General features: G+C 41.3%; 5 protein-coding genes across 39 annotated transcripts in view; 2 read left to right on the forward strand and 3 right to left on the reverse strand.

Moving 5' to 3' along the window:
- Window positions 1–19,161: 19,161 nt before the first annotated feature.
- ARHGAP24 (Rho GTPase activating protein 24) lies at window positions 19,162–212,924 on the reverse strand. Of its 8 annotated transcripts, none has more exons than XM_085222545.1 (10): window positions 212,901–212,924; window positions 150,027–150,226; window positions 123,952–124,039; window positions 52,434–52,556; window positions 40,829–41,036; window positions 29,379–29,511; window positions 28,350–28,423; window positions 27,497–27,618; window positions 23,897–24,965; window positions 19,162–23,172 (listed from the first exon to the last, which is right to left on the reverse strand). In XM_085222545.1, exons 2-10 carry the CDS (start codon window positions 150,204–150,206, stop codon window positions 22,929–22,931), a joined length of 2,241 nt encoding a protein of 746 aa, XP_085078671.1. In that variant the 5' UTR covers window positions 150,207–150,226; window positions 212,901–212,924; the 3' UTR covers window positions 19,162–22,928. The 8 variants fall into 8 exon arrangements, with proteins under 8 accessions (XP_085078671.1, XP_085078669.1, XP_085078670.1 ...); XM_085222543.1 differs by lacking the exon at window positions 212,901–212,924 and adding an exon at window positions 176,133–176,253; XM_085222544.1 differs by lacking the exon at window positions 212,901–212,924 and adding an exon at window positions 175,746–175,999.
- Window positions 212,925–231,604: 18,680 nt separating this feature from the next.
- On the reverse strand, window positions 231,605–240,466 carry COPS4 (COP9 signalosome subunit 4). Its single transcript, XM_010709716.4, has 10 exons — window positions 240,308–240,466; window positions 238,841–238,920; window positions 237,900–238,051; window positions 236,540–236,643; window positions 235,719–235,872; window positions 234,674–234,824; window positions 234,151–234,321; window positions 233,691–233,806; window positions 233,193–233,277; window positions 231,605–232,155 (listed from the first exon to the last, which is right to left on the reverse strand). The coding sequence occupies exons 1-10, from the start codon at window positions 240,394–240,396 to the stop codon at window positions 232,022–232,024; spliced, it is 1,236 nt and encodes a 411-aa protein (XP_010708018.1). The 5' UTR covers window positions 240,397–240,466; the 3' UTR covers window positions 231,605–232,021.
- A 66-nt stretch (window positions 240,467–240,532) lies between these two features.
- On the forward strand, window positions 240,533–279,173 carry LIN54 (lin-54 DREAM MuvB core complex component). Of its 5 annotated transcripts, none has more exons than XM_085222575.1 (15): window positions 240,533–240,672; window positions 242,788–242,918; window positions 256,005–256,732; window positions 262,101–262,221; window positions 265,005–265,150; window positions 266,527–266,682; window positions 268,968–269,184; window positions 269,852–269,925; window positions 270,069–270,266; window positions 270,728–270,819; window positions 272,014–272,085; window positions 273,983–274,085; window positions 274,372–274,509; window positions 275,241–275,443; window positions 275,915–279,173. In XM_085222575.1, exons 3-15 carry the CDS (start codon window positions 256,040–256,042, stop codon window positions 276,114–276,116), a joined length of 2,415 nt encoding a protein of 804 aa, XP_085078701.1. In that variant the 5' UTR covers window positions 240,533–240,672; window positions 242,788–242,918; window positions 256,005–256,039; the 3' UTR covers window positions 276,117–279,173. The 5 variants fall into 5 exon arrangements, with proteins under 5 accessions (XP_085078701.1, XP_085078700.1, XP_085078704.1 ...); XM_085222576.1 differs by lacking the exon at window positions 240,533–240,672 and adding an exon at window positions 240,688–240,878; XM_085222574.1 differs by lacking the exon at window positions 242,788–242,918 and having other exon boundaries at window positions 240,537–240,672.
- A 2,295-nt stretch (window positions 279,174–281,468) lies between these two features.
- THAP9 (THAP domain containing 9) lies at window positions 281,469–285,489 on the reverse strand. The gene is made up of 5 exons (XM_085222579.1): window positions 285,335–285,489; window positions 285,073–285,268; window positions 284,789–284,987; window positions 284,563–284,713; window positions 281,469–283,371 (listed from the first exon to the last, which is right to left on the reverse strand). The coding sequence occupies exons 1-5, from the start codon at window positions 285,412–285,414 to the stop codon at window positions 281,613–281,615; spliced, it is 2,385 nt and encodes a 794-aa protein (XP_085078705.1). The 5' UTR covers window positions 285,415–285,489; the 3' UTR covers window positions 281,469–281,612.
- Window positions 285,490–285,683: 194 nt separating this feature from the next.
- The window catches only part of SEC31A (SEC31 homolog A, COPII component), a 34,282-nt gene continuing 31,607 nt past the window's right edge, over window positions 285,684–288,358 (forward strand). For 10 of the 24 annotated variants that reach the window (XM_085222557.1, XM_085222561.1, XM_085222568.1 and 7 more), the window contains exons 1-4: window positions 285,686–285,919; window positions 286,111–286,290; window positions 286,496–286,578; window positions 286,899–287,022. In XM_085222557.1, coding sequence (XP_085078683.1) covers window positions 286,500–286,578; window positions 286,899–287,022 — 203 coding nt within the window. In that variant the 5' untranslated portion in view covers window positions 285,686–285,919; window positions 286,111–286,290; window positions 286,496–286,499. Of the gene's footprint in view, window positions 285,920–286,110; window positions 286,291–286,495; window positions 286,579–286,898; window positions 287,023–288,358 lie in introns of all 24 variants that reach the window. The other 14 variants (XM_085222549.1, XM_085222550.1, XM_085222552.1 and 11 more) reach the window with 3 other exon arrangements.

Genomic DNA, 288,358 nt, shown 5'->3' on the forward strand with positions numbered 1-288,358 from the left:
CTTTGCACTTCATTTCCATAGTTCTCTCATTTTTCCAAATCGGAGAGATTACTTAATTTAAACAATTTGTGTACTTAAACAATTTGAAAAGTGTGGTTCTTCCAATCTGTAAGCAGACCAATGGCGAACAAGCATTTCTGGATTCTAGAAGGAGTCTAGAATTGTCAGGAAGTCAAAACAAAATAACATACAAATTCTCATTTGTGCCTTAGAAAATTCATCCACAGCAAGATGTCAGACACCCAGTGCACCATACAAGGGATGCGTGCTCTCAAAGTAGAGAGAATCCTCTTCACCAATAGCTTCCTTATGGGCACAATGCCAAAGAAAAGGTTGCAGTGCTCTGAAATGCTGGGTGAGGGCCAGAGAGCATGCATTGTATGAGATGTTGGAATGGAGCCTTTCTTTCCCAGACGCCACGATCAAAGGGACCTTTGGCTGCCTTGTCCCAGCAGCAGTACCTTAGGCTCTCCCATTTCACACCATACTGCCCAGCGCAGAATTGGAGAGACAGAAGAAGCAACTGGAAAATCATATTTCCCTCTTTCTTGCACAGCTCCAAAGAAAAGTCAAGGTCTCTATCCAGATGCATTGAAAGGCAAAACAGACACAACTGTAATTTAATGCCATTCTCTGATGGAGCTTGCTGAGACAAGCAACAAATTCAGGACAAGAGCCTCAGCCTCGTTAATTCCACAACATATTCTCAGCTGCTTCTATTATGTACATCTGGCAGACCAACATTTTCAAGCACCATATTTTAGTATTAATTTTGGAATGAAATAACAGCTAAGTGAGGATGATGAGCAAACTTGTCAAGCCAGACAGGTCCATAAATTCCCCAAAGGTGCAGACTGAAACTAGTCTAATTTCAAGCCAGCACCTTTTCATTTCAGAATTGAAATAATAGCTGAGATACAATAGAGCCTATGTTCTCTGGGCTTTCTGATTCTACTAACTGTGATGCTATTTGTGCTTCAAACTCACCCTGCTCTTCATTGCCTCAACACGCTTGTCTTTGTGTTTCATTTCATTCTGCCATATTGCAAAGGATGCCATAGAAACAGTAAGATAAAAAAGGGACACTCATGAAATGAAAATTCTGCCTAAGACAGAGAAACAAGGATCCCAATCTGTTTACCTCAGCGGGGAAAAAACTGATCACAGTGTCTGAATACTTACAGTGGAACAATATATCTGCTCTAGACACTCTCAGTCAAGGAAATCAGGACAAATCTACATCCAGCATTTCAAATATGAATCTAGACAAAGTCAGAAAACAAGAACAGCTACAAGCTCTGCAAGTTTTGCCAGAAGTACATGGCAGGCATCAATTTCATCTTGCGCTATTTCTGCGGATGGGGAAAGCAAGACCATAACCTACCTGAATAGAAATAAAAGCTGAGAGAACTGCTAACATTGACTGAAAACAGCTGTAGAGGCCAATTTCAGATTTTTTTTTTTTTTTTTTTTTTTTTTTTTTACACAACCAGTCTATTTTGCTGGAGACATGCTACAGTATCATGCTACATGTTCTGTAAAAATCACTCAGTGGTGTTTCACACTGCACTGACGTCTATGTTTATTCAAGTGAATTGAGTCCTCACTGAGCTCTGTTATCAGCTCTACACCAACCAGGTGCCAATTCATTCCCAGTCAGGTTGCAGTGTATGATATGCTCTAATTTATTTCTCATTGCTATCATACAGATGAAGCAACATTAAAACACAGAGCTCCGACGTGGAAGAAAACATTATTTCCTTCTTTTCATCAAGATTCCTAGATGATGTCTCGGCATGGATTCCTTCCTCCTGGTACTTCACGTCCCAAAACAGAGTTCTGAGTACCCTAGTTCTAATGTTTCAAACTCAAACATCACACTGATGCTTTAATATGGTTCCATACTATTCTGTCATATTGTTATCATTGCATCTGAGGAGCCTAAGGACAAAAGTAAGGTCCGCTGCACTTCACAAGTCTTAATATCATTTACAAACAATTACCTTTGTGTATAATACAATAATGCTTCTCCCCAAGGTAACATAAGAACACTTCTTGACATTCAACATAGCTCAAAACATAGTTTAATATAGAAATTATTACCTAATGAAGTAGAACAGAAATACCATGAACAGATAACATACTAAGAGGAATATATTTCTGGAGTTCTTTCATTTTCTTGCAGTACATCATATGAAGATGCCACCGTAGTGTTCAAGTATCCAACCGATGTGTGATTGTCCCACACATTTTGTAAAGTTGAAAGGCAGTATGTATTGAGAATATTAATTTAAGCAGTAATATAATCATTGATATTGAAATTTTTGAACAGTTATCACCTTCACATGAAGGAAACAATATTCTCCTTCTCTAATTGCAAGATTTACAGGAACAGAACACTTTTTCCTTCATGGAATAAAACAAAGTACTTCAAATAGCTATTGAATAGAATTCATGAGAAATTCATCAAAAAGCCTCTTGGAAGGCAAAAATGACAGCGGAAAAGTTATCTAAACTGGACAAATGACTACACACGCCAATTTAATAAATCATTTTTACACAAAAAGATAGATTTTTTTTTTTAATAAACAAGTTTTTTATTTGGGGGGACTATTTGAAGAATTTCATTTGTAAGAATACTTACTAACTAGACCACAGGAAAAAGCACTGCTCCGTTTTTAATCTTTTTGTAGGTATAATATGAATTTTTGCAATAAAGAGTTCAGTAATGCTGTAGTTCTGCATTTATGCAGCTCAAAATCCATATACGTATTTTTCCTGGAGAATAGAAATATCTTTTGTCCATGTATTTGAACTAAGAGACCTCAAACCATCGCCTAACCCACAGTCATGTGGCTTTAGGTTGACATGTTCTCATTAACGCAGAACACTCCTGAAACAGAGAGGATTAATGGTTTTGTCATTAAAAAAAAAAAAGCAAGCTGGAAGAGCTGGCTTTACTACCAGTAGCAACAAATGGAAATTTCTACCAGATACAAGCATCTCCTTCAATTTGTGCTGTTACCCAGCAGACACTTACAGTAAAGCTTTTGTTTTGAATTGACACTGAAATGATTGTTAAGGAAGACATGAGAGAAAAAAAGAAAATACAACACTCAACTCTTCCTAAGTTAACTGAGAAAAGAAGACATGCCAGACCATGGGATTCCTAAATACACCATAGAGTTTGAGTTCTTTTTCCTCAGACAGTTTCAGACCAGCAGCAGGAATAGGAACAAATTCCAAACTAATTTTAGCTTCTTTCCTATCACAAAAAAATCACAGAACAGATGGACAAAATGCTCTGCGATGAAACTTTTGCTGAGGACTACTGCTCCCTACGGAAAAACTGCCTGAAATAGCCACTTAGATATTGGCCCAGATCACTTCACAGAGCACAATCTTTATTATGTGTCTTTAGATACTTCTGGGTTCAATATCAAGGAATATCTCAGTATCTGGAAACTGTACATGGACCATAGAATGGCCTGGGTTGAAAAGAATCAGAATGATCAACCCCCCTGCTATATGCAGGGTCGCCAACCACCAGACCAGGCTGCCTAGAGCCACATCCAGTCTGGCCTCAGATGCCTCCAGGCATGGGGCATCTACAACCTCCTTGGGCAACCTGTTCCAGTGTGTCACCACGGTGTGTGAAAAGCTTCCTCCTAAACAGATGCGTCTGCCTCTCAAGCTTGTTGCTCCCTGAATGGAACCCAAATCTCAAATCTGTGTACCAATACTTCCTGTGCAATTTTGGAGAGAAAATGGTGTTCAGCAAAGCCTATGCATAAGCAGGCAGGGAGGGCAGCAACGAGCTATCTACCGTTAACAAACAGCCATTGTAACAATACGTCTGAATTTCTTACTCAGCCTAGAAAATTGACTCTATGTCTCTCTTCTCATCACCTTGGGTGTCCACAGCTGTACTTCAAATGGTGAAAGAAGGATCACTGTTAATTTCTGTAGCACAGCTAGAAAGAGACAGCACTCACAGCACAATCACTTTTCCAGACAGGAAGACAGAGAGATGCTCTGTGTGTAAGTAAATGGAAAATCCAGAGTTGGAAACAAAGCCAAGAAAAGTAATTCACCTGTGCAATTACTTAAAAGGGAAACAACAAGATTCTGCATTTTGTTCCTAAAGCTGCCCAAGCATGCTGAAGTCTTTGTGGGCACCCAAGAGAACTCAGGGCAGCATTTCAATCACAGGGCTACTATGTGGCAAGCACTCATCTTCACATCTTTCTCTCTTTGGTTGACTTTATAAACAAGGCAGATACAGTTGTGTTCAGGGAGAGACATATGTTGTGAGTCTTTTCAGCTCTCAGCAGTCAGTGACAGCTCACTTTTTCCTCTCTTCTGCTTTTTGCTCACTGCCTTCATTTAATTACTTCAGGTTTTTTTTGTAATTGAGAAGGTTTACTTCTTTCAGAAGTATTACTGCAAACAAGCTAGTTTTGCAAATATTATGAAGAAGGAACAAGAGTTAAGTACAATGTTTACTATTATTAGAGAATAACAGAGCTGTTCTGCCATAGGACCTTTTCCTTCAACCCCCTCATAGTAAGCAGTACTCAAGCAATTTGTCTTAGAGAAACCAAGAGGATGGCTCAAGACTTTTCAAACATAAAACAATCAATCAGAGCCTTGGACAGCACAACAAACAACAAACAAGCAGCAAGCTTTCACTCCAACAATTAATTTACAAGCAGTATTTGTCTTTTGTTGATAGCAATATCTCCTTTAAGTCTTGTGCATTTAGCTTACTTAAAGCATTAACAGCCAGGTCTGCATTCGTTGAGAGCATTTTAGAAGTTCATCAAAAAGCTCTGCGTTGACACAATCAGTTAAATGAGTGCTATTTCAGACTTGTTAACCCAGCGACTGGATAGATTTCTCATAAACAAGGACCCTGTGCAACCCTGTGCTCTTCCTAGGTCCCAGAAGTGCAATATCTAGCAAGACTAAAATCTCAGTGCCTAAAAAAAGTTAATTTCTACACCAACTAGAGATGCTATTTCTATTCAGCAGTGCTTGTTTGTTTTCCCCCCCACCACCACTTTTTTCCTCCAATAATTACTTACCAGAGGACTGGTCTGGCAGAGCTGGTCCATTTTCGCATCTTCACAGAAGTATGACAACACAGTCACTGAATCTTTATACAGCTATGTCTCTACGAGAAAAGACAATTGGATCTAAACAAACAGAAGAAATAATCATTTATTCATGCTTTCCCAGAAAATAGAGAAACAATGCTGTTTTGCTAGAACTCCTCTATACAGCAAACATTGCATATATTTTATCATATGCATTCACATCTGTGTACTTATAGAGCAAGGAGCTGCTTTTCTATAAAAATATAGAAGAGCAAGCAAAAAAAAAAATCTACTTTTATTTAATACCATAACTCTTATGACGATTTTCCATAGAACTGAGGAAACAATTAGAATTTCTCTATTTTCAAATTATTTTCATATCTAAGTCAACCAGACAGGTATGTACAGAAGCAACCCCTACAATTCTGTGATTACGTAATCTATTTTAACTGGCTTTTAAGAGCAAGTATTTCTCCCCATATTGCTCAAGTCTCAACACAGGAAAACATCACTCAAGTCAGAAGCATAAGGCGGAACAGACTGTAGATATGGCTGCCCCAATATCAGGTTCCAAATTATTGCCATGTTTGAAGAAGACAAAGGAATTGACTTGTCATTATCAAGCCATATTTATATTCTATGTAACTTATATACTTGCTTTAGAACTTTTCTGATTCTGAGACAGCACAGAAAGAAAGCGGGGTTTGCTCTTGTTTGGTGGGGTTTTTTTTGTTTGTTTTTGTTTTGTTTGTTTTTTTCTTCCCTCTCCTTTTTCAAGCTTAGTCTTGTATAATTTGACTTCTGGTCGCAGAGGGAGAGGAAGACAGTGTCAGCTTCCCTTTTTCCCCAAGCATTCCAGAATAGCTGTGACTGTACAACAATCTTGGGGTAGCAGCCCACCATCACCTAAAAAAAAAAAAAATAATATTTAAAATACTCCTTGGTGGCACAGAGCAAAGCCAGAAAATATCTGTAGTCTAGTTACAGCACAGCGTACTGTAAGTGCAAAGCCTGACAGCCCAGTACCCTCATGTAGTAAAGGCTTATTCTACATTTGTCTGTGCTCATACACAATGGCCAATGAGATGTATGCAGTCCCTACCAAGTATAGTTTTCTCCATATTGCCCTCCAACAAGCACATTCTTCCATGTTGGAATGCCAGAAAAATCCCATTCCTCATATAGCTCAAGAAAGCCACCATTCTGAACTCTTTGGCCATCCCTACACAATCAGAGCATGGTACCTACACATGCAAAGTTTGTGAACGTGAGAAAAGCATCTTGGCATCTATTTTAAAGAATGATCTATTAAAAAATACAAACAAACACCTTTTCACAGGCTGGAGTCTGCACTTTTACATGGAGTGAAGCTGTCTGTTCATTCTGATTATAACCAGCGGAATGAGATACAGACTGCAAGCAACATTCGCTGGCATTAACTCCTGTGTGCACACCAGCACAATCAAAAACACCACAACACCCACAGTTTCAACTTATTGAAACCCTTCTCATCCATAGATAAAGTTGAAATTGCTCAAAACTCTGGTATAAAAGGTGCCAGGGAAGATAGAGCCAGGATTTATTACTCAACAACCAAACCCAAATACATAGAGAAATTAATATAAAAATGTAACCAATAGCCCTTCCACACGGCCAGCTGGCACGGAATGATGAGTGAAAGCACTGCAAAGTACTTTTTCCTCTTGCTTTTATATCACTGCAGTTTTTACATGCAGTACATGGCACACTGCCATTTCCATTTTTGAGTGCAAAAGCCTTGCACAGAGAACAGAGAGTACAGCCAATAGAACCAGATCTACTGAAGACTTCAAATGAAAATTCATTGTTTCACGGATGAAAAGCAATGATATTTTTTTCTTTATTTACTCCTGATGTTCAACATTAATTATTTAATCAAGCACACTAATAGTATAAGCATATCCAAAAAGGCATCTGCTTGTAAACTCTGCTTAAAACTCCCTTTTTCAAAGACCTTTACAGTTACCTATGTATGAATAGCTGATTCTGCAACAGGTGAAGGCACAGGGCCATCCCATCTCAACACCCCCAGATGCCAGAGAAGTCACTGTTCTCAGCCCTACCAACCATCTGCAGAACCTTGCAGTCTTTATAAGTTCTAACCTACTTGACAGTGCACCAAGCAGAAAAATCACCCAAGGTCAGTACTCAGCTCTACATCACTTCCATGCTGCCTTGGAGAGGTCAGCCTCAAAATAAAAAGGTTCAGGTAGGGCTAGATAGGGCACAGTGGGTGGGACTAGATAGCATTAGTGATCTTTTCCAACCTTAAGTCTTTTATGACTTTACAACAGGTATTTGTGCATGAACATCACTAGAGGTAGCATTTTTGCCCAAGAAAAACGCATGACATATGCCACATGTAGATAAAGATGATAGTAGATATAGATGCTTTAAATAAGAGAAGGATAACCCATGCAAGATGGAGGTCACAATCTGGTAATAAAGAAGGAATTGCTTACCCTTTTCCAAGGATCAGGGCTCATCAAACACTCCCAAGGAAGTGATCTCCAAATAGAGACCCTTCCCATGTGGCAGCCAGCCCTTAAATGAGATTAGGGACTTCCAATCACACAGGTGAATTGCTTCCACCTGTGCTCCCAGGGCTGGCTACACCCCTTCACCAGGTGCTCAATCACTGGTTCAGGCCCTGACTTAACAGTTCCCATACACCATGTAATTGCAAACAAGCAAGCATTCAAACGGTACTAAAAATTCACATTTTTATTAATACAGAACAAAGGGAAGTGCATACCACCTCCAGGTGAACCACTGATTCAACTTATAAAAAAAAAAAAAAAAAAAAAACAGCAAAAAGCAGAAGTTACAGCAAAGATGTAGGATGCTGGGTGGATTTTTTTCATTCTGTATCTGTTGATGTAAGAGTCAAAGTATCCCTCACATGTCTCTGCTGTTTGGTTCTTAGAAAGTAACAGCAGAACACAGAACTGCACAGACCATGACAGCCAGAAAGGGCAGAAGAGACACTCTCAGTATTCAAAACATGGTTTCAAAGCATAATCCTTTATGCCAAGGGTCTCCATTTGTAAATGGCAAAGAATATACACACCTTGTCAAATTTCTATAACAAATATGAAGGCATAAGACTTCAGATTATTCCATTCATCCCACAGCTTGTCCATATCAATAGCTTATTTCTGTCTGCATTATGTACCACACTGTACCTGTGGTGCTTTGTTTTAAACATTTCCTCGTTAAGCATTTGAATTCCTATAAACAGGACAAACAGGCAGATTATGAGACAGCATCCCTCTTTCAAATACCACAGACTCCCAAACACATTCTAGAGAAATTGGTAAGCAGGTTAGAAATCTGAAAATACAAGGATAAGAGCAAGAGAATTAAAATCGATACACCTCATGTTAACAGTAATGCTGTCAGCATACTGTCAACAGTATGCCAGCTTCACAGTATTACGTGAGCATAGCAAAGCAAGATTATTAGTGCTGCTGATACTAATTGTTGCACCACATCTACCAAAACAAGCAAACAAAGCCACCAAATGATACTTCATTTAAAAAGCCAGACTCATATTTATGGGGTTTTAGTGCAGAAGTCCAACTACTTACTGGATTTCCCATGCCAGAGTATGTCAAGCGTTAAATATCTCATCTTCCTAAGGGGTACGTTGGTTACAGAAGTGGTTAATAAAGGTTTTCAGGGTTGTTTCCAGCCAGGTTATGATCCCTGGTTTTTGAGAACTCCTCCTGTGTATTTTACAAGACAGCTGTTAAGCACATTCAGTGCCATTAAAGTATGAAGGAGTTGTTACAGCTGCAGCAATTGCAAGAGGGATATATGCTGTTCTTCACTTCCAAAGAGGAAATTATGCAAGGACACACATCATATTATAAAATTAGAATTACTGGATTAATCTGAGCATTAAATCCCTGAATGTCAATCAGATGCTTCCAGAAATCCTCATATTAATCCAGGCTGTCTGTTCACTAAATAAGTAGCATCCATGGGGGCTTTCACCCACACACCACAAAAATTGACTGGCGTGACTAATTAAAAAAGCAATAATGACAAAGTGTTAATCCTTAGCTTACAATTTCCTCCGTGTGAAAAATCCAAAACATCATGACTGTTAGGATGCTTGATAGGTACAACATTGCATAGCTGCAGGAGCTTCACTAAAGCAGCAGCAAAAGAAAGAAAAAAAAGAAAAACAAAACCTTATGTTGTGCATGAGGAGATTCAGGTTGGATATTAGGGAAAAAAGTCTTCTAAGGAAGAGTGGTGAGCCTTTAGAACAGGCTGTCCAGCGGAGTGGTGGCATCATCATCCCTGGGGGTATTGAAGAACCGTGGAGATGTGTCACTGAGGGGCACGGTTAGTGAGCATAGTGGGGATGGGTTGATGGTTGCACTAGATGAACTTAGAGGTCTTTCTAATCTTAATGGCTCTACAGTTCTACTTAATAAATACTGGAGGTGGTTTTAAGAAACGAACTCAGATACTCTTCCCTGATTACAGCCCATGGAGAATAACGCTGGCTGCTCACATTTATTCCACAGGGGCATCACCTTGTTTTGTCTGGCTTTCCTCAGGAGCACAGCTTGAGCACTTCAACGTATGTATGTGTGTGGGAATTGTTGAGTCATGGCCTGAACCACTGATTGAGCATCTGGGGAAAGGATCCAGTCAGCCCTGGGAGCACATGTTGAATAAGGTTGAATAAAACAATATATGAGCTGAAATTTCTGTTTGTTTCCATGAACCAAAGTACAAACTATGCTTACAACAAGTGCACTAAGTGTAGATTTACAGAAATAAATTTCTAGGTTTGCAGCAGTTTTATTAAAATAAGGACATCAAAGGTTAAATAGTCTTATAATTTCTCCCATGATTAATATTTTGGGTGAAGGAATTTTTTCCAAGTGAGATAACTGCTTTTATTCTCTGCCAACTTGGTTATGCTAATTTTAGAAGTAATTCCTGATTGTTATGACTGCTATTTGCATTAATTATGTTGTACTCCTTTTCAAGAGATGTGCAATTCAGAGCAAGAACGCAGTGAGACATTTATAGGCAGTATGCGAGGTGGGGCGGCATGCGGTGATGTGTCACGCCAGCACTTGTTGGTTTTAAATTGGGGATTAGCATCCCCAGAGCTGGGCAGAAGGTCCTCCATCTAGAACACCTCCCCATCTACTGAGAACTCTTGGCACTTAACTAGAATAGAATAAAGTCAATCATTCAGCGCAGCTCTCGTCACAACTATGTGCATGGTTGTGCCCACCTCTCCTACGTGCCCCCATTTCTGCATGTGCTGGGATGAGTGCCAAATATGCGCTGCCTCCTTTCTGAGCATGCCCATGCAGTAGATGTAGGGACAGGATTTCCCAGGAAGTCCTCCTGGCTTCTTGACTTCCTAAAAAAGGGAGTTCTGGGTCTCTTGGATAAGGAATACTCCCCCCGTGAGAGACAAGTGTTTCTGGTCTCCACACCTATGTGTCCTCCAAGGACTGCCCCAAAAACCCAGATATTGCACCTCCTTCAAGCACTGATTGCATGACAGGAATAGCATCATTCTTAACACTAGCGAACTGGGTCCTTCCAAGCAGTTTAAATAGCTCCCGAAGGACTAACTCTGTCCTTGGCTTACACGGAAAAAACCACAAACACAGAAGCCTACTTTCCATTATTCTAATAACATTTTGGGCTCTTGCTCTCCTTCTGCTCCCATTTCAGCCAAGTCACTGACTTACATATAGGAGTGGAAATGATACTGTTGAAGCTGTATGGACATTCATACTTGGGTTTTATTGGGCTGTCAGGCACGTGGTGCATTACTTGATTTCAGATAATAAGTCCAGCAAAGATTGTATTTTTTTTTTTTTTCTGTAGACTTATTGCCAAGGGAAAAGAAAAAGAAAAATCAATACTTCTATTCACCATGGAGAATGGTGATACTCTACACCTGTCATGGACTAATAATACATAGCCAATCTTTTTCAAGTTTGCCTTCATTTAAGACAGTTCCAGTGCTGATACCCAACTGCAGACAAATCTGCAAATCAATTGGCCTTAATGGCTCTACTACCTGAGCTTAACATGCAGCTCTGTTTTGTGCTTGTGCAGAACCAAGCTCACTTTGTCACGCTCTGTCACACCCCTTCAAGCACTACAGCAGACAAATACATTTTATTATTCTTTTATATTAGAACTGAGGCCACACTCTCTTTCTGCATGTCCTACACAGGTAGTCAGCTCCACCCAAACACAACTCCTTCACATAGAAGCTTTCCCAGTGCCCCATGGTACATGTATGGACACCGTTTTCAACAACCGGCAGTAATTACTGCTTTTCAAAGTTTTTTTTTTTTTTAAGTTGTAATTTTTACTTAGATGTTTCATTGCAAGTACCCTAAGTAAAGTGAGCAAAAAACCCTCAAATGTGCACAAGGTAAAAAGGGTCACACTGTAGCCTCTTCTACCTGTGATGTGATGGAAAGCAGAAATCCAGAACGAGCACTCCACAGCCAAATTTCATTACCCTCATTTTGTAAATTCTATCTTCAGGCTTAATATTTAGGCTGCAGCACCAGGAATAGTCTTTTAAGCTTTCAGTCTTCTGAGAGGCTGCCATCGTGTGGCACTTGGGGATGCTGTTCACTGCCTCAAATAAATGGCTTGTACATGCTTTAGAGTGAATGTAGTGCACATACTTAGGACACTTCATAAGCAGATAAATACTTCCTCATTCCTGTTCAGTAGCAGCTTCAAGAGAAGCCTGTGACTTCTTCTGTGTGTCAGTTATATTGTAATGCATTTCATTAGCTGGGACTCAGTTGAAGAACTTCTATTTCCATCAGAGAAGCAGTGAACTTGAGCATATATTCAACTACATACGCATTATGTGGTACGGCTGCCATATTAAGCCATAAATTCCAAATACTAAAGGTGCTGTGCACCATCTCAGGAACCACTTCTCATGAACGCTTCACTCCCTTCACCTATTTTTCACTTGATTTGGACTATGGGTGGAGGATGAGGGGCAATTCCATAGAGCTCATTCCTTCAGTCAGTAAAGCATATTTCTGGATAAATCAATGGACCTTTAGAATGAGAACTTAAGGATTTTACCCTGTACCTGGTGAACTGATTCAATTTCAGTTCTTGTTGTTGTTTGTTTGTTGTTTATATAACTTTATACATTAGTATCAAGCAGTACAAATTTCTTCTGACACACAGCATTTTTCACTGTAAGACAGATGTAGAAAATTAATTTTGCTCTTGCTGTGTTATCAGTAATCTGTGTATACAAGTCAGGAACATGTCCATTGTATTTTCATTCCCTCCTGAGAAAAGCAACACAACTTTAACCCAGCCCTAAGAATACTTCCTCCCCAGCTTTTTTCCTTTTTCTTCCCATCAAGTTGATGCTTGCTGAAGAGCACAGCAACATGGTATAGAAAAGGATGTTGAGGTTGGACAGCAGGAAACACTGAGTGCTAGGCAGACAGTGCATGCAGTTTTTCTGCATGGGAAACATGAGAACGTAAGATTGTAAGTAACTTCCTGGAGGCTGTACTAAAGGAGCTACATTAACACCTGCTTTGAAATGTACGATTTACATATATCTGAGCTGCCAATCTAGCATTCTAATGAAACTTTTGTATGTCAGTCAATTAGCTTTGAACTCTCTTTTGGGGAACACCTTCCAGTGATGTTGTTCCAATCCAGGAAGTTTTTTGCACAGAGAAATCGTATCAGATTGTCAAGTGTCCAAAAACAGTAAGGAGTATGTACATCATGTCAATTCAGTGACTGTGTCCTCCTGCAAAATATAATTTTTTATAAATAAGAAGTAATGTGGCATGGTAAGCCATGTCTCTTTAAATGATACAGTAGTAATGATTTATGGTTCAATTAGAATTAGGCAGTTGAAAGTTTGGGGTCCAGTCAACAGCTTAAAAATAAGTCTGACGAAAACAGTCAGACACAGTATAGCTCCAAAACCTCTCTTCTAATCCATCCTTCTTTGGACCTTTACTTCTATAGCTGTATGTATCTGTCTCACCTTCTGACACTATCATTTATGACCACTTTTTGCTTCTCCCTTGGAAACGGCTTGATATTCTAAAACGGCTGGTACCTTCTCTGGATGGAGCACTACAAATTTAAGAGGGCTATAAAAAGATGCAATCAATGAAGAGAATTGCATGCCACTGTGAGTGCTGGCATTTGAAATTTCAAGCTTTATTTGTGGCTTGGCTCCATACAGAGTAGACACCTGACAGTTTGCAATTTGACCTGACTTTGGCATGTCAAATGCCAACAGGTGAGTGGTGATTCCTAATGAGTTTGGAAATAATCACAATTGTTCAATAGTGCACTTTGAAATGCACCAAGTGACACTCGTATCTATGGATATGAGTATCATCAGGAGTTATTTTTCACTTTTTTATATGAAAGAAAGAAACCACATAAAGTGATTTCTCCACGTGCATTTAAACAAAAACAGATTCTTTTTTAAATTTGTACCACTCTTTCTTTCATTAAAGAACAAAAATTAAAAAAAAAAAAAAAAAAGTCACCACCACAAAACCCAACAGATTAAACTGTAATATTTACCTTCAAAGTATAGGAATAGTGATCTCTGAGCACTCTGCCGATAGCAAATGCTGTCCAATGCACACTGGAATTTTTTCAAATAACTATATCCTTCCTAAACATCTAGGTCAGCACAGCAACCTGAACTGAGGCACAGCACACCATGAAGATCCCGGCCACAGAGAGTTCTCTCTGTTTTGCTTATTCACGTTCAATAGGATTTTTATGAAAGTAAATAATTCTCCTCATTGTTTCTACTGTAAAGTAAGAAAGATGTTCAGATGAGAGAGCTGCATCTGCAAGCTCTTCTGCCAGGGTCACCATCCCAGCCTGTCAGTCTCAGAGTTTCTGTGGCAGAAATACTGTATCAGAACAATTATTTTGCATGTACGGAAAAGAGAAATTTCTTTCTCCTCTGATAATGACCTAACTAATTTGAATAGTTACAAAACTAGGGGACATTAAAAGAATTTGAGAAGTCTTCAGGCAAGGAGTAAGAGGATGACCAAATCATGCTATTCAGCAAAGTACTGCATTACAAACATCTAATGGAACACTCTTGATAGCTAGCCAAAAGAAATGCATACATGATGGCTGAGCTAAATTACCATGTCTCACAAAACAAGGTTATATATTACAGAATGGAATATTTATGCTTTTTTGGAGAAGTTTCAAGCTTACTATTTTTGTGGTGCAAAATGAATTTGCAGAGTTGGTTACCTGCAGTCTTCCCTTTAAAACTGGTTATTTTCCTTCTTTAAGCCTCAGGATTTTTTGCTTATTTGATGTTTAATACCCTCCATGCTTTTAAGTGTCCCTTGAGGTTCTTCCTCATCTGTAATTGAAAATGTAACCGCCACTAATGCAACATGGGTCTTACTTACATTCATAAAAATGGCAGCAGACACTTGAATATTTATAGATTGCAGCAGCTTAAGATAAATATAACATGATGTATTTACATAACACCAGTTTAAAAGGCCAACAAATGCACTCAGTGTGTAGGCACTGATTCAAGACTCTGGATGAGAGGCTCACAGCCTGTGGTAAGCCCCACTCCTCCCTTCCTTCTCTTCAACCTCACTCCTTCTCAAAGAAGTTGAGGGTTTTGTTCTGAGGAATCCACAAGCCTCACAGATTGCACTGAAAACTGGTTGGAGTTTGCAATGTAGCAAGGAGGCATCAGATGCTTACACAAATTTTTCTTTAAGTTTTAACTCCCCCACCCCAAAATAATATCTTAAAGCTTGGAGTCCTTTCTGTTCTGTATGTTAATCGTGAAGGTAGAATTTTTTACTGAGATTTAAGATGGTAAAAACAATCTTTTCTTTTGCTTTATCGCTTCAGAAAACTAGCAATTCCCACACTGAGCTTATTTTATGTGCCTGGTAATGGCATTCAGTGTTAGGAGCTAACCCTGGAATTGCAGGGTAAGGAATCTAAAGACAGAGCTGCCTTCTTAAAAAAATATTCTTATTTTTATTATTATTATATTTGTTTGTTTTAAGGAAGCTATTGTTAGCCTGAAGATGTACTCACATAATTTCAGTAGAGCATGTCAATTTTTGCTAAGAGCTCAGAAATTCAGGCTTTATTCAAACATCTATTTCCTGGATTTGGATCACAGTTGTTTATATTTGCAAGGTTTATTCTGCAGCTACTCTTATTTTTAGCATTAAATCATTCTCTGCAATTTGGTTTCATCAGTGCAGATACTTGGTCTGAGTGACTTGTACTCTGCAGAAAATCTAACAGAGCATTGGAATTAGTAAGTAAAAAGAAGTCTGGGAAGATCCTAGCAGTGAGTATCAGTAATACATGAGGAATTATACTTAGAATTGTCCAAGAGGAAATTTTACAAGGATAAAAAGGCTATTGCCAAGTGTGAAGTCAAGCTCCAACGATGACCTCCAAGATGTCCTTCCTCTTCCAGAGCCAAAAAGGAAGAGCACATTTGGAGTTTGCCTTGAGGACAGAATTTATCCTTACCTTCATCAAGAGGAAAAAGTTTTTGCCTTTTGAGGAATTGCCACTTTCCCAAGGTAGGAAGCAACCTTCCCTGACATTTAGTTGCTTGGTGTCTCTGCCCAACCTCTGATAGTAGTGAAACAGTTTGTGGTTAAACTGATTTTTTTCTGTTCTGCATTTAAGGGCACTACCAGTTAGCAGGCTTTTTGTTTGGCTTGACAGCCCTGTATGCACCCGATTTAAGAGATATATCTTACAAGCTGAGTTTAAATGGGCTGTTTTACCAGACTATACAGTTTGACACAAAGATATGCCTGGCTTGTCTTCCAGAGGAGACAGAAGGGAGAGTTGGTTTTATAGCACAGAAGGTTTAGTGTTTGTGTTTCCATATCACTTGATTTTGATTGCAATTGATGGTAGAACATATACTGAAGGCAGATAAGAGGAATTGTCCTGTATTTTCTGCATAGCTGCTGCCCTTGTGAACTGAGATTACTAGAGACACTTTAAACAATTAGTCAGCCTGATTACATAGTAAATCATTCAGACTGAAATAGACTTTCTAGCAATGCAAACCATGAAGACTGCCGCATGGGAGCCTGCAGGTTCAGCAGGTAGGTACACAATGAGGTAGACCTGGAAAAAAAAAGTCTGCTCATCTCTCTGCATATTGTATATTTGAGATACAAATGAAATTCACTGTAACATATGCTAAATCCTTCAAGGTTTTTCATTATATAGGGGCAAGATGGACACACCATGCTATTGCAGTTTGAAGCATGGCACGTTTACAAGGGTAGCATCTCAATCTTTTCTGAGATTTCTGAGAAATTTATCAAGAGATATGCTTTGAAAAAAGGTCTGTGATGTTTTTGTTTGGCTCTTTTTTTTTTTTTTTTTTAACAATACACACATCTACACAAGTTCTAGGTAAATGAATTAAAACACCTTCAGGAAAGTAATTGCAATGTCTTTAGCAAAGCCAGCATGACACCCAAGAGCAGAATGTTCAGCTCAGTTCTTGATCTCCCCATGATCTACTACTTTATCCAGAGATGAAACAACAAGCAGAAAGAACTGTGGCAAGATTGGTCCTGGATCTTGCCTAAAAGGTAGAAAGTTTAAAAGAGGAGAGGGAGAGGAGAGGAGCCAGCCAAAGATTTAGGATCAGCAATTTATGAACTTAAACCGTCATTCATCTGTTGAATAGAAATGCGTAGTTATTCCTCCCAGAAGCACATAGCTGCTGCATAGGAAAAGATAGAGGAGTGCTCTGCATATGTCGTGTCACTGCCTCCTCCAATATAGCAGTGCTGGGCTCTCACTCCTGCCCTCCAACCTAAGTTTATGTAAACCATTCTCTAATATGTTATTTCTTTTGAATTTGTTGGGTGTTTTTGCATGCACATTGTCAGTGTGCATATGTTGACTGTTTGGACTGAATGAATTAAATTCAGTTTGCAAGTAACAAAACAGAAATTCTATTCTCTTGCAGTTTTTCACACTGCATGCTGGTGCCAGACTGAAATCTTCTCCCTATGAAGGAATGTCGGTTGTAGTCCACCCTGGACCCTAAATAAAACCTTAGAGAATTGAGTCAGACCCTGTGTAAATTAGGGAAACGTGTACTTCCATTTGACCTCGTATCTCTTCATTTTCAAACCCGACTGTATTTTACTAGCAGCATTTTACTGCTCAACCAAAACCTTGCTCTTGGTTTGACTCCATCTTCCCAGCCCAAATCAAAGTCATTCTGCTGATGTGTTCTTCAGTGCTCGATGCACACCTACTTATTCTGTATTCCTCTTCTGAAGAATTTATTTCAAAATCAATGCAGAATTTATACCTAATGGTCACAAACCCATTCTTTTTTCTTTTTTTTATTACTAAGGAGGAAATCAGTATTTGCAACTATTATTTTTATGTCCATTCATCAACACAGGCATTGATTTCCTTCCAACCTGTGACTTTTTATTGCATTTGTGAGTTGCAGTGTATTTGGCTCCTCACAGTAACATAGATTAATTAAAGTATTGAAAACCAGGACCGGCATACTGAGAAGCATGACTTGCCCAAGGCATGTTCCAACATGTCATTATGGTTCTATTACAGCGCACTGGAATTACAAGTTTGCACAAAACAGAGGGCGTATCTAGACCCATGCAAAGATACCACAACTGAGTTTTCTTTTTTTTCTTTTCTCCCTTTTGCCTAACAGTAAAACTCAACACAGAAGTAAAACACAAATAATTTAAATTCTCTTAAAAATTGTGCGTAATCTATTTGTCAGGAAACAAAAACCTGTCACATTGGGAATCCACAGCACCTGCTGTCACCACTTACCTTTAATGTGCATGTAGTCAAGATGAAAGTTTCCCTAAATTGAACATGTATAAATCTTGTTCCATCAGATAATTCGCTTCTGAGAACTGAGGATTTCTCCTCAGCTCCCCACAGCTATCATGGAAACATTTCTGACAGACAGAAATGTGATTCTGATTTGAAAGCTACCATATAAATTCTTTTGACCTCTCTGTCCACCTCCCCAGTGTAATGGTGAAAATTGCTTTGACCTCACCATCAGGATGATGAAGCCCCGCATGCTAAAGGTTTGTGTTCGGGGAAGAACAGCCATACCAACCCTTTTTGCTTTTTATCTGCAGAACACTGGTTTAAACTCAGCAGCACCTTAAACCAAACCTGAAAGTGATCCTCCAGGTGGTAAACTGTCCCGGCTCAGGAGAAGGGCACGGCTCCAGGACCAAGGCATCCCCACAGCTGTTTGCAGTTATGTGTATGTTGGCACAGAGAGCAGGAGGAGTGCAGCCAGCATGGGCAACCACAGCTCTTGGTTTGTCTGCTGAATTTCCAGAAGAATTATATGCATGGTTGTGCTGTGCAGGGAGCAGTGTTACGACCAGTACATGTTCTCTGAACAATGTTTAGACCTCCCAACCTGACCAGCTAGCCTCAGATTCTGGCTCCCACAGCTAATCAGTGACACCCCTCAGCTACGTGAGACGGGCAGTCCCACCATCTTGTCTGAGTGGAACTAGAAGAAATAGCTGTTCACTCAGCTCCCAGGCATGGGAGTTGGTAGTCTGCACCAAAACAGTAGGCCCTGCTGCAGCAGACTCCCGCTGGCTCCCTGCATAGACAGCTGTCCATCTTTACTCAGTACATCCCCCTGCTTCAGTCCCATAGCAGCGCACCACCTCATTCCTCATCAGGCAAGGTTTATAATAGCTGAGTGTGCTTTTGATCTTGAGTATTGGCTCTGGGAAAAACAGGCCTGGCTAGCAGCACAGGAACAGATGAATGAATAGTTCATGAACTGTTCTCCTAATGGCCTGTGGAACTGCCTCCAGAGATGCTTCATTTTTGCCATGGTTCATACCTTGCTCACTTTCCATTATAGCTTCCTTTGATGTAAGTCCCTTCAGCCAGACAGACAAATACCAATTAAGTCAACTGCGATATATTCACTATTAATACTAAATTATACAAATACCTCCTTCGTTACCCACATGCACTATTAGGGCATGTCTACACATGGGAACCATTATGAAACCAGACAGGTATGAATCTGAAGCTGTTTCACACACCTCCCCAAGTGAGTTCTGGATATAACAGAAAATGCACATTTGTAAGAATGAATTAAAACCTCACCACAGTGCTGAGCCTGGGTTAAAAGTGGCTACAGAAAAAGGTAGCACCACATCATACAATCGCATAATATAATGAGTTGGAAAGGAACCATAACGATCTTTGAGTCCCACTCCAACAATCATCCCATTCTGCCAAAACCAAGTGCTGTAGTTCAGCCCAATATAAAGAAGGTGCTGTTAAAACTGCCATCCACTGACATGTCTGATATAATAATAGAATCAGTCATAGCAGTGCTGATAGAGAGCACTAAGAGAGCACTTTCTGCTATGAAGTATGCAAAACTCATTTGCAAACACTGCTTTGAACAACAGTACCCATTATTTCTACTGAACTATAGATTATGATTCAGCAATCTGGACCTAAAAAAAGAGGGGAACACAAAAAATAAAGCCATAAATTTATCTAATTGTTACAGTTAACTGCTATGACTAGAAAACAAAGAGTGCCATCCGTATCTGAACAACAGGAAATACTGCTGCTCAGAGATACCCATTTGGTCTCAAGCCAAGTCCCTTCCCACTTGCCTTACAGTTAGGAATTATAGCCATGCTCATAATAGTATTCTAACATCACAGATTCAAATCCAGTGAAGTCCTGCTGAATATAAATCATGTTAAAGCTCTTTAGCATGAAGAGAAGAATACAGAAGCAGAGAGGATTTTCCATTCTCACATTTAGGAGATTCATAAATGAAGTTGTATTGCATGCAAAACTCATTATCCTGCATTCCTTGGAGAAAAAAAAAAAGGGGGAACAGATTTGCATCACACTCATTTTTCTGGCTTCAAATTTTCTGCACTCTACTATTATTGACGTGCTACTTGTTTTGTTGCTGACAAGCATTTTGGCAGCAGAACTAGATAGATTACCATCACTAACAGTGAATACATGTATTATAACAGCACCTAAAAGCTAAGTCAGAACATGACCTTTGCTGCTGTCATCACTTCCCAAGCCTCTGTAGAATCATGGCAGTTGATATCAACAGGGCATCTGCTGCATATAATTTTATTTGCTGAGAATTGCTGGTCTGGAGATGCTGAAGGATGGTCTGGGGGCCATTAGCAGCCCCCAGAGCTGTTCTTCTCTGACCTCCTGAGGCTCCCTGCTTTGCAGGCAGCTGCTCTGCTACATATTTCTCCTCATCAATCCTCAACATTAGCATGGGGGGCTGCCAGCAGCCAGGAAGGCGGTCCGTGAAACAGTCTGGCTAATGAGTCTGCACAGAAAGTAATTTAGAGCAAAAAAAATCTCAGAAAAAAACAGTGCAACATTAACTTTGGTAGTCTTTCTGTAGAGATGAGCTTTCAGAAGAAACACTCTTAACCGAGGGCACACGTCTATCGCCTACACACACCAATTTCATGTCTATTTGCTCCCTTGTTCTCCTCCTCTCTCCTGTTTACTACATTTTTGCATGTCCACATCAGAAGTGCCCATGCTCTTATCTTTTGTCCCACCTTTCCCCTCACATATACATAGCCCAGAAAATATTCATTCTTTCTAGCAAGTTGAATCTTTCTCGACTACTGCAGACTCTCGCTTCTGGATAAAATACTGCTCACGGATCTTCCAGCAGTAATCTCATGAAGTTCCTCTCCTCTACATTCTTACGAAAACCTAAAATACCTGTTTTGCATATCATTTAACAGAAAATCTTTTATGTATTAATTATAATATTTGCAAAAAACTCTGAGACATTGAGAAAAACATTTAGCCAAGACAAAAATTAAGCTTAATTATACTGCTATGCCAGAGCACACTCCAAATAGGGATTCTTAAAAACAGAAAGGAAGGCAGAAGGAAATAGCAAACAGTTTCCTTCTCTCACCATTTGCGCCAACATTCGTGATTGTGGCTAACCAACACAAAACATTCTCCTTCCTATTAACTTGATTTCTGTCTTACTTTTTCGCATTTGCATCCAGACTGGATGTGCACTAGACATGTTTACAGTAATTAGCGTCCTAACTTGGGCCTCTGAACCCAAGATAACATGAATAATTGTTCCACGAACACCATGTGTAATGCTCCACTCTAAGTTGTTATTTTCCTGAAATGTAAACCTCATATTTGTTTCCCTGTATACTTATCACATCTAATTAGTATTTATCTAATGTACATGCTACAGAGAGCACCTCTTTGAGGCTACATTCTTAGATCTCAATTGGGGGTCAGCGATAATTGCAATACATTTGAGTAACGGTAGAGGGAAGCCAAGATGTCTTAACACCCTCTAACGATACAACTCACAGTCTTAAAGACAAAGATAAAAGCAGAAAAGATCTTGTGGATGGTATACGAAACATTATACCTACTATGCATATGTTTCCCAATAGGCTGGCCTTTCACTGCACAGCTTGGCTGCTTTTTGTTGGCAGTCTGCAGGCAGTTCCTCTGGCTGTTCCCTTGATTACATTGTGATCCTGAGAGTTTCCACAGCTTAACACTTCACAGAAGTCTCAACTCAGAAAGCTTAGCTGGTCAATATGCACTGTAAATATGGGTGCTTAATGTGTTCTTCCTTATTTGCAGCTTGTAATACAGTTGCCTTTTCTCCTCTGCTCATCAGTTCTGCAGGTCTGTGTTTTGTTTTGTTTAGCACCCCTCACACTGCTAAGGCAGTCAAGATGTACAGTGTGTCCTTCTGTGTATCCCTTTGCCAGCCTTATAGAAAGGACTCCATTCTCCTGTAGTACTGAGGTAATTCAGTCATAATAGTGGTCAAAGCATGGTTTATATCCCTGTTCTGAGCTGCAGTGACCACAGGGATATGCTAGAGTACCCCAAAAAGCTCTGGCTCTATCAATTGACTTCTCTTTGAGTTGCCCCTTCTCCCACCTTCTTACTCTTTACCACTACATTTCCTCTCAAACAGGCACCTCTCTGTCCTTTGAATACTAACTGCTCAATGTTGGTGATATCCTTACAGGGTATTTGATACGAGAGCTCGGGTAACTTTTAGTCAGGTCATCAGTTCTCTTAAATTAGTGCCCCACTTGCCATCCCCAGAATGCTCCTCCTTCTCATCCAGCTCTCTTTTTCAAAAGCGACGCAGACTAGTGCTAACCATTGGCACATGTACCTTTATATATCTGTTTATCTTCACTCCCCAGCAAGAGGGAGGAACAAAACAAAAAAAACATTTGATATACAAAATAAGCTGATGGTAACACAATGTCAAAAATAGCTTATGTTAAGTGCAAGGGAGAAAAGCCTTGATATAAAGCTTGATTGCAACAACATTTCAATTTACCAGTTTAAATACAAGACTTGAATTAAAATATTTCTTGAGATACATCTCTCACTCTCTAAGATGTTTTTTTTTTTAAATTTATATACACATATCCAGTTGTGACACTTGACAGTAGTCTCATGAAGCATCCAAAGAGTATGAACTTGATAAGTACACACTGTAGATATGAGTGGTTAACATGTACGATTTCTTCCTTCAAGAGTCTATAACATTATGTTGAGTGCTAGCCTCAGACAGACAGGTGACCAGCCACCTGACGCAGTATAATACCCCTAAGCCCTTTCCCAGCATCCCACAGTCAAAGCCTCCAATGCTCACTGGATCCAGATGGTGTTGCCCCTTTCTGGTCGGCGTGGCTCCACTGTCAGTTCTCCAAAAGTAGAGAAAAACTGCTCCATTTCCTTCTGCAGCATGTCATTCCTCTTCTCTGCATCCTCTTTGGCCCGTTCTGCATTACGCATTTTGATTTCCACCATTGTGAACTTCTTCCGCTCCTGATCCAGCTCTTCATGCAGGGCTATCATTTCCGTCTCCAGGGTGAGATTTCTCTGTTCCAAGCTGCAGAAACCGAAATAAAAGCAGACAGCTCCTGAATAGCACTCCTCCCATTCAGTTGTGTAGAAATGCACACCATCAGAATTTCATGCAATTGCATTTTCATTTACAAAGCTTAGATGGAATTTCTTAGAAGTTTACCTACAAACCACGGATTCATCAGCAATCCATTCCCAAATGGCCTTCTCTACTCTGTAGCTCATTTAGAAAGTGCACGATACCAGCCACTGGTTATTGTGCACAGTGACAACCAGCTCCACTCAATTCTCTAGCAAGCAACCTAGGGAAGTCTTTTACTCCTGCAAGTACTGGTTTCCAGCTCCCACTGTAGTTGTAATTGTGTCACTTAAGAGCTCAAAATAACGCTCTGAATCCCTTTATTTAACAACCGATTTTTATCAGCTGATTTAAATCTATTTACAAGAATAGTCTGACAGTCCCAAAAACTACAGTTGGAGTGGTCTAAGACACTAATTTCATTGAAAGTCTCAGCCTCCAGAGAGCAGGCATCAACTAATGAAATCACTATGGAAGCTACTGATTTCGTAGGTTAGATTCCAGAGAAACTTGTAAGGTTCTGGATTTATTTCTGGTGCCATTAGGACAGTATGTCACAACTGTGGCAAAGGATTGCTTTACAACAAACCCAGTTGAATCGTGATACTAGAAGAACAATTTCACACGTCAACTCTGAAAGAAATGGGATGGTAACACCGTACCATCTTACCTTTTTATCCTTGTCTCATACTCGAGTTTTTGTTTGGCCATCTCTTGCTTCAAGCTGGACACCAGGCTGTGCAGAGCACTATGATTGTTAGTACTGTTGGCAACAAACGTTTCACTGTTATCACTGCTGCTGGTGGCTCTGCTGCTGTGGCCCCCCACACTCCTTCGGTCACTTCTATTCTCATAGTCACCAGTGTTAGAGAGGTCTTCCTGTGGTGGTCCATCCAGCACGGAGTCTTCAAAGTTACCCGCAAAGAAGTCCTGCTCGGGGCAGGTGGTGGTGGACGAACGACAGGAGTTAGAGTGCTCAGGGAGGGATATTTCACAGGAGGATGTTGACCAGGTAGCACTGTCCACGCTCTGTTTGTCATCAGAGTTCACCGTGGAGAACTGCTGGTGGACATTGTCATAAGTGGAGAGCCTGTTGTGCTGACCCGACTCACTCACTGATTCCTTCTGCTTGTTGTCCCTCAGTGTGACACAGCCATTGGGTGCCCAGCCTGGGCTTCGGTTGTTGAGGGTGTTGGTGAGCCCATCGGTGCTAGAAACTCCCATCCTCACACCTCCATTCTGCATGCTTTGTGTGCCCATTTTAGTCACCGGTCCTTTCAGGGAGGATGTTCTCCTGGCTTGCAGGGTACAGTTTGGTAAGGTCTGGCTCTTCTCATGGCTCTCCACAGAGCTGCTGAACGACCCATTGGTGACTATGCCACTGCCTTTATTAAAAGCAGGATTTTTTTTCACTGTGAGTGGTGGGCTTCTGGTGACATCTAATTTCTGGATGCTGTTTCTAGGGCTATTAGTCTTGCTGCCTGGCAGTGCAGTTGGAGACTCATTGTCCATGCTTCCCCTTTGGGGAGACTCAGGTTTATCCCAAGAGCAGCGCCTCACTGCTGTCTCCTTTGTGTTGTTGTTCTCTTTGTTTTGTAGCTGTCCAACGATTGCTTTCTTTGGCATTTCATTGTTATTGTTGCACACCTCGGGTCCCACATCAGGGTCTGCATCCTTGGGAAACAGCTCTTCGTGTTTGCTTATCATCACTGACATTAACTGCTGGACTACTACCGTACCTGAAAGAAGGTACCAAGGAAGCACATGGTAATTAATGATCTGTTTGGGGCATAAATAAACCTAATGGCTTAGATTCCACAAATTCTTAGCAAAAATCCTATTTATAGAAACATTTACCCAAAATAACAACAGGTTTTTTTTTACCCAAAATGACCACCAGTTTAACACCCTGGTTGTTTAAGGTGTCCAAAACGCATCTGGGTACCAGGACAGATCAGCACCACCTCTTCTTTCCATCAGAACAAGCCAGCATGCCTCACAAACCCCACAATAACAGCAATTTTTGCAAAGAAGCTATTGCCATGACAGTTTTTGCATCCCCAAAATACTACAGAAGGAGTTTATGAGCAGCAAATGATAATGTCATTATAAGCAATGTGCTTCAACTTATTGTGACAATCACTTTTAAAACCAAAGATCCCTTCTGGCAAAGCACTTTCATGCAGTAGTTTAAAAGAAAAGTGGCAGGCAAGGGACTTGCACTGTTGGAATGACAACATTTTAGTCTTTGGGATCTAACAGGGTAATAATGTGACAGAATTTATTTCATGTGATTGCTTTTAACCTGTCTGTAGTTAAACTATATGCAAACAGGCAACTGTGCCATGTTATGGCACAGTATGGAACTAATGCAGAACCACAACTTCCGAGTATCTCTAATAAATGGCTGCCTCTCTAATAACCCCTTGGTGTGCACACCGCTCGACTGCACAATTTACACACTACTATTTATAACTGGGCTTAGGGTAATGAAGACATACAACTATTTCTTTAAATTGAATCTCACTAAGTACTGTTAAGAATCTCTCAGGAACAAGGTCGGAGTATTTATAACAACCATCCTATCTTTAAACTCCTAGAGTGCTTTCAGAGGCAGGCTGTGCCCTTTTAATCAAGAATTTCCCATTGTGCCATACCAACTCCTTTGAAATATTCCGGATTTTTATAACCTAGCCTTTTAAAATACAACTACTAAGAGATAGTTCAAATTAGTCTGTAATTGGAAGTCAGGAAAATCTCACTTGAACTAGACAAAACAACTTTTCATCCACATTATCCAGATACGGCTGCACATAGCTTCATGCTTGGCTTTGAAAGGCTGTGCAAGAAGAGCACTTTTCATTGCCAAGCTTTCTCTTCCAAAAAGCAAAGAGCAATGAGGAAGGACGGATAGAGGCACTATTCAATGTGTAGTCTTTGTTAAGAAAGATCCCACATATTTAACTATGAGCAGCCCAATTGCACATCAGCACAGTCCATGTCAAATCTAAAAGATTTACTTCTATAAGAGAAGTAAGAGAAGTCATAAATCTGTTTAGTGTAAACAGTTTCCTCGAGTGAAAAAATATATATATATATTATTTCTCTTCAATGAGCATATTATCCATGCCACCTCCTAAAGCAGCCACTAAGCTTGTGGGATGTTGAGAAGCAGTCTGGAGATGTTTTCAGACATAAAAAAAAAAATCAGTATTTTCCATTTCCACCCACTTAAAACATCTTTCTTGTTTAAGCTTTCACATAAAATACTGGCAGTAGCCAGTTCTAAAAAAATACAGACCCAGAGGATAACATTTTTTTTTTTTTTTTTTCCTTTTTGACTAGTTAACTAATCATCTCGTCCCATCCCAAATCTTGATTTGCCTCCTTTTTTCCCAGGTGGGCTGAAGATACACGGTATCCCAGCAGTAAATGCCATCCTGGGAGGTATGAAAGGTTGAGGGTCTCAGCCTCAGTGAGATTCTCATTGACTCCAGTGATGAAAGTCATCTTTACGATACTTCCCTGTATTTTTAATCCTATGAACAACTAGAAATATTTTTCTACTCTTTCATTATGTGACTTGGGAACACTACATTTCTGTCCATTTACAGTAGAATGAGGATGAAACGTAAAGCTTCAGAAGAAGGGAATAAAACAGTAAATGAACAAAGTCTATGAGGAATTTCAATTATCTGGAAAAAAGAAAAAACATCATATTCAAAGGAAAACAAATTCACACAATCCCAAATAAACAAGCTACAAGTTTTTGATACGATGTACAATGCAAGGACTGTTTACAGCCCTTATTTCTGGGTAGGTTAACTAAATCAAAAGTACCAAGAAACAAGTGTTTGGAGAGAGAAAAGGCATCATGTGAGTTTATGGAGAATGATGGGCCACTGCAATTTGAATCTATGAAAACGTATCTGACCCTTAAAAACTGCAGGAGATGCAGTTAACTGCACTTATCCCACGTGTACTGGGAAAGAACACGCCATATTTGGAGCAAGTGTAGAGGGGAAAAAAATGTTTTTAATTAAGCTGCCAAGGCAGCACAATCTCATGCAAGGTCTGTTTGCAATGCTATAAACTGTAGTCATTTTTATAGTATCTTGGAAAATTTATCCCAGCTGTCTATCCACACTGAAGAGTTCTGTGTCTTTAAAACGGACGTAGAATGTAGTGTATATACCACGTGGATTAGTAATTGTTAATAAACCTAAAGATATTCTTTCTTTCTCTTTCAAGTTATTTACAGTCGACTCACCCTCCATGATAGTCAAAGGATCTTCCACTTTAGGGCGGAGGATGTTGGGGCCAAAAACAGTAGCCAGATTTTGCACGCTCATTTTGTTTATGCCTGAATAAGACTGGACTTCATCCAGGAATCTGTGAGGAAGAAATATGCCTTTAAAGAACATTTTAAAAGGAAGGAAAGAAAAAAAATAATCAAAACATACAATGGATTCTTAACGTAGTTTGAGTATTCCATTCTAAATTGTGAAGGAATGTTTTGGAAGCTCAAGGTTATACTCAATGTCTTAATATTTTCTTAAAAATGATACACTAATAAAAAAAATATCTCCCTGGTCTAATTTTAAGATAACTCTGTTGAAGTCAATGACTTTCTCTAACATACGCAGTTATTTGGCTCATCCTCAAAATGCAAACTCTCAACTAGGAGTTTAAATTCATTTTCAAATGTTTCCTATGCTGAGAACGTCCTTTAAGTACACCCTTTGCTACTTTTTAAGGCATGTTTTTAAGATCTTTCATGTTTCTACAAAACTATTCTACCAGATCACGCAGTTTTCAGTGCTACCATGCCTCAGGAGTGCACAGCTAAGGCCAATAACTGCAATTATAAATGGGGAAACTGTGTCCTAGGAAGAGGGCCTATACATCCACTTCTGTACTTTTGGCAGCTTGCTTATTAAAGCACCTCATAACTCTGCATCTTGATAAAGCAAATTAGAAATGAATGCAGTAAGCAAGTTTTTAGTGCAATCACTGAAGTGACTCCTCCAGTTCCATGATACTTTTCCTTCGGGGTCCATACACAAACAAATGTCAGCTAACAGCTATAAATATCACTGTGATGTTCTTGCAAGAGCACTTACCTACAGATGTATTTCAGCAGATTATAATTGACAGCCGGCAGGCTCTTCACTTGCTTCACTAATTCTATCAGGCCCTATATATATGTGGTTAAAAACAAAGTGGGGAGGCAGAGTTTCTTAGTATTTTGCCACTGAAAAATGCTGACAGTTTCAGTTACAAGACAATAAACACATCAAAGAAACTGCAATTGGAGATGGTTGGAAAGGAGGGGCTCATTCTCTCCCAGTTAACTGGAGGGTTAAGGAGAAGAAGGGTCCAGTTCTAGCAGGATTTGAAAAGTCAAAATGGAATTAAGCAGTTATAATAACCTTAGAAATTTAGACTGCAATCAAAACAATGAGCTTCTTTATTTTTACTTGGAAAACATTGCGTTGACTTGATTACCCAGAAGCACACATAACAGTGTAAAAATCAAGCTTCATTTATTACCTCTTCAGACTAATACAAGTGTAGTCCTGTGCCACTGCAGGGCACTTATTGTACTTCAGAACCCATACTAAGTTCATCTATGTTATGCAAATTTTAAAAAGTTTTGGATGGTTGCTCACTTCCAGACATCTTTCTGATACTTCTGATTCAGTGATAGGTAATGAACAGAGCCCTGTGGTCTTTAGTCTAAAGTCAGTGAAATGTGGCATCCTAGAACATTTAGAAGAAAATCACCTCTGATTTAACAGCACAAGTTGGACAGAAACTACTAAAACCATCCCTATTACAGCTCAGGATGATGATCCATGAAAAGATAAAATGTTTCCCAGGCAAGATGGAAGTTACTGGCCACAGTGATGTTGGATTCAGTGATGGACTGAATTTGATGATATGCAATAAATACAGCAAAGGGTATGCTGAGCCTGACATAGGTGGCAACAATTTTCCTTTAAAGAGAGCCGCAATTAACACAAACAAGTCTTAAATTAGGATATGTAATTACTTGCATCTCCATTCCTCAAAACTGGAACAGGTTATAAGCAATTATATAACAGGTTATACCAATCTTTTTATTCATCGTATGCAACATGCAGACTTACCATTTCTTCTTCCTTGCTGAGCATCTTGGCACAGGAAAGAAAATCTTCATATTTTGCATATGGTATGACTGGCTCTGGGAGTTCCCTTAGGTACAGCTTCAGCAGTGATGCCACCGTGTGCACATCTGTATTGCTGTTGGGTTGGAATACAATAGGGCATTACTGCAAACCAGGAAGACACTATGCAGTTTACAGGCTCCAAACCTCTGATTAACTTCTTGATTGTCATTCTAGATTTTACTATCCACACTACATATACTTATAGATCATCTCTGTAATCTGTTTTAGTTTTGTTGTTCTGTAAGCAACTTGTAAGAATATCTGCAAATGTAAATTTGTCAACTGTGTTGGTGTGTTATTATAAATAATTACAAACAGGACCCAATTTGTAGACATAGGTACTGAAAAGATCCCGAATCTCTTAGCTACATGGTGCATTTCATCTGGACTCAAGCCAGCAACCTATTGTTGCTTGACACATTGTATTAAATTATTTTCCTCTCAGATAAGCTGTTGCTTCTAAAACATGCCCACTTGTATAATTTATTTTGATATAAGCATTAAGTAAGCATGGAGATCATATATTTCACGTCTTCAATCCAAACCTGACATTCATCTTTTTCCTATGGGCTCTTGCAAAATGACTAGGAGTTGGACTTGATGATCCTCATGGGCTCCTTCCAACTTGGGATATTCTGTGATTCTATGGTTCTATTACTACTCTGCCTTTCAGCTATATCTTTAAACAGAAAACTTGATTAAACACAACTGTCAATCCCAGGGAAGTGAATTTCAGCTCCATCTTGTACTGGATAAGGCAAAACACTGTAAGTCACTCAAACTTAGGAAATGTTTGAGTACTTAAAGCAGCAGGCAGTATTTTAGGGCAAAGGGTCAAACTATAGCAAATGCTTTCTTGTAGTTCCATTTATGGAAAGTTAGATATTTTCTTTGCTGCATCTGCAGTGGCATCCCAAGTTGATCATCAGGCATATTAAAAACAAAAAATGGGGACAAAGAATAATATTACAAGTTATACATGCAATAAAACTTTCTTAAGACTTTCCATAGTGTGTAAAGTTACGTTACAGAAACTTAAGAGTGTTTCTCTGAAAATAGTAGATAAAAAACAGAATAATGCATAAAGAAAGCTTGTATTACTTCTGAATCCTCTGGATTTAGCTACTCAAGACTTCTTCAAATCCTTCCTTACTGGAATGTTCTACATGCTTTCCCTGATTCATAAAAGAGTCATATCGCAAGCTGATATCCTTTCATTTGACTTCTGAGAAGTTTGAAAACAGACTCTAGATTATGCTAATTTCAGAAGAAAAAAGTAACATAGTAATGCAAAGACATTTCTGCAATGTGCATTATCACGTTTTCTCTTTTTCTAAAACTTAATGCTTAAAACTGTTTTAAATTTGCAGTCTCTTGGAGGTAACCACTGGTATTTGATGTACTTAAGCTTTGCTAGAAGTATGTTAATCATTATTAGTGAATGATCTCTGTTAAAACAAGAATAGTTTTAACTAAGTTAAATCTTAACAAGAATGATGGGAACAACCTTAGATTAACATGGTCAGGTATGTGCAATCTAAGTCAAAACAGAAGAAGAGTGGCGATAAGCAGGGTATATATTTAAATGTTAACCACCACCACCCTCTCTGAAATAAATTCCCAGAAAACACTGTTATTTCAACCATGAAAAATATGCCAACAAAAATTCCAAAACATGTATGAAAGGGCTTTCTAGAGAAACTTTATAAATAAAGTATTAACTCAAAACTGCATTTTTAAAGAAGGTGCAAATTCTAATCCCTGGGTTGCAACCCCAGACTGCAAGCCTAGCCATGTGTGGACTGAAAATAGGAGTCCTGTGTTTTTATCTGTCTTGGATACATGTGAAAAAGGACTATACATGAAACTAGAGATAGTTGGACTATATTATGAGATTTTGAATGCTAGCTCAGATTCAGCCTTTATCCTTTGCTTTCTACCTATCCTTTATCCAGATGTGAATTAAAGCCCTTCTTGACATGTTGGTCAACAGAACCTCTTACCAATTGCACAACCACCTGAGGTCTCACTGCACAGATCCTGATCTCTTGGTACTCACTCCACTAGAGCTGGCAGCTCTAATACAGCCCTACACTGCAGCATGAGAGGGAGCATGCACTGAATAAGCAGAGAATTGAACTCAAATTGCTCTACATTTATAGTCTCAAGATTTGCATGATTATTTTTACTAAAAAAGGAAACTCCTCAGGCCTTGCTGACCCACATCTTTCCAGGGGACTACTTGCGTAAAACTATGTACAATTCATCCATACACATACACTGATCCCTTTGTGTGAAGTAAAATACTTGCTCCTGGAGGTCACAGCAGATGGGGAAAAGGTTGAAGAAGGAAAAATAAATCCAAAAACCCCCAACTCTGAGGCAATGATTTTTCTTCGTTCAATATTAAGCACGTATAGAGTAACATCCTGAAGGGTCAGGTCCATTATGTGTTAAAAGCTTTGGTTCTGCTGAAGAAGAACAGGGAGAGAAATGAAAGGCAGGATGTCAAGGAGCAAAAAAAATGTAGGAAGACTCGCATACTCAAGCTGTGGTCCTGAAACACATATCTGAGTCTACAGAAAGGTGTTTTCTGAGCTGAGGTAACCATTAGTAGACAGGGACATGCTTGCTATCTTTTAAATTAATGTTCTCCTTAATACTGACCAAATGCTAAGGCAATGCCACAGACTGCCACAAGATGGTGGGATTGCAAAATAAGATGATCTCAATTGTTCTCTTACAAATTCTGTTAAACTGTTCTGAAACACTGCTGGGGTCTTTGTTTAATCAATGTCTGCAGAGCAGAACTGTGAGTTTCAAAGTAGTAAGCTCTCTTGAGATGGAGAGCATTTGTTTTCATTTCCTATCTGCTATGTTGTATCCACAGTCCAGGTCAGCCATCAGCATCTGCATACCTTCCTTGATCTGCATGATCAGTAATCAATCCATGGCTTTTTTCAAGGCCTGAAGAGCGCTTTTTACCTCTTGGACTTTTTCCAGCTAAAATGATCAGTTTAAGAAATGACACTTTCCATATGTCCTAGAGCCAGTACAACTACAGCAACTTAATAATTGTACCCATCTTAACACTTTTTTTGCTATCTGACACTGTAATATCAAAGTGTTTAATGATTAGACATTTGTCGTTAACATGATTAAAAGAATTCATTAAGAACTATGAAAGTAGAGAATGTAAATTCCACCAGAACATCCTCTTATCTACATTGGAACAACCCTCATTAATGGAGGCAAGATTTTTCCAAGTGCAGAATGAACAATTACAAATGTGAAATGAGAAAGCACAAAGCAGAAAATTGGATGCAACACAACAAGCAGCAGCAAGCTGAGAGCCAATCTATTTCAGCATCTCATGCTAGACCGAGAAACATTGCTTACCTCACTACAACACGGATATTGCTTCACTACTGATACGTTGCCAAAAGAGCACTCCACCACAGTCCATGCAAAGGCATTACAAATGCATATGCACCACAGCCTCTTCTTAGTCATCAGACTACACATATCCAAAGCCCCATTCATCCAAACTTTGTCATTAATATCCCTCGTGGCAGTGCTGCTTGACAGCATTTTTCTTTGTGATACACAGACACTGTGGAAGTGGCTGTCAGACCAATTACACTGCCTGGAGATTTTCAGCCTCTCCACCATAAACAAAATAACTGAGGCCCAGCAGGTCGCCAGAAATCCCCATGTAACCCTCACGCTCATGTGTGTTCAGAGAGCTGGAGTCAGCGCTTCAGAGCACAAAGCCAACAAGCTCCTCATCAGCTTTCAGAGAGGAAACAGAACAGGGCAGGGTCACTGTACAGAAAGATTAATGCTGTGCCAAAAATAGCTTAGACCATGATGACATATACAGTTTGCATAAAGAACAAACAGCAGGGAACAACAAGCTGGGAAGCTATAATTAAATTCAAGAATTCTGGTAATAAAATGAAGGAGAACAGTACGAACAGTGTGTGTGAGTACATCCCTGAATTACTGGAATTGCATCTCCGTCATTTGAAACATGTCACAGATCACAATCCTGCAAACAGAAACTTTCCATCACCACCACATCCTAAACCACCACATGACTTGGCAGTTGTGTTGCTGCGTTCAACTTTTATGGAGAAGCTCCCTCAGACCACTACAGATATCCTTCTGGCTTGGGAGGAAGTTTCCAACTGGCTGCCTAGTGTGCACATTGCTCCTGGTCAGCAGGCAGGATGAGATGCCAGAGCCCACTATCAACCACTACTGAAACATCACAACTGAGCAACACCAAGGAATGTAACAAATATGCATAGCTTTTTATAGAGAGAATGATAGCATAGTTACTGCTGAGAAACCAGTACTCAAAGGCTGGCAGGGCAAAGCCTGTGTTTGGTAGTGTTACAGTGAACCAAGTGTATATGAGTGATGGAGTCAGGCTCTGGTCCAAAAATGCAAAGGTAAGCTCACAGGCATAACATAATTGGTGGAATGACCTATGCAACGCCTGTCCCCTTGTGTAGGTACCTTCAAGGAATCATCTTCCTACATAACATACATACAGTACAAGCAGCACAGTGCAAAAGCTAAGTAGCAGCTGAAGTCTTGCCCACAACTTGTGAAACATGCATCAAAGTCTTTACCATCTCAGGCCCTGAGCTGCTTGCTTTCCTTGCCTTGATGCCACAAAAACTTGGCTCTAGTTTGAGTAAACTTCATAGAATCATCCAAATGACTTAGACTTAGACAGGAAAGGACCTCCTAGTCAGACTCCTACCCAAAATCAGTCCAATTAGAGCAGGTTTTTTAGTGTCTCATCTAATTGCTTTTGATTATTTCCAAGGACGGAGACCGTAAAACCTGATTTCCTCTTACACTATTTGGTCACACTCTTGCTGAAAAATAAAAGGGAAATGATCCTAATTATCATCAGAATTTCTCATGTTTCAGCTTAACAAATTATTTAGAATTTTTCAATTGGAACGGACTTGCAAAGATCATCAAGTCTGCTGATCTATTAAGAGGAAAAAAACAACCCACATATTCCTCTCCTTTGTCCTTGTGTTCATGAGCTTGAGATCCATGCTACCTTTCAGGGACCCATACAGGGGAGTGAGCACAAGAAACACTTAAGATTGACAGATCTTATCCCCAAGCCTCATAGAAGGTGTGTTCTAAAACACTCCACTTACTTTGAAAATGCCATCCTTTCTTAAAAAGACTGTGTGCGTAGTAAAGGAATTGACTTGTTGGCAAGTGGAGAACACTTTTTTCCTTGTTAAATCACAGCCGCACAGCTACAAGTACAAAGCAAGTGTCTTTTCAGCTCTATTTCTGAAACTGAAATTCACACAAATCAACGCCCAATGCTCATTCTCTGCCAATAACTAAAAGCACACACTCCTACAGCAGGACACCAATTAAGCTGAGTTAATGACCCTTTGCATCACACAAGAAATGCATCTCTTAACGTGTATTTAATTGCTAGATTAAGTCTCTTAACTCTTATCATATGCAGAGGCTATTTCTGCTAGCTGGATAGAAGGAGGGCCAGGATTACAATTGAAGTAGTTCCAGACGCATAACTGATGAGCAGAGTGTCATTTGTGAGGATCAGGGAAGGAAGCCTGGATCGCCACAGGCAGAAATAGACGGCAATTTACACAAGCTTAAGGTCATTTGTGTTGGCAGGAACCTGCTTTCTAGTAAAGACTTCATTTTACGTAAGCGCTTTGTGTAGGGATTACTGTGCTTTTCCTCTAGGGAAGGAATAAAGCCTCTCCTTGGAGGGAACTGTTTCTAAACAAGCACTTATGTACAGGATTGTTTGGAAAATAGAAAACTTTATTTAACTAGTGATTTCCAAGTCATCATTTACTTGTAGCCCATATACTGCCAGTGCAGATGCATCCCATTAAGAACTTTCTTGCATTCACCTAAATTTTAAAACATGTTTTGTATCTGGAGGATGAGACTGCAAAGGCAACTATGCTCCTTGCTAAATTACCAAGGCACCAAGACCCGCGCAGTGCCCAGAAGAATCATTCTGAGGAGGGTGATGCTACCTCCTCAACAAACGCCAATCAGCCTTAATGGCAATTAAAGGAATCACAGACAAAGGCGTATCTTTCTTTTCTCCTCTAACATTTTTCCATGTACTACAATAATGCTAGTAGCACATTGCAAAGAACAAAAAGATCAAAATACTTCAGCATTATGCTTTCAGATGTCACACACATTCACCTCCTAGAACTCAGCTTTATGGGGAACTGCTAAGCCCTAAAAGCTCGAAGGATATTGATAGATGACTGCCTCTGGGCTAAAAAGTGCTGAGTTTTTTTGGAACCACAGTTACTTCCATGGTACAAAACACTTGTCTTGCTAGATTTTTCTAATATTCAGTTGTTGTACCTTAATTCAGAAAAGATACACAAAATACAGTGTAATTATTCCAGTAGGGACCAGAGTATTTCTTTATAGCTCTACTTTATTCATTCTCCCTGGTCTCATCTGTTCAAAAGGTTGAAAATAAAATTAAGTGTCCTTGCCAAGTTTATCCTTTAGCCATTTGGAAAACACTGTTCCCACGTGCACTGCGTCTTCCCTGTCTTCCCTAAAACACATGCAGTGTTCACCGGCTTCAGGATACACGCAGAAACATGGAGTTTACAGGAGTCTATCCTAAAATCACTCAGTCAGATCAAGTTTGGAATTGAAATTAATTGGTAGTATCCTTTGACTATGCCCTCACTGAGAGGGGATGAAATAACAATTGGTAGGCAGTGCAGTTCTCTATATACTGAATTGTGCACATTGTTCGAATGACCTTCTTCGTACTTATCAATCCTTATCAATCATCTACTTTTGTTTGACAATCCCAGTAATTAAATGCACAGGGATATATTCAGTTCCATGTTCTGGATTATGTGATTCTAGTGAGCAACAGCTAATATTTGTCAGGCAACGCATATTGCCACTTTATCCCTTTCTCAGACAATGGTAATGGCGACTACAGTAACAGTGAGTATTTTATCCTATCATACACTGCATTCTTCTCAAAAGGAACTGATACACATGAGAGGACGTAAGAGGGTTTTTGCCTTGTTAAATGTGCAAGCACGTACTTGCCTTTTTTCCTGTGCATGCTCACGGATGCAGGCACTCAAACTCAGTAATTCTGAACTCCAGTGAATCACAGGGCTATGTACATAGATTATGATAGTTGTGAAAATCCATGCTACAAACATGGATTAATATGCTCAATATCTTAATCATGCTTAATATTCATTTCAGGGACATTTCAAATATTTTTTTCTCCCTGAGAAATCATAACTGTCATATCTTCTGGTAATAGCTGTGATGGACAGTGGATGCAATGAGATGATATAAAAAGGGAAATCAATGTTTGTTCCTTTCTTGAAAAAAGTGCGAAACAAACCCTTATGTTATTTTCTTTATGCAGATGCTATGCTAATTTTACAGACCAAATACTTATAATCCACTTTGTATCTTTACAAATGTCTGATTTGTAATGCAAGAGAAGTACTTGAAATTTAAAACAAAAGCCACACAAGAAGAGGGAAATCTCCAACCCACGGACAAGCAAAGTGGATTCCCTGAAGGAGACAATTCTACATAGAGATGCAAATATTTCAAACAGCAGTGAGCGCAAATGGTTGCCTCACTGCAGCACTAGTTCCTTAAAGCAGAGAGCACAGTATGTGTGTAGAGTCACATACATACAGAGTGACATATTTATTGATTTTTTTTTAACCGACATACACTTTTCACTATTACTTATTTTCTTCATACAAAAGGCATCAGCATTTTTCTGTTTTAGCAACTATACCTTCCCTTTCAAGGACTACAAGAAATGCTGATGTGCTAGTTTTCACTGCAGAGAGCTAAGACACTGGATGTTTCAGATGGATGTTGGATTTGCCATTCCGCAAGTTTTAGAAATTTCACTTATAGGTTCCCCTCTGTATGAATTGCATACATAAAGCACACAATTCTTCAACAACCGTAAATTAAAATAATCTATCAAAAAAGATCAAGTTCAAATTAGTACAAATTAATACATGAAGATTTTCACCACCCTCTGAATTGCTCTGGATTCACTGCATTTTTGTTACTGACTGTGGCAACAGCACATCCATCTGCTAACTCATATTAGAGTTACAATTTGTCAAACATGCCTTACGTTTACAAAACATGGATTTATTATTATTATTTTTTTAATCCTTTGAGCTAGTCTGGTTTACTTCTTTAAAACATTCCATACTCCTGCTTCATTTGTCTTAGTCAAATGGGCAAAGACAAGAGCATAGGAGGGAAGAAGGGCAGGGTGTCTACAGAACTGTAGACAGCAGTTACCTCAAGGTCACTGGACAGAAAAAGACATCTGTGCATCTGAACTTCATCTCCCTGTGCCCATAAGGTGTTTTAAGAGCTGTATCTTAAAAGAGAGGCAAAATTTTGAAAAAGCACTACTCTTAACCATAAAACCTTACTTTCATTTTTCCTCCTGCTTCTAAAAAAGCTTTCTATCTTTTCTGAACAAGCTAACACAGTATTAAGGAAAGAAGGATTAGTTAATAATATTTTAAGTTCATGAAGAAACTCATACACATGTACGTACACATTTCACAGTGACTTCATTTGTTAGAAAGCCTTTGTTTCACTTACGTGCACCTAAATACAGAAAAAATGTCACCATGAAAAATGGCAAAGTACTCAAACATGAGCTCTTTGTATGACTTCCAGTACCAGTAGCAGCTAGTCCCTGTCCCAGTCAGAGCTAGTGACCCAGTACTGCTATGTAAGCGTGACCTGGATTCCATTGTTCCTTGTCCCATCAAACAAAACTGTCATCCAAGCTCTAAATGCTAACTCTTTATTACTATCAGTGCATAAGAATAAGGAAAGGGAGATTAAGAAACAAAACCCAGGTATATCTTGCACTACTACACTTGTGACTACAAACAGATAATTATAAAATAAACACAGTAGATCTCAAACTCCATAAGAGGAACTAAGCAGTGACTCCCCTTAACATACATTCTTCTTTTCTATACAGCAACTTTTCAGCTTGTGGCTACTCTACAAGAGCTCAGCTTTCCATACCAATTCCACCCAAAAACCTGAAGATCATGCTGCTGTTCAGCAGAACAAAAAGAAAGGCTACCCAAATCCAAACAATACTCTACTGTGAAACCAACTCCACTTCCAAAGCATACAACTGTAACAAAAGATTGTACAATAAAAGAAGGTGCCCAATGGCAGAGGTGAGAGCGGAATTTAAATCTGACTCCTTATACGCTATCTACAGTCACAGAACATCTCCAAGTTCGAATGTGAAAACACTATCAGAAAAATAACTCTTCAAAACTAGGACATTCAGGCATACAAAGCTGGTGTTCTATAAATCCTCAGCTTCAGAAGAACTGCAGTACCAGACATTTAAAGGTAACTCTTGCTCATGTTCCTCATTACCAGAGTAGACATTATGTGCCTACTTCACAGCAGTGACACGTGTAATTTTTTCTCCATTTCATCTGCTAAAGTTCAACTGGTATGCCTATTCCTGGGTCTCATTAGTGTGTCCAACAGATACTGTTAAATAAGTTGGCAAAAAAATAATAATTATGCAAGTTCATCCCTGGTCTCATTTGTTTGGAACAGATAAACCTTCTGTATTTCTTTCAAGCTTTATCTCTCAGCAGGGTGTTCAGTGCATCATCTTCCTGGAGTCTGGGGGCAGTTTATTCTTAACATTTCTGCCACAATCTTACAGCTTACAAACACTTGAAAAAAAACAAACTATTGGTTTTTTTTAGCCCCTGGCATTTGCCCACTTGTATCTGAAGTAGAGAATATAAGGATACGACCAGCAGTATTTAGCTTAACATCAAAGAAAAGAAAAGACCTCCAAATAGTGCCTGGTTACTGTGATTTTCTACTGTTAGTATTTGAACAGTCAGTAAATATACTACAAATGGTTACCAGCTAAGTCATCACAGAATCATAGAATCATTTGAGTTGGAGGGGACATTTATGGGTCATCTGGTCCAATTCAACAGGAACAGGGACATCCACAGCTTGATCATGGTACTCAGACTTCCTAGAGTCCTCCTGCATAAAACTGTTTTGTAGTCAGTCATCTTAACTCTCACCTACTAATGTGGAATTAATAAATCTTGAATGAAAACAATCACTTTCCCTTTCCACAGCATTATAAATTCTTGCCATTTATCACAGCAAGGGTGAAAACTGAGGAAGCTGTTCAAGATAAAAGAGATCTACAGATGTCTGCCTTCTGTGCATCTGTGAAAAACACATATCTCCATACATATAAAATTTGCTCACTTCAGAGCAGCAGGGAGGGTATGGAGGTAAATGTTTTCCATCAGGTTCATACCATGGCATATTTTTGCAATAAAAGATCAAGCTGTGCTTTTCTTCCTGTTACTTGTACTGCTACCAGTCAAAGGTCCCATAAAGTAAATGTGTTCTGCCTCTTCCTCCTAATGCAGATCAGGCCTTCAGTGGGAATGAAGGATCCCAGTTCTATTTAGGAAGTATATTTGTGTGTTACTTAAGGCACACGTCAAGGACAACAGTTGTTTAACAGTCCTTTATGCTGAAATTTCATTAACATCATATAAACTCTAAATACAGAGCTTAATAAAGGGACTGGGGCATTCATTAAATGTGGAGGTTGGTGGCCCTGCATGTGGCAGGGGGGTTGGAGATTCATGATCCTTGAGGTCCCCTTCCAACCCTGTGATTCTGTGATTCATAATCCCCAGGTTCTGTTTCTCTGACTGCACTCTCTCAATATACAAACTATTGCTATCAGTGCTCATAAATTCAGGAGAGCTGAATTTACCCAAAGTGTTGACCTTACAAGCTGAAGCCATCTACAGGAGTGTACTGGGTTCTTGGCTCATAAAATTCTTATCAGCTTTGCAAAATTATATAAATACTATAACACAAGTTGGACCTGAACCCTCAAAAACAATTGGGTTTACTAGCATCGTCACTGCGATCTTCAGTTTTATAAGTAACAGAACATATCACAATTGGTGATAAGACAACTTCTTCCTTTGTTGAACTCTGCATTTCAAATGATACTAAAATAAAAACTTTTTGATTAATCCAAGACATTAATGACAATTCCTAAATGAAACTTCTCCAGAAATGCTTTGAAATTAAACTTCAAAATCAGAAAAAAATGAAAACTTTACATTTATAATAGGAAACATGAAGAAAAACTGTAAAAGCACTCATTCTCTTTGGCATGCCACATGTTTTCTAGTAACATCATCCAGCAGCAGATCTCTGTGTTCTGTCCAGGCTTCAGGGAGTGGGAGACAGCCAGAAGAATTTACCTATCAAAAGAAGGCTTCTCTCCACAGTCAAATGCATCCTGCAGCTCCTTGACAAGATTAGCCTGCCCAGGCAGTCGGAATAGGCCTTCTTCCTTCAGCCCCCGCTGTCGGATGAAATCGACGCACTGCTCCACCAGCATGGGAGCCAGGCGGTTCCCATATCGCTTCTCATACCGGACAGTGTCTTCTAGCTTCTGGCCAAAAATACCTGTGTGAAGAGAGGTAGGACTCAGTTGTGATTCACCAAATGATATGAGGAGCCTTTGTCTTCTCCTGCAACCCATGAGATCTATGGATCTTCAATGCATGGACAATAATCCACCCCTCTCTTAAGGATAAATCGTTCCATTTCACATTTGATCCCCTCATAGAAATACGATGGAAACATATTTTACAACAATGCTATCAAACATTAATTTAAAATAAAAAAATTAAAAATAACCTGTAAATGATTTTATTTTATTTTTTTTACACTAAAGGGACAACATTCATTGAAATACTATAAATAGGATTTTCTGTCACAAAACGGCTGATTCAAAAGTGATGCATATCTCCATTTACTTTGGTTCATGTCTAATTGAGTATATAAAATTAAGTAGTTTCCATGTGAGTTTCAATGACATAAACATTATCTTTACATGCAGAAAGGAAAAGATTTATAAATATAACTTGGGATTTCATTTGTTCTGAACCAAACCATCAATTACACTTCACCACTTAAGCAAAGGTTATTCCTATAATTTACCAGCTGCATTATCACTTCCACAACTATAAATGGTTTATGAAAAAAAAATCATGAAAAGTGAAATACGTCAGACAAACCGCATGAAGCTAGCATTTGGCTTTAGCATCAGCAGAACAGAGAATTTTACTGAAAGAATTAACTTCAACCCTGATCTAATCTGATCACTGTGGGCACTGGAAAGACAGTTACTGTTTGGTAATTATTTTCCCTCCATTTCAAGCTGCAGAGCCAGCCATCACTGGTATTACCACAGCAATGTTCAGGCATATCATCTGTGATGGAAGCTCTCCCTCGAGACCATTTGTTGACAAGAATTGGGGCTGGAGCATGGCAATTCATTTTCTATATATAGCAGCACAATGAGCAGTTCTAAGGCAGCCATGATAAGAGACTAAATACCAAATAACTACCTACACTTGAAAGACTCCTTCTGCAATTACTTATGTCGTAAAATGGGGAAGGGGAGGGAGAAAAGCGATAAGGGAGAAAAGCGATAAGACAAATTCTGCCCTTCACTGAGCACACAGTTTGTACCAATTTAAAAATATTCAAGAAGAGGAATAGAGTTTTTGTTGTTATTGTTGTTGTTGTTTTAAAGGAAGTACAGAATTGAGCTTTCACCCCAAGAATTTCATTCACAGAATTTGCCTCTCATCCCAAGAACTTGATTCAGTCCCAAATTAGCAGACGTGAGTAAGTAACCAGAAGCTAAGGCATGATGCAGAACTGAAGCATTCTCCAGAGTTACCTTCAGTGCACACAATTTTCCTGCAACAAAAGAAATGACAACTCACGCCTGCCCTTGAAGTGAAAGTTATCGTGCATGTGATCCAGGATGTTACAGCAAACTGTCAGTCACCCATTCTGAGGGTCTGGGGTTTGTATTTAAGTGCAATTACTATTATGATAACAGAGAATGACTGGAGAGAATATACATGTCCAGCTAAAGAGGTCCAGAAATTAGGCTGAGATGCAGAGCATCATGTTTTGTGATATTCATGCAGCTCCTATGTGTGGCTGCCAAAAATAGCAGTGGGGATGGGGAACAAAATATTACAGTCACACTTCATTAGCCTCTCTTTTGTTTTTTGTACAACATGGGAAAAAAAAAAGCCCGAAATTTCCAATTAAAGAATGAATTTTTAAAATTTCAGATTGAAAAGCTTAGAAGAATGCTGAATGATGTAAAATATTTGGTGTCCATTAAAACTCAGCTTCTTCACACTGTCAGATGATATGATGTTTTCCCACTTCTTTCATTCCTCCCTAATCTCTTGCAAATTCCCTATGGGCATGGCAAGAGGGTTACATAAATTTGGGTTTCCTGTACCTGTCTGACTTAAGGGTTTCTGCTGGTCAGCACAGAGGAAACCCTCAATCCCTCCACTTCCTAAACTCTCTTTCTAAACAAAGTATAATTTAGGATAAGATCCTAAAGTTAGGATTAACTTAATTAACTGAAAGTTAATTAAGGAATCAGTGTGAATACAGAAACTTGGTGATTTCAAAGCCCCTTCTGCATTTGGGATGACATCCAAGACCTTCATCCAAAGACATAGCATCTTTAGGGAAATCAGATCAGAAATCATCCCTGAGAAATCTGAAGTTGAATTTCAAAGTGTACACATTCTGAGATATTGTTAAAAGAAACACATCCTTCCAAAAATAAGCACCTATTTACATCCACTGAAATAAGTCTACATCATTTTTTAGTAATGGGATGATGTGAAAAACTCCACTGAACACCAATTCTTTATCACTTGAGCCTTCTGTGACACAGTTCAACGGGCAGATGAAAGAAGTGGCACATTACAGCTTCAAAAATGGTTTCCAGACTCTCTGGGCAACCTGTTCCTATAGTTGACTGTCACTGTGAAAAACATTCCTGTTTCGATGCATGTCCAGGATCTCTAATCCTTCCCTCCTGCACTACCGCGAGAAGTCTAGCTCTATTCTGATAATATTCTCTTACAACCCAAGAAAGAGATTTTGTTCTACCTGCAAGACTATCCCTTTCCCTGGCAAAACACATGCCATTTCCTTTGCCTGTATCAAAACAGCATGTGCTCCAGCTCCCCCACATCTCAGTGCAGAACTTGGTCCTCCTCCTCTGAGTTTGGCCTATGAAAATACAGGCAGAGTTTCCCTTCAAGAATCCTTCAGAGTTCTTGTTTTGTTTTTGTTTGTTTGTTTGTTTTTAAACAAGAATTTCCAATTCTTTTCAAACAAAATTGATCAACAGAAAATGCAAATATTCCAATTATATAATGTACAATTACATTGCATATCCACTGACAGTAAAATTAGTATGAATAAGCTTTCTCATTAGCCATACTTTCTTCTCTTTGTGCCAACATTCCTTTGTAATGTACATTTTGCAGACCACATTAGAATTTGTAGAAGAAAGAATAAGTTCTCAAACCTACCAGACTGCTTTGAAACTCCTATCAGTAATGACACAACAGTCAAAACATCATAACTTTATATTAATACATTTTCATTCTGTCTTTTTCTTTCTTTCTAGTGTTGGCTTTCAAAACATGTCTAATAGACAGTGAATAAAATTAGAATAAAGGATTTTGTGCAGTGGGAGCAAAAAAAAAAAAAAAAAAAAGCCTACAATGTTATAAGTTGCTGATGCACCCCAACACAAGCTGCAGTATATTTAAAAGAGCTGGCAATCACGAAGCATTAAAACACCTGTAAGTTGAGGTAACCAGTGTTTTTGAACACACACAGAAAGTAATAACAGATTCACATACTAAAAGTGATATACTTTAAATGAATATGACTAACTTGGATCTGTATTGTAGCAGCAATTCACAGATACTGAAGAAAAAAACCTTTAAAATAAAAAACAAACAAAATCTATAGAATTTAGTGTGATGGAGAAGTGACCAGTGATGTCATTGAAATCCCACTTTTACTACCTAAAGTGTAAATGCAACTGTTTCTACTACTGGCTGCAGGAAGGTGCTTTACAAATTTTGGGACTTTTTCATTCAGACGCTTAAAATACTCATAGCTAAGAATGGCCTGGAGTAGAGGCAGAATAACTACAGCAGTTGTCAAGATTTGACAGATTGGGTGCAGATCCTACTTGACCCTCAGAACACAGTTGCATCCCATCTGGTCATGTCCATAACTCAGGGTCGCAGGGTCCATATGCCCCACCCCTCACATCCCAGATTAACCCTCAGAAACTCAGCTCTCTTACTGTACGAATGGAGATAATACAGTATTTCCTTGGAGGCATGAGGTTCTCCACTCTCTGCTTTGGGAATCCCATAGCTAGTTGGTGATTTTGACAACCATGCAGTAACCTGAAGTTAAGATCTCAGTCTCATGGAAAACCAATGGGAAATCACCCTGTTACACATTTAAGCACTCCTAAAACCACCATTTACTCTACTCAGTGTTCGCCAATTTGTTTGGCTTCGACAATTCTCTCAGGCAGGCTTCGCTTGATTTTTAAGTGCACACTGAACTTCTCCAAAGGAAATATTTTCCTCACCTAATAAATGCAGAACACTGCACCAGGCAGCACTTAGCCACGAAAGGAGTTGGTTGAGATAAGGCTGCATAAATATTGACTTGAAGTTGCAGACTTGCTGATGCCCTATGGAAAAAGCACTGTGCTGCCAGGGGCAGAAGTGGCAGAAACATGACAACACTGCTTCCACAGGTTTTGTCCTAACTTTTATCTTGTTCTTTATCTTTCTGTTTCATGTTGGGTTTGTTTTTTTTTTTTTTTTATTGTTTACTGTAAAGCCAAGATCATTGCCCTGTAAAGGTTCCTTTTCTTGCACCATCTTTCTCAGGTTCTTACATCAAAAGTGACTACTACAGAGATACTGCAGATACTGTTCACAAAGACTAAGATGACAAAGCAAAGACAACGCTCTGGTGAAGGGTAGTTACAAACACACTGTCAACATAATGCTTAGCAGAGGCAAAGCTGAGCATTATTAGCCATGCCTTGTAATACTGGCAACTCCTGTATAGAGAAGCAGTGAAAAGATGGTCCAAATTATGGAGACTTCATCATGACCAAAGCCACAGAAATAATTTCACATGATGTTTTTTTTGAAACGTTTCTACTACTGTAACTAAAGAACAAAACTTCCATGAAGAAAATGAAAGAGCCCTCAATGTTGCAATCCATATCCAAGTCCTTCTAAATCTCAGAGTCTCCAAAATCCAGAAACACACAGATACACAAGTGCTGATCCATGGTTTCGGTTTATCCTAAGGATAGGGTGTCAAGAAAACCTGACATTCAGAACAGCAGCAGCAGGCTTGTCTGCCCCACAACTGGAATATGGCAGCTAAATGTACATGTTTCCAGTTCTGACCAGTCTTTAGATTTAATCAACAGAACTGCTTTTCCAGGGAGCCCTGGTAGCTCTTAAAGCTACATCCAATTAAGCCAAGATCATGCATAACATCAAAGAGGAAAATCACATGATAGCAAAGGGCACACAGAGTGGTTATTCATTAACTAGAACATTCCCGTGGCAGAAGTTTTGTAAACCTTTTGAGAAACTGGATTTCCAAGCTTCCATAAAGCTTATAAAAGACATTACAATGCTATACCCAAATTCTGTTTATGTCTGCTCAAGAGTTGTGTAAGCACTGGGGTATTTTCCACGGTACTTACAGAGCGTGTTTTTAAAACACAAGAATGTTGTTAGTCAATGATTTTTGTTTCTACTGAACAAAGTAAGAGGCCACATCTCAAGTCTGCTGATTCGTAAGAAGAAAAGAAAGAGATAAAAGTGGCAGTTCTGGCACCTCACTCCATGCCGACTGCTTGAAAAAACCTCCCTGTCTCTCCAGCTCCATCACAGCATACACTACCTCCACACATTATGCACCAGAAACAACCACCTTCTTTCCAAAACAAGCTCATAGTTTAAGAACCATAGCGACTAGAAAAGGTCAGTAAAGGTCTAAGGAGCTCATCTCAACTTGGGATTTGGAAGAGTACTTTAGGTATCCCTCAACTTCAAATTAGTAATTAAATGACACTGAAAATACAGAAAAGAGGAGATGGAGGGACTTCAACAGCAAGGTAGGGAATACAGTAACTCTTCGTACAGAGTGCTAAATCATTGTTTTTTACCAGCTTTCTATTCTGCTGTTCTCCAGCTGCTCTGAACGGATCAAAGGCAAACAGTATTTCCTTCTTCTCTACAGAGCTTTTTAATGGAAACACAAACACCAAGACACATTGATGGCAGAATTTAGTTCCCACCTGACTCTTTCTCTTACCAACAAGCCTTTTCCCACCCCACAGTCAATGTAACACTGGCAGTAGATGAGGTCCCTCTCCTGGAGCTTAACACATTTGCACATCTGATGTTACTGCACAGAAAAAATACCACTCTGAAAGAGCAGAAATAGCTACATGCTGGAAAGGAAGGGAGGCAATCTGTAAAATGTCACCAGGAACTCATCACAGTAAGATCACGACCCGTACCCCCTTCTCTTGTCATGGCCAACGCACCTTCGGCTCACTCTGGTGCATCTTGCATGTTCTCACCCCTGCATGTGGCAGCAAAGTCACCCTTGGTATTCCTTTCTGCACTCATCCTGCATGTGCCCGCAGGGGGTTCCTATGGTGCTACTTAAACAGAGAGCACTTTCCCTGAAACAGGCTTCAGAGACTCCTGGCTGTATCTCTGTTCAGACGCCACTCAGTGAGAGGCTATTTCTCATAACTGAGGTGACCTCCAAACATTTCTGACATTTCGTTTTTCAGGGACTAACATAAGGCAGCTTTCATCTGAATTTCCAGCAAAGGTTCCATACCTTGCACCAACTTGGTGGTGCATCTCTGCCTCACCGCACAATAACATGCAGTTCTCCTAGTGACCAGCCAATGGCTCTTCCTGTTCATTTTATTTTCTGTGCTGTGTTGCACAGCTTAGAACCAATCAATCTGTTTTATACTGGTTTGCAGAAGGCTGGTTCTGCCTGCATTTTCACTGAGGTGTACAATCTGCAAATTAAGTTAGAAGAATTCCTGAAGCCAATTCTAAGAGTGGTGTCATTTGTCTAATTTGCCTGTTAATACACTGTAAAGTCCAGTTGACATTCATCTTTCTACTGTCTCCAGTGGGACACAGACCTTGTTAAACATGCACACCAACATTCTGCAACTCTCTGATCTTGGGGCCACGTGACAATGCTCTTGACAGAGCATGTACATAGGAAAGCAATTGAAATAAATGATGTTTAGAGGAAAGCAAATTAGCAGCGTGACCTCCCTCATCCAATCCTCTGCCCAAACACTGCAGCTTAACTGAGGATTTTAGACAAGAAGAGTTTGTGTGTCAAAGCAGATGGGGAAATAATAAACAGTTGAAGCTCTGCTTGGAGTGAATAAAACTGCACCCCAGGTGAAAAAGCAGCTGTCTGCAAAATCATCTGTCCATCCTTTATTAAACTTCCAAACATTTCTCAAGTAGTCATGCATACAAATGGCACACAGACAGCTCTAATTGACACTGATACCTTGAAACACACCTGCACACTTTGTACAGACATAACCATGTGCTCTTGGACAGCCTCCAGAGGGGCTCAACTCCAGCAATCACAGGAAGCTCTGGCCTCAGAGAGGGAGGTTATGGGGGCAGACAGCTTTCAGTGCCATGCACAATTTCTGTTCCCTCCCCTTCAGCCTCAGCACAATAGCACCTTAACATCACTTGTATTTCTCTCTCTAAAAGTGTGTTTCCCTTCCAGCTGACATATTTTGAAAGACAGCCTCCTCTTTGCCTTCCTCCATACTCTGCTTCTACAAGTGTATGTGCAATGCAGAAAATGGCCTTATAAACCTCTCTGCAGCAGGTGGGAAGGCAAGTGCAGACTGCAGGAGAGCACAGTAAATTGGCAGTGCAGCAGCTGCAGCAGGACAGTGCACTGTAGGGATCCACTTCAGTCCATCAGAAATCTCCAAATCCAAGGACTTGGTGTTCTGCACATACGTGCATATTTATCCTGCTCCTTTACTCCCTCTCTCCTCGCCACTCCTCCCACACAGACAAAAATACAAACCTACACTCTTTTTCTCGGAATTTTGCAAGCCTAAGAGGTAGCACTCAGCAACACTCAACTCCTCTCCCTGCTTTTTGCTCACAGGCTCTGCAATAATCTTGTCTCCAGCCACCTCGCTGAGGCAGCCCATCCACGGGTTATTCTGCAGAGCAGACAGCATTAGCTGGCCAACTACAAACAAACGAACAAAGAGGAAAATAAATCATTCATGAAATGTCAGCATCTGCACTGTTTCATGCCTTTTGTTTGAGTGTTCTCATCTGCCTGTACACACAGCTCCCGACTTTTGGCACTGCCTGCAATAAGAACACATGAACAGAGCAGACCTACCTTTACGGAAACTAAAGCACCGCTTAATTTTCCTGTAAGTAGTTTTAGGGAGGAAAGGAGGTGCTGCTAAGCCACCAGGGCTGCGGACTCCGGCATTTCTGTCTTCAGGCATCATACAGGCCGGAGCCCCACGGCCCTTCAGAGATCTCCTTTAGCAGCTGCATCCAGAAACAACACGACTGCTCATCCTCACTGACTGCTGAGGAGTTTTGAAGCAGTATATTTTCCTCTGGAGCAGGAGATGAACAGTCTTCTCACTACCAGAGAGAGCTTGAAGTAATTTTAATGTTCTCTTCCCTGCTTCAATTTGGCTTGGGGGAACACTTTCCTTCCGTCTCTCTGTTTCCTTTCATTTATTTCCTGCGGTGAGACAACCGTCTCTTATACAATATCACAACAAAAGAGTTTCAGCAGAAAGATCTATCTTCCATTCAGACTGAAGTGCCGGCACAGAGAGATGCAGAAAGTCTCCTTCCTCCTGGCCAGAATGGGAGGCAGAGACTCCAGATTCACAGGACAAGGTCAGTGCTCTGCAGTGTGCAAGGAGAAAGGGGAGAATAATACCCGAAAGGCCACTGAAGGGTCCTCTGGGACGTGATGCTCCTCGCTGGCTCCTATAAGCCCTGCAGCTGAGGAGCAGAAATAGTGGTCCCTTCGCCTTAAAGGCTCTCTGTCCATCACGGATTCCTCTCCAAGCACCTTTTATATCCCTGACGTCGGCGTGGGCTCCTTACTCGCTCGCCTTCAAACCACCAGGAGCTCTCGTGGGAGAAGGACGTCAGATGCAGCATGAGTACATCCTTGCCAGCAAGACCCCGTGCTGCTGTGAGGAAGACGTGCCTACACGCGGGGATGCTCCACTCTGCCTCCTGCTCCCACGCCGGGCGATGGCAGCCTGTGCCGCTGCGTGCAGCAGGTGCAGGGAGGAGGGCTGTGCTGCAGCGCAGCTCCCTGGTCTGCCGGATGACTTTGGGCTGACTCGAGGCAGCAGCAGCCTGCGCCCTGGCTCCGCAGGAGCTGCCAGACCCGAGCGCTGCGCTCCTTGCCTCCTCCCTCCCCCGTGGCTGCAGGCTCTGCAGCTCAAGCTCAGGCCTTTCCCTTCTGCAAAAATTGCCTTTCTATGTCTAATCAGGAGAAGAATTTCCAGTGCAAACAGGCATTGCATGCCCTGCCTCATTTACATTGCTTTTCCCCATCAGAATTTTTTCCACAGTGCCCTAGTGCTCTTCAATAAAACAATAAAAAATAAAAAATAAAAAAATTAAAAAAACAACAGGCTGTTTCTGAACACCTTAGTAGGTTCCTACCTCCCTCTGCTCGTTCTTCCCTTCTAGCACAGGTTAACAAATAACACTGTAATGATATGGTTAATCATCTACAGCAGTCCTTGCTCCTATACCAGGAGTCCTTTCCCACTGCTTTAAGTACTGGGGACTCAGCACGGCTCACAAATATCCATGGAACACACACACAGTTTGCTTTCAGCACTTAAAAGAACCAGAAAATTCAAGTATGCTGCTCGTGAAAGTGGCACTTGACTTGTATGACAGCAGACAACCGTGCTTTTCCACTAGTGCTGAAATTTAGGCAGCAGCTACAGAACTAGTTTGACTAATTTACTATCTGAAATAATTTTATGTACTTGTTGGTGGACAGGCTCCTAAACACCTGAAGCCAGAGGAACCCTTCTGTAACAGGGTCAGACTGTTGCAGGCATGACTGTGTAGGAAGGAATAATCAAAATATCAGCATGTCCACCCATACATAATTACAGAACAATTAATAGGGCTTGTTATGACTTAAGATATCTTACAATATCAAATAAGCAATGATTAATGAAATGGGAGACATCCTATTGCACAGTGACAGCTTCCATGACACTGCTTTTTCCATGAAACGACAGCCAGACATTCTCCACAAGCATTAAACCCAAAATCATTTTCCATCTATTCTCATGTTCTCCAGGAGTTAACTGTTTACTTCTCAGTCCACTTAACTCGGAAATCACAGATATGCTCAAGATATCCCATAGGGAAAAACAAAGAAAATTTTGGTAAGTATGTTAACTACAAATTAACTTAAACAGTAATTTAAGGATTGCAGTCTTCCCTTTCTTTATGAAGATCAGTGTGCAAATACCTCAGTCAGGTATTTCTCTGAGTAATTGGCATTACACGCTCCTATGACAATGAGGGTGTCCTATGAGTTTCCACGGTGGCTGGAAAGATTCCCAGCTGCAAACCAAAAATAGCTCTTGCCCTATAAAAGTAAATGAGGGGCTGATGAAGAAAGCATGGAGTCAGGACTCGGGAGATTTGGTTTCTATTTGTAGCTTTGTCACAGCCTCTGTGTGCAGATTCACCAGATTTTAGCTCCCCAGCTCTCCACTCAGTGCTGCAGGGCTGCCTTGGCCCACAGTGTGTCAAAGAGCAGTTTTATGCAAGTGGAAGCCACGCACAGCATGTAGTTAGCTTCCCTCTATGAAAAATGCACTTCTGTTAGGTACCAACAAGTTTATATCACAGCAGTAGTGTATGCTGCTGTTTGGCTGCAGTCAAATCATAGAATGGTTGGGTTGAAAGGGATCCTGAAGCTCACCTGACCCCAACTCCCTGCTGTTGACTGGTTGATCACACCAGCTCAGGCTGCCCAGGGCACCATCCAACCTGGTCTTGAGCATCTCCAGAATGGGGCATCCACAGCTTCTCTAGACAGCAGTGCCAGGACCTTTTGAATAAAAAATTCCCCCAAACTACTAACCTAAATTTACCCACTTTTAGTTTAAAGATGTCTCCCCTTGTCTTATCACTATAGACTGTGTAAAAAGTCAGTCCTCCTCCTGCTTATAAGCTCCCATCAAGTACTGGAAGGCTGCAATGAGGTCTCCTAACAGCATTCTCTTCTCCAGGTTGAACAAGCACATCTGATTCAACTTTTCTCCACAGGAAAGGTGTTCCAGTCCTCTGAGCATCTTCATGACTCTCCTCTGGACCCAATTCAACAGTTTCACCTTTTCTACTGCTGGGGACCCCAGGCCTTGACAATTGTTATTGGCCTTAGCTGTCTCTGACAACAGAATCACCAACAGATTCTCATAACAAGCATTTGTGAAAAACATGGGTGGTCTTCCACCTGGTGACCAAAGAAACCGCCCTAGTTTTCTCCCAAAGAAGAGCTAATTTCATAGGCCCATTTTCTGTGACAATATCCCTCTCATACTGGTAACGTGCCATCCCTACCAAGAGTAGCAGCAGCTCTGGCATTTCAAAAGAGCCCTCTGCACAGGAGAATGCCTGATAGATGCACTGTAAATTAAACCAATGGGCTTGTTCCACTTTTTTTTTTTTTTTTTTTTTTTTTAAAGATACTGTTCTTCTCTTCCAACTCTGTCTGTGACTGAGAGAGAACAAAATGCCTCCTACATGCTTTGTGCAGCCGAGAGCCTTGCATGTTCGCTCACTGACTCACCTCCTCCAAATGGTGCCCATATAACCCTGCGGATGGACTTCACCCAATCCTCCATGTCATTCTGCGTGCTCGCCATAAGAAGATACGTCTCATGATTAGCTGTCATCCGCTCTCGGTCTCCTCCTGCAAGAGAAGATTGCAGCACTTTAGAATAACTCTTCTGCTTTCCTGTCAAGCCAACTCCTGCCAATCTGAGCACTGGCAGGAGTAACAGCAGCTCCATGGCAAGCAGACACCATACACTGGAGCATTTATTGTCAGCCATGGCATGTAGAGAAGGTTCTGTAAGTACATTCCCCATCAGAAAGCGAGAAACTGTTGTACTTCCAAAAGGAAATGAGAGGATAAATGTCATCAGTAAACAACCCACGCTGTTCCAAGAGCCATGGGGCCTGTACTAATCTGTAACTTGATATATGCACTGGAAGTGCTGCAGCAGCCACTATACTATGACAGGGAGAATAAACGCAGAGAGCGCTAACTGTGCTTTGAGCAAGCAGCAAGGACTCTGTTTTTATTCTCAGGGATGCAGCATGTCACATTCATAGCAATGACATTTGATACACTGGAATGTTGCTGTGACTTTCCAAAGAAAGCAGCTGTTACTAGCAGTGAGCACAGCACAACCCACTGCTTTGGATGGGCCTAATGAAGATTAAACTTGAACTTGGAGGCAAAGGGAAACTCTCATTTTCTACAAATTGCAGCTATTCATACAGCACGTATTTCCCCAAACAGCATCCAAAGGAGTAATGTAATAACCTCAAGTACAATATATTTTGAAATGTACCATTATCTGAAAGTCTGAAAAACACTGCTTTTCTTCCTCAGTCATTGTTAAAGATAGCAGTGAACCTATTTTAAGTGTCAATGCTATAGAAAAAACAGCATGCATATTCTTCTTAGGAATATATTCAGTTACTAGTATAGGAACTGGTGCAAAGCATGGGTTGGTTGCTCTGCTCCAACCGTGCTCTGGAGGATGAGGATATGAGAAGGAGGAAGCATCAGCATCCCAAGCAGCAACATGTCACAGACAGCACTGGAAATGTACATCCCATCTCTTTTACATAGGCAACCTGACTAAAGCCAGGACAGATCTCACACTCAAACACAATGAGTAGACGTGACACAGTCTACTGAACTCAGCTTATTTGATCAGTTTTCGTCCTGGAAAGACCCAAAAATAGATACACAAACAAAAGGTCTCAATATATTGTCACGCCTATTAAATATAATAGTAGTAAACAAAGTACAGAGAAAAAGCCTGCATCATAGCCATGTCGGTTTTTTCCTTTGTTTTGTTCATAAAACTTGTACTTACACAAACACAAAAACTCCTTTCCTGTGAGGGTGAAAGAGCACTGGAACAGGCTGCCCAGAGAGGTTGTGGTTTGCTTCTCTGGAGATATTCCAGACCTGCCTGGACACTTTCCTGTGCTATCTGCTCTAGGGAACTGCTTTAGAGGGGTTTGGGTTGGGGGATCTCCAGCAGTCCCTTCCAATCCCTACAATTCTGTGATTGTATTGCTGTTTTTTTCCTCCACATAACATCACTGTTACTGCTATAATGGAGAATGAGCAACATCTCAAAAAATGAGACATCCATTCACACCATAGATACTGCCATTAAGTGTTTCAACTAGAAAACGGCACTATCGTTTAAGTCCATTAGAGGTATGTATATAGCCTTAATCCTTTCCTGTGGACATGCAAATCGTAATATATTTTACCTGCATTGTTGTATAGCTCTAGATTGTTTTTCAGGTTCCCCTTCCTGCATTGTCAGACCAACCACAAGAAACACAGAATGCTGTGGGTTGTGGGCTGCTTATGGCCAATTCAAGGGGCTGGAATACAAACTCAGCTTTGTTTTATCTTTTTCACTCACTATGTTGCAGGTGTTACAGGCCTGGAAGGAGCAGAACCCAGTGTACCTGATCAAAGAAGTTGACTCTGACATATTCAAGATGAAAAGCTGCTGTTTACACAATTGATGTGTACATCCTGTTTCTTCCAGCCTCTGGCAGTTGCCAAAAATACATGGAACCCATCTGCTTCTGAAAACAACAATGTAATAACACATTTTTGTTCCTACAGACCTTACCAATCCATAATCTGTTTTCTTGGCAGCATCAGAAATGAAGTACTGAATAAATCCACCCAGGATATCCATTCAGAGTGGAAAATGTGAAAGCACACAATGCCATGGTGAAGCTTCCAATTAGGAAAGGTTGGATTTCTCCCTCTACCCGTCCTTCTGCACCAGCAGTGATGTACAGGTTCTCAAATGCCACCTCCTGCCTCCACCAGCAGCTCAGTAACTGGTAAGTACAGACTGCTGCTGCCTTCCTGAGCAGGATCAGCCCCATGCTGAGTGCAGCTCTGTGCAAAGCCAGCACTGCTCTGATATAAGAGAGGAGGTATTTTAAGAACTCCTGCTACCAACCGGAAAAAAACAATTAGAAGAGGAAGAGGTCAGCTCCTGCAGGGATCCACTCCACAGGGGAAATGAACAGGAACAGCCTGCATTTGCTCATGCAGCTCCACAACACAATTGGAAGAGCATAAGGATGTGGTGACCAAATTTAAGGCTGATTGTTTCCTGAAGTGTTGGGCTCAACAGCTCACCTGCTTCTTATCAAATGTGAATTCATTCAGCTTAAAAAAAAAAAAAAAAAGTCAAGCAAGGTATTTTGGAGTCTTTTCCTTTTTAACCCATCACCTTTTTCCTACCTGAATAAACTGAGGCACAACTTAAAATCAAATATTTGCTTGTATTTGCTTTATATTTTGAAAGCATCTTGCATTTCTCACAAGCAGTAGTTTCAGCATCTTTGAGAATGGAATGCAAAGGGATTAAATTCATACCATCTGTTTAAAAGAGAGTTTTTTTCCCAAGAGGAACATCAAAAAGTAGAATTAATCTGATTTTTCTGAGCTGAGAATGTCATGGCCAACCTCAAGCGAATATTCACATTCCAATAAAAAGAAACTGGGAGACCAGTTTCCAAGTTGCCCATTTGCTTGTGCGTTTGTTGCAGCCACAGATTCAGAAACCCTCAAGCTGAGAATGAGAACTGAATGGTGGAAAGCAGACTGGCACTGCAGCAGAATTTGCTGATTTTGCTTCAGACACAGCCTCCTGCTTGGATGCTTCACACTCGTTGTCTACATTTTTCATTTCTCAGGAAAATGCTAAATTGTAAAATTTTGATCTGCTAGAAAGTTTTCAATGAATGTACTCAATGTACCTCTCTGTGGTATTCAAATAGAAACTCCTAACCACTCCTCAACTGGCAAAAAGCAAGATAAAACAAGTCAAGCCACTTATATACGTACAAAAAGACTTAGGAGCTGATATTTAGACAAATTTCTGAAAATCCTGCCTGAAGGTTCTTTTGTGATTTTTTTTCCCCACTGAATCCTATTTTTTTTGTTGTTGCTGTTTTCGTAGACTGTCTGTCTTTTGGATAGTTCTGGCCATTGTGTGGTCTGGAATTCTCTTCCAGCTACTGCTGTCTATCACTACTTCTGTGGTGGTGCTCTAAAGAATGCCCTCCTCTTCTCCCTCACACCTTGTCTCAGCTGAAGCCTCTGAGCTGTAACAGTCTTTAAGGTACAAGTCCCAGTCTGGCACAGCTGATATTCCACACTGTTTGCAAACCAGAACATATACATTGTCTGTGTTCTGCATAAATCTTCTGAGCCTGGCCACACACAGAAAGGAGTACAGTGATACAGACATGCTCTTCTCCACTCAAATGTATAATATTAATTTGTACTTCCTGCTCAGGACTACAGTAGTCACACAAGCAACACAGGATTAATTACCACAGAATTCATGACACTCTCCTATCTTTGTTGTCTTAAGTCTTCCCCATGTGACAAACAAACAGTGTGGTAAGTGACATGTTACGGTGCTTCCATGCATTTACTTCACTGACTTTCATTTTACATAATTTGCATTCAGGTTTTTTAAACCAAAGTAGTAATCATCTTTTCAAATGGTAGAAGATACCAGAGTAGCACAGAAACTAACAGCCTTAGACTTTTTTTCCCTAATGAAACTCCTTGTTTAAGAACAAAACAGAAATGATGATTGCTATCAACACTAATCACTGTTGCTTTAAGCAGAGCTGTCTGACTTGACATCCCAATGTGCTCCTAAAAGACAGCTCAAAGCCATACATATATCTATCTTCCATCGACTGACACCAGCAACTACAGGATCCATCTATCCTGAAGCTGTAAGCAAGTCAAGAAACTCTGTCACAGCTGTTACAACTTATAATCACATACCCTGTGCTTCCCGAGTCTGACTGGAACCATGAGTAGGTGCTCATTCCAACTGGTCCATTAGAAAAAATCTAACTGCTAAAAGTTTGGTTACAACATGGACTGAAATTTGCAAAGGAAAATGAAGGGGCAAAGCACCTGGATGTAATTGTGTTTTAACAGGATTTTAATATCTTACTGGCTCTGGGATTCACTGAGAAATCTTTCCTCAAGGCAAGTGCAAATAAATTCAAGGCTTCTATTACAGTGCATCAGGCTTAGCAACGGCTGTATCTCAGATGAGTGATTTAAAGTAATAGCAGAAAGAGACACATCTACTTGAATCTTGCAGCATTACTGGTCTGCACACAATGCTGGCTAAGCAGCCATATCCATGTTCTTACAGTAGGGAGGAAGAAGAGGCAAGGAATTTCTGCAGATTAGCTGGGGACATCTTTATGGTGATGCAGATATAACACAAGACTTGCAGACAATAACCAGATTTTTTTATTTTTAATTCTCTAAACTTTGCTTGTTCTGTATTTGATACTGCTTCCACTGAATCTACTGTGTCATACCAACATAACAGAAATAAGGAACATAAAGCCATTTTTCACAGTATATGATCAACCAGACTGCAAAGATGAAAGAGACAGTAGGAAAAAAAAAAAAAAAAAAAAAACACCGTATACTTTATAAGTCTCCACAACATATATTGATTGGGAGTTCCACTGATCTTCAGACAGATAAATCTATCTATGGCTGGGTTTTATGACACAGTAGTGGTCACCATTAATTTCTAAGCATTTTTCAAAAGGTTGTCCATAAACCTCGTGTTTTATAGACTCAACTGTTTGTTCTGTTAAAATCAGAGCAGATACCAGATCCAATGCAATACTGTGAATGCCATCACACTGCTGCATTGCCTCCACAGCCTTAATGATCAGAAATAAGCTAGGCTGAAAAATATATACACATTACCGTTTTACTCAGGACTATCCTATTATATCGTAGAATGCCTTAGGTTGGAAGAGACCTTAAAGCCCACCTAGTTCCAACCCCCTGCTTTAGGCCCTTGCCATCCACCAGATCAGGCTGCCCAAGGCCCCATCCAACCTGATCTTGAGCACTCCAGGAATGGGGCACCCACATCTTCCCTGGGTTATATCCTCTGTTCTGTAGTCTGAAAGGAAATTGAGATGGTTTGTAGGCTTGCTTCTATTGTTCCTATACCTTTTAAATGACTAATATTACCACCACTGAGAACCTTGGCTTTGAAATACACAGTTATCAAACTCGTTGTTGTTTTACTTCCAAGCCATATCAGGGGCACTATTTAATTTTTCTTTTCACAAAGAACTAATCCATTTTCCTTAAAAGAGGAATTAAGAATCTGCAAACAAGTCAATAATGAAGATACTGCTTTTTAAATACCTAAGTACAAAAAAACCCCATACTCTTTGCTGATAGCATCCAACTTGATCTTTGCATTAATCACCTTGAATAGCAGTTCTTTGCAGTAAAGATGTATTGGGTTTTTTGTGCATACTAGCTTTTAAGAGTAAAGGCTGCTGGCTAATTTAAGCAGCTAAATGGCAGAAGACTGCTAACAGAAGTACATTCCCTGGTGGGCATTGTGCTCCACCACAATTTCCCTACTTACAGCATAAGCCTGAAAGACAGCAGGAGGTTTTCAAGAGGAGGAACTGTTTGCATGAAGCTATGAATCAGCTGCAGTTGGATACCTGAAATTAAGTTCAGGAAATTTATTCACCATCTGTAGAATGATGAATAGCCTGTACAGGAGATTTCAGCACTGCTGCAGGGCTACAACTGCAGTATGTGTCTATAAAGGTTTCACAGAAGACGTCACACACAATAAGAGCATGAAAACATGCCATACATGAGCATTTTGTGTATTGCACAGCTGCTAAAAGCCTTTGTCCTAACGTAATTATTGCATAAGTACCTAAGTAACAAGCTGTGATTCTTGCACATCAGCAGTCACAGCTGTGTTAGAAAAATGTAATAGGGAAAAGGAAGGTGAGAATTCAAAGCATCTCTCATGCATGTATTTTTTTTCAGAGCACTTTTTCTTTTCTGGTATGGGTCTCACTATTCCTCTCTCCCTTACTTTTGTTGTGCTTCCATTCTTCCCAGTTTAAATTCTCCTCTGCTTCAAGTCAGTCTCTCAGTTCACTCCCTCATCTCTGGACATGGACCCCACACGGTACCTACCTTGCTGTGTCTGTTCCTCCCCCCTTTCCCTCCTCCAAGATGCTGGTGCCAGCGCAGCTACCTTCTCCCCCTGCCCTCGTGCCATTTCCACTTGAACATGTCATCTCTCTTCCTGCTCAGAGCACAGCAGCCAGAACATTTTGTTTACAGGCTGCATTAAAAGCCCATCTCATCATGTCAGCCTCTTCACAGCCCTACGCTCCACCAGCCCAGAGCAGCACAGCACATCACTGCCTCCCCATCTAATCAGTGCCATGTGAAAGTAAGAGGCATGCCTGTTTTCCCCTGTTGAGAATAGTTTCCAGCTTTCCAGAAAGAATTTTCCAATGTTGTCAGCATCCCTGCCATATAAAATGCAGTCTGAACTGTCATCTTTGCTGTTCTATTGTTGCGGCTTTCAGCTGTTTTCAAAATTGTTGGTGGAATTTTCTGCAACTGTTAGTGAATCTACTTATTCACATTGAATTGTTGAGAAACTGCTGCAATAAAAAATATTTTTCTACAGCTTTTCCAGCCATGCTAACTGAGATGAAATCAGACTCTTCTGATATATATAGCCAATATTGGAGATGAGCTCACAGAAAGAGATAGATGGGGAAAAGAAAGACAGATTTCATTGAATCATAGAATGGCTTGGCTTAGAGGGGACTTTGAAGATCAGTGAGCTCCAACCCTTTGCTGTGGGCAGGGTTGCCAACCACTAAATCAGGCTGCCCAGGCTACAAATAAAATTTTCAAAGAGCATAACCTTTTTCAGTGCAGATGACTGCAAACAGAACCAGGCACTAATGAGAAATTCTCTAATTTTCTAAAAAAATGTATTACAATGTTACCTGGTCATGGCAAACTGTTAGCACTTAGTGGAGCTAAGGAGTGAAGCAGTTTGATGGAACTACAAAGGTTGCACTCAGTATCACTTTTCAAAAAGCTTTCTCACTCCTTATTTTTTGCAATGGAACCAGACATGGGTATTTTTTGCATCAAGACATGGAAAATATTAAAAAAACCTACAAATAATCCACTTCTCTGCATTCTTCCATAGCACTAGTATTTGAGAAATACACAGCACTGATCCTGTTGTAAAAAAAGAATTGCAGGACCCACTCACATGCACATTTACACCATAAAGAGCCCTCCTGTGAAATCATGAGTTCATGAAAGTAAAGATTAAAGCAGTCTTGCCACATTCCATAAACAATTAAAGACTTGGGGCTTTTTAGAAAACTTTTGAAAACTTAGAAACACAGAGGATATAAAATCAGATTGTCAATGTCTTATTTTTAAACAAAAAAGAAAAAAAGAAAAAGAAAGAGTATGTTCATCTTTGTGAGTGTTTTCACATTATTCTGACTTTGGCCTGCTGTTATCTGGGGATGCAGACAACAGGAGATGTTTCCCTCCTGACTGTTCCTTGGATGCTCGCAGACAGCAGAATTCATTTGTAACTTTCCAGAAGAATCAGAAGAGGAACATGGTTTTTCAATGATGTGTGCAGCTGAAATGTTTTACTGCTTTAATTCTGCTGCCCTTGTGTTGGGCAATGTCATTTGTAGATCTGATTTCCAATAACCAAGAGAGGAGTGGCTTTCTGTAGCAGGGTCTAAGCTCCTGGGCACATTCAGCCAGCAGACAAAACTACAGAAATGGTTCCACATTCCACTGCTTCATCTGCACATTAGTTGCCATCTGATTACTGCAATATTGCTACAGAGTCTACAGACAATTTCCCAAATTTAACTTTTCTGATTTGCCCTGAAATTACTGTTTTACTTGGTACTTCCTATAGCTGTTAAAATTTGTGGAGAAAGAGGGCTTTGAGTAGGACTTGCCAAGATGGCATCAGTATATTCAAGTAATTGGGAAGAGGTCTTGGGGGGTCATAACATCAAGCATCAATGGTCAGGCAAGATTTAATAGGTCCCTCCGCTGCAATCTGCTATGACTGATTTATCCTGAGAGAATATAGATGATAGCTAACTCACAGCTTTCTCTGACTTATGTGACACATCTCAAAGATAACTAACAGCACTCCTATCATTTGACAATAATTACCTTCTTTGAAGTTCTCAAGTTGGACATCCAAAATGACCATTATGTAACTTGAAAATAGATACTGAGATAAACCAAACGCAGAGAAAAACTCTGAAGCATATATCTATTTCTGCTTCTAAAGACAGAGGAGAAAAAAGAACACATGCATGTGCTGGTCTTTGTTGCAGCTCCATGCCGTTCCTTTGGGTTCTATTACTATCACCAGAGAGCAGAGATCAGTGCCTAAGCAGTTTCACTTCTCAGCTCCCTCACATTCTTGGCATTGCGCTTTCCAGTTTGCACTGAATTATGCTCAACATACTTCATTTCTGCACAGAGCAACTTGTTAATTCAGCCAATATTTGATTTCTAATTAGATTACAGATGAAAATAATAGCTCCTTGGGGCATGGATACACAACCCAAAGGATACCAATATGCTAACGGAGCAAATATATATTGTGTATACATGTCATTTCATTATACTTGTTTGAGAATGCAAAGCCATGTTTTAGCTGCTCAGAAAATAAAGCAAGAATAAGTTATTCTGAAGAAACTTAATAGAGAATTATGCCTCCGCATATGATCATCTAGCTTATCTAAAGCAACAGAAGGTTTTAGTCATCAGTTCAGGACATTTGTTTCATAAGTTCTCTGCAATCAAACCTCTCCAGGAACACTGTGCCTCTTAGCACCATTTTGCGCTATCGGCTCGGCATGACCTCAGACAGAAGCAGCATCACTTTATGAATTATCAGCTCAACTCTTCAGTCCTTTAAATGTTTCTGAAATTTCTACATCAAGTGCAGCTTTCCTCAAAGAAGGGGCACCAAGCATCAGTTATCTGCAGGGCACAAACAATGCTCAACATCTCATAAATTCACACAACTCCAGCACTGGCTTCTCTGCTTGAAGAAGACTGTTTACTGCTTTCTGACTCTTCCCCTCAGAAGTACACAGATCAGATAGTCAGAAAGCACCTAGCAAAGATTTTGGGCCTGGTTGGTGATGGCTTAAGTGATTTTAGTGCTATTTTGACCAGCAGAGCTTCAGCTTCTCATAGCACTGAGAAGATGCCCTCATAGCACTGAGAAGCACTGCCAGAGCACAAATGTGCTCCTATGGTAGAGTTTAAAAAAAAGGTTTGAACTAGTCAACACAAGTTCTTTATATGGCAAAGAGGAAAAACTTCCACAGGGTAATTCATCGAGGCTATCCTAGAAGAGTCTTGAGAGATGAGATGAATCACTGTGGAAATACCAGTTGTTGCCCAACACAGACATACTCTTATTGACTTTTCATGCAAGGTTACTGACACGGCAGTGTGCCTGCATGTGTGCTTTATGGATCCACTTGTACAGACAAATGTTGGCTCCTTGTTCCTTGGGCTGTTCTGGGCTGCATAAAAAACACTGACACATCCACCAGTCATTATTAGTAATTTCAGTGCCTAATGGTTGAAAACATAACCCTGAAGTATCTACAAACTATTAGTTCCTTCAGAAATGAATATACATACAAACCTACAAAGTAAATAATTCTTAATCACGAAAAAGTTATTTCAAACAACTGATTTTTCCTATTAGAAAAGAAAGCTTTTATAATAGCAATCTTTTCCAATCTTAATAATTGCATGAGTCTATGATAATTAAGTCATGACAATAAATGACAAACAACCATTAGGCAAGAGAATGAGTATCAAAGTGATCTTTATAAGAAGAAAAACAGAAATTATACAGAAAGGGGGAAGTCAGTGAGAGAAAACTATTTGCCACTGAGATGATTAAATGTATCACCAACACCTCCCATTTCAAATAAAGTGGAAACTGCAAGATCTCACATTGTGCTGTGTATAGATGTTGCCAAACTCCAGGGGATATTTTGGAAAGGTGTCTCTGGTATCTCAAGAACACTCTCCGAGAATCAGTGACACAGCTCAAACTGCCAAATACCAGAAAGCACATGAGAGCACTTCTTCCTCTCACAAGGCTTCCCATATCATTTCTAGAAATCCTGAGGAGGACACAAGCTCTCTGATGCTTATCCAAACCAAACTGCTGAGCCCCGCTGAAGCGTGCCAAGACACTCAGCAAGCAGAGAGAGAGGCACCATCGATAGGTGGGGTGGTTTAGGCGACAAACAATGCACCAGCAGAACTGTGCTCTTTTAAATCATGGATACAACAATAAAAGCATTTAAAAAGCAAATAATTTATTGAAAGCCTTACACAGAAAAATCTGTTGCGCGGCTTTGGAAAAAGCAACATGATCCAATCTCTTGGGCTGCGGTTCCTTTGCAGGAGTCTTCCTCCCCTGACACTTTCCCAACTATCAAGAAAATATGTAACTGGATACAAAGTCACATTGAATGTTGGGATTTTTTAAAGGAAAAACTGTTCTCTGCATCCCCGTGAATACATTACTGCAAATACATTCACTGATAGCAAGGTGAACAGGGTCACAGTTTCACAATGTGCCACATTTTCATTGAATCACAGAATCATTAAGGTTGGAAAAGATGACTAAGATCAACTAGTCCAACCACGAGCCCACAAACCCATCAACACCACATGTTTTCTGGTATTTTTTGAAGTAGTGAGTACAAGCATTCCTAGAAGAATTATGCAGTAACTCTTTATCCAAAATTAAAACCTCTCAAAGAGAAAAAAAAAAAAAAAAAAAAAAAACAAAAAAAAAAAAAACCCAAGTTGCTTATGGCTACTGAAACAAAGATCACTTCGCTCCTTCTATCTTAAACACACTACCAGCTGATGTCCAGCAGTACAAATTACTCTGGGACTACACAGCACCATGATTCTCAGTAAAGCTCAATCACCAAGTTGTTACATTTTTATTTATTTTATAGTTATTATTCTTATTTCAAGGAGAAAATCCTTATTAAAAAGGAATGCAATGACCAAAGGACATCCTGCTGAAAAGAAGCCATGTAACTCTGCAGCTTGTCCGTCGGGAGTGGTACCCTGGGATGGAGAAAGAGTTGACCTGGCAGTGGAAGGAAGCAGCCCAAAGCAAATGCTCTGTTAGCAAAACGGGGACAAACTGCCCAGTGCCTTCCTTTGCTCATTGTTCTGAGAGGAAACACTCTGTTTAAATGCTGATAAAGTAATTACAAGGAGACAACATCCCAGGGAAAAGAAAATGAAAAAGGCAGCAGGATCTGAGGGAAGACTAGGTTAATTCAGAACGGTAGTAGAAACGTGATGGTACAGTCAGAGTGGTAAACACATCCAGATGTAATTAATTAGTATATTAAACTAAATGTCACTATGCATTCTTAACGTGTAGGCATAATTCTCACAAGAATGCCTTGAATAACTCTGATGAACTGAAACAACACCAAGATTGCAATTTAAAATCTAATACCAAGCTCTACCATTCAAGACTGCTAATAAGATTTCTGCAGCTTAATAGCTTTTCTCCCTGAAAGCAGATTATGCTTAGTCACGTAACTACACTCACAGATCTCTCAACATTTAAGTGCAACTTCTACAACTGTACTACAACACACACCACAGTGCAGATGGGAGACAAGTTTGCCACCAGGCTGGGTGAAGAACAGGTCAGTTCTTTTAGTGACCATGTCTCAGCCAGACTCAGTTGGAAGGTCCAGCAGCTCTATTGGTGTTCAGCAAGAGGTGTCTATAAATGGGTGGCTTTAGAAGGAGGTCCTGTTGCTGGAGTGAAATCCTAACAGAGCAATCTAGCAGCACACTTGAGGCTTCCAAAGGAAAGAACATGCCAAGAAATAAGAGAAATTCTCCTACTGCATGCTGCTCTTGAAACACAAGTCCTCATGAAAAAGAATCAAACTCATGGCACTAAGATTGGACAACACTGTCATGTTCACAGAAGGTTTCCAGTTACAAAATAAATCAAGCTATTTCTTTGAAACTGAGAAAACTGTTGGATTTACAGCACGAAGGAAATCCTAAGATTTTGCTGGGGAATTCCAGAAGATGAGAAAATAAAGCAGAAGTACTCCAAGTTGTTGTATTTCTGCACTTAGACCCACAATGATACAGTAAAAGAGCACAGTCAAGAACTAACTTGCTACAGTTGCATTTGCAAGCTGAAGTCTCTAGTAGGCTCAACAATTAACTCTTGCTTTACTAGGGAGCAAAGAAAACAGCAAGGGTTTACCGACCAATGTTAATCCAGCAGTAGATAAATGCAACAAAATTCTCATTTCACCTACCACCTAAGTCTATTTTCCCCCTACTTTCTCTGCATACTTCAGTCTCCCAAGGCATGTGATGCTGATCTTTCATTCATTTTAACTATCATCCTACCTAGTTTTAACTCTCAAGTGTAGATCCACACCATGTATACTCCCATAATGATGTGTGAAATTTGTTCCTAGAATCATTAAGGCTGGAAAAGACCTCTCAGATCATCCAGTCCAACCCCAGCCAATCCCCACCATGCCCACTAACCGTGTCCCTCAGCACCACATCTCCATGGTTCTCCGGGGACTCCATCACCCCCCCAGGCAGCCTGTTCCTCACCAGTCTGAGAAGACATTTTTCCCTGTATCCAATCTGGAGTACTTCATGAAATCAGTCTGGGAACATGAATCACTATGAAAACATTTTTCTCATCAAATGCCTCCATGCCTCCATTTGTGTACCCACTGGAGACTGATAGGACTGGGATTCCTCCATACCAGATCAGAAATGATCATGAGCCATTATATCCATCATGAGTCATTACATTCAGCTGCTGCTGCTGCTGCTTTGGGATTTTCCTTGGATGTCATGTTTGCTTGAGCAAGAAAGAAGCGTTTCCTTCTTGGGAATGTGGAATAAATGAAGAGGAAGGGAGAACTACAGCAACAAGGCAAGGGCAAGTGGCAAAGGAAGGTTTGAGGACCTGTCAGATGCAGAGGAACAAAACCAGTCAAGAGGGAAAGTGGCATCTGCAGGGCCTCAGACAGTAACAGAGACAGCTCACTCTCTTTGGTGGCTTTTGTTTGTTTGTTTGTTTTTGCAAAAGCTCTGATGGGCAGCATGCATGTGAAAGACAAAGCAAACAAAAAACAATGCTTGTAGGAATCCTGCTGTTAATTCCACTGACTCCTGATCTCTTGTGTTTTATCTGTAAGTAAACACAACTGTGTACTTATTAACCCCCCACAATGTCCAGCCAATTGTTTTTTTTTTTTTTTTTTTTACCTTTCTTAAGTGTGCTTAATGCTCCTGACCTCACTGGTTTGAAGAAGTAACCTGTAAACTGGAAGGTTATCACCTGTGGAGAAAGCCAACAGAAGGCTGTTTGTACTTTACTTAGGTAGAATCTCAGGAATGACCTATAGGGGCAGGATAATGATAGTTTCAACTCTTAGTAGGAAATATCCGAAAAGGATGTAGATATTCTCTGCTAGGGGTTGGCTGAAAGCAAATGGAGTTTTTCTGCTCCCAATCCTGCCCTGTGCTGTCCAAGAGCTCAGGAAGAAACTGCAGGCTTTGATGACAAAGTATTGTAAAAAAAATAAAAAATAAAAATAGCTTTAGCAGTACAGAACGGCAGACAGACGGCCACCCTGTGGCACTTCAATAGCAGCATTTCACAATGAGTTCACTTAATTTAACTTTGCTATTGCATTCCTTTTTCCTGGCTGAAAGAAGCATGTTGAAACTCAGATATCAGCTCCAGCGCATGTGGAAGAGCTTCACTCGTCCTCTCAACACACAATAAAAAACACATCTTGCACAAGGACTAAGAGCTCACATAACACTACATCAGGAGAAAGCACCACATTAGAGCTGGAGAACACCTTTTATCAACAATCCCCTCCTTGCAGTTCCAGAAAACAGGCCAGCACAGGAGGAGATATGCTCAACAGGTAACTGCTGCATTAGCCAGGAAAGGTGTAATGCTACCATGTAAAATACCAGCATGCTGCTGCTGCACATCCCGAAGTACCACACTCAAGTTAGCCTCATCCAGCTCCACTTAGTAAGCAAGTCATGGCCTCATGCACCAGTTTCTGTTTATGAGTAGTCTTAAGATGCAGCGCCATGCAGAGCTCATTACAGTAATTCACTCCTGAAGTAAAGAGGTGTTGGATGAATTTGGCAAATTGTACAATAGAAAATAGTTATGTTCTAATGAAGTGCAGATGGAAAGCAAAAGTGGAAATATAACAATAATCTAAGACACCCTACTCCAGCTGCTCTTTCTTCACACTTTGGACAAATTATGTCAGTCCTTCTTCCAGGGGCCCCATCTGCTTCATTTCCCCACTACTACCTCTGACTCCATTTTGTGTGGACCACAGACACAGTCATCCAAAGGCCACTGCGTGGACACTGCACAAAATCTTCCATTTCACTGTCTGTTCGTGTACAACAGCCAGGACACCAGCTTCTTGGATGACATATCCCTTTATTTTCTTTCACTAAGTTTAGAAAGAATGCTTCAGGATGCCTCAATGAGACATATGAACAAGAGTTTGTTCACAAAACTAAATGTCTTTGGGAGGATGATAGCAAAACCACTAGAGTCTCTCGATGTTTGATCTGGTTGTCCAGATCAGACAGCTCCTACCATCACCAAAACTGCAGAACATCATCAGAAGCCCTGTACATACTCTGCAGACTGGCTCACCTTGATGCTTGCCTTTATAAGATCTAGCTGTGTGGCTCTCAAAGAGAATGTGACTATTCTACAAGTAGGAACAGGGAAATGCAGCTCAGAATCATACATCAAGTTATAAGCAACCTTCCAGACAGCTCTACAACTTTTTGCTCTGATATCCATCTGTGGTTTCTTGCAAAACACATCTATATTCCCAGTCTGCCTCTCTCTGTAAGGGGCAAGGGAGATGTGGGATCAAAAGGCAGACAAAGATATCAGGAGCCGACCAAATCTGCTCAAAGCCCTGCAAACAACAGCTCTGACCTTGGAAGCAGTCAAAGCAAAATTAAGTCTTATCTCATTTCCAGCACGGGCATCTGATTAGCTGGAAGGACACTTGACATGTCAAGAAAGCAGCACTCTAACTACACACAGGAAAACCTTGCCTGCACACAACAAACAATACCAAGAGTAAATTCACAGGAGTAAATCCCAAAGAGTTACTTCATGAAAGGAGGTGAGAGGGTCCTCAGACTCAACAGCCTGGATGCCATGCTATCCTATCACAACTGACACTTAGGTCAGTTGTCATTTCAGACTTACCAAAGTCCTCGTATTTAACTTATTTTAAAGGTACTTTTAACCTTTAAAACATAACCATTCCCTAGACAAGACTGAGGAAGAACGAAATGGCTGATAGCGTTCCTCAGTGCCAAGTGGAAACTTCTGCTGGATGCATAGAGGTGCAGGAAGCACACTGGATTGTAGAGAGGGAGGACTGACTGTAGCACTAGGCTAGCAACACACATGTTTGTAGGGAAGAATTCTGCTGTTTGGTTGGATAAATGCAAATTCAATCCAATATACAGGCTTAGAAAAGAAATGATAAGGGTCGTGCCATTTGTACCACAAGCTATTCAAAGCAAATCCAATCAGACTGAGGGTTTTTTTGTGTGTTTTTGTTGCTGTTGTTGTTTGTTTGTTTTTTTTGTTTTTTTTTTGTTTTTTTGGTTTTTTTGTTTTTTTGTGGTAAGAAAGGGAGGTGAGAGCAACAAGAACCTCATTTATTCTGGGCGTAGGAAACTGGTCTGAAAACAGAAAGGCAGCTTTCATCTAAAACATTATTGCTGAATATTTTGTGCACTATATTTTGTTTAAAGGAAGGAAACCCTGTCCATTTTGGTTATCTCAGTGCATACAGTATCAGCTCTTCTTACTCCTCTAAACCCAAAAACCTCAGAACCAGAAATCATGGGATCTGCAGCACCAGCGAAGCATTCTGAAAAGCCAAATGCTATTTGAAAACAAACCATGTTGAAATCGTCCTCAGGCTGCATGTTGGGAAAGGAGAAAGAACTGATTCTGGCTCAGGTCCTTATGGACAACCTGACATTTTCTAAACTGGGCAAGTGCAGAGAGCTTTTATTTTAAAAATAAATAAAATTAAATGAATAAATAAAAATTAGCCAAACACATTTTCTATTCCCCCACCCACTTGCTCTGTTCTTTAACTGATAATTTAAGAATAAAGGAGTTGCTGATCCTGGCCATTGACTCCACAGAGCAAACTAACATACGCTTTTGGCAGAAATACAGCAGAAATTGCTATGTCTGAGCCAGGTGCTGGGAACTTGCAATTTATTTTTTAACTAGTAAAGGTCAGGGCCTGGAAGGTACATTGCATGAGAAGTTTAAGAGACACTTATCAAAGCACAGAAGATCAGATTAATAACATTTCAGATTATAAAACATTTGGAAACAGTAACTAATGAACAGCAAGTATATCACCATCCTGCGAATGAGATGATGACATCCAGAAATGTTTGCCAAAGAGATATCCTCTCCTTTCTGCACCTGGCATGCCAAGCATGTTGCTGCATGGCTCTGGAATAGTTTACCCTCCATGGCATCACCAAAAGTTCAATGTACTGGAAAAGCAAGGAGGGTCCTATATGGACATGCAGTACAAGCTAACAAGACTTCTATCTGCTCCTGTATACAACCTCTATAGCTATGAAGAGTCAAGAATAAAATCAGAAGCAATTAAGTAAAAGATCTCTGGAAATCCTTCCACATTTGTCATGATGTACAAATAATCTCTCGAAATTAAACATCAAAAATTGAATGCTATATTCATACAAATGGGAAAGAAGTGCCAACCAACAACTGCCACCCCACGTAAACACACAGAGTAACTTCTCTCCTCCAGTAGAGGAACAAATGCATTCATAGGCATAAAAATGACTGCAAATCACTCGAGGAGCAGACGCAGCAGTTCTTCATGTCTCCCTAAGCCTGCTGAACATTATTAACAACGGAGGCATTTTCAGCTCAGTTACCCACTGGGAGCCTTTGTCTTGTGTAGAGCTCCAGAATCCAGTTTCAGCAGGAAGAATGACCGCAACTGAGCCAGTAACAGCCAAGCTACTGTGTGCTGCTCCTGCTTCCTTTCTCCTCCCGGAGCAGTCACACAGCAGGAACGCCGCTTACCAGGAGCAGCACTCACTTCATCTCTGAGAACAAAAGCCTCAGATACGGCCCCAACCAAAGAGATAAGCATCTGCTCCTTCTGCACTGGTACTAAGCTGTGGCTGTTTCCAAAGGACACACTGAGGACTCCGGCAGGCTCTACCTGAGCTTTGCTGCTTTGCACTGTCACAATCTCCCACGCAGACTGAATCAGCCAACAGGGGTAATGCACAATTAACAGCTTTCAGGGACCTCAAGCAGCACACGTTTATCATGTTTTACCAGTACTCTGGGTAGGTGCTAATGTTTTCCCTTGCGTAAATCAGTTTGTAGCAAATTGAATCCCTCATTTTCCAACAACAGTGATCTTAAGCTCCATTTTCACTCAGTTTCATCGATTGGAAAGAATAAAAAAAGACACGTGCTTCTAGTTCAATGCATACAATGACAGATGCGATATGATACTACCCAAAATTCAACCTGCCAGTATTAACCCCAACACAAGGTGCAAGTCTAGAATATTTCCTTGAAGAAACGATAAGGTTAAACCCGTCCCAACATGCCAGCAGACAGCTTTCACAGCTCATCTTTTAACTAATGATTAAAATGTAAATCCCTCTTCTGTTGCAGCCTCAAACATCTGTTGCTATCAGTGCTAATCATCTCGTAAAAGAATGCACAACTGAACATTCTGCAGTCAAAAATATCACTCCAGAAACCTTTCACTTCAAAATTCATGGAAAATGATGTGGTGGTCTTTCTCATTTGGCTTTCAGAAAAGATAGACTGATTTTACTTATTTATTTTATACAGGATAAGTCTAGCGTTAATGCAAACTAGTAACCTGCATTTAACAATGACAGACAACTACTTAATCAAAAAGATGTAGGAGAAAAATGGTAAGGCATCATTAATGATCCTAATGGCCATCTGAGTTATAAAATGCCAGTTATCAAAATAACTTTCCTTATGATTTGGGAATCGCTTTGTATCTACCTCTCACTGTATCATATGGAGCAGGAAAGCTGACCATTGCTAAACATGCTGTTAAAGGCTACATAGAGTAGAAAACCTTGGTAATTATAGAAATTACGTTTTTATTAGACTTGCTGTGTACCATCTCAATACTGCAAATCTGAAATGGAGCTCTGTTCATTGTTACCATCTCTGCTTTTCCGACAGGCAATGATAAGCCAAATGAAAAGCTCATTTAATTCTTAGTTTATTTTCATGAAACTTTCTGCTTTCCCTGTCAATGCCTTAAAGAACTCTTCAGTAATAGAGAGACTTTGTAGAGATCCTAGAAGTCTTTATAAAAATAGGATATGGTAATTCAGCAGTCCCTGCAGAAATCTGAAGGATTTTCAATAACATTATGACAGAACATTAATAAAGGAATGCACATCTTGTGATACGAGTATTGCAGTACTGCTGACAATATTTCATTATGAAAATTCCTAGAGGGCAGCAGGGATCCAGCTATGAAGACAGCACTGACACCCTCAGCTCATAATGTAAGGGAGCAGAATGTAGGCTTCATTTATTAAAGAGAAGCTGGCTTCTCACAGTCCTTCAGAGCTCATTCTTTCGGGTGCAGGTTCAGCCTCCGGCCCACCTAAAGCACAGGTTAAAACATATCAAAATGGCATTAGCAGTTGGGGTGTAGTTGTCTTTCAAGGCTTTACTTTAATAGACCCTTTACCACTAGTTTTAATTAATGTAATTGCCACACTAAATTCTTGAGGGGAGAACATAGACGAAAAGACTTCACTAGATACCAATATGACAGGTTTATTAACATTATTGTACAATGACTACAATGCCTATCAAGGTTGATCCTTCCAAATTGACATCTGTGCCTGTAATTCAGAAGGGGGACTCAGTAACACATAACCTTAAGCACACAGCGGTGTAATTATTGAGGAGAAATGAGATGGGATTACAAATTTAATTTCCTTTGACATATTTGATAAAAAACATAGCTAATGTGATTGGTAAATTGTGAGATCAAAGAAGTAGAGACTGGAAATGAAGCAATGTACACCCTTCCCCAGCGTGTGGTTCCAACCTGCAAGTGATCTGCACAGCCAGAAGTATTGCAGTAGAAGGCTGCAGTGGGTCTAAAAGCAGAAGGCCACGTGGGTCTGTGCAAGCAGTGGACAGGAGTTAAAAGCAACACTTGGCTTGTCACCTGCTCTGTATTGCTCCAATAGCCACAGTTGAGCTGAATTCACATTTTCTTGGCAATTAAGACTAGCAGGAGACTGTGCATGCAGTCTCAGCCCCAAACAGATCAGATACACCAATGAGCACTCTGCCCCCCAGTAGTCAGCTACAGATGACGTGTGTCTTGACAAGGATTTTACTGGTAAGGTATCCCAGCAGTGCACCCAGTCTCGACTCAGTGTGCTGCCAGTACCTACAGGATTTATCACAGAATGGTTTCGGTTAGAAGGCACCACAAAAAACTACCCTGTGCCAGCCCCTGCTGTGGCTGGTTATCCCCCACCAGCTCAGGCTGCCCAGGGCCCTATCCAATCTGGCCTTGAGCACCTCCAGGGATGGAGCATCCACAGCCTCTCTAGGAAACACGTGCAAGGGCATCACCACTCTCTGAGTAAAGAATTTCTTCCTAACATCCAACCTAAACCTTCACTCTTTTAGCTTAAAGCCATCCCCCCCTTGTCCTATCTCTACCAGACCATGTAAAAAGTTGGTCTCCTAAGCATTTCTCAGGTACTGAAAGGTAACAATGAGGTCTCATTTCTCTTCTCCAAACTAAAACTAGCCTAGCTCCTTTTGCATAGAAGATGTGCTTCAGTCCCCCGATCATCTTTGCGGTCTCTTCTGAACCTTCTCCAATAGCTCTGCATCCTTCTTGTGCTGACAACCCCAGGCCTGGACACAGTATGATAGAGTCTTGCAGGGGCAGAACAGAGAGGGACAATCACCTCCCTCGCCCTGCTGGTCACCCCCCTGTTCATGCAGCCCAGGATACCATTGGCCTTCTGGGCTGCAAGCGCACACTGCTGGCTCACATCCAGCTTTTTGTCCCCCAGGTCCTTCTCTGCAGAGCTGCTCTCAAGCTCATCTCCCAGCCTATACTCATATCTGGGATTGCCTTGACCCAAGTGCATCACCTTCTTGGACCTTATTTGGTTCCCATGTACCCGCTTTTCGAGTCTGTCCAGGTCCCTCTAGGTGGCATCCCTTTCCTCTAATGTGTCAGCTGAACCACTCAGCGTGGTGTCAACAGAAAACTTGCTGAAGGAGCACTCAATCCCACCATCTGTCATTGATAAAGACATTGAAAAGCAGCGGCATCCACCTGAACATAGAGCTGTTGACAACAACCCTCTGGCTGTAACCATCCAACTCTTTATCCACCGAATACTCCAGCCTTCAAATCCATATCTCCCCAATTTAGAGATAAGAATGTGGTGTGAGACCATGTCAAATGCCTTGGACAAGTCCAAGTAGACAACATCAATTGCCCTTCCTTTTTCCACTAATGCTGTCACTCCATCATAGAAGCTCTGATCTTGCAGCTTGCCATTTATGCCAAGTGCTGCAAGTTTCTGTAGAATCTCTCCTTTCCCCTCCTCCCTGCTCATTTAACCTCTCATAACAGATTCATGGAAGGACTTCAGGAAAAATAGGCCATTACATTACTAAGAATTTTTTATTTGTTTGGACAATATGAACAGAGAATGAGAATGTAAAATATTTATTCAAGCAAACGACATTTTACCATTTTCCATGCTAATGTGATAAGAAGAGAATGAAAACAACTTAAACTGGAATTCCCTCAATGGATGGAAATTAGTTATCAGATGACACAATTAAAAGAAAAAATCTTTTGGGATGTTAACCATGCCACAACCTGACATCTGCAGCTCGAACCTTCTTTCTTAGTGCATACTTACTTTTGCATATGTGTAGAGAAGAATGTGCAAACCAGACTCTGCACTGGCTTCCTCAGCCCCCTTTCCAGTACCATAATTTCCATAGACTCAAGTGGCTCATTCTTCAACTCGGCCCAGTTGCATCATTAAAACTCCCAAACTTCTGGCCAAAACCTTCCCAGTCATAGAAAACAAGTGCAAACTTGCATACTCTCCCAGACTGTAGCAAGTCAATAGTAGCATTGAAGCCGTTGCCTTTTTAACACAGGTAGATAAATCAGCTTACATCAAGCAATTCCAAACATGATATGTCATCTTGCTGCTGATGTCATGGATATGCTTGGACAAGGAAACCCGGCCTCATAGGCTTGAACCTAGTAGCTCACGGCCAAGTACTAGATCCAGGTATGTCAGCTCTTGAATCAAATGTTTTGTAATGCATAAATTAAATACCTAGATTGTATTTGAAGCTGTTCTTAAAGCACAGAGCTGCTATGGCAACAGCTTTTGTAGGGAGCAGCTTCTCTCCTCTCTCCATGCCATCAGTGCTCTAACAGTGCATTCTCAGTAAAACCCCAAGGAAATACCCCAGCCACAAGAAGTCCAGTGGGCAGCTCACCACTTCCAGCAGCAGCAGTGTTTTCTGCAGGCTTGATTGGCTTTCACTGGAGATGTGCCTCCTAAATATGAACCCCGAAAGCAAGGTAAATAGCCAAGGCTACCTTAGGGACTCCTGCTGATGTTCTGCAGAATGACAGCAGCTCTACTCTGGCCTCAGTACCCACTGAGTGCATTAATAATCACCACAATTACCATAGTGAAAAGACACAGAGAAGACCTAAACAACTGGCTACTACAGACGTAGATTCATTAAAATACACAGGCCTTCCAGGCTGCTGAGCACCCCTGGTATGTTTTAATAACAGAGCAGAAAGGCATCCACTTCTTTTCATGATTTCCTGCAGGGGAGATGGTGTCGTGCCAGCACAGCCACAACAAGAAGGACAACAGAGCATTGAGGCGGACGAAATTGCAGAGACAGAAAGGCAGCAGCTACCCAAGTGAAGCTTTTCATTAGCAATTGCCCTGGACCAGAACACAGTATTTGAGCTCTTTCTCCTGGAGACGCTCCGGTGGAGCTGTGCTCTGACTTTGAGCCTGGAGCCCACGCTGTGTTTCATGCAGCGCTCAGTGTAAGGCCTTGTGTTAAAAGCGTCATGGGACATGAGGCCTAATCCTCAGCTCTCACAGCGACAATTCCTACCTCGCTGCAGCCTCAGCACACAGCTATAACATTTTGCAATACACACGTGGAGCTCTCCTTCATCAGAAGCCATTACAACTGCAGGGATAACAAAAGCCATTTACCAGAAGGTTACCAGAAGGTGAGGCCAGCAGCTGCTGGCCAAGTTGCTAGTGACCCACAAAGACAAAACCAGAGCCAGGGCTTGCCAAGATGCCACCAGAGCCCCTAGAGCAATAGAAGGGGATGGGATGACAGGAGCAGCAACAGCCATTTGTGGGTGGCAGAAGCCTGTGACCCATACAGTCCTGCCCAGGCAGCCACACATCTACTGGGGAAGCTGTTCATCCCTGTAGGGATATGGAGATTAAAGGAACGCATCTCACCTGTGTTGTCCTTGAAATGCCGCCACCTCATTTTCATCATGTCAATTCACCTGCTGCTTCAAAGTCAAGAAACAAATCTCTGTTTTCCAGAAAAGAAAACCAACAACCTTACCTTAGTAAACTCCCCTGCAACACGCTGGCTACCAAAGCAATGCAGGGGGCTATAGGAGAAGCTGTGTACTCCCATCTCAGGAGTTGTGTCCCTCATGCACAGGCAACAATGGAAAAAGTGATGAGTCAGATAGGGAAACCAACAGTAGACAGCACAACTAGTGCTGCTCCAAACAGAATTCACTTTCAGCTGGGGAAGAGCATGAGGATCAACATTTCCTCAGCTCCCTCCACAGCTCGAGACTCCATCTGCTCCACGTCATGAGGGATTCTGAGGCACCACTGACTTTGTTATTGTTGTTACAAAAACCTTTCTCAATGAATGCTTTTGATCCCCATGTAAATCTTTTTTTTTTTAACATCCACTGTGGGCTGTGGCCCAAAGACAGTACACATTTTCATACCATCAGGATTTTTCTGTCATGTGTGTAAGTCAATTAAGAAAAGCAAGATGCATACGTGAGCATATTTTTCGGCATTTTGCCATGCTCTGGGAAAGTTGTTGTTTTCTTTAGCTGCTGCTATAAATCAAAGCATGGAGATATGAAAACATTAAAGTATCCTTATTTATAGCGAAGTAAGTGAGTTTGTAGAGTGCTGGCCAAAGAAAAAAAAGAAGTAATCTCACTAACTCAAGATGATGAGATTTTTGGCTTCCTGAGTACAACAAACTAGAAGGATTTTTTTCAGAGCAGTAGAGCTGGTAATCCAATACAAAACTATTCTCCTGTTATTATGCCATATTGCAGTAGCAACGTTGATGATTTTAAAAGAATGATAAGGCTCTTTCAAAAGGAAAAAACAAAACTCAGTCTTTTTTGTTTTCTTTTTTTTTTTTTTTTAAACTTCAATCTAAATTTGTTGAATTCAAGTGAACTGCAGGTATAGCTTCAGTCAATTAAGAATGCCAAGTGCATGGCTGCATGCGGTCCCAGTAACATCTGCCCCTCTCTATGCTCTCCTCTAGGTCAGTTACTCTCACAGATCTAAGTTAAACCACTGCAAACACAGGACTTAAACATTCAGATTTGCACTGATTGCTGTCACTTCTGCTTGGTGCCATGGCAACACATTACCTGGGATGTAACTGCCAGCTGCACTGGTTTTCTCATTTGCTAAGCTGGTGTTTTGTACTTTTATCATTACGATGGGCAATTAAATACATAATAAAGGCAATTAAACATAAGGCACAAGGAGCATCAGTAGTTTCTTTGGTCCTCTTCTGCAGGGATCCAGGCTGGCATTTTTGTGTTGTTGGGTATTAACCAAAGAATCCCTATAGCAGGAAATGGTCACAGTAGCTTTACGGGCCAACATATCCTGCCAGGGCTCAAGCCCATAAACTGGCATGCAATTCCTTGACCCAGGTCAGTAGTTTAACCATCAGCATGGAAGCTAAGCTGAATTCTGCACATTTCCAAGCAATGATTTAAAATATTTTTGCTTGTAATGCAAAAAATGTTTCTGCCCACAGAGCTTCCACTTTAGTCTACATTGAATAGCCATACTTAAAAAAATACTTTATTTCTAGAGTGGAAAATGAAAAATTGCAAACTATTTCTGAATCTCCAAAAATATTCATTTGGAAGTCATAGAATCACAGAATGGTGAGGGTTGGAAGGAACCTCAAAGATCACCTATTCCCAAGTAAGTATTATACTTGAGCCCACGTTTGCCTTCCAGACATCCTATTGGGCAATAACAGGTCCTCCTGGCATTGTATCTTCCCCTGGTCTTCCACCCATTGTTCCCACAAGGTTCCTTTGTCGTGATGGTGTCAGGACTGCATCTGCCACTATCCACAAAGGAGACTGTCCCCGGTCTACTGGCCGTATTTAACCCAATGCAAAATGCTTATTTCCAACAAATTTAACTTGGCTTTTATTGCAGCCTTCCTTCTCTTGTATTTTACCAAAGTTCTTCAGTTGGGAACAGACAGCCAGATTTTATGACTATAAGGCAAGCTTCCTAAAGGAAAGCTATTTTATGAAGTGCTTTTTTTTTTTTTTTTTTTTTTAACAAATAGAGAAAGGATTTAGAAGCCAAAATGAAACACAACAGTGATGACAGCTGGATCTGAAATCTACCTGATGACTATTGCCTGGTTTTCAACAGCCCCTCGGCCACAGCATATAATGCAGCCATTCTGCTCAAAGTGGTGTCAGTCAGTATTAATTAGAGGCACAGGCACGTAAACACAGCCACCAGACTGCTCTCTCAGTCTGCTGAACAAAGGCATCATTTTCCTGCTCCTGCTCTTCTAAAATAATCTCCATCCCTGGGTAAATTTAGATTTCAAGGGAAAGTGCAGAAGGTCTCCAACAACCTCATTAAAGCACTCCTTTCATTGGTGAAAGGCAGATGTTTTTATTTGCAAAAACAAACCACCAAACATCAACACAGAGTTCCAGACCAGGGACAAACATGCTCCAGGAAGGAGAAGGCTGGCAATGGGCAGTCTACACTGGCTGGCAAGTTTCATTTCTGGAATTTGCTTCTGCAAAAGATTAATCCTTGATACATTTCAGGGATGCAAATGCTAAATACATGTGGACACGTGCAATGTGCAGGTTTTATGGCCAAAGACAGAAAGGTCACAAGTGCTTGTCAAATTGACATTTCTGCTCCAAAACCTCACTGAACAGCAAGATTCATACTATGACCCTCTGCTCTACGTCACACAGACATGAACTACAGAATATATATCCCAGGGTGCAGGGAAGAAGACAGGAAGGTATGGTAGGAAGATGTATAGGGGACCTCCTCCGCACCCCGGGCATCCCTTATCAGCCCTGGTTTGTGCTACTGAGCTAACACAAATGAGGCATTAACAATTTTAAGCCATGAACAAACGCAATGCATGGACACTTGGTTTGTGTAACACTACAGTGATACAGATATAGCCATTCTCTTAGGCTTTTCCTCCAGCAGCTCCAATCTCTTGGGGTGCTCTACTCAGAAAAGATTGACAGCGCAGTGAGAGAGATGTCACAAATCAAAAATCTAGTACTTCATAGGTCATATTCTGAGGGACAATGACAATAAATCTGAATTTATTTCCTGAATTACAATGCTAGCTTTTTCCTCAGACCTGTATCTCAGAATACCCTTGAGAACTTCCATATTTAAGTAAGGCATTTCCCCTCCATATTTACTCTATATTTAAACTATATTTACTGGAATAGCACTTTACCCTGTAATTCATCATCTCATTCATTTTGAATCTGAGCATTTCTCTTTTTGCTGTATTAAAAAGCTTGCTCATAGCGAGCTTGCATCATAAAACAAAAGCAGTAATTTTTATGATGTGTCTTTTACATGAAGACGGGTATTTTGCAATTTTTCTTTTACCTCCACCTCAATCCTGATTTGAGAATGAAATCTGATTTGGAATGTATTAGAGATTAGAGTTTACTGTTACAATTTGCCCACAGTGAGAGAGACTTCATCTTCATTTCATTTGTTTGGACTAGTATTACACAACTGTCATGACTGCAGCACAAATTTAACATATTCTTCATACGTATTTAATTCTAATCTTATTTGAGAAATACAGTTTTTCCCTTAGTTTCCAGTGATTTCAATGGCAAAAACTCCACACACAGGGAAATAACCCTGCCTTCTGGGCGTAGGATTTACTAAAGCCATTCTGTTCAGGAAAGAAAAATCAATCATATTTCCATTCCCTAGAAACAAGAACTCTCTTCCGTCAGAGCACTGGGAATTGCTCACAGCACACACTGACATGCACATACACGGGCTTTCTCACTGACACAATGGAAATTTCTCATCAGGAAGGATTTCTCTACCCTCCAGCTGGAGGTGTGCTACAGCCACAGCTCCCATGCTCACTCTGATCAGCTTCAAATGGAAATTTGAAACGGAAAGTTTAAGTGGATGCAGCTTTTTGCCAACAGATTCCACTATTTATCAACAAATCCCAGTATATGCTGCCACGTTCGTGTCTTTATACGACAACAGATTGCAGTGTTGGCAAACACACACAGTCCAAAATGCAAAAAGCTTCATCTGCTGTTCACCCTGGGACAACGTGCAGTTCTTTACACCAGGAAAACATGTAGCTTTCAGCACATTCTGAAAAAGAGACCTGTCTCCACCACAACATCCCTCCAACAACTGTGTCTCCTTTCACTTGCCTGGGACAAAGGGAAACACACCTCAGTACCTTTACTCCCACTGCTGCTGTTCTTCTGAGGCCTCCCTGTAGTCTGGCAGGAAGCAGGACACACAATCTAACTACTAACAGGTCATACGGGTGTTGCTCTCCACCGATGTATGCTGTATTTCCATCAGGGCTGCTCTGCCTCCTGCCTACACAGTCCCAGACAAAGGTTATGCTGCCACAGCACTTTCTACATGGAAGAGCCATTCCCTGTGAATACCCCTCATCCCGCAGCAGTGTGAGGCTGCTCCATGCAGCCCTGTGAGCTGCGGGCAGCAGGGGAGAGGCACAGGGCTGCTCCAACAACAGCAGGCTGCATCCATCCCAGGAGAAGCTTTGCTCAGGGCTGCTGCATGAAGCTTTCCCTTTAGAAAACTCAGATTTCATTCACCAGATGTAAAAATAAACCACCAAGGGAGAGGGAGAGAGCAAGAGAGGGGCCTGCTTAAATCCACCCTGTTATGGGATACTGTCAGTTTGGTTCTTCCCAACCCGAAGCACACAGTCTACCAAAGGCAGTTCTCAAAGGTGATGCCTCAGTGTTTTACCTCCCAGATCAAGCAGCTGATCAGCTCCGCACAGTCACATTTTGCTCACTCATGGGCAAGAAGCACTTCCTGGGGTCAACTGTGTTCCTAAAGGACTTTGGTCACGTTGGTCAGACAAAAGCACAGGAAGAAAAGCCTTACAGTCTTGCCTACAGAGGTGTTCCCCCATAGGGAATGCTACCACAAACTCTGAACTTGGGCTGTCAAAATTAAATGTTGGGTCCCTTCTGTCCTCCTAGAGCCTTTCCTGACAGTTTAGGGAAACGGGCTTTTCCCAGTTCATAGTTAGATGCAGGAGAACCATGGATTTCATCTGCAACACAGCAGACACAACACAGGCAGTCAACAGAAAAAAGACAGAAGAAATAGAAGGGTTTGTGGGTTTGGGTTTCTTTTCCTTTCTAAAGAAGGCAAGCTGTCAGAAGTTTAAATTTCATGGCAACGACTGCATCACTCACATTCCAAAGTTAGCTGCAACAACCACATGAGATAAGGCAAAGAGCCCCAGTGCTGTGTCAGAACTGCAGCTTGCTGCACAGAACAATACCAAACACGTCCTCTTTTGGTATCTGCAATAGAGAGGCTGAAGCTGCAGCTAGGGAGCACCACTCCACTCAAGCTTCCCTTCAGTTCGGATTACTTCACTTATCTACTTAGTAATAAATTGGTTCCCAGTATTCACATACCAAATTGTGGATCTGTTCCTCCTCACTCTGATGCCATTTTTTCTGGTTTAAAATGAATGTTGCTATCATCTGCTCTTGTTTGTACTGTCTCAGCCCATCCCAACATGATCTATCACAGACTACCTGTCAGCCAGTTCTGTGTGAGCTGCAAACACCAAAGCTGTAACAAACTGGAGTTTTTTCCTCATTGATTCTCATTTCACCCAAGGCACAGTGATGCTGTGCCTTGAGAGGAGTCTGCTCTGCCTGGCCCAGCTGTCACCATGCACAGAGCACCACGACTTCAGAAGGATGTTCAGACCTCAAGAGCCCGACATAGGGAAATCGTGTTCAAACCCTCAGGGTATTTCTCTTTGCTTTAGCTTCCTAAAACAAGCGCTTATGAGGAGAATAAGGCTTTCTGGGTTTGCTTGTTTCTTTCCTAACCAGTTTTGAAAAGATTCCCTCATCCATACACTTTTAGCAACTTAGTGCTCAAAAAGCAGAAAGCTCCTTGACAAAGGAGACATGACCTGTATCTTGCCCTCAGAAGCATTGTATCCTTCTTCTGCCTGCTTACAGAATAAAGCAAAGTGTTGCACATGAAAGGAGGTTCAGCAATTAGAGCTTCTGCCTGTGACTCTTCAAGAGCTTTTTGCACTGCACTCATGAATTCTTTAAAAATTTCTCTGCCACATTCTTCTCTTTCTGCAAAAAGCAATTAAGAATATTCACTGACCTCACAGAGAAGATGCGTCGCTTCAGTTAATTAAAGACTTTAATATCACCTAGTGAAGGGTTTTATAGGGATGCAAAGTGTGTAATACACCCAGAAAATGTACCAGCGGAAAGGAAGAGGTCATCTCCAAAGTAAAGTGTGTCAAATAGAGATCTTGCTGAGATTTAAACAAAAAGTTTTCATTTAAACCAGCACAACATCCTTTCCCACTGTACCTTAAATGAGATTTTACAATGTGAGCTCACATGCTAGTTGGGGAACTGGAAGGAATGTATTTAAAGGCAGTTTGCAATCAAAGATACCTGACTCAAGCTTCTGCCTATATACATCAGTATGCTGACTGCTGCAAGCTGTAAAAAGGCACGAAGCACCAATAACAGTGCCCTTCTACCACAATTCTCTGTCTCAAGCAAAAGCCTCTTGAATCTTTTGAGGTTAAAGAAAACAATCAGCTGCTTTCAATATAACACCTGAAAGCCTGCAGAGAATGGCTTCTTACAGGATATTGCCTCACTGATCACTTCCACCTGCCAAACAGCATTTCTGATGCTCTAACAAGTGTCCAGAAATCTGATTTACAGCTTTCTGCCAACAGCAACCAGGGTGAAAAACCTACTTCTGGATCTGAGGAGGAAAAGGCAATGTGGAAGAGGCAAATATAAAAGTCAAGGCACAGTTCAATCTCACAAGAATGAATTTTACTTTCAAGCCTCCTTAAAACAACACACCTATTTTCCTGAGAACACCTTTCATTCTCCAAGCAGCCGCAGCTCTCATAAGTGCCCAAATAAACACACTGCACAAGCTGCTTCTAATAAGGACAGATTTTTCTATCTCGTCGTTCATCATTTCCTGCAGTCTCTGACTGCAAAGCAATCTCAAATTTTAACTCATTCTGGTCTTAGTTTCACATCTTCTTTTACCTTTTCATGAGTTCTCATAGGAGGAGTGCAAAGCAACCAAGTCACTAACCCAACATTTTCTTTTAAACTAACGCAAAGATCCCAATGAAAGGTGATGGGAGGACCAGGGCAATGAAGCTGTGAAGGGTTCTAAAGCACAAGTCTTATGAGGACAGCCTGAGGGAACTGAAATTGTCCAGAGTGAGAAGAGGAGGCTCAGGGGAGACCTTATGACTCTCTACAACTGCCTGAAAGAAGGCTGTGGTGAGGTGAGGTTTGGCCCCTTCTCCCAGGTAACAGTGATAGCATGAGAGGGAATGGCCTTACCTTGTTTGGATATTAGAAAAAATTTATTCACAGAAAGAACGGTGAGGCATTGGCACAGTCTGCCCTGGGAGGTGATGGAGTCACCATTCCTGAGGGTGGTCAGGAGCCTTGAAGATGAGACTGAGAGACATGGTTAACAGAGGTGGTGGGGGTGGGTTGGGGTTGTGCTTGGTGATCTTAGGTCTTTTCCAACCTTAATGATTCTGTGACACAAACAAAAGGTACCCCAACACACCACCCAGGAATCAGCTCCCCAAGAAGTGGATGTTCAAAATTCACAAACAGGCACTGTGGCTTTTCCCTGTGAGTGGGAAGATTTTTAGCTTTCAGCCACTTTGTATTGGCAAGTTACTTCTTTTTCATTAAAAGCGTAGCTATGATGGTCTCCCAACAGGGGAATAAAGGAGAGTGAACTAAGAAAAGGTACAGGTTATCAAAAGCATCATACTCTAAGCAACTGCTGTCACAAGCTGAATGGACCCCATTCCTGGTGGTGTTGCAAGCCTGACACTGTCATGCTCAGATCAACAACGCATTTTTCAGAAGGTCTGTCCCAAAGAGCAGGTGGAATCTTGAAAAAATCAGCATCAAAGGACTGCAACTCTTCTTCTGGCAGCAGGAATGAATGGTGAGAACGTGCAGCTCATTACATGCACATTGTTACAGCACTTCATAACTCCGTAAAATATGTCTTGGAGGTGTGTGTGGATAATGGTCAAGTTAAGCACTGCAGTAATCTGCCACCATCTGACATGCACAGAAAGAAAAGTCAACAACTCAGTATAATGATTTAAGGATTAGAATGACTTTGGTTTTGTATCAGACTTGGCTTAAGAAGGATGAGCTGGATTCATTAGAAAATGGAGTTTAATTAATGGACTACTTCAAGGTATAATTAGCTAATGAAGTACAGAAACAAAAATCAGAAAGCAGTTTTAAGCCAAAGTACACAACTGTGATTTACAGCTCTGCAATTAAAACATGTGGAAAGCGTGCATGTGATAACTGCTCATCTTCACTAATAGCCCAGAAACCAATGTTTCTTTGAATTGATGTTTAAATATTTAAGAACAGTCCAGGCTTCACAATTTGCTGAAGAGTTGTATCACTTGCATTTATAGCCTGTAGTAGACAGGAGTGCAGAGCTGATGTGCACTCCACTCCTTTTTCATTTCCAGTGGCACAATAAAGCCAGGAAGATGTTGCATCAGCTAAGATTCCTGCCCAGTCTGAGCACGCATGGACATTATGGCATGAGCGCAATCCCATTTTGAAAAGAGAGGTAGGAGATGGCAGCAGCCCAGCCGCAGAGCAGGGCAGCTCTGCAGCATCCAGAAGCAGCACCAGATCTGGGTGCTCCCACACAGCCCGCGGTACTGTTGTCTCCAGTGGTGCTCAGCGCATGACCAGCAGCACAGTGTCTCACTCACTGCCCCAGGTAAGAGGCTTAGGGCTCTGGGGGGAGAGAAGGAAGGGATTTAAAATCCAAATGCTGTACAGGCAGTACACGTTGACTTTGTAACAACAAACCAGAGATGGTGTTACTCCCTTCAGCATGGTTTCCACTTTCCACAGAGCCACAAACATTTATCGTGCAATATCATTATCCAGACTGTTAATATGGGAAATTGAACAATCTGATCCTCTGCTGTCACTTATAGCCAGTCTCTTGGACCAGAAATGATAGCAAAACCAACCACATATTGCAGCGTGCTGGGAGAAGACCCAAAGGGTACAAGGATCTATCGGGAAATAGATACAACCAAGAACACAGGAGGGTAATTTCTGGAGGCTAACAAGACCTTGATGCCTCTCAGTTTGGGTTGTTTGAATTCAGGATCACAGCATGAAGCAGCCCAGCAAACAGCATTGATGAAGCCATTTCCAGTCAACCTTTCCTACAGTTGTAAACCTTCAAAGCATTAGATCTTTATAAGAAAACATGCAGCTTTTCTTAACACAGACACTGCCTCCCAGAGACGTGCTATTTGCAGCAGCACTGAAACATTCATCATTGAAACTGCAGTAAAATCTCATCTACTTTTTCCAGAATTAACTCAACCGATTATCATCTTCATTATTCAGAGTGTCTAACAAATTCTAGATGTGGGAACTCAGCTTGTTACATTCAGATCATGGAATAACTGACTCTTCATCCCCACTGCCTTCATCTGGGAAGTCAGAGTTGTGACTGACAATTCAGCAGTCAGTGCTCAAGACCATTTCTGGAAGAGGTAAATCTAGATTTGCCAGCATCAACAAGAGCAAATCAGGCGATTTCTAATATTTGAATATTTTCTAAACACACCCTAAAACACCATTAAAAATAGAATCCCACAGGAACACAACTGATCTTTGCCTTTTGTCTTGATCCAGTTCATACAAGCTTGAGGCAAATACATCCTATTGCTGGTGTCATCTGTGCCATATACACGCAAACGCACTCATCTAACAGGGATACACAAAGCCAGGCTGACAAACTGCCCCAACACCTCTCTTCATATGCAACTATGGCAGCCCTGGGAGCAGTGTGAGGTCCTGGCCAGCACATTGCAGCAGCATGTTTTTAGTGAATAGAGCTGCAGCAGCTCAGCCTGCTGATAGCAAGATGAGATTGCTAAATGCAGAGTTCATGGGAATTCAGCCATGCCCCTTTCCTCAGAGTTCTACAAAGTGCATCAAACAAGAGGCACACTATGCTATTTTAAGATGATATTATCACAGAAGATAGAACACAGGCAGTTTTAAAATTCAGCCAAACTTCAAGGCTCACCCTGAATCCGAGCCTGACTGAACAAGGAATCGGCAAACATTGCATAACTGTTAAGACAAAAGGCTGAGAACACAAAGCAGCAGAACACAAGCCAGCAACCTACAATATAACACATGTGCCGAAGTGTCCTTGCCTAAGCCCAGTGACCAGCAAGCTGGAATCTCCTCTCCAAAGTACACCTGAAAGAGCATCACCTCCAGCGAGCCTGTGAAGAGGTGGGAAGGATGCTGCTGACATCCGACAGCTCGTCCCCCCCAGCAGCATCACAGGGGGATGGGGAAAATCCCAGCAACCCTCCCGAAAACAAAGTTCTGAGCTCTCACCTGGCACCAACACCCACTTGCAGCAGATCTGGCAACGGCGCAGGCACCACCGGCGCGACACTGGGGTGGCTGCCAGTCCCTCTCCCACTATCGGCTCGCTGGCGGCGCTCCCTCCTGTGACTCCATCGCCCAGGAATGGCACCCCCTCATCCCCTGGGTCGTGCCTTGGGCGCGTGGGGCTGGGCTGTGCCAGCCGCCGTGGGGACAGGCAGAAGTGGGGAACACGGCGCCAGAGCACAGCCCACCCGCAGCTGGCACCGCATGGACATACAGGCAGACACAGTCTGTCTGCCAGAACCCCCCATCAGCCGGACTGCCAGGGAGAGGCGGAGAATTGTCTTTCACAAGTTAATAAAGTTAGCAGGGAGGAAAGGATCCCAGTACGTGGCTACAGGCTACTCACCCCAGCACTGAAAGGGCTCTGCTGCTTTGGCGTGTTGTTTTTTTTTGTTTTTTTTTTAAAGCAGAATTCCTTCACTTTGGGAAATGTACTTTTCCGCTACTCTCATTTGCTAACTTGCTCAAGATTCTGCAAAAACCCCGAAAAGGCTCAGAAAGAAGAAGGAAGGATTTGAAAGCTGACGGTCAGGGCAGGAATTCATGGAACGAGCGCTTTAAGCGCCAGAGCAGACGGAGGCAGCCAGCTAACGCTTTCCTGCCCTGTCTCTGACCCGCAGACCTGCTCCAGGGGCACACTGAGGGTTACAACAGGGCAATACCTGCTCTCGATGGGTGCTCCTCCGCATCAGTGTGGGCTCCTCGGCGACTCGCCTGGCCCCACCACGTCCCGCAGACCCCTCGCAGCCACTGCGCCGCAGCTCCCAGGCCTTACAATCGAGCGGTTGGTTGTAAGAGGACTAAAAATAGTGCTGAATTTTTCACTGGAGCACTTGCTTGAGTGAGCATAGTGCCAGCCAGCCTATGCGTTAGCAGGCTGAGTGCAGACCTCTAGCATTAAATACAGCCCGGAACTGCCTGAAAATGTGGCCACAGACGGCTTTAAACAGACTGTCTTTTTTTCTTTTGAAGGACAGCACAAAATAAATCCCACTTCTGACCACTCTTAAGACTAAATGAGCAGAGTTGTTCTAAGAATGTCCTCAGGGAAAGAGTGAGTCACTTCAGCTGCTTTTAGGATAAAAGATCCCTGGAGGAAGTATATCTCTTTAGTCAGTAGTTTCTGAGTTCTTTACGGATCTGTGTGCCCTGCTGAAAAACAACATTTCATATTGTTAGGCTTGGCAGTTGTGCAGTTGTCAATAGCCTGACCACCTGCTTCCACCTCAGAGCTAACATCAACAAGGGAACCAGAGCAGGATTTTATACCGGCATCAGGAGGAGGATTAACAGAAGGATCTGCCCTACAGGAACGTTAAGGACACTGCACGTGGAGGTTTATGGCATTGGTTACCATGTGCAGAAAAAGAATAATCATAGGGAATTCTTTTGCAAAGACTCTGTGACTTCTTGCTGTGACTTCTTAAGAATCATGGAAAGCAAAGGGTGCAAAAATGGCATTTAAGACAACAACACCATCTCCGCTGCCAATGTCCAGGCTGGGAGCCCAGAAGCGTGTTTAGAAGGAAATCTCCCCATCAATATATACCAGACTCACACACATTTACACACAGAGACATAGCAAATCAGTGGAAAAGTGACTATGGACAATGCTCTGTGACAGCATCCAGGATCCTGGATTCCATCATTTACAGTGAAAAGTCAGCTTCTGCATCTTCACTCTGTCCTAAACTCAGTAACTTCAAAATTTGCAAGAAAAATTATTTTTTCACCTCCATAAAGAAACTCTCAGTGCCAGAGAAGCTTTGCAGAAGTTATTCGCCAGAGTAATACTGTACATATATATTTACATACGTATGAACACATAGGAAAGAGAGAAAGTTAATGAGTTTCAGATGGATGAGAGCACCATAAAGTCAGAGAGTTTATGGGAGTAGCAGAAGAGAGATGCTGCTTTTAATGTTATTCGACTGGTTTTCATATGAAGATGAAACATAAGAGGCTAAATGGTCAGTTTGGCTGTAAATTTACAATTGTGTCTGTATTTGTATTCCTCGTGTACTTCTGAACACAGGTTCAATTTTATTTGTGTTGTAAAGAGAGAACTGCAGTACTTTCTTCCTTGTGAAAGGGCTGGTAAATTCTTCCTACTCTTTGTTACTGCTGAGGAAACATGCTGTAGACTTCTGTATCCACAAAGCAGCATAGGTGGTCACAAACAACAGTTCATCCCAGCTCCACTCTGCAGCTATTGTTTAGACAGAGAAAGAGCATTAATAGAGCACAAATCTCTCACTAATTTAGCCTCACTTTGCCATCTGCTACTTCCCAGAAGTTGAACCTAATGAGAAAATACTTGAAAGCACTCTGGAGGACTGCACACAGTACAGTCACCAGTGGAGGGGAATGTTGCCCTCCAAACACATCACTCCCTGAAGCTGCCTGCCTGCTCCCTGAGCAAATTCCTTTTGAACATCCACCTCCTTCCCTGGTGGTGGGACATCAGGGAGATCAGGAGCTGGTCCCTTAGTCTGTGCAGTTTGGGTCTCCCAGGGCTCACTGGTGGAGATTCACTGCAAGCAGTCGCTACCACATACATCTCCACCCCCAGAAGACTCAGGAGCTGTGACATCCTATTGCTGCTGCTTCTCCCCATTTGCTATGACGCCTCAGTTTACCCACCCGTAGAGATCTCAAAAGCAACCAAAGGAGGCACTAGCGCTGCAGTCATATTCCCTTGATAGGCAGTTGGCAGTTTGCTGTGGGTGGCTCAGCAGTGCTGCTTCTCCTCCTTCCTGGGTCTCTTAATGGATAGGGAACAGGGCAGATACTATAGGAGTACAGCTCACAGAAGGCAACAACATCAAAACGTGAAGACTGATGATTGGTGAAACACAGAATGTAGTCCCACATTCTGAAGGCCAACTCTGGTAATTCAGAAAAAAAAAACAACTATCCAAACTAAGGCTCGAAATCTATTCAACGTCAACATCCTTACACCATTCTCAAAGCAGCGATGAGCAATGCACTGTCTTAGTCTGTTGGGAGAATGGGTGTTTTTGTTGTTGTTGTTCTTTTTCTTTAAACGTGGTTTTTGAAGCAAAAGTGTTACAGCCTCTGATCCAGCCCAGCAACTCAAGTACAGACAGCATAAACACCATTTCAGTGTGCAAATGGTGAATTACACTCGACCTCACATGCCAATAGCCTCACAAGGTGCCCTACAGTGAAAATCAAGCACTCAATCTCTGCAGCAAAAATTACACTGGTCATTTCTGTTCTGCCTCACAGGCTCAGGGGCTGCCACTCAACGCCTCTGCTTCAACTCCCCAGCGTTCTAATGAAAAGATTCTTCGTTATTACAGAGAGACAGTAATGAGCACTCTGGGATTATTTGCAATGCTTCGTGTAAGCTCAGAAAGCTGTTCTTTTCCATTGTCTGTGCTGTAATGCAAGTCTCTTCCCCTTTCAGTTTCAGCAGTTTAAGGCAGGCAAATCTTCAGGGGTGCCAGCTACACCCACGTGTGAGGCAGCAACACCCAGAAACATGAATCACAAGGATCATGCACTAATGTAAATTTAGCTGTCCAGGGGATGCCTTGTACTTTACGACATATGTTTAATAATATGAGCGCAGACACATCAAAGAGGGAGGGACGAAGGTGGACAGCTGAGTTGTGTAGGTATTCATAAAAGAATGCTGAGGAGCAATCTTAAAAACAGCCAGCACTCCCCAGGTGCTTTGTGAATTTAATGTGACAAGAACACTGAGTTCTTTGTTAAATGCTCATAGACAATGTGGGCATGGCCAGATTTGGACATGACCACTGCATCACGAGGAAGCCTCTCATTTGTTAGTAATTTCTTTTGGAAGTAAGGCTGGCAATTCGACTCTCAAAACTACTAAAAAACATAGGTATGATGATTACAGACACTAAAAGACATTCCCTCAAAAAGCCAAGATGTTTTTCTCATCCTGTGCTGGATAAAATCATGGTATGTGTATTCCATGGGTGGGTGAGAAGACAGTCACATGCAGGACTAGAACAGCAAATGAATGGACATGCCAAGAAGGAAACGAAATCGCAATTCCACAAAATGGGAATCAGGCACAAATATGATTTCCTATGAGACACAGACACGGCATCTGGTTTTGCATATTCTAACGGAGAAATAAATCTTCCCAAGCTCTTTTCTCCATTTGCTTCCAGCTTCACCACACTCCAAATCCATTCCAGCTGATACATAAGAAACAAATCTGCCTCTGCACCTGGGTGCACTTGGGGATTTTGTGTTCACAGCCCACAGGGATGCCCAAATACCTCTCAGTATGACACAGCAGCATCTCTCGTGGAAGCTTCACTCAGCTGCACCGCATGAAGGTCTCTGAGCTGCACAACCGTTTAACTTGCCATTCACATTTTGGCTGTACTCATGCCTTGCAGCTTAGACAAACCCTCTCCAGGAGCTAGATCACAAGGAGGAGCTGCAAAACATGCTATTTCTCAAAAGAGCTTATTCCTAAGGGAAATAGGAAACATGAGAAACGTTATAGCAGGCCTGGAAGAAAGTTTTTCGCTGCTGTAATCTGTCAGGACAAGATCTTTTCTTTCTCTTTTGTCCTCTTTTATCTGTAACTTTGAAATGCACAGGTTTATAAACACATATTTGTATGCAAACGGCCCTTCAGATACCAACTCAGTTTTGATGCTGGCGAAGTACGGTGTTCGTGTGACGCATTTGTCTTCCTGACAAAAGCAAAAGCCAGCTGTTATTTGTTTTAAAAAACTGAGAGTAAACAAAATTATTAATTAAATGGGGAATTCAGAAAGCTTAGATGTGGATTCAAAACTTATTACACAACCACATCCAGTTGGAGTCAAAGAAAGTATAGCAGAGCTGAGGGACTCGGAATTATATTCTGAAAAGCAGCAGCTAGACACTTTCTATAGGTGTGCCTTGTTTAGCAGGGTATGGACTTTGGTATGTTGGGTGATTAGGCAACCTAAAGACCTTTGAGTGCCGATAAGAGCCGAGATGCTCATTCTGCACGTGTCTTCCTGAGCTCCACAGTGAAATGCCGGTGGAAGCAGCACCAAGGTTTCAAATCCAGAGAGGAGAGAAGAAAATGAGCAGAAGTACGTGGCTGAAGAAGTACATGGCTGTGAGGTTTGATCATGAAAAATAACACTCTAGGTGAGCCAGAAAAAGATGTTACTTACTCTCTCAAACAGAAAACATAACGTATCAAATTCCCTCCCTTTAGAGAACAGTGACAGCACATCCTTCAAGTTACAGGGCTTGTTTCCTAGCCAGTTTTCCCCCAGCAGCCCAGGGACATGTCGCCAGGGTAGTACAGTTTGTCTACAAGTTTTGTCAACGAGACCCAGCAGCAGAATCACTGTTATGAACAAGGAGTTCCAAACGCTGAAATCACCTTGAATCTCACAAGTCATTCTCTTGTACTTTAAACAGCACATTGTTCCCTCATCTAATATTCAAGCATAGTTTTGATGCATTAGAGTACTGATATCAGATGGGACCTTCCTACACTGTATAACTGGGTCTTTGTCAGGAGGCCAATAACCATTACATTCCCAGTAGGACATAGAAACACAGAATCATTAAGGCTGGAAAAGACCTCTAAGATGATCCAGTCCAACCTCAGCCCACCCCCACCATACCCACTATGTTTCTCAGTGCCACATCTCCATGGTTCTTGAACGCTTCCAGGGACAGTGACTCCACCACCTCCCTGGGCAGACTGTGCCAATGGAGTAAGGCAAGTTTCTTCGCACTCCAGGGCTTCCAGGAAAGCACAACAGTGACAAGCCAAGAATTAGCTCTGCAGCACAATTTCCCAGCTCACACCGACACCAGCTGCAGCCTGCCAACTCACATCAGCAGGGTATTCCGAATGCACAGGCTCAACAGCAGGCTGGAAGGCAAAGTTAAATTTCTGTCCTTCATACTGATCTAACTTTGAGAAAGGACAATGGGAAAGGAAGGCAGAAATCTCACCTTCATACACAAAAGTGCTTTTGTTTAATCTGTAAGCAGAGACAGAAAAATAGCAGTGAATAGTTGCTCATTTTCCATATCCCTCATAGGCAAATCCTAAAATAATGAGGGTCAACTGGGTATTGACTTCTTCCTTCAGGAGACCAAGACAAGAGAACATACATTCCCATACTTAATGCCAACAACATATTTTTGAGAAAAGAGCTATATAAACAAACAAATTATTCCTCCAGGCTGCAGGAAGCAGATAAATATTTTTCTCCTCTTTCCACAGAAAGCAAAACAAATGTAATGAGCAACAACGAGATTACCTAACACAGACCTGAGAGGGGCTGCTCCAGGAAAAGAAGTTTAACACATGGATTCCGTGGTCTCTCTTCACTCCCAGTGCTGCTTCATCATGAAAAGGCTCAAGGCAATGCATGACTGTTAGCAGCTACTCAATAACCTCCAATTCTTGGTCAGACCTGCCAGTAGGAAAAATGGTGAGCAACTTCGAAAGAACAGAGCCCTCTTGAACATGGAGAGAAACACAAGGTGCCACTTTACTCCTTCCTCTGAGAAAACAGACCTTCACTTTTTATACTGTCATCACACACAAGCTAATATGATATACTTCCAAGTTCTGCATAGTTTTAACCTGTTTGGATAATATTTTTCCTATATGATCCTCAAGCATGTGCTTTTCCAAGCAGATAAAGAGTAATTTCTTCTCCCTTTTACCCTGAAACAAGCAATCCTTACCAAGAGCCAAGAAGCAGAGGCACATTGAAGGCTGTGATATCCTATGTAAATCTACGCCTGTTCCAAACACAACAGGAATTCAGATGAATGAAGTAAAGCCTGAGCTAACTCCGCCAATGATGCAAAGTGGGATCATTCTCTGTGTAGGACACACACAAACTTAAACACAAAATTACATAAGTAATTTTGCAACTGGAACATGAGAATTTTAAAAGCACAGATGATTTCTTCATTAATACTACAAATGTAACATTTTCCGAAGTGCAGATGTGTGCTTACATTCAGAAGCATGACTCCCTTACTCTGTGTATCCTTCTCTATCACTTTCCATAGATTTATAGGGACATTTGGTAATGCGTGACTTCTCCATGCCCACCCAGACATGGTATCCCCACCAGACTAACAACGCTTGCAAAACCCCAATGCTCTTCTGCACACTAGATGGGCAGCTCTTAGGCACCATCAGGATTTACGAACACCAGCATTAGTTGACATCCTCCCATTACACAAACAGAAGGAGCTCCTCAGATTCCTGTGGTTAGTGATTACTCAATAGTTGAGAAAAGAGTGGTGCAAGAAACCTGAGATGAGAAAGAAGAGAAATCCAGAAAGAAGAGGCAAATTCATACCTTGCTCTTATATTCCGAAGCAACTGGAAAGACAAAAAGCAAAGGCAATGTCAATGGGTTTACTCATTGCCATTATCAGGGATGAGCTTTCCTTCCAAAATTGGGGACTTGGTGCCACACGAGCCATGCTAAGCCCTAGTCCTAGCCCAGCAGGCAAGGAGCTTCAAACACAGCCACACAGGTCCTGGGCTGACCACACAGAGCTCACTTGCCATCACTGACAGCTTCACAACTCTGCTGTAAGCAAATAGCAGCACAGCAGCACCAGCCTCCCAGAAGGCTCCATCTCTTCACCAGATGCTTCATCACCACCCCAGCAGCATAGCAACGACCACACTCATGCCCCTTCAACACAAACAGACCGAAACATTAAATAGTTGGCCTAGCATTTCAAAAACTTACATAAAATGGATTTTGGATTCAAATTATCAATTCATTTCCCTCTTGGCCTTTCTGGGAATTGAACCCATCTACACAATTAAAGTGGATAAAGATTTTCTCTGAACCTGTAAAAGCCTGTTATTTATAGCCGCATCTCACCATATTAAACACTGTGCTCTAATCTATTTCAAGTTGATGAGACGACAAATACCAAGGCACAAGCTGAATACATTTCACACATTATGTATTTAAAGCACTGCAAAATTTTATTTATCAATTTCCATCTGAATTAACAGCGATCTTCTCCTGAGCTGCTGGATTTGTGTGAACCCAGTGGCACATTGCTAGCGGGGAATTAATACGTCAACAGCGTGGGTTTTGCAGCCCTACTGACAGATCCATTTGCTGGTCTTTAGTTAGCGTATTTCATTTTCATCTAACACCTAAAAGCTCCACCAGCACTTGTGGCTCACACTGGGTAGTGATTCAGTGGTAAAACGACACCTAAAGAAAAATCAGTCATAAAAGAAAAGAGATGCAGTTTAGGAGCAAGATGCTACAATACATCTCGTTTCAAATACCTACAGGTATTTGGCTCAGTGCCCCAGCACTTTAGTGTCAGTACATCTTTCTGAGACTCACCAGGCATCACTGAAGCATCCCTCAACCCAAGAAGCTGTGCCGAGAATTGCAAACAAAACCCACCCAGATGGCACCATCTTATCAAAGTTTCACATGTCAATCTGCTTGGTTAATTAAAACCCTCTACTCTTCACAGTTAATGGCAGGTCTGTGCAGCAGAAATGGCACCAGAACAGATGTTACTGAATTTGTCAAAGCTGCAAGCAGGATGATTGTTCTAACTTCGATGTCGTTTGAAGGACTGCTCTATTTACATTCCCACTGACCTCCCATGTCAAATCTGGTAAATATTACCTCTCCTTTGGCTGCTCTATAGGACAGCCCAAGCCAAGTTTCTTGGTGAAAGCTGTTCGCACTCAGAAAACACCACAGGATTACAGACAGCCTTTTCTACAATTTCAGGAGAAAAACTTTCAATGACAAAAAGCATGCCTTCATTTCAAAGAGGTCTTTGTCTACACCATCTTTCATCTTATCTGCTCAGGATTCCCTTGAAAAACTATAGTCATGACTTCAGAGAGGAAAATGAAGCCGGGGGGTATCTTGGCTCACATGACTGCTCCCAGAGGCAAGTGGAGTACTGTGGGCGCTAGCCCCAGCAAGAAAGAGCACAGGGCTCACAAAAACCAGTTCGGGCCAATGAGTGGCAGACAGAAGTGCAGCCCTGTTATCACACATTCAGAGTCAATAAACCAATCTTCTCATCTTTGCAACTCTGTGGGAAAGCTCTCCATCTGAGATGCTCCAAGACAATGACCATATGCTATGAAAGTAGCACTGACATAGGTATTAGCTGTCACCCATTTCAATTGCTTAGGCTGCTTTCCAAACTCCATTATGATCACTTCAGTTTACCAGTATGTAAATGAAAGCAATTAAAATCAAGACGGCCACTTGCTACCTATATGGCCATTAGAAGAGCAGAAAAGGAAAAACAAACTGGGTCTATGCTAAGTTGATTTACTCGCTGTAAAGTCATGCCATACAGCAATGGAAAGGAGCAAAAAAAAGAGAAAAAACTAACTCTCAGGAAACCATCCTGAATGCCTTAATTGCACCCTAAATGCACTGTCACATTTCCTGCTCAAAGATAACATGCTAAGGGCCAATAAAAAGAAAATGAACACAATAGATTCCTTGATGAATTTGGGACTAGTTATTCTATAAGCAGAATGTCACTAGCAGTTATTCTTTCCTTATTAAGCACTTTTTCCTAACTACTATATGATAAAAATCCAACTGTACTTGGCCCTTATGGAAGATGACCTGTTGCAGAAAAATAAGAGGCAGAGCTGAGATGTCTACATCTCTCTAAGACAGCTGATAAATTATTTCTAGATTTTAAAACACGCCTATTGACTCCGAAAACTAAGGCTCTGCACAATCACTTATTTTCTTCTTGCCTCCTAGCATGAAGGAACATGGCTCAGGACCCTTAAGTGTTCTCCAAGAAGCAGAAAAATGTTGAGCAGTTACAAATATAATCCACCTCCATTTTAATGGGATTTGTATTTGCATTAATAGCAGATGGATCACTTGGAACGGCATCCATCTGCACTAAGCAGCAAAATATCCAGTAATGGTACCTGTATGGTTTGTTCTTTCAACAATTTTCTAGAGGTACTGGTTGTTTGTTAACGTAATTACTGAGTTAAACATAATTCTCCTACAGAGATATGTCCAGTTGTCCCAGCTTTGATACATGCTGGTTTATGTCGAGGTGACCATCTAATTGAATCTGTTCTTGTTAAGAGAGGAATTACCTCGTCTGGGAAACAGCCAAGCAGTAATTTCCTTGGATAATGTATGCAGGACATAATTGGCAGTAACCAAGGATAATACGAATGGAGGAAGGCACGTGTTACAGTGCTACTCTGAAACAGCTAAAAATGAACTCAGATCATCACTGTGCTGTTTTGATCTTGTTCAGGATAAGCCAATGCCTTGTGAAAGTGCTCCAATATACCCCTGGAGCTCTAAAGCCCAGCCATAGCATCCCCCAGAATGCTCCCACGAGCTAGGGATGCAAACACAGCCATAAATCCAGGGAGGACTGAGCCTCTAGAAGCTGAGCCTGAGGTTGGCAAGACACCAAACCCACCTGCTGCTACATGCTGGCTCAGAGAAAGAAACAACCCATGCTCACAATCACTGAATTGCAGGGGTTGAAAGGGACCTCAAGAGATCATCGAGTCCAATACCCCTGCTAAAGTAGGCTCCCTATAAAAGGTCACACAGGTAGGCATCCAGATGGGTTTTCCCTCTCTATAGGAGTTTCCACAACCTTTCTGGGCAACCTGTTCTAGCACTCTGTCACTCTTACTGTAAAATTTTTCCACGTGTTTGTATGGAACTTCATATGTGCAAAGCTTAGGTCATTACTCCTTGTCCTATTGCTATTACACACCACCAAGAAGAACTTGGCCTTATTCATTTTCTTCCTACCTCCCTTTAGAAATTTATAAATATTTATCAGATACCCCTCTCAGTCTTCTTTTCCCCAGGCTGAACAGATCCAGATTACTCAGCCTTTTCTCATATGGGAGACACTCTAGGCCCATAATCATCTTTATGGCTCTCCATGGGACTCCTTCTAGGAGAGTTCTTTTTTGAACTGGAGAGTCTAGAACTGGATGCAGTATTCTAAAGATGGCCTCACCAGGATAGAGAGGGAACATCACCTCCTTCATCCTGATGACCATGCTCTTATAAATGCGCCCTGGGATACTATTGGCCTTCTTGGCCACAAGAGCATACTGCTGGCTGATGGCCAACATGCTGTTTTCCAAAACACCCAGATCCTTCTCTACAGAGCACTGCTCCAGCAAGTTATCATCCCCTAATCCGTACTGATGCATGTGATTATTTCTCCTCTGGTGCAAGACTCAATACTTGGTCTTGTAAACCTCATCAGGTTTCTCCCTGCCCAACTCTCCAGTCTGTCCAGGTCTTGCTGAATGGTAGCACAATCTTCTGGTGTGTCAGACACCAAATCTTTTCTCTTTTTGCTACCTTAATGAGTATTCACCTAACTAACATTAGTAAGGGTGCATTTTTTGTTGTTGTTGTTGCAGTTGAGACTCATTCAATCCCTTTTTCAACCTCTGCATCCACTGGGAAAGAGATTTCCAATAGCAGTTGAAGGAAATGCAAGTTATTTTATTTACTTTAAGAAAAAAAAAATCAGGAGGTGACAGAGTGACCTCTGAGAGATGCCTTGTTGCACTTCAGAAGAAGAACAAACATATCTTCACACCATGCTTTCTTCTGAAAGTGTTCAAGCCAGGTTCCCTACATTTCTCCTTTCTTTCATATAAATGCAAGACACGTACAGAACATTGTGTTTTAGAGACTGCTCAGTGGTGCAGTGTTCTGTTTATGCAGCCAGTTCAATGTTATAGAGTTTTCTGTACAGAATTGTATTTGAAACAACATATCTAAATAAGTTATCATCAAAATTAATACCTAACATGTTATTAAAACCAATGCTTTAGAAAACTTTCCTTGTCATATGTGATTAAAAATATATTTTAATATCCAGTTAATCCTTTAAATTTTTTCATCATTTACATTTGCTTCTCTTCAAATTTAGCTAACAATGCTGACACCATGGTAAAAGCTAACCAGCATCTCACTCAATTGTCGTGAGACTTTCACGATTTTCAATTTCACTACTAGGATTTTGACAAGAGCTGTAGAAATATTGAGTCATGCTAGCTTTCTGAAGAGGAAGCGCACTTCTAGGGCAAATACAAGACTCTGTTTTGTCCTGATACTGTCCTTACAAAGTAAACAATAAGTTTCCAGAAAAAAAAAAAAACTATTCCTCACAGATGGAATCGCAGACTACTACAGAAAAGATCAAAAATATTTTTAAAAAGTATGCAAAACAAGGTAGAGAATGGAAAACAGCTAAGGAAGCAACCTCAAATCACGTAGGATTTATTATGAGATAAGATTCATTACTTTCACAGATGCAATTTTTGATGGCTTTAATTCTGAGGTTCAGTAATTTTACTGTAAAGAATTCATAACAAGCCATAGGAACTGCCAGACTTGCAGCAATTAAACGTCGGCATGGGAAAAGATGTTATGCTCTGCAGCAACAGGGAGATCAAGGTATTGTGGTAATCCAGGTCTTGCTCAGATTATGCTCAAAACAAATGTTTTTGATAGAGCCTTTAAAAAATAGAAGATATTTAAGAAGTTAGGCTTTTTTTCCCCTCTTTAGAAAAGGTGAAACTCTGGACTTCAGGTCTGTGGAGTTTTTTTTCAAGATACATGAGCCAGCTGCCCATCAGCCAAAATGGCAATGAATTGCATGCCCTCCAGCTGGTATTTGTGACTCCAATTTAATGAATTCGCACTGAACCAAAAATACACACGGGCTAACGGCAAAAAACCTAACTTAGGAACATAGGAAGAAAAGTCAAATTAAGTATAGTTGTAATTTCTGAAACAGTAGGTCACGATGGGTAGGAAATTAGATTAATGTGCAGTTGTGCAAAGGTTAAGGAATGAGTCTTCTCTTCCCACACTTGAAGGGAATAACAGAAAATGAAAAGATTTTTCCAGGTCAGGGGTTGTTTACAGTTATTAGGATTAAAGGTCAAGGGCTTATGGGAAAAATGTGTCCCGAGGTAGATGACTTCCCCTTTTTTGGGTCGGTTTAGCACAGGCAGCCACGGCTGCGTCTAGAACACGACAAAAGCGGAAGCAGCACTGGGAACAGCCGTGCCACATCAGCCAGCACGCCACTGCCTTTGGGCTGCTCCCCACAGCCATCAGCACCAGAAAACTACATGGCTTGTTTCAGGCACATACAAGATGTATTCAAGCTTTGACACTCACATAGTAGATAAAATGAGATTTGTAGATGCATATCCACTTCTGGACAAAGGGCACAAGAGCAACCCCACACAGCCATGGTTGCAGCACTCTGGAATAGACCAACCATCATGAGAAGACAGTGCTTGGGAACCATCATGACCTCAAACAAAGTTTCCAAAATACTACGACCCAAAGCACTACAGGTCACAAGGGACATGCTTCTTCTGAACAGATAGAGAACTGAATGCTCTCTGTCCCTTAGGATTCCTTGTCTTAAAAACTTGTGCCACCCAGTCATGATCTTTTGTTGTATTTGGAAAGTCCTATCCTATGCTTAGTGCTAATACTGTTACAGCCAAGCTGTAACACACCATCCAGTTAAAATACCCAAGGGACCAAAATATCCCCTTCTTTTCCCCAAAGCAGCAGCCATTCAGAACTGCACATTCTACCTCCCAAAATCCACAATCACACTGGCAACCCTGGAATTTCCCAGACGAAAGAAGGCAGAGCACTGTTGTTTCCAGACATTCATCAAGTTACTACCCAGAAACGGTTCCTCTCTCAGATCTGACTCTCACATCGCAACACAGGCGTACCAACCACGCAAGCCTGCAGCCTTCGTTAATGCGCACGTTTCTACAGGAAGATGCAGGCACAAGAGTGTTGTTTATGAAGATGCTTCAGCAGGTCTCTAGACATCTGTGAGACTCAAGCTATACCCCAACTGCAATATGACAACGCAGCTCAAACTCGACGATCATTTTCCAAAAATACACAGTCCTTGTGTTGTATTTTAGATAGCAAGGCAAGTTCATCTGCACCTCCCAGTACTCAGAGACAGATATGAGTGATTTACAGTGCCACTGACACTGGCATCAACACTGACATTTGCTCCAAGGACGCGTGGGAACAAGTTCTTACACAAACATATATTCATAACTAATTATAATAAGAAATGGTTTCCTCAAAAAAACAAACTAACAAAAATCCCACAAAAGAAAGCCAAACCCACCATTCCTGTTAATCCTTCACAAGAGTTAACCAGACAGCATAAGAATGACCTGATAGATGTTCTCCAGAAGCTCATGGAAAAAGTATTCATCTAATTTCTCTGTTGAATCACAGGGAATTGGTTGGACAGATGGTATTGTCTGATGGGCACTAATGCAGTCTTAACAGAACTAGCCAAGAAAGAAGTTGCTAAACACTGTACATAGGAAGTTACTCCCCTGGGCAAGGGCAGCCTCAAAATAGGTGGAGTTCACCCTATGAGAGAATCACAGAGTTATTTGTGGGTGGGAAAAACATATGCTTACTATCAACATCATTATATGGAACTACATGTTGTGCATGTTAGAAAAACTATTTGACAGTGTCCAACACTGGCTTTTTTTTTTTTTTTTTTTAACATACTTTTCATGAGGAAATGCAGGATGCAAAGGGGAGTTAAGCATGAGACCCAGGAAAGAGCAGGTGTAGGGAGGGAAGATGAGCAGAAGGAAGGCAGCAAGAGGAGGAAGGAGTCATTATGCTGTGGTTGTCCCAGTACAGCATATGGTAACACTTGCTGACTGCTCAGTGTGCTCCCAAAAAGCCGCTGTCCCCTCTCAAAGTTATTTTCTTCCCATTCAGTACCAAACAGAAATGCCCAAACAATGAATATTTACATTTACTCACCCATTACTGGAAAGCTTTCCTGGCTCTCCAGGCTCAGTACTGGAGCTTGAGGAGCACCACTCTTGGACACACTCTCTATCCAGCACTGCGCAGCTCCCCACATGACTCAAAGCACAATGCCCACACCTCAGAGTTCCTCAGCTCCCAGACTGCTCTGTTTACTTTGCAACAGCCCACAGCAATAAAAACTCTGGGAATCAGCTACGGTGTGTGAAAACACCAAGGCCACGCTACTATCCTTCTGACTGCAGGTAGAATAAGCAGTGGTTTATTTGACAGTAATCCACTCCCAAAAAGTAATGCACTGCTCAGTGAGGAATTAACATGAGAGAACCCCAAGAAGTTGGCTGTTGTGAACCATTTTGTGGCATGCTGCACAACCCACACTATTCCTGCCTCTTGCTGCATTGTCTTGCTGTTTCCTTATTACCAAAAATGATATATACCTTTGATATTTATAATAGCACTTCAGCTTCTCACCTTTAACTAAGCACAAAGACAGAGGACACCATAGCGCATTTGAAATACTTGAAGTTGAAAGTCCAAGGCATATTCTCTTTTAAACATAAATTAAATCCTCATTCAAAAAAATGAAAAGAGATGCATGGTAATGCCCTCAACGAAGGCTTAAGCAGGATCACTGATTTCCAGTTGCTCAGAAGAACAGCAATCATCCTACTTGGGGTCCTGGAAAAAAAGTGACCTTGGGCATTACTGTAAGTTGTGTAGAAGTGCCCACAGGGAGCAGCTCAGAGCAGCACTAGGACCACCACATAGCAGAGGTACTCCAGGTTTTCCTGCTTCCTTAGCATGCTGCAAAGGCGAGTGCTGACTGTGTGACCTTTTCAGAGAAGGGACTCATTGAATTGCATATCTCTTTCTGCTGCCTAGCACGAGGCGGGCATAATAACCATGCTGCATACCCAGAAAAAATGTTAACAGCTTTCAGAGCAAGTGCCAACAAGATGGACCATAGGCACTTCCACACTTTTCTCTGTGTCACTCACGTGCCATGGGGATGGACCCTGAGTTCCTGTTGCCTGGCCACCCTAAGCAGCAAAGGAGAGGTCAAAATACAGACAAATTAATGACAAAGAACAAAAAACAAAAAAAAAAAACAACAACACAAAAGAAAACACACACAAATAGAAGTCGTCTCTAATTTGAAAATAGAAACTTCTTTCCATTTAATCTTGAGTGTATCTTTGCACAAGCATCAGAAATAAGTTTCCTCCCTCCACTTTCTGGTAAGGCTGGAACATCCCATGGCAATGTGTCTGAGGCTCGCTAACAGCATGCTGCAGAACTTAGCATGTCAAGAATTGAAACAGCAGCTGTGACAACCACGCTGTGTTGACTGCACAGGGGGAAAGCACTGGAACAGAAGAGCAACCACCTTCAGTAAGGGCAGGCTTGCTACTGCCGCTCCAGAAATACAAGCAGGCTACAAGGAGACTTCAATTAGGAGAGAAAAATAGGAACCATTTAAGACAGAAACAATGCCCAAGGATTTTGCGTTTGGAGAGTGCAGTCCCCACACCTGCCCAGACCCATCAGAGCTGGGTGTGCCACAGGACAGGAAAACAGACACACTCCTTGCAAGCACTAGATGAATGTAAATCTTCCCTGGGCAGCTGCAGACCCAAGAGCGCATTGTTCCTTAGCATCCCTTGCAAAACAAACTTCATCCATTCTCTATGTGTAAACTAGCGTTTTCTCATCCAAACATTTCACAAACAACAGATGGACACTATTTTTCGTAGTCTTTCATCCAGGACATTCAGACCAACTGTACCTCTCGGGTTTTGGTAGGTCCCAAATAACAGAGGAGAAAAGGAAGAACAGTTTGAAATTCCTGTCCTTCCCCACTGAGAATGCTAGCAGAACAAAAATATCAGACGTTATGAAAATATTTTAAAAACAAAACATTGTCTTTCCAAGAAATGCAGCACATCACTCTTTTTCCTGATGATGACTTTAAAACATGTTCATTACTTAAATATTTAATTTTTACTTGAAACTCAACATTTTCACCACCAATCTTATTAGAAGCTACTTATAAATCTCAATGATGGCTTCAGCAATACAGAGAGGACTGAACTAGTTAGTTAAAGTTAGAAGCCAAGTCTAACATTTTATCACCTTCCACATTCTAGTGCACGTTTGGATGTCTATTCAAGTGCGTGTGAACTCCAGTCTCATATACTACAGGAAACAAACTGTGAACACATCAATCTGAAGAAATAACTGTATCAACAGAGATGGATTTTATCTTATTCTTCTTCAAAGTTCAAGCTTGCAAGATCCTAATTGCCAATCTGTTCAGAGGGTAAATGCACAGCTGATGCTCTGGGTCTTTTCTCTGAGCTTGAAGTGCAATGGCTTCTCTGAACAGGTTCCAAGAAGATTCTGGCATTATGCTTCTTGCCAAGCTTCCTGACTTTTCTTTTTTCCTGGAGTAGAACAAGTTCTGCTAATTGAAGCAGCAGATCCACAGCAATAGTTTGCACATTACCACAGATTTTTAAGTGATTTGTTTCAGTTGCTGATGATTAAAGAATAAAAGAAAAATTGTATTTTTAACATATGTTTATTACATTTTTAAAAGGAGAAAGGAAATCATTTTGCACAGGCAGTGTTACAGATAATTCAATCTCCCATCTTGGCTTGCTCTCTATTGACTTTGAGTTCAGCAGCAAGCTACAAATTACATTACCTCCCAGGTTTTAGGTCCCAGTGCTGCAATTACAACAATGGGCTTTTTCTGGTTTTTCCCATTTCCTAGCTTTTTCTGGGAAGCAGTGCCCATTCTGTGCTTACCTTCCTCATACAGATTTTTCCATTGGACTTAAGACTCACCAACTCTACCATAGTTGTCACTAAGTGGAATTAGATGAACTCTGAGATCTCTTCCAACACAAACCATTCTATGATTCACTTTAAGTCTTCTCTTAGTGCCTGGAGCTCAGGCCCACATACTTAGGGCTTCTGCAGGAGAGAACAGCAGGCAGCTTGACCTAAGAGCAAGCACATTCCTCATACAGCAGAGACATACACTCAGCATATTGACATATCTACGTAATTCAGAAAAGTGTCAGCACTTACCCCAGTGTACTCCACGGAGCATGTCTTTGAGCAGCACCTAAGCTGCTGTAACAGCCAAACTGACATTAAAGACAAGGGGCTGCACTCATCAGATCTTCCATGACTAACATTACAGAGGTACGCAACACTTCTTCAGCTCTTCACTTGTTAAACACAGAACTTTGAAGCAGCATGGTGGGGTTAAGACAGAGGGAGCTGAGACTGGTTTTGTTTCAAGATTTTTGTTTCTATTTCCAAACTGGAGAATGGAGATCTCTCCTTTCTCTCCTTCCTCCCCTTCTAGTCCAGCTCTCAGCTTGGCTGAAGCTCCTCAAGAGCATGATGCTCTTCACATCTACAATTCAGCGGAGGGCATGAAAGATATTAAGGTGCTATTGAAAGAAGGAGCCCTTGTGTCTGCAGTACCAGTCACAAACAACAGTTCCTGATTGCATTGTGAAATCCTATCTGCCAATGCATCGGTGGTGTGTGCACATATCCCACAAACGCAACAGGGCTCACAGTCGTTACACATTTAAACTCTGAAGGAATTCATTTTCCAGCTAGTAACACAAGCTGAATTCCACTTCTATTTGCTTTCCAAGTTAATGAAAAACTTTCAAACAGCTTCCCAAGAATGTCAGCTTTGAGGAAATACTGAGCCATCTGCTACCACAGCTTGCAGATGGGGAATTCTTCTCCCAGAGATTACAATATCTTCTCTTAAGGCCAAACTTCCTAAGCAATATCTCCTGTACCAGAGCACTACTGCTCCCGTTTGACAAGAAATGCTGATCTCAGAAGGGATTGAGTTAACACAGGCATGGTGTTGAGACAAGCATGTTCTCCCCACTAGATCTTTACCCTATTTTCCTACCCCAGAAGCAAAATATGCTTTCATACCTGCCTCCTTGGGAATAACAATTAGCAGATGCAGTTGAATGCATCTGACAATCAGACAACCACACCCACAATTACATGATGAATATATTGGAGTTGGAAGCCTTTCAGCTGTTGTCACTCATTTTTACAGGTCTGTTCATGGTAGTAGTTGCCTAGAAGATCAAGATATATTCTACAGTGCAGTGAGTGAACCCATATTCAGCTAACGTGCCACTCTTTGAAATGGCTTCTCCATAGCTGCTGCAGACTTGAATTCAGAGCTTGTGGTCACAGAGACAATATTATCTAGGGCTTTGTTTGCATTTTGCTTCTGAAACAAACTGTACTACTAATTTGTAGCAAAATAACTCAGAGAACTTGCTAGGTTTATGTCCACTGACCTGCTGCCTTCAGTCTGTAGGGCAACCACGGCACAAAAGGCAAGAAGGCCAGCCCTTGGAATGGAAGTTGCCTTCATTGAGCCTTCTATGGTGATCTCACACAGAGGGAAAAGATCTGAGCATCCCAACATTCACACGTGATTAGGGCAGCAGTGTGTGCTCTGGTAAAGACGTCCTTGCTTTATTTCTCCCATACCTGAAGTAATCTTTCTTCCCCTGGCAGTGCAGATCAGGATGAGACTTCATAGCACAGAGCATCCAGATAGAGGACCGAGCAGCTGCATTTGTGTATTAACCCTTCCAAGCAATTCCAGCAGCTCACACTCTGCTGTGAAAACCTACAGTCTCTAGAAGTGTAACAGGTACTTCCCAGGTATGTCAGATTTTTGGGCATAAGTGAGCAAGAGCCAGCTATACAAACTTTTAGGTGGCATTTCCATAGGGTTAATCTACACTGGCTTGCATATTTTAAAATACAATTATTTCTATCTAATAGCTATTTCAAAAATCTGTGTTTTCAAGGAAAAAAAAACATTCCTTTGTAGGGAATAAAGATACATGTACAAAACACCACATACAAAGCAATAAATTGTCAGGCAGATGGACATGACAGGCAAAAGGACTTCCCCAGGAGAATCTCTATGTAGTAGAGTACACAATTTGTCTCAAGTTCCCAAAAATTATCATTCTGTAAATGGTTTTCTTTGGTATGAAACAAATTCTGGACTCACAAATAACAAAGTTTGTTTTTAAACACATCCATGTGTAAGAAAATATGTAATACCAAGTATACAAACATACTTGCATTAACATACACACATCCCTCCACAGAATAAAACATGCTCTGTAGATATTTTCAATATTAAACATTGTTTCTTAGCACTGAAATAAGATCTGATCTTCACAAAGCATTGTAAGTCCCTTTAAGAGAATATCCAGAGATTATCTGCAAAGGTGAAATTGCAGATATTGTTCTTAAAGGTCAACACATTTCAAAGGTAATGCAACCTCCCTGTCCTTTCTTTCTTCATGTTTTATTTTGAGCATGCTAAGAGAGCACATGATCACAGGTTTCTTACCCTTTTCGTGCAGTTCTGTAACACAGTGAGGTCTGTGAAGAACAAAAGACTAACTGCCAATGTTATTGTTTGATTTTTCCACTTGAGAACATACTCCCAGAGCTGCAGCATATCTCATTACATACAGGGCATTTGTATGAAGCTTGGAACAGAATTCCTGACCACATGCAGTTATTCAAGTACTCGTGATGACTTTTCCCCTCCTTGAGAACATTCACACAGGGGAGAGAGGATGTTTAAACATGGCTATTCCGGCTAAATTCCAATCTGAGACTTAGGAATTTTCAATCTCAAATCCTCTTTCTAATTCCAATGCATTACAGTACTTTTTGTAACATCCTGTCATCATTAGGCTGCAATCTCTTTTTTTTTTTTTTTTTTTTTTGACACCACTGGGAATTTTGCCACTAGGATTTGGAGTCAGATGCACTGCTGAAAACTTCTGGCTAAGTGGTGATTTGCCAGATTGAGGTCATCAAATGTTTCCAATAGATCCAAAAAAAGAAAAAAAAATAAAATCTACTAAAATATTTTTAAGTCTTTGGGAACTTGCTTCTTGTAAATGGTTACTGGAATCGGTGAACCAGGCACAAGTATGATCAACACACAGGAATTACATTAACTAGACTATTTCCCCTTTACATTAGTGAAACTATGTTCTAGTTATGTGCCATTGTCTCTCAGGGAAGTAAGAAAACACTGACAGCTAAAAAAAAAAAAAAAAGAGTATGTCATATACCTTCCCAGAAGGTGCAAAAGCAGATTATTTTTTTTTTTTAAACAGAAAACTGACTTACAATTTTATTCCTTTTTAAATGTCCATAATACAGTGTAGAAACTTCAGTGCAGTTACACAAATTTGGACCCACATCCACAAAGAAGTTGCTTTTGCCAAACATTTTGATGTATTTGAAAAGCAGCACAGACCAACACAGCTGCAGATGCTCAGAGCGCCAATCCTGACTGCCACAAAGGAACCCCCGTAAATCCGCTTGTGCACTGCAGAACTGCAGGGGAAGCATCAGGACACACCGGTTGTGTTCTCTGCCCCCCCCTCCAAAGCTGAATGCCCAAAGGGAAATGTTCCCTCTGGAATTGTTCTTATTTTGGATTCTCTGTTGTACATTGAACTCCGCTATGCAAGTGTGTTGGTGAGACCCAGGCTGGACTGCAACATTCTCTAGTTTTTCAAGAAGAAATTCTTCACTGTGAGGGTGGGTGAGGCCTTGAAAGAGGTTGCTCAGAGGAGCTGTGAATGTCCCATACCTAGAAATGTTCAAGGCCAGACTGGATGGGGCTTTAGGCAGCCTGATCTAGTAGAAGGTGTCCCTGCCCAAAACAAAGGGGTTGGGAATAAATGATCCTAAAGGTCCCTTCCAACGCAAACCATTCTATGGAACATTATTAACCAGAACATTAAGTCCAAGAATAATTCCATGTTCTCTTTGTAAATCTTTTGCAAAGCATGATCTAAACAGCCTCAGGTTAAGAATTCTAGTTGTCTTTCTTGCATCATGCAGGTGAGATTCCAGCTGTCCTGACATCTGCAGCATTTTAGCCTAACCACTGAATGTTTAAACCTTTAATGCTTTAACAGGAAAATAATAAAAATCCCAATTGCTTCCTAAATGGATGGAGGCCATTTGGGGCCAGAGTTCCAAGAATTCCCATAGTTACACAGAGATGAAGGTCAACCACCCCAAGCAGCACTCAGCATTCAGAGACCTCACATAACTGTGAGTGGGTGCTTCTCTGTTACGGAAGAGTGAATCATCCATCTTCAACACAAGCTAGTTTTGCAGTATGTTAATATAAGGAAATAAGATGGGACATTTTGTTCTTTTTTTTTTTTTTTTAATAAACACAATGCATCGGTATTCAAGGAAGGCTTTTCTAAAATAGCTGCATGAGTCAAAACATGCCGTGGGTAACACACCTGTATGCTCATGGTACACAGTCACAGAATGCTGGGACCATTGTGTGCAGCACCTTGCTTCTGCTTGCATGTACAAGCTTTGCTTCCAGAACCTGATACAATACCTAAGGATGTTCACAAATCACTCTCCAGGCTGCTCCATGCAGCCCCTCAGATAGGATGATTCACCCATGCAGGCAACCTGCTGAAAGAGCAGAGATGCTGCATTTTACAGAACTAATATTAAAAGGAATCAATTCTAGTCTCACAGTACACCAGTCATGGAAATTAATAATCAGTTTAGATGAAGCCTCCAGAGGTTCTCTATGCCTCAGTGTTCAAATGGAACAGATTGACATCTTTCCTTCCCCCAGGTTGGGGTTGAGGGAACCATAGATGTTTTTGTATATAGCATCACTACAGAAAAATAGCAAAAGGTACCTACAGAAATTGTTTGCAGCCAGGAGAAAGTCCTGCTGTCAATCCACTGTTATCAAACATTAGGTTCCCCCTTTCCTTTCCGCATGCAGCAGCGTGGCTTTATTTTGGCTAACGATTTAGAGAATGAGCCATTACCTTAAGAGTCATTTCTCTGCCTCTGTCAGCCAGGCATTGCTCACTACTCTGAATACAGAATAAAGCCAGCAGCAAAATCAAACCCAGCATCCCACACCGGTTCTTCAAGCTTCATGAAGATCTGTTAAAACTAGGAAATCAGACATACATCCGTAGATTCCCTATTGGCTTCCTGAACAGAATATCACTGCTCGTGTTTAACTTCTACAAATAAAATAGTAACATACGAAAAAATGACAAAGCTAGCAAGAGGGCTCTACAGGAAAACACAATGCAAGGAGCTGCTGGAAGGGTTAAAACAGAATTCCCCAGCTTAAAAGCTGAGGCACGACTCCATTCCTACAAATCACCATACACACATGCACAAGACTTGGCAGAATTTGTTAGGAAGTGAAGTAACCTGCTGGGATGAGTTTAAGTTGAATTACTCTGAGGCCAAAACCCTCCTCACTTACCATGAATAAAACGTGATAGCTTTAATTTGCTTAAACTTTGCAAAAAATCTGAAACAAAGCTTCTGACTCTGGAAAGCATTTTCATCTGAGTGATGCACACGGAACCAGGATTAATACGCACTTGCAGCCACAAATACCAGAAAACACAGGTGGAGAAACCAAGGATACTTCATGGCAGAACATCACATTCTTTGTGCACATGAGACACTGAATGGATTAAATAGACTTGACAGCCCCATATGGGAACAAAAATAGAGCAGGAAGGGCTTTGTTTGTTTGTTAAAGTAATCTCACAGGACCTAACAGTTGCTTTTTGCCTATGTAACGTTACTGCTGCAAAAGATACATAGCAATCTGAACTCTTCTTCAACATATCACCCCAAGGCATAGCCCAGGGAAAGCAGCAAAGCAGGCTGCAGATGTTCAATATGTTTTCCCAAGTTGACGTTACTCCAGATGAAGATCGTACCCCACAAAACCATCTGCTGCTGCGTGCAAGGTCACCTGCCTGCCTTGCACATTGGGTCACTCACCAACACCAAAAGCATCAGTGTGTAAGCTATGGCTTGGTACATCCTGCAGCAACGCCAGCTCAACTAAAGGAACAGCTGACAGGGCACACCAGGGCCTGCAGTGGGAAAGCCCATTAGCGGGGTGAGGACAGGAAGCCCTTGAAGTTGCTGATGTGACGCCCATGGCCGCCACAAAGGGAGGCTGCAGAGGGCAGCACTGCCTTGCTCTTGGCTCGCGTTGCCCAGCACAGGCCACAGCAATGAAAATGAAGCATTCACTCCATTAACCTCACCGTCGCACGGATGAGGAAACTCTCGGTTTTAAGTCCTCCCTGAAAAAGAAGGGATGCTAGCGCGGTGTCTGACCGCGTGCCGGCACCATCCCCAGCCCCGTGGACTGGAAAGCTCGGGAGCGTGGCCAGAGCGGGCACGGGACTAAGCTGCAGGGCAGGGCGGCATGCAGAGGGGAAGCAAAAGCTCATCGCAGATGGAAAGAACAAAGGAACGCTGGAAAAAGCCATTGCATACAGGAAGAGCCAGAGGCCCGGTTACAGAGCTGCTGCCACAGGATACGGGATCCACGGAGAAGTGGAAGCTGCTGCAAACAAGTGGTGCTCTCAGCTCATTGCCTGGCACCGCATCCAGGAGGAGGACAGCCTGCTTTGCAGCTCCCTACATCTGAGAGGTCTTTAGCTATCGCTCAGACACCTACCTCAGCAGAAGAAATGGATTAGGAGAAGCTGAGCCCTTCATACCCTTATATGCCTTTTAAGCACAGGCTATTAGATAATTAGATAAGCTGGTCTAGCAACGGCAATTAGGAAGTGGGTTCTTTGTCAGTCCACAGAACAAAGCTTCTATGGAGCACTAAGAGATCAGGCATTGTTCTCTGATGCACAAAAGTCCAGCCAAGACTTTAACCTCATTTTAAGAACTGGTCAAGATGAGTAACTTCAGTATCTAAATTAAAGAAGTGGCCACTAAACGAACTGCAACACAGTCTACCCAGTACAGACCTCACCCACCACCCCACAAAAAGCAGCTTTCACATTGGTAGTAAAGGGAATGTGAATTCTGCTGAGCAGCAGGGCTGTGCAAAACTTTGATACTTTTCTTTGCAGTAGGCTGTGCCACAGAGGGAGGAAAGGGCAAGATGAAAAGCTAAGTACAGCAGTTAATCTTTATCTTTCCTCTTCAGAAACAGAAACAGGTTAAGCACAAGAGACCTCCAGAGATGATCTTTGCCTGCATCAAGGCAGAAATTGTCTAAATGTTTTCTTTAAAGATTTGTGTGTGGCACCTGCTCTAGAAAATAAACTTGACATTAATATAAGAATAAAAAGTTAAGGAACAAGACCAGTGGCCAATTAAGACAATGGTCTTGTGTTCAAATTCACAGAACTCACTAGCACCCCAGAAAGCATAGCACACCCTTGCTGTCTCTGTGTCAGATGCAGGGACATTGCAAAGCCAAGTGACTCAGGCAAGGGCTGCCACTGTCTGAGGGCATCACACGTGCCATCCAACTACACTAATTGTCAAAGTGCATCTCTGCATGACAGATTCTATGTTTCCACTCTGCAATTTAATCTGTTGAGTTACAGTGTCATCAGTCAGGCGTTATTTAATTACTGTGGGATAAAAGCCTTATTAAACCTCTCCCTGGTCTTCATCAGAGCAGTGCATCTTACAAACAACTGAATCTCCAGGGTATTTGAAAGGGAGTATTCCCTGTTTATTTAAGTAACGTGTTGATATGTAATTGATGCTGTCAAAACAGAAAAGGAATTGAAAGAGCTGATGAATTAAAAAAAAAAAACTGCAAGCTAACAGGACTTAATGGTATTCTGAGGACATTAAATCTGTGTTTTCCCAGCTCCAGTGTTGACACTCCTTGCCAAGCCCATTTGAAGTGTGGTTTTATCCTGGAGATACGTAGGAGTCCCACGAGATCAAAAACACTGTCAAGTGGATAATGACTTGCACGTTTCTCCTCTCCCACCATCTGCATGTGCAGACAAAGCTGTACCCAGAACACAACAGCTCAACACGTACACATATTACAGCACCTCCTGTATGAGAGCCCACTCCTCAGTAAATCTACATGGCTTTACAGGGACTGACAAGTTAAAAGCCTTTGGGGATTCTTTAAATGCATTTCCTTGTACGCAATTCTAACTTGCCTTTGACAGGGCTTCTAAAAGACAATCCCAATTCTGCATTTGGAGTGAACAGAGCAATTATGGCATTTTAAACAAAGGTCGAGTCAGTAATCAGAAAAAAATCCATCATAATCCACAGAACCACTATAAATGGATTTGCAAGCATTTGTAGAAAAATTCTGCTCTTAAATCCACAACACCTGCCTCTAGAAGTGTACAGAAGGAGCACAGAATTGCAGAGAAGCCACACTTGCACACAGCTCCTGCCTCAGGAACCACTTCCCAAAGTAGCTCCGTAGGCTCTCCCTACCCACCTGCACTGCTCACCTCTTCCCACTGCCCAGCAGGAAATAACGAGTACTGCTGCCATACATGGGGCACAGTTTGTATATACATACTTCTCATTTTCATTTTTAATTATAACAGAACCATAGAGGAGATACTTGGATGTCTACTTTTGATCAAGTAGTAGCAGAAATGTACAAAAAATTAGATGTTTACAGTTAAACAATCATAAAAAACATACTGTTGGGCAAGTAATTGATTTCTCATGTGACTGTAGTTGAACAGCTAGCTTCTTTATTATTTGAGCTACACTATCTGTATAATGCTTCACAGATATAAAAATGTAGGAAAATTATGCATATATTCCCAGGAAAGCAAAATTAACTACCTGAAGAGTGCCAAAACAACTCACTGTTCCCATTCTCTGTCCTTCCTGTAGCAAGTTCAGCAGTAGAAGAGGGCAAGACAGGGAGAGCCTCACATTATCTAATGCTTGTAGCTAACAAACACCTGCAGCGTATCTGGCAGTACATGCCATTCAGAAAAATGGATGCCCAATAAATAGAATGGGAAAAAGAACTGGAACAGCTAAAAATGGCCTTCATTTCAAATATCCATCATTGCCAAAGCTATGACCCTTCTGTAGTCATCATCCAAAGCAGAACAGATGGAAGCTAAACATGCTTTTATCCATCATGGGCTCATAATAAACTGTAGGCTACTCTTCCTGCCTGATTCTCTTTATCCATTTCTCAAGTGCTCTTCTGCAATACTGCAAAAAGACAGTACACAGATGTACGTGCATCTTTTGTAAATGAGTTTCATGCTATGACGATCCTTTTGTTTTCTGGCCTGGCTTAACTTGACTTCACATTGATAAGGAAGTGAAAAGGCTATGGCCCAAATTATTTTCTACAGCATAAACACTCATTTTACTTTTCTTTTTGGTAGCTCAGTGTTTATTTCCATTATTCATTCTTCTCAGTTCCAGCCATTACTTTCTTAGGCCTTGATTTGAGGGTTTGCTTGCCTGCTGCATATTCCTTCCCCCTTGTGCATCATTTTGTTCACATAGCTAAGACACTGACACTCTGCTCTCTGAGCAAAGATTTAGCTGACAGCTTAAGCACTAAACTCGAGTTTTCTCCTTGAGCCTACACTCCTCTTCTCTATTCTTAGGAAGCAAGGTCCATTCTCAGAGACAGCGGTGACATGAACTAGACTTCAGTATTCTGTCCTGGAGAAGACAGGCCCCTGTGGAGCCAGCCTCATTTGAGGACATTTCCTCAAGTTCAGCAAGGTCTGCACTGAGCCAGCTTCTCTCTCATCAGGCTGTACCAACCTCCTGTTATTACTCCCTAACATTACCAAGAGCACTAATGGCATCACCATCCTTGATGTACACCTTATCCCACCACACATGGGGAGCTCCCAAGGACACAATCGCTCCTGGCCCACTGTGTCAGAGGCTTGCGTCGCTCTCCTGCAGCATCACCCCATCCTTCCCACTCCCTTCCCAAGGCCAGCAGCCCAGCAGGCTTAGTGCCAGCTCCTCCTGCCATGGTTGAGGACAATAGCACGCTCTGTGCTCCGACGGCTGAGCTGTGCCAAATGGCAGCAGATGGAGTCTTCCCCTGGGGCCCCGCATTGGCAAGCTGCGAAGATCAGCCTTCCCTGGGTGCTCGCCTTCTCTCTGCTCCCCACTGTCACATTTTCCATCATTGCCCCTGAAAGAAGCCCTTTGCAAAGCAAATCCCTCTGCCGCCTCAGCTGCCCTGGGGCCTGCAGCCTACACAGTACACCAGGAACATCATCTGCAGGGTACAGGCTGCTACAGCCCTCATCTCCTCCCACAGCAAGAAAGCCTACTTGGTCAGCACAGTGCATCCAGTACTGCCCCTCGACATTATTCCTTCATGAATCATCATGTAAATCGCAGACCAGCCTCATTAAGATAACAGCCTGGTGCTTGTGGTTTGAAGGGTTCCTCACAAATGTACATCAATCACATGCTGCTTCTCAGTATTTCTGCCAGAAAACAGAAACTAACCACTCAACCTATGAATATTGTAGAGATTTGAAATACAGCACAGAAGATCAAGATCTCCCAACTGTCTCATCTGCTAGCTTTATAGAAAATATACTTTAATCAGCAGTGACCTCCAGAGGGAACAGTTCAAGCTGTAACCCTATAAGGAGAAACGAAGCAGTGTCATCTTGTGCAGGGACATTTACATCCCAAAGGAAGGCATATTTTTCTGTTGGAGGAAATAAGTCAGGTAGCCTGTCTTTCACCATGCTGAATAACAAATCAACACCAATTAACAGTACTTGGTAACTTTGAAATTGACAGATATCAAGAAGAAATTCTCTTTTTCAGCCTTACATTTGACTGTATGGTCAAGAAACTAAGACTAGCAAGCATCTTATACTTGCCAATAGCTTAAAAATTTTGTTCTCTAATGCATAGCTGAAAGGGAAAAAAAATATTTTAAGTAAGGATCAGTGTTCCCATAGCACCAGCAGAGGAAAAGGGGGAAGATGAAATAGCCTGCAGAGGGGCTGAATGAAGACCAAACAACTTCCAAGCCTCCTACAGCCACAGTGCAGGGGATGAGGTCAGGCAGCAACACTCAAGCACATGAAAAAACAAGAGGTGAAACGGCTTCAAGGTCTGAAAACTTCAGGAAAGGTTTTCACTTAGATGGTCTAAGTACCAAATAATACCGTATTTCTAGGATGCAGGCCCCTCTATTTCAAATTCCCTACTTCCAGAGACAAATAGCCTTTGACAAGTTTGCTACCTGCATCCTTACTCCTCCAACATTCGTGGCACCAACTCTCAGTGCACCAGGCAGTAACTCAAGGCAAGATCTGCTTACAGGCTCAGCCACAACTTCCCACACATCTCTGGGCAACTGACCTGCTCTCCTTCCTGACATTTCAAGTAGAGTACCTGCAGCTATTTGACAGTGAACATAAACATTTTCATTTACCTTTTGCACCTGTAGATGTTCTAGCCAAAAACATTGGCGAACACTAGGATTTCATCGTTATTACCACTGCAGAAGCTCAAACGTCTGCATAAGACCCTACAAATAACTACATCTTGCACAACTATTCCTCAGAGTATCCCTCAGCAGTTCTGTCTTACTCCTTCCTATACTATTTTCATTCCTTAAGTACAGATCATCTTTTAATAATCAAAATACAAAAGGTGCATGCAGACAAGTATAATAAAAACATCATCATCTTACAAGAGTAGAACCTTGCACGGTGACTTAAGCTGATGGATGCTCAATTCTGTTAGCAGAGGGAGAGAGAGCAAAATAATAATTACTGTAACTCACCAAGAGCATCAGCAACATGGAGATCTAATAAAACATTTTCTCAAAACGCCCAAATTAGCACTAGTTTAGTACTGTTTTTCAGAGTACTACCTTTTCACTTCAACTTCCATCATTTTTTGGGAAACTTGAGTTCCAAGCTGAACTTCTTAATACATTAAGTATGTTGCTGACACAAAACAAGGAAAAAATTGAAGCCCTGCACGGGGTATTCAACATAAATGCACTTATTATCTCAGTGGACTGTTAGTATTAGGGATACATACACTGAAGCTTAAAACAAATGAAGCTACTTGTTGTTCAGACTACAGTTGTAGTTACAGAGATAATAACTGTTTCTTTTGAGACATGATGTTTGTCCTGACACAGAAGTGTCAAATCACATGGTTCTTTTGGCTAACGAAAACGTGTTTCCATGATATACCATCAATGCACATAATGTAGACATTGCTGAATAACTGATGTAGCTTCTACTCATAGCTTCACAGCTCATTCAGGCCATGCACCTGGGGCTTAACTTACCTTCAGCCCCACACAGTCCTATCAAGAGCTCTTTCTGGTTAAGCTTACGTGCTAGCAATAGTGTTGAGGTGGAAAAACTCATCACTGCTGTACCTTTCAAAATGGGGTAGGAATAAACTATGTCCTCTGATGTAACTTTTGTGACACAAGCTACATCTTCCCTAAATGCAAATCTGGCATACAGATGTATTGATAGTGAAGATGTATACCACACACCTGACACTGAAGTTTGCTCTTATGCCACAAACTTTTAAATATGTCAACGCCATTATGCCTCAAACTCTTCAGTGTCACCTGTGAGCTGCACATAGGAGCTAGCCCAAGTGCACATTAATGCAAACTTCATCTATGAAACAAGCACATCAGATCACACACATCGTATGTTGAGCAGCAACAGACATAAGCAGTCTGCTTCTGAAGTAGAAACAATTAAAAATCATTTTTTTCAATTTTTATTGTATATATCCACATTTCAGTCACAGAATAGCAATGTAAAGAATCTGCACACATTCAAAGCAATTGTGCAGTATTCTGCTCTATGAAATTAATGCCACTGAGAAAGGATGACTGAAAATTAAGTGGTATTACTTTGCAGGAAAGTCCATGAAATCTGCAAGTTCAGAAGTCTTCAGAAGTGCTTCATCCATCACTAGTTTCCAAAATAGATCTTAGCAAGTCGATAACATTCAGAAAGCAGGCAATAGTACTATCACTGCTATTGTAAATACACATGCTTTTAACTTATAATCTGTACTCACAAAGATAAAGAATTGAGATAGCAGGCTCCATATGTGTAGACTTGTGACAGCTTATGTTTCAGTAGCTTCAGAGTTAAGTACCCAAGTCATAAGAATGCAGTAACTTGCCTATTCTTCACATACTGTGTGCTTCAGAGAAGACATTTAGGAAGGGCTCTTTACCTCTTTCAAACAGCCTTTTCATCTAGATTTAATTCCTTTGGCTTTAAAAGCAGATGGGACAAACTCAGTGCCTTCTCCCAGCACTGCTCAGTAGTCATGACAACAGAGGCAGGAAAAAAACATAGCTAAAAGGTATATTACATGCACTGACCTGTAAGAAACTGAGCTTAACATTAGCAGATTTTATGATGCCAGCACTACAGCTTGATGGCCACCATCTCATTTTACAGGTCCGTAGGATCAGGGATGGTTTGGGTGCTTTTTTTATTTCGGTTTTCAACTGTGAGCATGTCACACATCTGTACATCACGATAGTTGCTGCTCAGGATAAGAGTATATTGCCCCAGAACCAACACTATTAACCTTTGCTGGCTTTACTTCATCAGCTCACTGACTCCACACATTTCCAAGGGTCAGATAAAAAAGCTGCAGCTTGATTGTGATACAGCTTCCTTCATAGGTCATACACAAGACAAAGCATGGCAATGTGCCCGCACACACAGAGGTGACTCCCTACCAAATACATATTGAAGAAATTACTGCATTAATAAGGACAGCAACACATTCAGATCTTCACTAGGAAATGAATAGCTAGTGTCCCTTTGATTAAACTACGTACCAGCTCCCTCTAAAAAGATAGCAGAGGTACAATTAGTTCAGCCAGCAACATCAGCAGTGTCCTTGAGGTCCTGTGCTCCTGACAGCTAATGAAGAGGCACTGTTGACTGTCATTGCACACAGGGGAGGCATCCATCTTGGTGGCAGCACCAATTAAATCCACCAGGGTCATAGCAGGAGGAGACAGGAATCCAGTGCAGGGAACAAGTCAGAGACGACCACTTTTAGACTCAATCTGAGTTTTGTATCCTGCAGAGAAGGGAATCAGTACTGCACTAGCCATTTTTGTGGTGAAGAGAACACAGATCATCTGTGCAACAGAAATTGCAGTGAGAGTACCTCTCTACACACAGTTTTCTCCTGGAGCCAAATTGAGAGAATTTGCTCTGTGCATCGTGTTCCTAACATTCTCTGTGCCTTCAGGAAAGTTACCCACAGTACATAGGGATGTATCCTCACACTGGACATGGCATTTAATCCTAAGAAGATGAGACAGGGAATTCTAGCCTCTTATTTCTCAAAAGGCTATATATCTTTAGAGAGGTAGAAGTGGGTGGAGGAGAGGGAATGGCCTTACTTTGCATCTGGGGTAATTCAGGTTGGATATTAGGAAAAAAAATCCTTCTCAGAAAGAATGGTGAGGTGCTAACATAGGCTGCATAGGAAGATGGTGGAGTCACCATCCACGGGGGAGTTCAGTAACCATGTAGATGTGGCACTGAGAGACATGTGGACATGGTAGAGATGGGTTGAGCATTGGACTTGATGGTCTTAGTGGTCTTCTCCAAACTTATGACTCTACGATTATGAAAAACAACTCTTTTTCCAAACATCAGGGCTCATAAGCCTCTAAAGTACTTCCATCCCTGAGACATGAGGATGCAGCATGACTGGCAAAATGAAATCTCATCTAACAATTTTGCTTCTTTAATACCTCCAGGTAGAGTCCAGCCTTTGGCACCCCACAAAGATCTTGTTTTACTAGAACTCTCAAGTATTTACATCAGTAAAGAATAGTATTGAAATAGAGGTTGCAGGAAGTGTTTTTGTGATACAGCAAGCTAAAGCAAATACTGAAGTGTCTTATTAGCAGCAGCATGTCTTTAAAATATCAGCATCAGGTCTGGACACAACACTTAGCCTTTCAAGAACTGCATTCTTCTCATACACATTACAGAAGGAAACTGTAGCGCTTTCTAAGCATTAAAATATATGCATTGCAGATCGACAGATAAAGACAGTCAAAATCAATATCCAACCTAAGGTACATGAGAGCACCGCAAAGAAAACCAATTGTTTGTTCAAGAGAAAACATTCATATGCAATGTCTGTTTTGTCTTTCTTGTATGTCCCTTAGGAAAAACAAAAACAAGTGAACTTGTAAAATCCACACATTCCAGGCCTTGATAAACTCTCGATAAAAAACACTAGGTAGCAAGAAACATCTTCTGCAGCCTTCCCACTGCAGCTGCTTAAGAACTCACAGTGAAATCCTCAAAGGGCTTAATCTGCCAAAAACTCTATCAACAAGGAGACAGAGTGTTTTTAATGACTTTACAGCGCACCAGCAGATGTATATCTTCTTATACCTCCCAATGCACTGGTGAAGGCTAAGGAGCCTGTTTACCAACAGTGAGCTCAGGGATGGACTCATGCAGGATAGGGCTCCCTCTTGCCAACTTGTTAGCCACAAGCATACAAACCTAAACCGTCTAAGATGACTCAAATAGAAAACAGATTCTATATAAATGAAACACTACTTGGAATTGGAAAAAAAAGAACTGCAACCATTAACTTTGAGGAATGAAAGCATGCTGCGGCAATAGAAGCAAGAAAGTTTATTATCCAATCTCTTACATAAAGGAAGCTAAGAAAAAATCAAAAACTTGAAACCACTTCACGCTCCCTACCAGAACACTCAGTCTGTAGAAAACTTCATTTGCCAGATGGTATGCAATTAAAAAAAGATGACAGAAAGGAAGAAAAAAGGCCTGTGGACACCTCTTTTTTCTGACTAATAAAAGAATCATTTTAATGATTTCAAAGTTCTGGAATTAATATTTCACTCCCTTGCAGAGACTCTCTCATAAAGCTCCATGCTTTGGAGAAATGCTCTGTATTCAAAAGACTTCAAGTCTACAAAGTACACCTAGAAACCCAATGAAATAGCACTCACTGCTCTGAGAAAGCACAGCATGAGAATCTCATGCCAGAAGAGAGAGACTCAGACATGCTGTGAGCAGCAGCAGCTCAAGTTTTCAAAAATCTCAAACTACTTAGCAGGGCACTCTCCATAGCAGCAGCTGGGAACACTTCTCTAGCACCAATTTGTGAAACCTACTGCAGATTTCTAAATTACCTGAAAGTAATTCTTAGAGGGGAAGCTGAGATGTAAAAGCAGTCAAATGTTTGAACAATAACACTGAGAAAAATACCATTGGTGTCAAAACTAAGCCCTGAGGCAGATTTGCATACAGCAGTCTACTGAAACTGGTTTTGTTTAACAATCTGTCCAGTTAAAGTATTTGAAAAAGTAGCTGAAATATTTTACACTCATGTCCTATTTCAATTTATGTTCAATATTTCCTTCTACTTGAAGAAGCAGAAGTTGTCACTGCAGCAATCCATTAGGCCTTTTTTCAATTAGTACCACAAAGCAAACTAACACCTTGCTCCCCATGCCCATGGAGAAACTCAAACTGCTTTCTGAAAATCTGTATGTGCAGGAACCATGAAGAGTTCATCTACACTGAAACTGAAGTGGTGTGATGTTCTCCAGCAGTGTGCTTTAACTTATCTTCCTCACTTTGTATGCCATAGTAAGCTTACATGCTGCCATAGTAATGTCAGCATGTAAGCATTTTTCTTTGAAGTTAGTCTTATTCAGGCAACTGATTTCCCCATTTGTCCCCAGTCAAGTGACTTTGTAACTCAGTGCTACCAAAGTACAAACTCATCCACACGTTGAACTGCTATACTTTGCCAGTGGTCAAAATCACAGTATGATTACACCAGGTTTAAAAGTAAAAGATCCCATAAGGAACATAAAGAATAACTTTTGGAAATGTATGTTTTAGTTTAAACAACTCTAACACTCATGTTCCCCATTCAATAATCATCATCACTCCCAAGCAATTACTCTGTCCCAGATCACACTGAGACTGTGATGCTTCACATGTGCACTAGGAGATCAGGATTCAAGTCCCAGAGGTACCTACACACAGCCTTCAAAAGCCACTGGCCCTCACAACAAGGCTCTCCATGTTGCTCTCACCCAACCTGCCTACAGATAACAGTTGGGAACCCGGAGAACCCCAAAGCACACTCAGCCTTGCATGAAAATCCACAGGGAAGGCTAAGCTCCCCACACACTGCTTAAGGATGGACTTGAGTTTTACAAGTGCCTCCTCCTGAAAAAACAGGAACTTCTCATCTCAAACCCATGCAGTCACTCACTATTGAATTCCTACTTAGGAGTCATTTCCAAAACCTAAAGGAACCACTGCTCTGAGCACAAGAGGCTATTAATAAGTCATTAGTCACCTTGTGGTCACATGGACTCCGGGGCAGAGCAAGAGGCAGTTTCACTCCTGTAAAACAACCTCATCAGTACAGAAGAAAAAAGAACAACTTTAAGCATTAAACAATGCCATGACTTAAGGAATGAACAGAATGTTTTGAAAATGCAAATTCAAAGCATCTGTATTGTAATTAGAGCACCAACAAGACTGCAAGATGTTTGTTTCCACACATTCATTTCTTTCATTCATCCTCAGACTCAGCTATGTACAGAGAACTAGTTTCACAGTATAAACCAACTCCCACATACATTCCCAAAATAATTTGCATGTATTACCAACAAACAAACACAAGTTTTCAGGCCACCTCCAACGCAGCAGACAAAAAGAGGACTTGTCACTGCTGCCTAAGGGATTATAGAACACAGTTCCAAGAAGAGAGTGAGCCTCAATGCTGTACATTTCACACAAGGTGCAGTTAGGCTGATAATTAAAAACCCTGCAAACATCTTGCTCCTATGTAGCTGTTCTCTCATACATAAGTGAACAAAGGTTAGGGAAAACCTTGTCTGCAATATATTTCTCTCGATTACATTCAATAAACTACATCCAGTTGTTGCAGCCTGCCTCTGAAACTGACTTTTATGAGTCAGTACAAGCATCCTGGTAACAAACAGCTCTGTTGGAAAATGCTGACACTACTGGCCTTAAGGAGCAATGGTGACAAGGACAGGAGGAAAACTTGTTTCATCTTCATTTGACATCTGCTGGCAACATTCCCACAGGCGCTGATCTGCCTTCCTGGTTAGCCCAGGTCTCAATTTCATTTTTAACTCCCCTAAACCAAACTTTTTTCCTCATGGCATCAGAAGAACAGCTCTGGTATCAGTTGCTATAGCTGCACAGTTATTAGCAAGGGGCAAATAATAAATATACTGATACTACCCTAAACACATTCAAAATCTCATACTCAGGACTAAGCTAACAAAACCAAAAACCCTACTAGATAAATACTGATGACAGCTTGTGTTCCAAATTATTTAACCTGAAGACATGACCTGAAAAAGCATTCCTTCAGTTGAAAGTAACTCTTCTCACTGGAAACAAGATTCTAGCCAACACCAGACCTGCGAATTTATCAACAGGTTTTAATATGAAAAAGATAACACAGTTTAAAATATGATCAACTCAAGCTGGAGTGAGTGCTAAGGAAACTTCACAAACAGATACCATGCTTCTTTTCTTGGCATACTTACCCTTCATTGCACATTGCTTTCATGAACAAATTCCTCGCTAAATATATAAAAAGAAAAATAAAGACTGTGTTGAGCTGCGTCTGCAAATTCCACTTAGCTCTGCTCCTCCTTACCTTCTGAGTGGATGTTCTCTCCACTCTAGAAATCTATTTTGTACTACTTGTGCTTCTACAATATATAAAAATTGCCGTGCTTTGGTCAGGACAGCCAAGCTTGTAACTTGACATTCTCCAGTTTAAGAGCAAGACCACAAAGATTTGTTTCCATAAATGTTATCCTCAATTTATCCTTTTAAATAGCCATAATTGGAAAGTACACTAGCATGTAATATGAGGATTAAGAGAATATATTGAATAAACACAGTGATCTAACCAGATGTGGAGACCCCTCACAAATCGCTCCAATATACACACTCAAGATTACCACTCAGTTGGCAGAACAATGTTCTTTAGACAAACCCCCAGAAAAACACAAAACAAAGCAAAAAAACCAACATGTGTTAAAAACAAGTTTAGGGTTTCAAAGCAGCAATGTTTTACGGAATGGCCAGGGTTGGAAGGGACCTCAAGGATCATGAATCTCCAACCCCCCTGCCACATGCAGGGACAACAACCTCCCCATTTAATACTAGACCAGGCTGCCCAGGGCCCCATCCAATCTGGCCTTGAACACCTCCAGGGATGGGGCATCCACAATCTCTCTGGGCAGCCTGTTCCAGTACCTCACCACTCTCTCTGTAAAGAATTTCCCCCTGACATCTAACCTAAATCTCCCCTCCTTCAACTTATAACCATTTCCCCTTGTCCTGCAGTTATCAACCCTTTCAAAGAGCTGATTCCCCTCCTGTTTGTAGACTCAAACATTTGTTTGGTGGTGTTCAATAAATTTAACCACTCATACGGACAAGGCAGCAATATCAGGTGATGGCACCAGTGCCATCAGCAAACATGCAGTAATAAAAGCTGTTTGTGCCAAGTTATTGATCCCTCTGTTACCACTGGAGGCTCCAATCCGTAACAACCAGTTCTTCAAATAATTACAAAACCCACTTGTACTGTCGGTATTCTGCTCAGTGCCACAGCCCCAGCTGCAGAGCAATCACAGTTTACATTGACAAATAAAAACCACGTTGTTTTCCTGCATTGCCCAGAGGTATGCAGGAAAAAAAAAAAAATAAATAAATGAAAGTATTAACAAATTAACCGATTTTTTTTTTCTTTAATTGAATCATTAATCACTTTCAGCTTCTGTTCTAGCTGAACAGATGCAGCCATTCGTCACTGAGAACACAACCACAAAGTCTTACAAGGAATAGAATATCATACCTGGAACAACTTCAAAAAGGAACTTTCCTGGACTCTCTTCATTGCAGGGGTGCTCAATTACTCTGTTGCCAGGCAGGAAGATAGCACCCTAAGGAAGAAAACAACATCACATATAGGGTCAGAATTGCTACCTTGTTTGTGATAGACAAATGCTCCTTTTTGCTGTGACTTGGGGACGCGTGCATATGCTGCTGTTCCTGGGCAGCTCGTTTCCCAACTCTGAGGGGAGATAAAGCCAACAGTCTTAGATCACCTTCATTAACTAAGGCATTGAATATTGGCTTTAGGTTTTTTCCCCCATCTCTTCGGGTTTTGATACTATGAAGATTTTTGTACTATTTGCACTCACGCTGCAGGGCATATTCTGATATCTAGCATTCATTGCTATGACCTTCCCTAAGAGCAGAAGTATTTATAGTTGCTAGAATGAGAAGATTAAATTTAAAAAAAAAAAAAAAAAAGAGAGAGAAAAGCACTCTTTTCACCAAAGAGCACACCCTGCAACCAACAGCTTTTACTGAGAGCAGGGGAAACTGAGGCTGTGTTGGCAGCACCCACTCACCGCTCACTCTATGTACAGATGTGTCCTAAAAGTCACAAGCACCCAGGCCTAGCAGCTCACCTCAAAAGCATTTTCCCTTATTTCTGTACCCATCATTCACTCAAGAGCAACTTCCAGCAGCTCAGGAGCTTGTGTCCATGAATACAGAAAACACACTTTGCATAATTACACACCATGGTATTCAATTAAACAAAAACATGAGATTAACACCTAACCAGCAGCACTGTAAATACAAATCAATTTATGAGACAGTAAATGAAAACTGCACTTAACTTGGCTGCACACTCATTAGCAGCACATGCTGTGTCTCATTACAACGGAATGTGATGCTTTGCCATTTTTTGATGCAAAATCTTTTCAATATTTACTTCACAGCAAGTTGTCACAATAACAGATTTTTGAGAACACAAGAAGAAAACAGCCATGACATTTATAACTTCATCTCCTTCATTTCACAGTCCTAACATTGCATCTACTAAAAGGTGAAGCCTAAATCCCACGTGACATCTGAACTAATATGAAGGGACCCCATATAGCTATGCCATATAAGATATTATTGTGATTTAGAAAGAAAGCATATACTCAAGTGACAATTTATTTTACTCTTTTTATATCTATTACTGGAATCAAAGCATGTGATATACACTCATGTGCACATACACACACACATACATATATATATATATACATACACACACATGCTTTTTTTTTTTTTAATTAAAAATAGTAGTTTGAACAACTTGCAGCTGGATGCAACAGACCAGTGGGGAAAAGCGAGCTCTCACTTCTCTGTCTGCTTTCACACTCATCTATCTGCCTTCCCCATGCAGCACTTCCCCAGTGTGAAGCATGAGCTCCAACCTTACTGCTTTGATAAACTGAGCAGCGCAGGCTGGCACAGAGTTGTGAAGGTTCAGCCAGCTAAAGTTCGCTTTTCTCCTTTAGGTCTTCTTCCTATATAGAGAAAAGCAGCTCTAAAGCCTTAGACATGTGCAAGATGCTCATTTGCACATGAAATATGAAGGTGCTTTCCAGAGGGGAAAAAAAAAAAAAAGTTGTGACTTGGGTATTAGTGCATGTAAGCATTTCAAAATTACCAAGTTTCACATTGCTTCACATCAAGCTCAGCTTATTCTAATCAGCTGAACACCTCACAGTACAGACTGCAACACTGAAGCACAGCTCAGCAGATGAGCATTGCATGGAAGTATAGAAGAAGGGACAAAATAGCCACCACAAGTGTATTGTGACAGCTAGACAGGTGATATTTCTCCTTTGCACGCTTGCATGACACAGATTAGCATAGCAACCTGGTGCTTAGCTGTCTTATTATTGCCTTACTTCCCTAGCTATGTTTGAGCTCCATTTCCCATAGCAGATTTACTCTTCATCAGCATACAGGAGGCACCAGATTTTTCTCAAGGAAGCACATGGGACCAGGAGCTCCCATGCTAAGGTGCAGGCTAGCAGCTACAAATACCTGATTTTTAATACCTCCAAAGGGATTTTACTCAAGAAACAAGAAGGTAGATGAAGAACTGTTTTCTTGCCCAAATAAGTTTTTCGTATTTATTCTAAACCAGTTCTACAAGGCTTAACAACTCCATTTGCTTCCTGTCACCTACTGTGAAAAGTTACTTAAGAAGTCAGATTGGATAATCAGAAAAAAAATTATCCTCAAAAAGAGTGATGATGCAATGGCACAAGATGCCCAGTAAGGTGATGCAGTCACTGTACCTGGAGATGTTCAAGAACTGTGGCACTGAGGGACATGGTGGGATTGGGGGGTGGGTGACAGGGGGGAAGGGGAAGGTGTATTAGGCTTGGTGATCTTAGAGGTGTCTTCCAACCTTAAAGATTCTATAGTTCTTTATGACCACATTATCAGTAGTCATTCACATCAGGCGTTCGTGCTCCTCTGCCTTTTCAATTTCTATCAAAGATTAATAAAAATCTATTTCATCTTGCAATTAAGTGCTGAGCTTATTAATCCCATTTTTCTTAGTTTTTCTTCTTTCATGGAAAACCTCCCAGGAATTTTTTGGTACCTTATCCACTATCTGTTAACTCAGAGGATCTACACAAAGCTTATATCTTGTTGCCTGATGCTAAAGGTTGATTAACCACATCACAGAAGTGCTAGTGATGGTTTGGCACCAAAGTTTGAGGGTTTTATACCTGTTGCAGTCCCACAGCTCTCATTCATTGCTTAGTTTATTGCAATTACTTATAGTAATTCTATAGTAGGGTGGTTACTGCAACCAAGCTTCGAAACTTTTAACAGCTCAAGTCAAGCAAATGCTCCTACTGCTCACTGCCAACAACTCTGAATCTACCATAATTCTCTTCTCCAATTTAAGTGAGAAGTAGTTCTTTAGGACGATGTCTTATTCCCCATATGCATCATGGGTTTCAAGTCTCTTTAGCACACACGACATAATGAACAAAGTTTTACTGAATATGAATGTTCTGAATTGTCACTGTAAAATGTACAGAATGTCAGACTTCCTGCACACAGACAACATGACACCAATAGCAAGTTACAGTCACAAGCTACAGTTACTGTAAGAGAAGGAAGGAACTGGATGTTCTCTGAGTATGATAGGTTTTTACAGCAGGTAAGCAAAACAATCTCTGGCAGTAGTACCATTACCATAGGTGATGCAGCCACTGACCTGCAGCTGTTACAGCCATTTACAGTTTTGCACATGCTCTGAGAGAAAAACACAAATGCTGTCATACTAAAAGCATGCCAAAGAGGAGGGATATAACACACCAGGAACAAACACAGGCAGAGACAAAGTGCAAAAGAGTTGGTTGAATAAAATTCTGTCAGTGGCCAACATGCATTCTTCTGGCATAAATTCCATTGCATTTGACATTTTCTCCTCCCACTGTGTTAATACATTATTCCAGTTTGCTTCTGTTGAAGAATAAGAATTGCCATTTATTTCCCAGAAACTGCCGTAAAGTATTGAAAAGAACTTTCCTCCACTCAAAGTTAAAAATCTAAGCTCGTTGCCTAATTTTCTAATTGAGAAGCAAATTGACTTCCAAAGACAGAGATATAGCATATACTGTTGGCTTTGAAATGAACACCAAAACACCTATTCTAACGTAACATAGGGAGAGCTCAATTCTACCAGGATGCAATGATGGTATTTCCAAAGATATTTCTACTTTTCTCTCCTGCCACATATTTCACTTCACGGTTCAGTGCCTCAGAGACACTTCCTCAAGAACGAAACAATCTTGCCTTGAGCAACCACTAGAAAATCTCCATTTTTGTTCCCCAAGAGAAAGAAAGCTCTCATGAAATAGAGTTATAACACCACAGAAAACTATGTTTGCCCAAAAACAGAGCCTCATGCACACTGTGTGCCTCTGGAGTTTATTTCTTCTGTAAGGGCAAGAGAGATGAGTGGCCATTTCCTGACTCTACCTCAAACATCTGAAACTATCACAAGCTTCCTCCTCTTTTACACTTACTTCTCAGCAATGACTGCTCCCTTACTGCTGAAAACAAACTTTAACATGCTGTCTTCCCATCTCTAAATTCCACCTGCTACCCTAAGTGGTTTCAGACAGATCATAGATTAGTATGAAGCAGCTTTCCAACTCAAAGCAGATTTTCTGCAGCATCTAAATAAGCTTTAGCACCTCTACTTTACCCACCCTGTCCTAGCTTCTCCTTAATGAATGAGCTTATTCAATTGTACATCACCAGCTTCTGTGAGAAACACACTTCCTCCTGCACTGATTTTTCTTTCCCAGGCTCATCACCAAGAGGTATGAGGCAATGGGTCGGGAACTGGGGGTGACCCAGGTCACAAGTAATAGGTCCACTCCCACCTGAGGGGTAATTAGGACCAAGTTTAAGGACTCAGGAGTTCATGCTAAGCTCATTTCCCAGCATGTAATTAGATGTATGCATGAGAGTTCCAATCAAATTCAGTTTCATTATATTAATTAGATTTTGCCCTATAGACAACAATATGACTGGACATTAAGGAACTACTGTAGAGGACAGGCAATTATGGAAAAGTCTTACCTCTGGTAGATCCTTCCTGCTAGTAGAAATCTAGATTATTAGATAGAGCCATTCTCTCACTGTTTTACCACCAAAGAAAAAAAGCCAAGAAGCCACCATGCTTCTCTTGCTTTAGAACGCTGAGGATCAAGGCTTATTATATAGACCTCACTTGCGAAGAAAATTTACTGATTTCTAGTATTAAGAATACGTAGGCCAAATGAATGATTTCATTGCCTAATTTGCTCTTACCTGGCAGGAGAAATATTTCAAGCATGGCCTCACATGTACATGTGAAGCTCTCCAGTGACAGCCTTGACAGAAACAGCAGCACTGAGAGATAATGCAGCATATGTGATTGAGGAGGTTAAAACCAAGTCAGCCATTAAATACTGAGCCAACTATTTTTCAAGATAGGACTCAGAGGCAGAAAAAAAAGGGGGGGTGCTTTAAAATTGAATTTTCTTTGCCATCTTGATTTATCTTATTTTGAAAGGGTGGGGAACCAGTCATCACTGCATGCAAGGGTAACGGAGATAAATTATTCTCTCTCCTTGGCTGAATGCCCACAATTGACTGAAAGGATCATGTCCACAATGGAAAGAAAAACATATTTAAAATTACCAGAACACTACTGATCATCAAGTGCTTTGTAGGACTCATACTGAGTTACACCATCACATTGTGGTAAGATTAATTTAGAGAGAAAACAACGTAAGAATCTGTAGAAACACTGCAATACTTTGTCAGAAAACAAAACAAAAAAATAAACAGATGACTTTCAGAGCAGATTGTCAAGACCTGTCTCATTCAAGAGGTACCAGAAGAGAATCAGAGAGCTCCAACAAGGGAAAACACTACTTGGGAGGCAGAAGAGCATTTTGGGGACACATGAGAGCTATGCAATCGCACTGGTTCAGCACCAAGAGAAACCTCCTTTTAATGCCACTTACACTAACGAATACTGCCAGGAAAGCTATAACAAAACAATGACTAAAACCATGGTCAAGCACACCCTGCAGCGTGGTCAAAGTGCTGCTGGCCCTCAGAAATAATTTAACACCTCCAAGATTCTCTCATCTAGCAGAAGCTCCTTTTTCCATCTTTGCTCTTCAGTGCTCTTTTTTGGCTTAAAAAATCAAATGAAAGAAATAGTTTAACTGTATGGAAACTACCCCTGTTATCCAGAATGAACAGGATAAGAAACAGGAAGCAGCTGAAAGCACGATGTGGGGACTGTCAGGTCTTCAGCACCGCAGTCCTCCAAATTCACAGCAAGGCATGTATCTATGATTCAAATTAGTTCATTCGGGTTTTGTTTGTTTTATGCATGTCCACGCTGACTTTAAGAAGTGGAATTGTTTACAACTGCAACATGCACAGCTTACTTCCAAAAAGGCTATGTACTGCCATGCCTTCAGCTTGTGGAAGAAGTGCTTCCAGGTCAGTAAGTAATAGAGGTTGGAATTGCAACAGATTACCTCATTAAAATTTTACAGCAAGTGTTAAGAAAGGCTGCAGAGACTTGAAAATGAGACTGTGACCCCACTGACCCCATTTCTTCTCTCTCCTCTCCAAATATCCTTGTTTCCTTTTGACCACCAAGACCAAGACCGTTCCAGTGCAGTTTATCTACCCTATATGAGTTATCGTTTTTCAGTTTTTCATTAAATAACAAACTACAATTTCACATGGAAAAAGTACTAGGACTTAACAGCAAGAGTACTCCTTCTCTTCCAAGTTTTCTTGGTTGTTTTTTTAATGCCTACACTGCTTTTTGTTTTAACATCTATATGTTGTTTATATTATAAATGCTTTATAAGCATGGCCTAGATACTGCAACTACTGCACAGAGAATTCACACATCTCATCTGGCTTCCTAGCATCTGGTATATGGTGCTCAGTTGGCCCTTATGGAAGAGAGGACAAAATTAACAATAAAGCTATCTCAGGGAGCCAGGAGTTGTGTCTTCCACATTATTCAAACAAAACAACCTGATGCACTTACAGCCATTTACTTCTCACACAGTACAATCTGTGTATCATCATAGAATGGCCTGGGTTGAAAAGGACTACAAAGATCATCCAGTTTCAACCCCCCTGGTATGTGCAGGGTCACCAACCACTAAACCAGACTGCCCAGAGCCACATCCAGCCTGGCCTTGAAAGCCTCCAGGGCATCCACAACCTCCTTGGGCAACCTGTTCCAGCGCGTCACCACCCTCTGTGTGAAAAACTTCCTCCTAATATCTAACCTAAACCTCCCCTGTCTCAGTTATATCTTGTGAGTTGTTTACTTTTCAGATGTTACTTTGAATTCAGAGTGCAGTAGTCTACTTTGCCTATTCTGCAACACTACATCCTATTTAGAACTGGGCTTCTCAGTTCTAAATAACTCTTCTGAGTTTCTCATCTTTGTAAGTTATCTGAATCACATGTTTCTATAGCTTCTGCATGAGCTGTAGTTCTTTCTTCCTCCCAGCATTTTCATTATGCATTCAAAAGTACCCTTAAACATTTTTAACGTGCCAGAGAGTTTTGGCTGATTAAAAGTGAAGCAAACAGTTTGATACTGTGTAGGTGCACCACACGAAACATTGAGGTGGTATATAAACTCTGAATCTTCCTTGGAAAGCATATGTTTTCAGCAGGACAGCAGATGTCTTAAGGGCTGGACTCTTGGGCAAAGCAGATACTACAGAAGTGTCTATGAATCGAAACATGCTTTTACAAAGAGACAGTATAAAACAAACATGTGAATGTCACCAGGGAGTTACTGCATGGAGCTGCAGTCAAATTTGACTTAATGCTTTCTTACTTAGGAAGGAAAGAAAGAGCTTTACAGACCAAGGCTTTGCAAATTTCAATTTAAGAATACATTTTGTATTGTGTTTATGTCAGCTCACTAATACAGACACTTCACATGTTTTTCAAAGAGAATGCTTATATAACCAGATACCTAAGAAGCAAGACATACTTCCTAATCTCAGTAGTTTGAAAACCAGCACTAAGTTGAGCAGAAGCTGGTTTGCGTGAAGCTGTGCACACCAATGGGCTGCAGCAGCCCTGAGCCCTTCAACCGAACAGAACATCCCCACAGCTCTGGTTTGCTTCAGATGTTTGAGCACACACATTTTCCATTAAAAAAAAAAAAAAGAAAGAAAGAAAGAAAGAAAGAAAAGCTGTGAGGAAAGAGTTTGTCTAGCCCTTATTGCACCAGTTAGGGCACAAGGCTACAGTGGGAGATCCCATTCAAAGCTGTGATGCCACAAGAACTCAGCCTAGCCCTCCTCAAAGTCTGCAGAACTGCTCACTCTGTTTAATTAAACATGTCTTAAGGGAAAATAGAAAAAAAAAATCTTTTTCAAGATTATCCTGTCTTACTATAGGATTGACTTGAGCAAAAACAAAAATGACTTCCATCATTTGGATTCTCACTGAGTAACACTGGAGGTGGTACAGTATAACCAATCGTACAGGAGTTTACCATAACTTTTTAGGCAGTTGCATATGCGAGTGCCAAAACATCCTCGGTGATTTGCTTTCCCATAAAAGCATGACAGGGTTTCTGCAGCACTATCAGGAGATCTCACCAACTGCCAGACAGCCTTAGGTAAAAATACGTGCAGAGTGACTGGAGGCCAGTGTAATGAACTGCACTGCAGCAGCTGCTCCCTTCCACACTGCATTAAGTATTAACACAAATAGTTTAGATTCAGTGCTTCTATTTTAATAAACCACCAAAATATAAACATGCATGAAGGTCTTCACGGTCTACAGCAGAGACTGCAGTATCCCTTGCCAGAGGGGAAGATGAATCACAATTTATGCAAGAAAAGAAACTGGGAGTAAGCCCCCACAGCGGGTAAGCAGAAACAAAACCCCAGCTTTTTTGGGAACATAATGATTGCACTCCAGCCAGTGGAGAATTCCCTGCTTGGAGCTGTTGTTAAAAAGACAACAAATCAGTTTCAATCAGTCATCTGGTGTCAATGCTCTGGAATCTCTCTTTTTCAAAGAGAGATAGCTCCTGTATTAAGCTTTTTTAGATGCACATTATTTATTGCACATTCATTTTCCTCAAAGTGAAAGCATAGGAGAGCAACATCAAATCTAGAGTTCACCAAATTCTCAAGTAAAGATGACTACACTGGAGCCCCAACAGCAGCACCCAGGTTTTTGGCAAGTTGAGAGCTACTGAGCCTGCTGATTGCAATGGAAACAGACATCAGCATGAGAAACTGATCAGGAAGCAGCAAGCAAAGGGCAGAGGATGTCTCAAAACGGAGAGACTTCTCATGAAAACCGTCAGTTTTATCTCTCTAGTGGAGGCTGGTGGCCAGACTGAAGAAAACTAGGAAAACTCCTTAATTCCCATCTCACACTAGAGTCTTTAGAAAAAGATGGTTCAAAATCTGCTGAAGATGGAATAACACATTGAAGGTACCTAATGAAGTTTTAGTATTATTCTTTAATTATTTAATCCTACAAGCCCTGCACTGCTACCAGTAGCCGGTATTGACCATGCGCATTCCCAGCACAAACTGCAGGCACTGCATTTCTAGTGCCACGCACAAGGAAGAACCAAGGTGACAAGGTCAGATCTTTCCACAACTATGCACTGAGCAAGGCAATCCTCACGGATAAGCTAAAAAGGAAACATGGATCCTGCCAAATAAACCCAGAAATGCTATTACATTGTCTGTTGTGCACCGGATGCACAGTAGAGGCATAAGTGAACCCTTTCCCTGCACAGCCCCGAGTTCTGGGTCCTATAGGGCTTAACATGCTTATCTGGTCCCTGCCTACACAAAGGGGCTCTCACATGCACGTACAGTATCCTAGTAAGTGTCTGATTTACTCTCAGAAAAGCATCTCCTCCCAGTTAGAAACTGCCAAGGAATTGATTCCCCATAGGTCTCACAGCACAACGTGAGTTTCGGCCTTCTCGGGCTCCTGACAAATGCCACATCCCTATTTGAACAGAAAGCAGATTCCCATGGCTGAGCTGCAGGCAAACACATTTCACATTTAATGGTCGTCTTTGCCAGCTTGCTGCAATTCTAATTAAAGCAACAGAGCTGCTCCACTGAGATGCACGTGCTGAATGCTATCACAGAGCTCCTGAGATAAGGGAAGCCTCAGCAAAGGTTAATGACAGCGTTAATTTGACTTTTTCTGTTAAATAAAGAACAGGTCATTAAAATCTTGAACAGGTGGCAGGCTTGGCAGCTCTACAGCATGTGGGTTCTAGACAGATTTATCTTGTCTTTCATTTTAAAACATTTACGTGAACATATTTGCTGAGTTAAATTATCTTGTGCACAAAAGCATCCCATTCAAGGCTGCTGCTATAACTGTTACATCAATCAAATTATGTTGTAAAAATGTTAGCATCCATTCTGACAATTGTCATCTCATATTTATAACTTTGAGACTCTCCTCATTAGTTACCTATTGCAACTGTAATTTCTACATCAGCATCACCAATACAGAAAAGCAGCAGGACAGCTCACTCAACGCAGCCAGACTCAATACACACTGAGAACACATTATGAAACTATTCCAATGCTGAGAGCCTTAAGAAGAGTTTGTATCCATGATTTAAGCCTTCTTCCTTCCCCCTAACGAAGAGATGAAGATGAACTGCTAAGATATTATTCTCCTCAAGGGGATCAAGTAGATGTTCATCTTCAAATGCACATTTGTACTGCAATTCAATGACTTCCCTCCCGAATGGAAGATAAAGGCTTGTGTTCCCATCTATGCAAAGATTTAAAAAGCACTAAGAGCTAAGAATAAAGAAATGACTTCCAAACAAATTAATTTATCATCTAGGAAAACTAAAGTGTCAAGCAGTCCTGTGTGATGCTTGGTACGCAGCCCTGCTGGCTGAGTTTCAATGCATTTTAACTGACACAGCTGTTTGGTAACAAATATTCAAGACATAGCTGGCCAAGAGGCTTTTAAATCTGCCAATCAAACAAGTGACAGCCACCATCCACCTCATGGGATTCTTGTCTCTATTATTAAATGGAAACAATATCTGCCTCAAGGGTGGGGCACAGTCTTACGTACAGACACTGGCAAGATTTTTAGGTTTCTGCTGCCCACTATAATTGGTACCATGCTAGCATCAGGAATGTTTCAGCCTGTCCAGGTCACCACCGTCCTATGCAATGAATTTACATCAAAGGGACATTTGATAGAATGAGCACTAGCAGCCTCAAATTGTATCAGGGGAGGTTCAGGTTGGATATTATGAAATGTTTATTCTTAGAGTGGTTATGAACTGGCACAGACAGCCCAAGGAAGTGGTGAAGTCACCATCCCTGGAAATACTTAGGAACTGTGGAGATGAGGCACAAAGGGACATGGTCAGTGGGCAAGGTAGGGATGGGTTATTGGCTTGGATGATCTTAGCGGTCTTTCCAACCTTAGTGATTCTATGACAAGCAGGCAGTGGATATCAAAGTAGGACAATAGGGAAGTGTTCAAAGTTTAGATTGGGCCAGGCCAGGCAACATCAAAACACTTCGGAAGTCACTTCAAATTGAACTCTGTGCAGCCAATTTTGTGCTTTACTAGCTGCACTGCACCTGGGTAGCCAGATCCAGCTCCTGTAGCTAACTACAGAGCTATCTGGCATCCAACTGCTCACTGGGACAGCAAAGCCTAACAGCTGCCTTTGGCTGCAGCTATGAAAGCGGGACAGCCCCAGTTCAACAGCCAATCCTGCCTTCCTCCAGGATGCAGTTTTGCTGTGCATGGCTGTGCTACAGTCATCTCTCCTAGGTGTGCCAAGTATAGCTCCAAGCCCTGGCAGACTTAAAGTCATAGAATGGCTTGGGTTGGAAGGGACCTCAAAGATCTGGTTCCAACAATTGGGCCCCAATGGGCTTCATTCCTCACTTCTGTCACATTCCCACATTGCCGACTGCTTGAGCAGGAGAGTCTATTATGGAAACATTTTCCGACTAGCAGCTGAGGAGCAAAGAGGATTTCAAGAACGCAGCTTGAGGTCAATCAGCCTGCATCCACCACACAAGCCACTGCCTGGCAAAGAACTAGCAAAGCTTCTTGTAGCAGCAAGGGTGTTGTACACACTGCTCACTCAGCTGCAAATACTGCTTTCATCCCCGAGGTAATGGACTTAGAGGAGGCTATTCTTAAGCACTAATAGGCTAAAAAGAACTCAATTATTGCCATTTAAATACCAATGAGGCTCTCCTGTAAGTTTTTCATTTTGTTACTTGAGGAACAATGAAGCACTTGTACCAGATCCAAGTAAATAAAGGGAAGGGAGACAAAAGTCACCAAGATGAGCCTTTTTAATGGACACAGACCACCTATAGCGTTGAAATTCCCTTCAAACAGGAAAAGAAAGCCATCATTAAAAAGCCCACCTACAACACAGAGCAGTGTGCAAGGGCCAAGCTGTAGACAAAAGCAATTATTACTTGACAGCTTAGCAACCCTAACAGTTTGGGAATTGTTACAACATTGTCATCATTTAATGAATCCTATGCTCCAAGTGCTGCTTCCCTCAGCCACCCACTGCTGGCCTGATATCATGATTAGTTAATGCACAAGAACTCCCTCCTGACAAGATCAAGTGATTACATGAGATTACAAGGACCAGGCCCAGTTATCAGCTTGTCACCCTCACCTTGCATTGAGAGGGAAGTCTTTGTGAAGCTGCCTGCCTTCCACACTGGCTACAAGAAACGCATTACTGCAAGCATCCAATCACACGTACCTCTAAGGTTCTGCAAATGCTGGAAGGCAAGAATACTTTTGTGGCAAAAGCAAGGATCTGGCACTACTCCACCAGTTTTCCTTAACTATTCAGCTTACTTAGCACTAGAAGAAGATGGACACAACCAAGTCTTAAGAAACACTTCAAATGATGACCTACACACAAATACTTCATATCCGTACTGTCTGCTCCCTGTTATTCCATTTACCGTTAATTTAGGAATAAGATAGATGCCATTTTACTTGTCCTTAAGATGATTACAGCTCTCCTCATGTCATATCCAGCAGCTACAACACAACTCCCAGATACCCTGCTTCAGCAAAAAGCAGAAAAGGGATCAGCACAACCACAGCACATCCTATTTCCCACTTCTGACATGCCTTCACACACTGACCACAGCAAAGGCAATGCCCATACTACTTCGCAACACTATAAAGCACAGTCAAACTCCAACTGTATTCAGAACTATGTTTGGAAGCAGCTTTTTAAAGGCCACTTCTGCTGTGAGCATGGATGATAAAAGCCAGACAGCAATGAATAATGGCAGTTTGCGTGCAGTCTCTCCCAGTATGATACACTGCCCTTGATTCTCTGCTGTCACAGGAAGCTTAATACCCCTTTTTCATTGCAAAATTCATTCTACAGACCTGCAGAAGATCCAAGCTGAGCCAATGCTGGCACAATTTACAGATAGGTATTTTCAAAATAATTTAATCATCTTTTTTAAAATTCTATTCAAAACAATATCTCTGCAAGCTTACATTCACATTGTGTTCCTCATTGTTTATCCACACATCAAAACTAACTGTGGATAATTGGAAAACATCTCAAAATTGCCAACATCAGCTTTTCCTTTTGGGATACTCAGTCTCTGCCCACAGAATATTGCAAAGCTTTTGCATCCCGTGCACACCTGTGGTCTTACTCCTCTATCACCAAACATATTCAGAAGCACATAACTGCCTATTATCTAATATTTTTGGAAAACAGATCCCTCTGCCTTGAGAACACCTCAGGAAGGTAACTGCACAGTAGCTACACTGCTTATCCATGGTAGGGCAAGGAGCTGGACCTTGCACAGCTGAGGAAAATGAGCTGGGACAGCAAATAATAAGCACCTGTACCTCCCTATACACAACTGTTGTCACCTGCACTCAGCTGTGCACCTGCTGCTCTCAGCACAATCCCTTCACTGATGCTAGGTTGACATTCCTCATGTAGATTCCATCTCCACATCGATACGACCCAAGCTGTGCCCTTTCTGCTCCCAAGTTTCTTGAAAAAGGGAAAAGTATTAGCAGAAATTCCCAGATTTCTGCTACTTCATCATGGGCATTCTGCCTGGCACACACTGCCACTGGGAGACCGATCTCAGTCATTAAGCCTTTCTTTTTTTTTCTTTTCTTTTTTTCTTTTTTTTTTTTTTTTTTTGCCACCATCACCCAACATAACAAATTACTGAAATTGCTGTTCAGAACTTACCCAGTTTTTGTGCCAGGCAAGACATTCCCAGGCACCCACCTGGGGAGCCCTGAGGACATGCTGCTGGTTCCCCACTTGGCAAGGAACACCATGGTGTGTCCTAAGCCATGCTATGCTGCCAGGAGCCTGGAGAAGTACTTAGCACCTGTGACTAACTTTTTCATTTTAAATAAATTAAAAACCCAGGGTCTGCTCCTGTAAGGGGGTGTAAGGTATTTTTTACTGATGTAACAATCATTGTTGCAAACAAAGTAGCCTAAAATGAAAGTGACTGCAGCTTTTTTTTTTTTTTTTTTTTTTTTTTTGAAACAATTCACCACCACTCGGAGAAAGAAACTAAAAACTTTAGCTGTTCTAGCAAACACAGAGTAAGGTATTTATATACATTCGGAAAATGAGTGTAATGCATTTAAGAAAACTGTGCCTAGAGTCAGTGAAATGACAAAAAGTCAGTCGTCTCTCAGGGAAATCAAAGAACTATGAATATTTCTCACAACACCTCTGGGCTGCACTATGCTTATGTTCCTCATTTGCACAGAGCAACAGTAGGCCTAAGACTTCCTCAGGTTGCCTTTCCCTGCTTGCCTTCAGATTCACACTGCTGTCAGCACCTCCAGTTTCTTAGTCTACAGTACCCTAGACACTGTCAAACACTTTTTCATCCCAGCAGTCATGACACACATGTGAGAGGCCTGTACATATACTCATCCAATAACCTCACAGCTTAGGCATCTCCTTTGCTTTCACTGCAAACCAGCAAGACCAAAGCACACAATTACAGAAGCACAGAATGGATTGGGTTAAAAACGACCTTAAATCCCACTCAGTCTCAACTGCCTGCTGAGGGCTAGTTGCCACCCACCAGACAAGGCTGCCCAGGCTTTGAAAGCCTCCAAGGATAGGGCATTCACCCCCATTCTCTTCCTACTGCCCAAAACTGCTCTAAATTTCCAGATCTTTTCCAGGTTCTGCACCTCAAATGGCTTATCCCAGAAACTCTGGTTTTCTTGGCAAGAGCCCACAGAAATGCACTGAATTCATCTGGAAAGCAAGGTGTGCGCTGGGGGCTTCAAAGCATCCTGCAGTCCTACACTTCACAGAGGATGTCAAAAGACTCATCTTGAACGGAGTTGCATTAAAATACATCATCTTCACCTTCAACATTTTCTTTTTAGAGAATCTTTGTTAGCTCTTCCTTTTGAGAGGCTTGCCAAAAAACTGTTTCTTTTCCTGTTCCACCTCCAGCTCAGCTTCACTGCTGCCCCAATCCCAAGCACACCAAAGCCACCTCTGTGTCTCTTTCCAACAGCTCCTTTCCCTCTCTTCTAAACCTCACAAAGAGAAGGGCAAGAATAATGCCTTTCCCTTCTCCAGGTGACACAGCTGCAACCCTAGGGCTCTGCATCAGCAGTCCTCATGGGCAGAGTTTCCAAATTTCAGAGATAACTGTACCCATTAGAAGATCTCCTCCAGAAATGGTTTAGGTCACTAAACACTTCTTTAATGCAATGTCACCTTTGGGTCAGGTGAGACAAGGTGATCACCTTCCTGTACGCATTCTTGCGGTCAACTCTTGCAAAGCAGATGGCCACAGCTTTTTGTTCAGGACTGCCACACACCGCTGCTGGGCACACAGCTCCCAAATCATCTGCGCAGACAGTCAGCAGCCACATCTGCTACTGCATCTTCTCACTGACTGCACACACAGAGGAACTTCATGTGCAACAATTCTTCTCTAGATAGCATTCACCCTATACAAAAAGCCATTATGTTCTTCCTAAATGTGGCACACAGGGGATCTGCTGGACACAGTTCACAGAAGAATATTGATTTTTTTTATTATTATTATTTGCCTTTAGCTACTTTCATTCTCCAGCAGCTTCTTGTTCCGTTGCTGGCATCACCACTGATGGATAAGAATCATATGTACTGTTTTAACATCTCAGAAATTCTTTGGCATTTTGTTGCCTGGTTTAACATTTTTGTTCTATTGTCCAACACCAATCTAAAAGCATCTACACACTGAGACTTGGAGCGCACTGCAAAAAAGCCCCTTTGTTCCTGTACTATCCGCAGAGCAGATCTTCCTGAGCTCCACTGCAAACTGCCTAAGGTTTAAAAAACAGTGGCTACAGTCTTTGATGAAAAAAAAGTTCTGCAAGCCAAACACTGAATTTAATGCCATTTGTAGATGTAGGCTATGTCTCACAAACTGAGCAAGACAATAACACAAGAAAATAATTAGCCTCTGAAGAAAACAGGATGTGAAGCATGGTGGTTAACAGATTAATCAACATCTTCACAGCTCCTTAGGTCCTCCAAGTTCAGTTCTGCCTGTTCCCACCTCTGGGAAATCCCTATCCTACTCCCCAGCCACTCGTTTTGTGCTCTTCCTCCCCCCCGCCTTTTTTTTTTTTTTTTCCCCACTCTACAGTGCTAACGTTTCTAATTCAGGCCTCTCTATCACTTCACTCTCCTTCCCAATGCCCGAGTGCTTACACTTGCCTCTGAATGCCCACAGCAAAACAGTCAGGCTCCACATTGGAACGAGATAGTACAGTTCTGCAGGCACTCATAACCCCTTTCCAAATTCTCCCTGCTCACACTCTGTTACTGCTGTTCTTTGGAACCAAGCAGTAAACAAATACTTTGAACATCACATCAGTATTTTCATCAGGACAGAAGTAACTGAGAGAAGTCCCAATGCTGTCAAAACATGAAAAGCTGCAACAATTTAACCTAGAAGACCTTCATTCTGCTTAATTTAACACTTCACAGAAAATACTACTTGATTTAGCATCATCATTTACTTGCAAATCACCATATCAAGACAGTGCAAGAATACAGCAACATTGTTAGCATAAGCAAAGAGTGGGCATCTTTGTTTTCCTACTTTGTGTTAGCTTGATGCCATCTGAATAGCTTAATTACCTTACAATACTAAATTCTGATTTAGACATAAAACCAGCCCTTGGGGAACTCAGAACAATAGATGTTCTCTTCGCTCAGTCAACAGGTTACATCTTCCCAGGGAAGCAAAGGGACATCAAAATAGTTACTGTTCAGCCATTACACTAAATAGGTTAAAACAATTGCTGCCCTTCACAGATGTTTTCAAAATCAGGTGAAATCTGTTCCTTGCAATCCAACATATCCATGAGAAACATCACCTAACTCAAAGGACCACAATGCACCAATCCTAAAACCCTGCCCCCTAACTGTCTTCATTGGAAGAAGTACTGCATAATAAGATTTGGGACTGTTCTGAGGGGGAAAAAGTCCACATCTCCTCAGCACAAGGTATGTGAACCCCAGCTGCATCTGGCTGAGAGCATCCCAATTTCTCACCTTACAAAAAGATGGGATTCATTCTTGCCCTGGTACAAGCCAGCAGGAAGATAACACACTGTAAACATTTCTCCTTACTGTTGCATTATAAAGTGCTGAAGATTTATTGCACCTTGTACCCCTCACCCCAGTTCAGGGTAACTTAGGCAAAAATAAGGCAATTAACCTTAAGTAAATAAGCCAAAAACTTCAGTAAATCAAAAAGGCTGACACACAGATGCTCTGTATGTTTTATTTTTCAGTTATGGTAGTACCTCTATTTCTCAGATAGCACCAGTTATATAAATGACATTATATAAATACAGAAAGAAAATTAAGACACCTGGAATAACAATCAAACCCAGGAAGCAAAAGGAAAAAGATCTGTTGATATGAGACTAGTTAAATATGACAAATGTTTTATTGCCTAGACTGTGAATGAAATCTAATGCTCGACTTCTTCCAGACTAACTTGGTATGGCTGTTGGTTTGAGAATTCGCTTCAGCAGTTTGCTATTACATGCATCTTGCTAAGGCTCACTTCCACATAGCTTCCCATTGCTGGCAATAGAGCTGAGGACAGAAGAGTCTTGGTAGCATACAGAAAGAAATTCACACATCTCCATTTAAAGGAAATTGAGAGCTTTTGATGAACCTCACTTCTCCCCTCACTTCTTTTGCACCTTGCTGAAGGGGCAGTTGAGAAGACATACCACTGAATCAACCTACAGATGAGAGCCAACACAGCTGAGTGGTCATAGATGAGCCTTCTGAGATCCACAGCCTGGTCTAGTAAATGCCCATATATCAGCCTAATGAAGCATCAGCCTGTTACTTAAATCACAGACTTATGTCTGTTTTCCATCACCTGCCTGACAAACACACTGCAGTAATGCTCAGTTCACATTGGTGGGCTTCCAAAACTCATGCCTGTGTCTACGGAGGTCCTCAGTACTACTTAATCACTTGTGATCATTATTCAGAAGTTAGAAGCACTTGCTTTTTCTTGGAGACACTGCAATTACTCAGAGCAGGAGCCCTTTGTGGGCAGTTGCAGAGGCAATGAAGGATTTTAATGAGTTTTATTCTGCAGCCCAAGCAGTAACAGAGAGCGCTTTTGTTAGTTCAACTTTTGTGCTTTAAGTCTGCTAAAAAGGATGTCCCTCCAGCACTGGACATTAATTTTAGCTGCTTCTGTTAGCATTCAGCCCTCAGCCCCTGTTCTGAGGCTGCCAACACAAATACCACCTGCAATGGCCATTCTCAGGAATTTGTTCTGTATGAAGGGATTTGAAACATGTTTCAGCAAGTAACGGTAGCATGTGGCAACCCAAAGGCCCTAAGCAGCAACACATTCAGGGGGCACTTTTTTCCCCCCACAGCATGGATGTTATACAGTGTGCCTTGATCCACTGTTTTAATGTCTTGGAGTTTGCATAGGATCCAGCTCACTTTTCATCACATACACAGAAGAGCATTTACACATCCCAGCTGCACAAGTCTGAGATCAGAGGATGTGAAAAAATGCTACTAAAAAGTTCTCTAGAGTCAGTCCTTGGTTACTACAGCAACAGCTATGAGAAAATGAGCAAGCACCTAGAATTCCTTGAAATATGATCTGCATTAGATAATACCACAAAATTAAACTTCTGCACATCTTGAGCTCACTAAGTTAGAAGCTAACTAAACCAGCTCCAGATTTGGAGCTGACCAAATTCCCTGAATCTGATCAGGCAGGCTTCAAAGCACATTATGAGTCATTATCTTAAGTGACCTTAGTCAAGATCAGGTAGCTTCTTCTGCTCCTCTCCTCCTAGCAGCTGAAACTTCTAGAGCAGATCACTGGTGTCCTAATGAACGACAGAAGGTATGGACTGTATGGGAGCTTGCAATAACCACTGGCACAATTAGCAATTTAGACCAGCTGTCTTTCAGAAGAGAAGTTGGTGTTAAGAAGATAATCAGCAACAATGACCATAGCATAAGCTCAGGTGTACTTTTAACCAGCAGAAGTCATGAGTCCTCCTTACTCCTCTCCATGCAACCCCATTAACCTGTTAAATACACACTCCTTAGCATTCACCAGAAGAGCACTTGTCATCCAGCAGGAATCAGAGTGAAATGGAAAGAAAAACTCCCTTCTCCTCCTGCTGCAGACCCTGCCACTTGGCAGAGGCTAAAAAAAAAAAAAAGCAGAGGCCAAGATGGTATATACAAGGCTAGAGAAGCAATTACAGACAGGCCAGCTCTCCCAGACATGACCCCAGTAGGGAAGAGCGGCTTTGCCTCAGCTTGCCTCCTATGAAACATACTGAAGCACAAAGGTTTAATTTTGCTTCAGAACTCACAGGATTTCGCACCCTATTGCGAGAAAGACTAGTTGGGCAGTGCAGTGAAAATTTGGGATAAACAGACACATTGGCCACTAAGAACTGAAATGAGGCAGTTGGCTAGTTTACATGTTATTCAAGTGCCTCTCTTTTCCAATCTAGCAACAGCTGCCAGCTAAGTTCAACTGCACAGTTTGTACAACACATGGTACCGCACTTGGGAGCTTAAGCTCTGAATGCACACATGGGTCAGTGGTGCTGTCATTCTCCATTGTTGCCATGAGGGCATTAGTCTTTTTCTATTCTAAAAATATTTTCTAAAAACTAATTTCCCAGCTTGAATTGAGTAAAGATACATAAGTTTGGAAACATTTAGTTGGTTCCCCAAATGGCAGTGGAAAAGGAACTGGGGCTGCAGTGCTCACGCAAGCAGACAGACTCATCTTTTCATTATTCTCCTGACTTTCAGAATTTTATTGGAACAGCAAAAATATGCTAAAATCTAAAATGCATGGAGAATGCTGATGAAGGAGTACTCACCAGCTTTTGGGTAACAAAGAGAACAGCAGCTCTATACAAAGTACAGGACTGAATGCTCCTTGCATTACACTCAACCCTAATAAAACATCTTCAAGGAAGAAGTGAATATCTATCAGCACCATCTAGGGCAAAGCACTGAGTAAGAACTGTCTGAATTTGGCACAGAATACGTACCTCTGTACAGCACTTACTAGTGACACTCCTCTAATTAACACAGGGCTTACTGCTGAATGAGACAACTTTCTCCCTGTTAAAGTTTTTAAGACACCTATTGGACCAAACCCAAGGCCTCCAGAGATTTTCGAAGTAATAAAACGGAACAAAGAACAGCTACTGAAAGTTTAGCTTCACATTTTTGGTCTGAAATAAGCAGAAGAAGGGATTAAAGCCGGAATCTGATCACCTCCAAGCCGAGCATCTCAGTGAATGGGTTTGTAGATATTTGTCTCAGGCCAAGTACAGAAATTCAATCTTGCATATGTGAGAAAAACCTTTCCCAAATAACAGTCATAGCATCAGAAATGCCCTGGTTTCAAAATACACAATCTTACCACACTAAATTCTTTTGTACAAAATTCCCATGAGTATCTACTGACAAGAATACATTACACCTTTAATTGCACTGATTCAAGTCACTGTGGTGAAAAGAAGCATGTGGCCAAATAAATTGCTGAAATCTGCAACAATAAGAGACCAATAAACTTCAAGGCAGACAGGTACTAGAAATAGCATAACTCTCTACTCTCTGCTAAGACTTATCCTTCAGTAGCCACCTCTGCATTCCAAAAGTTTCACTGCCAAAGTTCCAAGAGCCTGCTGTAGTAATAAACCTGTGAAGCCATTCCCAGAAAACACATTAAAAGAAAAAGACCCCAAGCAGTTTTGGAGCTCTCACTTAACTTTCAACATTAAATAGCCAATATGTCCAATTGCAGTGTGAAAGGGGCAACTGTTTAGATAGTTTTACCAGCTACCACGTCAGGTCAGATCTGATTTTCCCAAGCAGAAAACAAGCACAGGAATACAGGAGATTCTGCCACTCAGACCGCATAGAATGCAACTCTTCTCATTTAGTTGAAACTCAGTCTAGTTTCAGTTCAGTCATAGTGTTAAAGAAGTTAATTTCTTGATCTAAAACTTGAGAGATCATATGACCACTGAATGGAAACCAAGAATGACGAGAAAGGAAAAAAATGCACTTGCCCTAAATAGAAAGATGTGTTACATAGAGGCTTCTCTTCCTTCAGCTAAGTGTTTCAAAGGAAAAGTCATCAGGAACACACGGCTAACCCAAAAATCTGTTTCAAGTTTGCATGACGCATACAAAACTGAAATGAACAGCATCTTTCTGCAAAGTTGAAAGCAGTGAAGGAAAAGGAAATATGGGAGAGTTCGTGTTCCTGACAACAGAATGGCAGTGGCATAGAAAGAACAACCAGGTAGGGGCTGCACAGAGCCCAAAACTAGCAGCTGCTCTGCTGCAACCTGCAGCACAGACATACCCAGAAGCAAGTTGCTCACAAGCAGAGCACACTGGAGTAGGGGCAGAACCAGTTAAAAGACGACCTACTCAGACATCTGAAAGTGGAGCCCTTTGCCTGTTCTTTACTTCATATTTTAGCAAAATACAGCAAAGCCAGCTAGCAGCCTTTGGTCAGGACTGCCTCAGAGCATGTTACAGGCATGTTGGCAGCTGACCGTACTCTTACAGAACATCAGGTCACCTGGCTTTTTTAAAAGCCTCATGTAGGATTCAACTGGCTCTCCTCGCATTCCATCCGTGTGTTTAGTTTCTCCTTAAGAGATGGCAGGAGGTCTTTGAGCAAGGCACACAAAGCCAACCAAGCATGCAGAGGTGTTGCTCCACATCATCCTCCTCAGTCACAACCAGAGGAGCTGCAGCTACGCTTCAAGCAGTTTCTATGGAGAATTGTTCTGCCTGCTGTGCTGCTCTTCATATTCACACAAAAGCTGGTTCCTGTGCATTTCCATTGACAAGGATCATGATAAATAAAACTCTCCTTTTCCTTACTGGAAATCCTCTAGATAACAAGCACATAGTCATTTCTTGCAATGCAATGTATAATTCTTGCAAATGCACATACAATTAAGTTTTCCCATATGCTTAGAAACGTTATCTATTCCTTTTTACTTGTAAAAAAGCATGATGTTCAATCTTTCATCATATCAAGTACTCACAGGTTTCCCTTATGGGCAGACTCATTTTAGATTCCTGTAATTATCATATTAATTTCTACTTAATACATTCACTGGAAGCTTTAAAAAAAATGCAACTGAAATTTGTTGGCCGCTTCCTATTAATGCCATTAAATGGAATACGCTGCCAATTTTTCTTCCCTCCACACAAATTGGATTAGATGAAAAGCACGTACTTTGCTGGAAAGCAGTACTTTAAAGTATTCTGTTTGTACATCAGAGAGAATCTTTCCCTTATAGATGGTGGTTACCTGTACTTAAGATTCCAGCAGACAGTTATTCAGTTTCAATTAAAGAGTGACTCACAAAAATCACAGAATCATTAAGGTTAGAAAAGACTGCTAAGATCACCAATTTCAACTCCAACCCATCCCACCATGCCCACTAACCATGTCCCTCAGTGCCACATCTCCATGGCTCTTGAACACCTCCAGGGATAGTGATTCCACCTCTTTTTACTTAGAGGACAAAAACTACAAGCCAAGAAGTTCAAGATGGTATATAAGCTGAATAAGATTAACATCAATTTTCAGGCATACATCAAGCTTTTCCTGGAAGTCATTTTGCAGGTCTTTAAGATCTCTTCACACCTCAAATTCAAGTCCATAAACATGCAGGCCACTGCTGTGGACTGGCAACTAAACAGGTGCCTAAGCCACAAATGCAGTCTAGACCAGGCAAACTTGCCTATTCTTATTCATTTAGACACTTATCAGTGATGCTCCATCCATACAGGTTTGCTTCCAGAAACTCACTTCAGGTAAGACTGAGAGCTACAACAAGAAGGTAACATCTGGAAGCTCGCTGCTGCTACTCTCAAACCACAGAAGTTAACCATGGGCAGAGGGGAAAGCGAGATGTACGTTTTCACTAGCTGCACATAAACAACAGCTGTACTGTGAAGGATACTAAACACTGATTTTTTTTTTTTCCAGCCACCCACGTCAAGCTGGATAGCTGACCTTTAGATCTAGCTTAATATTGGCTTTCTAAAACATAACAGGTAGTCAGGAATAAGGTGACTACCAGAGGCAGCAGGTAAAAATCGACAAGGTAAAATCCAGAAATATGATGTCTTCATATGTTGTGGGCTTGCTCACTTCTTTGTCTCCTGCAACTATATCTATTACTATCCACACCTGCATGTTCTGTAAATGTTCTGCCATCTTAGTCAGATCCTCCAAGATATTTCATGGATATCAGAGCAAAAGGCAACTGCTGTTCTTATCATTAAAATATTTAAAGGGTGAGATTATTGTGTTTGATGATTGACTATAATAGCTGTGTATTTTCCCTCTGTTTTCTTGCACAAGCACTGTGTGCCTGTAGGCAGCTGATACAGATTGGCAGAGAGCTTACCTCACACACAGATAGTTAAATTGAAGCCTATAACAGACTGATACCAAAGTGCTAGTCAATGTACACACATTCTTCAGTAAATGTTGTAGCTGCTTGTAATACTAACAGCATGTTACAGAAAGTCAAGAGAATTTACTGATAGTTTAGATATAAACAGATGGTATTTCTTCTGTTGACTCCTGTCATACAGTCACTCTTAGATTAAAATTTGATATCTCATTTTTCCTCAAATTCAGTTCCATTCACATCTCCATCACTTCCAAACATACAAACGTCACTGTGTAATTTTTAGTACAGACTGGACAAAACCCAAGTCCCAAACACAGAGCAGACTGGTGCGAATTCAGTAGATTCTTGAGAACCATAAGCTGTAATATGCATTTCCTAAATTCACATTAGGGCTAGGAAGATAAACTCACTGGCTCACTCTGTCTACTCCTGCTCAAGTTCTCCTACCCTCTATAAATGCACAGATTATTTCTCAAAATGAGGAACCATAGCTCTGTGTCTGTTTACTAGCACAACCAGCCAAAAAGCAAAATACTAATTTCAATTCAGTTTGGGTGAAAATAAAAAACCCATACACCTCATGAACTCTTCCTTTTTTTTTTTTTTAACATCATTGTCTAAATAATCATATCTGGTAACAAATAAATTATTACTTGTCCTGAACACAAATCCAATAGTATGCTGCTAGTATAAAAGTGATATAATGCTGCTCTCTACCTCCTAACGATATCTTCATACACTGGAAATTGATCCTATCACTTGATGTCTTCTCTTTACATCTCCACTGAAAGCACACCAGGACTCCTAGAAGGTCACAGAAGATAGGTCATTTTCTTACTGAATTGAAGGCAGCAGATCTTTCTATATACTTGGAGGGGAAAAGAGCTTCTATACATGGTATTAAGCTTGGGATGTATTTCAGCAACCAATACTTGTATAATTTGAGACACTAAACGCTATTTGAGTTGGCCCATTCATTTTCCAAGCCTACCAGAAACAAACCTTTTTATCTCTGAGCATCTTCATAAACTACTTCACACTTACATTGTAAACTCAAGCAAACTCTTACCTAACGATATCAACCACTACCAAGCTTATCATCAAAATCAGAAAATCAAAATATCCACCTTCATCTGGCAAAAGGGATGCAGCAAAGTGATAACATCTTCTGAAGTAATGGCAGAAAGATGAAAAAAATTGTGCTCTGTAGTGCTGTAAAATGCTCCATGCAGTACAGCATTGTGTCATCTCTCAAAAAGCAACGACGTCCTCATACGCAAACATGCTGCCAGATGTCAAGTGCTAGGAAGAAGAGCTGTACTTCCCAAAATCCAGGCTGGCTCAAACACTTTTGTTTTGATGGCTGCTTTTCCAACTCTTGATTATCAGAACTATAAGAGATACATTCACTTCCAATAAATTAATTACTCCATAAAACGTTCATACTGATGTATAACATGTAAAAACACCAGATTATTTAGTTAACCTATGCTGTCTGGCATTGTTTTAAGAGGAAACAGTTACCAAGGCTGTCATGTGAAAATGCTGCTTTGAAAGCAGCATAAACAAGTACTTTCTTTGGGAACAATTACCTCAAGTCTGAATATTTTCTTAACACGTGCACCATAATACACGCCGTAAGCTTAATAAAACTGCTGTGGCTTTTACCATATAGGAAGCTGGATTAACGAGTTCTACATCTCTCAAGTCACTGTTAAAATCCACATAAGCATAAACCATCAAAAATGTAATAGACAAAGATATGAGTGCGATATATATTCAAACATCTACACAGACATAATTCACAGAGTATTTTCTAAAGTCACAGATGGGGATGATCAACAACTACCACACTGCTGAAGGTGCTAGTACAAGATTTCTCAATTTATTATCAGAGGGGCTCAGACTTGCCCTGGGCTAAGAGGCAAAAGTTATTTACTCTGTTCTTATGGCACTCTAGAGATAGACAGTCCTAAAGCATGCCTGTCAGAAAGCTAAATCAGTAAGAAAGTAGATGAACATTAAGGAGCAGTAAATTACCACAACAGAACTAGGTAGCAAACAAGTCTAATCTACACTACAGATGGCAAGGTATCTAGGCTACAGTCTTATGGGATTTCCTATCTGTAAAGACACAAAGTAGAAATACTCCAATATTTTAAATAGCAAAAAAATACCCAGTACCTTTAAAAAGGCAGCTTATCCATATGCCTCAGGTAAGTATATCATACTGATTTTTGCCACTCAAGCTTCATTTGGACTATTTCCCTTTAAAAATGCTATAATGAGAAAACCTGACTGGGAAAAAAACTTTAGAGATCATATGGGGAACCATGTAACTGCCAAGGCCTGACTCTGCATTCACAGTAAACAAAACCTCAAGTTGTATGGAGTCCAAGACAGAGAGGTTTCTTAAAACGTGACAACTCCACTTATGTTAACCTTAGGACTGTCACTTACCAGTGGCTTGATTTCATCTTCATCTTTGAAATAATAAAGCTGGTCCCCTTTGAGAACAAACCAGCGTGTGTGCCAGGTCTTGACGAAGCCTCCTTGCTTTCGCAGCCATCCACACTTGATTGTGCCATGCCGCCCTTGGCTTGCTGGGGGCATCTCCACAGAGCCATTGTGTTCGTCCATACTGGGTCTGAGCAATTCTCCTGCCCAGAAGAGGAAAAGGGAAAAAAAGTCAGATCACAAGTCAAGCAGTAACCTGTTCATTTTCTACAAAACTAGAAAACGATCAGGCCCTGACTGGCATCCACCAGCTGGGAGAGTACTACTCAGCTACAAGAGACTGTAATAATAATGAAATTAGTTGTTACAAAAAACAGGAAAGAGGCAAAAGATTTTTTCAGCTAATGCAAGATATCTTCATTGGCACTGAAGAAGAAATCAGCTTTCTTCTCAAAATTAGTACTGCTGGATTATGGGCAGTAAGAAGCAATGAATTGACAGTACATCTTCATACTAAAGAAGGTAGGATCTACTACCCACACCTTATTCAGCATTATCTGACATATCTCTATCAGATAATCCAGCTTTTTTTTTTTTTAATAAAGTAATGAAGTTAGTCTCCTGGTATGGTGGACAGTAAATAATTAGATATCTCATCACATAACCAATCCCCTAACTGGAATTTATCACATAGAATCAGTTAGAATGGAAAAAGACCTCTAAGATCACCAAGCCCAATCATTATCCTAGCACTACCAAAATGATTATCTTGGACTACATGGTGCTCCTTGCTGCATCCCTGCAGAAAACCCAAGCCAGCTTGACCTATTGCTGCCACTTAGGCCAGCCTCTAGGCAGAACCAAAAGAAAATCTTAAGTAATTACTTGTCTTAGTGCAGCGTTAAGGAAACTAGGTCCCCCAGACCACAAACAGGAATGTGACCACCAAAGTTACAATTAACTTACCACTTGGGTGAAAGGTTTTTCTGTTTCATTCCACAAACACATTGCACTAGTACTAACATCAGTACATGAGCTAAGTATTTGTATTTTAGCTAGACAAGCAAAGTGTTAATTGACCTATATCTCCTTGTTGATAAAATATACCAAAGTATTTCTATAATACTAAAACAAACAAGGTGCAGGATAGACAACTTTCTACAAGCATTAAGTTCTCACACGTGGGAGTAAGATTTCCATTAAACTAATGTGATATTCTATACTTCAACACTTTCCGTACAAACGACCATATTATTTCTTTTATCAGTGAAATGATTCTCTTCAGTAGCTAGTTCCAGCCACCCAACACATTTTTGTTACACATTATTATATTTAGACATGAGACTAAGTTTATTTGTTGTTTTCCATATCTTTCCTTTCAGAATCTGCCTACTACCAACCAGACTGAATCAGAAATTCCAGCAGCTGGCTCACTTTCACTAGTTGTTTTTACAGCTGCTTCAACACCAAGATCATAAAAATAAATTGCAGTAATATCAGGGTGCTGGCACCAACACAGAGAACAACAAGGTGCAAACAGTATGTAAATAACATATGACAAAGTGTGGAATTATACCAATGTACTCCAAAGCCCTCTCACTCTCATAAGATGAGGTAGAAAGTCATACATTTTCAAGCACTAAACGAGTATATTCCTCATGCTCATCTTCTGAGCAGGAAATGCAACTTGCACTTTCTGCCAGAATAAATTCTATATACTTGGCCAGCCTCCAGCTTAGGTAATGACCAGAGTCAAAGAAATCCTACACAATCCATTCACTCGTGGCTGGCTGTGAGCAACATTCTCAGGCTTGCCTGAACATTGAGAGAGCAAATTAAAAATACAAGGAACATTCCAGCCTCAGCCCTTCTCACTGCACTGGCTCAAAGATCAGTATCAGTACCAACTTTCTCCATGCTCCAAGCAGAAAGGCTGTGCTGGTGCCATGCACAAAGAGCAGGAAAGCACTTCTCAGCTACTGCTCACTTGATACTTGAAACATGGAATTGGGCAGCTCCCACCGAATCTCAGCCCTTTGCCAGGAAATTGTTGGAAAAGTCATTAAAACACAACAAATCCAGTTACATTGAATAGTCACAGGACTGTAACAAGATACATTTGGCAGGAAACGCTGGTTTGCTCTACGATCTTATTCTCTCTGAAATTTCTCATGGCCTAGAGAACACATTTACAGCATGCGAAGTTGCACCAGCTTTCCCTTCCAGTGACCCATCTCCACCCTTGCCATCCAACCACACACTGTATCTTTACAGGCCAAGGTCAATCTGGACCCAAACAAATCAAGGTGAGAAGCCCCAGAGCACTGGCCCAACACAGTTCTGCTCCCCTGCTAGCAAACACCACAAGTTTGCACAGAAGTTACTTCTCCACACCAGGGGCATTGAGAGATATCCTGCAAAAGGCTCAGATTTTCCATCAACAGCAGACTCGGTTTTTTGATGAATAATATCTGCCATCTAAATATGCACACATTTGTATGCCAAAATCATAAAAGTCTTTATGTCGCAAGCATGCTATATACAACTAGGTTTCAATATTTCAACATTTAAATGAGATATAGATAATTTTCCAAGCAGTGTCTTATTTTGGGTTCCTTTCTGCTTATTTCCCCTGAGCTGCATAAGCAAAGTGTCTAAGTTTAAGGTTCTCAGCTTCTTTCAGATACAGAGCACTGCCTCCAAGCACAGAATTTCCTTTTGATTCCTCTTTGTTTGGTCTGCCTGAATAAAAACTTTTTAATACTGTTGAGTGAAGACATTGTCAGCAGTTATCCTGCACTACATCTGAAGACATCTGTATCTCTGAGGCAACGTGGGACACATTTGTGAGCAGCTGCTGCAGACAGCAAAAGATTGTCCTACTTCTCCCTATCAGTGCGCTTCAAGCCAGGCACTATTCATCAGTTGTGTACACGAAAGGAAAACACATGCCAAAGAGGTTAAAAAATACTCAAAGAGAAGAATTGACATTCCACTACTGCTTAGCAACCATTTTTACACTGCAAGGAGAGTTTCACAAGTTCTGTTACAGCAAGGACAGATTTTGAAGCATTCCTACCTTGTACTTAATTCAAAAGCTGTGGCTGTGCACTTGCCAGTGGCTCTCCAAACACCTTTGGAACGCACATTATACTTTTATCCTGTGGGCTTCCTGAGACATCTGAGAGCCTTTTGTAGCAGCCCTAATCATAGAATCAGGCCACTCTGAATTCCTCATTCTTATGTTTGTCTTATCAGGGATAGGTTGAAGATATTTTGCTTGAAATAATTCACTTCCAAGGCCTACATAATTAATTCTTCAGCAAGACAAAATCATGAAAGCTGTGTCAGATTAGAGAAGACCTAATCCACAGTCCAATGAAGCCAATGGAAAGACATCATTTCTCAGTGCATTTGGGGATCGGTCCCAAAGAGAAGGAGCCAATACTTTTGCCAAGATGTTGAGCTCATGTCAAATATAACACTTCAGTACCTAGGTTGAATTCAGCATACAAACTTTTCTAAGTATGCAATTTACTTACACAGATCCAAGCACAACTATAAAAAGCACAAATAAAAGGGCAGTAGAGAATTTTAAAAGACTCTTTGATTGCATTCAAATATTACCAAATTACAATTAATATCAGTTGCCAAATTCTCTTAGGATTCTTAGGGGAATGGTACCTGAAAACATCAATTTCTGTGTGCATATATAAGCTTCTGTGGTTATGGTGGGTGTTGGCTCAGATACACACAGTATAAGCCACATAAATGAGATCTGGACATCAGCAAGCCTCTGTCAACATCCATGGTGCCAGCAGCATCCATTCCACGAACGTGCGTAAGAACTTCTTTACGGTGAGGGTGACAGAGCACTGGAACAGGCTGCCCAGGGAGGTTGTGGAGTCTCCTTCTCTGGAGATATTCAAGTCTCGCCTGGACGCCTACCTGTGCGACCTGGTGTAGGGAACCTGCTTTGGCAGGGGGGTTGGTCTCGATGATCTCTAGAGGTCCCTTCCAACCCCTACAATTCTGTGATTCTGTGAATCTAGTCACTGAGAGACATCAAATAAACTCACATTAAAGGAATCACGTAATGGATCAGAATATCAAGAAACACGTGCCATAATATATTCAGGACAGCACTCATCCAAAGCTGGTGGACAGGAAGCTTGAGTGTGCCAGATGTCTACCGGTGCTGCTGAAATGCAAAGTAAAGGTAGTGCCTACGTATTAAGCATGGCCTTTGATACAGAATTCTAGTAAATGAAGATCTGATGAATCAGAACCTCTTGCCACTCATTTTATGTCCTTTCTGCAGCTAGCACTGAAGGGAGCTCTGAATCACTCCTAAATGCATAATTTCTCTACTTGCCAAAATGTATTTCTTCTCCACAGAGCAGCAAAGTCATATTGGTTTCCTTGCTAGAGAGTGTATTTTGGTAACTTGATTATGTCTTTCCAGGTGTCCCCAAAATCTGTCAGTTCCTGCTACATGCAGCAAAGCAATTGCTGCAGCTCAGTGACTACAGCTTAGTACCATAATGTACTTTGGGCAGTTGTTCCAAGGTTAATTTCTATTGTTTTAAAGCAATCTTCAGATAGACAATATTTATCCTTCCGCCACTTCTGCAGTAGCAGGAGGCACAACAAAGCTGTACAGCTAAAAGCCCTCTGTCTGTTACACTCCTCTGACAACCATAAGCAACTCTGTTCTTTCCACCTCCTAATCCAGCTGACTATTTCTGAGTTAAGATGGACTCCACTTCTTAGTCATATTGAAGACTTGGAAAACTGTCACATATTTGTGTACAGTTGGTCTAGCTATCTCTTCCCAAGTGCAGATGGCCTGAAATAGTCTGATTTAGCAGCAATTGCACACCACTAAGAAGAGTTTTGAAAGCTTACAGAGCAAGTTGTAAGGATAACACCATCTGTGTCACATTTCTGCAGGTTACTTATTATGCATACTGTCAGGCTTTTCCTCACTTTGGAGCATACAGCTGCAAGACAAGGCTGATGCTGCCGGTGTGACAGAGGAAGCGAAGGTATGAAGGAAGCAGAGTGGTCACACGTTACAGGTTTCTACCTGGGCTTCCACTTCAGGCTTGTTCTGTATAAGTGCTTACACTACAGAGAAATTCATACTGCAAGATATCTGTTACAATCTGAAAAAGCAGACAAAACAGAATAGATAGAGAAGAACTTCTGGTAGCTGAAGGGTCAATTGATGTAAGACAGGCAGAGAACTGCAGAACAGTTGGCAAGTCTCAGGCTGAAATGCTGAGCAGCAAAAAGGTCAGAGAGCAAGTCAAAGGCAGCATCTGGAAGAGCAAAAAGATCTTCCAGCTCCCAGATGTCACTCCCAGCTAATGAGCTACACTGCCTCCAAGCATCTGACACTGAAAAACCCCAAATCTTGTTTACAGCTTCATACTTTACATAGAGAGTGATCACAAGGACAGCTTAAAAACAACATAATTCACAGATGCCACTGGTGAATACTTCAGCATTTACAGCATCGTCTTACAAAAAGGAATTGATTAAGAGATCGGTCCAAACATGATTCTAGTACATAATCCTTCAAAGTATAAAAAAAATCTCTGGCACTACTCTTTGTTCTCAAAGACTGACAGCCAAAAGCATCTGGATATGGAAGTCAGCAAGCTCTCAGACCGCAATGTGGCTGCATGCTCTGCTAGGAAATCCAACACAACTTTCCATGCTGTCCTTCTACTCTCACAGCATTTGGAGCTTCCTTTGTTTCTTGTAAAACTGACCAAGATAATTAAGATGTTGCAAATTACATTTGCTAAGTATGCAAGCAGGGGAAAAAAAAAAAAAAAAAACACACCATGGTTTAGTTTGTTAACAGCAGCAGCAACCTCCTCCCAGATCCACTGCAATTGACTGCTTCCTCAATGCTTTCAACTTACTTGCTCCTTAGCAAAAAGCTGAATGTCAAGTAAATGTTACTCCCCTTTTGCATGAAGCATGCTCTACAACTAGGTAGAGAAAATTCCCCTGTAATCACCAGGTCCCCTTCGCAACTGCACCAGCAGCATCCCAAGAACAGCGCTAGGGGCACATGTCTGGAGGTACATCATGTGCAGCATGCCTGCAAGCAAGCATGCTGACAGCAGAGAAGCCACCATGGACTGTATGCAGGTAGCAAGCACCCATCCTCTTTTGCAGCATGGTCTCAGAACCACAAATTCAGTAAAGTCAGAATCAAAGGCTCAGGCTTGGCACACTCAGGAGTGCAGCCCCTTCCATTCCTACTCACTTCAGCAGCAGAGCTAATGTTTATATTCTTCCTGCATGCCAGCCTCAGCAGGACCTAAACTTAATATAGATTTACTTTTGAGCAGGAATCACTACAGCTCTAACACTTTTCAGAAATGTTTTATGTAAATGGTAATTGCCTCTGTCACTTGAAAACATTAACCATACTGATGAATTTCCACACTACAGAACTGGAGATAATACAGTCAACATTTTTAAAAGCATATGTATGTCTTTCCATGGAGAGTGCCAACACAAAATAAGCACCAGTACTTTCTAGTTGGTATTTCCACCTTCAGCCCGGGAAAGCATTAATGCATACTTACCAAGTTAACATTTCACTTCTTTAAAACCAATTTTGCAGTAGAAACACAGAGTCCAAAATCCTTTATATACTGCAGAAAGCAGTACCAACTCTCATACCCTCTACACTGTTTCAGTTAAAAAAAAAAAAAAAAAGATGCTGCAGTGCTACTGCTGTGGCACTGCCCCTTCCAGTAAAGCTCCCTGCTCACAGTATCCGTATCTTCATTAACATTTGGACAATGATCTTTGAGGTCTCTTCCAACCTGACTGATTCTGTGGTTCCTAAGCCAGCCTCAGGACACACGGCCTTGACTCTCAAAGTCAAGTAGGTTGCAAAAAGAAAAGTGGTTGCATTAAACCCCAGACAGACACAAACACAGCAGGCCCTGAATCTGCAGGAGTGGACCTTCATTTTTACGTAGTATAATTTGTTCAGCACCTCCTTTAAGAGTGGTGAGCTATCCGGGGGACATAAGGTCCCCCCTGCTGTGAATAACAGCTCATCAACAGCATAAAACAACATTAAGCACAAAGTAGCATGATCTACCTTCTATTACCAACTCCCTTTACAGCAGGGAGAACCTGTTCTTTTTAAGTCTTGATCTGTACAGCAGAGTATCAGCATGCCCAAGGGGAAGGAGGTTATGAAGCACATCCAGAGGGCCTTGCTATTTCACATTGCTGTAGTCAAAGCAACCAGGAACCTATATCCTAGCTCTCACTGCAGAGCAATTGCACTCTAGGATTTTTAGTGCCATGTACGTACCGCTGAGAGCTGCTATCTCATCTTTCCCATCTCTTTGGTGGTCACTGTTGAAGAAAAACAGGACCAAGCCAAATTCCTTTCACAGAATAAATAATGAGGTTTTCTGTCTCTCATCTATTACAAATATCAAAACTGTCATTGCAAAAATATTTTTTTTGGAAGATCACGTTTTTTCACACCTGCAACCTTTATGCTATCTGTAATATGTACCAATGCCATCCTGCACTTCAAAAGCAATGTGTTTATCAGTGCAGGATACCACCAGAAGTTTAAATCAGTGCCCCACAAATTCAAGCAGCTCCCTTACTCGCCTAAGCACATAAATTGAGAATTTGTTTTTGTAAAATACAATGCATTTTGGAAAGTATGAATTCTGTGAGGTGACTACTAAGCGCCATCATCAGCCCCACAGATCATTCCATAAACCAATCTAGTGCAGTAGAGTTGGGTGAAAGTTTCAGGTTTGACTTCCTCTACTTTAAAACTGTATGTTATGTGCAAGTTTTCCCACAGAACTGTATAACCAGCCTTTAGAACAGAAAGCAGAAATGCCAGTGTAAGGGATTTTAACTCAAAAACCTTCATCCTGAGCAGCACTCTGCAGGCACTGGATTGTGGTAAGCTCATGATTTCAGAGAGAACACCAGAGAAGGAAGGAGGGAAGGCACACCAATTGTGCACATGTGGGCACACACATTTCAGGGGGTCCTAAACTCTCCAGACTAGCAATAGCTTCAAGTACTGAGTGTCTGGAATGCATCTTATACTTCACTGAAAACTTACACTAATGAAAAAAATACTACGTATTACAAAGCAATACAGTCTCACTGATAACAGATTGTTTGCTACCATTTTTTATCCTCTGAATACTTATTTTTCATTCTGCTGTTCCTCCAAGTTAGAAAGTAAAATATCCTGGTAGCAAGTCTGTAGAAGACAATTCTGTTTATGAAAATTGTCTTGATTATACCAGCTTGAATTGCATCTTACTTAACTTTAAAAACCAAGTTTTATCAGAATAGATACAAGCTTGAGTAAGATTTTTCAGTGTATCTCCCAATAGACATAGTGGTTCAAGACTGTACTTAGTCTTTCATGAATGCAAAAATGTAAGCTGACTTTTTCTGAAGCTAGACCAACTGGTGAAAACACTGGAAAAAATTGGAACAACTGCATTTTCCAGAAAAATAGACACTGGTACTTGACTTGTGAAGCTGCAGAACAGGCGTCCTTTACTTCTTCACTTTTCTATTTTTGTTACTTTACAGTCTTGTCTCTTTGAAGACATAAGATTACCGGTACACATCCTAGACACTGCATTTCTTAACAAAACATTCAAGTACCTAGAAAGTTCTCAAAGTTTCAAAAATAGCTTTAGACATAAAAAAATCCAGACTCAGCAAGCTGAGAAACAGTCAAGCATAGCTGACAGATGTTAGACTTTTGTTGACTGCATTCAGCCTCCCTGGCAATAAACTGGTAGATATCTGGAAAAATGCAAAAATTGTCAAAATCACAGCAATGCTTAGCAGCACCAACTCTTCTGAAATCTTAAAAGTTCTTGTTGGAGAAGTTTGCCTCTTAGAATAGTGAAATTTGCCACATGCTTCAGTGAAATGACAATGAAATTAACTGAATTGCTATTTGTGACTAGGATTCTAACACAGCTGTATCATCTAGGCTGCTAGGCTGGACGTGACTCTGGGCAGCCTGGTCTGGTGGTTGGTGACCCTGTACATAACAGGGAGTTGAAACTAGATGATCATTGTGGTCCTTTTCAACCCAGGCCATTCTGTGATTCTATGATTTACGATTCTAATCTACTCCAAGGCCAGCCTAAGAGTCCAAACACACAATATAAAGATATCAAACTCTATCACATGCTTTTTCACTGGACATGAGATCATGGACATCAGGTCATCATGCAGGTGCATACAGAGAGAGCAGGGGCAGGGCAATAGTGAGCTCCTCCACACTACATAGGCTGAGTAAAACCACAACTAGTAGCTCTGATATCAGCCCACTGCACCCCGAGGCTCAGCCCATGGTGCAGAGATGAGGATCATAACATATAAATAGATAAAAGAAGCTACAGTGTGGAAACCCTCTGTTGTGCACACAGAGGAACAACTCCAATGCAATGCTTTCATTTGCAGTGAACATGCAGCTATATTTCATCAGGAATGAAAATATGTTTCCGGCATTCCAGCTCTCTACTAAATTAGACACAGATGATGGAGATTTTTTTCCAAACATATGGAAGACAACGCAGCTGAAATCTCAGCTGGGCCTTGAGAGATCCTGTACGTAAAGCACTAAGCTTTCTACAGCACAAAAGACATCTAGAAGGCTACTACTGTGCTTTCACTCTGTACTGTGATTTAGGATGATATTATGAGACTGTTAAAAGAAAGTAATAGAAACCTTTCAAGTGCCCTCAAAGTCAGATGTCTGTGTGTCATGTATCTGGACAACTTCTGCTTTCAATGGAAGCCTGATCTCTACTTCAAAGAGAGGAAGTTAGGCAAAAAGGGAAAGAATGTACACCTAAGTGCTGTCAGCTCCAGGAAACTCAAGACCAAAGGGCCATATCCATCACTTTCCCAACACTCTAAAGACACACCAAGGACTACAAGATACTCAACCAACAGCAACTGAAGACCCAAGCTCTTGCATTCCTCCATCTCTGCCACCAGTTTATGATCTTTGCTCATTTAATTATTTGAATAATCACAGCATAGAAACATGAATTCTGCACATACATTGCTATATAACTTCTGATTGCTGCAGTCAGCAGCTTCAACACTTGGGATCTTCCAAAGTAAAATGGAAATTCTGCATGTGATATCTTTCTCTGCTACTTTCTGCATGTTTCAAAATTTCCTATGAACACAACAGGATGGTGTTTTGCAGGAAATGCCTGAAACATTCTCAAAGGAGCACCCATTTCTGGCTCGAGAGTCACAGAAGATTTGTGAATGGACTTAAAGATAAATGATTTACCACAGGATTTCCATGCAACCAAAAACTTTGGTGTTGAAATAGTATTAAATACTTCACTAGGACTATTGACCAGAGTATGATGAATAGGACTAGGCCAGAGGGTTATTGAGCTAGCCATGCAGAGCTCTTCACACAATGACATGATTTCTCTATGTGTATGTATATACATACACACACATGCATATATACACCAAAGATGTTGGGTGTTAGCAAAGTTTTCCTATTCTAGTACTGCTGGTGCACATACCATTAAAAAACACACACTGTAAGCAGATGGCTTGTCTACAAGGTCCTTTGCACACAAAGTTTAAATCTTTTGTGCTGGAGGGAGAAGAGTGCTCTAAATTGAGTTTCTACAAGCAGTTTTCAAAGTGCACTTCTCAGTAGTCTTACCACAGATGGAATTTTCACCTACGGACAAACAGCTACCTTTCAGCTATCAGGTTAAGACATAGAACTGGCACCATGAAGGACAGTGTAATAGAGTACTCCAGCCCACACTAAAATGGATTGTTTTTCTCAAGGAAGTCACTAAATGAGCTAAGAATGAACCTGTCTCACAATCTAAGATTTGTCTGCTATCCCCAGAGGGCATTTTGATTTGCAACCCTATAGCAATATAGACAGTATTACCACTGTCACAGTTGCACAGATTTTTGAAGCAGCAGATGCAGTAAGTGGGTCAACATCAGAGAATTTTTCAATGGACTTGTCACTGAAAAAATCAGGCACGGGACAAAAGTGAACACAAAGATATACAGCCTCTCCCTGTTTTAAATTGTTTTTCCAACCTTTAAACACTTATGAATCATTTAGTAGGAGTCTGAAAAAGGTACTTAAGAGAAACACTTAACTTTCCCTGTGATGTTTGCTGCAGATAACAAATTCTGCAAGATAGAACCATGAATACAACAAAGGAACTGAGGAACAAAACACACACATCAATTTTAGAGCCTGGTCATCATCTGTTCAACCCGGAATCCATCACAGAACAAGAATCAAGTCCTCTCTGAAGAGATCTACTTTTGCCAGGAGGACAAAATGAGTCTAACAACCAAACTAAAATTGACCCTACACATCCAGAGTCTACCACCAGCGCATCATCACACAAATCACAAGAGGTGACTCAAAACAGAGAAAACATCACAGCCAGCTCTTTCAGCCTAGAAGAGAATGAGACAGCAGTAGGAAAAAGAAAAAGATAGCTCTTTCATAGTATTATAGAGGCAATTTTTACACATGATTTTAAACGAGTCACAATATAAGCAAAGTAGATATTTATCATGTTGATTACTTGATGCTGATACTTGGCAATAAATCTTTGTGTGATTTACTGTCAAATTCATGTATAAGCTCAACTACACATAACAGTTTGAGAAGATGAATAGCATCATTTTAAGGTTGTTAAAGCACAATTATGATCATACTCCAATCCATACCGAAGTTTCAGCTTCACATTCCAAACCCCATACCTTTCTGAATATCATCTCTTTTCAAATTTGATTTCAAGTCTGGCTTTTCATTAAAACCGATGATTTAAGAAACATTCTACTACATGAAAATTCAATACAGAGTATTATTACTTACATTAGATACTGTTTTACAATACATACTGAAAAACAAGCAACTTCATTCTAGTTTAAAACTAAATATATTTATCCCAGTAACAGTCACAATTACACAAATGAGCATTTTCTGGTGGGTCTTCAAGAAAGTGGTTGACCAGCCCCATTGCATACAACACCCAAAGCAATATTGCACAGCTCCTAGAATTAGGAAACCAACAGCATTAAATGGTGGCAAACAGTTTCAATAATGCATCTTCTATGCAGACAGAACACTACCCTTATATTTGGTACACGGAGGCAGAAATCTGACCCTGTACCCGTGTCACACTTAATATGAAGGACTAAATCACAGTTTATCCCTTTTATTACTCAATTGAAAACCACACAAAGCAAAAGAGAAATAGAAGGAAACTGAGAAGATGTCACCACAGTGGACAGACAAAAGGAAATCTAGACACATCTGGATGTTATGAAAGCAACATATTTTCAACATGACTTTCCATTCTTCTATCTGGCAAATGTGTATTGTATGTGCTAAAACCTAATCCTGAGTTTTTTGAATTACAGTTCAGAAATACAAAATACCCCAGAAGAACGGGCAAGCTTTTCCTGGTGAAAAACATGATGAACAGCATAGCACAAGATGAAAAATGTTTTAAAAGGAATAGATTTCAATACATTATTCCAAAACAAAGCTGCTCTAATACCTTCCATGCAGTTCGATGTACAGTTATACTTGTGCAGAAGAAGGAAGGGCACAAGCAGCTCTCACAGCAGTATAACACCTCCTGAGAGACTGCTGCAGAGCCTGGGGTACCCCAGCAGAGATCTCATATCTGGATTTGGAGAAGCGTCCATCCAGAATGCACCTCAGGACCCCAATTTTCACTCAAGCAACCCTGCAATGAAGGTTATTCCATGCAAACATTTAAAGCTTCAGTCTGCAAAGCAAAGCCTTCACAAGCTGTTTTGGCATCCCTAAAGAATATGGTCATTTGGAAGCGATGAAAGATTTTACACAACTCAGACTTAGTCCAAGCTACTCCAGAGTTTTCCTTTCGATCCTAAGGAAATGGTCGCTCTTGGATTGCATTGTAACTTCAAGATGTAAAAGATTATTTGATTCTCAAGAGAAGCACAGGAATCACTTTTGATAGCAAAAGAACAAAGGATACATTTATTTCAGCCTATTTCTTGCAAGAAATCCACATTTTGAAAACGCATTTTGTCTTCTCTAATTAAAATAGTCTGAAAGGAATATAAAGTGTACATAGATCTCTCTCCATTACTGTTTCCTAACAGCAGTAATGTGTAACAAATTATTTCCAAACTTTCTTTCCAATTAAATCTGAAAAATAATAAATCATACCAACATATTAGCAGCTTATTTTGGGTGTTTGATTTTTCTCACTGGAGACAGAGACAGCTTGGAAGGCACTCAGAGCAGAGGAATGAAGATGAGTATTTGGTTGTACTGATACCGTGACAGCCAAGAAAAGAAGACAAAACATTCCACAGATGTTTGGAGGGTGCAAATAGCAAGAAGAAAACAACTTAAAGGGAAAGATGACAAACATTGATGCACTGAGGCAGGAAAGGCAGTGGTTCATGAAGTACATCAGCCATGTCTATTGGCAGCTGTATAAATCAGTGGAGTCATCTTCCCACAGCATGTGCGAGCAAGCAAACGCTGCCTCTTTCAGGTAGCGGAAATAAAAACCATGCTCCATGTCTCAGCAAAAGCCCTCCTGCATCTCTCCACTGCTTCAGAGCAAGAAACACAGGCATCGTGGGCACAAGTGCGGTTACTTTTTCCATGCTCCACCTTCACCCATGTAGAGACTAAGAAAAAAAAAATGCTCGTATTCACACAACTTGATGATCCTGACAACTACAATACCATAAACCCAAAGCTTTTGTGACGATCCCATATGTAAACACATATATTCTACAAATAGGATTCTTTTACTGTTTACCAAACAATCTCCTAGTATTGCTACAGCCAATTGTTTAAGTTTCCCAGAGGTTTGAGATTTGCATGGTTTCTCATCAAGATCACAATTTTAAATGTGGTTCCAGTGTTACACAGCAGTTCAGGTTAAAGCATTTTAGTACTCCTCACTGCTAATTATTTCTATGGCCTAGATAAGAAAAAAAACAAGTCAAAATTATTTGTACAATGTTTTGTACAAAGACGATGGCAAACCTGCACAGGTTAAAACATCTTTGAGCACTGAACCCAATCCCTGCCACAAGCAAGCTGCCAAGATATCACCAGCCACAACTGGGGCAAGTGCTCCAAGTCCCATGCTAAGAGCTGCTGTGAGGGGAAGGGATGTTCAACAGTTCCAGCAAAGTGCAGTTGATCATGGAGCTCATCCCAAACACCTATTGATGCACAGGTATGCTCCCCGAATACGTACAAACATAATTTATTCTGGCCCACTGTAGGGAGGGGCTGTAGTGAGCACCAACTTGTACGTAGTTTTTGAAGACATGTACACTTGGAAACTTCTTTGCCTTCTGGTATCACAAAATAACTTTCTACTCATTTACTCAAAATTTGCTAACCCTGCACAGCCACAGAAGAGCAAATGAAAATCTGGCTCTCCAGAAGAATGAGAAATTAGCTCTTATAGCATTCATATTTAGCCATCACAAAAGCTTGCAAAAGTTTATTGTATCGCAACAATAAAACATTTCTGAAGAACAGCTTCTCTGTATTAGCTGTAGAAAACAACAGCAGCACTAGCATAACTATGCAAAAAAAGCAAAAAGTTATCCTGTAGACCTTAGCTCTAATTACTACTGAATAAGGAGTGAGACATTCACAACATATTTCACAACTTGCTATGCTTAAGCCTATTTGTATGCCTTTTAAAATGTTGCAACATACACAAAACGAGAATAGGAAATTAAGGACTACCCACTAAAAAGAGGATTTCATTTTAGGCATAGCTCAGAAGAGCTGGCAGCTTCAAGTTCAGCAGCTTGCCATTACACTGAAGACGATTCACAAGGCACTGCAGCAGGGAACATCTGTAATCACTTAATTCATTTCACTTCTTTGTTCCCCCACCCAACACAGCATTTTTGTGAAGTGCCACCCTGAGCTATTCAAAGTTTTCATGAATTCGGCAGTCAGATAAAAATCTAGAGTTGCTCTTGCTTGTACTTGATGTTTGTGATCAATAACATGATCCCATGTCTGTTCCCTGACTGATAGAATTATTTTTCCTGCAATCATTCACTTGCAGATTGTTCACATTTATCACCTCCTTCCCACAGATGCCTTACAAAGTTGAACAGCTGCACAGATACGGACATTTGTGCTGCCCAACGACGAAGCATGGCTATTAGCAACAAGCAAACACACTGAAGACGTGCAGCTTGGGCAAACTGAAGGGGTTTGAAAGCCTAGAGAACCATGGCAATTACTCATTTTTCTTCCACACAGACTTATTTTTCCCCTCGCCCTGCCGATGACATCATTCTATTTACACATCTCATCTGTACAGACACAGAATAAGGTATGTCTAAACACAGTTCAGCAGCACTGCTCCAAGAGGCAGTGATTCAACACCCTGTTCTTCCTGTAACACTTCTCTCACATCCCACAGCCAATTCGCAATGGCCAAGTTGGTAGATCCCTACTCTGTACATCACACCCAATTACTTCTGCTCCAGGCCAGGCTGGATGTGGCTCTGGGCAGCCTAGTCTAGTGGTTGGCAACCCTGCATATATAGCAGGCGGTTGAAACTAGATGATCATTGTGGTCCTTTTCAACCCAGGCCATTCTATGGTTTTATGATCTCGTTCCAACCAGGGCAAATCCATGGGGTTTTCTCAGCAACATGGGGCAGACCAGAAGGTGACAGAAAATACATGGGCACAAAAATGCTAAGGCTATAGAGAAGAACATTTCTAGAAACTATCAAGAAGTACCTGTTGCTAAACACACAGCAACACAGCATCATACATCAAGCTGATATCTGAAGATTCCATTTGTTAGCTGCAAAAACGTAAATAAAGTAGTAAAAAACTCGCAAGGCAAAAGTTAAGCCTAGATGCTACCAGCAGAAACTGAATAGCAACAGGCCCTGGGCAACAGCTTCAGGGTCTCCAAGCCAAAGTAGCTCTGACTTTTCCACAAACAAACAAAAACAAGTGCAGGAAAAAAAAAGTCACTGTTCCCTTTTGGTGGGCTCCTTGACTGAGAAAAACCTGTTTAACAAGTGAATTCAATACTAACCTCTGTGGTAAGACTGAGGCTTCTCCCCCTCACTTTTTACTGTCCACTGCAACTTCAGAGGCCACAAGACTACTCAGGAGGCTATCTCATGAAACTTTTCCAAATCCTCCACATCCATTTCCTGCTTCAAAAAACTCACAGCTAAACCAACCAGTCATCCTAACATTACAATGGATTGCCAAGCCCCTTCATGCATGCTGCTGTCCCAGGACAGGGAATAATTGCCCTCCATTCTGCTGGAAACCAATACCCTTCTGACAGAAACCTGGGCAGAACCAATTCCTTCTCATATCAGTTTTAAGCCAAAACACAGTCCCTTTCTTGAGAGATCTTTCAGCACCACCAAAAATATCACAAGTTGCAGTTTAAAGATACTCTCTAAAGAGCTCTATAAAATTTTAATAGGCTAGTTAAAAGGGGAAGAAATAGCAGGATCATGTCATGATTTCCACGGTATTTTACTTTTTCCTATCTTAAGAGCCTTGAAAAATCATACAAATGACAAATTAGCCAAAACACATCATCTTTTTGTTCTGCTGTGAGTTCCAGAGCAGGCAGTTTGCTCCTATCAGTTTCCAAGTGATGTGTCAAGGCATCCAGGCTAGGAGAGCCATTCAAGTCTTCTGGCTTTTAAATACATCCAGAAAGCTTGTTTAACAAGCCTATTTGGCACTAATTTATTTCTTTTTTCCAATAAGTCATCTTTTCAGTTTTGTGATAAGACTTCCACCTGTCATTGTTAGTCCTCCACACTAGATGCCAAAGAAACTGTGCTCCTGCCTGCTTCTAAAACCCACAGCAAACTATATTTCCCAGGTGCCCAGAAGCACTCTCAACTTGTTTTTGAGCTCCTCTACATCCTGTGTTTAAGCCTACCCATGAACTTCACACTGACCTAAAAAGGACCTTGTGACAACTCAGTTTCTGAGCTAACACCTTTTAGTCTGCACAAATTCTTTTACCTGCACTGTTATACCACAGCCAGCATTCAAGAAGTGCTGGCTGAAGCTGTCAGGATTTCCTCAAAGAAGGGTTTTAGACATGCTTGCTATTTGGCTTCCATCCTTCTAGGCAATTCCACAATACCATCAGTTACTCGCAAGTGTGTGCAACACTCCATTCCCTGAAATCATGAGAAGGTGGATCACAAGTGATAACAACCTTACGTACTGACATAAACCAAAACCTACTCTATCTTACCTACTGACCTACCCTCAAGAGCACTGGGTGGGTAAATGCAGGCCTTTCAACTCTAGCTGCATGTCATAATTTCTGAACAGCATAATTTCCACATAGGCAGGAGAGGAACAGCAGACAGTACAACTTCACCTACAGCATCCTAAAGTTCTACCGTATCAGGCGAGGAGGTTTAACTGATAGTCAAAAAAGTAATTCTTGCTGGGAATCCCAAACCAACTAAACTTATACGGTAATTGCCTGACTAGCCTAAAAATTCCTTCATCAGAAGATGTAGTTAACATATCCCGGTTTTATTCTGTGAGTATGCCACAGTTAAAATAGACCAAAAGGGACCATTCTTGAAGCAAAATTGTACTGTTTTTCTTTTACCCTATCTCATCTACCCATTCATCCCAGACTTAATTGCTTAAAAAAACAACAGTGGACAACAAATTGTCTCTCAAGATGAAGAGGCGGTGTGTGCCAGGCATACTACAGAATACTACAGGACTTCATAGAGTTTGGTAGCATGCAAATACAAGTTCTTTGGGATACAAAGATTTACATTTAATGGGAATTATCACAGCGCTTTGAGTACTTCAAGGCTACATTAACTAAGATGCACACAAACCATACCTCACAAGGAACATCTGACCCCCAGCTAGGGATGAAAGGAGCAATGAGGCCATGAATCAGTAAGGTATGCAACTTCATATTCACATTAGAATGCTATTTAAGGCAACATGGCAGAAGAAACTGAACAGCTCACTGGTCTGTCAGACAGAGCAGTCTATCATGTGACACCTCCAAGGTTCATAACAAATGAAACTTTTAACATGCTGGACTTTTCCAACAAGAAGTACAAAAAAATTCAAATAAATGAAATCAAACCGCTCCACAATAAGATGTTATCACAAATATCACACTTAGCCTCTACTCTACCCCAAAAGCCACACTGTACAAAGATATGTTGTGTAATTTCTGGCATAAGAGGAGAAGTATTGCCAAACTTCAAGTACCTTCATGAGGGAGAGGTATGACAGACCAAAGGCAAAGTCTCATTTCATCCATGTTGAGCGCCGTAAGCCTGGCCAGGACACAGAGCTGAAAACCCAAGAGAATTCTGCTTCTTAATTACATCCTGCACTACCACAAAGGTGAGCAGAGCTACCAGATCTCACAGGACACGTTTCAGCTAAGAAATTCTCAAACCTCAACTTCTGCATGTATCAGCACAACCCAATTGCTCTGCCTACAGTCCAGCAGTACTATCAGCCTGTAAGCACAATCAGATTGGTTCACTGCTTGCCCTACCTGTGCACAGCAGTGCCTCTCTGACACCTGCCCATTTTTCAGATCCTCAGAAAAGCAGCTGAAATGCCACTCAGGCTTGCTCATATCCCTCAGCACCACTGCTCGCAGCCCGTTCTTCCAGTTTTCCTCCTACCACTGTAGCAGCATGACCTTTTCATTATTGTTTCCTTGCCCTGGACTCATTCAGTTCTTGGTATAATAGCACAAACTAGAAATCATTTCCTTTACTGGCTATTTCCATTAGGTATTGTACACTATTTCATCACTACATACTGGACACTTACGGAGCAACAGTAATGAACGTGTCCTTGTGGCTAGAAATGACACCATTTTCTATTACTCCCTAAGAAAAGGAAGAAAAGAAAAAAAACTCACGTCTCAAAGCCTTTCTGCTCACACCGGGCGATGAATACCTCCGAAGCAGTGTCCCAGGAGTGACAACATCAAATAAGGTACAGACATCTGACGGGAGCCTCGGCATTTAGAATTCTTTCTCCTGATGCTAGCAGAGGATCACCCTGATGCTAAACTCCTGTTCTGCAGTTCTCCAGTTGCCAAGGGCAGGTATCGGGTGCTGCGATCCTGCATTGTACAGCTCTGCTGCGTGAAAGCTTAATCTCGTTATGTGATAAATGGTCTTGACACTGAACGTGCCATGTGGCGCACACACAACTGCCTGCTTTAGTCCCTTCCCTGCGTGAGTCCTGCACAGCAAAGGGCAGCACCACAGCTGATGCTGCATGTAGTAAATCCTAAGTAACAGCTGACCAGACCAGAGTTGAACTGTCACAGCAAGCAAGCAGAATTGCTTGCAACATCAATGTTGGGATATTGTAAATTCTTCAGAATTAGTCAGGTTTCCCAGATGCAAACTCATGGTTGACTTGCTACAGAACAGACCCCTCAAAGGGAAAATAATGAAAAAAGTCTTGCCACAAGCAAGATGAGGGTTTGCTGCTGGTTGTATTTTCATCCTGGCACATCACGTAACACATATGAAGTATTCCCGCAGTAAGGGACTACTCTGCTCTTTCACATCAGTTCATGCACATAGAGCACAACCTTCCAAATCATTAAACACAGCTTCTGAAGCCAGCCCCATAGTTACTTCCAGAATGAAAAAGCACTGTCAAAACAGCTGCAGTAATGTTTCCCCACATTGCACCCCCCACTGTCCCTAGTCAGGAATTCCTGACCGCAAGAAACCTTTGTTTCACGTCCCAGTTCACTCATGGACAGCCTATACCCATTTACTCCTGCATTACCATCTAAACTAACAATGCCTTCCCACTTTCACTAGCTTACATAAAAGCCAGTTCTGATTCCTTCATACAGACAAGCTTAAACAGATAATGGAGCAATCTAAAAGCGCCTAGTCCCTTTTGCTTACAAACAGATAAATGGTTTTTGCCTTCAGCTTTCAGTATTCGAAGCTATGACTTGTGGCAGTGCCTTCTTAAACCTCCTTGCTGTTCATTCAGGTGTCCTTCGTCAGAAAAACCCTAGGAAAGCCTGCTAGCGTAAGTCCTTGATCTCTACTTGTACAAATATGTGCTATTTTAAATACCATTTTTCACACATTGATAGAGTGATTCCATTTGAGTGCTGTACCTGAAACTCTTCATCCCATGACAGTACAACTGAACAATACATTCAAGTATAAAACTAGTCTGCTTCATATTTTACAGCTATATCCCCTGAACCATGCTACTGCCCAGAGTGCAAGCATGTGAGCCATTAAACTCACTTGAAATCACATGGTTTTGATTACCACTCTCCATTTGCTTTTTTTTTTTCCCCTTTTTTTTTAACAGAGTTGAGCATCTAAGTCCATAGCTGCTACAAACTAAAGCAAGCTGACATTACTTGCATTAAATTATTTCAGAAATTTGGGCTTCAAGCCTCTCAAACCCTGTGGTAACGAGGACACATTTCATAACAGTTGAAAGTCCTTCTCCACGTTAATAATTGCTTACCTGCAGATGAATTCATTGACTTTTACCTAAACTGTGTTTTAAATGCAGCTTTCAAGTCTTTGGAATGCCATACAACAAAATTGTGTGCTTTTACTATTTTTAAAAATAATAAAATGAATGGCACTGCAAGTAAACCTATCTTACTGCAAATACTGAAGGGTATTTTCCCATACAAATAAAGAAAATTTGTTCTGAGCCTTACAACAGTTATTAATTTGCAAGGCAGTGTTGCTACTACATTTTTCTTTCCAAAACTTGATTTTTGGCCAAACTTCAGACCTATTATTGAATTCAACTTCTTGAGCAGGACTTCTCCCATTCACTTCTATACTCGACAAATTTCACATCAAAGTTATTCAGCTCAAAACACCATGTGCTCCAGCAGTGCTGATGATTAAGGTCCCCAATACTACAGGGAGCATCGTAACACCAACCCCATCTTGCAGATTTCACTTTCTAGGAGATTCCTTTCAGCTCCACTAAATGCAGAACCTAAGCAGGTTTTTCACTTGCAAGCCTAAGAACTCCCAGTCCTTTAAAAAAAAAAAAAAAAAAAAAAAAGAGTTGCATCACTGCCTCCAAGTCCCAAAATAGGTCTTCTGACACCTTTATTTATCTTAATGCTTAAAAGAAACTAGGAGGGGAAAAGAAGAAAAGTCTGTGGGAGCAGCTGCACAAATATTGCAGCTGCCAGAGACAGAGCTACTCTCCAGCATCCAGATTTCATGTTTTGTGTTGTGCAATACACTTTGCAGTCGATAACCACAGTGACTTCGCATCCACGTGACACAGGGTTTTGATCTCAGTTGTGGCCGTGAGACAAAAAGCTCCACGCACAGCCACCAGAAAACAACACACTCAGGTCTGTGTGCCTAGAGAGTAGTTGGACATCCAGAGGCTTAGGGGAAATTCCCAGACATGAAGGTTATAGAACAAATACACTGCTTGCTGTGACTTCATGTGGACAAACACCTTGAAACTATCATAGAAAGCAAAGTTCCTTATGGTACAAGGATTTACATGAACTTTTTTCTCAACATGCTTCAAATCAATAAAAGCTCCTACCCATCCTAATGCCCACACATTTCCCACTGAAGAACAGCAAGCGATCCAGGACAGCAAGAGTCTATGCCAAGCTGTCTGCTGCAATCATTCAGCTTCTTCAAACAAGCAGCAAAAATATCAGGTTATTTTTCTCCCAGTTAATGAACTTTCAAACAAAACACAATTGTGACAACAAACAGCAGCTATGATGGGCCAAAATCATCCCTGCAGCCCAGCATGCTACCTTGGGCTGAAGTTTAGTTCTCAGTAACAAGCAGAACTAATACAAGCACAGGATGTCACTCTCAACTAGCTACCCCCTTAAACTCTAGGTTTTCCCCTTACTAACCACAACTTTTTCCAGCAAGTATTTGTGCATCTGAATTATACTTTAAGTCTTACGTGGACACAGTCCTACCTCCTATTTCTTGCAAACCCACCACTCCTGCTCTTAAGATATATCCCTCTTAAGGCTCCTGTACTGGTAGAAAAGTTACCTCTTCTCTCAGGTAAGCAGCAATAGGGCAAGAGGGAATGGCCTTAAGTTGCAGCAGGAGAGATTCAGGTTGGATATCAGGAAACATTTCTTTTTAGAAGGAGTGGTGAGACAGTGGCACAGACTGCCCAGGGAGGTGGTGGAGTCACCATCCCTGGAGATGTTCAGGAACTCTGGAGATGTGGCAGTGAGGGGCATGGTTACTGGGCATGTTGAGGATTTGGGGGTTTGGTTGGACTGGATGAACATTTTCAACCCTAATGATTTTATGATTATTATTCTATAAAATTGCCTGTTCACCCTCCCGATGCCAATCAAGATTTTTAGCTTCTGTAGAACTTCACGTCTGCTCCATTTGGCAGGCAAAGATCAGCAATCCAGTCATACTCCCAACTGCTCTAGAAGAGACAGCAAAGGTAGGAAAAGGACAGGAATTAACCAGTTAATTCTTAGAAGCAAACGACACAAAAAAACCTCTCTCCTAAAGATGCACTTTTCTTAACTGACATGACACTTAACTGCACAGAACTAAACATAGGAAAAAAGAAAAGCATTTCATCGCAAAAAGCTGTATAAACACTGCCAAAGGAATTCAACTCAAGTTGTTGAAATTTGGTCTTGTTGGGCCACAGCATGTAGAAGCCCCTCTAAATGAAACTATACTGCAGTGATCAGAACAAGTTTATTAAAGTTAACAGCATCATGCTCCTTCAATACCCCCAGCCTGGTGAAGAGTGGCATTTTGATCAGAAAGGCCTAACAAAACCAGAGCTGGGCTGGACAAACAGAACGAGCTCAAACAGTTAACAGGTAAATTGCAGACCGTGACTGCAAATGAGACACTGTCTCAGTGCAGGTGGTTTGCAGTCTCAGGGGAACTCACTTATTTCACTGCTTAGCCAGTGGCTTAGAAGTAGAAATAAGAACTGTGCAGCTGACAAGTAGCAGGGAAGTTGCTAGAGACAAACAGGAAAGGCAGCTGACAGCCACCAATCTGTGCATTCCTCTTCAACAGATGCACGAGTGGCAAAGAACTGACAACAGCTAACAGTGCTGAGGGTCTGCTCAACACAACCATCAGCATCACCACCAGATGATTTAATGAGGACAGAAAAAGTTACAATAAATCTTCATGTTGCAGCAGGACTGCACCTGAAGTATCGCTTCCAGTGAGAATATTCAAATGTTTAAGAGTGTTTCAGAGAACTGGAAAGTATTTCAAGAAATAAAGAACTGGAGAGTACATGGATGGAACTGGGTTTTCAACTTCTAAAAAAAAAAAAAATTCTGACAGTTTAAAGAGAATACATCCTTCACTTTTCTTCAAGTCTAACAGCTAACTGAGAGTGTGTTCACCCACAGGAGAGTTCACAAATGCCAGCCCAGTGCTACAGTTTAACTGCCACAATGTGCACCAGGAATTTTTAAGAAAGAAACTCAGGTCAAGCACTCCCCCACCTAATATATATAAAACAAAGTAGCAGCAGCTCCAGGAAGAAAGCATATTTCTAAAGGCCATTCGGTCACCATAAACACCAAGAAGCCTGCAGTGAAGACAGCTAAGTGTAATAGGATGCAAATCACTTCAAGCTACCCACTGTGAATTACAACTCTATTTTTCCCTGGTGTGTTTTAAAAATCACATACTGAATCAAGCAACAGGAGCTGAAGAGGTCCTGAGAGCTGCTATGTGCTATAGCTGCACCAAGAGCTCACAGGGGATTTCTGTTTCTTGTTACTTCAAGACACAACCTCATCAGAAGCCCAACCTATTACTTGGGAGGCAGTTCTCTTGAAGTGATCTCCTTTTCTATCTCTCTGAAGCCCATCTTCAGGACCAGGAGTTAAAGCTACCTTCACACACTTAGCCTTTTGTGTGCATGCATGTACTTAAAGTAGGGTTAACTTTGGAATTATCTCATTAAGGAATAGAAGCAGAGAAAAGTCCAAACAAAGAAAAAACACAGCTGGGAAACAAGGCAGCAAATCAAAGCAGCAGCAGACGACTTTAGACATCACGCATGAAGACACACAAGTTTGAAGCACATTTATTTTTAACACAACCCACAGCATCACACAGTGGAAGATACTTTTTGCAACAACAAAGCCTGCCACAACACAAGAATTTCATGGGAATGGGAGTTCAAACTTTGCTTTTCCCTTTGCCTGTAACTCTGCACAGCACTTAGCTGATTTCATAGAATGGTTTGAGTTGGAAGGGACCTTTAAGACCAACTAGTTCTAACCCCCTGCTATAGGCAGGAGCACCTCCCTCTAAACCAGGTTGCTCAAAGCCCCATCCAGCCTGGCCTTGAGTGCTTCCAGGGAGGGGGCCATCCACAGCCTCACTGGGCAACCTGTTCCAGTGTCTTACCACTCTCATAGTAAAGAATTTCTTCCTGATATCTAGTCTAAATCCACCCTCTTGCAGTTTAAAACCATTTCCCCTCATCCTGTTGCTACACGTCCTTATGAACGATCCCTCCCCAGCTTTTCTGGAGGAGGGAATTCTGGCACTTTGCTTCATACCTTACATAGATAACTCCCTTAACTCTTCACCCAAGGGGAACCTAATCCCTGGATACACAGAAAGAGTGTCACCATACAGATACAGAACCACACCACCACTGAAGCACTTAATGGCTTCATACCAGTTGATTTAATAGGAGTTACTGTCTTCTCCCAGCACAATTCAGATAAATATCACATAGATTCAGAGCATTGCCTCTATATTCATACAAGGAATTAATTTCGTTTCTTATTTCTACCTACACAAGACAAGGGCACCTACCCAAAAAAGACCATGCAGCTTATTTCCAGTTCTCTGTTGTGCAAAGTTTCTAACATCACATGCAGTTTATTTGCCGCTGAAAAAACACCCCCACGCCTCATCTGACAGCCTGCACGCACGATACTGGAAACAGACAAGTGTTCTGCACATCTCAAAACTAGAAGAAAAAAAGAAAACTGCTGCTTGATCTTAAAAAGAAATCTGCTCGGTAACTCTAAAATCTACTGAAGATTCCCTAACTCGTGGGCGATTACAGTCCAAATGCTCATCGTAAGTTTGTCCCAGCAAGCTTGTTATCTCTGAAAGCTTATTACAGACATTTACAAAAAAGAAAAGAGATGTTAAGACGAGTATCGCCAATCCAAAGACTAATATTAGCGCGGGGATGGCAGAACGCACAAAGGGCTCCTTCTGATATTGAGTCCCACGAGTAGCAGGATTGCACATCTTTCGCTCGCATCCCCCCGAAAGACACATCCCTCCCATCCGACGGAAAGACATGCTGCTGTCGGGTCTATGGGAAGGCTGAGAAGAGCAGCGCACAGCCGCACGGAACGCAGCACCCCTCGGCAGGGCAGAGCCACCAAGGACGCACCGACAGCTGCCGCCCCTCTGCCTGCTCGGCAGCAGTCGTTTGCCCACTGTACCACTCCGTTTTGTCACCCCGACGGAAATCACAGCCGCCCTATCTGCCCCGCTTCTAGCGGGAGCCCCACATCTGCCCGGCACGAGGGTTCCTACCTTCCGCAAGTAGGGTCGATGCTCTCCCCCATAAGCGTGGCGGCTCCCCGAGACAAATTCGGGAGCCGTGACAGCCGGGTTTAGCCCGCTCGCACTCGCAAGTTGCTCGTCTTTCCCCCTCTCGGCAGCGCTCGAAGACGGCTCCCTCCGGCCGCCCCTAAGGAAGCGGCCCAAGAAGTTGGGAAGAGCGACCGCGCTGCGGATGCGTGCACGCACAGCCCAGAGGCTGGAGCAGCCTCCCAGGGCCGGCCCTCAGACGCAGCCCGGGGTTTCACGTTTCATTGGCGGCTCCGGAGGAAGCCAGCCGCCTGCCCGCACATCGCTGGACGCGCCGCATCCCACCGCTAGCATCCCCTGCAGGGCTCGGACACGGCCGGAGCTACTCACCGCCGCTGCACAATTCGCCGGAGCCAGGCTCAAAGGCAGTTCCGTCTCCCGTGACACGCGTAGGAGACGGCAAGCGGATGCCAAACGCCATCACCCTAGGCAAATTTCTTCCTCTCCCACCCCAAGGGTTTTTCTGCGTGCAGTCCCTCTAGATAGCTAGACATGCTTCGGTGGCTGTGACCCATCTGTTCTGAGCAGCCTACAGCTCTGAGCTATGGAACAAGAGCTCTGCCCCACACAGACCGAACAAGGGTCTCCTTGGGACTGGTACACTCAAAGCAGTGTGCATTCTATGCAGGCTCGACTGATTCAAAAGAATTAGCTGATCATAGTACCTTTAAAAAGCACAGCACGACACCTCCAAGCCTGAGCAGGGGTCTAACATACTAAGCACACCTATGGCAAAGCCTGGCCCACTGCCAGCCACACAGCAGGCACAGTTGGTGGGGGGGTTGCATAGTGGAGCTGACAAGTCTATAGAAGAAACGGAAAAAGCCTTTATTCTCTACCCAAATTTCAGCTATTGTGCACGTGGACAGACCTAAAGTCACAGACTTCCCTCCTGCTACTCACCTCCTAAAATTCTTCTGGTCCCAGCTCCAATCTCACACCCCCAGCACAGCAGCACTAAAAAAAGTCCCAGCTACTACAGGAATTAGTCACAGCCTTTTGAAGGCAAGCAGTTTTCCAAGTTTCACTAGACTTGGAAGTTTTTAAATAAGTTATGAATATATTTATATACTGCAACATGCAGTAAGCTGCAGCTTTGCAACACGAATACCACTGATACGGAGTGGTTTCTGCTTCTAACATAGAAGTGTGTCGAGGTGTCTGGTTATCCATAGTGGATCTGATGGCTGAAATTACAACTCTTTATCCCTCCTATTCTTGGCAACTGAATTTCCAGCACAACTTGTAGCTTCACTCAACATCTTTGCATTTCTTAAGTGTTCTGGTTAGGCAGGACTAACATAGAACTCATGAAGTGCACATTGCAGAGCTAGTCAGAGGGGAGAAATCTTAATCTTTCCTTTCAAGTAAAGCCTTTCCTTCTCTTCCCTTCTGTACAAGTACTCAGAATAATGCAGTGTTTAGTTTGGATTCCAGTATTCAGCAGGGAATGTCTCCTAGTTCTATAAGAGCCCAAACACTTGTTTTTTTTTTTATCTAGCCTACTTCCTCCAAGTCTGGGCTGTTGAGTCTAGAGTTGTACCCAAAGCATTCTGAATAACAGCTGAGATTATACTGGACACACAGGAGGAAGTTGATTCAACCATGGCCTGACTGATGGTCACCCACACGTGAGTGTGCCAAGTCCTATTAACACAGTCTTCAGAACTGGAAAGCTGTCAGGAGCCATAGAATAGAGCTTTGATAGATATAGTGGGAATTTATAATGGCAGATCAACACAGAAATAGGGAAACAAGACAACAGGTTAGGTATATAAAAAAAGAAAACTTTTTAACTAATATCCTTGTTTCAGTCCCCAGCAGCTGCAAGATTTGAGTCTTTCACAAGACTGTTGCCAGGATCTCAGATTAAAGCCAAGTGTCGTAAAAAGCAGTTCTAATTTCCTCAACTCTTTCCAATATTGCTTTGAGATTATTTTGGAATTAGCCCTTACTAGCATAATCAGACTTCTTTCTCAGCCATAAAGCACATTTGGGCTTGCTGGGCAGGCAGAGGGGTAACTGACCTTGTTCCTTCAGTCAGAAGTACAAAGCAGAAGGACGTACAACCCTACAAGGGATAGCAGCGCACAGGAAGGAGCAAAAATAAAGAAATACTCTGCAGCCAAACAATTCTCAACCTGTTGGCACAGAACATTTTACCCCTCAACATTTTACTTCTTTGTTTCTGTATAGGATAAATCCTTTTGATCACTGCATTCCACAGGTTGCCTTCTTAAGCGACCAAAGAACTTGGTAAATAAAAGTAAGAGGAAGAAGGGAATCTTCTTAGAAGCTGAAGTTTGCTCACAGGTAAAAATCATTTTTCGGTCACCCATGCTGGAATGCTGACAGTGTAAAAAATATTTCTTCCTTTTTAAAAGTGAGACAGACCCATACTGCAGCACTTCTATTCTACCACACATTCCATAAACCTCTTCAGCTGTCCATTTTGCAGCTGCAGCAGCCTAGCATTGAAATGGACTCTGTCACAATAGAAAATGCTTGGTGCACAATCCTTGCACAGTTTGTTTTATGGGGAGTGATATCATGCAAGTTGAACCAGAAAATGCTTTGGTTTCGACAAATTGCACGCCGAACTGGCAGGAATGTCTGCCCCAAGACACAACACAGGGCAGAGCCCTGCCAACACAGCCCTAATCCTTCCCACCTCACTCACTTCCCCAGCACCCTTACTATGCTTTGAATTTGACTTCCACTCCCCTTCTCTCCCACATTATTTGTTCTCTCAGCCTCATGCAACAACTACAAGTGTTTTATGCTTTCAAGTTACGCAAACTGCTTAAACATTATACTTGGTGTTAGCTGATATCAAGAATTTGGAGAAGTTAACAACATGAAGGTCTAACTTCCTCAGCGAAATCAGTTTGTTTATCAGAAAAGTCATACTATCAACATGAGTGATTTCAATACGGATCAAAAACTATTTAGTCTCTTCCTTCCAGACTAGTATCTTGGAGTCCTTAGATACGAGTCATGAGCTGCGCCTTCAGTTAAAAAACATTGATAGGTAGTACACGGAATCTGAAAAGAGATTGAAACGTGCTGCTCAATGGCCCAAAAACTTAACATTATTTTAACATTGTTATTACTGTTTTTTTAACTGGTTAGTATAAACTCATGGTCTTTTTTCTTCTCAGATGAGATCCTTACATTTCCTCCAACTTAGAGCAATCAAGAAAGTCTGACACCCTACTTGCAGAACAACCAGTAACAAAGATAGTACAATATCACTGTGAGAAGACATAATATCTCAGCACATATTGCAACAAAAATATTGCACTGCTATACTCTGATATTCAAAAAATGCACTATAGGAACACAAGATCTCTAACAAGAAAAAACTAAGGATAGAAATTTGTTTTGTAGATGCATTTAAAACGTATGCACAAAGCATGCAGGTAGAACTTAATAGTGCAGTTATGCTCCTGGCCCAGCAAGCTTCTCTAGAAAGTGAAGACATGTTCTTATACATCAGCTGAAAACGGGAGCTCCATTTACATCACCTTCCAATAGACTAGATCGAAAAATAGAAACACCCACCCTGCAAAACAGCACTAAACTTACACAGAAAAAACAGTAGCCCGCACTGACCTCACTGTGGGAATAAATACATAAGAGGTAATGAATTTAGTAGTTACGCCAACAGGCAAGGAGCTCAGTAAAGCATCCTCAACGAAACTACAGAAGCATCACTACTTCTGCATTTTAGTCAGCTTTCATTAATGAGCATGTGTGTGAGCATGTGTGATGAGCAAACCAAAGTAGTGATGGAAACAAACAACTTATTTTCATGTTATTATTCAAGATTATTTTAGGTAATGGATCACCAAAGAGGGCTACTAAAATGCCTTAACTTCATCCAAGAGAGTCACTGCTATCAAGACTCAGGAAACGCTGTGCTCAGTTCTAAGGGACTGTGCAAACCATGCATATCACACCTTTTCACATGCATCCTTCTCTAGAGTGCCTTCTATTAAGTCTCACTAACAGCTCTTGCTGCACTTCAGCTTTAATGTTCATGTTATTCCTCTGTACTGCAAATCAGGTCTTAATACCTCTCTCATAGGATGCAGAATTAAACAAGCAGAAAAAAAAAAAACAAAAATAGCAGAGATGAGATTCCACTAACATTTGCTGCTAACCTGGACCTCTTCCATCTGTGAAAACAGCAAAAAAGACAAACTAGCAGAACCATATGGATTTAAAGAACAGACTGCACAGAGTCCTCACTATCACCATGTAGCAGGCCAGCCAGGAACTCTCAAAGCATCAGAGATTTCAGGGATGAGCACAAACTTTGCAGCACTGTAACACAGCAATGAGAGCTCAAACAAACACAGCTACAGCTCCCTGCTCCATTCAGAGAGCTGATGGAGTTGTTCAATGCTGACAGCTGCTCCACATCTATTCTGCTTCACTTTGTTTTGGGAGCTGTCAGAATCGTCAAGTTCCTCCCATTCCAACAAGATATTCAAGTGACAGACAGCTCCAGATAGGTTAAATATTACAGGAATACACGTCACTGCAATGTCACCCCTTTCTCTTCAATTCTTCTGGACACATCCAGAGGTATTATAGACAATCCTATATCTCAGACAGTCACACTTACTCTAAAATACCACAGAGAGCTCTTGAGCCATTTCCAATAGTAAAGCAAAATAAGGCTTCCATCTTCACATAGCTCAAAAGCCTTAGTTTGCCACTCCACTGATGTCCTTATCAAACATAGATGGAGACCTCCATGTTATCCATTACACCAATGCCCCCCTGGCATCTTCTCATTCCTCCCATTCACAAGCTGTTTTTGAGATCATTTGATCTCAAGCCCAGAGGACTTCTGTTACTATGTCTTCCAAGTACTTGATAAAGATCTTTGAGCAGGAGGAATTACAATCAGCTCTCAGGTTCTTCTCTTGCAGAGTTTGGATGGGTTCAGATACTCACATGAAGCAGCCTACCTGGATACCTAGCCATAGATATAAGGCTGTTGCACCTCTCTCTGCATGTCTCCTTCAGCTTTGTGAGCATTTTCTGAAACCTAATGCATGCCCAATGAGCTGCATACTCAAAGTATATAATGCCAGAAATTTGTTATAAAGTAAATGGAGTGGCAAGTGACCACATTCTCTAGTCAGGCAACCATAGAAACAAAAAAAAAAGGATTTTCTTTGGTGTGTTTTTATTACAGTCATTGAATTCCACTTCATCTAGATCCCTTTACCCATCCAAATACAACCATGCACTAAACACAGTTGAGGATCAGATGCAAGAGAAGATGAAGCAGTTTCTGTGATTTGTGTGAGCTTATTCACCTTTAGTGACTGTTTTCTTTGTTGGTGGTGGTGGGTTTCTTTTTTTTTTTTTTTTTATATGCATATTGTTTGTTAGGAGAGTCATGTTTGTTTTAAGGTCACACTCATTCCTAGCCCATCTACAGAACTACAAAAGCATAGCATGAAAGTCCAAACAGCAGCACATCGCTGCACTAACATGACAATGGAGCTCAACAAGGCAGAGGAGAATAATGTGCTCAAAACTGTTAAGCCATTCCTTGCACAGAAAGCATGCTCAAGTCAGTCCTGTAACCAGGATATTTTGGCAAATATTGATCATAAGAAAACCCACTGTTACTTTCCCCTTCCAAAAAGGTATCTCTGGCAATGGAAGCGTCAGGATATTTTTACTGCAGTTGCAGTAAGTCCCATTAACTTTTTCTCAAGCACCTACCTGGCAATTCTCAGAAAAGAGACATGCCGTGAGTGATCTAAGCAGAAAACAGGATCCAGCCCAAGAAAAGCAATGAGCTAGGGGCCATGAGACTAGAGTTTGAGTCCAAGTTTCTGCCAGCCAAGCGAATCTGGGCAATCCATGCTGCTATTCTGTGTCTTTCTTCCTCCTCCCCCATTTTAGCACATCTGTTTCAAGTTAAGCTCTCCAAGACAATGACTCTCTGTTGCTACAGTGCCCAACATGTTGTGCCTCCATCAGGAAGCAACAAAAACCTTATATGCCTAAGGTGACTGTTCAATAGCCTGGCCCAATTCTCAGGGATTCTGGCACAGTATTTTGTGTTTTCTGATGTAGAGGAACAGGATGAAGTCACCCACTCACTGCAAAGAAGTTAGGAAGAACTTAGGACTGTGAAACTCGTTTTGTCAGATAAGGAGATGCACCTAATGTCATTTCCAGCAGCTGTACAAAGCTCGAGTAAATAACATCCCCATCATTACAGGAAGAAAAGCAACATATTTCTAAGAGTTTACAACACTTAATGTTATTAAGTCACTCAGACAAGCATCATTCAAAATGTTAGTTAAATAACATTAAATCAAGAACATGCTTCATTTCAGTAAATAAGTTTCCATATCACCATAGGTGCCATAGCTACCTACTCACCGTACATGATCATCAGGCAGTGAGAACAGAAAAACTTGAGTAAGGACATGGGGAAGATAAGGATTCAGGTTAGCTGTGTACCAAATGGTGCATAACATCCCAACAGATGGACCTATGATAAATCTCTCCATCAGGTGAAAGCAGCTTTGAGACACACAGAGCTGAACCCACAGCTGAAATGTACAGCACAACATGGAGATGCTTTTAACAAGCCTCAGAACAGAACACCTCCAGCATCCCAGTGTCCCACTGGTGAGCATCACTTACCATAGAGTGATGGAGGAGAACTTCACCATAGAAACAGCTGCCTCCAGGGAGGTGGGGACCATTTTTGAGACTGAATGATAACCATATCTTCCCACAACACAACCTCACAGCTCTTTACGCACTTCAAATGAGTTCAAGAAAAAAAGGTGAACATTACCAGAGCCTGAATCAAATGACAAAGGAAAATCTATAATATTGACCTCATGATTAATATTGGTTGCTTATTCTCATTTTTCCTGAAATTTCTGTAATCCACAACTATGCAATGGCACCACAGCTGCATACATTGTGCTGGTTAGGACTGGGACACCTCCTGTCAAACTACTCTTCACTGTTGCTGATTTAATTGTGTTTTTAGGAATGTTTTAAATCACCTTACCCATTACGGAAGTTTTAGTGAAGCCAAAAAGGAAAATGCTTTTCACCACCTATAGGCCTCTCTCTATAGTAGGAAACATCTTCAAGAATGACAGCGTTTACATGGCATGACCAGAATTAAGAAATACATTACTTGTAAAGAGAGTAAGCTTGGAGAAAGGTAAATTTGGCTTCAGATGAAATAGCACAGCAAAATCTACTACGAGTAACTCACATTCGGTTTTAGTAAAACAATTGCATTAATCAATTGGACCTTTGCTTAGAAATAGTAAAAATATAAAAATAATGAAACTGTCATCACTGAGTAGAAAATCCACTTAGAAGAAACACTTTTGTCCTACTCAAAAGTGAAGAAAGAACTATTAGCATTCATGTCACCAGAAACAGACAACAGGAAAACTGTAACAGACCACATGGTCAGCCTATTCTGCTTCTGCTTTTTAGCATTCAATTACAAATCTGAGTCTCTAGCCTCATTTTGCAACTATTTTGCAGGTGTCCCTTGAGTACCCAAGCTGAGAACTCTGTAACATAGAGAGGCTGATTTTATGAATATTATTTTCAGACAGTATCTCTATCCTTCATCCTTTTAAGGGTTGAATGCAAGCATTTTTCCCACTTCATAGTGGCATTTCAAACCCCTTTCCTAACTACTTTCTGAGTCTGAGATTAAGTTTTGGGCTGAGAATGGGCTGAATGACATGGAGTCAGTCATAGCTGAATGCAACCAACAAGGAAGAGGTGTTATGGATAAAGATATTTCATTTAACTTGTTTTTAAATAAAGTGTGTCTTGAAGTATAATTGATTTTATAGTATGTGCAGAATGGCCACGATTCAATAAGCCATACTTCATATCTTATTCAGTTTTTGTTGCAGAATTTTTTGGAAGAATCTATTTACCTCTAGTGCTTTTACTTCACAGCTTTTCCATCAAATAAATAGATTTCATTTCACTGACAAGAGTAGGACGCAAAGACTCCAGTGGTTTTCGAGGCAGGGATTGGATGCACTTATCAAGCCCAGAAAAATAAAAAAAAAAATGATATTGGGCAAGAATTCTTGAGAGATTCAGAAATACTACAAAGCCAAACTTGTTTTCATTCCTATTATTTTGATAGAAAAATGAGCATGAAAAAAGGAGAAGTTTTAGTGACATGATAAAACATTCGAACTTCTCCTGTGGCCTACAGTATCACCAGGAACATTTTAGTGTCTTATTTGCTTGCATTTTTCACAGTCCTTTTCTGGTATTCCCCCACTACACCATTATTCTCTGCAGAAATTAGAAGTTTGCTGCACTGAAACTGCAAAACTGCCAGGAAACCACAGAAGGTATTGCTACAACCCGTGTACCTAAAAGCCTCCCCAAATGCAAGAAAACCTTCCATGCCCAAACTGGTCCAGAATTAGTGTGGCTATATTTCTTACACAGACTTAGCTCCCACTCTGGAAAATAAACATATTAAAGCATGACTAACATTCCTCCACATGGTGACAAATGGCAAGTGCACACTGAGACAGCACTATACACTGATTTTTGCATTCATGGAAGTACTTCTAACCATGGAAGGCCAAGTAGTAGGGCAATATAATTCTCCCAAGTATGGAAAGAAAATCTGCAGCTCCACATGCCTCTGTAGACCCCTAATGACGGAGCAATGACATTCACATGAGCTCTGCACACGAGAGACTGCCCAACTCTGCAGGCCAATAAGGAGCAACCAGAATGATGTACTCCTGCCTTATTCAGACCACTTGCATTTACAGTTCAGCCAGAACTTCTTGTAATCTCACTTTCTACCTACATTTTACTATTTCTGCCTCCAAAAAGCCATTCACTCACCAAGCAGAAAGGACAACCACTGAAGACAGACTGAAGCCAAAGTTTGTACCATTATCAATTCTTACCTGGAGTACAGTTCAGTTATTTTTTTTTTTTTTATTTGTGTCATCCTCATAAGAGGATAGACTCAATTCTGAAATCTGAACAAGTCCTAATGCCTGGCAGTTCTGAATCAAAATGACTGCTTCATATCCTCCAGCACATTTCCAACACTCGGCCAATTGTTTCTGATCCTGGAAAACAAGTTTCTCTCCCCAGAATCTCAAGCAAGGCCAGCTGTTTACCTCATCAAAACAGGTCACTGCTGGTTAGCTTTCAGCAGCCAAGCACAAACATGTTGGATGATTATCTACATCATACAAACGATTCGTTTTCCATTTCTGTGATAAAGCACTGAAGGCCTCATTAACCAAGAATACATACTGGTGACAGTTACAGCCTGAGGTGCTGAAAAAATCTCACATTGGAGTTTCCCTTTCTGTCACAAATCTGACTAAGTTGTGCCAAGCTCCAGAAGGAAGCAAATCTCACAGGCCCAGAAACTGTGCAAGTTCTTAATGTTGAAGAATATTTAAGTTAAGCCACACACAAAAGTAGAGATATGCTTCTGTAAGAAAATAAAAATACACAGCCTCATTTAACTGAGATCTTTGTCATTTATTGTATCTCCACACAACTGTGAGGTATTCTCTGCCTTGCATATATTCTGAAATATTTACATGCTTTCAGCACTGCTCTGTGTGCCTCAGCTTCACCATGATGCTTTGCATCTTACCTGATTCCAGCTTCGGGTGCACATTCATGAACTAACTAGAGCAGAACTCTAGTGCACAGCAGTGAGGACAGATGACAATTCTTGTGTTCTTGCGCAACTACAAAGACTCCACAGCCCATACTACGGTGAAATAAAGCAGACAGCAGCTACTGAGTGGCTGTATCACTGTTAACATTTCCAGAAATTCAGTCTACATTGTGTGTACATTTTAAGTAACAAATTACTGAACTCTATATTGTTACAGAACCTTAAAGATTTACACATTTTTTTAAGGAATCAGAAATACTCTTTCGCATACTGATAAATCTTAGTATAGTTAATGACAGTGCTTGTAATATACGTGGGGAACACCTATGCACCATGTTTTCTAAATCCTATAATCCATTCCTCACAGCAACAGCCTCAGTGCAGTAAATTAGTAATACGTATTAAAAGCAACAAAACAGAAGCTGACACTAAGTGCTAAAAGGAGGTGAGCAAATACTGGATGTTTATAAATCTGCCTGGGAAAGTGGAAGACCAACAAGGCAAGCCATTTCAAGACATTACTTGCTTATAAAAACAATGGCTCAACATTCCTCCCAAGTGTTACAACCACCTCCTCAACAGAAGCCATGCATTTTCTGCTGAACTTTCAGAGAAAAGTAAACAGAACTACTATTAACATGATCCCAATTTTTAAGACTGCTTCATTGTTCTGCTTTTTATATCTTTGTTAAGAGGAAAAGGATCTCTCTTAACCACCAGCTCTCTTATCTATCTCCAAAGTAGAAGGTGAAATGCTTTTGTCCTGTGGAATGTGGGTTACTAACAAGGAAAAGTTAATTTCCTAGTGGGAATACAGCAGTAGCCTGCTCCAACAACTGATATGAAGGAGTTACTTAGAACATATTTTTAGCAATGGATGAAAATTCTCTTCAGGAGTTTAAAGAGTTGACATTTTCCTTGAAGTTTCTTTACCCTCTTTCTTCCAGGTGCTTTTATCAAGCAAATTGATTGACTGATTGAGCCCTGTCCATCATTCCAATTGGTATAGAAAAATACAGCAATCCCAACAGTAAAGCAAGGTTGTTTTCAAATTATTCTCTTATTATTTCCAAGATTAATTGTCCAACTTTCTTCAATTAATATATATACATACACACACAAGCAGTGATTGCTACTTTAAGGAATTAGGTGATCTTTAAGGTTCCCTCCAATCTAAGGATGTGATTCTATGTTATCAAGGGCTCCAGCTATGACATCCCAAATCGTAAGTACAGAGTCTAAGACGAGTACATGAAACAATGTTTTTTTGGAAAATAAGCATTTCCAACACTGGCTCATTTGACTGTAACTGGTGCTTTAATGGATTTCATGCCCAAGGAAGTTGTGGATGCCCCATCCCTGGAGGCATTCAAGGCCAGGCTGCATGTGGCTCTGGGCAGTCTGGTCCAGTGGTTGGTGACCCTGCACATAGCAGGGGGGTTGAAACTGGATGATCTTTGTGGTCCTTTTCAACCCCCATAGGCCATTCTATGATTCTATGATAATACCAGAGGTGTCCAGTATTCCTAGAAAAATAGCCATGGAGCAAACATCTGAACTGTGAGTTAAAGCTGTATCAAGGAAACATCCTCCCTCCTGAGTACATTGTTACAAGAGCAGCTGCTGTCCAAGGAAGAAGACAGACTGCAGCAGGTGCTCCAGGCAGCATAGCCAAGCAGACACTTCAAGAACCTCTAAACTAGAAACACAAATAATATTGCACCTCATGATTGTTTCCTTCTGCCATCAACAACAGTCATCATAAAACAGTAGTTAAGGCAACATATCCCTTGAGAGCCTAGTCATCAAGGACTTGAGTAGGGTTGAAATATAAGGAGGCACATGAGAAAGCTGAGACCTCAACAGTGAGACCTCTTCCACACCCTGCACTGCTGCTCAGCCATACTCCAGAGAATAGAATGTCAGCCTATCCACTTACCTTAGTCTCCTCTGTTAAAATTAACTAGTCTGTGCTGCCTATCACTGGCACAGAAAACTCCTCTAACCCTGTTATCTCTCTGCATAAGGTGGATGTAGGCATGTAATGAATGAGCCTAACTAAATCAGCTCAGTTTCTTACGGAGTGGAGCATTTCAGCAGACATGAGACTGATCCAGGAGGCCGATTACAAAACCTCCAGGGCAACACTAATTCAACTATGATAGCCAGAACATCACTGGAATTAGAACAGTATTTCATCTCTGAGAAGAGTTGTTCATTGTTTTGTACAGTTATCTCATCTCAGGATCCATCATTTGCTTGTTCAGCTGTTTTTACTGTCATATCTGGAGCTTAGGTCTTTCTACGATAGAAAGGGTAGTCTGATTTAGCTGAATTACACAGATTGATGAGTAAGAAACATGAGTTAAATATGGCTCAGTAACAGCTGCTTAAGTTCAGAGATGCAAGGGAATAGAAAAGACTCATTACCCTTCCCTCAAAGCAGGCTCTCTTTGGCAGGTGCTTGGACTCCCCATCTGATGGTACACAGTTGACCATCCTCAGGCATGAATTCAAGCAGTCTCTCCTTAACTCCCTTTCCAGCTCAATTCTTCTACAAACTTCTCTGAGACAGAAAAGATCTGCACCAATTAAGACATCCAGGTGAGAACCAACAAGAGTATTCTGTGGGTAAAGAGGAGAGTACAGAATGCCAAGGGTTATGAGTAAAGCGGACAATGGGTACAAATGTGATATTTTGGCCCCCCAAAACCTCCTCCTGTGCCACCTCACCATTCAAACCTCGTGTACCAGAGCCCTCACATCATCACTTGTGCCAAGATGGAATAACACACTGCTTAATCTAATGAAACATCTCAAACGTACCTCGATAAGATGCTAACTTGGGATGTAAGTTATGTCTGGATCCCAGAGCCTTTTTGGTTTCTGATAGTCAATCTGAACACAGGTTATCAAGAGCTCTGCACTGGATGCATCACATATATGAACATCTTGCAAGCATACTTCGCTCTTACTAAACCATGCTGAATTACGTATTAAGTTGTAAATTTGTACTCATCGCTACTACCTACACCACTGAACAGAAACCAAGGCATGCTTTGTCTTGGAAGATTACACACGGAAAATGACATCATATGTCACAAATGACACTCAAAGCTAACAACAGATATAATGTTTCCAATATAAGGTTTCCAATTCCAACCTTGCCACTGAACATGTGTTTTAGAACAGAATCTTGTGCATCAATCAATTCTGCTACATGACATACAAAACTTCACATTTCTAGATACGTAGGGATCCCTTGCATAAAAGGATTCTATAATCCCCCTGCCATTTAGATAATTACATGTACTATGTATACATTTACATGCATAGTATATGGATATTATGTTTGTATACACACATGCATTGTAACACAGACAGATGCGATGTGTAATCTTCCAGCAAAACTTAGTGACAGTAGTAGCACTTACTATGCTCACATCTCTAAGATATAAATAGATGATATTAACATGTGCAACTTCTGGAGATGCACTACAAAGGAAACAGATCATATACTTCCCTGAACTAGTAGTCCATTTTATTATTGGGATCTACCCTTAGGCAACCACTTCAGGAAATAAAAGAAAACAAAAGCAGTATGGTTTACAGGACTTGAGCTAACTGGTTGCTTTTGGATAAAGCTAGGAAAAAAATGTTTATTTTCTGTTTTTCCAGTTTCTTGAGCAACTTTACCTTCAAGAAAAGAAATATCTTTTTCTTCCCCTAGGCTTATAATATAGGAATTTTAACCTGTACAAATAAAATGAGCATTGTAAAAGAAAATCTACCCAAAAACTCCAGAGTAATCAAGACAGTAGTTTAAAGTGGTACTTCATTTAATGCTTAATTTTTAATGGATTTGAGTCACCATTTGTCAAATATTAATTGCTGATTTTAAATCCTTTGAAAAATACTTGTCTGAATCGTAATGTGAAAAACAAAAAGAATCAACAAAAAGATGAGAGAACTGGTAAAGAATTCAGTTACGCAAAGAACCAAAGTTTCTCGCAAACTGATACTCTAACTATAAGCCTTTGAGTGACAACTTCACAAAGCTTCGTATTCACTGCTGCTATTATCAGTAGCAACCATTCTCCCCCAAATACAGCAGCAAGATGTCAAACTGCAGTGGACAAACCAAAAAATTCCAGCCATTTCAGCACATATTAAACTAGTTGATGTACCAGGAAAGAAAAGCTCTGCTTTCTTCCTTCATCTGTATGTTACTACCACTATAGAGGAACAGCTTGCTAACTACACAGCCAAAAAGGTATTTTTTCTTTGGTTGTTTTGTTTTTGTTGTTGTTGTTTAGGAAAAGTAATACAGGGCTGTAGATAAAGGCAAACAGCAAGGAAAACCACATATCATACAGAGAACAAAAAACCTATGGGAAAAATTCCTTTCAGTATCTAAAGGGGGGCAATAGGAAAGAAGGAGACCAACACTTTAGCAGGGTCTGTTTTGATAGGAGAAGAGGAAATGGTTTCCAATTAAAATAGGGGAGATTTAGACTGGATATAGAAAAGAAGTTTGGGGGGAGAAGGGGGGGGGGGGTTGTGGGTCTCCCCCCCACTAAGGCTGGTGAGGCACTGGCAAAGGGTGCCCAGAGAGGTGGTGGAAGCCCCATCCATGGAGACATTCTGGATCAGGCTGCATGGGGCTCTGAGCATCTTATGGAGCTGTAGGTGTCCCTGCTCATTGCAGAGAAGGTGGACTAGGTGGCCTTTAAGTGTCCTGACAATTCAAACAATTCCATGATGATTTTATAAAAGCAGCAATAGAGACTTCCAGCAGGCAGAGCCCCCGGAAATCTGGCCAACTCACTGGAAAATTTGGAAGCTCAGGAAGGTTTTAAAAAAAAAATAATAAAAAAATGCTTGCTGTACATCAAGGGGCCCAAATCAGTGTCCATGTCACAGCCAGAGCTCTGGTCTTCATCCATGAAGCAAGCATTCTCAGGTTGTTGAGGGGAAGAGCTGTTAATATCCTGCTAACTTCGCTCATGTTGCCCATTTAAAAGGAAGACTAGACAAGCTTTTTGAAAAAAGATGAAAGGAAGAGTTTATCAACAGAGAATTTAACACCTAGCATGTCAGGTGTTATTAAAGAAATGGTATTTCTCCTCAAGAACGCTTCAGAGATAATAGCAGAAAGAGCAAGCAAATAATTGAAGCAGAACTACCAAAGATTTGGCAGTATGTTGAGTAGAAGACGTTACGTGACTGCCTTAAGTCACTTTTAAACAGGACTTGAACTGTTTACTGCTAACTGCACAAGCAGCCTGCTTAGGTTTTTAATTAGAGTAGGCCACCCACATCTGAAAGTGGGTGGAAGTGCATGCATGCAAGAATCCCCTAAAAGGGGTGCAACCATTTAAAGCCATCTGACCTTCACCAAACGAAAATTATTCTTTCATTTCATGTTTATAAGGAGGGAAGAAAAAAAAAAAAAAATCGACTGAAATACACAGCATTACATGATTTTTAAACTGTAGGAAGCGCACAAGTAAGAGTACCTGGATCAATAAGCATGGAAATAAGTAAGAATCAGAATTTCTTCTAAAAAATATATCAATATTCCAGCATTTGTTTTAGTTCCAGATTCATGGAGAAGTATCAATACCAAAACATCTGTATATCACGCATGCACCTAATTGGTTTCAGTCTAACAAGTGAGTCCAGAGATACCTTGAGGAAAAGCACAGTACCAGAGAACCTAAGCTGCTTATTTTAAGCAAGGCTGGACACCATAGGCATACAATTACCACATTTATGTGACATGAAAATATGCATTTTGCTTTTATTTCATTTTTGGCAAGGGTAGAATGAAAACTAACAGCAGCTACATTTCATCTTTTTTTTTTTTCCCCAAGCCTACAATTTATTCATGGAAAAATACTTGCAGGCAATCTATTAGGTTTCAGAACAGAGAGCAAAGAAACACAGCCTAGAGCAGCAAGAACAACAACAAACAAACCTACAGGAACCAACAGAGAATCCTCAGCAGCTTTAAGTTAGTTTTAGAAACCATACTTGGACTTGGAGCAATTTGATTTATGCTTTCACCTTGTTGCTTACGTGGGGTTCTGATTCCCCATGGCTTGAAGTAAATCAAAGACACTCAGGTAAGAATATGCTCCAACATAAAACAAGCACACCATTTTTATATATGCGTCATTGAAAGCAACTTATCACTCTTCTAGTGATAAGAAGTGCGCAAAATTAGCAGTACTTCTGAACGATTATTTGCAACACTCTGATGTTCCCACAGTTCTTACTTCAATGCAGAACTCAAGCAAGACACGAGAGAACTGAAGGGCAGTGGGATCAAAGCCCTTCCATCAGATGCAGGGATACCTTTAGGACAAGGGTAATGGAGTGAATCACAGGAGAATTGAGCTCTGCTGCTGTGGCCACTGTTCTATTTATGAAACATATGTGAAGGAAATCAGTCTTCCAAGAGACTTCGTAAGAGGCACAAAACCGACTGCCAGGAACTACCTCCAGATTAATTACCAGCCAAGACATCCCCTTTCCTCAAGCAAGGGCTCAGATTGCTACCATCAGGAAACTTGCCTAAGGATTAAAAATCACACTGCAAGATCACATTGAATATTAGACTAGGGGATGAATGACACAAACATTACTTTTCATACAGTCAATTAAACTGTAGACAAAGCAAGGACCATGATGAAATTTCAGAGAATGCTTTTCTTGCAGAAAAGGAACTCAGTTTCACATCTTCAATTTTCTGCTCTCAATCCAGTGATGGAGAACACTGGATTCAGCAGTAATTCAGCAGAGCTGCTTGGATATATAACAACTTCAGAGCTCTGCATATTTAGGTCCTAACTTCAAGTTGAAATCTACAACTGTTCCATGCAGTTAACAATGATTCTGACAAAGCACACTGCATCACCACAAAGTTGAGTCCAAGTGTTCTGTTGCACAACAAACCCAAGAAAGGCGCAGCTTGAACTGTTCTAGAAGGAGGAGAAATAGAAGCCAGATGGAAGTGGAGAGTCAAGAGTTCTCGTTTCCCCACTTAATTGATGAGCAACAGCAAGAGCTAACAAGAAAGACAAAAAAAAAAATCAAAGATAAATTTTGCTTCAGAAATACTCAAACACTTTCTCCATAAATCATACCCAAACTCTATTACAAACAAAATTAGGCAACAGAAAATGCAACATAATAAGCACTGATTAAAATCCTCCCACCATGTGATGGTAATGGAAGACTAACTTGCCTCTTTTAAACAGAGACTCTAAGCACCTGGATGCTACTATTTGCTCACTTGTTAGGCTTTTTGTTTTTGTTTTATAACCTGATGACAATTCCATGCATGCTAACAGCCACAAGCCTTCTGAGCATGTGAAGCAAGAACATCAACAAACAACTTCTGCTCATGGAAATCCAGCATACAATCTTTGGGCACACCATCAAGTTCCCATGCATTTTTCTTTGTATCTTGATAATAGAATACTGCAAAAATGGGAGATGCTGCTTTTTTGCATATATTTTGATTACTTTTTGGATAGAAAAGGTTAATGCCTAATTATATTATATCTCAAGTAACTAAGAAAAAAAATAAATGCCCAGCGCCCCCCAGAACTCTCCAACCCTAAGTGATTCAAGAGTTAATAGGCAATCAACAATGAACTCAATGTGCATGCAGTGAAGTAAAGCAGTATCACCGTGATTACAGTCTTAAACTATTTGCAAAGTTAATTTTGCATAAGTGGTCATATCATTCTTCAAAGCCGCTACCATGCAAAAGGCTTTAAGAAGCCAAGAAAAACACTACTTGCCACTACTTCTTTTTGTGGTTCACTTGATTTGCTTATCTACCTCCATAACCTCACACTGCAGGTTTCCTAAAGCTAATCGTAAGACCACATGTGAATTGTAGAAAGGTTTGCTAGATGTAACAGCATGTTAAGCAACAATGGAATTTGGTTTTCCATACTAATAATACTTCTGCTATTATTTCACAAAATTGAGTCTAAGCTTTTTTTTTTTTTTTTTTTTTTAACCTAAAGGCAAAGCAGCTCAAATCAAATCTGATAGAAGATGATAGTCTACAATTTACTACCTGCAAGTGCCCAGCTGGACAGTAAAGCTTTCAAAAGAAGTATGGCAAGCCATAGCCTCAAATTATCTGTCTGGATAGCACAGGGATGACAGATGAAAGATTGCCTCTATACATCCTATAGGTCATCACCAGGGCAATTATTGTCTGGCTATACTGTCATGTCAGCTCTGGATAAACAGATCACATCAGTGCTCAGTGCTGCTCAACCCATCTGTTTCAAAAACAGCCACCTAGGCCCATCAAAATCTTCCGTAGTTTTCAGAGTTCATTTTTTTTGTCGTGCACTCAAAGTCATTTGGATGTTCACCAAGGGATTTAACGTTTAGGTCAACCATAGATGAGCTGAGAAAGAATGCTTTTTAGATGCATGCTTTACACAGCACGCACTTGGAAGTCACCAGAGAGTTAAACCTGCTCCAGACCTTGCCAGCTGCTCTCTGTTTCTGAAATAACCAGGGAAAGGAGCTCATAACAACCCATGTCCCAGCTCTCAGAATGTCAAACATCCATGCCTAAGCAACAGATGCTCAATGCAGCATTGGAGCTTCCCATAGAAGCAAACTTTCATTTGTTCCAGTCATCATCCCCAGTGACCTCTCTGAAGTTCTGAGGTGAAAAACAAAGGAAAAATATGCACTCAGCATCCCTGACAAAATACAGTTTTACTTGATGCAATGGAATTATCTGACAAACTGAAAACAAAAGCAAGAACATGGAAAACTGGAAATGTTTGCATACACTCATAATTATACACTTACAATATAACCAAACACTGTTAGCATTAATAACTTCAGCAGGTAATTTAACTTGCAGAAACTGTTTCAATCCCCAAAAAATCAATACCAAACTTAGTAAGTTACTAAACAACTGCAATCCAAGCTGCAATCTGGAAATGTATAACACCCTGAAAAATAGAATGCATATCCTGCTGGTCACCAAGCAAGTCCTAACAGCTTCCCTATAGAAACAGATAAAAGTAAGTCCTTCAGCTTAAGACGCATCCCCAGGAAATTCTTAGGTGTAGTGTTATTTACCAGTATTGTATACAGTTAGGTAAATAGTTTGCATTTCCGCAGGCATTTTTGTGCCGTGAGATATAAACTTCCCTTCCAGTAGCATGACGGGGTGTTCAATCAGTATCTTCCAAAACAATGAAACTGTTTCCAGAGCATGTCCTGTTTGCAAAATACGTTTGCAATGAAGATGATAGTCACAGCGAAAAAAAATTAAATAGAAATTCTCAAATAATTCCTAGAACTGTATGAAAATCATGATACAGCAAACATGAGCATGCATGCAAATAAACCTTATCTTTGAATATGTCTCAAGACTGGTACATAGCAGATTTCCTTCCACAAGATGAAGTGATTAAAGAGTTTCTGCATCAGTACAGCCAAAGAGGACTGTCGGCTTCCAAGTCCCCACTCAGTGTTTGAAACATCAGTGTCACAGAGGAAAGGGAAGCACTGGGGGATGGACTAGAGCTGACCAACACAAAGTCAGTGGCAATTCTCTCCAATCCTCCAATTCCGCCACCTGAGAAGCTCAGCAGCACAAAGTCCTGAAAACCACCTACCACCAGATTCACAAAGAACTTCAGTATTGGAACTACAATTTCTCATGGTCTCCCTGGATGTCCAGACAGAGGTCAGCATCCATGTTATGCAGCCATTCCAGAAAGCTGAAACTAGTAAAAAAAACATGTCATTCATTATTCAGCCTCCTGGAACGTAGCTGACCAGTTCACTCGTCAGGCTGACACATAGTTCATGTAAGGGGACTTTGTGTCACTTTGCCTCCTCTGTTCTCTCTTTCTTTCTTAGGGAGCATCATTAATTATCACTCTGTAAATTTCACTTCCTTTGACCCCTCTTTAGAAGGGAGAGTGCAGTAAATCCTCCTGCAGTAGTGGAGAAAAAAGTTGTTATTCCAGCACCAGCACTTTAGAAAGCACTGCACAGGGAAAGATTATGAGAAGCTCCATCAACAGCTCCCTTACAAGAAGTAACCCTTGCAATCCCAGTTTAGGACTTGACTAAGCACATGCAATCTGAATTAGATTTTATCAATCTCATCACTAGAGTGCCAAATGACAGCAGAAGGGGTACAAGAAGTCCTACAGAATCCACAGATCTCAATGACATTGTAACAGTGAGACAGCTCTCCCGTGCTCTGGGAAACCAAACAAAGATTTGACCTGCCTGTAGTCTCACTGCACTCAAAACAAACAAAAGAGTTAATGTCAACAGAAGACAGATGTGCTGTCCTTTCCTATCAGCTATCCATATCCTGTGCCCAGAAACCACTGAAAGCCAGCCTGGTGAACCTCTGGCTTAGCAAGGGTGCAAATATGTTTGTCCTTCCACAATCAGCTGCCGCTTTAGGGAGTTTTAAAGTAGCATGTTTGGAATAGAACTAACTTAGAATACACAAACTAAGAAGAGCGATTAAAAACTGAAACCATCAGATACTATTCATAATTACCCTCCTACCCCCACTACATTTTTAGTTAGGGCTGACCATGCCACCCTCATGTACTCTATTCAGCTTTCTCACAGTAAGTATTCAGAAAAGAAACGTTATCAAGCCAACTTAAAATTCATCTAGCCTAAAATTCCCCTGGCCAGGGTGTGACACATCTCAGAGGCTGGATCCCACCCACACAGTGCTAACTGGTTCAGTTTGTATTCTCTCATACTGATTCAGTCAACACAACACTACCACCTGTACTGCACTGCAGCCTCTATTGGGCAGACCTTGCTACCAGTCCTGTGCTTTGCTACAGGATATGGCTTTTGTGATGGTTTTCCTTCTTTGGTTAAGTTCTCAGCTGTAACATCCTGCTAAGATAGACTAATTCATTGTATCAGCGTGGAAGTAATAATCTGAAGACCCTGCAGAAATCCTCTGAGGAGCACAATTAGTGAGCGAGTAACTGTATGCAGAGCTGTTGGTGGGGCTTCACATTCAATTCACTGAACTTTATGCAAGAAGCTTAAAATACTTGGAAGTGATTAACTGAAGGCATTCAAAACCAACTAGCTACTACTTATGATCAAACTCCCAGTGTTAGAAGCTTAAGGCTAGCAATCACTTATGATAAAGCATTGTTTTTCTAACAGGAAAGCCTCTGAAGATGTCAGAATGAACCACTTAGGTCTGCTGAGACCTGTCAAAAATAAAGGCTATTAGGACCCTAAACAACTTCAAGCTTAAATGATGAATCTTCTCCTTACAATAAAAGTCAAATGCTATAACTGTTCCTTTGGTTTATTTCTCAGGCCTTTTATTCCTTTCCTCTTGGTAATTTATCATTAGCATGCACCTTGGTTAAGATTTGCAGTCCCATCTCATAAGCACAGCAATCTAAGTCCAAACAGGCAAAATATGAATCATGCTCCCTGGCTGGAAAAACATGGCTAAAATCCCCATCTCGGCAGCCAGTTGGAGCATTTTAAAAGATGTCACAAATACTGTAACAAATGAAATATGCTCCTAATCCTTAGTTAGGAGCAAAGGAATGAGATGATTGTAACCTTGATAACAACAACAGAGGAAAGTCAACATCTAACAGGACAACTCATTCCAGCCAACTTCAGGAGCTTTTCTACCTATCATAAACCTTAAAAAACAAAGCACACCTATCATCATATTTAGTAGGAGAGTAAGCTACTATAAGGTCTTTGCTTACTAGGGAATTTTGTTAACCTGAATCTCATTTCAAAGGAGCTGGAAGAAATGGTTAACAACCCATTTGCAGCAAGACATAACAACAGAGACCAGATCAGCAGAAATCACTGAGAAATATCCACCTGCTTATCTGGCACCTCATCTGATAGTCACCCAAAGCAGTGTAGGACCAATGTTCCTGCAGGAACCAAGGTGAAGGAATGGGTCTTTCTCCCAGGTACTGGGTTTCAAAGACTGAAGCCTTAGGTAACAGAAAGCTGTACCTACGTGTTAACTTTTCTCTTCAGTTGCCTGACAAAAGGGCATCTCTTCAGTGCTTATAAACACGCACTGATAGTTAATTCAAAGGGAATAGCTAGAGTTTTCTGAATGGAAGTTTAGGAATAGAACAGGAGATTCCAGCTGGTTTTCTGACCATTGCTTATTCCAGGCTTGAGAGGACTGCTACTGCAGGTAAAAAAAAACAACAACAACAACAAAGCCTTAGACCTAACATATCAGGCCATATGAAAGCTCACATTTAAGGAAGGTCCAGCATTCCCAGCTCTGGAGAAAAGCATTCCACTTCACTGATGTGGGCATATAAACATGAAGTGCAGCTCCTGCAGACAGTCATGTTTTCAATCTGCAAAAAGCAGCAAGGATTCTTGACAGCCACAATTCTCCTGCAGGCTTTAGGGATACACATGACAGCAGCAACAGCTGTGATCCAATTTCAGTCTTACCTTACTCGACTCTAAATATTTAATGCTGACTTTCTCAGCACTGATCTACATCAGACCCTTTGAAACAATGCAGTGCTCTCCATGACATGCAGCAACACCTTCTGCACAAGGCTGGGCCCTCATCCACCGCATGTTTTCTCCTGCCACCTACAACTCCTAAAGTGTTAGGTAGCTCCTAGCAGAATAAGATAGCTGCAACAAACCAAACCCCAGTAAATACACACAGCTGCCTGCTCAAAATCCCTTCTCCCTCATCTTACCCACGCTAAGCCCTGTCAATTCCACCACTCTTATCAGAAAGTCAACTTCCCTACAATCATATTTTCAGTTTATACTTCCCAGTCACCGCTGAAGTTAGTCATAATCAGAGATGTAATTTTGCTGAACGGTTTAATCCCTCCTCCTTTCAAAACAGAATTGTGTATTCTGATATCTCTACAAAATCTCTTTAAAAACCTTTCCATGGGGTTTTCCTTGGAAATTATAGTGAGTTGGTTGTGTATACATGTTGGACTGCATATAGCAAGGTTTGTGACACTTTTCTGCTGTTTTCATTTAAAAAGTTGGTCAATTTCCCAAGGCAGTCTCCTACTGACTTCTCAAAACCTAGCCATTTAGGAGAGCTTCTGACATCACATGCTATTTTGCAGCTGGATACGAAAAATGTCCCCAGATACTGAACTTTAACATAGTAATTTAATCGTAACAGCAACACACTTAGAATAACATTTTGAAGTTATAAAATCAACTCAAAGAAGCAGAAAATTGTGCGCCAGTGCTGCCAGAGCACCCTTAATTGAACCTCGCCATAGCCTGTTACTGTAGCACATTATATTAATTACAAGTTCTCCACCAAAGTAGAAATCACAGCAGGAGACATTCCTACAGGGAAGGAGAGCCCCACACAACTTTCTGCAAAAGCAAAGGTTGGCTTTGGTTGCACTAAGAAACAGCTCCAACCCTCAGACATTGAATCTCACAAAAGGTTAGGTCTCTGACAGAAAGTATGATAATTTAATTGTTTTCACTTGTTTATTACATTAATTTACCAAGCCAATTAAAGACACACTCAAAGCCAAAGCACCTCTAACACCAACGTGCATTGCAAATGAAGCACAAGAAAAAGCAAAGCTTATTTTGCCACTTCAAATTAAAGCTCAGCAACAGATCAAGTAAAACAACCTGCAGACCAAGATTAGATAAAATTTTAATTGCATTAGAGGAATTTTCAGATAAATCCATCAGTCCTGCAGAGTCTTTCACATATTTGGTTGCATTCTTACTGCAGGTGCAAATAAAATTACTTACATGAGCAATTTATTCTTAAGCCTCCTTCAGCATTGCATCATACTCAGCTTTTTCACTGCCAGCCAAATTGACAGAATTTATTACAATGTCCCAAGCACCAGCTTTCTTTCCAGAAAGCACAGTACATGAACTTCCTGCTCCTTTCCCCACGTTCCTGAGCTGCAAGCCAACCCATGTGCATTTTGCCACATCTGCTCACATTGGCATGCATGAAGGGTAGGTCTTTTGCTCTTGCAAAGGATGAGGGAAGATGGGGATTCATGGAAACTGATGGATTTCTATCACCTCTGCCATTACCAGAAGTAGATTTTTATTATTATTACATCCCAAAAGAAAAGATACCAGCTTTTCATGAACAGAAAAAGTGTTTTACATACTTCTCACCCACTTTTCCTCCATTGTATACATCATTTGGTTCCTCAAGTATAGGGCACACAGCTTTACAAGTGAAAGGACACAATGAATAGTCTGTAGCAAGTAACACAAAGCTTGTATGAAGTAGTGTGGCCTTCCATCCTGTGAAGTAAACTATTTTATACATCTGTTATATAAAAGAAAAAGGTGTGATATTAAAAGGTGTCAGCTTTCTCCTGAGGCAACCTATAGGGTTTAGCTGAGACTGCAATTTGAAAACTATGCTTATATAACTAATATTAAACCCAGTGTCACACCTGCCTGTATGCATATTTTAACAGCATTGCCAACATAGAAAGATACTGAAAGCATGCAAGTTAAAAACTGAAGACCAAATAAATGCATCATGAGTCAGTCTGTAGGACACCAGTTCAATAGGCTTCTTCGTTATGTGGGTGCAGAAAGAGTCCATTATTTTATCGTTCTTCTTAGACAGGGAATACTGTAAAGCTAGAATTCCTTCACATATTTTATGGAGTAGAGCAGGAAATTTATCATTTAGAGTTTCTGGAAGAAAAAAAAAGAAAAAAAAAAAGCAAAACCTGCAGTCTCACCACAATGGCTTCAACCACATTTTGGGTATAACAAGGGATGGACATTCCATCCTCTGGGCTCTCTGGGCAACCTGTTGTGGTGCCTGACTTTTTCTTTTTTTTTGCCATTACTTTTAATCCTTTTGTTGATATAAGACAAGAGCAATCTAGCTCTCTTGTTTTCACTCCCAGTGAATCAATAACACTGATTTTACTCAGAAGGGTTTTCAGAGAAGTTTACTGCCTACATTGCTACTCTATACTACAGAGAAATGCAAAAACCTTCCCACAAAACAGAGGACAAACACTTATTTGAAAAAATAACAGTGAATATATTCCAGTAGTCTGAAGGATACTCGTATACAGAAAGCACTTTATATACTGGTTACCATACCAGTAAGAACGAGTAAAACTAATGGATAAACTACAGAGAGAAGGATAACATAAGTAGCATTCTATTTTTCAACCAATGGCAAGAGTACAAAATACCCCTGGAGTCCTCCCACACATTGGGAGGAATCTGCCTGCAGGTACATTAAGACATACTCCCACACATTGAATATTTTAACTAGATTGGGTAAGCTAAAGAAAACACTGTGTAATACTTACACATGGCCTGTACAAACTGAATACTACAGAAGGACTAGACATAAAACCCCATTTAATTACCTAATACAAGTGTTTTCCTACAGGTACCACGACTAAGTTCAGTAGCTATCCAGGTAAGAAAGCTGAAGCATGATGATTTTAGCAGCTTCTGACAAACTACTTGTATCAAAAGAACAGATAAGTCAATTTATTTTTTACTCAAAGATCATTAATAAACCCTGAGCTTTTTTTTTTTTTTGCCCATTTTCAGATCTGAGAGAACATTGCTCCCTGGGTCATACTACCCAAGATTTGTCACTATTCATTTCATTTGGCATCTGCAATAAAAAAAATCTCATAATACTTATTTACACAAAACTGGATTATCAGCAGGATATTTGCTTAAATACAGAGCAAATAGAGCATACAGAAGTTATTCGCTTTAAAAAATAGCCTGATTGTCTGAACTTTTACCTTATACCTGTCATGGAGTGAAAGAACACTTCCTTAAGTCTCAGAGCTGTGACAAGACAGCAAACACTCAGGAAACAGATTGAAAGCCAATCACATAACAAAGACAGAAGGAAAAAATTGGTGAGACAAATTAGTTCTACATGACTAATAGTGGAACGGTATTTTCTATTATATTGGAACATTATTTTCTATTGCTGATGATGAAACCAGAAGCCAAGACATTGTGTGGTGTGTTATAGAACATTCTACCTTTACCTTAGAACAGTCCAACAGATTAGGTTGGATAAGTAACTAGACAGAAACTTGGATCAGGTATGAATATAAGGCATTAGCACAGGCTGCCCAGGCAGGTGGTGCAACCACCATCCCTGAGGTGTTAAAGAACTGTGGAGATGTGGCACTGAGGGACATGGTTAGTTGGTACAGTGGGGGCAAATTGGAGTTGGATTGAATGATCTTAGAAGTCCTTTCCAACCTTAATTATTCCATGATTCTAACTCCCAATGGAACCATAGATGGAATCTTCAGCATGTCAAAGGTGAAAATAATTACACGCACAAGACAACTGCATATCTTTAACACCTGTTTCCAGCGGTAAGATGTCATTTTGAAGTGTTCAGAAAGTTGCTGTACTAGAGACCCAGGTCTCACATTCCAGTGGATTTTTTCCCCCATTGAATCCATTCAGTTTGTACCTGACAGTCATTGCAATTGCACAGTATGAAATGCTCTGAGCAAGTCAGAGTCTGAGTGCCTCAGACAAGTGACAACGTCTGCAATTCATTTGTTAGTGCCCCACAAAGCAGGCAACAGAACAGAAACAATTACCACGCTGCTGATGAACTGATCTCACAAGGCTGTTCTTTCTCCTGATGTCCACTTCCATTAGCAAAACTATATTCAATCTTAAGGTGCTTAAGATGATTTTAAGCTGCTCATATAGTGGTGTTATTATTTTCTAAGGGTCTCAATCATTGTACAGGGTGAGCCCATGCTGAGGGAGTTGGCCCTGCTCTGCTGCAGTGTGATGGCTGATGGGGGTTGCTACAGCGCACATTCTGAATGCCTGTTTTTCCCCTTGCTACTGAGAGACAGAAGTGCCAGTGTTTCCACTCGCCACATTCAGGCCCGGCCCCACCACACTTGCAGCAGCTTGCTGTCCAGACAGCACCCCACAGGCACTTCCCAAGGAAGTCCTCCTTTTTTGTGGTCTCTGCTCAGCTGTCCCCAGTTTCTGTGTTACTTCTCAGACTTCAGTCTGCCTTTGGCCAAACAGAAACAATGGTGGGAAAATACAATATAGCAAAAGGCTGCATCCGCCACTGAAACATCTAGGGAAAGTCTGGTTGAGTGGTATTTGGAGTCACCTCAGCTAACACTGCCATGGGACATGATTTCCTCACACACAGGAAACCTTGTGTATATAGCTACCTTTTCCCTCCTTTATTTCAAAGTGACAGAGCCAGAAGTACTGTCAGCACACACTTAGTCCAACCTTGCTCACAGCAAAAGACAAAGAACTTCTGCCAGGATTAGAAGGCACTTATTGCTCCCGTACAGTGATAAATGCTTTGGAAGTTCCACAAAAGGGAAACCTCTTCTTGGAATAGCAACAGATTTCTATATCTCTGAATTAATATTGTTTTACTAAAGCAATTTCCATGTTAAGTATGCATTAAGGATAATCCCCTTATTATCTAAAGAGGTGCCAATAGAAGTACAAACAAACTATTTTCCATACTGCATTTATTGAAACATCGTTCTCCCCTTTTTTGGTGCAATCTTCACTGATGTTTCAATAACCTAAGTAATTTTATGTTGTCACTAGTTTGTTCCTTATTATTCATTCCACACTCAGTCTACATATTACAGCAGTAGATCACAAACATCAGCTCTGATGAGAGGTTTGAAATAGAAATGGGAAGGTGATGAAAAAGAGAAATGATTGAAGTAGAAATGCATCTCCCAGTAGAAAGGATAAAAACATCAGTTAAAAAACGATGTGTGGATTTTATGTTACAACAATCATTCTCTGGCTTTAACAAAAAGCAACATTAAGTCGTATGACTTCTTTTCCCCACCATCTCACTTCTATGCTTTAAGCCAAGGTAGTCAGAACTAGAGAAGACTGAAGAGAGGCAATTATTTAGTTTTACAGTACTACATGGCCACTGGGAAATTCAACTCCATCTTTTCAAGTACAAAGCTCATCAGGGAAGAACAAAGCTCCAAACACCCATCTGCAAATACATATGGGTGGGTATTCTAGCATTACATATTCTACACACAATGCTAAGATGGTCCACAGAGTCAAAAATCTGTACAAGAGCAAGCTCCCCTACATTACCAGAAAAAAAAAAAACCACCAATCTTCACACTTGCATAAGACTTCAAGTGTTGATTGCAACAGCCAAGCACTTCAAAGCAAGCTGTTTTATAGCACCCTGCTAACACATGCAGCTTTTAAAAACACATTCTAAAAGCCTCTTTTAATTTGTGGGTGTCTCTAAAGTGGGGATAAAATTTTTTTGTCTTTACAAAGAAGAAACGTAAGGGTAAGATGCAAGTTGATCCACACTTGAGGCGCTTGCTGCTGATGCACTTGGATGTTGTGGATGAGGAGTAGCATAAAGAACTTTCAGAAGTATTTACTAATTGAAAACTATCAGCTGGACAAATGGTTTCTGCCACATCTCAAACCAGCTAGTTCTGGTGGGTTTCTGTCCTTATTGACAGTCCTAGCCCTTCTGCTAACACTAATGTGACGCAAGCCCTGCAATCCCACAAACTCTTGATTCTGAGCAGAAATGCCTAAGTCAAACTCAGGAGCTGCTGAAGCAATACTTGTGCTCCCTTATCTCTTCACTCTCCCTGAAAACAGCTCTGAAAGTGGTACTAAAGGTGATACATGGTGCTGCCTGAAGCTCCAGAGAAGCAGAGGACATGCCAGTATGCTGCTACTGCATGCTTGTTTGCAAATAGTGACAAGTCAAACAGATGGTGCTACAGTTCAAATGCAGTCTCAAAGCCATCTGCTGTTGCTGGACACGTTTCCATTCGCACATGCAAGTACGTGCCTACAGCACACAAATTAGTGCAACACACCACAGACATATCAAACATCTTAAGGGCAAACAAAGGAACTAGTAGGAGTGGAGGTAGGGTGCCCTTCAGAGTCCACTAGTAAGCAAGATTACAAAACTTCATTATCCGCTACAGATTCAGTCATAACTCATTACGATGCTGCCATAGCAAAGCATGAAATCAGACTGATGAGTCCCTGTGCAAAGTAAAACCAAGTAACCACAACTCAGCCCTGGGCAGGGGAACTTGCACCACATTCTTTCCCAGTCCCAAAGACATTGTGGCCCACCTCAAATTTCTAGGACAGTTCAGTGAGACTAGGAGCAAGTTTTTCCCACACAGAGGGTGGTGACACACTGGAACAGGTTGCACAAGGAGGTTGTGGATGCCCCATCCCTGGAAGCATTCAAGGCCAGGATGGATGAGGCTCCGGGCAGCCTGGTCTAATGGCTGGCAACCCTGGCCATGGAAGGGGGGTTGAAACTAGATGACCATTTTGGTCCTTTTCAGCCCACGCCATTCTGCGATTGTGAGATTCTGTGAGATAAGAATTTATTCTGTTAAACAAGTGAAAATAAACTGTACAGGATAGCTCAGTAATACAACTACAGCAGCTACTGGGTTCTGCTCATGAAGATGAAGTCTGCTATGTTTCCAGAAAGCAGAAAAGTGACTTTCAGTCAAACCATAATAAAATACTATTAACTCCACCTAATACACAAACAAGCTTAATGACAACTAAGCAATATTGCTGTCCTTAGCAGAAGTTGAATATTAAAAGTGATACAGAAAAAGTCCTATTAACCAATAAAAAAATTAAAATAGAAACAATAAAAGCAACCACTCAACAAGTAGAAATATTTAGGTTTTTTTTTTTTTCAGACAACAGTTAAGTCTTCGCCAATACGTAAAGTAATGAAAAGAAACAACAGGTAAAAGACTTGCCATGATTGAAACCATAGTATTGTACTCACAGCAAGATGTGAGTCATGTCAAGAAAGGGATGAACTCATCTCTTATGGCACTGCATTTTGCCATCCAAGCACGTGTCACTCAGGCACACTGCATCAGACAAGATCCCAGCACAACAACACAACAGTGTCCTCATTTATCCTGGCTGGGAAAACCCATGCCTTCTCAACTCATCACAAGTGAGTCATCTGCTGCAAATCAAAGATCTGATTCTTTGTACCTTCAGAACTCCAGCATTGTCACTTCAAGAGAACAGAAGCCTAGCTGTGACTTAAACAGGGATTATTATCTTAAGGTCAGTCAGCATTCTCATGCAATTATGAGCTCTGTGGCCATTGCCTCACCACTTCCCAGCCCCAAAAGAGCCACAGCCAAAAAAGGCACAATCCTACATGGTGTGGGATGGCTCCAACGTTTAATTTGCTTTTTTGAAACATCAGCAAGCTCCACCCTTGTGGTCAGTCATTGGCAAAAAGGAGGTTGTGAGGACACAGGGGATACCTTGCCCTGCCAGCAGCATTGATGGCAATGCATACTACTCTCACCAGAAGTTGAGTACAGCCACCTCCTGCAGGCTCTGGAGCATTGATTTCAGGCATATTGGCCTCTGAGCACATACCGCAAAAGCAGTCTTCCAACAAGAAAGTACACGACTTCAAGATTGGGACTGGCCACTGCATGTCACAATTCTTTAAAAAACACTAAAGCAAACAAGTTTCTCTTAACTGTGAAACTGGAGAAACCCCTTCAAAAATTAACAAGAGGCAACAGAAGCAGAGAGACTTGCCTTTTCATGTTCTTTAGGAAGAAAAGAAAAAGCTTAAATTAACAGATCTGAGCTTGGCACTGGCACAGATTCGGTCAAGTGGCATTTCTGTGCAGTTTCCAGAATTCACACATCCTGGGAAATTTGGCAGACCTCCTGCTAAAACAAGCCTTGCTTTCCAGTTGCTTGTCACCCACAAGACACAACAGAGCACAATGCATCCTCACACCACACAGGAACAAGCTGAGACCGGGAGAAACCTGGCCACAGCAAGCTTACCAAGGGAGCAGATAAAAGAAAGTTATGATCTGCAGACCGTAAACCATAGGAGGCACCTTTACAAGCATGCCTCATCTCAGGCTTGCTCCAAACTTCACTGTGATCAGTAAGCCCTTGAAGTGGATCCCAGCCAATTCATACAGGGGGGGAAAAAAGTAAATCCCTTCAAAGAGAAGAATAGTCAAACAAGACAAAAGAAGTGGAGGTTGCAGCTAAGTGAGTGCAGTCAGAGGTAACACATGAAAGGCTGCACTTAAGATACAAGTTCACTGAAGCATCTGTAAGTGTCACTGCTCCTTATACTGTACAAGCAAGCATTTTTCTTGTTTTTATTATTTCTCAGCTGAGGGCAGGTATCCCCTGAACAGATCTCCAATTTAATATCTGCTCTGCTCTGTTCAATAATAAATACCAACTTCAAAAGGAAACAATGAGAAATTTATAATTCCTTTCAGCAGCATAACGCAGTAATTTTTGCTCATCCTCACTGCAAGTGAACCTCACCTCCTTCAAAGAAAGGGGTACACTTTCCTCAAGACAGATTCTTAACAGCAGAAAACAGGATTACCGTTAGCTTCTGCTTTGCACAAACCAAACCTTAACACTAACCTGACTGTAGATCTACTTAATTCCAGATAGCAAGCTTCCAAGGATTTGTGTTTTAAGGAATGTGACAACAGCAGTTGTCAGGGTGCCAAGTGACTTCATACTTCCCCTGCCTATCTATACTAGTAGTGCCATGCTCACCCCCACATTTTGAGAGCATTAGGAGAAGGTGGATAGCTACTATCTCCTGAACCCCATCCATGCACAATTATGCCAAGAGCAGAACTCTGACATATATAAGGCATTACCAAGATGAGGGTACATATGCAAGACGTACCCTCCCTATGACACTCCTTCTGCTGCATAAGCATGCCAGCTTCAAGGTTAGTAAACTCCTTTAAGATCAGTGAAGCCCTTGAACGGTACTCCAGCCAATACTGCAGAGAAGTCTCTCACATAATAGAAAAGCTTACATAAAATATTAACCGTTGGTTATCCAACTTCCTAACTGTTAAGCCTTACAGCGGACATCTGAGAATGGAACAACACAGTTAAACCAACTTTTGCTAAGTCATTTCAGTTATGTCCTATACTGAACAATTCACAAAGATTAATTTTCATCAGAATAAGATACAACCCCTGTGAGAAAAAAAAAAAATCACTGGACAAACACCCTCAGGTGTCAACATTTTTGCCTTCCCAAACCATTTAAGAAATGATTAAAATCAACAAAACAATAGAAACTTGTTGTTGCAGGAACATGAACTATGTGACTGTTACCTTCCTGAATACATTCCTTTTGTCATTGTTCCCTTTACAAATACCTGGAATTGCCAAAATCATCCAATCCACCTTTCCCTGGCAGTAAGCAAGGTATGAACCCTTCCCTAAGATGACCCTTCTTCCTCCTTCACTGATCATGGTTCAGCTGAGATTTCAGCATGGAATCAGCTGTATTTGAGGAAGAATCCACACTAGCCCTTGGGGACTCCTCAGTACCTAAGCACCTCTGGCACTTATCCATCCTTGCATGTTCATCCCCAGTACTTGAGCTGTGCTTACTGCTTTCTGCAATAAATTCAAAGAAACAATCTCACCTCCAACTTCTAGCTCTTGCCCACCTCGCATCTTCTGTGTAGAGGCAAGAATTTCCTAAAGTGGTACATCTGACCTTAGAATTCACCTCTTCTTCACTTCTTTTCCTTAGCCACCACCAACTTCTCTCTATTGTTTTGAATGCAATGTCATACAAATGCCCAGATCAAGAGGTCCTTTTTGACTAGGGAGCTACACTGCTGCCAGATGTGGGAAAAGGAAACGTAAGCATTTATCTGTCTGGTCAGAAGGCAACCACTGGGAAGATTCTTATCAGATGGAAAAAGAGGGGTTCTACAGGAAAGCCCATTACAGCTTCAGCTGTGGAGCTACTACATTTTCATCTTCCACACTCCAGAAACCAACTGTTTTCACCAAGTAGCATTTCAGACTCAGGGTCAGTAGATTTAGAATCACTTATCACTATGTCTTATCCTCCAACTGCGTGTCAGACATGTTATGACACCAACAAATTCAAGTCAGACAGAAATACATTTGGTAGCCCTGCCTAACAACTGCTGCATTCCTCAAAAGCTTAGGAGGGTTGTTTTTTTTTTTTTTTTTTTTTTTGTTTGTTTGTTTTGTTTTTAAACAGGAAAAAAAACCTGAAAAGACCTGAAAGCAGACAGCTTTCTCCAGGTTTACAATTCAGGTCAAGTACTTTTCTCAGTGACTGCCTGAGACATCTGAAGAGCAAACAAAAAGCACGGGGCATTTAAAGGTGAGAGTACTTTGACACCAAACAGATAAAGCAGTAGTAAACCAAACCCTAGCTCAGTCTGAACAAATAAATGCCTGAGATAGCTCAATCTCAGATACATTTTTCTGTCAGTGCTACTAAGCATTCTTCCCAGCTCTCAGTATCTATAGGCTCCCTCCTACTTCTAGCATAGAACAGTTCAAGTTCACTCTCTCTGTGCCTATGATCCCATCACTGAAGAACTGCCATGTCATGTGAAGCATTCAACACACAGTAAGGGACAGGGAGTTCAAAAAGAGTACTGTCAACAATCAGCAGGAAGGTTAGCATTTGTTCTCTACAGTCATCAGCTAGTTTTTTGGGTTTTGTTTTTGTTTTTGTTTTTTAAAACTTATCACAACCGCTGGCCCATGGTCAGACTAGAAAACCAAGCCTGAGCTGAGGCTTTTCCTAAATTACTGAGTAATTTTCACAGTTCAGGACTTAAACAGATAAGTCCAGTGACTGAAAATGCACTTACAGCTGTCTGCATCCTGGCAAGCTGAAGTCACTGCTTTCCCTCACTAGGGCTGTACACCAGTAGTAACTGGCTGGCAGCCAACTGCCTCCTGAGATGGAAGCTGACAGACAAAACATGGAATGACATCAACTGCCAACAGCCATTGACCTCTACCACCAAGTCTGGGGGCTGAAGCAACAACTCCAACAGCAAGAAAAGGAAGGCAAGTGATGAGTCCATTCTGCAGTGCAATTAGTAGAATGCAAAATCTTGACAGATTGTTATCTATCCTGCATGGAAAAATCAGAAATCAAGATATTTTAAGAGTGCAATGCAGCCATTCAAAAATGTGCAGCCTGAGTGTCGGCAAGCGCCAGCATTCAAGCTTCTCCAGCTTTGTAATATTATTGACACCCCAGATGACTATCAGTTATTGCACAGATGTCAGCACTGGGCAATTGCTGTCACATGCCAGTGACAGATCAAAGTGCTAATCCTCTGTTAACTGACATCTTCTGCATTAAGCCTCCTTGAATGAAGTTCAAAGGTATGCGAGGATGAAATCTTACTAACAAAGATGAAATCTGACAAATTTAACTATTTTGCTGCTCTTGAACAGTTTTTCCCAGAGAGCAAATTTTTGGTGCAATTATATTTGTTCAAACATTACTTCTAACTATCTGGCCACTGCTGAAAAGCAGCAGGACTGAAATTTGCTGAATATTCTAGCTTGCTCCTTGATCACGGAAGAAGTTTAACCTGTTGTAGCCTGTAGTTTTTCCTGCTAAACAACAAGTTTGCACTTCAGTCATTTCTGACAATGAAGACATCATGTTCCTTTTCTCTGAGTGTTTTAAACTTCACAAAACATCCAGCAGGTCGTGCACTTCTAGGAGATGGGTTGGAATAGAACTCATCCCTGTGCAATTATAACTCAAGTAAGTTTCCATTGCTTGATGCAGCCATAAAGAGTAAGCTCTTTTACTCAGAAATAGCTTCACAAATGGAAAACGCAAGTAGGCAAGCTCAAGTAACAATACACCAACAACACAGATGAGTACATTTTTGACTTAATTTACATAGTGAGGGGCTACGGGCAGCCTGATCCAGTGGGATTTGTTCCTGCTCATGTCAGGAAGTTGGAATGAGATCTTTAACATCCCTTTCAACTCACACCATGCTGTGATTCTGTAAATGAAAAAGGTGCAATCTAAGTTGTTTCTGGAACACAGAGCTTCCCATTTTGACACATGCTTGGAATTACTAAGAGAAGACATCACTGTTGAAAGGACAGAAGTTGAGAACAAAATAACCTCAAGTGTAGCCACAGGGATCGGGACCTGTCTCTCCAAATTTCATCTCAAGTCTCAAGACTCCACATCTGAAGAAACAGCATGAGAACTCTATGGCACTATTCGCTGTTTCTCACTTCTTTAAAAAAAATAAAATAGCAGCAATGATACAGCAACCTTCCAGCTCTTTACAGAAATGGAAATTGATTGCATCACCTGACTGCTCTGGTGGGAGCAGATGTATCATTCTGATGGGAAATCCATGAATTCACACCTGCATTCTCAAACATTTAAAGCTCCTAGAAATAACCTTGTGCTGTATGAGAGAGGAAAAAAAAGCCCAAATATTTGTTGGGGTGTCTTGACTGCTAAAGTAAAATAGTATTCAGTATCTTCTGGACTCACTGCAGATATGTACATAAAAGCAAAGGGCATGTATAGTTACAAAACTATAGTTTGCAGTCAAGTTTGCATGAGAACTGCAGATATTACAAACTGGTGCATTTTTGTTTTACTATAGAACATAAGTTAATATCAACACAGAATCACTGCTAAAAAGTTGCTCTTAGCTACATGAGATCAAATCACAATGGTATTGCAGATGTCTCAGTCAAGAAGAACAAACCAAAGTCTACAGAAGAACAGATTGTTAGCCATGGCCTCATTTTGACATCAATTATATTACTTTTAGCTAAGAGCTTCTTTCTACCACATTTTATGAACTGACTGCAGAAGACATGTTTTATTAGGTCTCCACTGCAGATCTATTTCTGTAAGCATTTTCAGTTCAGTACGTAAGCATAACAAAGGCTTAAGTTTAGCTCCTTGAGCATCAATTTTAAGAAAAACTGTATTTATTCTCAATCTTATGATTTCTTGAAATTTTGTGAAAGTCTTGTTTTTAATAGAAAATCTACTTCCTTTCTAAGGAAGTTTGCTACTGATACGGGAAGTACTTCAGTGCTATTCTATAATCTGTTCCAGAAAACCATAATATTTAGTTTGGCTCAAATCTTCAGAAAAGATGACTTGAACCAAGACTACGCTGGAATCCCTCCTCATGAAAAGCTCTTGAGGAATGGTTGCCCAGCACATGAGTTAAAAAAGCCAACATCCCCACAGCAAAAAACTTTATAGAGACGCTCGGATGCAGTTACATGCAATCTGTGCCTGTGGAATGCCTACTGCTCCGGGCCTTAATAGCCTTGGCCTTGCCTTCTTTCCTAAGATCTGCCTTCTCACCATGACTGGACACAGTATCTACTGCAAACCTTTTACCACTTGCAACACCTTTCAGGAGCAAGCTCAAGTTAAGTTAAGGATCTCTTCTTCATAAAGTTCTCTATTATCCCACCCCATCTTTGAAAGACCTAGAAGCAATTGCTGCCAATTCTCTTCATTTAAGCCACAGGAGCCATGTTCTACTGCTGTTACCCAACAGTGCACAAAGGAATCAGATAACAAAGGTATAGACTGTCTGTTAAGTAATGCAGCTTTTCAATACTCTACTTTGCAAAGTTGTTACACTAACAAATGAAGTTTAATGAAAGGACCCACCTGTCTATGAAGAGTAAAAAGAACAGTCACACATGCAACAACTTCACAACACAGCTATGCTACATAATGCACCATAGATACTAAAAACAGGATTATTCTTTTTCATGCAGCTAAACATAGATTGTCCAATTTCCTTTTTTTTTTTTTTTCCCCTTCAAAGGTTACACTCAAGTTTCGTACACAGCTTGATCCTCAGCTGTTCACTGCTATCACTTAGATTGCATTCAGATTAATGGGCATTAAATATTCACGTTTCTGAGACCATGACCACCAAACTGAGAACTTTTACAGCTATGTTCATGTATACTCATTTGCACTCCACATCCTGCTGAGCAGATGAAATATTTCCATCTCCTGTAATTCATGGATTTCTTGATTCTATGCTTAAAAGAAACCAATCTGACCGTGCCAGCCTACCTCCCATGTTACACCTATCAGGAAGACGCAAAGCATCTGCTTTTGTGTTTTGTGCAAGAATGAAACTACTGATTGCTCTCACTGACTGATTAATTCTCTGATATTCAGTCTCAAGCAAAGAACAAAGCCACATTGCATACTGTGAATTATCTGACCCTGCTGGGACCAAAAGAAAATGCTGACTTCAAAGCTTAACAAGTGTAAAGTCTCAGTTAAATAATGCTATTTGCTGTAAAAACATCATGCTACTTTTTAATTTATACAATTAGCCCAGGAAAAACTGGGAGGCAAAGTCATGCGAAACAAAAAAGGAAATGCAAGTTACACCACTGAAGCATTCACAACTTACAAAACTAATTGCTTCTTCACAAGATGGCTCTTTCTATAGACGCTTTCCACTTCTTCCTGTCCAACTGTTTCTCTTTGACACTGCCCACAAGCTTGCCTTAGATACGCGTTCACTGTGAGAAAATAAGTTCATGATGTAAACAGACACTTATATACTCACTCAGAATTACTTAAGGAGGATAAATGCCAGGAGAGAAATAGACTGCCTTGGAACAAATGGCAATTGTCAGACCACAATCAGGGTAGTATTACACAGACAACTGCAGCTGATTTTTAGAAGGCAAATGCAGTTCTATTTCGCTACTTCAATCATCCACAACCATCTCTTTATACTTCAGCTTTCAGTGCATTTCCTTGCCATTGTCTTCACATGACAAGATCACCACTTAAATTAGATGCCCTATTGCTATTTCCTCCTTTTTTGAGAAGTGCAACCATCCATTCTATATCTGGTTGTAATTTGCCTAAACAGCAGTTACCCACAGAGTTCTATCAGAATCACAGAATCGTCGGGGTTGGAAGAGACCTCCAGAGATCGAGTCCAACCCCCCGGCCAAAGCAGGTTCCCTACACCACGTCACACAAGTCAGCATATGCAATCACAGCAATACACTCTCGCTAAAGTACCTTGATGCTGAGATACTCAGCGCAGCATCAGAATTTAACAGGATTTATTTTTTGTTAGGATAAAAGATGACACACTTCCATAGTTTTGTGTATATATATTTGATGCTACTACTAGGCACTAAAACAGTGTAACTTCACAGACTTAACAGATAAAGCACACCATCCACAATGTACAACAGTTGCTGTACTGCAACATGAAGACTCCCTGGAGAATATTCACAAGTTAGATTGGCTTATGTAAGTGTACACAATCACAAAATTTAACTATTAGAAAAACATCCTGTACAGCTATAGCTCTGAGAAAGAATTCAGTTTGAGATACTACCTGGCTTCCAAACATAAAGTAATTCATCATGCCCACCCCAGCTTTGCCAGTGCATGCTAACTGCATGACAAGGGAGAAAAGCAGGATCTTTCCTTCAGGCTGATCAGAGGATGCACTGTATTTTTTGGTAGGGTCAGTCCATATACACAGTGCTTACCACTGGGCAATGCAGTGCTGCTGAAGGAAGACTTCTCTTTGTTCATTCTGAAGTTTCTTGAAAACAGAAACATTTTATCATAAGGAAAACAGTTGTGGAGTAAAGCCAAACTTTTTCCTTGACTTAAAAACCACATTTATCAGCATCTTTGATGCAGGTGCTGTTCTATCCCCTATTGCTAACAAGTACAGTTTTGGGTCACTCATGAGCCCAAGCATATGATCAGAGACTACTGCAAGTGATTCAGTTACCAAGCTCCTACTCCAGATGCTCCATCAGCACTTCCCACATTGATAAGGTTCCCATGTTACAAAGGCTGCTCCAAAAGTAGCGCTTCCTATTTGTTTTTGTGAAGACTACAACAGATGCAAAGATAACACTATTTGATAGAACAATTCAGCTACAAAACATGATTTTTCAGAGCTACCACCGTTAGCTACACATTTTCACTGGTGATAAAAAAAAAAAGCCTGCATGCTGCGTGCAAGTAAAAGTCTGCACCAGCAGAGATGACCCACCAACACTCTCCTTCATCAGACACTTCAGGACATAGCTTAGGGCGTTTTTCAGGATCAGCTGCAGATTTTACAACAGAGGAAATCTCCCAGTGCCTTCTAAATAGGAAGGCAGAAATGCAAAGCAGTCTTCTCTACTGACTTAACTGTAGCATCAAGTGTAATTAGGTTGTATACAGAGACTTCTGCTTTAGCAGGAAACTGACTGTGAAGCTGTGAGGAAGACAAAATTTGGCAAACAAGCTGAACACAGGTAAAACCACATTACATCCTTATGGTTATCTAAACTGCATACCCCAACATGTCTCTCAAGGCCACGGTACTCCAGATATTCCTAGCACCTGCTCAAAGCAGAGTGCGATTCCTTCCCACACAGATAGGTTTTACTCACTTTTACAGGGGATGTCGAGTGCTTTAATCTCTTCCATGTACAAGAAGTGACAGGCTCTTCCTATTGCTATTAATATATACTCATGACTTTACTGGGCCATTAAAATTGATAGGGAAAAGAAACCGCAAGCTGGCAGGTCTCTGCTGACCTTGACTCAAAAAAGGAAGCACCCCAGCTTTGCAGCTGTGATCACAGAAACCAAACAGCTGCGCCCACTCTGCCCTTCTCATGGTAACTGAAAAGCACAGGGTGAAAGCAAAGGTTTTAACACATTTGGACAGCTTCTCTCAAACTTACATTCCAAATCATCACTTGACTGCGCCTGAACTTCCCCTCCTAAGAAAGGGACAAGAAGGTTGAAAGGCAAGTCACATGAGATGAGAAAGGAGTCATAGCTTTGATAGATATACTTTCTCTTTAGTCAGAAACAGATAGACGTAGGTTTAGTCACTTCAGGGGAAAAGAGCAAGCAGTGTTCATTCATTTCACACACACAGAAATTACAGTAATCTATGCTTATGATGTGACCCTTCCAGACAAAACTTGAAGTACTGTTACTGGCTTCCCACTTAAATAATTTTTCAGATATAAAAAGGTAACAAACCTAAGTTTTGTAAATAAGAATTACCTATGATTATCTCAAACCTACTCTAATTTTGTAATGCTAGTTGCTTAAGTTAACAAATCAGTAAAATTACATTGCCCAGTGAGAAATGAGCCAGCTTTGTAATACTGGATCATGTCAAGAAAACACAGTCAACCTGAACACTAAATTCCAACACAAGAGCAGATCAAGAGGGTCAATCCTCACATGGTTTTGGGTAGTCCACAACATGCTTAGGAAGACTCCATGCCAGTGCTGCTATCAGTGGCAAACAGGCTAGAGTCAGCATCCTGAGACAGCACTTTCCACCACATGCTATTTACCAGGGCTGTTCCAGGGGATGTAAGGCTCTGCATAAACAGCTGCCATTTGGTTCCTGGTTGCTTCTCCATTCCGGGTGCTTTCATCCAAAAGACCAGGTCCTCACCACATTACACAGCCTCAGAAGATGAGGTGCATACCGAGCTAGGATGCACCCCAGAACTTCACAAGGCTGGCCAGCATTATCCTGCTCGCAAAACATCAGCACAAAATTAGACTCCAGGCAAATAGTGTCCAACAAGAGGACTGCCTAGGCCTCTGGCTCCCAAACTTTGTCTGTGCAGCAATCACAAAAACTTAAGGCTACTATCATCATCACACTTTGCTGATGCTCTAAAGCAGCAGCTCTCCCACTTTCGGTTTTAATTCACAGTGGGCACAGGAATTAATGAGGATTTCACAGGCACATGGCCACCAGCCACAGATTGAGAACTACTGCCCATGCATGGAAGTGCACACATTTTAAAGGACCAAGCAGTACATGCCTCTGGTCTAAGTCACAAGTCTCAGACCTCCATAGAGCAGTCAGTTAGCTGAAATCCCTGCACAGGTAAGTTCAAGGTACATCAATTTCTCCACAAGCCTGTGAGAGTAAACTGTATGCAGAATCTACAGGTCTGTTAATTAGTAGTGAAAACAAAACAGAAAGGAGAAGCTGATCCTAATCTACAAGAGAGTTAATCTTGTGGGGCAGAAGATTAAAACCTAGCCAGGAACCACGATAGCTTGTTAAAAATCAAATACACTGTCTAATGCTTGCTCCTTAAGTCATCCTGTTCCATAATGACTAGAGATAACCTGACCAGTAAATCAGAGACAAACAGCACATAATTGAGAACCAGTCCAGTTCAGATTATGGAATATGCTATTTATTTTCACAAGAGGTTAAACTCCATAATTCACTTAACATTTCACCACTGCCTTGAAATATCATCTTTCTACTAGTGAAAATGAATTGCCTAGCAGCTGTGTTATATATTTTACCTAACTGTATATTTAGACCCATCATGTGTGCAGTCTATCAGATTTGTAGCCATTTTAAGGAACAGAGACAGTTGCTATTCAACCACATGCAGGCAAGTTGAGAAAACATCATAGTAAATAGCATTTGGGTAAGCAGAAGAGTAGTAGAGGTGAATGAAAATTTTCTTATTACAAATTCATTAGTACCAACCCAGTAAATATTATCACTTGTCTGAATTTATTCATCCAACCTGTAGCTGCAAAACTCTAATGCTCAGAATCAGTTTGCCTTTATCTCCTCCATCCACTACAGACAGTGCAAGTGTTGAATGTACACTGAATCATTCTGTACAGCCTCAGCTCCAGCACAGCCTATTGCAGCCCTAGACATAAGGCTACATGATTATTAAACCAGTAGTATGCATCATGGAAGGGACATGAGAAGGAACATCTTTGTCTTTTCTGGGGCTCCCATTCCATGACAGGGACACAACTCTGTCCTACTTTCCTCAGCTGGATACTAACTGTGGAACACACTGAAGAGATAACATCAGTTTCTCAAGCTACAGACACTGAGATAATGTTTGCTAACAAAACAAAGTGTGAAACCTGAAGTAAGCAATCCTTATCTTCATTACATTTGCCCTCAGCTCTACCTGTTATCTATTACTCCATGACCCAAGGGAAGTCTGTATTCCAATGAACAGAGAAGGTACTCCCTTTCTGACATTGTACAATTACCTGGAATTAAGACCGCCCCCTAAACCAAAGGCTGCTCAGGCCATAGCCATGAATAAGAGTGTGGTATGCATCTCCCATCTTCCTTGGACAAGGAACAGCTGGAAAGATTTTGCTGAAAATGAGCTCCTGTTTCAGGCTAGATTTGGCTGATTTTATATATTGCTACCTCAAAGATCTCCTTGCAAGGCAGGACTTCTCAGATCTGACACTGCTCTTATCAAGTTCTCACACCTGAGGCAGGAGGTAAGGAAAGATATTTATGTCATCTGGAAGGACGAGTCCTTAGGAAAAAAATTACATGAGCTAAAACACAGCCCTGAGAATTATTGAGCACCAGCAACTCTCATTTCTATATGTACCGTTTATTGCACACAGGAGCCATAAGAACTACTCTCTTGCTGACTATGAAGTTACTGCACATGTGATTTATAAAACAGCATATCCTGAAAGAAAAGACATTTCTCTTACCATTCCCATAGCATTAGGGATCTACCTGATGTTCACATAGCAACAGAACTGAGAAATAGGAACAGAACCTGAAGCAAAGCCTGAGAACCAGCATCTTGCAGCTGCATAGCTAGGAAAGGTACACATACCCACAGGCACACAAGCTCACTTCCCCTGCTGCTCTTTCTCCTACCAAGACTTCATGACACAGAACTGCTTTTCACTAATTTAATTGCTGTGTAGAAAGGAAAATCACTCCCAAAAGCTAGCCATCTCAAGTAAGAGGAGGAAAACCACAATGACTAATTGGCTGAACTGCATTTATTCTGGTAGGTCAGCTAGCTGTAAAAGATGAAAAGGCAATTTTCAAGCCATCAGAGCGCAAGTTCTGATAACAAGGGAAGCATTCTTCAGAACATTTTTATTACTCACAAGTTAAAAGGAATGACTAGAACAGACCCAGAAAATGATTCACACTCAGAAACATACTCTGAGACAAAAGAAATATAACCGTCCCATTAACTCTATTTTGACACGCATAAACTAGTTTTTTTTCTTGTAGTTTGAAGTGCCAACACTAATGAAACAACACATGACAGTAATTCTGTTACCACCAACACAAGCACATCTTCCACTCGTGATCACATCCGTAGCTCATTTGGAAAACCCACAGAAGAGCACAAGCAGTTGAGGGCTATTTGAATAGCATCCCCAAAGCTGGAGCATGACTAGTTCTCAGATGAACTATTAAACTCTTGGGAGCACACAGCTGAACCTATTGTGGCAATGGGGATAGCACTATGAACAACATCTATCCTGTCCACCAGTCTGTAATAATTTAAGTACATAAAACCCAGTGTTGTCTCCCTCCAGAGTTGAGCAAGAATAGCAGTGCTTGCCTAGATATAAAACATCTCACACATCCTAGAAAGAGCACAACCCTCTGGTGCCTCTTAGCTGCAGGAAATTGGATGGCTAGCTCTCCTTACAGTGCAACAGGTAATACTGTGCCTTGCTCCCTAACCACTGCACAGGACACACTAAGATGGTCTGCAACAATACAATTCTGATTAGCCTCCCTGCTAAGCAAAAAATTCCACCCTAACTCAAGTGGATCAGCATTAGCTCCCCAAGTTTGTCAAGTAAAACAGCAGGACCTGCGTCCATGTCCTTTCTTGTGCAAGGCTGGTGCATTAAGGGGGTTTGGACAAAGCTGTATTTTCCCTCTGAAAATTGTGAGACCTATTTGCCTGGACACGCAAGGGCTTCATGCAGCTCCTCATCACAGCTTCCAGCCACTGCTTCCAAGTCATCTCAAACCCAGTGAGCCTGAAAAATCCAAACCCCTAAGGGATCCTAAACTTGTACATAAATCTCAGCTGTATTCCGTAATTTTTTTTCTTGTCTAAACAGATCTTAGAAGTACACTGCTACTTATTCTTTTCTGAAGAGGAACCAATAGAAGAGACAAGAATAATTCCTGCCTCCAGGTATTGGAACAAGATATTCATGCTGAGCCTCCTCTCAAGCCTTCCTCAGAAAAATGTTAAGCCCAGAAGGTGCTATCAGGGACCAGCATAATTCAACAGTTCTCCCTCCACTGCTAGAGAGATTCCTGAAGGGCATTTTCCATCTAACAAATAAATTTCAGTCTGGAGAAGAGGAGGCTCAGGGGAGACCTTATTGCTCTCTATAACTACCTGAAGGAAGGTTGTAGTGAGCTGAGGGTCAGCCTCTTCTCTCTTGTAACTGGTGATAGAGCTAGAGGTAATGGCTTCAAGCTGTGCCAGGGTAGATTTAGGCTGGACATTAGGAAATACTGCTTTTCTGAAAGAGTGGACAGGCACTGGAATGGGCTGCCCGCAGAGGTGGTGGAGTCACCGACTCTGGAGGTGCTCAAGGAATGTTTGGATTTTGTGTTGAGGAATATAGTTCAGTGAGAACTATTGGTGATAGGTAGATGGTTGGACTGAACGATCTTGTAGGTCTTTTCCAACCTTGGTGATTTTGCAAACGACTGGCTAACCTGCTTTATAAACATTTTCATGAACCACCAGGAAGATGTTTGATAGGGGAGAAATTAGGTTTTGAAGAAAAGCTCTTCATTATGTTTAAGAAAGTCTTTTCTGTACTCTTGGCTCAGCAACATCTTCCCAAGACTCTCTAATGCATTAGCCTAGAAGGTGGTCTAGTGCTCAGCAAGGTGATCCCTTCTCTGTGCGACTGCTGAAAACAAGCTAGTACTAATGTGAATGGTCGTGTCCCTAGGAACTCTGAGTGTTTCAGTAAAGAGGAATAGCAAAAGGGACCAGCAGCTGAGAACATTAATAATGACCCATGTGATTAAGAGATAAGAGTCTGAGAACTTGTTGGCACTGTATGGCAACAGCACTCAGCTTTTGTGGTAGAAGAGAATTGTACAGTGTTTTTAAACAAGAACAAGTTCAGAGTAAGGGTGACCTGGAGAAAAGGGTACCCTAAAAGTTGATTCCTATTGTCTCCAAAGGGAAATGCATTCAGCTCCTGTGAAGCTCGCAAGCTGCTGCTGGCAGAGGTGAAAGCCTGAAGGCAGTTCAAAAAACAAACTCAAACACAGAATGTTTTCTATAGAAATTTTCATCGATTCTGCAGCACTTCTGCCTATGCAGAAGGGTGCTCTTCTTGCTTCTTTGAGAAGCCTTTGCACTGTCCTGATTCATCTCTTAACTAGTTGACTGCCATAAGTCCACAATTGCTTTAAGAGAAGGCAGCTCCTATTTCAAAGCAATTAAAGCCACTATAAGCCACGCATACACTAATTTTCCCACAGTACAAGGATACAAAGGATAGTCTTAACTGGGCTGAACTGAGTTTGGTGCAACACCTTGAAATCCAGTGCTATTTTGTCCTATATATATTCTCCTTGCAGAATAGTTTGCATGTGTCTGTGGTGCACAGTACAGACACAGCATGTGAACGTAAGCTTGAAACAAATCCTCATTCTGCCCTGTGACTGTTTAATAAGGCAAAAATAACCAAGAAGGTGCATTGCAGTGAGGGCCAGCACAGACTCCTGCCTTGTTCTGCTCACAGCTCCCACAGCTGTCCCATGTTGCAAGCTCTGCTCACCTCAGCTCACAGTCATGGTCTTCCTCCACAGCGGAAACTTCCAGTGGGACCTGGCAGCTCTTTAAGGAAAACTACCCATATATTTCACCCGCGCTGTTACAGAGCTGCAGTTTAGGACAAAATTCAGGTATCTCTCTGGGTCACCGTGCAAAACAACCACTGCCAGGAAATAAAAACAAACAGAGTGGAAAATATGAATAAAACATATCCCACGCATAGCAGTAGAGAATGACTTTTTATCACGAACATAAAACAATACTGCACAATTCCATAAGGCACGCACCAAAATAACCAACCAGTTTAAAGAGTAACTTTTTAGTGGGATGCAGATCTGAGAACATTTTACATACCAGAAAAAAATGCCATTTTGCTGTATACATTTGTATTACTAGCTAAGCCAACATGAGAGTTGCACTTAGTTTCCTAAACAACTTCTGCTACACATGCTTTGTGTGATGTATTTCTTTGAGAAATTACTCACCTGCTCAGAATTAGGCATCTTTTTGTGGAAGCTGCGCCAAAATACAGCCCTTTTGCAAGACCCACTTTCCACTACTACAGTTCTGCTAAACTCGAGCAGGGCTCTCTCCTCCTCTGGGACTATCCCTCAGTAACAAATGCTGAGTTACTTTTAAAACTCCATCTAGGGCATCCTTACAGCTCTATACCTGCTGCTAGGGAACATGTGTGCACCGCTAATGGTAGCGGTTTCCTGTCAGTCACAAGTTAAGAGCCAACTGCCTGTAAAGCTGAGCTACGCTTCACAGAACTGCGTGGTCACTCTCATGAGGGCAAACAGCCACTTACAGCAGAAGTCTTGTCCTGTACCACCTGGTCCTTCTGCACAAAGATGGATGACTTCCTTCTCATAATTTATTCTTTTCTAACCACTTTCCAAAATGGACAGGTATGTCAAAGAATTAGCCCCTCAAAAATGGATACCAGTCAGAAGATGGGCTCACTCTTCAGCTGTTCTTTAATAGCAAAGCCCACAGTAGCAGCTCATAGGGCAGTTACAACTTGCATTACATTCTCCGAACAATGACTCTACATCATGTTAAGTGCCCATACTCAGTGCAAAAGAACAACCAGACTGATCACCTGCATAAGATCCAGAGGTGCCAACAGAAAGCTTGTGCACCTGCTGCAAAATGGTTTTTCTGTGAGACGAAACTAGTGTTTAGCTTTTGAAACCCTTTCAATGTGAGGAAAACACTCCTTTCCTCTACACTGCACCCAACTTACATAGTCTGTAAGTGGACACAGCCAAGTACAGCAGAAGGATGTTCCTTCCTCTACCAGAAGGAATATCTCCCATTCGGGGGGAAACACAAGGACTTACTCTGCTACTTCCAGGCAGCTTCAGAAATGATAGTAACATACTGGTGAGAAAGAGCTCACCACTTGCATAAATTGTCATACTGTAATACAAGTTAATGCCACAATCAATGCTGATAGCTGCCAGAAGCAATTCTAATATGCTAACAAAGGATGAAAATGCTTGCCAAGCCTGCAAGTGTGGGAAGCAAAATAGCTGGCTTGGCAGAGCACACGTGAAGGCTTTAATCACCCTAATTGCTTTAGACCCTCAGGAACAGGTAGCAGCTGGCTGATAGTTGTCTCCTAGCAGGACTTCTCAGTGAAAATAAGTCATCAGAAACTAATACAGCAATTAAAGTATCTCAGTAAGAGAAATGCCCAGAAACAGCCATGTCTCTGAATGAAGCCATTGACCTACCACTAGCAAGCATGGTCAGTAAAGACAGCATCTGTGCAAAGCATCGGAATAAATAAAGACTTAAAACCTATTGCAGAGCTGCTGCGCAGAGCCTGGTAACAATTGCAAGTTTTTTCACCCTCAAATCACTTCACAGTTTCAGAAAGCTCACAGACTCAACAGAACATCAGCTTACCCCTGCAGATCAGACCCTTTTATTTCACCTTTAGTTCTGGACTGAACTCATTCAGCATCCACTGACAAGCACATTCCAGCAAGGCAGCCAAGTTAGATTTCAGGAAAGGAAAACAGTGAAAACATATCCTTTTCCCTTGATAGTTCCAGAGTTTCATCACTGCTCTTAAGAGTTGCCACCATATCTTCTAATTGCAGTTCCATTTTTTCAGTTTCTAGTCATTTGTTATTGCATCCCTTCCCCTTATTCAATAAACAGCCTTTCCACAGAACAAAGTATATCATATAGCAGCCACTCCAGGGACTTCTTTTGAAAAAGAACTCAAAAGCATAGGTTCCTCAGGTCCTCCCTGAAAGACATTTTCTATTTTTAAAAATCCATCTGACAATGTTTTGTTGCTTTGCCCCAATACTTTAATAACCCATTTAAAATGCATAGCAATACATCAGGCTTATTTTCTCAGTGGCTTTCCAGTATTAATATGCAAGTCAAAAAGTAATGACATACTTATACACCTATGTCTTACACTGCATGCATGCACCCATTTTAAGGTCTGTTTTGCATTAATGACTCAGTGCCACCCAGACTGCCTTACCTTACCAGCCTGTCCTCACCATAACATAACATCCAATTTATTCTGTTTTCTTGCAGACTATAAATAGAAACACTGAGTTGTGGCTGTTTCTAATAGCAGATAATGATTCCTTAATCAATAGCTAGAATGAGATCACTTGACTCTCATCCTTTCAGCTCTGAACCATTAACACCTGCAAATCACAACCTCCTGTGGAGTACCTCCCCTTCCAAATGGATTACACCTGCAATTTTTTTTTTTCCAATCATACTTCTTCTACTGAAGAAACAACACATGGTTTGTTTGCCAGCATCTTTTTTCCTTTAAGTCATATTGACTTACACTAACATAGTTCCATCCTGTAATTCGTTATTGAATGTATCTTGTTTGATTTTTTATCTGTCTTCTCTGGGACTACTGACAGGCTAGCAAGCCCATCAATGAACTATAAACTGAAATGAGTTCTTGGTCCAGTGATCAATTTCCCTCTGTTTGTTTTTCTGCACATGCCACAAAGAAGAGAAACAGTATTCACCATCCAAAGGCTAAAAAACATACCTGCCACACTCAAATTAAACACAAACTAGATAAGGGACTTAAAGAGCAGAAGCTGTAGCATCATTTGCTTAGCTCAGCACAAGCCCTTCTGATCCTGCCTTGGGTATTCAGTTACCCCTACAGCACAACTGTACTTGCCAGGGCACACCTACTGCTTGTTATACTAGCTCTACTGGCTGGGTACACGTCCTGAATTTGCTCCTTAGCAAAACCCATAGGTCAAAGCCGTTAGTCAGCAGCCTGTAGAAGGTACAAAGACAGGCCTAGATTTTCATTTCCATCTCTTACCACTGCTTTAAACAGAAGGATATGCGTAACACCCAGCCATAGATTCAGTTTTATACTTAGCATCTGTTAAGTTAGTATAAAAGCCTTCATCAAAAGATTATGTTTTGCAGTTATTTATTCTATAGCCATACCTTTTTGCCTTCATTCATTCTCTGTACAACACAAAACCTCTGAACCACAAGAAAATGAAGATTATACACAAGATTTTGAATTCTGTTTCAGCACCTGGCCTCCTACTACAATAATTGTTGAATGCTGCTCTTCTTTCTTTCCCCCTGCACTTTCCTTTATTTAAAGCTTAAAACTTTATCACACCATATCTATGTCTAACATATCTAACAAGGTTGTGAACAGAATAGTGTAACACATGGGAACAGAAAAGCACCACCTTTTCTATTTTTGTTCCACAATTTTTCTAAATTTCATTTTAAGTCTCTGTGATTATTCAGCATACATGTTGAGTTCACAAGAGACCCAGCAACTCACCTGGGAAGCAACATGCTATGGTAAGATGTCTTTTACCTTCAAAAGTCAGATGGCAGAAGAACAAGAACTGAAGACTTAAAGAACATTTAAGCGACAAGATATTTTACAGAGATTGTGATACTTTGAAAGAAAAAATACCTTCAAGTGCTCTTCTATTCCTTGCTACTTTCATCCATTGTTGTAAAGCAGAAGTATGTAACCACAGTCCTCTTTCCAGATAATGAGTGTGCTAATTCACAGAACAACAACAAAAAAAAAACTAGTCCCATTGCTACAGGAGATGCTAGAGGCTAAAGGGAAAAAACACAACAAGATGTCACACCCAGCAGTGACAAGGTCTAGAGTAGGAATTATGGAGTGATGGTTCCCCATTGTTCAGAGCAGAGGATTATAAACGACAGTGGGTCATTAACACATGGTGTAGTTACAGAACACCATAACTTACCATTTCTTCTTACTGTAGCTTTATAGCTGTCTTTTGAGAATCCAAATGCAAAGAGCATGCTGGGAAATGCAGTCTTCATACTGATTAGCTTTTTCAAACTTAAAGGAGAAGTTACTGCAAATAACTAGACCGTGCTTTTATGGAGCTCAGGTGTGCAGCTGCAATAACTGATTAAAAAGCAAAAGTCACAGCAGTATGGCAATAATCGGTATCTGGAAATGATAATGTGTTCAGATATCATTCCTTGAGCTCTCTTACAAAGAAAAACTGAAGTGTGTTTGTACCCTCAAATGTATAGAGGTTGAAGTGATGAGCCAGGCACTTGGAAGCTAACTGTAAGATATTCAGATCAAGCCTCTCCTTCAGTCACTCACCAGAAACTTTCTACTCACTGTGGGCAGTAAAATACTTGATCAATTACTTGGCTAGAAGTAGGGTAACAAACAAAAAAAGAAGCTAAGAAATACTTTCCATTTAGCACGTGATAAATAACACTAGCAACCTATTACTTCCTAGGAAAATGGAAGCTGAAATCGCTATAGGAGTAACCACAAAAAACAGGAATTTAACTTTCCCCTTTACGAGAAAGTAAGATTGCATACAGATTTTGAACTAATTAAAGCAAAAAGATACTGTAACACTATAATGTGATGGAAAGTACAACAATAATAGCAGGGTAGCAAAATCCTTGACTGCAACAAACGAGGACAAGCCCAAACACAGCAACCACAGATATAGAAATGAAAGAAAAAAAGCTGCTTACCTTTGGAAGGCCTCAGGTAGGCAATAATCTCCAGCAAAACACTCTTACCTCCACTGCCAAACCTTAATTAAGGACTGGGAAGCGGTGGATCCTGACTCCATCCCCACTGGTCACTCAGCTGCACTGCATACACCTGAGCTCCCCTGGGTTGGCCTTGCCTTCCTGCCAGGTGCTCAATCACTGCTTCAGGACATGACTCAGCATTTCTGCTACAGATGCAAATACTAAATACATAAAATAATAATAATTTACCTAAAATAAGGCCTTATAGGCTATGTTACAAGATTTGAAGAGGTAAGTAGTAATTTTGCTATGTTTTAATAAGTGTTGAAAAAAGTAGTAGCTTTTTCAAATAGCAAAGTACTGTTAAGGTTGGTGTAATGTACTTTTTTTATTATTAAACAGCTGATAAAAATTGAGTCTTTTGTTATAAATTGTACTAATTTTGTTGCTACTAATGACTTAATCTAGGTTAATACTTGGTAGGATATGAGAGGGAGGTGTATAAGTATATGCTAATAAATTGGGGACTTTTATAATACGTAAAAATAACGTTATACTATGCAGTCAAACTTTGATCCATGTTTCTATGTTAGTTTTTACTTGTTGGATGCTGAATTATATGGATGTTGAATGGTTATTAAGAATCATTTAAGATAGACCATATTCTAGTCTAGCCTCTTTAATCCAGTAAGTTTGGTTTTCTTTTCTTATGAAGCACTTTATGCAGTGAAGATTTGAGTCTAAATTTCTGAGGAGAGTAATTACATAAAGAAAGCATCTCATGTTAGAAGAGATCTCTAAGCTTTCAAAAAACATACAAAAAAAGTGATTTGCACAAGTCTTGTCTTCCTCATATGTATTTTGCATCATTTTGAGGAGTCTTTTTTAGAAGTTGTTTCTACCAGATCTGTGTACTAAGCTTTAGCTGGAGAACAACTTAAAACTAGAAAGAATATTAGGAACTCCAAGTACAGTCACATACCACACTTGGAAAGCATGTTATATGTTATGTTTAATTAGTCTACAAAGCTCAGTAGGAATATCTACTCCTCAATAGTCATTCCTGTCCTTTTGCATCTTTCATCTAGTGGAGAGCAACTTTCCTCTGGCACCTAATGACCCACCAGTTGAAGGAAGTGAAGGCAGCATCACCTATACGTGTGGGAGGTATACTTTGTAGCATGTTCTGAATGCACATAAAGGCTCAGAAATCTAAAAAGCTTGGAGGCTGATAATATTCATTTCTTCTGTGATTGCAGAGGACGAACACTGTTTAACCACAGTATAAAACAGTGTTTCTCCAGAAAAGCCTGAGGACTATGCAGCAGTTATGTGTGTTGAGCTCTCCATCTAGAGGGGAAGCTGCTGGTTTTGGCTGTGTCAGGGTAGGCTAAAGTAGGAAGGATACCTCAGTCAGCAGTGCAGATTGAGCTCACAGGAATCAGCATTGCCCCTGATAAAGTGCTGCTATTTGATCATCAAAGATCACTTCTGCTTTCAAGCTAGAGCTGTTCACCTGGCCCTCCTGTCAAAAATGTTTCAGCTGTTTCAGCACAACCACCTCTTGCTTTTTAGAAGTCACTCCTGTCACATAAGGAGAAAAGATATTTGACAAACTAGTTTTGCACGCATCCTGTCATGGTTCTTTAAAGTTATTTTCTTTCTTATCAGCAGATGTCCTAAACTGGCATTTATATGCATGGTAAGCCTCTTCCATGTTGCAGAAGATATGCTTCCAGGAGAATAGCCGTGGGCAGATGTCAGTGTGACTTCCTTTGCAGGAAAAAATAAATCCGTAAAACAAGCAGAAACCAACACCAGGGGCACCAGTGACCATACTCACAGTTCTGTAACTGAGACAAAATTCTCAGCTAGTACCGCTTTTGACAGTCAAAAATAATTTCACTTAAGATCATTTATTTTCTTCTTTTCTTGAAAATGGACACAAATTTATATCATTCATTTGATCTTGTTTTTCCAAAGCAGTTGACTAAGATGTGCAATAACGATTGCATAGGAAAGAATAAATTTGTAGTTGAGTCTAAACAAAATGATTGCTTCTTGTTCAGTAGTGGTAGAAATGTGCCTTGAAGTAAGCCACCTCTCCTTAAACATCTAGGTACGTGTCATTATTCATTTAATAAGCACTTTCTACATTCTTTCCTCTATCAAGGAATCCCATTCAATAGCAAAGACTCACTGCTTTGAAATTGGGAAAGTACAGATGTGTTGTCAGCCTGACCCTGATATCCTGAAACCTAGTTAGCTCCCTTTCTTGTTGTGTGCTTGCCCTGAAATTTCAGGCTGGTAACTTGCAATGCACTTCATTATGAGGGCAGTTTACAGCAAACTGAACTACGTTTTGGAAACAGAACTGCCCAGGCTCACTGGTCTAAATAGAATCTCTGCAAGGACAATCTTCATTTTCTCCAGGGAGGCTTTCCTGCATGAGTGTTGTGACTAACTATTTCAAGATCAAAATAATTACCATGGGCTATGCTTGTATCATAGAATGGCCTGGGTTGAAAAGGACCACAATGATCACCTCGTTTCAACCCCCCTGCTATGTGCAGGGTCACCAGCCACCAGACCAGGCTGCCCAGAGCCACATCCAGCCTGGCCTTGAATGCCTCCAGGGATGGGGCATCCACAGCCTCCTTGGGCAACCTGTTCCAGTGTATCGCCACCCTCTGTGTGAAAAGCTTCCTCCTAATATCTAACCTAAACCTCCCCTGTCTCAGTTTAAAACCATTCCCCCTTGTCCTATCACTATCCACCCTTGTAAACAGCCGTTTTCTCTCATGTTCATATTACTCTATATGCACATATCATACAATATGGAACTGGTGGTGAGGTTTAGCTCAGCCTAGAAGCAGCCTGAATCTCTAGAGGACGTGTAGTGCAGGTACAAGACTGGGCCACAGAGATAGGAAGCACAGCTAGCCCACCCAGAAGCATTGCTGCAGCTGGTGCTGCTCTCAGTGCCATCGGTGCTGGCTTGCTAGGGATCTCTGATCCCATGCTCTAGTGGACCTGTCCCCCAGCTCTGCTTTGCTAATGATTTGGAAAAGATCCAAGGTATGAAGCTAAAGAAATGATTGAATGTAATTCCCCATAGAATGGAGAGAAGCAAGCACAAAAGTCTCTGCAGATTCAAAGTTTAAACACCAACATCTTAAATAGAAAAAGACTAGTAAAATCTATTAACATTTTGTGAATGCCCATATCACAGCGTCACTCTTTTAGAAGGAAGTTATATATTTACTATTAGCAACCACAGATTTTTCCAGTTACTATCTTTTCTATCAGTTCCAGTGCCAAGCAAGTCCTTTGTGTTTATCTTTGTTTATCTTTGTTTTGGAAATAGTGTCTCTGTAGAACTGTTTCTTTTAAATTCAGATGTTCCTGAAATTGCTTTTTCTCCCAGAGGGGAACTGTGAAATGAGTGAAATCTTGGCCAAAAAAAAAAAAAAAAAAAAGTTCAGTTGCAACAAGGCTAAGTTACTGTTACTACAGAAGCACAAATCATTCTTCTTGTACAATTCAGCAGACAATAGCTTGTACATCTAAGTTAACCCCGAGTCCATAAAATACACGTTGCATGGGTCACTAGAGTACTGAAGGGCCAATGAGAACACAAATAGAGTCAAATACAAACATAAGCAATCTTTGTGGATAAGCTATGCAAACAACGAACCCTTTTAGAGCAATGAGGCAGTGAAGTCTGGCCCTCTCCAGAGTAGTTGTTAACTGAGGTTATGCTGAATATTTCAAGCTGTAATGGTGTGAGTAGTTAAGGAAATGAAGTCACGACACACCACAGTAGTTTGCATCTCAGGCCTAAAATAAGTCTCTGAACTTTACTAAAGTGATCAAAAGCCTCATCACAAACTTTGAGAGCATATTTTCTGCTGACACTCTGAATGGGTACCTGTCTTACGCTATGTAATTTTTTTTTTCCTTTTCTGTAATAAGCTTAAAAATCATTGGGAAAGTTTTTACAGATACCTTAAAGGTAATCTGGAGATAAAATAATTTATTCAATGATTAGCCAAAGTCAGCTTTAAGTTTTGATGCTGTTGATTAAGAGAAAGGAGTGTGGCAAAAACACATATAATACGGTCAAGGCTCACTCTTGGTCAGCTTGTCTTCTACTGCCACCTATTGAAGTACCCAGCATCTTTCCTGTAGCTACTACATTTATATAAATGTACTGCATCGGAGGATAAAGCAGGATGCTCCAATCAGTAAATATGCCACTAAATATGCAGAAGAAAAACCAAGACGATACAACTGCAGATTTTGCAAAAGCTTTTGATTACAACATACCATTATTCTCTGGATTTTGAGACAAAAAATGAGGATGAATGCAGACCAAAAATACATAGAAATAATTACCTAACCGAAAAGCGAAAAGGAGCTCCTTAATGCAATTTACATGGAAATTGAAACATGATCATCTCAGACTAAAACCTAACCTTTAGATAGTTTCATCAGTAGATGTTCCCTAAGTCTTGGCTCTCTATAGCCATAACAGCTCTGTCAAAACCTTGCCAGCAGACTACACAGTAAGACTTGTACATTAAGCAGACCATCTGGATGTGAAGAGTGCACAACTACCAAGTAACATCAGAAAAGCAATTAAATAGCTACGTTCCTTGGCCTGTAAGCACAGCAGCTCTAAGACAGTGACTATAGCATTTTATATTGCCACACTACGAGCACAGTCACTAGGCAGGTGAGGTAGAATCTCACAGGAGCTGCAAGCATGCTGGACAATTACAACACTACTGTTCTGGAGACAGGAATATTGTATGGAACAGAAAGGTTAGAAGTCACTTAACCTTACTATACAGTATCACTATAAGCTCTGAAAGCTAGGCCACAGTCTTCCTTTTTGTGATTCAGTAAGTGTAGTAAGAAAAGTTTCTGCAGCAGTAACTGGCTTGCAGCTATCACATAATTAATAGGCACATCACTCCTCAATACTTTGCTCAGAGCATTTCATATGAACGTTTCCACTCTGCAATGCAGAATCCTTACCTCCCAAGCTCCTACTACAGCTCCAATTTCAACAACAGTAGGGATACCTTTTGCTGAACTATCAAACTTCTGCTGACCTACGAAAGAAAATAAGAGTGCAAGCTTGCTTTCCAGTATTTGATTTGTGTTATGTTCAAATCATTTACTACAATGCTTGTCGTGCCCCTCCCTGTTTTCCGTGGCCGCTTCTAATCCACAGAATACCACAGATAGTTCTGTGTCCTGCCACACCAATGTAGTAGACAGTCAATATTTTCTTCAGTTAGGATTTAAGACTTCCTCTTCTCAGAAAGAAAAGCACGGCACAGAGGAGCTGAGGAGTTGTTTTCTCAGTTTACATTTTCAGGGGCTGAAATAGTCATTTCTAAAACCTCTAATTATTTTGTGTTGCTGCCTCAGGGGGAAAAAAGAAAAAAAAGCAAACAGGTCCCTCTAACGCTTAAAACAAGTGGCTTACTGCAGCTTTTATTAGAATAATTACAAGTAGAAGAAACGTGGCACTTCCATTTTTCACAGTGGGATGAACAGCTTAGGAACTAATGGGCTGCAAAGCTACAGCAATACAGTGGAAAACCAAATGACATTAAATAAACCAAAACCCAAACTTGTTCTGACATGACAGCTCCTTCTATGCAGAAACCACAGCTTTCAGGACAGCAAAGCACAACGCAGATGCAGCAACATCATCCTACACTCAGAGAACAGGGAACTCTCACAACATAGTATCGCCTAATGTGTCCTAAGGCAGAGTGAAAGCGGAAGGTGTGAACACAAAGGTGGGTAATTCATTCAGCTAACAGTCCTGCTCAGCACTTTCTCCCCTCCAGCACAAAAGACCATGGCTGTGCAGTCACTGAGCCATCTGAGCCTCCATTGCCTGGGCTGTCCATTCTGGTGCTGTCTGACTTATCTTCTCCAGCAGGTTGTTCACCTGGAAACACAGGGACTGAATCTGCTTATCCCAAGTTGGTAAAGCTTCACGAGCTGCAAAAGGAAACCACAGAAAACAAAGTATAGTCTTGGCAATTCACTGTCATTGTTTAAACGCAAGTTTCACCTCTGGCACTGCTCTCGCATGCCTTGCAGCTATCATACTCAATTCTGTCTTCAAAAGTTATACTGATTTTGACTGTCTGTTACAAGCCTGACTCCTGCCTTGCAAAAAAGTGAACAGAGAAATTCCTGATATCCTACAAGGAGACTGACAGTATAAATTCACACTTAGCTGTGGATAAAAGAATGCAGAACAGAGGAATGTGTGAAAACTGGTACCTCCTCTGATAAATGACAAAGGAGAACTGTCTATCACAGATATGGAAAAGGCTGAGGTACTCAATGAGTTCCTTGCCTAAGTCTTAACTGTCAGTCAGGCTTCTCATATTTCTCACAATGCTGAACCTCACATCCCTGAACCTCTTGGTGGGAACTGGGGAGCAAATTCCACTTCACTGTAAAGGCAGAGCAAACCCAAGACCATCTCATAAGACAGAATGTGTACAAGTTTATGGAGCCAGACAACATACATCCCAGGGTCCTAAGGGAGTTGGCTGATGTGCTTGCTGAGCTGCTCTCTATCATATTTAAAAAGTCATGGCTGTCAGGTGAAGACTCCAGTTTTCCAGTGACTAGAAAAAAAAAAGGAAATGTCACTCCCACTAATAAGGGCGGAAGGAGTCTGGGGAACTACAGGCCAGTGAGCCTCACTTCTGTGCCTGGGAAGATCACGGAACAGATCCTCCTAGAAGACATATTAAGTCACATGAGGATAAGAAGCCCTGAGTGTGGCACTGGGTTGGAATTTGATGATCCTTGAGGTCCCTTCCAACGCAAGCCATTCTATGATTCTCTGCTATGGAAAATTCTGCCACCTGCTGGCCAAAGCAGCATACAGCAAAGTCATTATGGACAGCAGTTGTAAATAATTTGCTTGCATTGCTAGACAGCAACTCAAAAGGACAATTCTGAATAATGCAAAAGAAATTAAATAAATAAATAAACAAACAAACCAAATCCCAACTTACTCTCAAAATGAACAATTCCATCAATCTGATCAATGAATCCATTCATGCGCCCCTCAGTTATCATCTGAGAAGCTATCTTCTCTGCCTGAAATAAGGGAGAAAGAATGATATTAGGTATCTGATCCATTCTGAAAGAAATGAAAAACCATTGCAGGTTTGATAGTCCCTACATGTTTTTCATCTACATGTGAATATAGGCAGAACCGTACCGAAAACATCTAATCATGCACCGACCGACATCCTCAGTGGCATCAAAATATGATATGGTCCCTTCTATACTGTGTACCCTTCCTTCTCATAAAATGTGCTAAATATTTAACTTTTGTCACATGTCCAGTACCGAATATTTAATTTCCTATCAGTAAACTAATTTTCCTAATATTTACTAGAGCTATTCTTATTTTTATGCTTATTTACTAGAGCTATGCTTATTTTTATTCTTATTCTTATGCTTTTTATTATCCTTTTTTTTAAACAAATGGCGTTGGAAGCCATTACCTTAGCTGCAGGGATCTCTAGTAATGCTCCAAGCTCTTCAAAGGTAATATTGTTGTATAGTTTGCTTGCAGATAGTAAATTGTGTTCAATAACAGCTCTGTCCAGGATACTGGAACCTTATGGGTTGAGTAAGACAGCAATTCATTAATATAAATGAGCTATTTGGTTTATATTGTAGAACAGATGTGAAGCATTTTTTCTGAAAGTTATACATGGAAAAAGTACAGGTGCATCTTGTTGCATGACATCATTGTAACACCACAAAAAAAAGAAGTGAACAAAAAGATTCCCTGTGGTGATTTTTTTTTTTTTTTAATACAAGTAGCTTCAAACCTTTTATTTAGCTTTCTGGGAAATAACCTTAAATAATCACGTGATGCTCTTTTCTGTCACCCTTAGGGATGCAAAGGGCAAACCTGGATGAACAAGCAGTGCTGTGAGCCTTCAGAGAAATACATACCATCAGCTGTAGTTGCTTTCTGGTGAGGCATTAGCATAGCTGCAAACTCTTGCAGTTGGTTTCCACGAATAATTCTGTCAAGATACATTTTCTCCAAGATCCCATAGGCTGCAAGCTGCTGGCATCTCTCATCCTTAAAGAGCGTAGCAAGCATGCGAGAACGCTGTTGTCCTAGGAGAGCCAAGAAGAATCCCCATAAACTGCCACCAAGCAGTTGAGTACTGACAAATAAAAAGATCTCTCTTTCCAACACATGCAGTTAGCAAAGAACTACAAGAGAAGATTCAGTTGCCTTCAGTTCCAAAGAACTGCTTGCCACAGACTTTATTTTGCATCTTTAGATGGCCCCTCATCACTGGCAAATAAACAAGTACTCCAGCTCTGAATTAACACTATGCCAACAGATTACTGACACTGTTTACAATTCTGGATTCCTCAGCTCCTTCCCCCAGTAATGTACAAGTTGACTTGCTTCAGGAATATGTATATTGGGTCTCTTACACAAAAACGTATCATATTGTACCTGCTGATGCCAGAATAGTGCAATGCAAAGCATGCTTCAGTGCCTCCAGTCGCTCACTTTCATGAACTATGCTCTTATAGGACAGCTCGTTGTATCTCTGGGCAGCCTCAATGAACTTCCTTCTATAATCAAGAACTCGAGCATAACAAACCTAGAAAGAAAATGTCTGGGTAAAGGAAAGCAAGAAGGGATGGCTGCATACTACAGGTGTGCATTAATTCCTGCAAAATTCATTTGCAGCTCCGATAAACATTTCTTTATTGCATCCTCAGCAAATCTGTGTCATCAAACAATCAGCTTCGTTTGCAAAAATCTGGCTGAAGTGCCATGACAGATGATTGAAAGGGCCTTTCCCAGCTCTATTCAGATGTTAATCACTGCACTTGCCTAAATGCAAGGAACAGCAAGTGGAATGTTGTACTGTGATTAAGCTGCCCTTTTGTCAGTGACATCAACAACTAGCACTTAGATAGCAATTTCTACTTTACAAATGTTTGCTTTTCTCTCAAAAGCTGTATCAGCATCTGCTATTTCTCCTACTAAAACTTCTAAGATTTTATAAATTAGTGTCCCGACTATATACACAGTAAACCAACCAATAAGCAAAAAGGTCAATTAATTTACAGGTTTGGACTTGGGACTACTTTTGTGGATGGTATTTAGTATTTAATTACAGATAGGCAAAAAAACAAAACAAAACAAACAAACAAAAAAAAACCAACTCTAATGGTCTCTAATATTGGACATGTTTGGTTTTGTTTTTTTTCCTTTTAGATTTACAAAGATACAAAGATATTTTAAGTAAAATTTGGTTATTTTGAGCCAGTAAAATTGGTATATAAGGAACCTTAGCAGGTTTCTCTTCAAATTCTAAGGAATTAGCTGCTTAATTATTGCTAAGATGCAGCTCTCAAGTTCCTAAGACTATTTAAAAGCTTTTCCCCTTGTCTCCTTCAGCGTTACGAATGTTTTGTGGCCCTGTATGAAAACCATCCAATTGTGGAAGCATTTCCCCTCAGAAAGAGGAAAATCCAAGTTAGACTACCTTGTAATGGATTTGTAGTTGTTCATTTGTTGATTCATTCTGAAGAAGGGAAGCTCGATTAATATAAGCTTCTGCTTGAACCGGGTCATCATCCTCCAGATACAGCCTGGCAATTTTCAGGTAGGTCTCCAGTTTATAATCTACATTGTACTGTCTGTAAAGAAACAGATAAGCAAGAGTTCAGAGACACTCCACTACTGCCTTTGCTCCTTCCTGTTCTAAACGTTCTGCTGCTTAAACATATGGAAGGTTTTGTTTTACCCTGCTTTCTTCTTAAGGAAATAAAAATGAGATAAGAAAAATTTAAAACTGGCTCCCAAAACACAAGTAGAATTGAGTTTCTAATGGCTTCAAAATTTGCCATAAACAAGGAGACACTTAGGAGCGAAAGGCAAACTCGCAGTAAAACAAATAGGAGCTAAATGGGTAAAGCCTACATTCAGCAACTTCTACATACATATTGAGGAAAAGGTGAAAAAGGAAAGCCCTTGAAAAATAACAGCAAGGAGTTTACACTTAAACAAACAACAGCAACAGACTAACATCAAATTTCAAACTAAGTCTTCATTTTGAACTGTAGAAATCAATACCTGGAAGAACTTTCAGAAACATGTCAATAAAGTAGACTAATCAATAGTGAAAAAGTTCCAGAGCAGTGTTTAAGACACAACTGGAATGTTTTCTGTAAGGATTGGTCACCAAACTATACGTGCATAGCCTGGCTAATACGCACCGCCAAACTTCCCACTCCCTGGTCCATTTAACTAAGGGAGCAGCAAGTGTATTACACAATGCAGAACTGTGTCTAGCACATTACTTACTTCTGCCCAGTTTCTAAAGGGATCCCCACCAATACTTGTGCTGCATTTCTCCAGTCTTCTTCTTTCTCATAGATGGATGCAAGATGTTGCCTTATTGAAGCAACCTAGACAACAATTAAATCACAAGGAAACATTTTAAAACACAAAAGCTTCTATGTATTCACCTTCCTCTTCCTGTATGCTAACAAAGTGATACGACAGCTCCACACTGCACACACACAGTTCTTCCCACATGAAAGTTTTAAGTTCTCAGTTGAGTCTTAAGACTGAGCTTTTTCAATTTCAGCAGTTTGAAGTATTTCCTAATAGGCTTGCAGCTAGATAAAGGGAGCTGGTCTTTCTGGAAGGATAAGCAGTGACCTGTTATGAAACTTTTTAAAAGATGAAACAATGTTTCTGAGAACCACAACACCAAGATTCACAAGCCCTTTCTTGCAGTTGTACCTCATACCAAGCCTATGAGATACAAATGAGGTGAGCTATGACAAGGTCTTAATTCTGAAATTTAGATTTTGCACAACAGCTGCCAGAAGGCAAACTATCAGTGGTACAACGTGGGTGCTGTAAGAAAAAGTGTGGTTAGAAAAAGAAATCATCTGGTCTTGAGGATTTAATTTATGCATAATCATTGTAACATATGGGTAAGCATGTTCAGTTTGGATTAAAGTGACAGCTGCTTAAAAAGACAAAAGGTAAACAGACATAAATATAAATTGACAGAAACTGTCTTTTCTTCTCTAGAACTAGATCCTGTAGGCTTGTTACATACTTCTTTAAGTATTCTCAAACAACAATGAATAATCATTGAAGGAAATCTTTCAAATTCAAAACAAAGCAGTACCTTCAGCGAGTAACTGCAGAATTGGAATTTCATTACCTTTTCCCTCCCCCCCCCGTGATTTTAGTGTAAATATATATCAAGAAATACACACATAGGCATACAGACCCACACAGGGATTTATTTTTTTTTAATTAAAGAACAGCTACTTGACAAAGCAATTCTGTCCTTAGATCACCTGCCTGCTCCCTCTGTTGGGTAAATGCAACACAGTGAGCCCCAGTCCATCTCAGAACAGTGTCTCCAGTTGCTCATGCGTTGTTTCATTCTAAGAAGCCATTTTCTGGCAGCAGGGGAACATGCCCAGCGTCCTGATGGAGAGACTAAATCGGTATTGTTTGCATGGTTCTAAATGCTTGTTTCGTATGAATAGTACTGCAGAATAGGCTCAAAATAGGAATGGCTATTTTGATTGGTACTTCTGAAAAATAGTCAGCAGTAAATTAAAAAGAAAACAAAACAAAACAAAACAAAACAAACAAAAAAAAAACCACCTGCAGACCAAAACCCCTTGTTTCTCACCTGCTCTTCAAATGAAATGACTCTAGGCTGTATTTTTTCCAGGGTGAAGTGGTATATTTCTTTGGCTGTGCTGTCAGGAAGACTTGGAAGATGGGTACAGAAATCTGTCAGCAGCTGACGTGAGATCACTAGGCTGACATTCTCGTTCACCACTAGTTCAGAGACACGTGAAAGAAAAGCACAAGATGGATGCAATGTTTGTCAACACCTTCAGTGTAAGTGATCCCTTGCTAATCAATCATCTACTTTTATATTAAATTTAAGTAGCTCAAATGTTTAAATATCTGTATGTCAGTCAAGGCATATTATTTTTCTAAAGATGAATATTATTCTCTCAGAAATGGTTTACACTAGAGGTCACTAGAGTTCTAACACCTGACAAATAATGAATTATTTCTCACTCTGATTTATAGTTTTTAAAGATGTTCCTTTCTGAATCGTTGCTCTCAATTGCTATAATACCTTGGACAAAATAAACCATTAGGCTCAATTTCGTTAATTCTACAAAAAATACAAGTATAATTTCTACTTGACCTATTCAGTAGGCCAAATGTACAACACAATACAAAAAACACCTAACCATTTCTTTCTGGTCATTTTCCAAACTAAGCAGAGACTGAAGATGAAGGGAATTATTAGTTTAAAGACTGCTAAGCATCCAATATCAATTTTAGCATTAAATCGGCTACTTTACAATGTCACCTTCAGATGCTGTCACACTGACAAGCTAGAAAATTAAATTAACTTAAAAATTCATCAAGTCCATTTTCCCATAGCTTTTGAATATGCTGCGTAGGGTTTATTTCTTAGTCTTGGTTAAGTTCCAATAAGACCAAAAATATCACACATCTACATAGATTTATGTAGATGTGACAAACCTGTAATCTCATGGATCTCTGGGTTTCATTCAATATGCAATCAATTACATCAAATGCACTTACTTGCTTCTACAAAAGCTTTCAAAGCTTCAAGTTGTTGTGCACCTGACAGCTGAATTGCTTTCTCCAATATTTGACGGTATCTGTTCACAAGAGAAAAAAAAATAAACATCTATATCTGTGAGATAGCATTTTCAGTCACCATGCCTGCTTATTTATTTTTTTTAAATCTTTGAGGTGTAAATTTTCCAAAATGTTTGTGCTAAAGTGACTGGAACGCTCACCTGAAATGGGTATCTGGCTCTTTTTAAATATGAGAACTAGACTACCAGATAACAGCTCATTCTGTTATCTTGTACTGTTTTGTGCAACTGAGGTTTAAAAATAACAGCATCTCCATGATAGAGCAGTTCTCCTTCACCATACAAAGATGCCAGGGAAAAAGAAAGTAAAACTACATCCTCTGTAGATGGGGACTACTGAAATAAGAGAAAGGTTCAAGCTGCCATATTCAGTGAAAACAAAAATTCTATGATTAAGGTTGGAAAAGTCCTCATAAGATCACCAAGTACAAGTCCAACCCCAACCCATCCCCACTAATAATGTCCTTCAGTGCCATGTCTCCATGGTTCTTGAACACCTGCAGGGACAGTGACTCTATCACCTCCCTGGGCAACCTCTGCCAATGCCTCCCTGCTCTTTTGGAGAAATAAAGCTTCCTGATATCCAATCTGAACCTTGCCTGGTGCATCTTAAGCTCATTACCTCTCATCCTATTGCCGTCAGTTGGAAGAAGAAGCCAACCCCCACTTCACTGCAACCTCTTTTCAGGCAGTTGTGGAGATAGATGAAGTATCCCCTGAGTTTTCTACAATCCCAGTTCTCTCAGCTACTCCCCATAAGCTATCCCAGTTTTCATGCTCTGTAAAACCCAGGACAACTGCAGACCATAATCTCAGGGTGCGTAGTACTGGAACGGAAAACCTCTTTCAACGTTCCCCTCAAAAGACAGACTGAACATGATCGTGTTAGCAGCTTTTTTTAAACTAGGAGCTCTAAAAGCAAAGACATTCCTCCAGAGAACTAAGAACTGGGACTCGAGGAATTCTAATTCCACCAGAGTCAGACACTGCCCTCGAGGAAGGGAAAAAAAACCCGCTGTGACGCGTTGCGCTGCGCACACCTTAACATGCAATATCATGCAAAAGATAGGCGTGTAAACTGTAAAAGAAAAACGTTAAGGAAGGTTTCAGGGTGCCCACAGAAGCACAAGGCCCGTCACCACCTAAGTGCCAGGACCGCAGGGACGATGCGGCGGCCCCAATGCCTTCCCTAGAAATTAAAAATAAGCTATAAGTGGCAAAATCGTGAGGCCGATCTCTCTTATTTTCTTCTTTTTTTATTAATACTAACGCTTCAGAAGCGTGGCCCTTGGGCCACAACCACCTAGAGCCGCCCCCAAAGCCCGGCGCTATCCACCGCCCCCACCTACCCCGCCCCACCGAAAAGGAAACCGCCGCCAGCACTCACTTTCCCGCCAAATCCTTGTGGGAGCCGCTAGAGTTCATCAGCTGCGCCAGCTCCTGCCGCACCGCCGCCGCCATCTTCTCGCCTACCATAGAGCAGCGGCGCCGGCGAGCTAGAGCGGCCGCGCGGTGAGGGGGCGGAACCGGAAGCCCGGGGAAGCGGGAGGGGGTAAGCGCTGCGCCGGCGGTTGCCAGGGCGCCGCGGCGCAGTATTATGGGATGCGGCGGGGGAACGGCGCGGGGCGCGTGATTTTGAACAAACGCGGCGGCTCCTCGCGGGCACTGCCGCCGCCGCCGCCGGGTGCGGCACCGGAGCGCGGCGCGGAGCGAGGAAGAGGAGGCGGCGGCAGCGGAGCGCCCGCCCGCCCGGTGAGTGCCGAGGGGCGGGAAAGCGGCGGCGGGAGGGAAGGAGCGGCGGCCGGGAGCGGCGGGGCGCTGACAGCCGGCGGCAGGCCGCAGGCCCGGCCCACCGCGGGACTACGCGGCGAGCTGCGGGGGAGCGCCGCGCTCTGCCCTTCGGCGCGAGGGGCGGCGGCCCCGCCGTACCGGGGCGAGAGGACGGCTGCCGAGGGCAGGTGCGGCGGGGGCGGGCGGGCGGGCGGCGGTGACGGGGTGAAAATGGCGGATCTTTCGAAATAGGGCCGGCGGCTCCCGGCCGCCCCCGCGCCGCCGCCGCCGTGGGGAGGCCCCGGGGGGAACGGAACAGAGCGGGGCGGCCGTCGGGGGGATGAGGTGCGCGCGGAGCGCTGCGGGACTCGGGCCGGGCCTGCGGGTGGCGGGGCCTGGAGGAACCGTGGCGCCCGGTTGCGGAGCGGGGAGGAGAACCCCGGAGGAGCTCCCGGAGCGCGGCCGCCCTTTGTTTGCGGGGTGCCGGCCCCGGGAAGCAGGGAGCGGCCCGGCTCCGCGCTCCCGCAGCGCAGGTGCGAGGGCGGTACCTGACCCCGCGCCCCTCGGACTCGAGCACCTGCTGCAGGGGCCCGGCTCACCCCGGCGTCGCCCACCGTGCTGGCGATCGGAGCGCAGTGTTAATTAGTTGTGGCCGTGGTTTGTCGGCACATCGTCTGCTAATTACGTAACGTTCTGCATGAAGGCTTCGGGTTCCAAAGCGTATGGGATCTCCTGTCAGGATGTAACTTGCGCCTGGGGAATGTTCCAGGATGGAGATCTGTGACCAAGAAGGGGGGGACGGTGAGATGAACTGTCACGGTGCCGTCCTTCTGAAGCACTGCACAGTTATTACAGCAAATGGTGAACGTGGCAGAATCACTCTTAGTGCACTTTGCGGTGTTTACGTAAAGCTGGTAATAGCTACTATTACCAGCAGCAAAGCCTTCCACGTGTGGTTACTTCTTTTTCACAATAGCTTTCTGAGTTAGTAGAGGCAAAAAGAACAGTGAATTATCAGCTGAGTGTTTCCTCTGGCAGAGAAACTCCCTCACAAAATGCATTAGCCATCTTTTTTTGTTCCCTAAAACATCCAACTTATGTGTGCATGACGAGGAATGATGTCACTGTGTGCCTTGCACAGATTTGCATTAACCAACGAATGTATGCATGAATTGCTCCATGCGCAAAGCCCTCCTAAAGGCTAACTGGGAGTGCATGTTAGAAAACAGGGCCTAGCTAATCCTGTGAGTTAAAAACATGCTCCATGCTGGCTGTAGATCTATCAGTTTGAACAGTTTATTATGCAAGGTTAATTCAGATTACATATCACAGCTATTTGTTTTGCTTATTCTGCCGTGTGCAGCCTAGCTCAAATGGTCTGTCACTGAACACTCTGAGCGGCTCAACTTGTTTTCTCGGAAGAAGCTATAACTAACTGGTTTCAGATCGAGTATCTGCTAACCACAGGTGAACTGAAAGTGTGGAGAGTGCTGTGGGGTTTCAGACTCAGAGATACTAATACCTCATATGTCTCTTTTATTTTAGATTTGAAGAAGCAATTGCTCTAAGCCCCTTGAATTCACTTCCTCCCACCTGTTGGAAAAATATTTTATGGGAAATGAAGCAAGACAAACTACAGAGGGCTGTTAGTTTCTGTTTCTGCAGCAAATTCTTTCTTGCTTCTGTTCCCTCTTTGTACTGTAGAAGTGGTGCCTGTTTTCTTCACGCCTGCTTAGAAAAACTTGTGATGTCCAAAAGAACTAGTGTGCTGCAGTTTTAGGATCCATTAAAGTGCCTAGGCAATAAACTCTTGGTTTTAGCCTTATTAGCTGCAGGACCTCCCAAAGACAAGTGGATAAAGGTTTCTAGAAAGCTTGCTTCTAGGACTTGTCTTGAGTAGCTTCGTTTATCACTCACAAAATCTTTAAAGCAGCATGGAGTTCTCAGTACAGCCTATGAGTCATCTTGCTAGCTTTATAATATTAGAAAACATGAGTTTGTCTTGTATGGGAAAGGAGACGTCAAGAATAACCTCTTGGTTGACGGTGGGGTCACACAGCAACACAGTGTGAGAGGTTCACGTTTCTCACGTTCCAGATCTGGACAAAGACTAGCAGCTCCTCAACCTCTCCAGCCTGTGTGTCACTCCCCTTCACAAGCCATACTTCTGCCATCAAATATGCTGCTTCCCAGCCTTCGGTTATGTTTTGATCCATCGTGAGTTCCAGGTACAGAGATTTCCTGCCAGTTTTTGTAGTTTTTCATTTGCAACTTACCTTATGTTCTCATTATTACTCTCCTTTTTATTTTGGAGACTTAGAAAAAATGTAGCTGCACATCCCTTTGATCCCTTGAGCACTTCTTGCTGCTTTCTTGATGTTGGTACTGTTCCTTCCTCTTTCGTGCTTCCCTTTCTCTTACACTGTGCCTAAACATTTAGACAACTCTGCGTAGTCCACATAGTGAAAGACTCATCTATGTTAATACTAATATGGGTTTTGCTCTAAGCTGGAGTGAATCTGCATCAGATGACCACCTGACATAGTCTGGTGGCCTCCCACTGCTGGCCTCTGGTTGTACTCCCATCTTCTGCTCCTGTTGCTTGCTTTGAACTGGCTTTCTGGTTCTCCCAAAGCTCTCACTGAGCTCAATTAGCTCCGTTTGCAGGCAGAAGCTGTGCAAGGAGCATTAATGCCAAGCCAGGAAGGAGGTCCCTGAGCTTCCCTGGTACCTTAACCCCATTGCATCATGGACTGTACCATGGTTCTGGTGCTCACAGACTTTCAGTCAAGCTTTCAGTGTGCTAACCCACTAGTATCTGTTTGCAGCATTGCACAGTAGCTGCCCTCCTGGCTTAACGTATGGCAGTGGTTGCACAAGAGATCCCTTGAACACTGGTGTTAGCAGCCTGGGTAAAGCAGGGTTGTGACAGCCCAGGTTTGGGTTTGGGCAGCTAGATCTAACTCAGCTTCATTCCTCGATCTGTTCCACCCCTGCAGCTACACAAATGTTTGTTAGCACAGGGAGGAAAGAACGTGTTGGATGGAAATGGATAAGCAGATGCCAGAGGAAAACAGGAGGGCTGTAGCCATAGTGCCTGCTGAGTACTTCTGGGGAATTCAAGTACAAGGTGGTAATACTGCTGATGACGTGCGCACAGCAAGTGCTGTCTGAAATAACAGTGAAACAATAGATATCCCTCTGTTTTGCACTGTTATCTACCCAAAAATTGGAGCAGGTGCATAATTTATTAGTATGTAATAGCCAGTTTCTTGATAGTAAGATTGTTTCACTGCTGGTGTTCTTTTTAAAATTGTAATGAAAACTTAAATTAGCCATAACTGGCCAAGGAAAGGAATTTTTCTTCATTACTGGCTTTTGGCAAGTGGATTTTCCTTTTTTTTTTTTTTTTTTTCCCCTTCCAGCCATTATTAATAAAATGGCTAGTACTTCTATAATAAACATGGCAGAAAAGACATCAGCTTAATATTTTTCTCCCATTAAAACCTAACTGAAATACTTCCTGTGTAACAAAAAACTATCCTGTGCCTTGCATGTGGTAACTGTTACTTTAAACCCATAGAGGCTGCTAATAGGGCTAGTTTGCTCATTCTACTTGCATGGAGTAATGGCAAGAGGGTGCTGCACCTTGAGTGAATTATGGTTGCCTTGGGAACTGTTATAATTTTTGTAACTATAGCCAGATGAATTTATGATGAAGAACATAAAATGTCTCTTTAGCACTTGATGGTTCTTAGTATTCCTTTTAAAATATTGGGGAAAAAAAAGACTGCTACTTACATGAGTTCTGCATTCAGCATTTGATAAGAGTAAGGTTGTTTTTTTCACTTGCAACAATTTGCTTTGTTACTGTATTTGATAAATCTAGAAGTGCTATCTTCTGAGAAATGGGCAGACTCCCTCCATATCTCACCTTGTGCAGAGAATGGAAATGAATTCGTTCCACGTGCGTAATTTTTCTTATCGTGTCATAATGATGTGCTTTCACTTAGCTGTTACATATACAAACATAGTGAGTTTGTGAGCTTAATTCATTAATTTTTCCACTGACCTTTGTTAGTCATAGCTTTCTTAAGAGTTAACATTTTTGATTTTTTTTTGTGTGTGTGACTGTATTTTTAAGGCCATCTCTAGCTCAGTAAGCTTAAACAAAAGACTCTCTGTTGGAAGAAATGCACTGCTGAGTGATTTTGCAATTCTTTGCTTTATGACAAAACAAACCCTGTAATTTTTGAGACAAAACGTGAAGCACAAAAGAGGTTGAGGAAATAGGGAATACGTGGAATGAAGGGCAGCGCTTTGCCCGTTATTGAAATAGCAGTAAAATAGAAGGATGGTAATTAATTAGGAAATTGTAGAACACTGATGGCCTACACATAGTTGTGATCTTAAATTTGATAAAATGCTAATTGTCCTGAACAAACCTTGGGTATGCATATGATTTAGTGAAGGCTTCCCTGCCAAATGAAACACTGGCTGTGAAGAGTTTCTTTAGAATTGTTTTCAGACCTTTTACACCATTGATCTTTGCGAGTTTCAGTGTGCCTGTATGAACTTGGCAAAAAGACTTAGCACAGCAAACAAAATGAAGTGTTTCTTGTTGTTGAATAAAATGACGCAATCAAATAATTTCTCTAATAATTCCTTTTTTTTTTTTTTTAATCAACTTACATCATCGAATGACCTTCACTTCTCTTTCTGACCTGTTGCTTGATTCTGTATTGCATGGGCAGGTGTTCTGTGTCACCTGCACTAGCTAGAAGATAAGAATCTGTGGGGACTACAAGGCTTGTATTTTTAATTAAATCAAGATTTTCCTGAACTAAAATTCTTCTGTTTGCTGAGGTAACTTCTGGAGCATTAAATCAAGTAGCAATGCTTGTTTTTCCTCCTACACAGAATAGTTTGGTGTTGGTGCTGCAAACTGGCTGCAGCCTTGGGGACTAACAAAGCTGTAGTCAATTGGAGACTGCAGTGATAAAGGAAAGGCTGTTGCTTTGTTACCTGTGAAGAAAAAAATAACAATTGGATGTGAGGTATGGACTCTCCCAGAGAGAAGCAGAAAACCTGAAAGCGGGAGTGCTTTCATAATGGATGGCTATTGGAATAACTGGGGGACAAGTATGAGCTCCCCTTCTCTGTTGGAGGGGCAGATGAGTTTGGGTGTTGCATCTAGAAAAAGATGTAGGCTAAATTAAAAAGCTTTGACTTCTAGCCAATTGTCTCGCATTGTCAAATCAAGTTTTGTCCTCATGAGTTACTCTCTTTGCTTATTCTTGTAATTTGTTTATGGCTGTAAAATCAGCTTCTTCTTTTTTTTTTTTTTTTTTTTTGGTAGGGGGAAGGAGGGCTTAGAACAGCCCTTAGCTGTTCTGATAAGAACCTGGGCTTCCCTCAGCAATGCAGGTGCTGTCCAGTTTTGCACAAACACGTCCCATAGTTGTGTGTAGGTCCTGTAGATGCGGTTGGGTGTTGGCTTTAATAAAACTTGTTTTGGTGCATATTTGGTACGTGTCCTGAGCTGGGCTGTGGTGGGCTTCTGAGAGGTTGATGCTGGCTGATTGGAGTGCTTTGTGTTCATGCTGTGCTGAGTCACAGCAAGTAACCTGCCAAGGTGGGATTGTTTCTGCACAGTCAGCTTCAGTGCCTCGCAACGTGTAATGCTGATGGACTCCCATTACAAAAACTGAATTGGCAGCTTGCTAACACTTTTTGACTATACGCAGAGCTGTTCTTTGTTTAGGAAAGAAGCAAGCAATGAGCTAGGTCGTCTTGAAAGATAAAAACATCTTCTGTGGAGAAGCACCAGGCTTTGTGTTAAATTTTCTTCTGTGAATGAGGCAGACCTTCTGGATCCGTTTCAGCTCAGTATGGTGGCAACTTGTCTGGCTATGAATGTGTTTGCTGTGGAAGTGCAATTGGGAAGAGTGTCCTGTGAGACCAGGAAGGGATATGTAGATCAGCAGAGGGTAGGCGTGGAGAGCTCTTCCTCACAGGTGTCTTTAGTGTGCTGTCTGGAAAAAAGCATCTGCAGAGATGGTGTAAGATACAATGAATCTCTCTGTTATGTCCAGGATATTGAAAACAAAATATCTGTCAGATATGTTGTGTCTATCAAGCCTCTCTGGCTAGTCCACTGTGTGTAAGATGTTTTTCAAGTTTTTCTCTGGAAAAACTTAACAGTTGGATTTCTAACAAACTCTTGAGGAAAACTTGCCACTAGTTGTTTGTATGTTTTATGCCCAGAAATTCTTCAACCATTTGCGTTACCATCTTCGGACATCTGAGAAGCTTGACTTTGAAGTGGCCCACGTACTTCTGGAGCAGAAACCAAGATTTCACTGGAGTTCCATTTCTCCTATTGAATTGATATCTTGTCTCAAAATCTTCATATGGAATTGGTTCTGCAAAAGCAAGCCAGATGCTATGCAATGTGGTTATTCGAATACCTTTCAAAAGCAATATGAAGGTCCTCTATTTACAGATTTAAGTGTAAGGGAGGAGTAATGATGTTCTTGGTATCAAAACCAAATCACAATTTGCCTGCAGGCAATCTGTTTATGTTCAGCTCAGTCTTGCTGCAAGTAGATAGACTTCTGTGCTTGTAGAGTGTTGTGTGTAAGGCTCGTAGAGCTGCTGAGATCTGCATCTAGATATGCAGGATTCTGGCAAATTACTGCAACCTGACTCTTCATAGAGGTGTTGTTGCCTTTCTTCTATTGCTCAATTGGGCTCAAAACTGAAGCAAGCCAACTCACTGATAAGATAAGCAATAGAGGCCATGACAACTTTCACTGCTCTCTGAATCCTGACAGCTCTCTTGAAAGCATTACAGGTTTAATCTTAGATTTCTATCTACTTGTAAAAGTTAAAAGAAGTTAGAGATTAAAAGGCTCAAGTAGTTACTTAAGACACATAACCACTGTGAGTTGCTAATAAAAATGCCACACTGTTGTGTATTTTTGTAAGTGAATTACCATGCTAAAATCAGCATTGTACGTGTTTTGATTTCGGTTAGAGTAAGCTGGGTGATGTGTTCTACATCCTGGAGTGGCAGTGGTGCTGAAGTACACGTGTCATGCACTATGTAACCATTGTGCTTCTGGACTTGCCAAGCCTTGGTAAAGTGGATGGCTTACGGCTCCGTTATGATGAACCCTAGCGCGTAAATACAAGATTAAAATGCACTCCTGCAGAAATTGTTGGCAGCAAGCCTAACCTTAAAAGGTGCCTGGTATGATAACACCTGTTAGCAGTCTGTGGGGAGCTGGATATCAAGCCTGTAGTGGCAGCTTCTGTGCTGCTTGTTTTCCAGTGTGTGTTTGGGGCGATAGTGCCATGTTAGCCAACTCTTCTTCAGGCCGGTGTTCAGGAGACATCAAGAAGGAAAGTAAAACCTTTATTTCAAGCTATGCTTAAAAGACTGGAATGAAGCACTTTTCTCAAATCTGTGTTTCTTGGGCCGATGCCTTTTACCTGTCTGTTAGCTTTTCAGTTGAGCTAAGTTTGCTGCATCCATACTCGTTTTGACATCAGATTCCTGATGCGTTACTTTTTTGGAGTATTGAGGAAGATAAATTACATGTTGATGTTATGACTGTTTCTTTTGGTCTCACCACAAAGTTTGCATAGAGCCTAAAGTTAGAAAAGCTTCACTAAATGTACAGAATCTGCAGACTCAAAACTTAGATTTTGTGGTACTGAACACCTGCAAAATGTATTTAATGATTATAAGAACACAACTTTTTTTTTTTTTTTGTAGAGTTTGTGCTGTTGTATTACCGTGAAAATGAGGGCAATTGGCAGTGCAAACCAAAGGAAGGAGAAAGGAAATATTCTGATTCTTTCAGTTTCTATCTTTTAGTTTGCATTGGAGGTCTATTTGGAACAGAAAGCAAACTGAGACACTTGGTAGTGTTCTGCTGCTATGAATGTTGCATATATCCACGTCTTTCCTGGAAGGTTGCAATAGGAGGGTGTGCTCTGAATATGCAGTGCTAAACCTTATTGCTACACCACTCCTTTCTAAGAGAAAAGGGAACATGGATGTGGGTATGGAGCCTACTTCATGCAAAGCTTTATTTGTTAGTAAATGGAGCATAAATGGATATCTTAACTACCTAATTTTGGTTTCTGCCTACTTCAATTGGACGTGCCAGTCAATTCTCAAATATGTACGTATCAATGTGCATACAGAATGGGGTGCTGTTAGATTGACAGGCAGCATTCCCATGACAGTAATAGCTTTATTGTTAAGTGCAAGCCAGCATTTCTTGGCACCAACAAGGAATAGACCCTTGAGGGCACTAAACTGCCCTCGAGGACCAGATTTATTGTTGGCTGATCATGGTTAATCTTCAGAACCAAGCAGAAGTGCAAGTTTTCCACTTGCTACAACTAGCAAACATGGAATTTTTGACTACTTGAAAAACTACAGATACATGCAGTTTGAAATGTAGATACGCCATGAAATGCAGACTAATATTACTAATATGACATGGTTTTGCTACCTTCTTGATGAACATTTAATTAGCATGTGAATGCTGGGTAACAGCTGTGAGCTATGCATAGAAAAGTAACTTGACCTTTAAGTGGTTCAGTTTTCTAGGTACAAGTCATTCCAGGACAGCGTCTGGGATGGTTTTTTGTTTTTGTTGGTTTTGTTTGTTTTAGTAATGCTTCTCAGTACCTTTTTTTTAATCAACAGTGAGAGAAATGTCTTTCTTGCTAGTGTTGTTTCATACTTGATAGTACATTTGGGCAATGTGCCAGCAGTTCTTGTGGTGGAAAGGCTATTGTCCGCTTTAGATTAGATCTGTTTTAAAAGGATGGTTTTCTAGTAAGCAGGTCACTCACATAGGTGTAATGTAATTCAAGCATTGATGACTTGTATGACGTACTGCTTTCATGAAAAACTTGTGTTTTTCCCCTCTTTCCTTCAAGCTTCTGTTATGCATGAAAGGCTTTCTGACTCATGGGGATTTTTGGTCATGTTCTATATTTAAGGACTTCTACTTCTATTGTCAGAACTGCTTTTGTACTCTGTGTGTATAATCTAATTTCTGTGGTAGCACACTGTGATTCCTTGTGTGTGAGAATTCATTTCACTGTGAAGAAAACAGCATCGGGTCATGGGATTGCTGAATGTTGCAGCATGTTTGTATCAGAGGCATTGTAGTGAAGGATGGCTGTGTGGTCATGTTGCGTGCATCGCTTCTTAGGCTTTGAGTGTGATCAGTTAAAGGCTTCGTGATTTTTCATATCTTTATGTTGATAAAACATACCTGTTTCAAGGACCTAAACTTCAACAAAACTTGTTTATTTTTTTAAAAGCAGACCCATGAGAGAACAATTTCTGTTCCTCTGGGTGCTTTTTAGCTAACTGTGCTCTAACTGTCCTTGCTCTTCTGTATCATTTATGTCATTGACTGCAGTATGGAGAGCTTAGTAATTGTTCCAAGGTTGAAGAATTGCAAGAAGCTTTCTTTGTGTCCCATGTGCTGGAAAATTAGGAAGGGAAATGTGAACAGGCGAATGAATTGCTCCTGCATTTCCCCTACTGAGTAGTACTTGGATCTTTTCTTTTCTTGGGGAGGAGTTTCCAACAAGTTGCTGTTGAGAAATTTTAAACCCCATAATCTCAAAAAAAAAAAAAAAAAAAAAGAAAAAATTGATTTTTCTGCTAGACAGCCTTGTGGAACGTGCATATTGCTATTAGCGCAGGTGAGCAAAACCTGAAAAATAGGGAAGAATGAGAGCACCTAAGCTTCCATTGCGTGTGGCTGAAAGTATCTCAAGTTTTCTAGATGAATAGCTTAAATGAAAAGGAGTCATAATTATCAAGGATCTGTTCTGTTTTTCCCTTACTTCCTCCTGCTCTTGCCTCTATTCCGTTCAGTGGATTAAGAAATTGTCCTGGGATGGAGTTGATTTTCTTCATTGTGCCTGGTATGATGTTATGTTGTGGCTTTAGGAGAAAAACATGTTGATAATACAGCAATGTTTTAGTCACTGCTGAGCAGTGCTGTACAGAGCCAAGGACATCTCAGTTCTTCAGCTTCTTATCCTGCCAGTGAAAGAGTGGAGGGAGGACAATTTGCTACCCCAGGCATAACCAGGACAGCTGACCTAAACTGGCCAAAGGGATATTTCATGCCATATGGCATCATGTGAGAAAAAAAAATATATCTATTAAAAAAAAATAAAAAATATATATAAAAATGGTGGGGAGTTGGCTGGCAGCTGCTGATTTGGGACTGGCTGGGCACCAGTCAGGTCAGCGGGTGATGAGCAATTGTTGTGCATCACTTCTTTTGTGTGTGTATTGTTGTTCATTTCTCTCTTCCTTTTCTATCTTTTTGTCTCAACCCACAAGTTCTTTTCTCTTTTTTTTTTTTTTTTTTTTCTTTAAATTTTCCTGATTCTCTCCTGCATCCCATTGGGAAGGGGGAGTGAGTGAAAGACTGCATTGGTGTTCAGCTGCCTGCCAGGAATAAACCACAAGAATAAAGGAATATTTCTTTTAGCCCTTGCTCAATAAGAAGTCTAGGAATATGCTGATTTTTATTATTGTAACTTCATATGAATATTACAGGGATTTCTGAGTTATAAAATACTCAAATCTGAGCCATAGCATGTAAACAGTCCTAGTCACACCTTCATCTTAAGTGATGACACACACACACACACACACACACACAACACACAAAAAAAAAAAAAAAAAAAAAAAAACCAGCTCTCAATGTCACCCCTGTTCTATCAGTGAACCATTGATACAGTTTTGTTTTGCCTTTTTCCAGTTGGGTTTTTGAGTCCCTTTGACCTGCAGTGAACAACTACCTGTTCAGATGGCCACTATTACTTCTCCACCATTGATACAACTCTAGTATCCAGTCACACTTTCCCCCACTTGCACATACCCTTATAAGCCCCTTGAGGAAAAGAAACTGGAGCTGTACTGGTGTTTTCCCTTGTACAAGTTAACGGGCATCTGCCTCGATTATCTTAATAGCTGATCATCTTTTCCTGGCTTCACTGATCTAAGGAAAAGACAGCACAAGGGTATATGTAAGTGCTTGTAACTACATTACTGCAAAGATTCTGAGTAGTTTTTCCAGGACCTGCAAAATAGTTTCTTGTTTTTCACCCCTCAGGAAGAAAATTGTAGTGGTGATTGTATGAATATTTGCATCTGCTGGTGGTTGGAGATGAAGCAGTTAGTTTTACATACGCTAGACATTTCTATGCAATTTGTCTTTGAACAGCGGCACTGGGGATGACCTCGTCAGACTAGGAATGGCTCAACAATTTCAGTACATTTGCTCTTGCTGGCTCTTAATAGTGCTGTACCTAAGGGTGCACCTCTATTCCACCTTTAAATACCTGCTTCCTCCAGTATCTGGCAAAGGTACTTGGTTGTACTTGTATCTGCTTACCACCTGGCAATGCTTTTGTTCATCCCAAGGCAATCTCAGTTCTTTAGGGGCTCTGTTGTACTTGGTGCATTTATGAAGCTTTTAGATTTGGATTTTCTTCGTTTTGGGTTTTTTGCTTTTGTACTTCATGGTGGGTGCTGATACAGGAGGTGTTTCTCATTCAGTCTCCTTCTTTACTTGATGAAATGACGTTTCTGAAATTGGTTTATAAGTAGCATTGCCAACAACTTCAGGCAGGCCTGATCAATCTTCTTGAGCCTGCAGGGTTATGCTGTTGTTTTCTTAAGACTGAGCATCGCTAAGCCTGAAAAGACCACGGGAAGCAGGAGGTACAGGTAGTGAGGAGACCCCTGATCCGAGCACACAGGTATCTGTCAGAACCCTTATCTCCATTCTGTATTTTGCCAACAATCATTGCATTTTTATCCTCCTATCTATAAATCCGCTTTAATCTTTATGAAGTTATATTGATACAAATATGGTGATCAGTGGTTTTTTTTTTCCTCGGTTTCTTTATTTGTAGTGTAACTAAAATTAAAAAAATGGAAAAACATACAAAGGAAAAAAAAAAAAAGCACCGTAGCTTTGTGAGGATTTTGAGAAACAAGTACAGGATTCAGAACTATCGAAATATTATGTTAAGCAAAAGCAAGTTTCAGGATGTTCCTTTCTATCTTCTTTATGATTATCAAATGTAGGTCTGTAGTCAGTAAGATGGGCACAAGTGGGCATCAGGACAGTTTTGTCCTGATGCAGTCTCCATTCTCAAAAGAAGGTGACAAAGTAATTTCTGAAAGCCATTGCTACCAGACCTTGCTGACAATACACTTCAGTCCGTAATTATTTTTTCAATGCATTTAGGTAGCTTTATGTCCTATGCTGGGATAGAGTCTTAATGAACAAATCTCATTATATGCATTTTTTTTTCAAGAGCTTTTAATCTGTTGCATTGGCCTTACTCTGTGGGCTCAACTGATCTATTAATAAGTGCTTGTACAGTCTTTGTGGAGTGTAGTGTGCTTATCGACTTGTTTGGTTTAGACAATTCTCGTAGGGTTTTCAACTGAATGCATGTAAATACTTAGTAATGAATCCTTCAAGGGTTTGGCATGCTTTATAATTGGAAATCATTTTAGTAGGGGAGCAAAAAAAATATAAATAGTATGTTTGTTATGAATGAATTTGAAAAAACAAGCAGCTGGATTGTTGAGAAATCCAGAATAAATACCTAGAAGTAAATTTAAAAAAAAAATCTTCTGGGATGTTGAGAAGCTGCTGTCATCAAAAGCTGCTTCATATAGATAAGATTTCCTCATTTCATTTCATGCATCTATTTCAGTTGGGTAAACAAGGGAGAAATAGAACCAGTAAGTTGTTTGGTGTTTTTCTTGCTGTCATTGGCATCACTCTACACAGCAATGAAAGCTGTCTGTAAGATGATGAGCCCTAATACTTCAAAAAATCTTGCTGTTAATGTCTGTAAGTTGTTAGTTTAAAAAACATGTAATGTTTCTCATCTTTTAACTTACCGGATTTTAATTTCAGACTTGAAACAATTTACTTTTTTTCTATTTTTGAAGTACAGGAGGTTAGAAGTCAGTGCTGTTCAAAATTCTGTTGCATTTCTATTTAAGTTTTCATTGAACTAGATAAAGATGTTTAACAGCCATTTACCACCTTGTGGCAGAGGCACAAAGAATACAAGAAATGAGTAAGTTTCTGTTTATCTGCATAGCTGCTTAGATATATTTCAATTCTTTATGGTTATGTTACTAAAAGATACTAAGACTGACCTTTCTTTTATGGAACAGCACGTAAGTATGCAATGCAAAAGTAAATCATTTGAAATAGTATGTTGTTACTGAATTTGTTTTTCCACTGCTTGATTTAGATGATTCTCTTATTTTCAAACATAGGAGCAATCATTATTTGGGTTGTGGTTGACCTTAAGAGTCCAGCATCTGGATCCAATCCCTTTCATCCTTTCAGGACAAGAAGAGCATGATAGGTTTTTTTATACAGAATAGCTCTGAATTGTAAGGTTTAAGGCATAGTTCTGTTTAGGTCAAAGGGGAAGGATGAGGAGAAAATAAAACAGCGCAACCCAAAAAAAGTGCTAGTGTTCTTAGCATATGCAAAAGCAGTCCACTTCTATTCCAGTTTTTCTGTTACCTTGTACACGGCTAACCACTTTGACTCCAAGACAGCAACGCGATACTAACATTACTAATGTGTCCTTAGGAGTAAGGTGTTGTGTCTAGCACTAGTTATGAGGACTGGCATCAATTAAGGCTGTTTGGCGTTACTTTAGGATAAATACTCTCCAAGAGGAGGTATTTCTGGCAGTGACATCAGAAAACAGACATTTAAGTGTCTGCCAGTAAGTGAGCTGTGTACGCATTTGACTGGAAGTCATCTGAACAAGTTCTTACACAGCTGAGGATGCTTGAATATTGGCAGCAGTGTGATACAGCTTGTACTAAGGAGCTGAGTGGAATTAGGATGGTATCCATTGAGATCAGTAGGGCCCAGTGACTTGTCCAACGTGGCTTTCTAAGCTCAATGTGTAAATAAGGTAGACTGTAGCAGGTTAGTTTTTCCTCATCCCCTGTACTTTATAGGTGAAATGCAGCTGTTCTGTGGTTACCTACCACCCTGTGAAATCCAAGACCAATGACCCCAAGTGAGTTAGTTGTCACCCCAGCATTTGGTATGTTTTTAGCAGCATAGTTCCTTAATTTTGTATGGCACCTAGGTATATACAACTTGTCTGCTTTTCCTGTTAAGGAGGAAACTGGATTTGTGAGGATCTTGTCCTCTTGCACTTACAAGAAGTACTCAAGATTGTGGAGTGTGTATATCTGTGCCATATGCTCTCCCATGTAGTGCTCAAGCATGGTGATGGGGTCAGCAAATGAAGAAAATGCCATACTAAGTGCATCTGTTTTTAGTCTGACAATAATGCAGTTTTAGTGAGAGTGATAAATGCAGCAGTTCTTTAAGGTTTGTCATGTGAAACTTTATGTAGATAAGCTGGGCATTCATACTAATCCACTAAAAAGAAAACTGCTATGTTTCAGGCAGGATTATATTTGTTTTGCTTTTAGAAAATTTTATGAGTTGATCGTGAGTTTGAGATTTATATTTTCTTGTGAGCGTGAAGAGAACAGTTGAGATGCACTTCTCTGCTAACAGAGAGGAATTGCCATTCAACCTTGTGGTGGAAAGGCAGAGTTTTGCCTTGGTCCCAAGGTAGGCTGCTGATTGAGCTTCTGGGGCTAAAAAAAAAAAACCATTGTGAGACAGCTGTTTGCTTGCATGAGATTTCTGAAATGAGAAGACAACAATGAATCCCTGTTGCATCTGGAATGGAAAACAAATCTCTGAAGCCAGGCACCTTGCTAGTAGGTGTGATACATGTGACAAAATGAATCATCATCTTTTGGATTTGTGTAGCTTTTTTTTTTTTTTTTTTTTTACTTTTTTCTCTATATCTCAGTAAACTTGAATATCTGTGAGCAAGGTGCCCGTCTCAGGGGGAGAGGGGGGCCGACAGACACTTCTTTAGGCATGCTAAATTGCTAGAAGTGGACCGGTAATCAGCAGAAAGTCCAAGCCTGTATTTCACTTGAACAGATGATATTGAAGAGCTTTGTAAATTCTTATTGAAAGTAAATTCAGCCAAGTGTGTTTGGATTTGATAGCTTTTTCTTTTTCCATGATATTCCTCCTTTGCATACTCACAGTACTTTCTTTTCTGCTGTTTTATGTTTTCTTCAGATAACGTTATTCATAAAGCTTTGCAGAATGTTTGCTTTTTTGGAAGCCACTAACTTCTTATTTTTACTATTGTTGCAGTACCTGCTACAGTCATCACTGCCACAACTGCTAAAATGGAGGTGGTTTCAGCAGAAGTAAACAGCTTGCTCCCTGAGGAAATAATGGACACTGGTATAACTCTGGTGGAAGATGACAGCATTGAGGCGGTTATCGTGTCTTCACCAATGGGAGATTCTATTCCCATGGAAACAGAACTGGAAGAAATAGTGAACATAAGCTCCACTAGTGACGCTTCAGTTACAACTACAGCCACAGTCACCTCAGAACCAGTTACTGCACCCAGTAATCACTCGGGTGATGTGACTGCAAACACCACAACTATAAAAACTGAAGGAAATTCAGTAGTAAAGCCTGCCTTTCAAAGTGGTCTCCATAAGCTTGGTACTCAGACTCCGGTCACTATATCAGCCAATCAGATTATTCTGAACAAGACCACTGACCTTAAAATAGGCAATCAGAGTATTAAACCAGATGGGCAAAAGCTAATTGTAACAACTTTGGGCAAGACTGGCCAACCCATTGTTTTAGCGTTACCTCGCTGCCAGCTCCCGCAGGCACAGAAGACTGTGTCCCAGACCCAAGGTGGAGACTCCAAAGTACAAGGCCAGCAGATCAAAGTTGTTATTGGAGGTCGGTCAGAAGTGAAACCTGTTGTTGGTGTCTCGGCTTTAACACAGGGAAGTCAGCTGATAAATACTGCTGCCCAGCCTTCTGTTTTGCAGACCCAGCAATTAAAAACAGTACAGGTAAAGTGAGTTATGCTGATGAAACCTCTTTAAAATGATTCTGTTGGTGCGACTGTTGTCTACTTCCTTCACTGGCTGACACACTGAAAGGTTGCTTTCAACCTTTCCTTTCCTTGTATAAAAGTGCAAGGCTGCTCTTAACCCACTCTTTCATCTGTGAATGCATTTACAATTGTATGCCTTTTATTTCCCAGCTACTGTCTTGAATCTTAGGGGTTTGCCTCAGAGGAAGTTAACTATCAAAATTCACTATATTGAATTTTCCCATTGTTTTCGTTTTATAAAAATAAACTCTATATGCTTTCATAAGACTGAATTGAACTCTTGATGACTACCATTCTTTATTCCAAGTGTACGCTGCTTTCCTCTTTTAAGAGCAACTAGTTTCTTAAATTCTTAAATTTAGCTTGTTACAAGTAAAGTCTCTGAAGAACCTTAATGCATTTGAGAAGGAACAAAAACGGTACATCTTGTCTACCTTAAACCTGCTTAAGCTTATCAATGTATATTGATCAGCTAGATTATATTGTAAGATGCACACTTCTAAATGCTATTTCCTGCTTCAGGTACAGATCTTGAGGTAATTGAAAGTAGAGAGAATCTTAACGGATCTGAAAATATATTGAAAAGACATGGGCTATTAGCCAAAGGGGTCTGATATGTGGCAGAACTGAATGTGAGTGATGTTGTTCTAAATGGAGGTGAGATACAAATCAAAAAATCATGAAAGGAAAGCTGGAACTCAGTGGAGGTTATGGTGGAAAATAAACGTTTTTACAGTTGAGTAAAATGAGAAAGGAAAATTCCAAGTATACAAGCAAAAACAAATTTCCTGCATGTGAAAAATGACTGACTTTTAAGCATACTGCAAGCAGTGGTACATCCTACAGCTAGTATCTTGTGATAAGCAAGCATGAACAACTGTCACGTGATAGTTTGTTTTAAATCAGTAGATGGTCCTTGCACCTGTGCCTGCTTTTTCCTCCTTTGTCGCTACCCTATATCTGCAAGAAAAAATGTTTCATACTTAAGACTGTTTTAAATATATCTATTTGGTATGTTGCTTTTACTTTTGTAGTTCCTTGTTAATGATACTGTTGACATTATAGCTTTCAAAAGTGTTTGCTTGTGAGTCAGTACAGGAAGGTGTAAGAGCGGATCAGTACCTATTAGCTTCAGTTACTGCTAACTGGCACATACAAGAAACAGAAGAAGAAAACTTGCCTGTGATGAGCTTCTGCTTGCATGAGACTACTTGTGCCAGCAGTGATTTAATGATTGACCTCTACTGTTTGTCATTAGGAATGTTACAGGTTCCTTAATGTAACCTGATACAAATGGACTTAACAAAGTTAATCAAACCACAATTAAATTAATTAACAAATGGTTTTAAGTCTTTACTTCCTTTTCTAAAATTGATAGAATTGTTAACTCATGATATTCATTGTTTGTTTTTTCTTGTTATAAGGAGTAGAAGAAGTAGAAATGAAAAGCAAGACAACAGCGTTCAGTTTGTTAGAACTGCCTGATACTGCAGAAAAGACAGCTACGTGAGCAGCTCCCAGACAGTACTTATCCCTGCAGAAAATTACTTTATCAAAGGGTTATATAAGGCTAAGTGAGAGATTCAGTCTATTCTATCATGTATGACAGGGGAGGTAACCCATGCTTCGAGTTCCTGGCTTAGAAAATGAAGTCATGCATTACCCTAAGATCCAGAATGAAACTCTAAACTCTCAGTGCCTTCTTGGCACCTTCTGAGTGGAAAAGGAAGCCATGAATGCCTCCTTGCTTCCCAGGAGTTATATGTAACTTAACTCATGTGATTCAGTTGTTTTCAAATGCACAGCCGCATGTCATTTGGACTTGTTGCTGAAAAGTGAATTGATAAAAGACTAGACTTGGATGACTAAGAACCTCTCTACAATTCTCCTTACACTATCACTGTACTAGCAAATTCTCAGATCAAGGAAATTCATTAGTCTTACTATAATCTATTTGTAATACCTGATATCTCATCATTTGAGAAAGGGCAGAGTTGACAGAGTTCCAGCAGAACGTTCCTTGTAATCTTGCTCCCTCTCTGCAGTGTTGAGAGTTATGAGGCTGTGCAGTACAAAATGTAGCATGACCTTAGGATTCTTTCAAGAATCCCAAGGGTCTAAGAGAAGAGTCTTATTGCTTTCCTGTTTGTAGACCTGGGTGACTTGTCACAGTATAGTTGAAATCACTACCCTGAATGTGGAAAAAACGACTTGGCAAATGCATCTGCTTTTAGCCTAGCGTTCCTGCTTGCATGCAAGCTTAAAAATCACCATGAGCTAGTATATTAGCTGATGCTTCAGTGCAAAGCAGAAGTTGAGCCTTGCAGATGACTCAACCAGAGGTCCAGACCCACTACCACAGCTGTCACTAGACTGGTCTGACTTGAACTTGTCTTGGTGTGGTAACTGCCTGTGTATTTCAGCAGTTAAATCTGCATGTCTGAAGCACAATTGCTACCATGGCAAAACAACTGCCAGCATTGTGGCTGTGTCTCATAGTGGAAGGATAATGGCATGTACTCCCTAATCCCACAGAAAATTCCTATTCCTGATACAGTATCATATCCTTATTATCTTCTCTGGAGTATGCTGTTATCTTCAATTTCCAGTCTCTGTGTGGTTGTTTGTTTTTTTTTTTCCTTTTATACCAAGTATAAATTACTTTGGGTGTGGCTATGTGGAAGATCTCCGGTGAGGTCATCTAGGGAGTAGATTCATGGAATGTTAGCTTCCTTGTGGTAGTAGTGTTGTGTATCTACCAGTAAGTGCAAGGTGTGACTACTACGTTGTTTGACAGCTGAAGTCAGAGTCTGGTCACAGAAGCGTGCTTGCTATCTTGGTTAGTGGGGAGTGCTTACAGAGGCACAAATTAATGCTTTAAGTAGAGATGCTTGCATATTAATCGTTCTCCCACTTTACAGAGAAAATGACTGGAATGTGCTTCTTAATATTTTCCTAATGAAAAAGCTTGTTGCTATAGGAAATACTTTTGCAGTCTAATTTGAAGAAACTTGTGGAGAGCGTGCTTAGCTTACATAGGCAAAGAGGAATAATGTTAACTTCCTGTGATTAGTATAGGCAATGACAGAGAGCTCCAGAGTACTTGCTCTTGCTGAAGCATCAAAGGGGCAGTCTGTCATTTTGATTTCCTCTGGCTTCTCTAGTCATACTGAAGTGGGTAATGAGTTTTCCACTGAAGCACTTGTGCTATCAGCCCCTGCAGCAGGGCTCTCAAAAAGGCTCTCTGCCAAGGGGCAGCCAGCTGGCTGGGAGCGTGCGGCCTGCTTCTAATGGCCAAGGGAACTGTGTTGGGGTTTCTCTATGCCTCCAAAGGCCTGAAGGATTCGGTCTTTTCTTACGTGGTGTTAGAACTCCTTCTTACTAGACCAACAGGAGGGTGTTGTAAGTTGAGCCTGGAAGGAGCCTACTTCTGTTGACTGGCTATTGTATTGGGATTTTTACTTTTCTCCGAGGTAATTTGTGTTGTTGGCTGGTGTTTTACAAACATTTACACCAATAATTTAAGCTAAGTTAATGGCTGTTACTGGGAAACAACTGCTTTTCAGTGCTTGTGTTCTGGTAGGTGGTCATCAAGTTCAGAGTCAGATTTTGACCTTACTTCAAAGAGTAAAAGTAATAGCAGTTGAGTTGGTCTGAAACGTATGACAGAATTAAATTAACTTCAACAGAATGGAAATTGCTAATTCAACAGGTAAAATGTGGGGAACTAATCAGAAACCAGAATATGTGTAGTTTGGCTTATAAAATACTACTAGATTGTGTTCATCCATCCCCTACATACGTGCAAAGAGAAGTGAATTCTTGATGTTAAATGTCTTTGAGTTATGTTTATATAGTGTGCTGTGAATTAAGCTTTCTGTGAAAAATTTATATTTGAATCTGAATATATCTCCAAGAAGAATGGAGGTTTCTTTGCTGCTTCATTTTAGGGTGAAGGTTTACTCCAAAGAGCACTCCAGTCTAAATGCAGAGGAACACAAGGTATCCTCTAAATACTGTTTGTCCTCTATTGCTGTGTAGTGTCGGAGCTGCTGGGTGTCCCTTTCTCTTGGCTGGGCACAGTTCAAGCACACAGAGACATATCCTTTCTGTAGGAGGCTAGAAGGTTCAGACCCATCACAGGTGGACCTCTGACTGCCCCGGCCATCCTGCAAGCATGTGCTGGCAGTTGAAACAGCCCCACACTTGATCTTTGTGTGGAGACTGCTTAATTCATTATGTATTGCAGAACACTTAGAATGTTTCAGTGTTACTCTACTATAAAAGTGTTCTTAGTCAGCAAATGCTAGAAATAGGGCTGTGTATAGGAAACCACAACATCCAGCCTACTCATTTGCTTCATTTAAGCAATCACAACTTTCTCAGGCTGTTGGAAGTAGCTCTTGTGTCTATATTTTTCTACGTGTGTGAGGCTTCTCTGGTTAGCTGCTTCAGTAGCAAAGGCAGATCTGTAACTTGGTATGTGGCTTCCCATGTGGATGCCATGCCATGAGTCTGTGACATTGCAAGAGTTGGTGGCTGATGTCTGTGGGATGCAGGACAGGCCCAAGGGCTAGTAGAAACAGTTAGGGTAAATGCATCTGGTAGCAGACCCTTCAGTATTGAAAAGGTTTGTTGCGGGAAGGGACACAGGGAAGTCTTTGTTACCAAACCCTTTTTAAACAAAAGCCTTCAAAGTGAAACAATCTGTCTCATCAAATTGCATGAACTTGTTCCTGGTTCTGCAGTGCTTCTGGGGACTGGATCTGCTGTGAAATGTAGGCAAAAGACCTGGATAACAGCTAATTGATGTTTGTGTTAGTTAACCAGTGTCTAAGACTTCCAGGAGTTTCCAGCTTATTTTTTCTCCCATTTATAGGGCAGAAGTGTGCTGCTATGTCAGCACAAGTAAAGAGTTGCCTTGTTGAAATAGTTTGAGGAACAAGTTATTTCCTAGTTGCCTGAAAATGTGACATTTTTCTAAACTTCAAATTTTAAGACTGATACTTCTAAGGTAATGTATTTATATAGACAGACTGCATGTGAAATTTATTTTCAGGACGCTAATAAGGTACCTTGAAATCAAGGCATGTTTGTAGAGAATCCTTATAGGTTGACTGTAAGGGGTTTGGCTGCCGTGCTTTGGCTTGCTCTCTCGAGTGGCACAGATAACTCATGAGAAATTGAGGTAAAGTGTGAGGTGAACAATTTTTCTCTACTTCGACATGTGAATGTTGCCCTCTTGTATGATGTATGTAACAACATGATCATTCCGATCCAAAACACTCAAGTTACTGGAGCTCTTTTTTTAATCCATCTTTCAGATTGCAAAGAAGACCCGAACTGCAACTTCAGGCCCAGTGATCACCAAGCTCATCTTTGCAAAACCAATCAATAGCAAAGCTGTTACAGGGCAGACCACTCAAGTGTCTCCGGTCATTGCAGGTTGTACTTACTTGACTTTACTTGTTTTGCTTTACAATTTTTTAAAAGACTATTTAAAGAGGTGATGGTGGTAGAATTCTTTTTGTATTGGTTTTTATTATAGATTTCTGAAGCAACTGGGGAAAAAAAAAAAAAAATCAGCAAAGATTTTGGTAGGTAGAAACAGATATGGGCAGTGGTTGATTCCCTTACACTTTTTTCATTTATCTAGCTGTAGATTTGGGTTATTTTGGTTTTTCTGCAAAATGTTTTTACTTTGTGGATTTTGGGGGGGAAAGAGAGAAGTGTCTCAGCCTGAGAAAAGGCAACTTGATAAACAAAGTATTTATGGATAACTTACATAAATAAAAAAGGGAAGGGAGGCAAACGCTCTTCTATTTCTATAATCTGCTTATGATAGACTAAAATGTGGTACGTGGAAATAACAAGAGAAACATTTCTGAGAGAACTATCAATTAAGCTGTTGTTTCTATTGAATTGCTCAACTGCTTAAGAAATAAGCATTTCAGAAGAGTCTAAAGTTAATTAAGGTTAATAAGAGATGGTTTGCCTCTTTGGAAAATAAATCTGGTCCTTTTTTGTCTTAGTAAAAAAAAAAAAAAAAAGCCCCCACCAGTGTAAGCTTTTGTTCACTTTGGCAGTGGGACTGATATGTCCCTTGATAAAATGCAGATTATCACCAAAGGACAAACGTGGAAAGCTGGAGTTGTTTTCAGAGCTCTGAAGGGATTCCTCAGCTGTTCAGACTGACAAACCCAAGTAGGCCTAAAAGCTCTTCCATTTATTTAAATGAATATGTTAAGTCTTCATAGAGCTGGGACTTGAGCTGCTTGTAAGAAGAAAGCAATTGTCTCCTGCATTCATCATTTCCACTGTTACAGTGATTGGCACATATTTGAATCATAATCCTCTCCTTGTGCTGTCAGACTGGCCTGTGCCCAGCTTTGTGTTGCCAGTGAAACTGGATGTCCCAGTTCCCACTTATTCCTCTTCCTCAGACAGTTCCCCATCAAACATACAGACCTATAAATAATAAGATTGCTTTGCTGTGTTTACACACATCTGAATTAAGCTATTTGTGTGTTTAAAAAATAAACTTGGAGAGGAGAAAGCCACTTTGAGAAGCATTACATTTTTATCTGGCATTACATTTTCACCTGCTGTTACATGAAAATTGACAAGCATAAGGAATTAAGGAACCACAGCAGAAATCGTTTTTGCAAGTATGTTGTTTCATTAGGTTCCTAAATCCTGCTGCCTCCAGAGTGAAAGGAAACATATAGATCACAAGGTATCTACGCAGTATTGAAGACAAATACATTACAAAAGAAATAAACTTCTACCCTTAAAATAAATATACTGGAGAATACAAAGTACTTTTCCCTGAGTTTGCAAGAGGCATCACTGGGAGGTGAAGATGCTTTCCTAAGTGAGAGAAGAAGTCTTTCTAAATGCCTTCCTTTCCTCTTTCCATCTCAACCACCAGTAGTACACTTTGCCAGCGCAGAAAGGCTGGTATTTGGAGAAGGGATTGAATTCTGATTTGCTTATGTGTTTTTCTCTGTCTGATAGGTATTTTTAATTGCTTGAAAATTTCTACCAGCTGAAGTGGAAATTCTTTATTTGAAAGAATTGTTAGTATAAGCAGCCAGATTCTATTTAGGAAGCTGATGCTAAGGGCAGCAGAAGAAATGCAGGGAGAAGGGGAAAAACTGTTATAAGAGACACAGTGGGGGGAAACAAGAATAGAAGTATTGAATACTGAAGAGTGTGACGTTTTTTTAGGTTGCATGTTTGGCAACCAAGTGTGCTGTTACTTTGGCTGCGCAAAAATGGAGGTTGCCTTAGAGCACACATCTCAGGGCAGCTTTCTGCAAGGATGGTGTTCCATGTTAGTTGTGTTAATCATCATGTCACCAGATGGTTGTGGATCAGAAAGTTACGCTGTTCCTTGTTTGATTTTGATTTATAGTACAGCAGAGTTGATGAGAGAGAAGCTATGACAGAAATACGTCTGAGCCAAAGGCCAGCAGAGGAAAGCTCAGTGGTCAAGCACTCTTTGGAAATCATTTTAAAAGCATTTAAAAAAAAAAAAAAAAAAACTCTGCTCTTGGGGTTTTGCAATGTTGTTGAGGCTGATTTTGTGATTTGGAGCTTTTGATGTTTAAGCTTCTTTGCCATCATAAAAGCAGATTGTATGTGGAGTTACACCTCCACCCTTATTTTCACAAGAGTGTCGTCTATTCTGTAGGCAGTGAAAAAGCCAACCACCAACACAAACAGAAGGAAAAAGAGGTCACAGTTGAACGCAGAGAGATACCAAGTACCATTTTCATGGTCATATGGAGAGTTTCTGCTGTCAGAGCTGTAAAAAGAAGCACCCACCCCACTCCCCCCCCTTCCCAGTTCACACTTTCTTGCACATTGGCAGCAGCCTGAGGACTTCCTAGCAAGCTGCCAGCTGTCGGGGTATTTGTGTAGAGGCCAGGAGTACTGAAGGGCTTTGCACCTTGGGATGCTGTGCTGGCTCTGAAGATTCAACAACTGAATATTACAGAAAGATCAATATAACTTTCAGCTTTTAAAAGCCTAAATAAAGTCTTTTTATTTGTAGTAATGCAAATTACTTTTTTGCTGAATCTAACTCAAAAGAATTCTGCTGTCCTTTTTGCTAGGTAATGTACCTTCAGGTGAGGATCAGCTGCATGCTAACCAGAGAAAACTTTTGCTTTACAAGTTGTAAACAGAGATAGTTCAGCTGACCTTACCTTTCTTGATTATAGGCAGGGTTGTTTCACAATCTACCCCAGGAACACCACCAAAGACAATAACGATCTCTGAGAGTGGAGTTATTGGATCATCTTTGAGTACAACAACACAACAGACACCGAATAAGATAGCTATCTCTCCACTCAAATCCCCTAACAAGGTAAGAACCCTGTTCTGGCTGCAGCTTTCTTGTCTCTGCTGCAAAGGAAGCTCTGTGTTTGCATCTTTGCTGCGAGCTGTCTGTGATCAGCCACTCCAATGTCTCCATTGTGAGTCACTATGCTCTGCTCTGCACTAGTGGCCTAAGCTGGATTTTTCGGCTATCTCCTTTAATGTAATTTCAATACGCATTACTGCATTAATTTACCATTCCTGTCACTTTTTGTCATTCCCTAAGCATCCATTCTGAGAGCAGCTGTTCTCCTGTTTAGCCAACTGCTAAAATAGTACTTTTTTTTTTTTTTTTGTTAACAACTTCTTAAAAATTCGCCAGACTCTTCAAGAGATTTCAGTTACTTTATAGGTTAACATTTACCAGCCATTGCCTGGTGTTCCATAGATAACTTGGTCTTCACTAATCTTGATTAACGTAGATGAGGTTGGGGATGTTTCTTGACAGAGTGGGACATTGGTATAGGCAGACAATTGATAGAAAGGTAACTTGTGCATCATCAGCAGTGTTGCAGACAAGCATTGCAGTGACGCTTGTATCTTAGACCTGATAAAATTCCCTTGAGAAGAATAATATTGCTGGAGAAAGGATGAGTCTTAGAGTGAGAACTAAGATATGCAAGCTAAGTACAATGTATGGAAACCAATGGGAGAATTAAGTTTTTCTTAGTTTGGATGTGCATTAGCTATGGAATGTTGCGCAAATGGAACCAAGGACTTCTGTTTCAGAATTATTACTGAGCAAAGCAATATAGGGAAGCTGTAAAATAAATCTTATTCTAAGAATTATGAGAGTGGGACTGAAAAGTCTCATAGTTACCACCTGCGTTTACTCTAGATAAATAAATTCTAGATATCTTTTTTTTAAAAAAAAGTTTCAAAACCAGTGAATATTTTTTAAAACTTAAAGCAGGAAATTTTTAAAAAGTAGGTAGGAAAAAAAAAAAGTAGGTATGAATTAACAGCATAAAGTGAGATTATTTTTCTTGTTTCCATCCTTTAAAATTCCCATTGATCATGTAGCCATCATGGTGCCAATTACAAAGCTCTTATTCCAAAAATTCATCCTGACAATGCTATGGCTTCAGTGTGCAGTTTCAAACCAAAACAGGTGCAGTGCTGACTTTCTGCAAGGGCCTTTCTGTGCTGGAAACTGGCAATGCCTTGAAGTTTCTAACCTGTGTATATGCTGTGATTGCACATTCAGGTTGCACAGAGTGAGTTGTGATTAGAGTACAGATCTTGTTCACAGGAAGAACTTGATGTACTGTGAGAATTGTACCTCTCGTGATTAGAGGGACATACATACAGAGGGTCTTGCATACTGCACAGAGATTTAAACTGCTTCTTTGTTTTGCCAAGCAGCTAACAGTGGTGTCAGTGGCCTCCCAGCCTCCCAACTCCCCCCAGAAGACGGTGGGCGTCCCACTGAATGTAGCGTTAGGACAGCAGATCCTCACAGTGCAGCAGTCAGCACCCTCCTCCCCTGGGAAGGCCATAGTCAACCACACAACCACGCAGGTACAGACTGACTTTTGTTTAATTTCTAGCATGTCTGCGTCTCATCTCATCACCTGTGGGAAAACTAGGGTGCTGATCTGCAAGCTGGCAGTGGGAGTCCCAAGGTGTTCCTGTAAAGGCTTTTGTTTAAGTTGGCAGAGGAACAGGTGGTCCTCCCATGGAGGTGCAGGTTGGCAATAGCTGACAGCCAAGGGTATGCACATAGAAGACAGGTGTCCAATCTGGAAAAGCCTCACTTGGAGCTAACTCTTGTCTCTGTATATTAAATTTCCCATGTTGTCTTAAAGACACGCTGTGACAGCAGGAAGAATTATTGGAGTAATTGATTCTTTTCCACCAGTGAACAGTGCTTCTATGCTACCAACTAGGGCTGCTTTCTGGGTGTTTCTGAGGCTTGCAACAGTGAAGTTCATATTTTGGTAACGGTCTGCATAAGCAAAACTCTGTGCTCTGAGACCTGCAGAATTATAAATCAGTTATTTTATTACTAGAAAAAGGTTCTCTCTATGAATTGTTGTAAGTATTGAGCTTTCTTACCAAACTGCAGTTTGGTTTTTTTTTATCCCCCTTTGTCATCTAAGGGGAATCTTTTTCTGTCTTAATGTCTGTATTCCTGTTTTGATAAACACAAAGGATGGTGTGCCAGTGTAAGTAATAAGAAAGATGGGTATAGCAGGGAGTGGAAACAGTTGTATGCATTGCGAAAGGCCCAAAGCTCCAGCAGATGTTGGTAGTCTTAGCATTGTTTGTGTTAGTAGGAATGATGATATGGGGACATAAACCCTAGCATGATTTGATATTTCAGAGTAAAACTGGCAAGATTGTTTTAAAAAGTTGTTAAAATATGAAATCACTCTTATGCAAGCAACCAAAGTGACCAATCTGAGATCCCTGTAGTATGCATGTTGAGATGTGATCTGAAGCTATCTGAAACGTAAAGATTTCTCCTGTCTTCATAGCATTCAAGAACATGCCCTTTGAAGAGCCATTGCTTAAATATTATTTTCCCAGTTGTTCTTGGATGACAATCAGCAATTCCTGTGCTAGATGGAACTTTGCCCAAGCTGATCTCTCTGTAATAACATGCTGTGACTGTGCTTGCAGACAGTGCTTGTTTGCTATTACTCTGTGTTGCTGAGAGTTCAATACATTTAAATATATATGTTCACCGCTCCCTCCTCCCCCCCCCCCCCCCCCAAAAAAAAAAAAAATCTAAAAGACTGGACTTCTATTTCCAGTTAAGTATGTGTAAATTGAGATTTTATTCCTGTAGGTGCTGACAGCTGGGGTGCTAGGAAAAGATTCTAAAAATTTATATAGTTGTATCAAATTTACCACAAAGATTTAACACAGTTGATAGTGGTGTATAAATATCATTTTTAATAGATACTGAGGAAAAAATAGTTGAACTCCAAAAGTAGCTGAGAATGAGGAAGAAGAAGAATTAAGCCATGTTTGAGGTCACCAGATAGGATGGTTAAGAGGCTGTTACCAAGCTCATGCAGTCATCAGTGTGTATAAATATAATGAACATGATTGTCATCATTTTGTAGTTCGAGAGAAATTGGGAAGATGGAGGTCTTGTGAATTCTAGATGTACTGCTATCCCAGCTATGAGGCAGTGCAAGTCTGCCAAAAAAATCCAATTCTTTCTCTTTCTTGTTTTTATTGTTTAGTAAATTATTTTGCTACTCTTCATTGTTCTTGCCTCTTTCATTTTGCAGACTAACTGCTTTCTCATCTCTTCAGCAATCAATATATGGACTCGGTTCCATTTCTTTGACTGCACAATGATTTGTGTGTATTCATCACAGTCTGTCCAGCAGGACTTGTCTGTACACACAGAGGTAAATCATAGTGCAGTCTAGCATGAACAGTTCTGCAAGGAGTTCTCACTGTGTTGAGTTTTTTTTTATTAGTAGGTATATTTTTTTTTTATTCGTTCCCTTCTCGATTTTGAGTACCAAGTCCTCTTTAGCTGATGTCTGATTTGGCATATATTGTATCTTGAAAAGCAAACTGATTTGCCGTATTTAGGCAAATGTTATTTACTCAGGCATTTACTGTAAAGAATTGAAAACTGAGCTTGCTTTGCTCCAAGCTTGGAGTGGCATTTTGTCTGTTCCTCTTACTCCAGAAATCAAAATAGTCAGGGATAACTGATTTGGTTCTCATGGATGTTAATGGATTGGAAAGTTCCTCACTAACAAACTGAGGAATAAATATGCTGGTGTTCTTTCTGCCTTAGTAAAAGTAACCTTATACTTTCTTGGTTGATTTAATAGGCTGTGAAATCAGCAGTTCAGGCCATTACTGTAGGAGGAGTGGGTACATCTCAATTCAAGACAATTATTCCCTTGGCAACTGCTCCGAATGTTCAGCAGATTCAGGTACCTGGAAGCAAGTTCCATTATGTCAGACTTGTTACTGCCACAACAGCCAATGGTTCAACCCAGTCGGCCAGTCAGAATCCCAGTACGAATACACAGCCTCTCCAGCAGGGTAAGTGCTGGTGCTCATGTGTTATCTGAAGTTTTTCTTCTTTTTTCTAGTTTGCCTTTTGAGGGTTAAAATAGTTACGTAATAGAAATCTTTCCAAACTGAGAGATGTACTTGTTTGTGTGGTAAATTTTGAAAGGTTTCATTTCCTACTGTTAGCTCAGGTTTGTATACAGAAGGCCCCATCTATGACTTATGTGTATGACTTCTGGCAAGTCCTACATTTTCATGTTAAAAACGGGAAGCCATGACAGTCCACGTGTATCTTGGCAAAATGCTGCTGTGTTAAAATCCTTCAGTATAAAATGTGTTGGAAGTGCCAAATTTCTCTGCTGGTTTCTGTCCATGCTTTCTGAAGCTGCTATGGAATGAAGATGTAAAAACAAGCTGTGGTTTTGTAGTTTCCTCTTGGCAGAAGGAAATAGAGTCCAGAGGATCTCTGCATCTAAGTTGGTTTTTAAACCATTGCTATGAAACATGCATGTACACTTCTGTAAATAACTGCTTACATAGTATCTAATGCTTCTGTCTAAAAAGCACCTGTTAGTTTGGTCACTACTGTTAGTATACAGAGATTGTGTTTTTACTTTCTGTATATGTGCAAGTCTTGAGGTCTCAGCTGTGGACTGAGTGAATAACGTGTGTTGATCTGCTGTTGTCTTGTTACCAGCAAAGCCAGTGGTGGTAAATGCAACCCCAGTGCGGATGTCTGTTCCCATAGTGCCAGCACAGACTGTGAAACAGGTAAGCTCAGCATAAATGCATGTTACTGACTTATTTCAAATGGAAGGAAAAGTCCAATTCCAGCACAGTCATGAAATGTTCCATTAATACAAATGTATTCTGAAGGAATATTCTTCTTTCATAAAGTCTTACTTTGTTTCCAGGTGGTGCCCAAACCCATCAACCCAACTTCCCAAATAGTTACAACAAGCCAGCCCCAGCAAAGACTAATTATGCCAGCCACTCCACTGCCACAGATACAGCCCAACCTCACTAACCTGCCTCCAGGCACTGTACTGGCACCAGCACCTGGCACGGGAAATGTTGGCTATGCAGTCCTTCCAGCTCAGTATGTTACACAGGTATGGTCTTAATCCAGAGATAAAATAGCAGTGAAAGTTCTTGCTCCTCTGCAAGGTGTAAGGATTAGCTGTATTCTTTCTTAAAATCTAGTCAACAGTGACAATTGAAAAGGAGAATAAATAAAACCCGCTGCTCAAGACTGATTAGCCAGTCTTTTCAAACAAGGATTCTACCAGCATGTGGCATCAATGGTACCAGCCTTAATCTTTGGTTCCATTTTGGTTTTGTTAAAGCTGTAGTTTGTCATTTAAAAAAAAAAAAAAAAAAAAAAGACTAGTTCTTGTGTCCTTCCTATCCACTTCTCTTAAAGTAAATAATACCAACTTCTGCAAATTTTAAAATCTGTATTTACAAACATTATTTTCAGAACAGTATAAAAAACGCTACAAATCCTGTTGAGCATACTTCAATTTCTTTCATGTTACCCTGTGTAATACGTGTAACTTTTGTGTTTCGTTAGCTACAGCAATCATCATATGTATCTATAGCAAGCAACACTGGCTTCACTGGGACATCCAGTATCCAGTCCCAAGCACGGCTACCATTCAATGGGTGAGTATTTTACAAAGAGGGATGAGGAGAGTGGGGGGAGGGAAGACAGCAACAAAACCACTGCATACAGGCTGCTGAACTTGCTGCTGCTTTCAGCACTGTTGGGGTGGTGGATTTTTTTCTGAATTTTGTGTGGTGTCGAAAGAAATAAAGCATACTGCGTTGAGGTTACCACCTCTGACTAAAAGAGATGCATCTAGCTAACAGTTGAGCCGTTCTCTTGATCAAAGCCTTCCCTCTTGTAGCAGAATGTTGACCTGAAGGTTCCCCTGGTGCTTGTTCCTCATCTTGCATCAATTTCTGGGAGCTACAAGCTATTTCTTGGCATTGCTAGAAAGATGTGCTTAGCAAAACAGGAGCATCTAGCTTAGCATGCACTAGAATCTAACCGAGCAGCAAAATGCAACTGAAACCTGAAAAGGATCCTAGCAGTAGGCTTAAAGTTCTTTTCAGTCTTGTGTTTTTCTTCAAAAGATGAAAATAACAGCTAACGTGGATTATTTTCTCTGTGCTGAGCCAGCTGCTGTAGTTGTTGTTTTGTATTATTGTTTGCTGGAAACTGTGTACATTAAGGTGCTTTTTGATGCTGCAACCAAAGCTAATCCCTAATCCAGCTACAGCTATTCAAATGATTGGGTTTGATTTAATCTCCAGAAATGTGCAGTAATTGCTGGATAAGGATTGAATGCATCTCATCAAAAGAGATTAATGACACAAAATCCTAGTTTTTAAGAGCAGTTAAAGCCTACATTTGATATAAAATTCACCTTTAAACCTAAGGCAATATTTTGGCTTGCTTGCCCATTGTTTCTGGATTTACTCTTTTATTTTGTTCCAGCTTGTACAAAGATGAAGATATGATCCTGTTCTATGAACCTTTTTTTGGACCTAGTCCCCTTATATAGAGAGAAGTTCTAAGGAAACTTTCTCTGACTGCACATTGCAGTTAAGGTGTATCCTCTAGCTTTAAACTTCATTCATACAGATATACAGACAGATTTGCAGTGAATAACCAGCTCTTTCTCAATTGGAAAAGCACTGTATATAATGGTCACTTACTGTCAGCCAAAAACCTAATAGAAAGGGAACATGAAGGTTTTTCAGTTTGTATTATGACCCACTTACTTGAATTTAAACTAGGAAGAAACTGATCAAACTATGTATAAATAGATGCCTTTTTTTTTCCTCCTATAGAATAATTCCTTCTGAATCTGCAAATCGGCCCCGAAAGCCTTGCAATTGTACAAAGTCTTTATGTTTGAAATTGTAAGTACATCTTGTTTTTTTTATCCTTATTTTTGACACTGTATTTATCCCAAGAATCAAAAGATGTTTTTAAGTATGTAAGAAATGTTACATCTGTCTTCTAACATAAAGTTACTGTTGACATTGATGGGATGTTGCCATGCATGTGTCATTGTGCAGCTTATGTGAGCTGTATAGACCCTACCATGTCATAGACTTCTAACCTTGCACCCTTGTGTTTCATAGAGCCAATTCTGCTCAGCAGCTGGAGTTGCATTTTTGCTGTTAGTGACATTACGTTCAACAGAATCACCAGTGCATGTCTACTATACTTTCGCAAATCCTATGAAAAATGGTACACAATATGAAGTTCATAGTAAAATAGGGCTGTTTACTTGTTTTTTGTTTTGTTATGTTTCAGGAGGGGGAAGCAGTGTTTTAAACACTCAAATAGGCTAGTGATTCTTAAGTCAAAGGCTTGGTCATCTTCTTAAGATATATATATATTTTTTTACTGTTCCATTTAGTGTTTGTAACAAGTTGACATAAAACATCTTAAGTTTAGGAGTTGCTTTTTTGTTGTTTTTAACCTAAATAGAGTCAGTATACAGATCTCTGTACAATAAATATCAGGTGGAAATATTAACCTGTGCTTTCATGAGAGTTAGACAAAGAAGAAAAAAATCAGTGGTGTGCTTCTCAAAGGAAAATGATTCAATGGTATCTGAGCCTCCTTTAAGGAACTGTTAATTTTTTTCATTTTGGGTTTGTTTCCATGTAACAGACCCCACACTGTGTTGGGGTGTTCCCTGTACTTCCTAGTCTCAAAACTGTCTGCTTCATAAGAGGCAGGATAAACAGGAAGAGGTTTAGCTGTGCTGTTGTTTACTCTTAGATTCGTTTTACAACATACATGCCTGTTGCCTTCATGATCCCTAACATATTTTAGTCTGGCTCCTGAATGCTCTGGAAACTGGGAGAGTAATGAACACAGACTCTCAGCAGAACTAGAATATCAACTGAATGGAATCAGCAATTTCCATCAGCTATTGTTGAAAGTGGTACTAGGAGGATAGAAGCCTGCCAGAGTTTCTGATGGCTCAAAACCATGCTTGAGCTGAGGATGAATGTGGTGTGCTTCCATGTATCAGGCCTGTGGGGTGATATCCAGTGGGACCCTGGTTTTGGCAGACGGTAACACAGGTACATAAGAGACAAAGTAATGTGATAAGTCATTCCAGTCAGTATTTCACTGCTTCTTATTTACATCCTTGACCTTTTAAAAAGTCTTAAATAACTACAGCTTTGTCCTCATTCAGATCCTTTCCATAATTACCTGTGCTTCAGAGCCTATGCAGTGTACCACTTGCTGATCTTCTGTCCCTGCTTTTGCGGACTGCAACACTTCACAGCTGAAAACAGCTTATGGGCAAAATTACACACAGGAAAACAAAAAGACTGACTGCTGTGTTAATGATGTGCATGTTAGTTTGCCTTTTACTTGATAGTCCAATCAGTTGTTCTGTTTTGGCTTATGGGAGCTCTGGAGGCTGTTTTGAACTGGCTGGGTCAGGTTATGCCTATAAGGTGGCTGCAGCAGAGCAGCTCTTGGTGTAGAACAGTCATCCAAGTAGTGCTGTGGAACAAAAACCCGCTAGCTTCTCCTGCTGCTGTGAACATTTGAGTTTTGCCAACATCAGCTTAAGACAGATACTCTTGAGCTGTATGCCCTTACTTTGCAAAATAGACCTGCACTGGGAGATTTAGTCCTGGGTGTGAGGCTTGTACCACTTGTTCATGTGGAGCCTGGCACAAGATGACCTAGACCTTTATTGGTGTGTGTCATCAGACTAGAAATCTCTGTGCTGCTATTGGTAGTGGTCGTGCTTGTTAATGCTTTCTGTATCTTCCATTTCAGGTATTGTGATTGCTTTGCAAACGGTGAATTTTGCAATAACTGCAACTGTACAAATTGTTACAACAACCTGGACCATGAAAATGATAGACAAAAAGCAATAAAGGTAGGAAGTCTTTTTTTCCTAGTTTGGAGGTTGTTGAAATGAAGAGCATGTTCCATTCATATAGAACTTAGCATGTTTCTGAGTGGAATTGTGATGGGAAAACTGGCTGTGTAGGCTGCCTCTGAAGATAGTTATGATCAAAGAAGTTGCTTGTGCCTTCTGAATTCAGATGGATGTTTAACACCCTAATCTCCTCCCACTTGTGCAAGGTGTAAGCTGTTGCATCGCACCTTTGATTTCTGTGCCCTCATATGCAGTGACTGACCCTTTGGGTCTGCATTGACAGGCTTGCCTTGACAGAAACCCTGAAGCCTTCAAGCCCAAAATAGGGAAAGGAAAGGAAGGAGAATCAGATCGGCGACACAGCAAAGGGTGTAACTGTAAACGCTCGGGATGTCTCAAAAACTACTGTGAGTGTTATGAGGTAAGAAGCATTATGTCATCCTAAAGGCTTCAGCTTTTTCCATTCAGTGCTGCAATGTCACTGTTGGGCTTTGTCTCTTCCTCTTTCCGAAACTCTGCCGTAACGGTTTTGGTTGATTTTTTTTTTTTTCTTTTTTTTTTCTACTGACAGTTTACATCTAGAAAGCTGTATGCATATTGCAGAGTTGTTCACTCCTGTCCTGAGCTTCAGTTTAAAACATGCAGCAACTCTGAACTCAGGCTTGGATTTGTCCTTAACTGAAGAGTAGTATTTTCTAAGAACTCTACAAATCTTACGGAAAGAAACATACAGCACCATGTCCCTAGGTGCTCTATTATATTGCAGCATTACACTGATTACACTGCAATAACTATCTAGGATGGATCATATCTGTGGAAGCCAAAGGCAAAAGTTTGATCAGTCTGCTGATGCAACACAGTTTGTGATGCAGGGATAATTGCAGATTGATCTCTCAAATAGTTTAACTGCTCAATTCTACTGAAAACAGCAGATTGGGAAAGAAGGGCATGAATGGGGAACTGTTGATTTGCAGCAGATGAAGCATAAATTCTGGGAAGGCATCTCACTTCAATAAGAATTTGAAGAGAAGACGGGGCTGCTTCTATTGGCTAATTAATAAGAGACTAAAACAAGATGACCCTTCTCCTATGGTTAATCATAAAGACTGTCTAAATTGCAGTGGTTTCTCATCTTCCCTTTGTTTCTTTCAGGCAAAAATCATGTGTTCTTCCATATGCAAATGTGTTGGCTGTAAAAATTTTGAAGAAAGCCCAGAACGAAAGACATTGATGCACTTAGCAGATGCTGCAGAAGTTAGGGTCCAGCAGCAGACTGCTGCGAAGACAAAGTTATCTTCACAGATCTCAGATCTCCTCACGAGGCCAGCACCAGCACTCAGCAGTGGTGGAGGGAAGTAAGTTAACACAGCCCTCAATTTTGCTTGGTTCTAATGTACTTTTTCTGATGCATGTGACAAGTATGTTCCTGTTATCTTTGAATGTTATCTTCATAAGCTGTAGGACCAGGAGTACTCAGGTGACTTTTGAAGTCTTTCTTAGAAGTCTTTTGTCTTCTATGAAATCTAGTGCATGCAAAGCTTGGCTGTATTCAAGCATGTAACTAAGCATTGTTTTTTTGTGGTTGTTATATGCTGCTAGAAAACGAGAAATACACATCCAATTACTGAATGCATATAAACTTCAGGCTGCCCATATAGTAAAAGCTCTGGGTAGTTTTTCTGCATACCTGGGCATTTCAAAATCTGTTTTGCAGCATACCTCGATGGCAGCAAGAACAAAGCAAAAATTGCCTACCTGTTCATTTGACTCAAACTGTAGCTTGTAGACTGCCTGTTAGAGTGAGTGGATGTTTTGTTTTGTTTCAGGCTGCCCTTCACGTTTGTAACCAAGGAGGTAGCCGATGCAACCTGTGAATGCCTTCTGGCACAGGCAGAGCAAGCTGAGAAGATGGGCAAGTCAAAAGCAGCAGCGGAGCGCATGATTCTGGAGGAGTTTGGACGCTGTTTGATGAGAGTTATTAACTCTGCAGGGAAGTCCAAAAGTGACCCTTGTGCCATGAACTGCTGACGTGTGCACATGAGCCACAAGGAAGCAAACTGAACAGAACACTTAAGGCACAGGGACACTTTGATTTGGAATAGAGGATTTAGTAACACTTGACAATTTGGTGCTTGTTTTAATTGACTTGCGGGAGATTAAACAGGAAATATTTTATAACAAGATTTAGAGCCTTTTAAGTCTTAGCTAAATTCTCTTCTACGTAAGATGACTCCTAAAGACACTTTTTCTTCCTGATGTACAGCTTTTAACTTGGGTTTCTTAAAAGAAAAAAAGAGTAGGTGTTTTCTTCCCTTTCCCCAAAAATAACTGCCTGAAGGGCATATATAAATTATTATAATATATTATTTACATAAAGTACATAAAGTTGTGTTGCTTTGTGCAGGAAAACACGTGATAACGGGAAAGATACTTAAGCAACAGGCCTGCAGTGAGGAGTATATGTGTATCTATTCAGTCGCTTCTGAAAGGAAATGTGTGAAAATCAGCATCTGAATGGAAGGTAGTACCTACATTTGAGACCTGACACAGCATAATCCCTTAGTGAGCAGAGCAGTATGAAATACACAGGTCACATACAGTGATTGCTTGCAGGTTTATTGTCAACAAGTGTTCGGGAACCTCACTAGAGTGGGCCCTGAGGAATTCTGAGGCAGTAGAATAAATGGAAAATTTTTTAGATGATCATGGATGAAAGCTCAATGTTTTGTTGTTTGGTTAGTTATTTTTAATGGAACTCAGAGGCTAAGATAGTGGTCCGCTCTTAAAAGTGAGGAAGAACAGCCATGTTGCAATGCTACTCTGTCTGCCTGTGCAGCAGGCAGATGTTGTTGCTTGGGTGAACCTTGGTATTCAGAGCTTTGCAGCAGCTCAGTCCTCTCTGCAGGTAATGCTGTGCAGGCTGTTGTGTTTTCAAGGATTAAGCTGTTTCCGTAGGAAGATACTTGAGCCTGAGTAGGTGAGGGTCAGTGAAGACAGGAGTGCTACAGTTGTCTTAATGAGGACTCAGGACAATCTGAATCTGAACTGACCTGCAAATGCAGGAGGAGATATTGTGTTCAGCCTGGTTGTGAGTCTTCATGGTGCTACTTGCAATTGTGGTGGTTTATTTAGCTTTTAAAGGTTTTGTGTTTTGGATTTGTTGGGTTTTTTTGAGGGCTGTTTAGAATGATGGAGAGCACAGTGATCAGAGAGGATGCTAGCACAGAATCAAGATTGCTGCTAAAACAGATGTATGGATCCTTTGGCTCAAAAACAAAAAGAAAGAAGGAAAGGGAGGAAAGTATACCAACAAAACACAAATCAAGGTAGAGCTGTATATAGAATAGGATGGGAATTTTCCAGTATTTGTTACAGGCAGTCTCAGATCACTTTTTTTGATAGTGGAACATCTTTGCAAAATCAATCTCATAGATTACTTACTAATGTGAATATCAATAACCATGTTTAATCACAGGCATTTTTAACAACTCTTTCTGTTCCCTAAACAATGTAGCTAATTTTTTTCCAAAAAGGATTTTATATCTTCATGTAAAACTGTAAACACAGAGAGATGCACCAGAGCTCTTCCTCCAGGTTTTCTAGCAGAGCCAAATGCCTACATGTGTGTGTGATGGCAAAAAGGTGGAAGGAGGCTTCTGCTCCCCCTAAAATGGCTTGGGGGCACGAAGGAGTGGAAGGTGGCCAGCAGCAATGGAGAGCCATCAGGTGGCTGTTGGAGACCAGATCTGGACTACTGGTCACTATCAGAAAGGCTCTGTCTGGTAGTAACATCTCCCTGAGTGTAAACTGCAAGTATATTAGTGCAAATCTCTGGAAAGGGAATCCATCCATCTCTTCTGTAAGTAAATGTCTGTTTTGTTTTTTTTTCTGTAACTAAGACTTGGGTTTATTAGAAGTCAATACAATAACTTCTTACATGTACAAGGGCTGCTCTGAAAGTAAGGCCTCCTACAATGTCAGAGGCAGATGTTAGTGGCGTGGCAGGAGAGGTTGAACCTTCCTGCCGACATTCTGTTGGGGCAGTCTGACAGAAGGGCATCTGACATGCAGGTACATATGAGGCAAAGGTGTGTCACTGAATTCCTCCGTGCAGGAAAAAATGGCATCCGTTGACATTCACCAACTCTTGCTGAATGTTGATGGAGACCAAGCAGTGGATGTGAGCACAGTGAGGTGGTTGTGCATTTTTAACAGTGGCGACTGGGGTCACCTCTGGTGCAGATTTTTACGAGTGTGGCATATGGGCTCTCGTTCATTGCTGGTGAAAATGTGTAGCTAAAAGTGGTGACTGAAAAAGTGTGTTGCAGCTAAGAATTTGCTCTATCAAATACTGTTACTGTGCTCTTTGTTTCAGTTTACGTGGAAATAAATGAGGCATTACTTCCAGAGCAACCTACATAGTGCAGATATTCAGTTTACTTCTAGTGACCTAATGTAGTATGTCCAGTAAGATTTGTATAAATGTAAATTAGTGTAAGTGAATAAAGTAATAACTACTTACATTATTTTTCAAACAGATTGCAATATGCCTTCTTTTGTTTAGACTTCAATCCATGTTAATTTTGTATATACTATGTGTCTTTCTCTAAATTGCACCTTTTGTGATGTGTATTTATATACAGTGTGCAGAAACTTGTGAAATTTAGATTACAGTTGTAATTATGTATGATGGCATTGCTTGAGAATATTTTGCTTCTAAAGACTTTGAAGGTGCAATCAAAAAGCTCTTAGTTTTTCAATTTGGTTTTGAGCAAGCTTTCTTCAATATTAAGCTGGGATTCTTCTCTTCCCTTTTCACTGGTGTAATATTGTACGGATTGGGTTTTGTACTTCCTTAGCCATTTGCATCAAACTGCTGGACAAGATTGACAGTCAAGCTCATGCAGTTGTGTGAAAATAATTGGGAACAGGACAAGGGTTCATTTTGTAGTTCTGTTTACATCTGAAAGTAGAAAAACTAAATTTATATTTACTAGACCTATTCAAAGAATACACTTTTCTATATTGTAAAAATAAAAGTCAGATAAATCACAAAGAAAATAAACATTTATACTATTCTGTAAATGTTTAGTACTGCCTTGACTTTCCAATACACGATTGAATCCTACCAGAGATAAACCATTGGTTATTAGTTACTTTCACACCTTGCCATGCATGGCATGTAACAATGCAGCTAGTGTTCTCTTGGCACTGTGAGATGGTATCAGGCCGCAGGAGCAGCCCTGGAGATGTGGCAGCAGCTCCAGTGAGTGTAGATTGCCACCATCTGCAGGAGGGGTGAAAAGGAGAAAAAGGAGGATGAGCAGAGCACAGGGAAAGCAGACGCAGTTTCATGTGATATTACATGAACTTGAAAATATATGTGATGACAAGGATGCAACAGAAGACTGAGAGAAGAAATTATGATATCAAAGTGATTTGAGTAAGTTTGTATGGACTCTAGAAATGCAGAGTGCTGGCACAAGTGTGGGTGCTTCAGAGATGGTGAACATCTGCATAGGGAGATGGTGCTGAGAAGAGAGACTGTGAACAGGCACAGTGGGGAAAATTCCCTGGCGATTACAAATACTCAACAGTTCCTCTGAAACCTGGCAGTTCCTGGAGTGTGAGAATAGCTAAAAGCATTTCTGCTGGGCAACAGCTGGTCTGCGTTTTGGGAAATGAATGTTTAATTTGTACAGGACTCCTATAGCAACTGTCAAGCTTACTTTGAATATCAGACGGCTTTCTTAGGCTATCTGGTAACTGCAACTTGTTTTTCTTTGTTTGTCTTCTAATAATGTACTCTGGCTCAGGCCTAATTCTGCTAAACCCTGGGAAACTTCAGCAGTGTTTTGAAAACTCCTTCATCAATATTTAAGTGAAGTGTAGAAGGATGGAAGAACTATGTTGGTCATGGGCACCACTGGAGGTCAGAGTCTCATTCTCATTTTTTGTCTACGAGCATCCCTTGGAGAGAAGGCTCAGTCTGCGTCAGGCAAGACAGACTCACTCTGATGTAAACAGGAAGTGGTAGCAGGCAACTATCCAGCCAAAAAAAAAATATGCAGCAAGGAAGTGCCTGCTCCCCTATGACTCATCTCATCTTGTGGCTGGAGGTTTAGGCAGTGCAAATATTCTAACTCAAGTGCAGTAAGATGCAGATTAACCAATCATAGGGATTCTGGAAGCGTTTTCTAGTTGACCCAAAAAAATGCATACATATGACGGGAGATGTTTTCCTGCAAAATGTATTCTAGCTGAAACGGTTTTGTGGCAGTTAGTGATGGCTTTTTGCATGGGTAATCAGACTGGAAAGCTGGAGAGTTGTGTGGGAAAATCTACACTCCTATTTCCATGGATGCAACCTCTGTTCTGTGTAGCAAAAAGTGAGCAGTGCAATGAGTTACATGAAATTCCTGTTAGAGGTAAAACACAGCATACCAACGCACCTTCCTCACCACAATACTGAATTGACTGAAGAAACCTGGCCTATTGCTTTGTTCAAGGGAAACAGTGTCTAAGGATGAGACAGACCTGTCTTGCAGCTCAGGGAGCAAAATAAGATGGAATGCCAGCTCTAAGATGAAGGGTTGTGCACAGTGACGGGGGATCTCTGGGGGCCATGTATGGGACCTGACACACTCCGCTTGCTGCAGCGTGCCTGTACATAGATGTGTGGTGCTCCTGCACAAGTGATGAAGTAGCACTGCCCTTGTGCCTTGAATGACAACTGTTTGTTTCATGTCCATTACCTCGTTTGTGAGACACGTGGGTTTAGCTTTGCAGTTGCTGTAGTCTTCTCTTCACCAAGTTTTAGACTTAAGAACAGCTTGCATGCCTGGCTCATCAGATCTATGTACAACTCAAGTCCCATTTTGTTTCCATATGATTTATTTCCATTTTTAAGCATTTTCCCTTTAGAGTCTCTCCGTTCCAGCTGATTTTATCGCAGATCTGTTAATGGTAAAATTGAGTTAGCAGCACACCAATCCCCTGCCCCTTGCAAATATGGATGTGTCTTCTCTCCTACCACGAGTGCTCACAGCACTACACTAGCCAGCATCAGGAGCAGACACCATGCTGTCCCTTGCCACCTGCCCGGGCATTTTAAGCAACTGCTCCCTATCCTGATTTGCCCTGAGTTGCAGAAAATATGTGGCTGCTTCACAGGGCTGCTAGATGGACTTCCTTGCTTTGCCTACTCAAACTGGGGTCAGAACATTCACGGTGTCCCAAGTCATCACTCGTCAAGACTAGTTTTGCCTGGCAAATTATGGAAAGACACCATGTGGTTTTCTGGTGCCTATTGCATGGATCTGGCCACTGAGCCTCAATGGAGAACAGCAATAAATATTCATGATCCTGCATGGGTTTGGCTTGACCAACAGCTACTTAGCTGTGATAGGAACAAATGCTTTCCCTTCGCTCTCTTCAATCTGTGCCTGCCACAGTGGTAACTGAAGTTCAATTTTTGGGCTTGGTTTGTTCTGATGTTTAAGTAATGCTCTGCTATTCCCTTCACTAAAATTGTGTAGTGATTGTCAGTGTGCAATTCCCCTCAAATAAATGCTCAGAAAAAGTGGGGAAGAGGTGATTTTGTCCTAGAAGCTCATGGAAAATTTTCTGTTCTAGGGACAAATAATGTAACTTGGAGTTCTTGTTGTCATCTCCCAATTGTCTGTGCCTGCTCAGGACTTGTTCAGAAATGTATGCCACATGGTGCACGCTTGCTGAGGGCAGGCTTAGTCCATGTAACTTCTTGATATAGAGCACTGCTCCACACCTTAGCCGGCTCCCATCTGACTCAAAGAGGGATGCAACACAAGCCTCACATCGCAAGCTGGAGGCTAGCTGCTCAGCAACTAAGCCTGCAGCAAAGGTGATGCTCTGCTTGTACAGCGATAGGTCTGTAAGTGCATTGCTCAGAGGAGAGTCACGCAAAAGAAGGCCAGCACAAGGGAGCTCTGCTGCCAGCATCCGCCTGTGAGCTGGGTTATACTGAGAACAAATGCTACCAAGGGTAAGGTCTGTCCTGTGAGACAAGTCCAAGCTACTTGTATTTGCTGTGCTGTGCAGAGTGTCTGGCTCCAGGCTGCAGCCAGCCAGCACTTTGCGGTAGGCAGCCTGAAACATGGCACAGGTGGGGTTCCCACTGCCAGTGCTGCAGGCTTGCTGGAGAGCCCAGAGAAACTGCTCCAACGGGTCAAGGCTGAAGGCAGAGGTCAGGAAGCGTTGGGAAGGAGCACCCTCTTGAAGCACAGGGTTGCTGTAAAGCCACTTGAGGCTCTCAGCATTGAGCAAAAAACTCAGAAAGCCCAGTCTGCGTTTGCTCTTAATAATGTATCTCCCTGTAGAGTCTGTTAAGGTAACAAAGAAGCTCTTAGCTTCATGGAAGAGGGGGCTGATTTTGTTATAATTTCCGGCTGGCAAAGGCCCCTTCAGTCCATTGCCATGAAATACATTGCACAGACGACTCATCATACGCAGAAACTTGACAGTACCACCACAGTTCTGAAATGAGGCCAGGCCCAGCTTCTGGAGGTGCTCCAGTGCATCAGCAACACCCTCACTGAACAACTGGGCAGCGAGGTTGACCTCTAGCTGGTAGGTCTCTTCACGCTCTGGATGGCATGACCTGCGCCCTAACAGCTTTTTCTCCTGTAAAGTTGCCAGCTCCACCACATGCTGCCACTGCACAGTGTCACTGAGCCACTGTATCTTCTGGAAGTATTGCAGTGTGTTCTTTATCAACTGGAGAGCATGACAAACATCAAAGAAGTATGCAATGCAGTGAGCGGAGCTGGGTGGGTGATGGAAAGCGCAGCGGATCCTTTGGGGGTTGATCCTGATCCCCAGAGCTCTTGCTGTCTCAGCCCCGCATGCGGTGGCACCCGATGTCACGGCCAGCACTGTGACACCAATGTTGTTCAGCTTACTGATGGCCTGACGAAGCAGCTGAGCCAGCAGGCAACCAGTCACGCTGCTCACAAAGAAGTAGCCAAGGGGAGCCCTCCAAGGGCTTGAGATACCGGCTGCCATAACAACTACCGCTTCTGAGGCCAGCGGAGCTTCATCAGCATCAAGGCTGCCTGCTCCCAAGTCAATAAAGCCGGTCAGACGCTGGGTCTGCCGGTCCCACTCCTGGCACTTCTGCAGGGACATATCCTGTACCATCAGGGTACAGTAGCAGTAGGCCTGTTCCCCTCTCTCCACCTTTTCTTGAAGCTGGAGGAACATATCATTGCTGAAGCCTGGAGCTGCAGCATCGTTAGACAGCCAGCTGGAAAAAAAAGGAGCATGTGGTTAGGGGATGTGCTTCTGAGAAAACTGAAGCAACAGCCAGCACAGTTCAGCACTTTATAAAAACTGTCAGGCACGTAAAGAGCTGCATTGCAGACTCAGCCAGCACACAGTGAGCTGAAACATGTGTTTCTTTCTCATAGCCCAGTGATGGAAAGTCAAACAGAATTTTTAATGTGGAAATAACAAAGTGGGTTCCTGCCTCTAAAGTGGAGATTAGGACAACAGAAAAAGGAAACTGAGCAGAGTACCATGGAGCACTGCAATGGCCCAGCAAAGCCAAGCTTCTCTCCACAGCATGCACTTTCTCCATGCTGCAAACCTTAATCTGGTTGAGAAGATCTTGGAGCTTAATCCTACTCTGCTCAGTCCATCGTGTCCCCTGGCCCTACTCTTAGGGCAGGTCTGTGGAGATGCCAGGGACTTTCTTCAACGTTTATGTTGTGCACTGTTACTTCGCCCCTTGCTAATGCCTCTGGCTGCACTACAGGTTATGGATTCTCAGCCCATGCACTTACTTGCAAAGAGTTATGCAACTCAGTTGTATGCTTTGGAAATGTCTCCCATAAATTAGAATCAGATGCTTCCAAGTTCTCAGCTACTTCCCTCAATCCTTATGTGGCAAGGTAAGAAAACCCAAGCCTCCATCCTGTCTGCTTGGTGCATTCCTTCCCTTCCTCAAGTTCTCTTCACATCTCTTCCTTTTTCCAAAAAACTAGTCCTTGGTTTTTTACGTTAAATATTTTTGCTTTCTGTGGACGCTGCCCTGTCCAACTCTCTGGGCTGCTGGAGCAGTACAGCAGGTGCTTGCTTAGCTCTTGCTTCTATTTAAGGGCCATTACTCACAGTCCTCTTCCTGCCTATAAGTGGCAAATCCCTCCCTTCTCTCACGTCTACGCTCTGAATTCTAAGAGCACAGACTGAACAGTATTTCTGTGCCTGTGTGTCAAAGTGGGGTCAGAGGACCTCAGCCTTCTTGTGGTCCTCTGTTTCTGCTACACCACGTACATCCCCCACAGCATCCAAGGTCCTTAAATTAAGCTTCTGTCACATCAATACAGGGGGGAGAGCGCTTTGGAGCTCAGCAGGTTCCCTGGAATTGCTCACGCAGGGGTTGTGCTGCATACACAACCCCTCACCCCGCACACAGAGAGGCTGGGAGCAGACTTGCTTGATCAGGCTGGCGGGATGCGGCAGGGGGAAAACCTTCCTCAGCTGCTCGTAGGCGGCACGGTGGCAGAGGTGCAGCAGGCAGGCGAACTGTCTCATGGCAGAGCAGTACTCGGCAGGCCGCCTCCAGCGCCGGGCACCACGGGGCAGATCTGCTCACAAACACAACACCGAGAGAGCGGGCAGCAAGGAGCCGGGGGGCAGCGGGGAGCAGGGCCGGACCCTACCTGGAAACAGCGCCCGCAGCACCCGCAGCGCGGCCCGCGGCAACCCGCGGCGCGCCGCCAGCTTCCGGACGGGCCCACAGAGGCGGCGAGGGCCGGCCGCGGGCGAGGCCGGCCCTGCCCCGCTGCGGCTGTACGTATGGTCCTGGCTCCGCAGCGCGCTCCGCAGCGGCACTTTCCGCGGGTGGCCGCGGGGCGGCTCCTAGGGCGGAACGGCGGCCGTTAGCGACGGCTGGCGGTAGTTAGCGGCGGTCGGGAGCCGTTACAACCCCTCTCCCTCAACGCACCGCCAGGGGGAAGCGGGAGGGCACGGCCCCCCGCCGCAGCTTGCGCCGCAGCCCGTAGCGTTCGAAGTCGGCCTCGGCGAAGTGCCGCGAGCAGAGGATGGCCCCGGGCCCGGGGCTCCAGGCCCGCCGGCTTCGCGGGTCCAGCCGGTTGACGGCGCGGATCCACTCGCGGCGCTGCGCGGCGTCCACCGGGAACCTGCGGGTGGAGAGGGGTCGGCAGGGCAGGAAGCGCCGGAGGCTGCAACCCGCCGCCCGCACTCACTGGTGGAAGGAGATGCCGCGCTCCCGGCTCCGCCCGTTGTCGCGAGCGCTGCAGCCCAGCGCCGAGCAGCTCCGCGTCATGGCGGCCTCATCGCGCGCAGTCGGCCCGCGCTCATTGGACGTCTCTTCCCGCCCGCCCTCCTGTTCTTTATCGCTATTGGCTCTTCGGCTTTTCCCCCGGAAGTGGAATTGGAGAGACGGCGCCACACTTCCGCCTCGCTGCGACGTGCACACAGAAGGGAGACGTCTCGGACACCAATCAGCGGTGCCTGTGGGAAACAAAGCAACCAATGGCGAGCAGTAATCCTAGCGACCAATAGCGGTGCCGCTTCCGCCTTCTTTATATAGCGGGGCGAGGAGCGGGAGGTCTTCTTCTCGCCGCGCGGTGTTGGGTGGTGCTTGTGGCTGCGTGGCTGAGCGATGCCCGGCGGCAGGGCCGTAATCAACGGGCGCTCGGCCTTGCGGCACCATAGGGTTGAAGCATCACCTTCTCCCAGCACGGTGCTCGCTTGTTGAACAGCGTGGGGGACGCAGCCGGCGGCCCGGCTCGCGGTGAGAGGTCAGCTGCGCCCCCTCAGAGTTTAAAGTAAGAAAATAACCGTCAGAAAGGGGCGCCCTGGGCTCGGTGCGAGGCGGGGCCCCGTCCGATGATGAACCTCAGTGCTGTTCACATCCTGACACGCCGTGACGAGCACTATCGAGCTGAGGACGGGCGGCCCCGCTCCCCCCGCACGGCGGTTCCGGCCCGCCTAATCTCCGTCTCTCCCCTTTCCCTAGGTCCCGGCCCTGAGCGGAGCCCGCGGGAGGTCCGCACTTCTCCGCCCCGCGTTGGGAGAGGCGAAGCTCCGCCCGCTGCCGCCCGGAAGGCGCCGGGAGCGCCCGGAAGCGGGAGGCGGCGCCGCGGCTGCCACGTTGGAGCGGGCCGGGAGCGGGTGAACGCCGGGCCGGGGCTGGAGTGTGAGTTGAGCTCTCAGTCATTGGGGTTTTTAGCCTCGTTTGTTGTCCGAAATGAAGCGTACGTGCCCGCCGGTAGCCGCTCGTTAATTGGGCTCGGGGCCACCCGCCGCCCGAAGGGTCGTTCTGAGGAAAAAGGCTCCGTTCTGTAGGGGAAGGGTGCCTTCTCGTCTCTTCCTGCATTTAATCGTTGTTTTTATCTTTCCAGCAAAATGAAACTGAAAGAGATTGATCTCACTGCCATGCAGGCATGGAGTCCTGCCCAGCAGCACCCCATTTACCTGGCCACTGGTGAGTTTTGGGTGGCTATTGCCGAGCGGTCGCAGTTGGAGGTTAGCTGTTAGCTTGTGCTTGGAAGACTGGATATCGTTGTACAGTTCCTCTGGGGCATGGGAAGGCTGACACTCCTAGAGCTTTTCTTGATGCTGGTGAAGAAACTCCACTGCAGGGATCCTTGGATAGAATTGCATAGAAACACACTAAATAATCAATTCAGAAAAACTGGTTCTGTCTCAGGGTCCTTTCTGTAAGGACAATGATTTTAATGTCCCTTCTTGTGCTGATCTGCTGTACAATATTTCTTTCTCATTGGTAATCGTGTTCCTTTGCAGGCACATCAGCCCAGCAGTTGGATGCGAGTTTCAGCACAAATGCTTCCCTGGAAATATTTGAGTTGGACTTGTCAGATCCTTCACTGGACATGAAGTCGTGTGCTGTTATTTCCTCCTCTCACAGGTAGCAGTGGGGCTGTCAGCAAGCAGTAGTGGGGGCTGCTGTGTATGGTATGTGCCGAAAAGACCATTGCATAATGTTTGACTGTAGCTGTTTAGTAGAGTGGCACCTAGGTGCTTTTGCTGTTGGGGACAGCTCAAGTGTCACTGTGAAGGCAATAAACTGGGACTCTCAGGTGCTGCAGGCAGCTTGTGCACTCCCTGATGTTAGTTGTGATGTTAGCTGGGAGGTGTGGATGTGTCTTTTGACCCCAGGGAGCCTCTGGCATTCCTCAGAAAACAGAAAGAAAGATGTAACTGTGGAAACAATCCATTTTTCAAACTGGCACATCTAGTTTGGCATGTAGGTGATTTGGGAGGATTAATCTGTCGCAGCAGACTGGTTCATGTCTTGTGTACGGTGTCATACATCCCTGTGCAGCTGAGAAGCCATGCTCTTGCCCTCACAGCCTTGGGTAGTTTTCAACTCTTTACCCTGCGCTCCTCTGAAGTGTTACTGCTCTCATCTAAGCGCCACGTGTCCTCCTGCACTGTGCTTGCAGAAGCTCTCCAGTAGCCACAGCAGTGGTTGCTACACGTCACAGTGGAAGTGCAGGATAAGTAGAGAAGAGGGTGACTATTTTCATCACTTGGAGCAGATCCAAGATCCAAGCAGACTTTTTCATATGAGCTTCAGGGGTAACATAACTAACTGTGGTGACTTGAAACTGTGAGTGGAGCCGCAGGCAATTATAGCAATTCCCCAGTATGTCTGAGTGACCTCTGGTACTTGCAGAGAAGCAATTGCTGTCTCCCACACCTCTGATATGAATGGAAATAATCTTAGCTTCATTCTCTATTATCCACTTCACATCAGTAATTTCAAGACCTAACAGTATCAGACAGTTTTACCTAGTGCAATTTCCTGGGTTTGTAGAAGTTTGGTAAGCAGATGCAGAGGGATTGAAATGAGGACTGTCTTTGTACACAGTGAAACAGAGGCTCTGTTTACAGATGCCTTTCTGATTTGAGTTAACGGCTGTTGCAGTGGCTTTGCAGGAGGAAACACGAAGTATTATGCTGCTAGCTTTGATCTGTGTCATCTCTGTAGCGATAATTCCCCTGGCTGCTGCTGTGGCTTGCCCATCGCTGCCCTGCAGTCATTGCTTTTGTAATATGTGGGGAGGTGAGGAAGAGCCAGCAGAGCCACAAACTGTGCCTGAAGGCCTGAGCTGTGGGCAGAGCTGCTGTTAATGCTCTTTACTGATCCACTGAGGGCAGAGTGAGGAGTTTGAAGCTGGAATTTTTCCTTTTCTAACCATTTTGAAATACAACTGATACTTTTCAGAGCTTGCTGACTG

The sequence above is a fragment of the Meleagris gallopavo genome, chromosome 4 (genome assembly GCF_905368555.1).
Source record: "Meleagris gallopavo chromosome 4, MGAL_WU_HG_1.1, whole genome shotgun sequence".
In the NCBI taxonomy this organism is placed as follows: domain Eukaryota; kingdom Metazoa; phylum Chordata; class Aves; order Galliformes; family Phasianidae; genus Meleagris; species Meleagris gallopavo.

Excerpts from the sequence above, each read along its gene's own strand:
- THAP9 (XM_085222579.1), bottom strand. The coding sequence starts at position 285,414 with ATGACGCGGAGCTGCTCGGCGCTGGGCTGCAGCGCTCGCGACAACGGG. Across the intron at positions 285,269-285,334 it reads CGCGGCATCTCCTTCCACCA|GTTCCCGGTGGACGCCGCGC; the intron begins GTGAGTGCGGGC and ends CTCCACCCGCAG. Across the intron at positions 283,372-284,562 it reads CATCCCGCCAGCCTGATCAA|CTGGCTGTCTAACGATGCTG; the intron begins GCAAGTCTGCTC and ends TTTTTTTTCCAG.
- ARHGAP24 (XM_085222542.1), bottom strand. The coding sequence starts at position 169,178 with ATGCCGAGGCTCCCGTCAGATGTCTGTACCTTATTTGATGTTGTCACT. Across the intron at positions 52,557-123,951 it reads CCTTTTTGAAGTTGTTCCAG|GAGGAGACCGAGAGCGGATG; the intron begins GTATGATATTCT and ends CTTCTCTTGCAG. Across the intron at positions 27,619-28,349 it reads CTGCTGAAATACATCTGTAG|ATTCCTGGATGAAGTCCAGT; the intron begins GTAAGTGCTCTT and ends TCTTCCTCACAG.
- LIN54 (XM_085222575.1), top strand. The coding sequence starts at position 256,040 with ATGGAGGTGGTTTCAGCAGAAGTAAACAGCTTGCTCCCTGAGGAAATA. Across the intron at positions 269,185-269,851 it reads TACACAGCCTCTCCAGCAGG|CAAAGCCAGTGGTGGTAAAT; the intron begins GTAAGTGCTGGT and ends TCTTGTTACCAG. Across the intron at positions 272,086-273,982 it reads AAGTCTTTATGTTTGAAATT|GTATTGTGATTGCTTTGCAA; the intron begins GTAAGTACATCT and ends CTTCCATTTCAG.
- COPS4 (XM_010709716.4), bottom strand. The coding sequence starts at position 240,396 with ATGGTAGGCGAGAAGATGGCGGCGGCGGTGCGGCAGGAGCTGGCGCAG. Across the intron at positions 234,825-235,718 it reads AACTACAAATCCATTACAAG|GTTTGTTATGCTCGAGTTCT; the intron begins GTAGTCTAACTT and ends TTTTCTTTCTAG. Across the intron at positions 233,807-234,150 it reads GAAAGCAACTACAGCTGATG|GTTCCAGTATCCTGGACAGA; the intron begins GTATGTATTTCT and ends TCAACCCATAAG.